At 27.8% G+C, this 288,358-nt stretch overlaps 7 protein-coding genes across 11 annotated transcripts; 3 read left to right on the forward strand and 4 right to left on the reverse strand.

The window, feature by feature from the left end:
- The first annotated feature begins 34,907 nt into the window (after window positions 1–34,907).
- Window positions 34,908–68,675, forward strand: LOC129968979 (putative uncharacterized protein DDB_G0282133). Its single transcript, XM_056083364.1, has 10 exons — window positions 34,908–35,042; window positions 38,246–38,377; window positions 39,631–39,678; window positions 40,553–40,652; window positions 46,245–46,395; window positions 52,407–52,491; window positions 53,589–53,853; window positions 56,286–59,997; window positions 63,542–63,655; window positions 68,537–68,675. The coding sequence occupies exons 2-10, from the start codon at window positions 38,256–38,258 to the stop codon at window positions 68,599–68,601; spliced, it is 4,662 nt and encodes a 1,553-aa protein (XP_055939339.1). The 5' UTR covers window positions 34,908–35,042; window positions 38,246–38,255; the 3' UTR covers window positions 68,602–68,675.
- A 6,341-nt stretch (window positions 68,676–75,016) lies between these two features.
- LOC129968660 (protein phosphatase 1B-like) lies at window positions 75,017–93,188 on the reverse strand. Its single transcript, XM_056082776.1, has 6 exons — window positions 92,832–93,188; window positions 88,002–88,136; window positions 86,476–86,691; window positions 85,121–85,341; window positions 80,641–80,836; window positions 75,017–78,722 (listed from the first exon to the last, which is right to left on the reverse strand). The coding sequence occupies exons 1-6, from the start codon at window positions 93,160–93,162 to the stop codon at window positions 77,809–77,811; spliced, it is 2,013 nt and encodes a 670-aa protein (XP_055938751.1). The 5' UTR covers window positions 93,163–93,188; the 3' UTR covers window positions 75,017–77,808.
- Window positions 93,189–102,813: 9,625 nt separating this feature from the next.
- Window positions 102,814–108,962, reverse strand: LOC129969268 (GTP-binding nuclear protein Ran). The gene is made up of 7 exons (XM_056083748.1): window positions 108,826–108,962; window positions 107,902–107,940; window positions 107,269–107,353; window positions 105,867–105,992; window positions 104,794–104,981; window positions 104,267–104,437; window positions 102,814–103,385 (listed from the first exon to the last, which is right to left on the reverse strand). The coding sequence occupies exons 2-7, from the start codon at window positions 107,935–107,937 to the stop codon at window positions 103,338–103,340; spliced, it is 654 nt and encodes a 217-aa protein (XP_055939723.1). The 5' UTR covers window positions 107,938–107,940; window positions 108,826–108,962; the 3' UTR covers window positions 102,814–103,337.
- Window positions 108,963–123,082: 14,120 nt separating this feature from the next.
- LOC129968962 (spectrin beta chain-like) lies at window positions 123,083–170,015 on the reverse strand. Of its 4 annotated transcripts, XM_056083338.1 has the most exons (50): window positions 169,724–170,014; window positions 166,462–166,605; window positions 164,915–165,066; window positions 160,242–160,415; window positions 159,572–159,744; window positions 159,032–159,147; window positions 158,599–158,711; window positions 157,647–157,834; window positions 157,385–157,567; window positions 156,123–156,380; window positions 155,672–155,810; window positions 155,012–155,168; window positions 153,380–153,624; window positions 148,974–149,174; window positions 147,980–148,096; window positions 147,814–147,891; window positions 147,565–147,729; window positions 146,941–147,143; window positions 146,012–146,108; window positions 145,689–145,817; window positions 145,045–145,095; window positions 144,541–144,606; window positions 144,179–144,454; window positions 143,192–143,359; window positions 142,840–143,012; window positions 142,219–142,309; window positions 141,056–141,202; window positions 140,702–140,974; window positions 140,461–140,591; window positions 140,157–140,343; window positions 139,629–139,829; window positions 139,326–139,534; window positions 138,023–138,227; window positions 137,162–137,425; window positions 136,543–136,653; window positions 136,206–136,450; window positions 135,978–136,116; window positions 134,792–134,876; window positions 134,603–134,694; window positions 134,376–134,480; window positions 134,151–134,269; window positions 133,183–133,253; window positions 132,050–132,115; window positions 130,603–130,656; window positions 130,324–130,437; window positions 128,575–128,680; window positions 127,778–127,853; window positions 127,592–127,695; window positions 126,244–126,286; window positions 123,083–124,183 (listed from the first exon to the last, which is right to left on the reverse strand). In XM_056083338.1, the coding sequence occupies exons 2-50, from the start codon at window positions 166,589–166,591 to the stop codon at window positions 124,037–124,039; spliced, it is 7,137 nt and encodes a 2,378-aa protein (XP_055939313.1). In that variant the 5' UTR covers window positions 166,592–166,605; window positions 169,724–170,014; the 3' UTR covers window positions 123,083–124,036. The 4 variants fall into 4 exon arrangements, with proteins under 4 accessions (XP_055939313.1, XP_055939314.1, XP_055939315.1 ...); XM_056083339.1 differs by lacking the exon at window positions 132,050–132,115 and having other exon boundaries at window positions 169,724–170,015; XM_056083340.1 differs by lacking the exon at window positions 130,324–130,437.
- A 17,427-nt stretch (window positions 170,016–187,442) lies between these two features.
- Window positions 187,443–188,901, reverse strand: LOC129968708 (protein lin-7 homolog C). Its single transcript, XM_056082881.1, has one exon. It carries the CDS (start codon window positions 188,765–188,767, stop codon window positions 188,174–188,176), a length of 594 nt encoding a protein of 197 aa, XP_055938856.1. The 5' UTR covers window positions 188,768–188,901; the 3' UTR covers window positions 187,443–188,173.
- Window positions 188,902–189,008: 107 nt separating this feature from the next.
- LOC129968707 (ubiquitin carboxyl-terminal hydrolase 5-like) lies at window positions 189,009–213,397 on the forward strand. Of its 2 annotated transcripts, XM_056082879.1 has the most exons (21): window positions 189,009–189,257; window positions 193,105–193,230; window positions 194,133–194,207; window positions 195,359–195,404; window positions 195,836–195,954; window positions 196,040–196,146; window positions 196,457–196,692; window positions 196,827–196,921; window positions 197,753–197,946; window positions 199,735–199,806; window positions 201,276–201,357; window positions 201,990–202,112; window positions 203,281–203,434; window positions 206,737–206,794; window positions 207,490–207,612; window positions 207,988–208,076; window positions 208,811–208,915; window positions 209,129–209,272; window positions 210,268–210,401; window positions 210,983–211,094; window positions 212,321–213,397. In XM_056082879.1, exons 1-21 carry the CDS (start codon window positions 189,156–189,158, stop codon window positions 212,500–212,502), a joined length of 2,478 nt encoding a protein of 825 aa, XP_055938854.1. In that variant the 5' UTR covers window positions 189,009–189,155; the 3' UTR covers window positions 212,503–213,397. The 2 variants fall into 2 exon arrangements, with proteins under 2 accessions (XP_055938854.1, XP_055938855.1); XM_056082880.1 differs by lacking the exon at window positions 194,133–194,207.
- Window positions 213,398–218,597: 5,200 nt separating this feature from the next.
- LOC129968946 (nucleoporin NUP42-like) lies at window positions 218,598–234,135 on the forward strand. Its single transcript, XM_056083311.1, has 6 exons — window positions 218,598–219,045; window positions 222,790–222,997; window positions 224,650–224,818; window positions 227,027–227,113; window positions 228,137–228,185; window positions 233,684–234,135. The coding sequence occupies exons 1-6, from the start codon at window positions 218,715–218,717 to the stop codon at window positions 234,004–234,006; spliced, it is 1,167 nt and encodes a 388-aa protein (XP_055939286.1). The 5' UTR covers window positions 218,598–218,714; the 3' UTR covers window positions 234,007–234,135.
- Window positions 234,136–288,358: the final 54,223 nt, after the last annotated feature.

Raw genomic sequence — 288,358 nt, forward strand, 5'->3', positions numbered from 1 at the left:
AAAAAGTTAAGAAGTTTTCTTTAATATGATAAAATTAATATATTGGCATACTATTTATAAATAGTAGCATATAAAAAAATAACTTTTTATATTAAAGTTATTTTTGCGCATGATTGAATGCAATCATGCAATTATAATGCAAATATGCAAATCATAATGCATAATCATATGCAAATCATAATGCGCATGATTGAAAATCGCAAATTGTTCAATAAGCTTATCTTCAAATTTATAATTACAAAACTGAAACATAATTACTTCTTCAATAATAATTAATCACCAAAAAATGATTTCTTGAAATTTTAATTCAATTCAAAAATTAACGAAGATTTCAACATTTCCTCTTTACCTTAAGAGCCTATCATTGCATAAAAACAATTTAACCGCATTTTTTTAAATCCCTTTCTATTAATTTTAATAAACCTTTAAGAACATTTAAATATATCTCATAACAACATTTTTCACTGTTTTAGTTACTGTCTTTATGAACATGATGACGATATTAAATGCATCTTTGTATGAATATTTTATAGCTGTAATATAATTAAGAATGCATTTTTAAAATAGGAAAATGCGAGTGAAACCTGAAAATATTATCTTGGCTGCGATTTTCCAGATGAGAGATTTTCGAATCTCGTTTTATTTTTTCCATGATAATTACCATTAAATTGATAGAAATTCATTTACTTCAAAACACCTGATCGATAGAATTTCTTTCATCTCAAGAGGTAGATGAAGTTCTTCATTCATCTCAAAAAATACTGATTGAAGAACTTCATCTACCTCAAAATGATTGCAGTTTAATTCACCTTAAAAAACTAATTGAAGAATTTCATTCACCTAAAAATATGTAAGATTATCTTCAATTTTTCCACAGAATCTCCATGTTAAACTTCTGCCAGTCTCTAATCTAAAAGAAAATATATGAACTCATCCAAAGCAAAAGTGTAAAATAGTTAAAAATAAGATTAATCTTCAAACATATCAGACAAATTAATTGAGAAAAAATTAGAAGGAAGATTTATAACAGTATGGGCAGAAAAGCCTTTCGATTAACCGACACAGAATGTCTGTGATTATTTAAATCCTGCTTTACGGCTAAGAAGAAAACTAATTAAATCCTTCACACTTCTATATACAAGGTTTTATTTTCTTAAAACAGAAAATTCTGATTTGTATATGATAAAATATCCAGAATTTCTATTATATATGATACGATAAATGTAATCAATATGGTGAATATATATAATTGCTGGTTATTATATATGTTACGGCCAAAGCCCGAAGTACGGCCAGTTCGCGAAATGGCCAAGAGGTTTGGCCAAAGTCCGAAATACTTGCAATTAATATTGCATTTTCTACTTTGGCTGGCCATTTGGCGAAGTGGCCGGGAATCCTTGGCCAAAGCCCGATGTGATAATCTATACTTATAAATATAGCTCAATGTGTGTGTGTGTTGGCGCTCTACAGTCCAAACCGTTTGACATACAGTAATCAAATTTGTCATATATATACCTTGGAGGTCGGAAATATACACCGTGTAGTGATTTTTTAAAATTTTTAATTAGAATTTTAATTAAAAATTAAGCGTAATTTCGGCGTTTTGTCGCTATAACCAGAAAATAATACAGCACAAAATCGATTTTTGCATCAAATTAAAGCTCAAAAAATTATCTTTTTAATGATACCAATATTTTAATTTATAAATTATGCTTAGATTTTTAACAAATTTTTAAAGAAATATTTTAACCATATTTTTCAATAATATATTTCGCTCAAAATAAAAATAAAATTTAATCTCCATGAGCACGTCAAATTAAAAAAAAACTTTTATCAACGTGTTGCCATCATATTGATAGAAGTTTAAATTTAAAAAATAAATCAACTATTATCGCAAATTTAATAAATAAAATTGTAATTTTCGGCAGGTGTCTGTATAAAATGAAAAAAAAAATGGAATAAGATATTTTCTGAAAAGTAAAAGGAGGAAAAGTTTTCTATGAGCTTTGATAATCCGATCGTTCCAAGCCACTTCGCGAATTGCCCGGCCAAAGCCCGAAATCAAGAAAAGATCAGACATTGGCCGGAAAGTTTACAACAACGTTGGCCAATTCGCAAACTGGCCGATTGCGGGCTTTGGCCGTAACATATACAACCACCATTAAGTTAGGTAAATGTGATAAATTCTTGAATATTTATCAAATTAACTGCCGAATTTACATAATTCCCAACTCGTAATGGCTAATGTAATAAATATCTTGATCGATTGAGCTAGTAGCTTTTGACCTCACTGATTGTGCTATCTAATCATTTTTAGTAATTACTAGATAGAAGGATAGTTTCTGGTTGGACATTATAACACAAGTTCTACGAATAACAGTATCTTATTACAAAAAAAAATTAAATAAGCGGCTTTTCTTAAGTCACATGGATATAACTTGAATGAAATTTGAGTAAGGGACTGACATATCTCGTCAATTGGAGACTTAAATAGAAAAAAAAATTGCTTTATTATTAGGACTCGTGCAAAATGTTGCAAAATGGAACTTGAACTCTGAAGAGAAAAACAAAAGAATATTTTCAGATAACATTTATTGCTGCTACTTCAAATTATTAAACAATTAATGTATACTTATTTAGATATATTAGATTGCTATGACATTTTACTTTCTCATAAACGCAATATAGAGAAAATGTAGCAATCGTTGCAAAAATTCGAACTCTAGATTTTGATGAATCTCCATATTTCAAACCACCCTGAGTTCGAAAAACACGTTATATTAAATGTACCTCTGTCTGTCTGTGATAAAAAGAACTCTCAAATGCTTTGAGCTAGTCGGTTGAAATTTGTTATATGGCCTTTGCACCCAATGTGCAGATATTTATTAAACTTTGAGTGAAATCTGTTTTGAGGAAGTTCGTCTATTCGAATATAATTTAACGAGATAACTACAAAACGAAGAGAGCTAGATAGATAAGATTTAACATCTATAGTGTACACACCTATTAAAAGTTTGAGCCAAATCCAACATGGGATTGATCGTGCTTCGGTCTGTACTTTCAGAAACATATAAACGAGATAATTCAAAAACATAATGACATAAATATTTCGAATTTTGTATTGGATTTTCTGACTAGAAATGCAATTTTGTGCCAAATTTTTGTTTGAATGGGTTGATAAAAATGCTTCTAAAACAGAAATTCGATTTTCAAATGTTATTAACGACATACCAGAAATAAATCGCCTAATAACTCGCCAATGAAGACACGACAGATTTAATAAAAATACTAAATTCACTCTAAAGTTAATATTTCGTAACTATCGTACACCAATGCCATGCAAGGCGTTCTCTGACATGACAAGTTTATCAGAAAGTGTATGAGAAAATTTGGGGTAGACTACTCCCTCTGGTGACATTGGCATGTATTAAACTAGCATTGTCGCTTGTAAACTCATCATTGATATGAAGAAGCGTTTTCTAACACATTCTCGGAGTGATATTACTAAATATGAAACTTGACTAGATCACTAGAAATGAGCACTAACGGACTTTCATTATATTCACCATTGGGTATTATATAAACTCGCCGGTTAATTTGATAAATATTCAAAAAATTCAATGCACTTACCAAATTTGGTGATGATTATATATAATATTTAGCAATTATACATAATCATCAGATTAATTACATTTACCATAACATTATCGTGTGTGTGTGTGTGTGTGTGTGTGTGTGTGTGTGTGTGTGTGTGTGTGTGTGTGTGTGTGTGTGTGTGTGTGTGTGTGTGTGTGTGTGTGTGTTCATAATAATTTTATCATCTGTCTATATACAGAACATATTCTATGTCATAATATCCCAAAATTTATTCACCAATTCTTTTTCACAGCTTTCCTAGCCGCAACATTCCCGGATGACTGGCAAGCTCCTTTCTGCACGTACTATCAGCTCCAGTGGTTCGGGATGGCCCTCGCATTCTGCATCAGTCCCTACCTCTGTACGGAAATCAAGATTCTGGGATTGGCCATTTTCCTGGCAGTCTCCATCATTCCGTACACGATCGTGGAGTTCGGACTTCACCATCGAAGCCAAATGCAGAATCGGACGGACATGCTTTGAATTTTATACCTCCGAAAGATGATGAGAAGAATTTTTTGTGTATTTTATCTATAATGATCTCAATAACAGTGTTATATTTGTCGATATATGTGATATTACATTTGTTTTAACCCTACGATGCAAAACGTGGCCAAAGGATTCATTTTCATATGTAAAACTTCGTATTACCTGAGACATTTTAATTCTGAAATGCCTTGCGCATCTTACAAAAATAAAAAGAATTGGAAGTCATCACATTCTGTAGAACAGAATGCATTGAGTTATCAAATGGCATGCCCAGTTAGGTTTTTCGTATGACTTTGGTGTCAAATTAATTAAATAATAAACGTCTAATTATTTTATTATATACAATTATTATATACAAATTATTACACAATTATATTATATTATATACTAATTATTTAATTATTATTATATACTAATTATTATATACAAAACGGTTTTTGAAAGTGAATTCATGCTTATACATTTTCCTTAGACATTTTAATTAAGTAATGATGCATGAAAGTTTACAAGCAAATAATTTTATCGGGACTCGTCACCCCTAAACTTTCTCGCATGCGCTTCTATAAATGTTTTATTCCCCACCAATAAAACTGCATATTTTGAATAAGCCCGCGAATGCCTTGCAGGAATTGGGCAAATAACACTTACGAAATGTTAATCTTTGGCATGAATCGTTTATTTCCAATGAATTTCTCGCGAGACTATGTATTTTCAATGCGTTTTAGCTGGTCGATTGGCATCAAAATTTGGCGCAATAATTGTAGTCTTAAGATAATATACCGATTTTTATTGATTTAAGTCATTGAGTGTATGAATTATTACGTTTATATGCTTACAAATATACAGACCAACAGATGGCAAGTGTTTAAAAGATTTGGTTGAAATTGTAACAAAGAGCTATATTAAAATATAGATTCTAATTAAATTTCGAACCAAATAAATTATTTTTAATTATTAAGATTCAGGATTGTTAAGATTTATAATGAAAATATACTGAATCTGTGAACCAAATTTTATTTAATAGCTCTTTTTGTAGTTATCGAATTGACTTTACTCGAATAGCCAGACAGACAGACTTCCTGTAAATGAATTTTATTCAAAATTTGATAGAAATCTACAAATAGATAGTAATTCCATATGCCAAATTTCATCCATCTAGTTGAAAGCATTTTTCAGTTATCGTTTTTACATACAGGCAGGAAGATATACTTAATTTCAGATATTATGGGTTTTTCAGAATGTGCATTTCAGGGAGATCAGAAATGTAAAGATTTATCACTTTCAAATGATCGATTTTTGTTTTAAAATTACAAAAAAAAAAATCCATACTTCGTGTACGAGAAAGTAAAAATATGTAAATACGACTATAAGAGCATGTATAAAGAATAAAAATTTATGCATTGTAGGATTTAAAAAACATTTATGAAAACTTGGTGTATAATACGTTGGAAATGTCTGTTTAGATAGAGTCATTTTGAATTTTAACAGTGTTTCTTGAAGATGCTGCATTTTAATTTGTTCCTCATTGTTAAGATTATATCCAACTCATCGTCGTAATGTTTTTAAACTTTACTAGATGAAATTAAAATGTGCGATATATCTGTTATAATTGTATATTTATTAATCAAAAGAATGATGATACCTTTGTGTGATATATCCGTCGTTATGTCTTTATTAATTAAAACATAACTGATATATATATATATATATATTTAGAAGGATTTTGGTATCAAATTGAAAAATGTAAAAAGGAAAATGTTTGGCAACTCATGAATTAATCTAGAAGTGATAAAATGTGTAATAAATACAACTATTCTTTCTAGTTTCCTCAAGAAAAAGAATCTTTGTCTTGAAATGTAAAATTTACTTCTATTAACATTAAACATTTATTTTTTGCATATTATTTGAAATTCAGAAACAATGTACTGCATTTACAAGAAAGTATAATAAATGCGGTCAACTCATTTTTAATATTAATTTAGTTTAATTGGATTACCATATTATATTGAAACTACGAGATGTAGGTATATTTTAAAATGAAAATCGTGATTTAGAATAGTGGTCAGATGATGAAGAAAGAATCTGAGCCTACATTCTCTCTCCAAATTTCCATCACTCCTTACCCCCCCCCCCCTAAACTTGTGCCAATAAGTACGACGGTTAAAGATGTTAGATCATGACATGTTTTAGTTTTTATGTATGATGAATCGTTATTGCAATTGATTGTCAAAGAAAAAGCGCAAACATGAAACCATTGCGACGCCAGCATTTAATGGAACCCTGCATTTAAAAAAAAAGCATATATCTAAATAAAATCAGCAATAAAAGTTTGGAATCTACTGATAAATCAAATTCATTTAACAATTCTTAAAGAAAGAAAGTATTCCGCAAATTAAAATGCTACCCAGGTTTCTGCCACAAATATTTAAATGACATTTATAATATCGATTTGAAATTTTGCAATAAATTTCAAATATCCCTGAAAATTATATTTAAAGTTGAAATCACACAGAGTGCTTGTAAACTGTTTTGACAAATTAAAATGAATGATAAGTAAGGTCACTATTAAAACTAAGGTCGCATTTCATTTCCAGTATCAGAAAAGATTAATTTTGCAACAGATCCAACAAGCACAAATTGTCTCTTCTGACGTCATTTCTTTCGTACAGAAGAAATAGCACATCTACAATATACTACTATTAAGCATTAACTTTACTATAAATTTGTTTGAATTTAGCTCAAAAGAAGCGGTAATAGCTAGTTGGCGTATCAAGATTCTGTAAAAAATCAATATTAAAGCAAATGTTTTCTTCAGAAAATCCAAAATGCTTCAAATTAATTTTTTTAATAACATCGCTGTGGCAAATCAGAAACACATAAATAAACACGTACGTTTAAGAAAATGAGAACAGAGACGTATATTGAACTACGAATGATTTCCTTCCCGATTTATGATGGCTAAAGTTAATGTTTGTCACAAAATGGTGAGGTTTCTGTACATGAGCAAGTATTTATGCCTTTCACGTGCAAAAGGTTCAATCACAGCAGGCGTCAATCTTTGTCGGATAGAATATATAAGGCGACTGCTTCAAATCTACAATTCCCTATTATGTTAGTCAATTAAAAGAAAGTATTTTACCCAAAATGATATTTTTAATGCAATACTGAGAGTTATCCCCACATAAATTTTTAGCTGAGAATTATCCTCATAAAACCTTTTAGTTCAGAATTATCCCTACATTAACTTTTAGTTGAAAAATATCATCACATTACTTTTTAGTTTAGAATTATCCCCACATAACCTTTTAGCTGATAATTATCTGCACATCAATTTTTAGTTGAGAATTACCCCAATGTCACTTTTTAGCTGAGAATTATCTCCACATAATATTTTAGCTGAGTCACACGTCATTATTTAGCAGAGAATTATCACCACATCAATTTTTAGTTGAGTCACACATCATTATTTAGCAGAGAATTATCACCACATCAATTTTTAGTTGAGTCACACATCATTATTTAGCAGAGAATTATCACCACATCAATTTTTAGTTGAGAATTAAGCATAACTGTAAATAATTAACAATTGGAAAACCTAACAAAGAAGTCTCGTTTTCTTGTTAATCATCAATAAAATTTATAACATTTTAAAATAACCAATATCAATAATTTTCCCTTTTTTGATTTCGTTGGTCAATATCTGTTTTGAAAGGCAGAAAATGTAGCTTTGTAAAACTTTTCCAAAAATTCCTTTTCTGATTTACTTGGTTATCTAGACACACTGCGCAGTATTTTATAGAAAAATTAATAAATAAAGCGTAAACAATTCTTTCAGAATAATAAGGATAAGCAAGTCATCACTTTTAGTAGTTCTTCAATAACATGGGATCCAAAACGCAACTTGAAGGAACGCTCGAGCAGCCAGGAAACAGTTTCCGCTCTACTTCATCCAACAATTTCTCTGTTTTCAAACTTTTGGAATTACTATCAATCTTTTGGTAATAGGAATTGAAACTTTTACGATTCTTTACTTGGCAGAAGAGCTGAGCGATAATGGAATTGCACTTAAAATGGATGGTTCGTGGTTGATTCCTTTTATTGTTGTTATTGCTGTCAAATTTTTCATATGAAATATCCCTCATTTATTGATGTTCTTTCTTTTACTTGATTCAAAAAATGTGTTGTTTTTTTATGTAAAATTTATTTTCGTGTTCGAGTTTTGTCAAAATTTGATGGTTTTATGTGCTATCAATTATGTAATGTTGTACTGTTTGATTAGAATAAACTATTACAATATTCGTATTTTCTCTAAATCTATTTATGAATTACAACTTTCTTCTTGTAAAATTCCAATTATTAAAAATACAAATTATTTATTAAAAATTCAATTATTAAAAAAAGTTCATCAATGACATCATTTAACTGATAATATTGCACTGTACATATGGCGATCTACATTTCCTTTCAAAACTCTGCAAATGTCGTTACATTTTCATTAAAAAAAAGTATAAATTGTACACCTTTAAAGCCAAAGAAATAATTTCAACAATTATCTACAAAAAGAAAATAATATGTAATATGTTTATTTTTTTAAAAAAACTAACGAGAATTTTAAAATAAACAAAAAGTTAAAACATAGAAATTTGTTTGTCTTATAAAGGATGTAAAACTAGAAATAGTTTTAAACAGCAAAAGGTTGAATAAATTCAAACATTCTACAAAAGAAACTGTTTTTTATATCAAATAAAATTTCCATATATCGAGCAAAAATGTTCAAATAAAAGAAATTAGGAAAAAGTTAAAAACACTTACGAGTGAATCATGAGCTATTCTTAGTTTCATTTTTATAATTTCAATCCCTTTTTTAACTTAGAACGAGATTTTTACTTTAAATTTCGTTTAATATTAAGTTTTTTTATAGTGAAAATCAAATTTAAAATGAAATTTTTAAGTGTAAAAATATACGCTTCTATATAAATGAATGGCGTAGAAAGCTTATTGTAAGAAAAAAAAACCTAATATCAAATGATTTTGAAAAAACTATTATTGACACCTTTTTTTAAATACTTTTTGTTTAATTCTTTTAACACCTTTGAATTCAAAAAATTGACTATGCATATTGTTTATCATTTAAAAAAAAGTAAGAAAATTTTTGCATTATTCTTTCCAATATATTGAAATTTTTATATATTGAATTTCCTTACTTGCAGCTATAAACGCTGGTAAAGCTCCATTTTTTTTATTATTTGTGTGTGTGTGTGTGTGTGTGTGTGTGTGTGTGTGTGTGTGTGTGTGTGTGTGTGTGTGTGTGTGTGTGTGTGTGTGTGTGTGTGTGTGTGTGTGTGTGTGTGTGTGTGTGTGTGTGTGTGTGTGTGCAAAATACGTTTTGGTTTTCGTAAATGGATTTCTTAAAGTGGCAATACTATACTCTTAACAACAAAACGGTTAATAACAGCTGAAGTATAAATTACAAGAAAGCAATTTTACAATGAGAGAGAAAAACAATAACTTGATTACTTTTCTTTACAGAAAACCTGCCATCTTGCAGTCAACAAACCTTTTGCAATGGACAGAACATGAAGATGAATACAAAATGCGCAGTGGTGATTATCTCCTATATCTCTGGTCTTACTTTTGCGTAATTATATGTAAAAAAAGGCCAGAAATGGTTTCTGTTGGCATTTTTTTATCGTTAATAGTTGCCTTTGGCGACCAGTTGGTTCGTAGGGGATATTGGTTACATTTAATTTCAGTTAAATCGTTTAGTTATAACTTCATGTACATGTCATGCCAAATTGTCAGACATAAAAATCGAATTATTTTAATTATCTTACATATGGTTTGTTCATTGTATACATGACTCTTTCAAATGGAGAATAGTTTAATGATATCATAGAACTAATAAAAACGTAGATCTCCAGGGGATCACGATAATTTCTATCTTGCGTAGTATTGTAACTTAATTTTTTATCTGTTTTATAATCTAAATAAATATATTAAATAGAATTACTCTTCTTCGGCTTTTAACAATTGAAGAAAATCAAACGATTAAATATTTGATGGAACAATGAAGCCAGACAAACATTTTTTTAAAAAAATTACCAAAATTTGTTTAAAAAATTGCACTATCGCTAAATTGTTATCATTTAGAAGTCTTTTTTAAATTTTTAAAGAGAGTAAACTTTCTCTTTGTTAATAATATTGTTGAAAAATGCAAAAATCCACCTTAATTTTTAATTAAAATTCTAAATTAAAAAAATTTTAAAAAAATTGCTTTAAAGTACACATTCTCACTCCCCAAGTCTTATTTGTGCCGAATTTGGTAGCTATCAGTGAAATGGTCTAGTCAATACATAAACAAACACACATTCATCGTTATTATTTGTAGAGATATGCCGTATTTATAATGTATTCGTATGATCCTGTAAAGTAATTATATTACTGACTTGAATAAGCAACCAACTGAAGTGCAATTAAAATATTAAAGACTAGTTCTGATCTAGATTGATTTTCGCTTCAAATGCTCAAAAGTTGTACAGTTTTTTAAAAATTATTCAAAGTCTGGTAAAATAGAGCTTAAAAAAGCAATCAAAAAGAAAAATACTATTAAAAAATTATCATACTATTAAATAAGCATTATATATATTATGAAACAAATGGCTTATTTTTATGTATTAATGGAATTAATCTGACAACCTTTATTCGCTATGAATTTTCTATTTGTCAAATTTTATGAACTAAACTCTGATATTACTTCATTTTGAGGAAAAAGCTATTTCTTTCAATATGAGGGAAGTATAATCAATTAAATAAAATAAATTACTTTTCACAATTGCAATTATTAAGTTATTTCCAGAAATGCATTTTTTGTTTGTTTGTTCCTGCTTTGTTTTTGTGTTCACTTGTTTTTTTGTTTTCCTCAAGTCTATATTTTTTGGGACCAAATGTAGATCCCCATTCCATTATCTGTAGTTTATCGAAAAGTTCTTTTTTAATGTTTTATTTATGATGAATTTTCTTTTCTATTCTTGGCTTCGTGATGCCTGAAAACGATTTCTTTTCTTTTAGCGAATGAAATTGTGGGAAATTCATTTTAAGGAAACATTTGGACTCTCGCATCCGTCCTAAAAAGTTACGCCTAAATAAAAAAAAATACATAGAACATTGTGAAAGAGGGAAAAAAAAGAATATGGCCTTCTATCCAGAAATGCTTTGAAGGTATAGAGAGCCTTTCCCATGGACTGTTACACACTTGAACAAATAATTAAAAAAACAGCTGTATTCTGGAATAGAGGGAACAGAACATGTCAGTTTTAAGTTCTCAATCTTTTAATGTTGAGAAATATCAAAAATTGAGTTTTAAAAAATACATGGTATGAATATTGTACAAATGATTTTAATATGAGTTGTCCACTTTATTAATACAAATTGTTCCTATTTTTGCAATAAATAAAAATTTTGTGCAATTTCCTAAAAACATGTTCCTTGGATTTTTCGATTAGTTAAGATGTAACACAAAAGATGAGATATTAATAATAATTACATAACAGAATATGATCTCTATTATAAACATTTATAATTATAGCAGATTTCATAAAATATTATGAAAAATCTATCGGTAAAGTTATTAAGCTGTTATAATTGCATTATAAGTAGCTGTTATGTAAGTTAGATTTCTCGCGAAAAACAATGGTTATTTGGGAAAGGTTTGCCATAGAGAAACCGCAATCCCAAAATAGCAATATGTTTTTCTCTATTTCATAACTGCCTGCAAGAATCATAATTAATCTTGTGACCTGTTTAAGTATCGTTATCATGGATGAAATGTTGGAAACAAACTAACAATTTTTTATTTATTTACTTGAGGAAATATTACTAGCTGTTGGTCACAATAAAACATTTAATATTTAATCATTGATTGATTAAAAAATATTAATTTTTTTGTAATAAGCAATTTTTATTTCTGTAAGTAATAAGTCATGCTTTATTATTATAATTATAAAGAAATTTAAGAGATATTTATAGATTACTTTACAGAACCTTTTAATTAATTCCAAACAAAAAAATATTTGCATGAATGAATTATTATAATTAAAACTTCGTAATTAAAATTTTCTATGAACTGTATATGTAGGAGGAAATTGTTAATTAAAGAACAGTGGAAGCAGGAATTTTTCTATAAATATCCAAACACACAGAAGAGTTATCAAATTAAACTGAAACTTTATTTTTTGTACTTTTAAAATCTTTTATTACAAGGCAACTTTCCTCATGTGTTTTAATACGCCTGCATGCTTTTCAATTTATTGTGAAACATTGTAAAAAAAGAAAAATGGAATGCAACAAGACTGTAGTTAAACTACGTAAAAAAAACTTAATAAAAAAATTTAAACAGACTTTAATTAATATTCTAAAAGTGGAAATATTTTATTTAAATTATTTTCAACTCCTTAGTAATATTTTTCTATTATTCGCTACTGTAAATATTATGCTGATTGCCAGATGGCGTTATTCGCATAGAGCAAACATTTAACTAATTCAATAAATAAACTTAGGATTAAGTTCTGAAAATATTAAAACAAAGTATTGTCATCGAGAACTCGTAATCACACGAAACTTCAAAATTTACACATAAGGAGATGAATGAAAAATCGTTCATAAATTACATTTTTATAACATGAAACAAATTGAGTTAAATAAAACAATATAAAAATGGAACATCGGATTTTATACACACAATGTAAGAAATTATATTTTATCTTTTATCATAGATCAATTGTTCCTATGTTAATATGATATTCAGACAAAAGTAGATAGCAAAAACAAAAAGATGTTCATAAAATAAAATGACGCATTTCTTCATTAACTAAATCAGGTACTATTTTGAAATTTATGCTTCAGAAAAAGTGTAAAAATGTTCTGTAAAAAAATGTTTTTGAAGCTGAGGAAAAAGTATTATTGCTGTTTTACTATATAGCAGAGTAGCAAGGAGTAAAAATATTAACTCAATATTCATAAAATTATTTTCTTCATATCAAAAAACCGAAAAACAGATTGATTGACAACCTACGACTTTCTCGTATACGTCTTTAGTATAACCCCTTTTGTGTTGGTTTCAGATTTAGTGAGGAAAATCGAATACACTTTCTGAATGTCCTCACGCTGACCAATTCGTTATGATTAATGTTTCAATTTTTTTTAATCTAATTAATTTGTAAAATGACTTTTTGAAAGTAATTAGCAATAACCCAAGAAGTAACTATAATAAATATGATATCTTGAAGAAATTTTTAATGATTTTTTATCACATTTACCCATGATATATTATTCAATTTAAGGATGTAGCAGTTGCATTACTCTTATCTTCTCTTTTGGATAATAGATGGCGATGCCTGATTAAGTGCTCATTCCATATTCCATTGCGATTGTAAATTATGAAATATGATATGCTGTTCTGTTAATGTGCGAGCGGGAATGTCTTCGTGTTTTGTGTGAAATGTGATCATTAAAGAAATGATTCCGCAAACATACGTCCCGTTGCTTCCACTGCACGGATCATAATGATCTTCATTCCACCACAAGGATAATATGCCAATCTGTGAATATTATCATATTAATATTCATAGAACACAGGTATAACTAGCATTTAGAAACAAACGTTTTCATATCTTCCCCAATAATTTAAGTAATTACAATTCCTGTTAATTCAGAACTCTAAAAATTTTCGCTTTTCATCTGTTTTATAAATTTTTTGTCCAGGAAAAAAAAGGCGCACAATTTTTCAGCACGATTCGAAATGTTAACATCTTTAATAAACAGGCAATAGAATATGATTCAAATCATTTTCAAATCAAAGATTTGAGCTTAATATATGTTTCGGAATTGCACTGAACAGAATAGGTTTCATTTATTCTCTTTAAAATGAATGAATACAATTATAACATTACATGAATGCATATGCATAAGATTTATACATTGATGCATATGGGGCCAATAGTGACTTAAGGCAGCTTTGTGATGTTTAATTAACAAAATTAAACTGTTTCTTTTTGATAAGAAAAGACAATGAACAGAATTTAATTATTATCAGCAACATACAACATCGTCTAAAATCACTTTTTTTCAACTCTCAACTTAACCTCCTAGCATATTCATTAAGAATCTTTTCTTAACAAATTTTCTAAATTAGTCTGAGTCCAGCACGCCATTATTAAAGAGTCACATGATTCTTAAGTGTTCTTTTCTTCTTTAATTAATGCTATTTTAATTTGCTTTATTACAAAATTCTGTGTATTCTTTGAGCTGAAAGATATTAACATATTTTGCCTAAAGCATCGTCTGAATTGATTACTTTCCAGCTCGTTTTCAACATTGCTTAAAGAAGAGCAACGCTCCAATTATTTTTCATTCCCATCATTTCAGTACAGTTGAATCGTTAATGATTTCAGAAGATTAAATTAATATTCTTCGGGCAGATTATTTTGAAATACATGAAATAAAAACGTCGAATAAATAGTGAAATATGATTGGGAACGGAAATTTTATTTTTCATATTCATTAATTATTTTGTTGGTTCTTCAAAGGAAAAATCAGTAATGATGTTAAAAATATACTTTTAGCTGTCTTTTAACTTTAATTACTTTCAGATTCTTACTCTCGGTTTTCTATTTTAAAATTTTCTCACATACATAAAACTGTATGTATTTGAGTTTATAAAATAATCAAGCTTCAACTTAAGATACCTTTGCCAAGTTTAAAAAGCCAAATTAAAAGTTAACTCTATAGTCGGTATGTTACCTTTGTTATTGTTAATTAATTATTTTATAAGCTTTTCTAAAGTCAATTTAATATCCCGATTTGGTAATAAAGCAGTGTTACTAGACTAAAAATATACGCATAAATATGTTTATTTTTATAACTTTTAATTATATTGATGTAGTTCAAATTTTTAAGGATGAGATTTTATAACTAATTTGTCATTCACTTTTTTACATATTGTTTTTTCAAATGTAAGTCCGCATGTGTATTTTTGATGACAATACAGTGTTTCAATATATTCATAAATTATTTATCGGTTATTTGATTAATTTAATTAAATTCTAAATAAGGAAAAAAAATAGAGGAAAAACATTTATTTGTGGAAGATTTAATCACAAGATAAAAAGTATAAAATAATGAATAAAAGAAAATCTGAACTTTTAATCTGAAACACAGCAAAGTGATAACATTTTATGTGTGATTATTCAAGTCTAGTTTCAATCAAGTCTGGTCACAACCTGGTTGGTTGGTTGGTTAAGTTTTATGGCACAAAAGCCAAGTCTGGCCATGCTGCGCCACGCAAATGGTAAAAATTAAATTCAATGATATTATAAAGCTATTTAAAATTAGATAAAAATATTATTATAAAATTAAACCATATATATTAAAACGACATTTTAAAAATTTAAAGTACAATTGTATTAATATCCAACTAATGATTTTTTAAAACTGTAAATGAAAGTTAAATAAAATTCAACAAACCAATGTTTTGTAAAAATTTAAAAATATTAGGGTGAGGTCGGCCACCCACTAGCTCACGGATGTCTATGGAAACTGAATTAAAAAACCGTAACCGTTGATTATTAAAAACAGGACAATCAATTAGAATGTGATGTACACTTAAATGTATGGCATGTCGTGCATTTTGGACATGGTTCTCCAAATAAAAGGTGTTTATGGCTGAAGCGTGTATGACCAATGCAGAGTCGAGTTAATTTAACATCGAGCCTACGCATTGGGATAGTAGGCCAGAAACGAATCATTGGCTCGAGCGAATGCAGCTTGTTGGAAGTCTGCTGATCTCAAGATCGTTGCCATAACATGCAGACATGGCGTGCAAAAAATGTCTTTGAATCGCTATGTGGAAGCTCTTGGTGAAGAAAAGAGCTTGCCGTTTTTGCTGCAGCATCAGCCTTCTCATTTCCCGGTATTCCGACATGACTCGGAACCCAGCAAAACAAAATTTTAAAGTCTCTGTTTTCAAGGGTGCGAAGAAAAATCAAGATGTCTAAAGCAACTGGATGTATTCGATAACTAAAATTGGAAAGAGACTCCACAGCACTCATACTGTCGGTATAAATACAGAAATTGCGAGAACAGGAAGTCGAAATCACTTGAAGGACATGTTTTATTGCGACCCATTCGGCAGTCAGAACTGAGAATGACGTAGGTAGAGAATAGTTACTGGTCACAACCTGACTTGATTGCATTAGTCATCATTTTCTGTATGCAGGTAATTTTTTATTCAATATATTCGCAATTTTTTTTTAATTTACTAATATCAAATAAAAACATATTATAGAAATAAAACTGGTATCTCTAAAAAGCTTTCTTCTGTTTGATTTTTAAAAAGTGCGAAATTGGGTTTTGTGCAATAATATGAACTGAAGTTATTGAGGAAAAAAAGTTAAGATTTTCAATTAAGCATCTGATTGAATTTTTTAAAACCTGTTCCTCAGTGAGGGTTGAGTATCATCTCACAACTCAAAGAAGTAACTGCGCGTCAAATTCAGTAACTGTAAACTCAGTGGTCTTCCCTGTAAAGTACATGTACATACATGTCGCGTCAAGCAGTTTATAGATATATGCCAGTCTATAAACTTTATCATGTTAAAATAAATGAAACTGTTTCAGTCCTCCATTTTAACATAATTATCTTAATAATGATGGCATCTCAAACCATTTATTCCTGTTAACAAATAAAACAGAAATGAAAGGGACTTTTGGCAGCTCAAAAAAGCTCAAACCTAATGCACAACAAGTTGCACATGGTAAAAAAGGCAGCAGTAAAACGAAACAAGAACGCTCTTATCCAAATTAGATTAGTGTCTGGCATTCTTTTTGTAGTATTATCGATCTTCCTTCCTCTTTTTTTTCCTAGGATAATTATATTATGCTCAATATTTATTCTCATGAAAGAAAAATCTTTGCTGCTTTCTTTTTCTTTCAGTGCTACAAGTTTGTAGATGTTTCAGTTCTTTTTCATCTTAAATTAAATATAGAATAAATATTTAATTTTTCCTAAGTAAAAAGTACTTAAATAGAAACATTTTTGAAAGGCAAAAAAAAATTATTGTAATTTTCGAACACAATAAGATTCTTCGAATTTTCTCTGGGATGCATTTTTTCAATAAAATATATATGTTTGTGTTAAAGTTTAAAAGTAAAACATTTTTCTAGTAAAAGGAAAAAATTTGTATATTTTTTTCCCAATACAAACACTTTTTTAAAAAGCAAAATTTTCTTGCGGAATTCTATCTCATAATTTTTGCAAGAAATTTGATACTTTTTTTTCAGGTTTGGGAATATTATATCATCTTCTTAGAACAGACAAAAAAAAAATTTGAATGTTAACTTTTCTAATGGTAAACAATCGCGAGAAAGAAGTTTTGAGTAAATGTTACTTATGTAAACTAACAATATATATATATATATATATATATATATTAGTGCATTTTAGAGCGCGTAAAACAAAAAATAATCTCTAAAAAGTCTAATTAATTTAAAATGATCAAATAAGTCCCCTTTTTTTCGGATCTTATAACATGGCAATAGACAAAAAAAATATATAATGATTGAAAGAACAAACAATAAACCTCTGACTAAGTGATGTTTGCACGCTTCACATCTTTGTTACAGAGGGTCAAAACAATGATATTTCGCTGAATAAACAGTTTTCAATAACTTTCAGTGTAATATTTTCTGTGGCAAAGAAAAAAGAAAATGTTTGAATAACGTATTATTTTATTGGAAATTTTTTATTGGGGGAATTTTATCCATATTTTTATAACATAGCTTATAAATATGCACTAATTTATCCTAATTTTCCCGAATTGCTTTCATACGCTTAGCTGTATTTAATTTGGACTGAAGAAGATTTAATAAGAATTAGAAGGCAATATGATTTGAATATAAATGAATACATGAATAATTTTATTTAAATAATCTGTATAGAATTAATAAGTTAACTATTTAATGTGTGTGTGTGTATGTGTACAGGGTGATCAACAAACAACAGGAGGCGTTGGAGCGATGTAACGTATGAAGTACTGGACTTAAGTAAGTTAGTGTACGGTTTTGATTTGTCAAGGAAAAAAAATTAGTACCAAAAAAACGCCTATAGGGAAAATTATGGAGCTGCGATCGAATACTTCATAATGTAATTTACATATACGGGTACTTTGTGGCACGATATCGAGGATAAAAGGAAGGGTTGTGAGAGTTTATGTCATTCTGCCAGAATTCGCCCGCAGATGGCGTTGTCACTACGTGAACATGCCTTGTTAGTCGAGCTGCTTTATCAGCGGGATGAAAATGCCAATGCTGCTCTTCCTGAATACCGGCTGTTAAAACAGTTCCGTAGAGGACTGATGACCATAACTAACTTACGAAGAATGGTTGAAAGATGTGAAACAGCGTGAATTCTTGGTGTGCAAGCAGGCCGAGGACGACTTCTGGTTGTGGAGCTACTTGAAAGACGTTGTATATCAAGGATATGTTCCTCACATTCCTATTTTAAAAGATCAAATAACGTGACATGTCAGACGAATAAATGCCGATATGCTGCGAGATACCGTCGAAAACCTCATGTACCGCATGCAATTACTGAAACATCAGGCTGGTGGTCACCTTGAGTCAAATTTGTAAGTTGCTGTAATAAACGTTTTTCATTGGTATTTGGTATTCTTTTTTCACACATTATGCGCTTGCAACGCCAGGATTTCCCTTATCAGCGTTTTTTGATACTTTTTTTGACAAATTGAAACCGTAAACTTTAATGTGTATAGTGGCCAAATTTTGTTCTATTTCGTCCAGTACAAAACACGTTACATGGCTCCGAACACCTCCTGTTATTTCTTGCTCACCCTGTATATACATTATTACAAACCTGGAATGTCGCTTCTCAGCACGAATAGTTTCATCATAAGAAAGACGGTTTTACTGTGAGCCCTGTCGTGTGCTGATCGGGTGCCGCGTCAATGATCTCAGAGCTTGGCGACCATTTTGACTTTGGCGACAAAATAGATATTACTAGAAACTTCGAGAATTTTAGCAATAGAGCCAATAGAAATCGAGATAGACCTGATTGATTCAGAACCTTATCGGCGACCCTCGGGAAACTATAAAAGGCCGGAAGTCTCAAGCCGGAATAAATCGTAGTCAGTCATCACCAGAGTCGTAGACAAATATTGAGTCGTCGAGAGGATAAGGAAGCAACGGTGGAATAGTCAGGCGAAGTGCCAGAGTTTTTGTGGAGCCCAAGCTATTGCTGAACTGAGCTGTGTGCTGAGTTCTGGTGTTTATTGCGGAAGCAGCATCGAGTCCTGTGAGGAGTAGCCAGTCGTGTAATGTGTCGGCAGCTGGATACAGATAAAGCGGAGGAGACAGTGGAGAATTGCAGCCGTTTGGAGAGGCCGTAGAGTGAAGCTACGAAGATTCCCTCTCCTGATGAAATCTGTCTGGCCGCTTTGTATGCTGTGGCTGTTATTACTACCGTTTACTGTAAACTACTGTTTGTCGTAGTGTGCTGCTGTGTGCTCAATGTCTTCGTCTCGGCTGTATATATTTGTCGTCTGCGTAATCGTGACCTTTGTTACCAATAAACATCATTGTTTTTTTATAAAGGATGATTTGCATTGCATCGACCATCAAATCATCAAAAAGAACCCCCTCGGAAGAGTAAATCCGTAACAATATATATATATATATATATATATATATATACATGCTCATGTATATATTTATGTGCATATAATTTCGCAAATTAATATGTGAACTTGGCGAAGGAGCATTGAGGAGATTGAAAATTTGTTCATAAATAAAGATCATGAATAAAATAAAGATTGTTTCCTATGCTTCGTCTGAAGATCAAACCTTAAGAGCTAAAGATATGCTCTTAAAAGTGTTTCATAAAAGCTTTTTTTTTATTTAGTACTTTGTCTTACATGAAACCTTTGGAGTTAACAATCGAAAGTATCCCAAATTATTTCATGATTTCTATTTTTTTAACCTATTAATTAAAAAAATTAAGTGAGCCTCAGAACTTTCGAAGTTTTTTGAACTGCACTTCAATTAGTTACGACTCCTTTTCTCGTCATTCATATTCTAGTTGCAACAACATTATTTCTTAGTGAAATTTTCTATTCGAGCGAAAATTGCGTGTGCATATCCATTAGTCCTGCTTTTGACAAATATTGCATCTTCAGAAAATCGATTGATGTCGCTATTTCATTAAAAAGGAACGTGTCAGCCGATACTAATTTAATTCCAAAACTAAACAGGCGGTATTACTCATGAATATTGGATGGTTTTGAATCTTGCTTCAAAGGATGATAACCCAAGATGAGAAAATAACTAACTGTTGATTTTGAGTTGCTTTAATTTTATTTATGCAGTTTTGTCAAAGTTTTCTTAATTGTCTGATTTCATTGAGGTTTCTCAACACAAAAAAGAGTACTCAGAGCTAATATAGATATTCTTTATAAAACAAATGGAAATTAAGCTTTTTTTAGTTGCTCCTCAACAGGCTTAAAATGGAACATTTCCATCATATTTCAAATAGTCGAATCATAAAAATAATTTAAATAATTTAATAAAAAATTTGCAGTCACATGATAAACATAATTGCTCTTGCCATCTAACGTTTAACTATAAGCTGTGTCATACTGTACTCATGCGCAGATTTCTGTATTGCGCATTGTACAGCTTGTAAGACGCTGATTTCTTCGTCTTTCAAGCTATACAATGAATTACAAACTTTGCAGTTGTAATTTAATGCTTATTACATAAACCTAAATTAACTTCATTAAGAGTGGAATCAATTCACATTGCATGAAAACCACATGTGTGAAAGTAATATTATGTCATTTAATATTGTTACGAATATGTAATGTTGCTTCCAGCACGAATAGTTCCATCGTAAGAAAGAACGTTTTACGATCAGCTCTATTGGATGCCGATCGGATGGTGGATCAATAACTCCCGTGCTTGGTGGCAAATTTGGCGACTTGGCGATGAATTTGATGACAAAATAGATAATACTAGAATCTTTAAGAATTTTGGCGATAGAGCCAATAGAAGCTGAGATATGTTTAATTGTTCCAGAACCTTATCGGCCTTCCTCCGGGAACTATAAAAGGCCGATAGTCCAAGCCGAACACAGTCGTATATAGAGTCACCGAGAAGTTTAGAGTCACATAGCGAGTCAACGGTAGAAATAGTTGGATCAGTCTAGCGAAGCGCAAGCGTGGAGTGGAGCTCAAGTGATTGCTGAATCGAGCTGTGAGTCGAATCTTGGATGTGATTGTGATTTGTCATGTTTTTTGGCGCAATAGCCACACCTGGCCATGCTGCGCCAATCCAATGGTAAAATATAAAAGTAAGGAAAAACGTAAGTTCAAAGAGTAAATTTAGTTAAAAATCAAACCTGATAGACCGGAAAACAATCTTATAAAAAAGACTGATTCAGGATGTTACAATTCTGGGTTTAAACAGAAAGCAAAAAGGCAATTAAGAAAAGAATCAGTGTTTGGGTACTATTGATCAGTGAATAAACAGAAATTGTACATACTAAATACAAGTATAAAATCTAATAGCCTTTAAAAATTAAAAAACATTTGGGTGGTGTTTATCACCCACCAGGTCCTTCAGGTTCAATGAAGTTGAATGAAAAAAGTGAATACGTTGGAAGTTAAAATCAGTACATTCAATTAAAATATGTTAATAGTAAAATCCACACGACATGTGGGGCACGTTGGTACATCTTCACCAAACAGAAGGTGTCTGTGCGTGAAGCGAGTATGTCCTATACGCAAGCGAGTCATTTTGACGTCAACCTCACGTATAGGGAGAACAGACCACAATCCAATAATTGGTTTGATGGAAGGCAATTTATTTTCTGTTCGCAGATCCCACGTCAATCGCCAAGAAGAAAAAATGTATTTAGCCAAGGACTTCGTGAGTCGAATCTTGGAGTTTATTATAGAAGCAGCATCGAGTCGTGTGAGGAGTAGCGCGTCGTGTAGTTGAGTCATACTGTAATTGGCAATTGAATACAGGTAAAGTGAGGAGACAATAGAGAATTGTAGGAGTTTGGAGAGACCGTAGAGAATAGTTACGCAGATTTTTTCCTCCTGCTGAATTCTATCTGGTCGCTTTGTGTGCTGTGATTGTTGTTAGCTACCGTGATTGTTGTTAGCTACCAGCCCACAAGTATTAGTTAATACAGCAATAACCGTAACAATATTATAATGTCCGTTGTCTCACTTTTTTTTTTTCTGCAAGATGTACTATAGATTACAAAATTAAATTGTCGGTGCATGTGACGATTTCAGCTTGAGGAAGAAAGACTCCAATATGCATCCTTTAAGAGGAAAAATAGATATGAACATAGTCGTCCTTCTTAAAAAAAGTCTGCAATTAGATATTAGACGACATACTTATTTATATACGAATGTGGTATTATTTAAATTGATTCAAAAAAGAAAAATCTCGCAAATATTATTCTTTTTGCGGGAACAAATTCGGAAGTATTACTATTATGTTGCCACAAAGAAATGGTTAAAAATCCCAAATTAAATCATTTTTGTTTACATTACTGCAAAATATAAAAATTGTTAATTGAAGAATTGCCGCCAAAACATAATTGATGAAAAAGTAACTCGCTTTACTATGAAACACTTAAAATAGATTTATTGTTGATTTTCTCTCAAATAAAAAAGGAAATCTTGAAAATCCCATAAAGAATACCTTACAGCCTACTTCTCATTTCAATCTTTTAAAATAAAATATTTTAAAATAGTTCAATTAGTCCTCTATACAATCTATCACGTAAGGAAGGTATTATCGCACACGACCAATAAAGTTGGCAATTTTTTTTTGAAATTCCACACTTAGGAATGCTGCACATCATCTAGGTTCCTCAAAAGAACAAATACGGGAATTCACAACTATTTATCAAGATGTTTCCACATATATGTACACAGTTTATCCTACAAAGAGTTCTGACAGAAAGGCGATACACTGCATACATTACTTTTCCAATTCACTCCAAATAAATTGAAGATGTCTGTCATTTTATAAACTGAATCTTGACCCTTTTGTAAAGAAAACACGAGATCCTTTTATTAAGAGTGGTTTTTGTGGTAAAATTGGTAACAAACTCGATGATAAGAAAGTGAGTGTGATTTACGGAACTAAGTCAACTTTGTCAGGTCTGTGCGGGTTGAGGTTCGAACTCGCAACGTTAGGGTTCATAGCCGAGTAACAAAGCCACTAGACAAAAGTGTACACTCTTCTCCGGAAGTTGTTATCTGGCTTATGATATTACCACCACAGGTCTTTTGTATATAGTTTGGCATGACATATTTATCCCAAAGGTAGCTGTGAACCATGAAAAAAATTCCGAACAATAAAATTTATATTATTTTTGTTAACAGCGCCAAATACTAACTCCAAGATATCTCGCCACTTTATTCATGCTTAAAGTTTAATTATTGCTTTACTACACCAATTAGACTCTGGGCCTGTTTTTTTCGAAAAAACACCTTATGCAAAATTCTGACTTTTATTTATTTCTCTTTCTCTGTATTCAATAGAAAAATTAATTGTAATCAGTTCACAGCTACATTTCAAATTAAAAATGTTCACTTTCAAAATGCAATTTCCAAATAATCTCAATGCCATGTCAATATCCACATCACTTGTTAAGTCCAGAAGTTAAGAACCTTGAGTTCTAGAACTCCGAGATACATCCCTCAAACCGGCAAATCAAATATCAAATACTGGTATGTCTGACAGTTGCAAATTTTTGACGCCATTGTCGTGGTTCCTGAGCATGCTATCAATCCCACAGGATTGCATGATACCACTCTGTATAATTTTATGAACCGCTGTTATTTGGACGTGTGACAGCCTAGCAAAATCTCGTTACTCCAGGATGAGTTATGTAAGTGCCTCGGGAAACTTACTCTAAAACCTGTTTATAATCCATTTACAATGATGACCATTGAACTACAACCGAACCTATCAACCATCTACTTTATAGAAATGCCTATTGGCTCCATATGCAAAATTTTACAAGTTTCTGTTTTGCTGTTTTGAAGATATCATGCTCAGGCTTCTGAATTGCAGAAAACAATCAGTATTGCTGATACTTTAATATGCAACTGAGTGTTAAATATCGCGGTCATTAACATTTGTCCATTAATAATCTCTGATAAACAATGCAAAGAATGATAAAGTAGTCCATTTTTTCTTTAACGACAAGGAAGAGGTTGAACGTCAGTCAAGTAATGTCGGTAATTTTAAAATAACTGAAAGAGGCCTGACTTAATGCAGCGTTCATTGAAAGTAGTCTTAGATTACATTGAACAATATGAGGGAACCTCAAGTATAATCTTGAAACTCTTAATCACAAAGCCCAATACAACAGCTTAAAATCATTATCCTAAACTTCAAAAGCAATTCCTAACTCCTTGTCTTTATAAACTGTTTTAAAATCGAATTTTTAATTAGATAAATCAAGATGTTTAAATACCATTAATTATTTACATATACCAGCATTGCTTGGAGTAAAAGTATTTTTAAATATAAATGACACAAAGAAAAATAATTCTTGATGCACCGTCTTTTGTTGATTAACATTCGCTCTCTCCAGTAACATCTGACCATTCAGCCAGCTAAATTTCTTTTTGTTTCCATTTTTCAATTCCTACTATTAGTTCACACTCTTCCTATATCTAATATATAAAAATCTCATGTCACGGTGTTTGTGTTCGTACTCCTCCGAAACGGTTCGACCGATTTTTATGAAATTTTTTAAGTGTATTTGATAGGTATGAGAATAGGTCGTAAAGTATATATCATAACGATAGGTAATTAGAGTGTTCCTATCCCGTCATTCCACGTTCAACGTACTCGGATGAAATCAACGCTTGCTTGAAATCATCGCCACTGTGGTGTAAAATTGAAAAAATCCAACTAAAAATAATCATGCGCGTCCAAATGCTACAAGATTCATCTGCTGACATATTCTCGGACCAATCGTTAGATATCGGAGATCGAAAATTTTCCGGATGCATAAAATTGCCCACTAATTTTTGCACTATCGTTGATTCGCAAAATGCTCTCATTGACCTCATATTTCCCGATGCACGCACACAATACATAAATCATGCGTGGCTTACAGAAAGAGCCATTTTGGTAGCAAAAAATGTGGACGTCGACGATTTAAACTTCAAGATACAGCAGTCGTTGTCAGGCGACTTGGTAACATACAAATCAATCGGTACAGTTTACAGTTACAGATCGATCGATACAGTTACAGATGCTAACAAAGCTGTAAATTATCCAACAGAGTTTTTGAACTCACTGGATTTGCCAGGCATGTCACCACACCTTCTGCGACTGAAAGTTAGATCTCCGGTTATTTTACTTCGGTATTTGAACCCACCACGGCTGTGCAATGGCACGCGATTGATCATTAAAAAATTGATGAAAAACGTTATTGAAGCCACCATTTTGAATGGCAAATTCCGAGCCGAAAATGTTTTGCTGCCACGAATTCCAATGATTCTCACAGACGTGCCAATTGAATTTAAACGCATTCAATTTCCTATTAGATTGGCATTCGCAATGACAATCAGTAAATCACAAGGCCAAACGATGTCTGATTGCGGCTTAGATTTGGGCACACCATGTTTTTCACACGCACAATTATTATACGTGGCATGTTCTCGCATGGGCAAACCATCTAGCTTATTTCTGTTGGCTAAAGACGGACTGACAAAAAATATCTAAGACGGACTGACTAAAGAGGGACTGACAAAAAATATCTAAGACGGACTGACTAAAGAGGGACTGACAAATAATAAAATACTTTTTATTCATCCACTCAAGTTCAAATACATTTTTTTTAAATTTGTAGTGGATGCACTTGATTTTAATACAGTTTTTTTAAATACTTATTCATTAATTAAATTTAATTAATTTTTAATATTTTAAATAGAGTTTTAGCAGTTTGTAATGAAAATTGAGATCAACAGGTAGTAGATCAGTCGATTTCAAAGGATTTCAGTATTTTTCACGTGAAGGTGAAGAATGCGAGTTCAATTCTTGCGAAAATCAATAATTTTTTATACTTAATAATTTTTTGATAATAATTTAATAAAAAGTAACTAACATAAAATTTTTCTTTGTTGACCTAAGTAAGAATTGAATTTTTAAAAAAAAATTTATATTACTTTTTTAATCATTTGATACAAGATTACCAAAACTTAGGTTCCATTTTTTGTCTCTCCTTCACGGCATCAGCAGAAGTTCTTTCATATCTGTAGGAATCATAAATGCCATTCTCTTCTTTTAAGTACTTATGTGCCTGACCGGGAAAATAATACACAGTGTTTCTTCTCTTGCTTCTAAGAGCATTTCCTTTTGATAGGAATGGGAATATATAACATTATATAGTCTTGCATAAATATAAGGATTACTAAACATTTGTGAAAATAAAAAAATAACTACATATAGAGAGTAGTTGAACTAAATTCAGCTGATTGCTGTGTCAGCATATTAAAGGTGTACACGTGACGACACAAAAACAGATGTAGAAATACTACCTTTCGATTAATGTCCAAAAAATGTTATATTTTTTATATTTTTAACAAAAACAAACACAAATGGGTGAGAGATTTGATGAAACAATAAAAATAAATTAAATTTTATCATAAGATAGAACGCATTTCGACAAATTATGTTGTTTTAACCTGGAGTATTTGAAACGATAGTTATTTGCTATTTAACTTGTATATAAATCATTTCGATGCTCTAATTATAATACAAATTGTGAGAAAAACTGAGCAAAAGCGAAGAAATGTGGCTCACTCTTTGATGTCCAATCAAACATCTTAAAAAATAACTAATTTTGAAAATTGAAAATAGTACAGATGAAATTGAAATAGAACCTGGAATGGCATGTGCGGAATTTCATATATTTACTGTACTAGTGGTGGACAAACAACAAATACAAGTATTTATTAATATTTCTTCTCTTATTACATCATAAAAAGTATGGTTTAATACTGAGTATTCCAAATGAAAAAGGATTCCTCAATTTCTTTTATTATCGACTTTTTCATTGCTAGAATCTTCATTCGACATTAACTAAGGTTGTATTTTGAAAGCAATGCAAAAAAAAAAGTTATGGTCTTTTTTATGGAGAATTTTAATTAAAAAAAATTAGCATGTAAGAAAATGACTACAGTACGGAAAATATTCCCAAAGTATTATCTCCAGAAGAAAATTACGAATTCCCCTTTGTGAATGTAATGAGTATAACACATCGCGTTAATAGACTGAATAATTTAACTAACACGCAATTGAGTAAAGCCTTTCACTTTATTAATGAATAGATAGATAATCATGACATTTCACGTCCGCCCATTTTCGTCCAATGCCCTTGGTAATAATCTAAATAATTAATACGTTTTCCGCTCCGTCTCGATTATTCCTTTTTGAATAAATAATACAACAGTTTTATTCGAAACGTTCGGTTTTCAAATTTAGTGCTCAGTTTTAAATAGCGTATGTAATTGCCGTTCATCAGAAGAAGAAAAAATATTTTAGCAAAATTGCTACTGCGGACTTTCTAAATTAAAAGAATATTGACATGCTTAAGAGAATGAGATAAAATAAAAATATCACTTGATTAATTGCTAGACGCAAGAACGGAGGGATTAGAAATGGTTTATTAAAAGTTTTATTTATTTTTCTATACACTGCTTCGAAGCCTTTTAAGTACTTTTCATTCTTGGATTCTGAAATGCACTGCACTTTTACGCTTCCGTCAGGATGCGTTTATTTCATCAAAGTGGGGGTGAGAGGAAAGACGAAAGGGGATGTTTACATTAAACAATAAGGTGAACTTTGTTTCTACTTGGAATGAGGAGGCGTGGACAATGCGGATAATTCGTAATAATGTCTGGAAAGGATATTAATTCACAATAAAAAACACTTTAGAGGAATTTTTATTCATTGTGAGGGGTCTAAACATTAAATTATGATTAATAAATGGAACATTTCTATTTTTAAAATTTGGTAATTCACTTATTTACAAAATAATAATAATAATTTAGGTTAAAATTCTTTTTAATTTGTTATTGGATTTTTTGATAACATTTTGAGATTAACAACGGTAGATAATCTCAGTCACATTTAATTATATTATATAAAATAATTTTCGTGCCAGCTCTGAAAATTTTTTGCCACTTGAACTAGTCATATAAGCAAGCAATACGTCATTTTGTTACGATAAAATGGTTCGATCAGAAATGACGTGACATTCACGTGCACGGGGAAAAAATAAAACGAAAAAGTATCTAATAAGATGGAAATCAAGGTCAAAGAATGAAGAACTCTAGAAAAGCGCTCACCCTTCCTAAAAATGGTAATCTCGAGATCCTGAAACGAAAAGTAATAATAAATATTTTCCAGGATTTTCGTCAAAATTTTTTTTTCTATTTTTTTTTTAAATATTTTTCTATTTTTAAAAATAATTTTTCTAGTTATCTCAGTTTTCTTTTAAATTTGTAATCATATGTAGCCAGTTTTTTAACTATCATTGCAATGATGATTTTTTTATAGAAATAATTACGAATCAGTGCTTAATAATAATTGAAAAGTTAATACACATTTTACGGTATACACTTGAAAGCATCTATTCTAATACGAGCATATATGAAGTTCACAAAAACTTTATATTTCACTCTTTATACTTCGAACGAGGATAAAAATTGATATCTGGTAAATTGAAAATATTAACAAATTTTATATGAATTAAGGGAATTTTTCTAGTAATAAACATGGAAGCTTCTTAAAAATAATATCTTTTTATGGAATCCAAATTAAAGACATATGCCCTATACATAGTAAAAGGAAATGTTACCATTTCTAAGCATTAAAATTAGTTACTTGTGTATTAAGAAATTTTCTCTTAATGTAAATATTTTATATTTTAAATCGTGTTATTTTCCATTAAGATATTGCATTTCCGCAAAGAAGCATTTGTTTCGAAAGGCCAATTTTTTATATGCAGGATTATTTAGAGGAAGCCGATTGATTCAAAATGCATCTTTTCTCTCCTGTTGTTACATGATGGCGTCATTTCCAATATGTGCTGTTCCTTGACATATAAAGAACAAATTTTTGAAATAACTAGAATGACAATTGGTTCCTTTTTGTAGGATCTGATAATTTCCATGTTAATCATAATTTGTGCCGCATTATGATATATCTTTACTATATCGCATATTCTTATCTAATGATTAAAAAAAACTGAAATATTTTATTCAATGAATAAGATAATTTGATGGAGTTTTATTTGTTTATTCACCAGATTTTTATAGAATCTGACTGGAAAATTACAAGAATAATGATCAAATCTGTGATACTTTCTGAAGTCTGAATTTGCTTTAAAGATGAACGCATTTTTGTAATTTCTATTACTTTATGTTTGCTCAATTCTTATGTTATTACATATGGTATCGCGGTGGAGGAATCAGATAAAAAGAACTAGAAATTTTGGTTCTCTCATACGTTGTCCATTTTTATAGACGTGTCCATAACAGTCTTAAGTTTAACAACTGGGTTCTGTGTAGAAAATGTTTCTTCTTGAAGGGTAGATTTTATATTGTCTATTAACTTTTTTTCCTTTATATAAGCTTGTAGTTTTAGAAAAAAATCATTTCTAGGCATTAATTAGATTTTAATTTGGCTCTGAATCTATATTAGACTTGATAACATTTATTTCTTTAAATTATTTCTGAGCCAATCTTTAAAATGTTCATTGGCAAATTTATCACTTATGAAAAACTTTCCACTTATTCCCTATTATCTACTGTGAACTGAATGAAAATAAAACATTATCAAGATTTTTAACAATTACATATAACTTGTCTTCCAAAAAATTCAAATCTGAAGAAAAGAGAAAAAAATATCTCAACTGCCTCTTTCAAATATTAAGAAAGTAAACATCCTTCCTTCATACACACACGCGTAAAAAAAATGGTAGCAGCTTCTTTAGCATAAGGATTAATTTGTAATAAACAATATGCAGCATTTCAAAAGCATCTTCAAGCCAAAAAAGGATTTTTAAAAAGGTTTTATCTTTTATTAACAAATTGAATCTGGTCAGCAAATATTTCCAACGATCCTATTATGAAACCGTAATATAAGTCATCGTTTTTCAAAGGATGGTATAAATAAAACTTCGTTAGATTTAATGGCATTTTTTCAGAATTTAATTTTTGCCTTTCTTTCTTTACACCATACGGACAATGTATCGATGTAGGAAATAAAAAAACGGTTGATTCGAGACAATATTCCACCTAATACTGTCTTATAAATGAGATAATCATACATTAAATTTAGCATCAATGACTATGAGCTTTTTCTTAGATATGAGTATGATAGGTTTATGATAAGAAAAAAGAATCAATATTTATTGCTTTACCCAATATTTAAAATAAATTATTTTTTAAATTCGGTTAAAAAATAATTTTTGTCTTAATTTTCAAAATAATCAACATTTTTTTTTTTTTCTTTTGCAATTTGTATTTGGAACTTAAACATAGATTTTTATTTTGTATTCTGAATCTGAAAGACATATTTTTCTTTTTTCTTCAATAAAAGGATTTTCTTCTGACTAGGTGCAGTTCGTAAGCATTCATTTAAAATTAATTTATTTCACATTAATGTTTTCTTTGATGCACCATTTATGCATAAAGTTTTATTTTATTAGAATTGAAATATAACATATTTTGATATATGATAGAAGTAAAATAAAAATTGAGATTCAATTGATTATTATATGACACGCCGTTACCGAAGATTTACTTCTCCCCTGGAAGCAGGATGGGAAGATTAATCAATAAAATTTCTAGAAAAAATAAGTCCTAAACCATAAATTTCATTTTCAAACCAATATTCTATGATTCTAGATTAGGTTTCAACAGATTACTCGGGACTTCTGATTATTTCAACTGCAAAAAACAAATTCATTCTTTTAAATTTTAAACAATCTTATGACAATTCCGCGTTCCATGCTAGAAGGATCGGAAATTTAAAAGAGGTTCCAGCAAAGCTTCGCAGGATCTGGTATTGCTTTCAGCATTAATCTCCTTCAACATCCTATCTCAATTCGAGTGTCAAACATTCTCCTGTCGTTGTTTCTTGGTAAAAATAGGGAATCGATTACGAGTTCAAGTTATATATTTTTCCTCATCTGCATACTATACAAAATCATGAATACATTCACCAATACTCAATAACACCACAAAACTTTAAAATATTTTAATAATATGAAATTACTTTATTAGCACAAAATTCTCAACTACATTTTCAATATCTTCATGTTATTGGCCGGCATTCAGAATATCAAGCAACATCTTGAAGTATCTAAAGTATATATATATATATATATATATATATAATGATATTTTTTAATTTAATTTAAATCTTAATTAATTTCCTAATTTTTATCTTAATTTAGCCCATGTCAACTGCATTCTAAAATGATGTCCTATTTCTTCCACTTCCTACTTTTTTATTTAATTACTTCTCACACGCACTTAGAAAAAATTGCTGATTCAGTCATTCTCAAGTCAGAAACAAAGGGATAAAAGTACTTAAAACTTGCACATTTCTTAAAAATATCTAATATTACCTTACCTAATCCGACACTTGACAAAGAAATCCTTATCAAAATATCATATTAAAATCACTAAAGGGAAAAATTTTATTACTTTTCTCTTATCTCACGATGTGCAAAGACGTCAGTTTGATCATTGCTTCGCTCTTGTACAAATCATTACTCTCATGGTGAAATAAATCGAAGTTAAAATGTTCAAAAGTTTCTTATTTTTGGCCACGCATCAGCTAAAATATGCTTATATACATAACAAATTTTTACCCAAATGTTTTGGATGAATCATTATGCAATGATTTTGAAAAGTGAAATTTGGAAAAAAAAATGATTTTGCTACTAAAATAGAAGTTATGAATCAAATTTCTGCTTTAATCGGTTGACTAGAAGTCACATTAGGTTTCCTTCACTACCTTATTAGCAAAAGATATTTAACGATATTCCCACAATGTTATTCAATGCTCTGAATGTCGGCCAATGTCAGGAAAATATCATAACAAAGTTCCTCTGCAATTTTTACTAATCAGGAATATGACAAAGCGCAGAACACTCATTTTAAAAACTCGGAAATAAAAATCTGAACTTTCGTTTCTCGGCCTTTTCCAATATCCTTAATTTTGTATGCGACACGGAGGTATAATATCTTTATTGGGGAAGTATGAGAAAATATTTCAGGGAGTGTACTTCCGCATTTTCTCGAAGCCCAATATTATATAAAATTCTGTAAACCTGTAAAAATAAATGTTACAAATTGTACATTCAACAACTTTCAGCAATATTGTGAAAACTGTATTATTTATTCTATATTTAACGTTGTTGATCATTATATGACAATAATATTGTAAATTCTGTATCTAACAATACTACAAAAATACAGCTTTGTGTTGTTAATTTTTTATGTTCTTTATTGTAGTGATCGGACAACCTAAATATAAATGTAGTTATTCTGCATCTGATTTCATCATTGTCCTGGTTTTTAAAAGCATTCAATTTTTAACAAGATGTCCTCGGTGATTGTTTATTTTTTTTATAGAAAAAAATTAATTAACTTCAATTTTAAAGTCTAACAAGATATAATTATAAAAAAGATGCTTTTGAAAGATGCTCCATCACAGCTTTTTTTCTATATGTGGATAGGGATGACGAATATTTTCAGAATGGTTATTACGTAACCAATATCAAAAAGTCACAAATACAAGTGATCAATACTTTTCAAAGAGGGGTGTGATTCAAATCCTTCATACGATCTTACTGGTGATATTTCGATTACAAGTTTTGGATCACGATAGAAACTAACAATCGATACGATATCACTGAAATTTGCCGGAGCGGTGACGATACGATCTATCCAATGGAAGCTCTCGAAAGAAATCTGTGATTGGATTGAAAAGTGAACGGACCGGTTATTGGAATTATCGTATCGTATCATTGAATTGCATATCACTGAAATTTATCGGAGCGGTGATTTCACCGGAAAGTGCGAGGCTTCACTGGAAAGTGCGAAGTCACCGCTCCACTTTACGGGAGTGACCGATATTCGTATTTGATGATGCACTATTCCATACAGATCATTTTTAATTGCTCGTGACATGATTGACTTTGATTACATGTACTCTGTTTACTGCTGGCGCCATCTATTGGTAGAATATAGGACTAAATTAAACATTTTAAAGAAATGACATATAATTTTAACTCATCTTTTCCAGAAAATGGTCCACTCTAATAAATATATTAAATAAATAGTTTTGAGAAAAAAAATTAAATTTAAGAAGTAAGCTGAAACAGATAAATTAATTCTATCACACGTTAATTAAATTAGTAAATTAAGTATTAATTACAATTAATAAATTTTATATTTAACATTAAGTAATAATTTTTAATTAATAATATGATTGAAATAACAGATATTTGGAACGCATATTTAAAAATAACAATAGCAATATTATTTGTTATTCAAAAAATCGTTGATTAGGCATCTCTATATGTGGAACATGTTTAATACACCAAAATTATTCTGTAAGTATCAAATAAGTTGCAAAGTAACCATAGATGAACAACTTGGAGTTTACAGACATCTCTATTTTACCTTTTCCTTAAAATTGGAATTTTAATGCTCAAAACTAAATCAAATCCCAAAGACGATAAATGGTTCCAGAAAAAATTTAATTTTCTTAATATCCCATAATTTTAAAAGTAATTACTTTGAGCTTTATTTCTACAATTTACTACAATTGTAGACTGAAGTTGAAACTGAATGTTTTTATTGGCCTCTCTGATTACGAATTCCCTCTTTCACTTCACACTACATTCTTAACATTAAATCATAAATAATAATTATTATTCATTTAAAAGGACCATATAAAATTAGAGATAGAGATGTAGCGATAAGAGATGCGCGAGGATAGAAGATGTTCTTATCATAATTAGAGAGGGGGGGGCTTCTAAGCTCTTATCATAATTTAACATTGTTGTGCAAGATGTACATAGTCAATCCAAGACATCAAATTAATCAATCAAAATGTCCTGAATACGAATTTTAATGCATTTAAAATATGCTAACAAGAGAAATAGTTGATAAAGAAACAAATATTGATTTAAAATTCTGCGCGAAAATTAAATATTTCATTTTTTTTTCTACACACTTAATTTAAATTTAGCTTTATAATATTAGGAGCACATGCTGGAAAGTACGTTATTCAATTCCTTGCTGTATATTTAAGCATTATAAAATATTCAATATTATTGTTATTTTCAAATTATTGCTTGGATTGTTAAAATTGCCATGATTGATTGTTTTAGTCTTGTTAAGTTGCAAAAATCTTTAATTCTAAAACAGTACTATTCATAACCCCTTTATATATTCGGGAGGGGGAATCATTATTTTGTAATAAGGAATGTTAAAAAAAAACGCTAAGATGAATTAATTATTTCTCAATAAAATCATCAGCGTAATGTGACAGTAATATATTTACTGCAGTGCTGACAAACCCACATGATCAATGCTGTCAATTTTAACTGTAACTATTTGTTCATAAGAAAGTGTTTCAAATGTAAACAAAGAAATCAACGTGGGTTTTAAATTTAGTAATCGGTAGAAAAATTTTGTGATAATATAAAGCTTATATATACTTAAGCTTATATATATTCGGTACTTCTTTTTTTTAAACTAGTAAAAGCCATTTAAGTAGGTCTTTTGAACAAATACTATTACCTTTTTTTTTTACATATCTCTGTGTATATTGTTTTTTATAGCCTTGATAAGATGAAAACAACCATTTTTAAGAAAATAAACATATATTAATTTACACTTGTTTTTACGGTAATAATCACTGAAAAACTTTGAGGATTCGAAAATTCTCCTTTCTGTGAAAATCTAATGAAAATAAGTTTTTCAATAGATTTATAATTTTTTTTATAATAAAGTATAAGTTTAAAAAATATGAAATTATTATATAATTTAACTTTTTATACGTCTTACATTTGCCATTGCATTGAAAATAATCATATTTTTTCAAATTATTTGAGAAGTGTGTAGAACAGTTCATTTTCATGATTTTTTGTTGAGCAGCAGAAAAAGTTCAGTAAGATTGCTTAAAAACATCTAAACGACGAAAGATGTAAAAGCAATTTAAGTGACCTAAGAGCTAGAAGCTCATCTGTGCAAAAAGGAGTATACTGCATCAACATCTGTGTACTTTATTTTTTAAAAAAAAAGTAAGGTTGTATGTAACCAGTAATATGATATTTAGAATTTTAAAAATACCTCCTTGTTACTCGTATCAATCAACTGACGGACAAAAAGCATTCATTTGTCAGTATGCATGAAAACTGATAAATTTAGAATTATTGAAATTGTTGATTGAATGTGCTCTGAAATACAATGCATGTTGAGCTGAATGTGTTTGAAATCATAAATTATTTAACTTCAAACAACTATTTTGAGTATATATTTAAATGAAAATGAAAAAATTATGAGAAGTCTGAAAGTGAATTAAATGCAACAAGTTTAGCATTAAGTAATATAAGTTTTTTAATATATAAATCTCTATTTGGTTAGAAAGTATAGCAATTAGAGGGTCAGTCAGGTGTTTGAAAAACAAGAATTTGAAATAAAATTCAAATTTAATTCATTGTTTTGAATCATGCACTCCAAAATCATTTTTTTTTCTATTCTTTTCTTTTAAAATATATGTCTATGTAAAATATATTTTGATCAACCCTGATAAGATTGTCTTTTACATTCCATGCAATGTATATTAGTGGTATTTTTTTCCATTAGCTCAACAGGAGTTCTCTATCAATGTGTCACTTATACATTAATATTCAATGTTCATTTAAACTGAAATAGCTGTTTTAGTTATTTTTTTAAATTCTTTTAGATGTCTGATTTCATCACTTAACAGTTTTGCCCAAAACCTCTCAGCCAACTGATTATTCTACTCTATTCTATTGACTTGTCTGTGTTTTACACTTCTTTTTTTTCTATGTTTCTAAAAGAAAGCTGTGATGGTCAAATAATGATAGAACACAAAACATATATAAGGTTTATTGCTTCTCTTTTATATGGTAAAAAGAACAAATTTAATTTTCATTGCTTCAATATATTTCATTCTGCAAGTACTATTTTTAGATTAATATATTAAATGAGAAATTTCCAAATTTCTCTAAATTATTCTGTCAGTGATGAAAATTTGTTACTGATTTTCTGTAGTGATAATGAAATAAAAAAAAAAATTGTGAATGGTCTAACTTTTATTCGCAACTTTTGTGAACTTGATATATTAATAGCCTTCCTTCTCTTCAACTGTATTTTCTTTGATGATAACTCCTCAAAATTATAGTTTTTGAAATTAATAAATATGTAAATTTAATTATTGGAAACAATCTGCAAAAAAGGCAGAACGAAAAAAAAATTGGGAACCAAATATTGAATGATGAAATTCAGTTTTTATCACTTTGAATATTTTACAAAAAATTGTGAAAAGCCTGATTTTGAGCATTATTGGATGGAGTACAATAATATCATGATATAAGATAATACTATATTATAATACATGAAATATGATAATGTCATGTCTATAGAAAGTCTCAGCATCTGACTAATTACCCTGTCAGAAAGAAAATAAATGTTTTTTTCCTCCTTTTAGATATATTATTTATATGTGGAGGAAAAACCAGTATTTAAATATTAGACCAGATAATTGATCACCTGATCAGAATACAAAAGAAAGTAAATATTAAAAAAGGAGAACCAGGAATTTTGCCCAGCTCTTTACAATTGACAGAAAAACTTTTTTAAATGATTGCTTATTGACTGGAGAATGAGACTAACAAAGCAATGTTTTATGTGTTACTTAAAAACAAAGATTTTGAAAATAGATGATCGATATATATTTGCTTTGATTTCAGTGTTGATCTGTGCTTGACTTCCTATTATAAGATTTACCATATAAATGCAGAATTTTAAAAGAACATTAAATGTAAATGAATAAAAATATTTTTTTTTCTTGCATCCATTTCCATAAAATGTGTTTTCCAATTTGATATTTTTTCTGGAAGAAAGTCAACTGTATATAAAAATGTCATTTCTTTCACAATCAATAAAAATTATCATAAGTTCATAAATGCAGTATTTATAACTGCTAAATTGAGTTTATACAGTTGATTTAAATACCTATATATATATTTGTCAAAAACATGCTTATTATTATTATTTACATAATATGAGAGGGGGGGAGGAAACCGTTAAGAGTGCGATAAAATACTTTTTTTTTTTAAAAAGAAAAAGGGCTTTCTTTATTTTTATTTTATTGCTCAATATTTTATGTTATTTTTTCCTTTTATTTTGATTTAGATTGTGGTCAAGAATGTTGAAAGCTTAATTAAAACTGCATTACAATTATTGTTTGAAAAGGTATCATTCTACATTTTGGTGAACATCATCATTGACAGACAAACTGAAATTAACCTCGTATAATCTCCTTCACAGAACTTATTGCTGGTCTTATCATTGATCTTACTTCTCCCAAAAAAATTGCACATACACAGGCATGAATACATTTCCACATTTTCAAGGGTTCATTATTTTGTTTAATGGATGCATTTTGAATATTATTTCTTGTTACCAAGATTTTATTTTGTACATTGCTATCTTTATCTTTGTCAGTGTTCAAGGTTGCTTGGCTTAAGGTGACAATTGCATAAATGCAAATATATGAACAAAAGTCTTTATTGGCTCATAGATTACAGAAGGGCTGTTGAATGCACTACATAACCTACATTTTTGTTATCTTTATTAATATATTAAGAATTATCTTTATGTAATAAAAACTACATATCAAATTCTGTTTTTTTTTTTTTTTTTTTTTTTTTTTTTCTTTTTTGTAGTAATATAAAGATGAAAGCAATCAGCAAAGAAATGAGAAAAAGGCAGAAACATTTTCCTTGGTTGAAAACTTTTATAAAAGAATTTTTAAAAACATATCCTAATTGTAAGAAAACATTGCAGTATCTTGTAGAGTAAGTATAATTAAAATGCGGCATTTTGAATTTTTATGTATAATTAATATATTTTAGCACAAATAAAATTGGGAAATTATAAAATTCATTAGTTTTGAAATTTTAATAATCATTAATAATATATTCTTTAAAATTTTATTTTAGTGATTTATCCATTAATGATTTTATAATTAATTTAAGAAGGGACGCAAAAATAAACATGAAATTAAATAATAACATCCATTAATTTTTTTTTTTTTTTTTTTTTTTTTTTGATATTTGGATTATATAGTTCACTGCTATTGATTAATTGAGATTTTAATTTTTGCTATAGAACAAGAAAAATTTTTGAAAAGGTCTAAGTGAGGATATAAATCAATATTACACTTTTTATAATTTATTTTCAATTGCAAAATTCAAAACTTTGAAGAGTTTGTCTCTACAACTTTTTTTTTCAACACATACTTGCTATTTTTAATTCATTTTTGTTATAAAAACAAACATATATATTAAATATTCTAATGAAATACTCTTCAGTATTCACTACAAATACATACATTTGAATTATGTCAAAAGAGCAACAATTAAATGAGGAAAAAATTAATATTTCTGCAAAAATATTTTTTTAATATAAATAATAATTATTTTCTTCATATTCAAAAATCTTATTGTTAGTCACAGTAAGTATAAAATTTAATATTAGGAAGTATCATTATGTTTGAATGAAAATATTTTTGTCTCTAAGGAGGAAAAAGTTATTTAATACAATTTTAAATGGGAAAATAATTTTGATAAGTTTTATTGCATGTTTCAGAAAGACAAAGTCTAATTTAGCAAAACAAATGAATATGACATTTATGAGAATCTTGATTTAAAAAATATATATATAAGTTTTTGACTCTTAATTTCCTGACAAAATCTTTGGGTATTCTTATGTAGTATAAGATTAATACTTATAGTGTACTTCTCATAATGAACATTTCTTGTAGTACTACTATGATGATAAGTAATATTGAAATTTTGCATTTTAAACTGTACAATCTGAAATTGTGTTAAAAATTATTTTATGAATGTTTTCTGGCATTTCCAATAATGTACAGTTACTAAAGGAATATTTTAATAATCATCCATTTTCAGATTTATCTTGTTCTTGACTATTACTACTGTTAAAATTATTTTCATCATCTCTTAAAATAAGAAAAAATTGTGAAATGCTTTTCTTTAGCTATTTACACTTGAAATCAGTGATTCTTATATGATTTTAATTTTTCCAGAAATATTGAGCAAGAAATAAAAGAATTACGAACAGGTCTTAAGCAGAAGTATGTATTGTTATTACTACTTGCTTAAAATTCATTTTCATTATTTTGTGTGTTCTTAAATTAGTTATTGTTAAATTGAATTTTTAGAGATAAATTCATACTAGTTATCTGAAATTTCCTAAATTTAAGTTAGCAGGGCTCCATTATTAATAAATTTTGTCCATTGTCAATAAATAACATCTTTGAAAATGAAGAAAAATTTATACTTGCATTTGAACACCTATCATTGTTGAACTTCGTAACATTCTGTCTTATAGGAATCTATTTTTAAATTCATTACGTTTGTATATCTCTATCAAGTAAAATTTATAATTATACAATGAATTTTACTTATTCAACTAATTTCTAGTGATGCTTCAATGTTAATGTTAAAATTATAAGTATAGGAAATGTTGATTATTCAGTATAACAGTTGCCTAAATTAATTCTATATAGCAAGCATTGCAGAAATAAAATAAATCAGCAAACATGCAGGGTTATTTTTAATTATCGTTATTTATTTATTTATTTGGCTGGAGTTTGCTATTTTTAATGCTACATTTTTCATGTTTTTATATTTTTTAACAGAAACTATGTAATTCTTGATACATGAATGTACAAAATGTAGGGCAAATAATTAAATTACATATTATATTATTTAATGTGATTGTTTAATTTAACATCTCATTCAGAAATATAGAATATATTTCTGTATGCTTCAAATTAGATTATTTTTCTTTAAATTCATTAGAAAGATCTGTTATTATTATAACATTTATGCATTTAAATTTATAATTTTTGTTTGTTTAATTTCTAACAATTTATAACTATCTCTAAATTTCAATTCTTTTTACATTCTTTGACAATAATTTTTGTTACTGCTTACTTTTTCTAGAACTGAAGCACTTTTTGAAACAGTTAATGATATGTATCTTCACTTTTGGTGGAAAATCCACTGGAGAAAGAGTAGTCAATGGAAAAATTACTGGTGTCAGGTATGATAAAGTTTCTTATTTCTTTAAGCAGTAGGAAGATAACTGGATGATTATTACCATAATGTTATTATCATGATTATTATAACTGAAGGATTATAATGTTATGATATTATACTATATTAATGAACATTAAGATTCGTCTTTTGAATATATAAAATCAATATTTTTGTATGTGTCTTATCATTGGATGGTTTTATTCAGTTGAAGCTTGTTTCCTAACAGTTTTCCTGGTAGCAATAAAGAAGGCAGTGCATTCATTTTTCACTTATCTGAAAAATAGTTCCTTTCAGGGGTTTCACACAATTAGTTGTTATACTGCCTAATTAAATCCAGTATTTAAAATTACAGCTATCCAGTTTCATGGTGCTCTTTCTCTAGCCCCAACAAATGTTCAAACCAGTCTTACATCATTCATCTATGGTAAGGTTGCTGGTTTTCAATTCTATATACTTTATAAGTACAGCAGCCTTTTGAACATCCAATTTGGAGCTATCCAGTCTCATTAAAAAATAATAATTTTCTTTATTGAAAGTAGAAATGTAGCACCTTTTTTTCCCCTTGAGCAGAGAGTGCCCCCTTGTGGCTTTTTACAGAAGACAAGCAGTTGAACGGCAGACTTGCATCCTAAGGTTGACTTTTTCCCTTTGCGCAACCCTTGCGCTAACGCCGAATGCTTTCGACTGAAAACCGTGGAATCCCTCCACCATACTGTTTTCTTTAAACTAATTTTCTATGTGTGTCTGTAATAAGTGTTTGTAAATTTTGTAGTGTAGCTGTGTTTGTGGAATGCAAGCAAGTGTCTGCTACTGTCCTCCTAAAAGCAGTAATGGCTTATTAGCTTAAAAATTAACAATGCTACAAAAAAATTATTATATATTAAGATATTACAATTTTTTTTATTTATAAATAGTCCAATTTTTTTTTATTTTAAAATCAATTCAAAATTTACTCCATTTCAAACATATTAAATAATCAATACACAGGGTGGGTGTTTTTTAAACTGATGTACTGAGAGATCTCTGTAGTTAGAACTATCAGCCATAAAGCCACTAAATTTTGTACAGGGACTATTAACGACATGGGAAAAAGGAATCCAGGGGGGGGGGTCAATTCAAAAAGTTGCCTATAGGGGGAATGTGGCTCTTTTGATCTAAATTCTAACTGCATGGTAAAATTTGAAAACGCTACAATAAACAGATAAATAAATAACAAAGAATTAATTTTTCCACAAATGTGCTTTATTCGAAAAAATAACTTCTGTAAATGGTTACAAATTTTTTTTAAAAAAAAGAATAGATTCTATTTGACTTCCTTTTTATTTTTTTGTTTTTATTCAGTAAAATCGCTTTCCCGGGGAAGACATTGGCTATTTTCAATATGACCTCTATTTTCTTGGGCTAAGCATTGCATTCTGTACACCGTACTCTCTACAGCTAAATGCTACATTTCAGGAGCCATGTTCATAACAGTCCATGTTATGTTTTCCTTTAAAATTGATAAGTTTGAGATTCCACCAAGATAAACCTTCGATTTTAAATAACCCCACAGAAAAAAAGGGGTTAGATCCGAAGAAGCGTGGTGGCCATGCAACATGTAAACAGCGACTAATAACTCTTTCTTCTGTAAAGTGATGGTGCAACAGTTGCTGTACGGATGTACCAATATGCTCAATCCTGCATAAAAACAATTTTATCTTAGCATTGTCTTAACTTGAAGTTGTGGGATAACAAAACTACTCAGCATATCATCGTATCTTTGAGTGTTTACGGAACAGGTCTGCAGTCCTGCTTGGGTAATTATCTCAAAAAAGTATGGTCTGATGATAAAATCTGCTGTAAAACCATACCAAACAGTTACTTTTTGAGAATGCAGTGGGATTTCTTGAAATGCATGGGGTTGTTCAGATGCCCAAATTCTAGAATTCTGAGTGTTAACAGTCCCATTCAAATAAAAATGGGCCTTATCACTCCAGAGAATTGTCCAAGGCCACGCCTCGTCGACCTCCATCCTGGCAAGAAATGTCAAAGCAAAGGTTAATCAAAAATCATAATCTGTAGGTTTTAATTCATGCAAAAGGCTAATTTTATATAGATAAAATTGAAGAATTTTCCTAAAACTTTCCATGCTATTAAAGTACTAACATCCAGTCGTCGGGCAACTCCACGTGTGCTGCTATTACCAGCAGTGCTTGTCTGATTTCTTTCAACGATTGTAGTCACAACATCGTGATCGTATCCTCTGATATCGGTTTCCATTCTCTACCAAGCCGAGTTGCGAGAGAACCTGTTTTTTCAAATTTTTTAATCATTGCTTTCACAGCATTAATTGATAGAGGTCACTTACATAAATTGTTTCGACTTCTAAATTCGCAAAGAGAGCCGCTGCATTGGATTGATTTGTGGATGATTGCATTCCCTAGGACCGAACCCGTTAGGGTCCGTAGCCACTTAACATAACCACTAGACAAAAGTGATCATCCTAGTCTGGAGGCTGTTAATTGGCTAATGAAGCTATAACCACAGATTAAGATAAAAGAGCTTCACAAGATGAGATGCATTTTGCAAATCAACTGATACTTGAAATGATTTTCAGTGCCTCGCTTTTTTTTTATAACTCAAAATACTGGCGCTGTTGTTGACTATATAATCGGGATTTTACATTTTGTAATTTTTCTCTGTGTTTTAGGCAAAATTTTAGCTGTCTTAAAGCGTAAAGCGCCGCATTTTCCCTATCGGCAATTTTGTTACTTTTTTTTTTTTTCGCAGATTCCTTTTTCCCATGTCGTCAATAGCCCCATACAAAATTTGGTGGCTTTGCGGCTGATAGTTCAAGCTACAGAGGTCTCTGAATACCATTAGTTTAAAAAAAAAGCACCCTGTATGTTATAAATCCGTGATAGTTTTAGCAATAAAAATTGAATGTGAATTTTGAATCATCATTCAGCAAATAAAAGTATCAGAACTTCCCTCGCCGCATACGCTTTCATCTTTCCTAAATCAGTTCAAAAATATTCGTCCAAAATTGAATGTCACATAAACTGTGAAATTTCAGATGGTTTTTTTTATGGAATAATTAATAATAATTAATCTGACATAAAAATTTTCTTCTGAATAACATTTTAGGAAATTGTCCAAATATGTTATTTTCAAAGAGTAATCTAACAAAAAAAATAAATGTTCAATAAACCAGGTGTATGATTTTTTATGTGTGTGACAACAAGAAATGAAATTAAAACTCCTATATTGTTCAGGGATGGCGAACCAGTGGCATGCGTACCATCAATGGCATGCAACACAATGTTTTGGGCACACCGTCAATCAAAATGATTTGCATTTTATTTCAAATAGCAAAGTTCACTATGAAATATTAGAACAAACGTGAGTGACCGGTCGCTTTGCACATATTCCTATTCCTTACCATTGTGTACTGAGTAGTTTAACATATCTTGATAATGTAATGGTTTTAGTCGCAAAAATAGTTAATAGTCAAAAAACTCATATCGTCGCAGGCTTTAAATAAGCGAAAGTTTCATGTTTTCTTGTATGAAGTCAATTTGGTGTATAATGGTATATAATAATGTCCACTGGTTGAGCCATGGGAATGTGCTTCAAAGATTTGTTGACTGTGTGAAAGAAATCAGACTGTTTCTATAAAATACCCACAGTTGTTGGATATGTGGCTTTTAAAATTGATGTTTTTTACAGATATATGCCAACATTTCAATGAATTGAACATAAAGTTTCAAGACACATAAAAAAACAATTATCGTCATGATGGATCTTATTCACGCTTGTGACGCTAAACTGCATGTTTTCAGAAACGATATTGTTACAAGAAACTACAAGTACTTCCCAAACTTGAAAAAAATATCAAAGATTTAGATGTACATGAGAAATCAGATGAAGAAAAAGTTATTGAAGAATTTACTTCCGTAATTGATGCTTTAATTAAGGAATTTTCAGCAAGATTTTTACGCTTCAAAAAATTATTGGAGACACTCAAGTTTATTATGTACACTGATGTGACATCATTTCATAAACTGAACTTATCCCAATTCGATTCGTTGGAAATTGAAGAATTTGAAATGTAACTGATTGATTTCTAGTCTAGTTCAATATGAATTCAAAAATTTATCGAAACAAGGAAAAAGTTGGAATGCAAGATTAACAAGCAATATAAATAAAAATGCTAATAACAAAATTTTGGAAGCATGGAATTCGATTCCAGACACATTTAACTGTTTGAAGATGCTGGATCATGTTATTTTAACCATATTTTCATCTACCTGTGCCTGCGAGTCACTATTTTCAGAAATGAATAACATTAAAGTCTTGCTTAGAAACCATTTGGCAGATGACTCCCAATTCAGCATGCATTCTGCTAAAAGTAACATCTTACAATCCTAATGTAAGTTATTTATCATCTAATTTGCGACAACAGAAGTCGCACTAATGTTACTTTAGTTTGAATTACACTTATAACTAAAAACTTTACTACTATATAGTGCAAAATGTATTTATTTATTTATTTTTTTGTAGTAAATAAGGAGTTTAGATTTGTTAGTATTTAGATTTATTATACTCTGAATAATGGCAAGTCAAAATTATTTGATGGCACGTCTGTACCTCATTAAACATTTCTTTAGAAAAAATAGCATGTTGAACCATAAAGGTTCACCACCACTGATATAGTTAATGAAATAAAGAAATGAGAGAATGAAGTCAAACTTTGGGAATTAAAAGAAAATGGGATCAGTTGGCGACATTCCAAGTGTAATTTGACCTTTCTGCAGCTATAGTGCTTCTGAATTCAAATTGTCTTTGGTATTCAGATAAATTATGGATTAGTTGGTGATTTGGTGCCTTCATGTGCCCTAAACCTGAATTTCTTATTTGTTAATTTATTTCCTATCTAATTTTTATGTTTTAGCTCTTTTTTTCCCCCATTTTTGTTGATCATGAAACTATCAAGATAAAAAAAAATTAAGCAAAGAGTATCAAACTCCCATATTGGGATAGTAAACAAATGAAAATGTACTATAAAAAATAATTTCAAAGAGTGTTGGCAATCTGCTGCTCTAATGGATAAGTCGTCATTGCCTATTTTATATATACTACTGAATACTAATTTGGGTTTGCAAATGCCAAATTAATTTTTCCACCATCATTTATGTATTAATGCCAACCAATTTGAAATAACTTTGCCTCTGCTCTTGATTATTATAAGGTGTCCTTTATTTTATTATTATTTATTTAATTATTTAAAATTACAAAATGGAGGATAAGTAAAGAAAGATCATAGTAACTTTGGATACTCATGAACTTGATGATATAATGTGAACCAAACTTTCATTAACTCTTATGCATTCCTAAAAATTTAGTAACTTGTTAAGCTTTGTAACAATACTTTTCTACTTTATGCCTTTGTGTATACTTATTTATTGTTTACTTTCATTTGTTATTTTTTTATATACTATTCTTTAATTTTAATAATATTATTCACTTTTGCTTATCTATTTATTATTTATACTATTTGTTAATGTTGTTGCTATATGTTTGCATTACAGGATTATTGTTAAATGCTTTGTTGCAGGGCACTACACATTCTAACCATGATAGTGAAATGCTGAAATGTTTTGGAAATCTGCTTAAATCTCTTATTTATTTGGGAATCATTTTAAGTCAAAGGGCTTCAAATTCTGTGTGGATTAATCGAGTTTTACAGGCCATTAACATTCTTCCAGGTAATTTTTTTCTTTTTTTCTGAACTATTATTTCATCACATATACTTTTTACATTTTTTGATAAAAGGGGTGTATTTTCTCAGTTGTCAGGAAATATTTACAACAGTCCTGTTTTGTTTCATTATTTGCCTTTTTTAATTGATGTTTAAAATTCATAATTTAATGTATATTCATTGATAAGTACATTTTTGTAAAATGTTCCTATATATTTATATGTAGCATGATTTTGGCAGATGTGTAGTAAAAAAAAATGATACTTTTGAAATAAACTTCAGTTTATTTCACCAAAGGAGGGCATAATTTGTACATGGGAGAAGCATGGTTACATCACAGCATAAGAAAAAAAGCAAGAAAAATTTTTCCTTCATATTTTTACTAAGAGATTCTCATAGGAATTTCTTTGGCATGTGTCCATTTAGGAAGTGGAATCATGGGGGATTATTATTTATCCTTCCACTCGAAATATGAGAGTAGTTCAGAATCAGCAATTTTTAAAGGTGTGATAGAAATAACTAAATAAAAAAATGTGGGAAATAAAAGAAAATTTTAGATCAAAATATCAAGGTTTAGTTTAAGATTAGATAAAAATTAATTAGGATTTAAACTTGATTCTGAGATATCATTACAAATCTAATACAGCGATATCTGTTAATTTAATTTAAATTCTAATTAATTTCCTTCTGTCTTCTGTGTACAAATCATTACTCCCATGACAATTGAAATTCATTCAAAAAGTCTTCAACCTTAGATTTGCCAAAATTATGCTACACACATGCATGCACATATAATATTATATCATATGCCATCTTTCACTTCTGAAAAGAAGTGCAAATGATGATGCAAGTTCTTTGGAGTAAAATAAGTTTACATTAAGAAATAACAAATTTAAATATAAGAAGATGTATGCTTATATAACACAAAACTCAAGTGCTGTAGAGCATGAAATATATAACAGATTATACAAGATTAATTTTGTCCATCAATTTTGATAACTGTATTTTATTGCAAAAAAATAATAAAAGCACAATTAAATAATATGGAATAATAAGCTATTGTTTTAAACTATGCTTGCATTATGTCACTGATAAAGCATTCTAATTGGTTAACTACTCTTCAAAATGGCAAAATTGTCAACATGGTTACAAAAACTGAAAAAATTGTTCCAATTACTGGAGTTTAGAGTTTTGCCCAAGCCCTAAATGTCAATAAATGTATTTTTCTGTTCTCTTGAAATAGAGATGTAAGGGTAGGCATTCATTGATGATGTATCTAGGAATTATGTGCATTATTAGGAATTATATGAAATAAAAGTTTTCAAAATTAGCCAAATGATTGTGGCTAAGAAATTATATCGAGGGTTTTCCTTCATAGAGAATGTGCAATGGAGTATTTTCCCCCAATTTATCTCAAAAAAGGGGAGCACAGTGAAGGATAGGTGACCACTGATGATATATCCATGAATCATGAGCATTCAAATAAAACAATATTTAACCTCTAGCTTACGGCTGGTACAACAGTTGTACCAGATTTTTTTTACCTTTCCTTACGGCTCGGTACAACAGTTGTACCAGTAACGAGTTTGAATTTCCTTCCCCCACTTGAACTTTCCAGCTGAACCCTAATTGCTTCGTAAAATCACTTCCCTTTTGTATCGCACCCCTTAGGGTCAGTAGATTTCGTCCAGCAGTTGTCATAATTTGTTGGCGCTAATGAGTCTTGTGAACCCTGCTTTGGCGGCATTTTTTTAAAGTAACATTCCTAAGAGGTATAGAATGAGTTTGCATAATTTCATTTGTGGGAAATACTTGTTGAAAACTTTCGTCTATCCCTGTTTCTTAATTTTTTTAACTTTATATATTCCTTAATATTTTAACTTAATATAATTTTGTAACTTTATAATAATATATGGTTATAGTTGGGCCCATCTATTTGTCTAAATATTTGAACCAAGAATTTACTTGAAAGAATTCACTAATCATTTGAACAAAAAGAATTTCTGACGGAATAGTATTATGAAGGTAATCGGCACCCTAGACAAATTGTTACTTCGCTCCCATATTCGTCACAAATGATGCAGAAAAACTAAATGGAACCTCAGTTTTTTTTTCACTCTGTCATTATATTTTACATTGAAAAGTGACAAAATACTTTATTTTGTCTTCAGGCTTACCCCTCCCCCTTTTACTGGAGGCATTGGGCATATATACTTCCCAGTCACTAATGTATTAGTCTAACACAGTATTAAAACGACGAACCGTTTTTTCCAGCTTTAAATTTTAATACTTGAACTGGATATATTTCTGCTAAAAATACATTTTGGTTTTGATTTTTAAGTAAGCTGTCGGTTTACCATTAATTTTCATAATTTATGAAATCGATTGATTTAATAATTTATAATTAATCATTCATTAAAAGTTATAATTCTACTTTTAAAATATTGAAGGAGGTTGTTAAAATCTATCAAAAATAATGATTAGTATTTCTGTATCAGAAGAGAAATATTAAAATCTTTATACCTTCATTCAATCCACTGAGGCACTTAATTTATTTCAGAAATATTTGTATTGAAATAAAATAAAGTAGCTGCATAAAAAAGTCAGGAATTCTAGATTTAATTTTAAGCATTTCTGAAAAATAATCTAAATCAGCTGCTAGTAAAACTTGTATTTAATAATAAATGCTGATCATTTAGAATGCCAGATATATTGTTTTAAGGTGTGTTTTTTTTTAAAGTTTTTTGTTAACTACTTTTCAATGTAATATTATCTCAATGTAATCTTATGTATCGAATTCTAAGTAAACCATATCTAATCTTACTTTTTAAAAATTGTCTTAAATCTGGTGATTACCTATGTATTAGTAAATTTTTCTGCAGAATAATAATTTTTCGTTATAATTCAGTATAATTCAGGTATTTATTATAACGAAATATTTTTACCTGAATTTCGTTATACCTGAATTATAACGAAATATTATTTCGTTATAATTCAGGTATTTATTGACTTCAAAATTGAGCATAGTTTTCAAAAATACTACACTGCAATGAGTAATTGAAATTCTCAATAAAAAAAAATCACTATAAATTGTAAGAATTGACAATAGAATAGGAAAACGTTACTAGTAATTATATTAAAAACCGTTCAAACTATGTTAGGAAAAAAAATTATATTCAATTTCTATGGGAGCAATATAATGTTATAAAATCATTTAAAGATGTTTTTAATTTGCAAAACAGCAGATAATTGTTATCTGTGTGATGTACGAAGAGATGTTAATACTTTTAAAAAGAAGATATAAATAATTAGAATCTTTAATATATTATATATAAATTGTTACATTTTATTAAAATTGATGAGTTAAAATTATAAATATAAAATAAAATTCACAATGATGTGTTCAAACTATGTCAGCTGAATTCACAGCTTCAGTAATGCTTGAGAATTTGATTTAATTTTAAATATAATTGAAAATTTTTTAAATTATTGTTTAATGTACTAAACTATTCAGCAGATATCATATTTGCAATTTATTTATTATTGCAATTTCTCCTACGGAATTGCTGGAATAATTTTCAGGGGGAAAAAATAAAATAAAACTGAGATTAAAAGCCTTCTCTAGGGTTCGGACGAGTCGAAACCACAAAAAAAGCAACCTGCTTACTACGGAGGGGACATGACCCATTAACTCTATGGGTGGTTGAAATCGGAGGTTATTTTCAACAAACGCCTTTAAAAGAAGGGGAAAGCATCTTCTAGTTTCTCTCACTGAATGCCCGCATTCAAAGTAACTTTTTCGAGTTTGGGTTGCCAAAGCTTAAAGGTTAAATATATGACCTATAGATATGCCATATCAAGGGTTGATCAACCTCTTCCACCCTTCAATTTCCAAAGAAATAATAATAATAATATATTTCAGCATACATCATCTATGGAGGAAAACCTGTGACAAAATTCCCCAGCTACTATCATGTCAACTATTTCAAAAATATTGCTTCATTCAAATGCTCATGATTTCTGAATATATCATCATTGGTCATATATTTTCACATGAAACAAAGTTTTGCAAAATCAGACCAATGTTTGTGACTGGTTTATTTTAGTTATATTATTGTCTCCTTAGAAAGCAACATGAAGGGTACTTTGAGATGGATTTTGCACCACGATTACCAGTATCACTTGACCTGGCAACCCCTATCTAAACTTCTGCACCATAACAGCAAGGGGACATTTGACTCATAACATCAAATTTATTACATACCAAACTTGTATTTTCAGTAGATTTTTAATGGAATCATGTTTTGAACCTGTAGCCATCTGGCCTCAAGGTTGAAACTTTGTCACTAGACCACCACAGCCTTGGTTGGAATTAGTGCATTGATTTTCTTTATTAAATGTATATAGATCATAACCATTTCTATTTTGTATTTTTTATTTATTAATATATTTTTAAGATTTAAAAAATGAAATAGTTTAAATAATTATAGTCATAATTCTACAGGCTATTTAATTAATAAGATATAACATGAAAATTTAGTTATTTATTAATAATAAAATAAGCCATTTTATGGCCCACTTATGCTATCTTTAACTTTTAAAAATTCAGTTATATGCAGCTTACTTTGTGATTACATTCAATGGCAGCTTATGTATTATAATCATGATATATTGTAAATTATTTCCTATATTTTAACTGAACCAAACTTCATAAATTAATAGTCGTGACCAGGAATGGAGGATAACATTTTGGCCACATTCAAAAATAAATCTTTTGTGCAAAAAAAAAAAAAAAAATGAGGAGTAAAGTTTACTGACTTTACTTTACATTATATTTATATTATTTATATATTATCAATCATTTCTTCCAGACTACCAATTATGGTTTAAGATTTGAGAAGGGAAAGGAAAAGAGTGGGTCATGACCTTAAACAGAATACTGCAGATATAGCAATTTTTAAGCACCATCTTTCAGATTTTTTTTTTCACACTGGTTAGAAAAGTTTGGTGAACAAAATTACTTAATTTTAAATGGTTTAATTTAGATACAATTTTATTAAAAAAATATTTTTTTTATTCATTATTATTTTATGCTTTATTTTGTTTTTGTTAGAATTCAATGCTCATTTTCTCCCATTGCATCTTATAAAGATAAGAACTGCTTAGTAGATAATACTGTCCCCCATATCATTTGTTTACCTAAATGGAATATGCATTTTGTCCATCATAGTAAAAAAGAGGTAGAATTTTTCTAGATTGAATTCCTCTAGAATTTTTCCCTCCCCCAAGTGTATCTTAAGAATGATTTATATTGGTTTCATTGGATTGAAAATATTTTTTTAAAAAATGCATGAATGGCTGGTTATGGGTTTAAATATAGTATGTAAAATTAAATCAATTAGTGATGAATTTTTTACACACAAAAGTTGATGATGCTCCAATTCTGCAATGCCAATGTACAAGTTGTATCTCATTATAATGCAGCAAAATTCCATAACAAATAAAAACATACAAATACCATTTACAAAGTTTTAATAAGCCGTTTCCACTTGGTTCTGATTTGAAAGAAATAACTCGAATTTTAAAATCCAATTTCCAAATATAGTGCATAAAAAAATATTATTTTCTGTGTATTGTTTGTTGACATTGATCAAAGATTAAAAAGTAAAACTTCAGTAATGATTACTAAATGTTGATTAGTTTTTGTTGTTGTTGTTATTGTATTCTTATTATTTACTCTTCATATTTGTACTGTATGTTGTACATTAAATTGAAAATAGATTAATTTCTATAAAAATAATAGCGTTAATTCTCAAATCTGAACACTTCCTTATGAAATGTTTGAAAATGTTGACTGCAGTTGATAATATTTATAGAATATACTAAACTTGAAATTGTGAATAGTTTTTAATTTGTCTAAATAATATAAATCGAAATTACTAATGCTTTGAGACTTTTTTTTTTTTTTTTTTTTTTTTTTTTGCTGAACTATTCATCTAAACTCTTGTTTTCTTTCAGTTAATGATGAAATTGTATATGATGCTCTCCTTCAATTGCATTACTTAAAAAAGAAATATCGAAACTCATATACGGAAATTCTGAGGTAATTATTCAAATATTTACTTAATTCTAGTTTTGCTTTTTTTAAATGTAGTTGGGTAATAATATTTTCATTTACAGTGTTTCTTTTGTTTAAACTAAATTATGAGGACTGAAAATGGATGATTTCTACTTCAAATAAATCATTTGTTTTATATGTTAGGGGGAAATTATTTTCTAAATAAATGTAAAATTTCTGTATTTTTATACTTGAAATTTCTGTTCTGTTTTTACATTTTCTTTACTACCTAAATAAAATTTGTATTCTTTCCTGGTTTTGATGCTTTGTCGTACTTTTTTTTTTTTTTTTTTTTTTTGTCAACTACCTTGTTGCCTTAATAAAGGCTTTGTTGTAGTATTTTTTTAATTTCTTTACATTTTAATATCTTTTATGTTAATATTGCTAATTCTGCATATATATTGTGATTATATTATAAGACAATTATTGTAAAAAAAATTTAACAAATTTTATGTTTTGTCAGTTAATTTCATCATTATATTTATTATGGTAGCATAAGAATATTTAGTACAGCTGTTTATGTTAAGGAAACACATAAGTTATGAAATTTATTATAATAAAGGTAAATATGAAACTTATTTTAATAAATGTAGATGTTGCTTGGTTTTAATTCAGTTTCTTTTGTTCTTGTATAAAAATGTGTAAAATTTTAAATTGATTTTGTTTAACTATGAAAACATTTTTCATATTTTAAAATTTATTATCTGTTATTAGTTCATTTAAATAACTACTACTTAATTTGTTGAAATGGTTAATTGATCACATGCTTTAGCTTATTTCATTGGTTATTTCATGAAATATTTAAAATGTTATCAAATAACTAAATTATACACTTAAAACAGTATTATATACATGTGCAAAAGAAAAAGCTTTAGCACTTACTTCAGTTACAAATTTCCCCGTTTTATTGAACAGAACTTATGAAAATTTTATTGGTAAAAAATTAATCTAATGAGTCAGTAAAATAATTATTTGAAATTTAATTAATCTGAAAAATATTTTTACAACAGATATCATTATTTTTTTTAATAATTATTTTCTAAAAATTGTATCTATAGTAAATTTTTTAAATTTATTTTTAGGCATATATTGTGTTCACAAATCATACTGAATTTTTCTGAACCTGCAATTTATATTAAAAGTCTGTTGCTGTTTAGAAGACTTAAAAATTCTTTGGATGACGAAGTTGCAAAAGCTTCCCTCATATCTACTGCTTCTAAAATCAAACCTCCATCAAATTTAGTGCCTTGGTTGGCATCATTGGAGATCTATGTAGATGCCAATAAAAATATTGTGGATCAACTTTTCAAAAAAAATTCAAAACAAGTTTTCCAGAAACTGTACCATGTAAGTTTTATATTTGTATATTAAAGAAAGAAAACAAATTTTATACCATCTTTAATTTAAAATTCTTATATAATTATTTGAAAAAAAAATTTTAACTTTATGAAGATTTGAAAATAGCAAATTTCTCATTAAATAATATATATGTTAAATATGTTTTTATAATGTTAAGAATTAAAACCTTATACTTAATTTTGCTTAGCTGAAATTTTATAGAGGCATAAATAATAATAAGTACTAAATAAAGTTAACTACTATAAATAAGTTTTATCTAAAAGTAGAAATATAAATCTACTCCTGTATTACTGATATTGGTTACCTTTACCAGTATTTTGTTTTAAATTAAATTGTATATAAAATTAATAGTTGAACAAAATACTTAATGAATAGGAAAAAAGATAAAACCTGTTTCCTGGTGCTTTGAATTTTATAATTATTGTTTACAATAAAACTCCAATTATCCAAGTTAATTAGAAACTAGGAACATTTCAGGTAATAATGAAAGAAAAGATTCTTTTTAAGAGAAAATATGATGGTATCTTATAATATGTTGAAAACTACAAACAAAATATTGACATACCATTTCTTTATATAAGATTGTCTACTGATGTCCATAACACTGTTTTGGCTTTGTGTGTGTGTGTGTTTGTGAGTGTGTGCGTGCGTTGAAATAATAATTTTTATTATGTAAACTTGAATTTCATCCTGAACAGACCCTGGAGGCTTTTATGAATGTGCACATAGTTAATGCTGAATTATCTCTTTCTTTTCTTCTATTCAGCTGGAGAAGGGGATATTGTGTCCCTCAATTTCATATTTAGCAATGTATATTTTTTTCTATTTGTAGAATGCCATTTGTTCCAATCAAATTTAATTATTATTAGTCTTAATTTGAGTGTTCAAGAGCATTATGGAATTGCAATCTTGACATCATTTTTATGCTGGATTGTGACAGATTTATAAGCTGAGATCTGCTTTCATACATTCCTCACGTCACTTATAAGTTATTGCTAATATTTTTTTAGCATTATTTATATTTTGTATTTGGCATTACATTTCCTCAGAAAGGTAGAATTATCAAAATCAAATGTTATCATTCTTGAGATTTCTTTTATGTGCTAACTCTACTTTATTTTTAATATCTGAAACACATTTTAAATAAATTTATTCATTTCATTGTTCATTTATCATATTTATTTTACTTTTTGGTATTTATATTTGACAGAATTCATTATTTTATGAAGCATTTGTAGTTTGTTAAAAACTTATTTTAGTAATTAGCTTTATTTAAATGTTTAAGAACATTAAGGATAAAGAAAAGCTTATTTCAAATGAAATAAAACTTACAATGTTAGTATTACATTTACATCTAAAGTGTACTTTGCATATAATGTGTACTATTAATAATATGTTGTTGTTGTTTTTTTAATTTCTTAATCACTTTGCCCTATATGTGTGAGATTTCTGCTTCAAATTTCATTAGTTAATCTGTGACAATTAAATTTGAGATACTGTTGTGCCTGTTCCTGTATTAGAGAATGTGTACACAGATGGTTGCACTTAATAAACACATTTTCTAATGATGAAATATCATTCCATGAATATATCAGTCTCAGTCTGCTGCTTTTACTTGATTTTTCTTAGAAATTTGATTGAAAATTCCTTTTATTTTTTTCTCTCCTCCACCCCATCCAAAAATATTTAGAATAGCTGCAAATAAATTTTTCATATATATATATATGTGTGTGTAATGATATTTTAAGCTCTAATTTCAATCCTAATTCATTTCCTAAGTTTTATCTTAATTTCCATGCATATTAATTTCATTCTAAAGTATTCTTTTATTTCCTGATCCCATTTCACTTTCTCTATTTAATTAATTCAACATGAGTTCTAAAATTGCTGAATTGGCTAAAAGCCGATGAGTTCCCACACTCCGAGTAAAGAGATAAAAAATTCCTGACCTAAACAAATTCCTCTAAAAGATCCCTATGATTCCCTTGCCTGTGTCGATGCGTGTAGAGGAATCCCTATCAAAATTTCATTGTATATAAACATTATGAAAAATATTTTACCTTCTTCTGCTTTTGTGCCACACTGTGAGCAGACATGTTTTGTCCGTGCTGCTTGTACCTCCCAGGATGGAAATAAAATGATGTTAAAAATTCAAAGTGCCTTTCTGTCTTTGAAACTGCCCTCTTCTTCAATTATTATGTTTACATTTAAGAGTCAACAAGGATAGTTTTCTATGCCAGAATTTTCAAATGAATTAAAAGAATTAAAATTAAATCTGCGGGAGAGACAAGCAAAATGAAAGACGCAACAATATATATATATATATATATATATATCTTAATTGTAAATAAAAACTTTTAAGTTCAAAAGTTATATTTTCTTTTGATTTTGTTAAAAAGGATTTTATTTTTTTTTTTCAGGTTCTTATTGATTCTGGAAATGATGTGAATTCTGTTTCACTAAATAATGTCGAGAATTTAAAATCTAAGAAAAAATGTCAAAATGAAGAATTCGGTAGGGAAAAGGAAGAAAAAAGCCTACTCAGGATGGTTGTAGATTCTCCTGATTCCCTAAATAAAAATGTAAATTCCAATATTCAACCTTTTGAGAACATGAATATGAATGAAAAAGATAAGCAATTCAAAAGAATCTTACTTCTCCCTGATTTGTGTGAGAAAATTAGGAATTCAAAGAAAAAGAAGAAATGTAATGCAACAAATGACAATAAAAAAATAAATGTAGTGGACACTGAGAGTAATACAAAATCACAGACAGTAATCGCAGAGAGTAATACAAAATCACAGCAACCTGACAGTAATCAAAATGATAATCTGGTCAAAAAAACTTTAGATTCACAAAACATTTCTACAAAGAATAAAAAATCCAAGAAAAAGAAGAAATCAAAAGTAAAAAATGATGCTGTAGATACTAACAAAGCCAAAAAAAATACAGGTGTAAAATCTAAGGATACATCCAAGAACTCAAAATCTAGCAACAAAAGTAAAAAATCACAGAAAAAAAAGAAATGTAAAAAAAGAAATAATAGTGGCAGTGTAATCCCTGACAACAAAAAGAATCACTCATGCAATATGGAAACTCATTCAAATGAAATTAATTCTTCTTGTATTGATGATTCTGTTTCAGTTAAACTTTCTTCTTCTGGGACTGAAAATCAGATTTCTGAAACGAATAAAGTGAAATATACTGTTTGCAGAGAAAATTCTGAAGATAAAATATCAAATAAAATTGAGCTTAGTTGTAAATTGCCAAATTTGCTAATGAATTATGAAATTTGTACTTCTGCTGAAGAAAATGAAATGAAAAGGAGAGAAGCTTCTTCTTGTCCTCAGGAAGAAACTGGTGAGGATGTTTTGGTTCCTGATACTTGCCAAAATGATGTTAACTCTATTGTACCTTTCAATTTAGATTCATGGATACCCAGCAAAGATGATACTTCTCGAGATACTTCTATTTCTAATGATGGGTCTCTAGTTTCTGATAAATATTTATATGCTTCCATAACTGAAGGCAAGGTGCATCAAAATAATCAGTCTGATTATTCAAATTCACCTATTAATGATTCTTCGCTTGAATACATAAATGACAGTGAAGTATCCCGAGATACATTTGTTTCTAATGATGGGTCACAAATTTCGGATAAATATCCTTATGTTTCCTTAATTGATATCAGAAAAAATAAAAAATTAAGTTTGTGTCTAAAATCTGATGATTCAAATTCAAGTTCTGATTATTCTGTTACGGGAAATATAAATGATAGTGAAATATCTCAAGATACTTGTATTTCTAATGATGGATCACAAATTTCAAATAAAATTCCATATGTTTCTCTGATTGATATCAGGAAGACAAAAAATTTAAGTTCATATCAGAAATCTGACTGTTCAAATTCAAGTTTTGATAATAGTTTTATTGAAAGTATTAATAGCAATGAAATGTCTGAAGATATTTTTATTTCTAAAGAAGAATCGCAAATTTCAAATAAAGATCCAAAAGACATCGAGGAAGTTGATGTGATAACTCATCACCATATTGATTCAGATTATGACCATGATCTGGAAAGTGTAAAAAATGGTGTTTTCAATGAAAATTCCAATAATACTTTATATAATGATTTATGTATAACTGAAAATAAGAAGGATGAATCACAGAATATTCAAATTGGAAGTCATCATGAAGCAAATGGGAACAAAGATTCTGAATTACCTTCTGATGAAACTATTATACAAACTAAAGAATTTCGAAAAAGTCAGTTACCGCTTAATAAACATTCAAAAGCAAGAACTCCATCTGTGCAGCAAGACATGATTAATATAAATCTTAATACAAAGCAAAATTCACCGACAAAAAGAAAGAGAAAAGAAACTAGTTGTAATGTCAAAAAACAACAGAAGAAAAAATATAGCTCTGATGGCAACAAAAATCTTGTTTCCTCAAAAGAAGTAGATTGCCATCAGGATTTAGAAACATCTACAAAAGATGTGAGTGGTGATACATATTTGAATGATTTGTCAACTTTACTTGTTAATCATGATGTCATAGAAACTCAAGAAAATGATGCAATTTCTCCTTCAACAGACATTGATTTACATCATTCTGATAAGCAAGATTTGTCTCAATTCAAGAAGCATAATACATCTCATGAAAAGTCCAATATTTTACCTAATAAATTGAATGAAAAAATGCCATCACACACTTCCCTTGCAAATGTTGAAGAACATCCTTGTATTACTTTATCAAATGAAAATCATCAAAATGATGTTCCCGCTTGTTCTATTGAAACTGTTATTAATGAATTTCTTGAATCTGAATTATCTAAAGTGCATACTGATAACTTGAACTCTGTTAGTTTAACTAATCATGTAACTGGAAAAGCACTTGCAGAAAATGTACACAGTGCTTTTCAAACACAGTCTGATTGTTTTAGTTATAAAAGTAATGGAAATACCCCAAAAAATGATAATGAAAGAAATATGCTTTCTGTTTCATCTTCATTAACTACAGGAAACAGGTCTATAGAAAATGAAGTTGCACAGTCTTTATTAAGTCTCAGTGTAAATGAAAATTCTGAAAGAATTGCTCTTTCTACAAATCCAGGCCATAGAAATAAGAACTCAAATGTAATCAATTCTAATTTAAATTCTGGTAATTCTAGCTTTGTTGTAGACTGTAATATTATTAATGATTTTGATTCTAGAAATTCTTCACGGGCAGGTAGCTCAGTTAGTGGCGATGCAACTACAATTAAAGTTGTATTAAATCTCATCAATGCTAAGCAAGAAAACTGTTCAAATTTAAATTGTCAGAATCCTAACTCTTCTGGAAATGGTTTTTTCCCAGCATGCAATTCTTCTCAAAGTCTGCCTTCTTCAATAGCATCTGTTCAGGTGATGAATAATTCAAGCTCTTCTGTTCCCATATGTACAAACAATGATTACTTTACTGAACCGCCTTTTTTCTTAAGGAGAACTACAAATGAATTGGACACTCCTCCTGATAGTGAAAGCCACTTGAGTATGCAACGGTTACCTAGAGCTAAAAATATGGTTCCTTCATGCTCTGAGGACAAAACAAATTTTATACTTTCTAAGTCAAAAGGTAGATCTTTCACACCTAAAAATTTATCCAGAAAAAGACAATATAATGAATTTCCACATTCTTCAGAAAGTGCAAATGAATGGCAAGTAAATCAGTGCGACTTAAATAGCTCATTTTCTAACATCCCAACTGTACAGACAGAATACTGTGAAAATGTCCTGAGCTCATGGAATGGACATCAAAAAGGAAATATTTATTCTGCAAAAGGTAATCAGAATAAAGAACTTATTTCAAGATTTGGGGATCATTCAGCACCCATTGGTGGAAACAATGTGCTTCAAACTCACAGCCAGGCATCCCTTTATCGAAATTCCCGCCCAAGCATTTATTCCGATGAAAGTGAAGATGAATTGTCTGTTGGTACAATGAGTCTACTATCAGGTGAAGAGACTGATCATTCTCTCCTTAAAGCTGTTGATGCTATTTCACCGAAAACACCTTTACGTAAGAAGAATAAAAATAAAACAAAGAAATTATTTAGAGAAGAAAAATGGGCATTGGATACATTGAATGCTGGTAAGATTATTTAACAATCATTTGTTTCAAAAAGCATTGTTGTAAAATTACTGCGTATAAACATATTAATTTCAGATAATTCTTAAAGATGTAATATTTAGATGTTTTTATTGTTGTGTCTTTAATCATTATTGGCTGATATAAATGATTTAAAATGGATAATGCAATATTACCATACTATTTATTGAATTAACTATACAATATCCACCAATCAATATTTATTGGTTTAAAAGTAAAAAATAAATTTTGTTATGTCATGTGACACTTACTTCACTGTTACTAAAATAACTCTGAAAGAACATTAATATTTAACAGTCAGTTGACATGCAACATTCCTGAAGGTCATTTGCTTTGATGTTATAGCATTAACAGTACAATTAACTGCCTAAGTCAGTATATTGTAATTTTTGATATGTGGTTAAATCTAAAGGACTTTAATATGCAAATAAATGTGTGTTACACTTCCAATTAATCTTAGGAAAGATATCAGCTCATTTGATGGATCAATCTGTATTCCATTAATTTTATAAATTTGAAAAATATTTCCTTTTAAAAGTTGCACAATCTTGAAAAGAAGAAGATACAGAAAGAAAGTTAATGGAAGGAGATAGTTATGTGATATACTTTTACATTTAGTCAAATGATTCTGATTATAATCCTTATTTATTTGTAACTGATTGATGCTTCATCCATTTAATAACTGACAGCAGTATCTATAAAAATGTTTTTTTTTTTTAATATATTGTATGTTATATAGCTGAAAAATGAAGGACACCATAATATCAAGGTGGTATATAATTCTTCTTCTGTTATTAAAATAATGTCTATTTATTAGCAGGGTAATAGTCTCTCTTATTTATTATTATATTCTTATAAGAAAATTCAGGAATATAAATAATTTTTACTTTCTTCTTACATTTTACCAATGACTCTTTAAGTGTTTTATCAAAAGAATATTTCAATTCCCTCAACAATACACTAGAAAGAACTTGACTCTGGTGGACTTTGCAATTCTTTTAGAGTAATAAAAATTATTGATTCATTTTTCATACATAATCAGTAGACTGTAAATTTAAAATGCTAGCCAACTGCTGTTATCTTAACACCATTGCATTCCCTGGGGTCGATACCCCATTGGTTGAACTACATATCTAATGGATGTATACCATTCTAATGAATGTGTTGTACCCACTCTAATGGATTTGTCACTGCAGACCAAAAGACATATTGTCACCTCTGAAACATATACTTTTTCAAAAAAAAAAAATATATATATATATATAAAGACAAATTGTTTTCAATTATGATAAAAACACAGAGCAAAGCATGCAGCATAACTTAAAATTGATAGTAAAATTATTTTTTAAAAAAAAAGATCTATACCTAACTCCAAACTGTTAAACTTAATATATTTTTTACATTTTAATGCAATTAAAAACAAATGGTTTCTTGTGAACCTATACTAAGTTCACAAGAATCTTTATTTTTCATTTTATTTTATCACATTTTTTTTAATTAGTTTGATTAGTAATTTATTCTCAGTCAGCACAAAATGGTGAAATAATTAAGATGATTTTGATTAAATGTTCTTAATTAATTTGAACTTAAAGAAATTATTTTCATCATTTTATAAAGTTATTGATATAGTTAGCAATATGCTTAAAACAATACTAAAGTTAGTGACAGAATTTAACTGTATTACTAAGTTTAGTGCATTTCTTAGGCTTTCTTTTTTGTTCGAATTGCAAATACTTCTGAAATTTCCTTTGTTAATTCTACCCCATTCATATCAACAGAATCGTAATCAGTTAAATTATATTCCAAATTCTTAGTGTTTTTGTAAAATTTCTTTAAAATATATATATTGTATTATGGTTAAAAATAATTACTGTGGTGATTAAATTTTTCAAATTTAGCAGTAGCATTGAAATTGGCAAATTAACATTTAATGATTCACAAATTGTAAAATTTTTTTAAAAAAAAATCTGTCTTATATATGGATTTTCGATCAATTCATCTTATGCTGCATATGAGAAGTTACCTTCCTCCCTCCCTCCTCTTCTTATGCTGTGCAACATTATTGTTGATTCAAAATTAGCCTCAACGCCAGTTTAAATAGCAAGTTCATTTATTTCATTAATAGTGTCATTCACTTGCATCCATTTTCTTTTTGGATTAATACAGATTAGCATTTTATGACAAAATTTGAACACAAATTGTTTAATGCAATTTAATAAATCCTTGGCCTTGTCTTTTATTAATTTATCAATTTCTTCTTGCTTTTCATAAATGCTTAGTAAGGCATCATATACATCTCTCATTTGGAATCTTAAAAACCTCTATGTCTTTAGTCTCTCATCTAGTGCCACTAGTCTCATCTATTGGTTTCAAAGCCAATCCTTGAACATTTTTTTAAAATATTGCTCATCAAAAAATAGATGCCAAGAGTTTATATATATTGTACACTTGTTATAATTGTTGTTAATATTTGTTATATATATTATATTATGTTGAAGAAAGTAGGGCTTCCATGAACACTTTTTCCATATCATTTGCAAATAAATTGATACAATGGCTACAACAAGGAAAATAAAAATGCTTGAAAATCAGATTGCTTAGTTCTACAGTGTATTCTTCCTTTATTGTCCTTTATATTAGATCCTTTGTAAGGTTCCTCTAAAATCCTGCAAATATATAAAGAGGTCATTAAATTTTCCCATTATAATTTCAGTCACCTTTCCTTTGGATCTTTTAACTGATACATTAATTTGGTCTGATTAGGCCAAAAATACTCTATTGATTGACTAATTGAGTATTTAACACATCAATGTTTTTTCCTCATCTGCCGCAAAAAGGCTGTTCTTGAAATCTGATGCTCCGGTCATGATACAGGTTATACATATGTAGAATGAGTGCATCTGTTGTTACAAAAAGACAAATGTACTTCATCATTATACTTTTCGATATTCTGTTGCTTAAAATTTCATGTCTAAAACCACTTTAAATAATTTTTTATGACTATTCCACTTTTTATTGATATTTTTAGTAGATTTTATACTTCACCAACTCTATTTTGTTTTGCTTCATTTTCACTGCCATATGCTCAGTTATGGCAGTGAACTACTACTCAGTTGTGACTTACTACTTCTGTCTTAATATCTTTAATTTCTTTATTGGATGATAAAACTATTTTATTTACAAGTTGAAACTTATTCCACACAAAAGTTTCCAAACCCAATAAAGCATTCTTTCTGTATGCGTGTTTCCATGTGAGAATTAATAAGTGTGAATTGATGAAAAATATGTGCTCTTGATTGAAATTGAAAAATGATAATTAATCGGATAAGAATCAAGCTGCTTTTAATAGAAAAAAATTAGACAAAATTCTATAATAAGCACTAGTAACAGTTTATTAAATGTCATTTAATCTTATCCATTTTTAATTTACTGTGGTTAATTTTTGATCAACTAAGGTGTTACAATGTTGTTGTTTTTATTTAATTTAATATCATTTAGTTTTTTTCTTTACTTATTTATTTCTTAGAATCTTCAGTAGATGAAAAATCAATGATCTTGAAAGAACCAACACCTCAGAAGAAAAAAAGACAGAAAAAGATAGTCAGAAATGCAAAAAAGCCAAAGGCTACTATGAATCATGGTGAGTTAAAAAATGAATCAAATTTTTCTTTTCTGTCCCCCACCCCCTCTTTTTTTTTTTTTTTTTTTTCAAAAAAAATTAGCATATGTTATTCAGTCCTACAAAATTAAAATTCTGTGTTTTTTTTAATATTGCACTGAGTAATTAAAAATTTAAAAGAAACAAATTAATGAATTTGATGTAATTGGTAAAATTAATGAATCTGATCATGTAAATAAAAAAAAAAAATAGGTAAAGAAAAAACCTTTATGGATATAAAAACTGAATAATCAAACTGAAATAATCAAATAACAAACAAACAAAAACTGAACAATGAAAATGAGTATGGAATATATGTTTAATAAAAAAAAAAAAAAAAAAAAAAAAAAAAACCATCAGTATTTTTTTCACAGGGTGCGTAGCTTCATAAAAAGTGCTTAAATTTGAAAACCATTTTTAAGCACCTTAAAAAGTACTTAATTTTCTAGTGAAAACGAAGAAAGCTTTTCGTTTTGTTTTGTTTCCTCACAATATAAAGTATGATAATTCGAATTCATGGTAGTAAAGGCTTGATTACCGGATGTATCAATAAAGGAAACCAACAAAGGGGAAGAATTTGAAGAAATATCCCAGGGGTTCCAGCACATATTAAGATAACGCTTAATAACGTTTTTTTTTTTTTTTTTTTTTTTTTTTTTTTTTTTTTTTTTTAACAATGTGCAATGTTATGTATTAAAGTACTGGAATAGTTATATGGAAGGGGCAATACGAAATGCGTACTATGTCATACTTATTGCAAATCGAAAAACATTTCAATTTTTAGCGTTTTAGATGTTGAAGAATTAATTTAAGTTATACCTGGTAAGTATATATTTAAACTTTTATGTGTTGTTAAAGAATATGCGATATGGTCCGATCACCGGAAAATATGAAAAGAGCAGGATGAATTTGAGGCGCCAAAACGATATATCGAACATTGAAAAAGCTGCTTTCATATATGCAACATATTCAATCATTGTCATTAATATGTCGTTTTGAAGCAATTGCGTGAATGAGCTACTACAGGTATTCAGCTGTATTATATTGAATTGTAATTAAGTGCGGTATGAAATTACGTTAATCTGTCGCGTAAAATCCAGTATGATGAAATTTTAACTTGAAAACTTAAATTTTCAATGATGTTAATATTTTCCACGGTATTTTTTGTATGTCCCCATTCATTTAAACATTTTTATTTGCTGGGATAATCTTCCAAATTTGTTTTGGTTAAGAAAAAAAAATCCCTGGCTGATCTGTTACTTAAATATTTTTTAAAGAAATTTTTTAAAAAAAAATTGTTTTTTTTTTAGGGATTTAGATTTTATCATTTTATAATGATTTTTTTTTTCTTTATATATAAAGTTTTGTCCTGAGCAACGCCCAGCATAGAGCCATTGAAGTTAGGAGTATGAAATTTGGAAAATTATTTTTTGGGTATTAGAGGCACACTAAGAACGGATTTCTCAAACTTTTAATTTGAAGTTAATTAAAAAATAAAATTTTAATGTGTTTTCATCATAACATCAAAAGCATATTATCGCATAAAAATTATTTTAACACCGTTTTAAAGTTTAAAAATAATATTAAATAAATAAAGGTTAAAAATAAATAATGAAAAATTAAAAGTTTGTTTGGTTGAACGTAATTTAAAAAAAAAATAATATTTTCTGAGAAATTAGTTCTGTACATAGTTTATAACAAATTTTTTTATTATAATGAAATTCAAAATGCTATTGTTTCTTCAAATCGTTATATTATTCCGCAGCTGTTAAAATTGTAGTAAAAGGGTGGGATGCTTTCTTTGCTTTTATTTGAACTTAAAAAATTTAAAAGCATGTTCATTGATAAAATTCTTCATTTGTTAAATTTTGAAGCAATGCGATATATTGTCTCGCGTTGGTTTCAAGAAAGACTTTTATAAAAAAAAGGCTTCAATTGGTATTTTTACTTTCTCTATACAAAATTTAGAGAAAATATTGCAATCGACAAAAAAATTCGAACTCGAGATTTTAACGAACCTCCACGTTTTATACCTCTTTGAATTCGAAAACACATTTTCGGAAAATGTCTGTCTGTTACAAAGATAACACAGAAACACTTTGAGCTAGATAGATGAAATTTGGTATGCGGTCTTCACATCAAACTTGTAGATTTGATCAAATATTCAGCAACATCCATTCAGAGGAAATCTGTTTGCCTGTCCGGCTTTTCGAATATAAATTAGCATGGTAATTACAAAACGAAGACAGCTAGATTTGGTACAAGGTTTTAATATCTATAGTATAAACATCTGCCAAAATTTGAGCCAAATCCAGAAGGGGTTCACCGCATGTTGGTCTCCAGAAATATATAAACGTGATAACTCCAAAATGTAGTGGCTTAAATATATCAAATTTCATTTAATCAAATTAATTAATCAAATGATTTTGTGACTACATGTGTACTTTTGAGTCAAATTTTTTTTTTATTCAATTGGGAAGAATGCGTCTAAAATCCAAATTCGCTTTATCGGATACTTTCAACCGCCTGCCAGAGATTAATCCTAAAATACTTGCCAACGATCACACGACAGATAGAATTAGTAAAATTATTTAATTCACGCATAGTGTTAATATTTCATAATTATTGTACACCAATGTCACACAGGGCATTTCCTGTCAATATGCGAGAAAGTTTTGGAAAGACTCTCTGGCTGATTTATTTACGTTTTGCTTCTAACTACAGAGCTGTTTTTACTTCATTAATTTGTTTCCGTTATTGAGGAAAACTAGAATTTGCTAAAGCATTTTCATTTCTTCGTAAAATATATATAACATTTCTTCTGTAATTTTTTTTAGTACGAATTTTTTCTTATAGGTTAAAAAGCAGATTTTCATTAAATTATAGAAACCTTAAGCGTTCAGACTTTTACTATACTTTAGAAATAAGAGGTGATGAGGCAGTTTCTTTGTCGTCTGATCATGTGTGAACGCTGCTAGAATTTTCTATTAAAAATGATTTTAAAAACTTATTTAGAAAATGGCATTGTTCTATCATCAATTTCATAGCAGTTTTGCCAGTTGTATGATGATAATCATAGGAATGCTTTAGTTCTTAGCTTTAAAAGATTGCAAATAAAATTACTTAATAGAATGAGTAATCTCTTTCCATCCCAGCCTTGTTGGATCTTAATTGTTGTTGCTTATATAAAAATCAAAAACAAAATTTGTGGCCATGCTGAACCTTCTACAACACTATCGCCATTTTCAGAAATGTTGTATCTATCTGATATTTCATTCTAATTTTAAGAAATGTTATAAAAGCTGGCAGAATTTTATTGTTAATCTTATAAAAATTGACTTAATTTTTTTGGTATTAATTTTTTTTTTTTTTTTTTTCCAATTTCATTATCATTTCTATGCTTTTGTCAAATCCAAAAAGACATAATTTTACAATAGAAGATTTTTGCAAATACAGAATTAAATATTAAAATTTAAAAAATAACTATTTAAAATTAATTTTTAAGAATTTTTTTCAATAAAAACTATACATTATTATAAAACAGAAAAAAATACTATGCTTAGAAAATACATAGTTTACGTGTGCATACTTTACAAAATAATTAATTTTGGGGGCTAAGGTGCTGAAATGTACTTAATTTTTGCAGCAGCTTCTCACTATGCACCCTGTCCTGCAAATCTTCTAAATAACTGCAGTTTTGATTTATTATGATACTTTATGAATCTGCTTAATGTCTGACAAAACAGCTTGAAGCCGTATAAAGCATCATTTAAAATTAGGATGCTATCTTCCTCCGAACGGCTACCATACGATCTAAACTTCACTCCCAGACAATCACTGCTATATAACTATCATATAAGCATATATATTCAATATAGACAAAAAGTCAATTATGGACAATGAATTTCCAGTTTACATATTTTTATGCATTTTCATGTTTATATAACATCCATAATAGCTGTTATTAGAAAAAGAATTTGTTTAGATTTATTATAAAATGTTACATCGATTAACATAATTAAGAACCTAAGTTGTACAGATTTGAAAGCAAAATATGGTGAATTTGTGATGTCTTAATTTTACAAATATTTGCTAGACAGATATAAAAAAACGAAAAAAAAAATTGGTGTATAAAATTACTTCCCTGTTTTGAAATACTAATTGGTTTGAACTGTTATTTTGATTTATGAAAGAAAATAAGTCTCCTGTTAAATCTAGAATTACTGACATTTGAAAATAAGTTTTGAAATTAAGCACTATGGATAAAATATCCTTTGACATGATAACAGAGCATAAATGCCAAATATTAAGAAGTATAACACTAACTTTACCATTGCTCTAGTGCTTTATATATTGTGTATTTGCAAAATGAATAAAAATTATAAAGGGTAATTGCAGTTCTCATAAACTTCTAACTTGTTTATTTGGCCTGTTTTGGCATTTGAGTTTGATACTCTAGTTCTACAATTTTATCTTGTTCACTCAAGTTATACTGCTTTTGTCATTTCTGGATCAAATAGAAAATAAATTCTTTTTCTTATTTTGAAATTGATTCGTTGTGTACTATTTAAAAAAATGTAAAACACAAAAAAGAGCTTTCAACTTGAAATCTTGCATTTTTTTAAAAATTATTATTCTATAATCAAATTTGTTTTGTAAATAAAGATATCTTTAAAGTAACGAGCATGTGAAATAAAGTTAATCTAATCATTTTTATATAACTGTTTTTAATCTGAAAATTGACCAAATCATTTACAAATTTATTTCTTGAATGCCATTTTTTTTACTGTGAAATATTTATTTTCATCATTTGTTCAAATATCAATATTTTTTTTCTTATAATTGCACATTTTTTTATTTCAGATTATAATTTGAGATCAAGAAAATTATTAATTCCACCTACAAAATTAAAGTCTTATATTACTTAATCAAAGCATGATACTCATTGTATACTATTGTTATATAAAAAGAATTGTTATGTACTTTTTTTCAATTTCCTTTAATAAAATACTATTTTACTAAAAAAAATATTCTTTATGCCATGAAACTATTTTTTTTCTACATTGATATTTATATTTAACAAAAAAATATATAAAAATGATATAAGGAAATTTATTGATGTGATACTATAATTGTGTATTTCATTGCATGAAATTATTTTTGGTATCATGGGAACTATTATTAAAATATTCTAAATATAAAGATTAATGTTCACCTTTTCTCTTTGCATAGCATTGAAATATTTCAGGTTTTTGATGAGATTGTATTTCTCAAAATTGTAAACACAACTTTTCACTTGTTTTTAATGTTAAGAAGAGTGATGCTGAACTTATACCAAAATATCAGTAAACAACCATAAATAAAAAAAACTTAACAGTTTTTTTTTTTTTTTTTTTTATATATATATATATTTGAATTAATCCTGAATTGAAAAATTTATCGTAAAGGATTACAAGAGAGAGTTTCAGGAAAAATGGAGTATTGAATCTAAATAATATAAATATAAAAATTATTCATAATTCTTTATCATGATACTGCTGTTTTGCAAGAATTCTTGATGCTGTGGTGCTCACTGATTAATAATCTGATATACATGCAAGCATGTATTTTCAAGTAATTTCACTAGCAAAGCAAAACATAAAATTAAAAAATAATGAAGATTAATTTGTTTCTTTATACCATCTGGTTGAATTATTTACCTTTTCAGTTAACTGGGGAGGTGTTCCCATTTAACTTGGTTTTTGAAGAAATAAGCAATTTGAGAAGTGTCATAATTATATTTTTCCTAATGACTGAAATTTCAATAGCAATGGCTTTTTGTCTTATCTTTCAGATTTGTGTACAAATTATTATACCAACATAGAGATGAAATGACATAAAAAGAAAAGAATAGTATATAAATTCACAAAATTATGGTAATTTTTCCAGCTATTTAATATACAGGGTGCTCATAAATCCTAACTTTGCTATTAAAAGAAAGCAAAAATAACAGTTGGAAATAAAAATAGTTTGTAGATACGTCAACGTTAGTTGGTAGCAACTGAAAAAACACTTTCCATTTAATGTCTCCTCGCCCCCCAAAAATTGATTATCACCATGCACATATATCTACAGCCTATCACAGCTTCACACCAGACATGCAGAAAAAAGTGTGAGATGAATTAACATACCACTTTAAAAATGTTCATATTTCTATAGGAGCTCACATTAACTATTTTTTACTGTGTTGAATTTAAACTTTCAAGTGTTATTTTTGATGAACAAGATACTTGTACTTTGTTTTGTTTTCTTTTAATAACTCTTGGAAATTGGAGATCCATTTATGAAAATCTTGTATTATCCCTAAAATATTTAAATCATATATTTGCTCTGAAATAAAATTTGAGGAAGATTACAAATTGGCATTTTCACAAAATCAAAAATATAGGATTTTAGATATATAAAATCTAGATACATCTGGGCCACAATTTCTCTTGTATTTAATTTCTATAAGATAAATTATTTTAAAAGATTATAAGAAATGCAACATTTGTACGTTTTAACATGAAAAACACATCGATATATAATTGTAATTAGAAAAATATCAACTAATTTGATTCAATATTTATTTTTTATCTACTTTATAAATGAGTTTCTTTATGAAGTTGACTGCAAATATTAAGAATTTCTCTATTAATTAAAAGTTTTAAAATAAGCTTAATTTCAGAATCTCATAGTCAATTACAAAATGTTCTTCAATGAAGTTATTGCAAATCTGGAAAATTTTACTTGAAAAAAAAATAGGCTAAAGCATTTTGTTTACTTTAAAATTAGCTTAAGACTTTCCAGTAATAATAAATACATTTATGAATTATTGTTTATTAATTTTTCAAATATTTTTATTGAATTTTTGTTATAAAATTCTTAAAATTCACAATGAAATCTAAAAGCTTTCTTAATGTTTTCTGATGAAATACCTAGGTTCTTATAGTAAATCATTTCATCAGTAGGAATATATATGGAACCATTAATTGTCACAACTAGTGGCCTATATCAATCAGTTTTAAGGAACTTGGAAGAGACAGCTTGCTTTAAATATTTTTATAACTCTTTATTCCATTATTGATTTTTTTAAATGTTATAAGTGAAACAAATGCTTAATGATATTATTATTAATCTGTAAAAACCATATTAAACATGAAATGGAAAAATTTTACGTTTCAGAACTTATTCAAAAATTTCAATTTTGTTAGAATTTCTTAAAGCACAATTTAAATTAAAAACAAATTCATTTAAAAAATACTCTTATAACAATACCGAGATATGTATTGAATCCATTAATAACATGAAATAAAAATGCAATTCTGGCATTTAATTTAATATAAATATTGCATTTCATTCAGTTTTTTTAAAATGCATTTGTAAGTATTAAAAAAAGACTTGTTTTTAATAACTTAATTTCCTACAGTATTGCAACTTCACTAATTTGCTACATTTTTACTTTTTAAAGTGGCTAAACTTTTGTGACTGACTATGTATACGATTGATAAAAAATATCCATAGAATAACTTAACAAGAATATCATAGACTTGTAATATAAATAATTAAAAAATTATTATATATTAAACATCTATTATTTGTTCAGTATTGTATTTTACATACTCTGTGCATTTCATAGTAAATTCCAATGTAAAACACATTGTTAATAACTGATAAAACAAGGATAAGAATATTAAAATCAGTAATACAGAAATGAATTTGATTCTTGAAATTAAAATTATGACTACTTTATATGAATAAAAAATGAAAATAGTTCCTAAAACTAGTTATAAGAAAGTGTATATTTCAAATAAAGTTTAATCCATTGGTGAATCATCCAATGATAAATTATGAAAAGGTATTGGAACAATAAAAATTAATTTATTTCTGCAGTTAGTATAAAAAAAAAAAAGTGGTGATCCAGTAGAATTATCAAAACTAAGGATTATGTTTGCTACTTAATGTTTTACTACTTAAAGATATGAACAGATATTTCCTGATATCATAATTCTCTGTTGTTGAAAATTAAGTAAAATAAATATTCATTTTATTTCTTTATTTAGAAAACAGCTTTCTATTTTGCAGTACCAAAAATGATTCTAAATATTTAATCTATGTCTCTTCTTATCAAACTTCTGTTGTCAAATATAAACAGAAATATAATGATTAAGCATCAGTTTAGATTTCTGATATTTGCACAAATGGAGCTAGTTACATTTAAGAAGTGGCCACACACTTATTGACTCATAAGGACAATTTATTTGAGCAATACATCACAGTGCTGGAAATATCCACATATTTAAACTTTCTTTTGACATTTACTTTCACAATTTTAAATACATCTACATAGACAACTTTGTTTCAAAACAAGTTCATAATTACAGCATATCAGATATGGAAATTTCTAGACTGTTTGCTATGAATTTTTTTCACAATGATTGCCATTTGGTATGCATTATATATAACTTTTTTTTATATATATAATCACTTCTGCATAAACAAACAAATGAAAACTAAAAATATATGCTTGACTTTTTTATTCTATGCTATGCATTTGAGTGACATAAGTTGAATTTAACAGAGGATAAAGTTTCCCTCTATAAATTACTGTTTACATTTCTAAGAAACATAACTAGGAGACATGATTTGATGAATTTAGGATCACTAGAAACATTTCTTTTTATATACATAATCTATTAAATTATAATTTTTTTAATGGAAATTGCTTCTGATTGTAGAATCATAGATACTACTTATGTAGAATATTTTTTCTTAAAGCAGAGAATATAATAGGCAGGAAATAACTATATTTACACTATAGAAATTGTTCAGTAACTTTTTACAATCAGCCTCATTGTCTTTATTCCGTCATAAAAAAGGTGAAATGTGAATATATAGATTAGTTTTGTGAATTAATTTATTCATCAAGAGCATCACATATTTCTTAAATCACAAAATAAGATTAATGATATTTTTAGTTTTACTAAGTCAAAATGAAAATAGAAAATGGAAGATTTTATTGTTATAGCATTTTTGTTACCTGTTTTTTACTTTCACTGAGCGAATAAAAGTTAAACAAACCATCTTCACCCCACCCCTGCCATTCAGGGAAATATGCTTCAAAATGATAAACTGCACTTTTTAGCATGTAATTGAAAATTTGTAATCTTAAGATTATTTTATCAATGTTGTTTTTAGGGAAAATGTACAATTGTGCTTTTAGATGTACAATTAATAAACACTGAAGTTGAGTTGGACTTAGAATACAAAATTGTCATTAACATTCAATTGTGATCAACACAATAATGATCTTGAATGCTTCACAGCTTTCAGGATTAGCCTGTGTACATTAAGTACAGCCATATTGGTTGAATATTAAATAACAAATGAAATCATTATCAAAATTAAATTCTCTTTGTTACATGTTTTACAGTAACACAAAATGTAAATATTTTTCTGCTCAAAAACTAAAATATAAACTTCTGCTGCATTACAAAATTCACTTGACTATGAAAATTATAATTCTACATAAAAATTAACATGACTATTAAAATAAAAATGCTAATTACTGCCACTAAGTAATAATGGAATCGATGTTATGTAATCAAAATTTCCATCTTGTTTAAAAACAATATTAATTTTAAATTATGAATCAAACAAATTTATCAATACAAAAAAAAAAATACCACAAAATACAGATTTTTGCTCCATAAAGATTTTCCATTTTGACAGAAATACTCATAATCATTGATAACGACTTTTATTGTTTAGAATGGAAAATAACTTGAGTGATAGCGTTTTTTATGAACATAAAGGAGGTTATTAAAAATTCTTAGAAATACTGACATTAGAATATTTGAGGTAGATAATGGTAGTATAGAACTTCTTTCTCTAATCTGTAAAGATTGCAAACAAAATACTAACATTCTACCATTTTATGTTATTTCTTATATAAACCAGAAGAATGATATTTTAAACAGGGGAAAAGTAACAATACTATAAGTTCTCAAACACTTTAAAAATATTTCAAAGAAAATAGTTGGCACCAAATTAAATCCTCATTTCAAAACATTGCCTTTTTTTGCTTATATATTCCTTTAAATAAAAAGATTAAAAATTAAAGATTGAAATTCTACTTTGTTTTGCACTATGTGCATTAAGCATTATTGTCTAAATTAATTTAAGCTTTCAGTCAACAAGATACTTTTAGTGAAACCTAACCTAGAGGATGTGGGATTTATGATTCATGATTAATTAAAACTATCATATGTATTAACATAAAAAAAACAAGATACTTTTAGTGAAACCTAACCTAGAGGATGTGGGATTTATGATTCATGATTAATTAAAACTATCATATGTATTAACATAAAAAAAATAAATGCTTTGTTTCTAATTCTCTGTTGTTGTTTGAGTATAGTAACATAAAGGCTTTTCATCAATACCATCATTTGGCAAATTCAAAAATCATGAAAATATTAATGATATATTTATATAAAATTTAGAGCGCAAAAAAAATTATAGCTGTGTTTATAAAAGTAAAGTAGGGAAAAAAATCAATTTCAAAATTTGTTAAATCTAGTAAAATGAAATACAGCAGAACCTTGAAATTTTGATTTACAATAAATTAGTAATAAATAACCACCCTGTTTCATAACAATTAGGACAAAAAGCACACAATGTTAGAATCTATACTGAGCATATTAATTCAATATTAAATTGATTCAATGTTAGTGGTCTCTATACTCCTTATACAAACCAAATCATTTATTAACATTATGAATTTTAGTCCTCTCTAACTTTAGAGCTCATCATAAACTTTGCAAAAACTGGAAAATTAAAATTCAATCTAATTTTTCAAAATGGAATAAAAAAATTACATTTTGATTCAAGATAGAATTATATTAATATCCATGAAACAGCAAATTAAAGTCTGATAATCAATTATTATTATGAAAACATTTAAACTATTCAAATTACAATGAATTATAAAATGCAATCAAGTTATTAAAAAGAAAATAAAAAATTTAAGGGTTTACAATGTTCTGAATGCATGTAATTATGGACAGACAGAACACACGCACAATTCTAATCACAATTAGAAAAAATATTGATCAGAATCCAGGTTAGATTTTAGAATGAAATAAAAACTCATAAATACAAGAATTTCTAGAACAAATTTGCTATCAACTTACTAATATTATCTCACACGATTAAAATTTAATATATCTTCTTTTAGATATTTCAAGATTGTAACCATCTTTAACCTTTAGATTATGAGAGGAAATAAGATTATTTAGAATATTTTGATATACAAAAAAAAAAAAAAAAAAAAAGCAAGGCTCTGTTCAAAAATTTGAAAGACAAGAAAAGAGCTTTAGTTATTACATATGATATGTTTGTTTTTTAAATCTTCTTTTATTAGCAATCAGATATGATTAATAGTTAAATTCAGGAATAAATGAACAGGATTAAAGTATCCTGCAAATTAGTTTCATGTCGAGAAATCTATATCTCCTTTTTGAAAAGAAAAGTATAAAAATACATCTTCCTAAAAAAAGGAGGGTGGATTAATAGCTGGTTCTGCTATATTTAATAAAAAGCATTTGTTAAAAATAGCCTTTTTTTTTTTCTTTAAGTATTGAAATGAATTACAAATATTTAATTTTATAAGCCTACAAATGAGATATATCCAATGCAAGAATTTAATTTTTCCCTAGCAAAAAGAAACAAAACTTTTATATCAATAATTTCAAGCAAATACACTCATCTAGTGCAATTTTTAACACAGACAAGTATGTTTTGTTTATTCATAAGCTCTTCATTTATAAGAAAAATCTTCAAATAAATATATGCTATGGATGGATTTATTATGTCAATGCTTTATCAGCCATCAATAAATTAAAGGGAGGAAAAATGTCTCTCCATAATTAATTTTGAGAATGAAATGTCAGCTGCCAAAAAATTAAAGAGAAAAAAAATAATATAGTGCTTGTAAAATCATACATGCTTTATAAAAGAACTGTAAGCTTTGAAATACATGATATAAAACTATTCAAAAATTAATTTTAAAAAAAGGAGTAGATTCTAAATCCTTCAATGTAAAAAGTAAAAACAAATTATACTTTAAAGAATACATATTTACCTATAAAATAAACTAGATTAATTATTATTAAACAAGACTTCTTAAACTATCAGTCCCAATCTATAGAAGGATCATATTGATGGTGGAAGTGGGGATTACAAAAACATTTGGCAGAATTATTTTTTCAATGTAAGCAATAAGGAATAATTTAAATATTTTCTTGGTTTAAAATATTTCATTGAAATATTATAAAAATTTATTGTTTTTTAATCATAAACTAAAAATTTAATATTCTATTCTTTTTCATCTTTCTGTAAATTTGATTTTCTTTTCTGTCATTGATGAAGATCACAAAATATGTTTGTAGGGAAAATAAACTTGATGGAAGGAAAAGCTTTAGAAGCCCTGATTTACATAAATTAAATACATCTTTTCTATTCATGGAAAAATCAAATATCTTTAGAGAATAAAATGAATGCAAGTTAGATTTCACTATAGGAATCTCATTGTGCATCTCTTTTTTTACCCCCGCCCCCTTTTTTTCACCTTGCTTAAAGCAAAATTAAAAATGCATACAATTTTATACTTATGATAATAGAAAATAGCTGCAAAGCAGAAGTAATAAAATAAGATGACAGGAACATAAATAAATTAATGCTACAATACCAAAAATTCTTATAGGCATACCTAATCATTTATTCCAATTTTTAATATAGCAATAAATAATCAAATTTTATTCAGTGATAATTTAAATAAATACATTGTTTATTTGTTTGTTTTTTCATATATTTTTAAAATCATGCAGTCATATAAAGATAAATATTTTTGCTTTTAAAATCTATATTAAACTTTTTACATTTCATACATATATATACAATAGGCTGGATAAAAAGAACAAGCCTCTTACAATACTGCTAATTCTACCTAAAAACTTTCATTTTCTTTTCAGATAATTCAGTCATTACATAAATAAATTTCAAAATAAGGTGATATTCCTATAAAAACACAGTTTAATACTGACTGTGAGCACTATTTAATAAATTCACCAAAAATTTTAAAAATATTTTTAGTTCTATATGTTGGGCAACCATGTTTAAATAACTAGATAAAAATTTTCACATGTTACAAAACATATAAATCTATTTATATGAGGTCAATATAGTCTATAGGAATTGCATTACATTAGAATCCTTACCATCCGACATGCAAGAGAAGAAATAAAAGTACAATTAACAATCAATACTTTTCAGTTTTTCAGCATTATATACATTATATATATACATATCAACATTCATATAAATATTAATAAAAAGTAACACCAAATTTCATATTTTGTAAATAAAAACTAATATAACTAGGGTATGCAAAAAGTATTTTGCTTACAGCTTCGTAAAAAATAAATTATGCAATTGAAACCGGGATATGGATTTTCTGATTACCAAATAACCAGATTCATATATATTTATTAATATGTAACTTGTACGTATCTTTTTTGAAAATGCATTGATTATAAATTATTCTTATAACAGCAAATCATCATATAAACAATATCAATTAAATAACTACATTAATAGTAATAAATAAATTTATAATGCTGTCACATATAGATTAAATAAATGCCAATCAACAACATAATAATTAAAATAAATATTTCATTAAAATTCAAATAATATAAATATACCAACACTAATTTGAAATACCAATTGCTATTTCCAACTATATATTTAAAAACAATTTCCATCAAATCATGCAATAGCAATTTGAGGTTAACATTCGTTTAAGATTTGGATGGGAAAGCATCAAAATAATCAACAAAGGCTTCATTCAAGTTGCCGGATTGTAAAGTTTCTATTGTAGTCCTTGCATCATCACTTCTTAGCAAATGAAAATGAGAAGACTCCTACTAGATTACAGTTAAATATAGCAATTACATTTCAAAAAGTTATTCCTGATCTTAAATAGAACACATTCACATGATTATGATAATAGTAGTAGAATATGTTGCTAGATATAGATGGGAATCCTGTACCCTTCACACTTTCAATTTTCGAATGCCACTTTGAGCTCTAGTGTTATGAGCAAAACCCTTTCGAGGAGTATTTGTCCGACAAGAGGAAAAATTTCTCTGGTGCACGCGAGGCCTTTTAACAGCAGGGAATGAAGAATTTCTACGCGTTATAGTACTTTTTCGAAAATTTTTCACTGTGGAAGGAACTGTCTTCCTTTTAGGAGAAATTTCACTCTGTTTTGAGCTGTCAGAGTTCTCAAAACATTCTGTAGTTCTTTCATTCAATTTAAAAATATTGTCCACTTCACATAAATGAACCCTACCATTTTCTTTGCTAATTGGGTAATTAGCACTCTTCGGAAGTGAGGTATCATCTTTCTCTGGTTTTGAAACACATGAATCGGTTTTAACTGGTGAAACATTAGGAACAAGTTTCTCTTGTCCACTTTCATTCAGCATAGGAGTCTCACTTGCACCCTCAATTAATATAGGTTTCTCTGTTGTTGCAATTGGCTTATTTATTGACTCTTCCCTATTTTCATTTTCACTTTCTTTAGCAGTCATTGTACTACTACTCCCTCCCCAGTTAGGTGGGTCATGGATTTTCTTCTTTGACCTCATCAGTGAAATAGGAACAGTTGGGGAACTTACATTTTCAGGAGATTTTATAATTTCATCCCTAAGAACTGGCTTGACTGGTGATGACTGTTTGACTACTCGTTGTGGAGACAAAATGACTGGTTTAGGAAGATTTTTTGGAACAGATTCTTCATGATCAGAAGACAATTTTCTTTCTTTATTGACCATTTCAACGGCAGAATCAGATGAACGCTTACGCTCTCTGTTTAACTGAGATTCATTGCCTTCAATAGGTTTTCTTTTTTCTTTAATAATAGGAGTAGTAGGTGTATCTAAATTTGAATTTTTTGCTTCAACACCTATAAAAAGAAATGCGTAAATATTAATTTTAAACAAAATAAATAATTTGTGCATATATTTACTTATTTTTACTTCATATAAAATGATTAAAATGCATTAAATAAAAAAATATGTATTTTCAATATGCATATAAAAATATGCTTTTTTTAAAAGATTCTTTTTTTTTAAGGGATTAAAGAAAAGAATTAGAAATTAGCTAAAACAATTCTTCAATGTTATACAGAAAAAAACTTTGCTATATAAATAATAAAAACAATATAAATAGATCATATTTTTAATGAACAAAAAAAAAAGATAAATGAACTTTCTGACTGAATTAATGAAATAAAAGAGAAATTTCTCCATACAATATAATAATTAAAAATGTACAACTAAATGCAAGTGTAATCTGATATTATTTGCATCTATAAACATAATTTTTTTTAAAGTGCAGAAAATTAAAATTATATCACAAGAGAAATCGCTTTCCTAGATGCTAATGGATAGTATACATTAATCAGAATACAATCTTAACATTTAGGGTCATATAGCTAGTGACAAGTTCCAAGGCTTTGGAACTGGAGGAATCCATACTTGAAACTCTATTTTAATAAACACCCATCATGTACATAAGCCTGTTAAATATAATACCATGGCTTAAACATCTTCCTGATGGTGCTGTCAGTAAATCAAAAAAGGGGACCCCCACCCCACCTCACCTCATCATATCACATCAAATCTATACAGAGTTCAGAATTATGAAACAAGCAAACAGTAAAACAATCATTCCCCCTCCTAATCTTAATACCTAGACCATATAAGAACAATTCTAATAAAATCAAAGAAGTTTAATCATCTTCTAAAAAATCCACAATAAGTTTGATTTTATTTTATAATGTAATAGCTATATTTGGCTATGCTACATAAATATGTTATTTATGAAAGACAATCATAATGATTACTAATTGAATAAGAATATGAATGATATTAAAAAGCTAATTTCAAAATCGGATAAGAAATTTAGGAAAGATAAAATAAGATGTTTATATACATTAATTTCTAAATTTGGAACTTTTAATACAAAACTCATTGCTAAAATTCTAAACAATGTATATTTTTTTGAAGTGGATAATTTTTTTATATTACATTTTAATTTTAGTATCACATAAATAAGAATCAAAAATATATTGAATTGAAAATGAATGCATCTTAAATGGAATATTTAAGATTAATAATTAAATAAAATATTTAAAAAGCAGATTTTTTTTTGCTTTGATTTGATATATTATCTCAGAGTTTTAATGAGAAAACTAATTTTTTTGTTAATTCTAAATTTTTATTAGAGTAGAAATAAAACTAGGAGAATGAAGCAATCATTTTACTTTCCACCCAAAATTATAATCAATATTAATAATAAAAATATAGAGACAATATAAAATAGAATATAATAAAAATATATGTAGTTAGTATGATTGGAGAATCAGGAACTAATTTTAAAAAGATATAAATATATATATATTAAGGCTCACATGAAATATTAAAAAATGAATGCCACTTTAATATTCATTTAAATTTTTGTGCAAAATTATACAACCAAAATAATATACTATACAAAAAGATAGATGTACCATAACTTCGAAATCTTTGTCCTATAGCAATAAAATACATACTATCTTCCTTTAAAATTGGATGAAATTAATATTAATTATTGAGATTTATTAGCAAAGATTGAAAAAAAAATTCCAAATGTTCTTTCCAAGAAGAATTATTATTTCCAAATCTCAACTTAGTTTTACAATCAAATCATCCAACGATCAAAAATTATTCTTCCATATGATGAGAGCAATTGTATCATTACACAAATAGATTTTGTGACAATTGATGCTTTTTTAAGGAAATGAAAACAAATATCCTCATAGAATAAAATTAAAACTCTACCTTCTTCAGGCTGATCATCTCTTGGTCTCAATCTTTTCATCACTCTTTGACGAAGAAGGACTTCACTTTTAGGTGGCCCAGGAGGATCTAACATAACAGTAACGACACTGGTATTATCTGCCCTCATTCCTAATTCAAGCCAATGTTTTAATGCAGCATCTACTAACAGCTTGGAAGGATTATTGGGTTGCTTGCCCTGAAAATACAGATATTTTAATATTCTTCATATTTTCTAATACTTACAGGATAGACAGAATTGAGATCTATGCAAATCTTAATGCAATAGTTGTATTTCATTGAAACATGGTATATATACATACCACACATATTTTAAGACTGATGAAGATAGGAAATCTATAATTTAGACACAAAAATTCAACAGAGATTTTATATTAATTAGTACCTGTTTGGAGAAAAATGTCAATATTTACTGGTTAAAATGTTTTTAATAAATAGCCTTTAAAAGATTATGAAATGAACATATGTCAAAGAATGGTTTAAAAATAATGATTGTTAAAATTTAAAAAAAAACTTAAGTTTGTGTGTATGCTACCTGGAAGAAATAAGCCTTTTAAATTAGACTCAAGGAAACTGCTGTTGCTATGGTTCAAAGAGATTCTACTTTTTAAACATTTGTACTTAAGTGGAATGTGCTTACATAAATAAGTGTGTACATGGAAAGGAGTATGCTTTGTCTATAGTATGAAACATTTTCTTCTCATTTTAACTTTTTCAACACGAAAAATCAACAAATGTCCACTCAACAAAGCTATGGACTCTGCATGGATAACACAGCAAAATTCCTCTCCTAATGTTAAGTGTGATTGATTGAATACCCATGGGATGTGCTGGATTTGGGTGACAGGGAGTTTTCTAAGAATGCTCAAAGAATGTTCCAGCATGCATTTGCTTAATAACTATCCATTAAATGGAAATCTCATTTATATAATAACCCACTTAAGAACATGAGCTGTCATTGCAGTTTTTGAAGGAATTAAAAGATTTTTCTTATCTTTGAAAAAGAATCTTGGGTGTTCCAGTATTCTGAAGTATCTAAATTAAAATCATTTTAGAAATGAGAAATTAAATGGGAAGAATCCAATGATGCAAAGTTGTAACCATTAGATCCTCATTAATAAATTTGTAGTGTTTGTATGTCTTCAGTAGCAATTTGCTGTTAACACTACATGGCCCTGAAAAATTTTACACTCAGAAGCAGAGTATTTTACCCTAAAAGGAGCAGTGAATACTCGGAAATGGCCCTTAAGGATTTTAAAAAACTCGATGCTGTACTTGAATGACCAATTTTGTTTACATAACTAAACAGTATTAATTTATTGCTCCCATCATTCTTAGCTTTCTCCATAAGAATTGAGTAGACTACTCTTTAAGACCCGAAACTGCCCCACCATCTTTAATAATAAATACTAACTTATTCAATAAAAATCTAAAAACAATAATGTTCCTATCTAAAAACAATAATGTTTAGAGTATTATTTTCATGCAAAATGTTGCAACACCCCATACACGCTAATAAGTAAAGATAATGTTTTTGTGCAGTCTTTTCAAGATATTTGTGGGGATTTACTGATAATTGCACTACCAGAAGAAGCTGCAGATTCTGCATAACACACTATAAAACATATCTATTGAGGAACTGCAAGCAAGCATAGCACATCATACAACTGTAATTCCTCAATGATTTCTTCACATGCAGCAATTGAATGTGCTACAGTGTGCTTTGAACAAGTGATTGACATAAAAGAAATATATATATGAATAATATAAAAATATATATTTATTTTTTTTAATCTGCATTTTTACCTATGATCAAATGTAACTTTCCTTTATTTATTTATTTATTCTTTTTAATTGCAGATTCTTTTTCCCAATACCCTTTAAATAGTTTTTAATGCTTGAATGTAATAACCAGAATGGTACATAAATGTAAGACTACTTATTACTAACAAACCTATATGTTAATTAGTCTGTTAACAGTTAATTAAGATTAAATATTAAATCTAATCAACTTCAAACTGAAAACATTAATTGAATTAATACTAATATTTTAATAAATATTTATATCCTCTGATTTGTTAATAAATTGGTCTAGTTTTTTTGTTTTTTTTTGGGCCAAAGAATACGACACAGTCAAACAGATCTAATACTTTGGCCAAAGAATACAACACAGTCAAACAGATCTAATACAAACAAATTGGTATTCCTATATTATATATATATAATTTTTAAATTCTAATACAAATAATATGAAACTTAGTAGAACAATTATAACCACTGAAAAGCATCAAATGTACTGATATGATGAAATATATTAGTTCTATTTTTATTTATTCCTCTCTAGTTTACTATTTAAAATTAATCTATGATTAGAATGCTGCCAATAAAGTTCATGAAAGATACACACATATATTTAAATAAAATCAAAATAAATTCACAAAACATATGAAACAAATTATGCAATTTTACAAACAAACTGTTCCATTAATCATTTTAATATATAACACAATACATAAATTTCTTTGTAATATTAATTTTTAAAATATACACAATAACTTCATAAACTGTGAGGTCATTAAAGCTAAATTCCTGCGTGAAAAAAGTATGAAAATATGCTTTATTTCCATTTCACCTAAATGAACTTTTTATATTTCTTACTTCTGCTGCATAATTTTGTGATAACACTTATACCACATAAAAAACATAATTTAGCTTCAATATATTGATTTTACAAAATTTAACATTAAAGAAAATACGGAAAAAATTATAAGGACATGTTGTAAAATACTTAAAAAATGTTTCAATAATCAAGAAAACTACCTTTTTTTTCAATCATTTGAATAAGCCGAGAGGTCATAGATCCTGAAAGATCTTTTAAAATGTCCACAGATATTTTTTCCCAAGCGTCTTTGATAGCGACGACAAGATCTTGTGTACATTGATACCGTGTGCTGTTTTTATAAACTTCTCGGGCTAGAAGTCCCCATAAGTTTTCGATTGGATTAAGATCAGGACTTCTCGCCGACCAATCAAGTAAATTTACAGAATTAGCTTCTAACCAGAGTTTTGCACTCGTAGAACCGTGTATCGAAGCATTATCCTGCTGAAAAATATAGTCCCCTGAAGTAATTAGTGGCGCTTCAAGTAACAAACTTTCTCCTAACATATCAACATACCTGTCCGAATTCATTTTACGGTTGACAAATACAATTGGAATGGTTCCATTTGCCGCAAAAGCACCCCATACCATAACTGAGCCACCACCATATTGACGCCTGGAAAACACTTCCTTGGTCTTTCGCAGATCATACCAAAAATAACGAAAACCATCAGTCCATCAAGATTGGACTTTTTTTCGTCCAAAAAAATTACATCAGCCCACTTTTGACCAAGAGAAATGTATTTTTTGGCAAAGTAAACTCTTCTTTTCTTATGATGATTTGTAAGAGGGGGGCGTGACACTAATTTCCCATAAGAAACTTGAGGATGTTTACTCAAAACATTTTGAACTTGCTGAGCATGGTAATCTCAAATTTTGTCTAACTTTATTTGCAGTTTCTCTTTTCTTGCAAGCTCTCCTTACAATCATTCTTTTTTGTCGACGAGTGAGAATTTCTGGTCCCTCAGTTTGCTTTTTCATACCATACATCCCAGGATTTTTTAGAAAATTACAAACCATCGTTTTAGAACTCTTGATTCTTTTTGAAATTTCCCATCCACTTAATCCACATTCTCGAAAAGCAACAATTTTTCATTTTTCAAAGTCAGAAAGTCGAGTTCCTTTGGGCATCGTTTAAAAATTCACACTGAAAGTCGCCAAGTGGGAAATTCTTTTCACAAATGAATCTTTTAACTCAGAATTGTCATTTTATGCTTTCAAATATGCAAATTTTTAAATAATTACTGGAGAAAAAGCAATGTCCTTATACTTTTTTCCGTTTTCATTTAGGTTTAAAAATCAACATTTAAATTTTAGCAGATTTAAAATTGAAAATTTTAATTACTTTACGCATAAAATATTTTAGTTTTACTTCTATTTTTGCTGCAAAAATTTGCATACGATTTTGTAAACAAGGCTTCTAGATTTGGCGATTTTTTGCGTGTCCTTATAATTTTTGGGGGCACTGTTTATTAAGAAAAATCATTCAATTCAGCTACATCACACAAAATATTTTATAAAAAAATTCTACGAAAATTACATTAAACCACATTTTTTTCTGTAATTACTGATTATCATATTATTTTCTCTCATATATGTATACTTCAGGATTATTAATCCTGGTAATCTTTTGTCAATGCATAGAGTAAAAGAATTATTTTGCGAGAGAAAAAAATATGTGCACTTCAATGTAATATTTATGCAATGAAAACAATACAGTATTTTTAATAATTTAAAATTTTGATATAATTCATTGGTAACGCAGAAAAACAGGAGATAATTTTTTAAAAATATATTACTTACTGTTCCATTGGCTTTACCGCCTTCAAGAATTAGTTTTTCATTTTCTTCTTCAGCAGCCTGCACAATTTTTACAGCACACTGAGTTGATAGCATATTCCATAAACCATCAGAAGCAAATATAACACATCGATGCATGTTAGGATTAATACTAATCACTTTCACATCAGGTTCTGGACTAACAATAAATTCATCTTTCACATAATTATAGCTCCACAAATCACCTGTTAATAACAAAGCATGCCATTAACTATTTTATAAAGTTATGTGCATAAATATAATTGAACTATTGTCATTGTAAACCAAAGTTTATTATCAAGATTATTCTACTAGATATGGCTATTAAAAGCAGAGAAGTGCATAAATATATAAACTTTATAATTTTTTTGTTGCACCCTTTTTTTTTATTATTATTATTCAAACAAAACAAAATATAATTCTTTGGGTTATTTACCACATTTTCCCAATTTCAATACATACTTCTATAAATTTATAAACTAGCTATTGGCTAAAGTAGACATCCTGTATAATTTCTTACATCAGAAAAAATATTTTTAAGTCAAAACTGTTACTTTAATGTTTAAATGACAGATATTTACAGTACTCCAATTTTTTAATCAAGAAAATGATAATATATAGGCAATTACAACAACAAAATTTTTATTTACTATCTTAAGCTGAAGCACACACTTATCAATATGAAACAAAAAGCTTTAAATCACTTTTTTAAAAATAATAATAATAATTTTTTCTAAAAAAAAAAAAAAAAAAAAAAAACATTTTAAAGATTTTTTTCGATTTAAACATCATATGGGATTTATTAAACAGGATATAAATGGAGATCCAGGATGAATATCATGTTCATAGATGAATATCTATTTCAATTTTAAAGGCACTAATGAAATTTTTAGTAATGATCACTATATTTGTCTTCTAACAAAATTATAATTGTTCCTAGTGATTTGATAAATAGAAATCTTTTTAAATACTAATGGCTATTTTCTTAGTCCTAAAAATTAGGAAATAAATGTAAATATTCAACCCTAATTATAGATAGATAAAATAAATAATTTAATAATAAATTTTCATCAAATTTTAAAGATAAGTTTTAAGACAGAACAATTAAGTTTGGCACCCATAGTTTAAAAATAAGTGGAATAAGGCATGAAAACATCAAAATCAAATAAATATCATATATTTTGCCTCATATATTAAACTGAATATATTTTGCCAAATCTATATTCCAACATTTTCTTTTCCTCCAAAAAAGAACCTGCCTTCATTCCAAATGCTCCCTTTTTCTATAACTATAATCAAAAATTAATCTTCAAAACAGAGAGAGAATAATTAAAACTCACCTAATGATCTTGCTACAGCCAAAAAAGGAATTTGATCAAATGGGGTACTTCTACGAATGGGGCCTTTATGACCAGGCCGAGGACGATTCCATACAACTCTTTCCACTCCAGCTTTATTCATCACAAGTCCACCAACACTATTAATTCGTTTCTTTTCCTCAGGTGTCTCGGGTTTATGGTCTTTAGTAAGAGCAAATGCACGCCATTCACTTGATCCTAAATATTACATAATATTAAATAAAAAGTAGGAAACTGTATGCACAATACAAACTGATTACAAAGAATATATATATAATCAAAACTACAAACAAAATATAAAACTTAAAAAATATAGAACAGCTTTTGGTCAGTATTAATTATATAAATACATTATATAGCTCTATATAAGTAAAATACAGGCTTGTGAATATGAAACATGTAAATAGTGAACTCAAAAGAAAAAAGTGATAGAAATGCCACTATACTGAGGAAATAATATTGTTGTTTGCATCAATATATGACATTTTCATAAATAATTTCTTCTTCAAAAGAAACCAAAGAATGTTTTAAAAATTTTCACATCATTAGAAAAATGTGCTGTATTCAATAACATAACATTTAAAATTTGCTTAAGTCTAAAAAAAAAAGATTAATTTTTAGAACTAAAATAATTTTATATTTTGACAACAAATATAATTAAGAAATCAAAAGTATAAATATCTGAAGGGGGAAAGAGAGCAATATATGTTTATTTATAAATAAATATAGTTAAAGAAAAAATATAACAAATTTCACAATAATGTACAAAGCAAATTTCATAATATAATACTTAATTCCTTGCTTAATTATTCCAAGTTAACTCAATTTTTCAAATCTTGCCAAAAATCATTATATTGAATAAACTCAAAGTAAAACATTTTTTTTTATTTATTTATTTATTTTGTATAAAGTTGCAATTGCTTTTTGGCTATAATAGAGCCCTTCATGATATTTTGTTATGAGAGTTTTAAAAAGTTATGGCAAGCATCCTTCGATTCAGTATCCTGGTATCTATCCAACCACATATGAGGCGATTTTTATCTGTGTCAAGCCTGTTTAGATTAGTACTATCTTAGTGCCTTTTTTTTTTTTTTTTTAAATCTAAACTAGTCTTTTTTTTTTTTTTTTTTTGAAAGATTTCAATTTTTTCTTCTAATTTCTAATTTTTTTTTATCTCTTTCTAATTTTCTGCCACTAAAAATTTTATATCATATTTCATTCTTTTTAGTCATTTATGTTCACATTTATGCAGAAAAATAGCCAGTTTAAAATTCTTAAAATTCAAAATTATTATGAAAATACTTTTTGTGTTTATTTTTAACAAAAACACTAATATGTTAATTAAGAATAATTATTTATTATATATTTTTGCACCATAAAAATATTAAAAAATACAAAAATTTATAATCTTTTTTTTTTTTTTTTTTTTTGCACTAATCAAAAGAACATGGTAAAAAAAATTAGTATTAAAGAGCTAGTTAAAAGAGTTAAATATATAATATCCTTACCAGGTATCTGAAATCCCAAAACAATTTTTGAATCGCCAACATGACCAATATATAATTTCCGTCTACGAATAAATGCTATGCTAGAAGTTGTACCTGATGTACTAGGTAATCCACTCACAGTTTTGGGCCATTTACCTAAAAAAAAAAAACAATTTTCAAAATTTTGTAAAATGATTCATTACATAAATAATTTCATCTAAATTATATGCATTTTAATGATACAATTTCAAAAATATGAGGTAATCACTTTTAAATAATTATAATAAATCGTATATATTATTGTATTATTCTGTATATATTAAATCAAATTGCCGGTGTCCTGGCATAGGGGTAGCGCATCTTCCCCATGATCTAGGAGTCCCGCGTTCGAGTCACAGTTCGGCATGGTTCTTCCTCTTCTGTGTTCTATCTGTGAGGTGTGTGAATGTGCCGCCCTGCAAAAAGGGGCTGTGCAAACAAATGTGATGCATGAAGTAGTTAAGTCATTCTCTTGGCCCTAGTTGGTGCTACTGAAAAAACAAGAGACCCTCACTCAGCTTAAATTGATGACACATAACTGTCACCAGGCTAGTAAAGTGTCATAAGTCACAACAGCAACAATGAAATCAATTTTGTTTTAAATAGCTCATAAATATTGAATTAATAATATAGATATTTTTATTAATATCAAAGAAACTTCTCTTTAATTTACTTTTTCAAGAATTATCATGTTTCATATTTATTTCATTTCATAGAGAGTTGTTCAAATACAGTTGTAGTACAATTGTTCAAAATTTTTAAAAAATTACTAGAAAATTACCTTTCTTAGTTTTAGCTAGCAGTGACAGTTAACTAAATATTTTAATCTAAGTTTTCATTGGTGCAAAGGCTACACATTTAAAAATCTTTTTTTCATGCAAGCATAATGCAATTAGATTGCAATGCTCATCAGGAGAACTCTTTCCATCAAATTTCTTTATTTACAACTGTTACTATAGTGACTAGTTATCGTAGGAATTCGAGTGGGCAAAAGTTCTTTCAAGTTTTGTATATTAGCATACTTAGCACCGAACTAACTATATACAGTATTAATATATTTAATTTTTGAAAATTATTTCAAAAATTAATTCATTAAACTCAAAATTATTTAAATACTTGAAAAACTTAGGTATTCCTCCATATGTATACAAACAACAATACAAATCAAATGGAGAAAATTATTTGTACTTTCTGAACAACAACTGCACAAGAAAGAAAAAAAAAACTATTAAAAAATTCTTAAGTAGAATCATTTCATACAAAAAAAAATTAATAATTTTCATTAGTCATATAAGTAATTAAAACAAAACATCAGGTAATTTTATCTATTATAGTTTAACAAAAAAAAAAGCATTGGCCTAATTGTAATTATTTCATAATTTTTATAAAAGCTTATATTCTAATATAAAGTAAAATGTTCATTATTAAATAAGCATGAAACCTTTTCAAAATTTATTTATTTTCTCTGAAGTATATACTTTTCCAAATAAAGTTAACAATCATACTATCAATTCTTAGATTTTTTTATATCTAAATTTGATTTGTAAATTAATTTCTATATATATACAAGCTTTCTAAAACATAATTAACTTTGCACAGTTTATATATAAAAATATTCATATTTCTAAAATAATTCAAATGTACATTCCGACTCATGCCAGTGGTCCCGAAAGTAAAGAAAAACTCAAATAGCCTTTATAAAAATAATTTGAATATTACATAATTCTACCAAAACAAAAAACCCACAAAAATTTATTCCATATATTATTCTAAGTTACCATATAATCATTTTCTCAGATTTGAAAAAGAAAGTCAATTATTTCTAAGAAAACATTTTCTCACAAGCAGTCATTTTAAACAGCACTGTAAAAAATAAGCTTTTCCTTTTAATGAATTCGGACAGTCATTAGTAATGTAGCAGTAAAAGATGTATGTTCTCTTGAATTCATTTGACCATTTTGGAATTGAAAATCCTTTACTACCAATGTCACCCATTTTCACTTTACAAAATATATATATGCAAAGTGTCTTAGCTCTAGAGTAAATAATCTAGACTGTAGAGCACCAACATAATATACATTCATTTTTATTATAAACAAAGATACAAGAAAGTAAAAATGTTATATTCAAACTGCTTTCCTGATATGTCAATAAAATCTTAATTTTGATACTCGCATCATAAACAGTCAGATGAGCATTAGAAGTTGTTATTAAAAATTGAGAAACAAGAAGAAAAAAATTTCTTAGCTGATATGTAAGCCAGGTACAAAGAGTGAATACCTTACAGTGTCAGAAATGTGTTACGAACCCACACTCTCTTTCAAGAACCAGAACTTCAGACTGATGCATGTAAGGGGGTTTACTCTCAGCAGCAAGCCCACATATAATGAACCATCATGTAAACAATTCACTCTTTGCAAATGGCCTGCATATCATGTTACAAATTGCTACGAGAAAACTCCAAGAAATAACCTTTCACAATCTTCAATATACATCACTTGAAAAAAATTCCAAATAAGAAATTTTGAGAATCACACCAATTAGCAAGTTAATGCACATTTTTCAGAAAACATGTGTTTATCTTAAAAGTTTAAAATAAGTAATGTAATAGTAAAAAAGATCTTGCTTAGCTTTATTCCCTGTATTTTAATGGAATTATTCTTAAATTCATATTATACTTAAACAGTTACAGATAAGATATATTTATTACAATCATTACAAAATAATGCTTGATCAAGCAATTTTCAATTAGTAAAATATAAGAAATAGCATAATAAGAAAAGGCACTCAGGACCTAGATATCACTATCAGGAGATGTATAATTGAAAAATCCATTAATTGCATTCAGTAGAAAAGTATTTTCTTTTAAGATTTTATTCCTCAAACTTATAAAATGAACATGACTCCCATTAAGTAAAGAAAAATACAGTATGTTGCCCAATCTAGGAGCGAATTCAAACTAAGTTTCCTAAAACCAAACAACAAGAGATCTATTGACCAAAATTCGATCTATGTAAAACTAAGGTCTGTTTCAAAAACACTGGGTAGATAGGGAGATTTCAACACTTTCAAGTCCTTTTAGAAAAAGGATGTTAATATACTGACTAATTTCTTATTATACACATGAAGAGATAACATGTTATAGAATCCAAATTCATAACATTTGGATTTTCACTTCCTCTGAAATTTGTGACTAATTGGTAGAAGGTATTGTTTCTATTTTTAAAGAATACAGAACTAAATACTTTTATTTTTTTAGTAAAATGTATAGGATGTCAGTTCCAGGTAAAATATCTAGAAAGTCAGGTTAAAAGTTAACACAAAAAATTTCTAAGGATAAAAAATTCACGCATAACATTTTTTTTGTTAGGAATTGTACAAATGGAACTATTATTTGTAAAAATGGGATTTTGTGAAATGAATCAAGTATGATGCATTCACTTTAAATATTTTAAATATGAGCATTAAACATATATTGGTTTTAAAATACATACAAATATTTTCGCATAAATAATTAGCTTCTAAATTTTGTGGTACTGCAACTTCTCTTTTTTTTTTTTTTTTTTTTGTCTTATAAGCAATACATATATTAAGTAGAATCAACAATGGAAAAAAGTTATGTGATTACAAATTTGATGAAGCAATAAAAATGGTTTAAATTTCAGAACAACAAAATAACCTATTGTTAAAATTTTAGCAAAAAAAAAAAAAAAAAATACCTTTAAAAATTGTAATTTTTAAAAAAATTAATGACAATTATATCGGTAATGAAAAAATAATTTCTTTAAATCTTGAAAAAGTGTAAATTTTATTTTTGTACAATCATATTTTTGGAAATTTCACGGAAAAACACCAAAATTCAGTTTAATTTTTAATATATATATTTTTTTAAATATCCTCTGATCCGCACATTTTTTTAAATTTGCTTAATTTTAGTATAAATGCAAAAATCAACTTAACAATTTAATTAATTTCTTAATAAATTATTCAGTTTTATGAGTAACTCAGATATGCATTATATTATTAGCTAATAATTGCTAATTATTGCAATTTAAATTTAATTTATGCTTGATCAAAATAATAGATTTTTTTTTATTAATTCTTGCATTTCTTTTTTCAATATTTAAATTTTTTTTAAAAAAAGTTGAGATACACTTTTTAATGGAGCAACTTTTAACATACGTATAAAATTAAATAAATGTATAAATATAAATAAAAAATACGAATTAAAATTAATTGCTAAACATTTTTTCTAATAAATCAAGAGTTAATGAAAGTTTAAAAAAAAAAAAACTTTTCATTTAGAATTTAAAATGCCTAAAAATATAATAAATGTAAGCTTTTTTGATTAAATATGTCTCATACGTATAATCAAGTAACCAAATCCACAAATAATGTAAAAGGAAATTTTTAAGTATAAGAAATACTTTTCCGTAATTACAGAAAAGGCGCAGGGCCTTCCTCTATCTCGCACATAAATCTTTAGAGGATTTACCAGTTCCCTAATAAAGGGTAAACAGTCTGGCATTGACAGACAGTGACGTAATGTCTGAATGCTACTGCGCATGATAACAACAGCTGAAAACAAACATGGCGATCATATGTATTGAATTGAAGATATGATATAAACAATTAAAAATGATCACAATGAAATTATTCATCATGAATTTCAATATCTTTATATCACTGAAAGAAAATACAACAATCAAAGCAATCACTTTACAAAAAAGGCACTATTTTAGGCAGCAACTAACGAAAATCGTGCAGTGATTTTCACAATTTGGAAAAACAAACACGAAACTAAACACTCACCAACTTCTCTCCACATAGCATGATGCGTAGCTAGAAAACCATATCTGATTGCTTTGAGCACTTGATTGTCATCATCACTCCAAAAAGACTTTTGACAAACAATATTATTCATTAAATGTTCCTTAGCAAATAGGGCGGCCTCTCTACCGCCGTGACCATCAAAAATACCAAAATAAGCATACTCTAAATCTTTCTGATCTTCACTTTGCTGATATGCAACAACAAAAGCATCTTCCATATACTTTCGCCCACCTTGATTACAATGACCAGTAACACGCAAATTAAGACCAATACTAGGTGTCATCGCAGACACGAAAATATTACTGGACATACACTACTTGATTTCAAGCGTCACACAGCTAGCTGGAGACGTCAGCACCTGACATTCAAATGTGATTGGCTAGAACTAACGTGACGTCAGAGAATCGCAGATATTGCGGGAAACGGGTTTGAAAATTTCAGGAAACAGAATTAAAAGGAAAACCGAAATTCACTGGAAAAATCGAGTAAAAGAATAATCTAAAATGTGACCCATTTCGTTCTTTTATAATATTTACCTTACTAAAATGATTATTTTAATTCGAAAATACAAATTTTAATATTGTTAATTAGGTTTTTTTTTAGGTATCAGAGAATCGCACATATTCATTATGAAATCAGAAATTATTATTTAAAGTATTGTCATATTTTCTTTTAAAAATGAAATATGAATGAGTAATCTAAACATCAAATAAAACGTATTAAGCTTTTTAGTTAAATTATTTAAAATACAATAAGAGAAAAGAAAATGTACATTAGACTTAGCAAGCAGTTTCGATTTCAATTTGTAAATGCAGAGCTTTAGATAATCCGGTTCAATACATCAACAAAAAATTTGTTGACTAATTTCTTTTATCAGTGTCTCGCTGCATTTGCACTCTGAAGGTTAATTGATAATCTAGAATCACTCGTTAGAATTTCTACAAATCATGCAGGTAAAAGCATGATTATTTGTAGTCTTTTGAATTTATCGAAAATGCCGAGGACAAATAAACAATTTTTTTTGAATAAAAAAGTTTTAATTGCGTATTTATAAAAGTAAAAAGGCATGGATAAGGTAAAAAAAAAAGCAGGCAATAGATGATTAAGATAACTAGAATTTTAATAATAAGGACAGATAGATTATGTAAAGTAGTATTTATTAAGAAGTTCAGCTCGACATGAAATATCTGCCCTCATACATCTAGTTTTCAATAGCTCTTTTAATCTTAGCTTTCAATAGCTTTTTAACAATTCCGAGATAGGAAGGTAATCTGAAATCTCGAAAGGAGAAAACTAAGATGGATTATGTTCAAAAGTAATTGCTTTTAAGAATATGACGAAAAAAAATATTTTTCCGAAACTATTTACTGTTTTTCGTGTTTGATTTAATTTGTAAACATTAGTAATTTAAGAAAAGGATAAAAAAAAGTTTTTAATAAAACATTGATTGTTTAACGTAGCAAGCCTATTAATAAAGAGGTAATACGGATAAATGCTATGGGTAACTTGTGTAAAAAAGCCATGCACTTAAAAATAAATTCAAATATTTTTTTTAAAAAAATCATTTTAATTTTTCATTAAAATAAATTTTTATAAATATTCCAACACCATTTCGAATTAATTATCTTCTAATTTATTTATTAATCTCCTATCTAATTTTCTTAATTTCTCTTTACGTTGTTTTGTAATTCTAAAAAGATATCCAGCTTTATCATTTGTAAAAATTTCCGAATTTATATTTAAATATCAATAAGACAGTATTAAAAAGGTTTATATACATATTTTTACTAATTTGTATAAGATTATTTTTAAATTAAAATTTTTAAGTTTCCACATGCGAGATACTAAAACCAACTCTCTTGAAAGTCACATGAAGTCAAAAATTTTCTTTTTATTTCAATATGATAAAGTTTCTTATTTAAAACTGTTTAGATGGATAAAAATTAAAATCAATAAAAAAAAAATCAAATTTTGGAAGCTGAGAAAGAAAAAGGTGAACCTCAAAACTTACATTTCCTAGGGCCCCTAGAGGTCTTAATTTGGCTTTGCACCGTAACTCTTAATAGTTTGCTTAAACAGAACAATTAGAACACGTTTCACTTATTGAAAGATGGAGGAGAAGATATGTATATTTTATTTAACAATGCAGTAAACTTCAAAGATTAGTGGAATTAGTAAGTGTAATAGTCGCAGATAAATTGCAAACTTGAACTAGCCGAACAAGCAATTAATGCACAAATTTCGAATTAAAATAGAGCGGGTCAAAATAACCAGAGGAGAAAAAAAGGAAAGAAAATCTGATGCAAAAAGCAAAGATTAACAAAGAATTATAGATAAGCAAAGAATTATAGATATGAAGAGAATAGTTTGATCAGACCGTCTGGGATTTTCATGCGTTATTTTATAAATGAGCCCTCGACCCAAATGCAATCGAATGTTTTAGCATTGCCCCAGAAAATTGCAACAGTATCTTGGTGTTTGCTAAAGCCATGTCTGATGCACTCGGTCATTCTGAGAAGCTGCCCAACAGTAGAGGCTTTTCCGAAATCCAAATTGGTAAAAGAAGATTTCATCATTTACGCGGTTGCTCAGTTTATTTAGGATAATTTGTTCGGTAATTTTACTGAGATTTAGGAAGAGACTACTTGGTCGGAAACTATCTAGCAGTATCGGGTTCTTAAGCTTGCGGATTAAGACAACAATTACTGTTTTCCATGTATTTAGAAAATGTTTGAATTGTAATATTGCATTAACGATTTCAGTGAGCCGAAAGATTGGCTTAAGTGGGTGATGAGATTTTTGTTGATGCCGTCAAATCCAGGACGTTTTCTATTTTTTTAGTGATTTTATACTTGTTATGACTCGGAACACCACTTCCGTTTTGAAATAAGTTTATTTTTGCACAACACAAGACAGACGGTTTCATGAGGCTATTTACATAACGATGATAGAAACTTGGCAGAGTATTTACAGATGAAGTAGACTTAACCCTTAACTGTGGACGTGCGGTCTGTGAGACCGCTAGCGATGGATTTTTGGTCACCCCTATTCTATTTTTATCTCATTTAAATGGATTTACCCTGTAGTTTCCTGTTCTGTGACCTTCAATACACGTGCACTTTTTCAACCGATTTCAGCGGATGCCTTTTAAAATAATTCAGTTATTTCTTTAAGCGCGGTCTCTAAGACCGCACCTCCCTGTTAGTGTTCCAGTGATAAACAAAGCTTAGCAGATGGCGCTAAAACTTGGGCCCCGAAATATCATCCAGTTTACTGATCCTATTATGAAGCAGTGTTCCAGACACTTTTAAATGAAGCAGAAAGTGATTTTAGTGATAAGGATAATAGCACAGAAGAGTTTTTTGATGAAAGTTTGCATTCAACTGATTCTGATATGTATGTTCAAACATAATTTTTCTAGTGATAATGTATTTTGAAAAATTTATAAAATATATTAATATACCAAGAGATATATATACAGAATTTACAGGTTGATTTTTATACTAGTTCTTAACCTGTATATTTAAAATGCCCTAGAAAACCGTGCTATGAAAGTCATACAAGCCCATCAAAAAGGGCCAATTTTACCCATTGTCAATTTATATATTTTTCATATAATAGTTGAATTTTACATTATATTGTCTTCTATATACCTTCATATACTGTAAAAATAAATATGATTTAAAAAGTAAAATGTTTTTTCAAGAATATTATTTATTGTAACATATAATTTGAGAAGAAAACGTATCTTCCAACGCATTTACTTTTTTCAATGATAATATATTTTGAAAAATTTCTAAAACATATCTATATATCAAGAAAAATATCTGCAAAATATATTGGCAATTTTTCATACTAATACATTCATCAGAAAATTTAATTTGAGTATAAATGAAATGCGGTCTCGTAGACCGCACCTTCCCAGTTAAGTCCTAAAATTTCACCTCCCCAGTTAAGGGTTAATTTGATCAAATGATCCGTACATCAAAGAGATGAAATAACGTAACGTATAAAATTCTATCCTTAAAGCAAAGCGAGTTCGCATATTGTACAGACTAACTATATGGCAAAGGATACCGACGTGCTCTGATTGGTTTAAGCCTTGGCATCTTTTTGGCAATGTTTTGCACACATAATTATGTAGTTATCTCTTATTTGGCTAAAACCTTGAAAAACTGTGCCAAACTGTTTCCCATCTTTGTTGATATTCTTGAATCCATTCCTAAAATATGTGTTAAAGAAATGCAAGAAATATGTATTCAAAAAAAATGTATAAACTGTTTATATATTAATAAATCTGAATATTAAGTTAATAACAAATATCAAGATTAATAATTAGATTGTTAATAACTATATGAATCTAAATCTCTTAACAAATATTGACCATTGGCAGATAGACATCTGATGGTAATAATTTGAATACGAAATTAATAAATAAATATCTCCTTGTGTTATTTTATTTTGCATGAATATTCAATAATTATAATGATTTCTATTCCGTTTAATGTCAACTAAATATCTTAATAAATATACTATATTTGCATATAAATATTTTATGGTAATGATTTTAACGTGAAAATTTAATAAAAAAATTGGCCGATCATTTCCCGTTAAAATAAAAGCTTAATTTTCAAGTCTTATTTTAATAATACTTCACAGAAGAATTGCTACCTGTGCTAATCTTTATTTACAAGATCTGAAATACGAAAAATAGCTCTATTCTCATCAATCTCAATTATTTTATAATTGTATTTCTCTAGAAGATTTAATTTCTCCATTTTGAAAAATGGCAGGCAAAAAAGTACGTAGAAAACAAAACAATGCAACAGGGTTACAGCAGCTACAGCATGTGCGAAAGAAATCGACCAATCAGAGCACGTCGGTATCCTTTGCCATACAGTTAGTCTGTACAATATGCGAACTCGCTTTGCTTTAAGGATAGAATTTTGTACGTTACGTTATTTCATCTCTTTGATGTACGGATCATTTGATCAATTTAACCCTTAACTGGGGAGGTGAAATTTTAGGACTTAACTGGGGAGGTGCGGTCTACGAGACCACATTTCATTTACACTCAAATTAAATTTTCTAATGAATGTATTAGTATGAAAAATTGCCAATATATTTTGCAGATATTTTTCTTGATATATAGATCAAGTCTGTACAATTTGCGAACTCGCTAAAGCAAATGCAGCATATTCTACTTAAATCAAAACCGGGTTGCCAATTCCAAGCTGGAATAAGATGCAACATAAACTCTAAAATGAAAATAAACAGGAAATATAAAACTTATTAGGAATGGCAACAATTCTTGATATTACTTCGGGTGTGAGGCACGGTGGAATTTCATGTTTTATTTTTGTTCGAAATCTTTCCAGTCTTTGTTGGTTGTTCAATCTTCCATTCAATTCAGTTGGAATTTTTGTTTCTCCAGGTCGCCGGCAATAGCGTCCCCTTTCACATCAGAATAGGCAGTAGTATTATTATTGATGATGGAAAGCCTGTTACAATTCCGTTGGTTGATTTTTTTTTAATTAATCGATAAATCTATAGTTGGACGGCGACGTGGAAATTACCATTCACTCCAATGACAGTCGTGTCTCCACAGTTTCTGCCAGTGCGTTTATTTTTTAATTTAATGTGTAAATTCTAATTTACTTCAGTGCACTACTGCAGTTACGGCGGCGACGATAAGTTTTCCGTAGCGGAAAATTCCGCTGTTTATGTAACTAGTCTAACTCTAGCATCAAATATTTGATCCCAATAAATTAGTTCTAGACTGTAAAGAAGGGTCATATTTTACATCTAGTTTAAAATAACTTCGAATATTAATAACACAAAATTCATGCTTTCGTTTTCGCAACACGTGGAACAATCGCAGGAAAACCCGGCAATATAAGCCTCCCAACTTTTTCTCTCATGAACGTCATGGGTATTTTAGTTTTGAAGTTCCGCACATAAGCGTTTTGTACTTAATAATACATTTAAAAAAACTAAGAAGAATTTCGAGGCACGTTCTTTCGACCGAATGAAATCAAAATTTGACACACAACTTCAATTTTAGTAACATGATCATTCATTTAATTAAATCCTTGCGTTTTTTATTTATCTAGTTTATATGCATGTAAGTGTATTGAGAGATGGTCAAATCTTCAATACTTTGTTTTGAAACTGCAGAAAGGGTAAACTTTTAATTTTGTTTTGAAACTTAGGTATTGAAAACTTTTAATTTTGAACATGATCTAATGAAAGAGCTGACCAACCTCTTAAAGTCCATACTTCATTCAAGGGCTTGGGATTTACAGATGTATTAGCCTCATGCACACGCAAGCAAGGAATGAAAATTCAAACCCAACATCTGATCATGAAAACAAATCTACAGATCAGTTCATGCACTTTACAACCATTCTGACATCTTCATTAACATGAAGCTGCCTGGCTTTCTGTGTCTTCACTCTATTTCAACTTTCTGTTTAACCTATTTAATTTTTAAAACTTTCAACAATTTCACCTATTTAAAGTGAAATGAAGATTTCCCATCAACATTAATGAATGGAATGGCAAAATAGCAAATTTTATAAAATTTCTAAGTATATGGGATACAATGTTTTTTTCTTCTTCTTTTAAGCATCTAATTATTCTTAGTGTTAAGATTGCTTTTGGGAAGATATGAAATCACTTTTTCAATTATTTTCATATAATGCTATTTTTTTAAAAACAAATACTACTGTATTATATGGCTTGATTAATAAATACAATCCAATAGAACTATTCAATAGAAATCATTATGAATGCTTAAATTTTGAATTCAATTAATAATTATGAAACAAATCTAAAATTTCCCTAATTCATTTCAATATATCCTGAGATAGCTTTAAAAATTACATAAATATCTTTTTACCTGTAGGTTTTTTGCTTGTGAATTATTCACACAAGATTAAAAACACTTGATTTCTACAAATCTAAATGCAATTTGAACATTTTATTAAACATATAACCACATTTACAAAAAAAAAAAAAAAAAAAAGCACAATATTAAAAAAAAAAAAGTTTTTTTTTTTTTTCCTTTTGTTATTTGCATTGAGAGATGGATTGCTTACCATGGCAAAATTAATAGAGTAAAAAATTTTGCATTTAAGGAATCTACCATTTATTTAAAAGTATTGATATTCTCTTAGATCAGTGTTAAATACATTATTACCTAGAAGTATAATTTGACTAAAATTAATAATAAGCTAGAAATAAATATATAGCATCAAACTGATAAATTTTTGAAACAAGGATTAAACACCATAATGGTCTTCTTTATTTAATCTTGCAGAAAACATGTATTAAAATAGTGTTTAAAATTTTATGCTAGCAATCAGCTTCCAAAAAGATAATTCCAACTTAACAAATTACACTTGCATAGATTAGATTATATATTTGTCCAAAATTGTAGAAGTAATTTTAGCTTTTTATTAGAAATTAAACTTCTTCAAAAGAAATTATATTTTTAAATGCATGTATTAAGAAAAGATACGCTTAGTTCATTTAACTTAGGCACATGGGTTTATAAAGCAGTTCACATAACAATTTATGCACCCATTCATTTCAAGGAATCGGTTGCTATTACAAATAAACATTTGAAATTCGGAAGACTGAAAATTTTACTTCTGCATTAAAAAAATCTAAAAATTAGTTTATAACTCTATATGGATGGTATTCTATCAAGCAGAAAATTATTTTTAAGCTTTGAATACTGAATAAATATATCTTTTTAGACATGTTGATTCAATAGTAATCTGAAAAATATTTTCATCACAGGCTTTAAAAGAGTGCATAAATACTTATGAATTAACTGCCTTAAAAAGAAAGAAAGAAAAAAAAAAAAAAAATCCAGTTTGGTTGCTTGAGAATCAGACGGGTCGTGAAAAAAGTGCAAAAAAGTCAACTTTTCAGAATTGTTTTTATGAAATACTACAAACTGTTGGTTTTTTTTTGTTTGTTTTTGAAGATCAGAAAAATAAGATGAAGTTGCTGCAACATTCCAAACAAAAACTTATAACATTAGTATAAATTTGAATGAGCAGAAATAATATATTAAATAAATACTTTATTTTCAGGAAATATAATTTCAATGCCAGCAACGATTTCTACGAAAAAAAATTCAGGGCAACTAAGCAAATTTTGCATTGATCTGAGTATGTAATACTCGTTCCATTCAAATAACTAAATACAAGTTTTCCCACATTTCTCAAAAATTTTTGAAAGTCATATGGCATTTGAAAAGCAACTAAAAATTTATGAACTAAAAAAAAAAATCTTTCAAATTGAAAGAATTTTACATTTTATACATATACATCATGGATCTAAAATCTTTCAATAGAGAGAATTTTAGAACCATGATTAAAAAAAAATATTTGTAATGTAATAGACCAAAGATTTGAAAAGAAAGAAATCTTTAAAAGAAAGCAAATTTGTAATACCAACATTAAAAAAAAAGCTATATAGATATAAAACTAAAACTGGCAAGATATATGAGAAATGAATACAAAGGATATTCAAATGCAAATTACCACCAAAGGAATACAAAAATCTCAAAATCAGTTTTTAATTGAAAAAATTTAATTTGTTCATATCTTTAATACATTATAAAAATGAAATTGGCTATTCTAGAAAAAATAATGTAAATGAATAATGAGTAATAATAATTATCTATATATCACCACAATGTTAATATTTTGATATAATTATACTCATTACCCATTTATTTTAATGCTTCATATAAATTTTTTTAAATAATTATTTGCCATAGATACAATATATATTATATGCTAATTATAAAAGCAGCAAAAACTTATCTAAAAATATAAGTCAACTGAAACAAAAATGTCTACTTTGTACCCAATTCAAAAACCTTCAAGCTAAAATGGTTGCCAGTTTCAGAAATTTTGTATTTAACAACAATAAGCGTAAAGTTTGATTAAGTATTGAATATAAATAAATAGTTAATGATGATAAATAATGAAAATATTTGATTTTCTCGCATATTAAAGAACATTGATGAGGCAAACAATGTAAATAAAAGAATAAAGATAGCGATAAAATCCTATCATTTTCTAAGTCAAATATTTTTTTCTTCAAAATATTAATTTCAAATAGAATTTTATTATAATGCATTTTTGTTTCTGAATTTGAAAGGAAGGAAAATAAATATACGTACTATGTATTTTATCTAACAATCATTTATATTTTGCAAAATATATTTATAATATATCTTGATCCAAGAGGTATAGTGGAAATTTTTTTAAGTGGCATGATAATTTATCTCAATACATATACAATAAAAGGAAATCAAAAGAAATATAGTAGTTATTTTAAAACTGTATGCATTCCTAAATTCTTTAATTATCAATTAATCCTTTATTTCAATTCTTATCAAATAATTGTTTCATGTAATAACAAGTGTAGACAGTAGCAATGTGTGATAAATTAATAATTACACATGATACCCAATTGAGATTATAAAATAAGAAATTTTATGTAATAATAGCTGTAGTTCAATAACAATATGGGATAAATTAATTACATACAGTAATTAAGATTGTAAAGTACTTTTTTTTGCACCATTCTTATAAGTAGATTTTACTCTTCTAATATAAATTTTTTGCTCATGTCTGTTAAAAATTATTCAAATTAATTTAACATTTAATTCTCTAATGTAAAAAAAATTAGCCTTATTAATTATGAAATTAAACACAACTTTTCAATTTATTGTAGATTGTTATTTCAAGAAATATAAAATTAAATCATAGAACTATCCATCATTGCACAAAATACCTACATGCAAAATGGAATAACTAATTTTGCTTGATAACATACACATATAATTTTTTGATCATCAAAATCTTATTTCAAAAATGAATTATTCAACTAAAAAATACTTGTGTACGTCAAATTAGAAAATAAATTTTACAAATAGTTTAAGACTTATTTATTCAGATAAGCTTTGAATAGATACATTGGAAATAGAATTACAGCTGCATTGCTACAGCCAGATCAACTTCATTAACACACTTGTTCACACATACATGACTGAATATTCAATTGCTACAGATGAGTACATGAAAAAAATATTTAATTTTTGCCACATCATTTAATGCATTCTTTAACACTTTAAATCATTTTTTCATTACATTTAATGTCTAAAAACATACACAAGTGTTCAGGCATTCATACAAAATGTATGCAAGGGCACCCCACAATATTAAAATAATTACCAGGCACCTAAAATGCGGCCACTTGCCATGCATTCAACCTTTGCCATGAGACAAGGCATTTTTTTTTTTTTTCTTTTCAGAAATGGATAAAAACAACTAACATGCTGTACAAAATTAATCTCCTAAAGGAGCTAACAAATGTTTTTTCTTCTTTTCTTTTTCATTTTGGAAAGTGCAGATATAATGAGAAAGTTATTTAAATACAAAACAGAAGCAGCTGCATTTACAAATCATCATCATCTTCATCTGGGAGAGAGGTATTTTGAGCCTCCTGAGAAAAAAGAAAAAAAATCAATACATCAGTTATTGGATACAAAAATAAATTCTAATTTATGAAACGAGATAAGTTGTCGCAATTTATGAAGCAAGTATCAAGTAATAACATAGATAAAACTAAGAAGTAACACTGTTGATACAAAATTCAAAGCATCTCTCATTCCAATCTGCGTATTAAATACTAAAGGTAAAAAGATACTATTTCTGTTTAGAAAGTTCCCAATCATTGTCAACATTCATCATTAACATTTGGTGAGTTATCTGTAAGAGCTATGAGGCTTTTGTCTTAGAATCACACAAAGAGAAAAGTACAAAATGATTATTTTGTAGAAAATCACATCCGGTATAAAAAACTTAGAAATAATTTTGTTAAAAAAAAAAAATCCTACCAACCAATCGCAATTGAAATGCTTTAAAATTGAAGCATTCAACTTTCAACTAATGCAAATATAATTTATTGCACAATACTATCAAGCAAAATATATATACACACCATTATATTATAAACTCTTCAATGTGAAAATATTAGATTTATTAAACTATATATATACAATAACATCATATTCACTTGATTAGCCTTTGATCAAAGAACATTGATTTCACAGAATTCCAATTAGCTCTGATGACTAAACAAGCATGTAACAAAAATTTTCCACTAATAAAATTACAACATCTAACAGTTTTTAAAACACCCTTTAGCATTAAAATGAGAAAAAATAAAATATTTGTCTTTAAAAATTTTGCTAGTAAACTTATTTACCCTTTTGATTTTGAAACACATTACAGTAGTTGCATGTTATCTAATATAGAATATGGACAGAAATTTCTATGTTTAAAACATTTGCTTTATTTTTAATTGTCATATAATTTACTTACTTTCATATCATTTTCTAGCTTAGCTTGCCATTCAGGATCCATCTGAACTTCAGGAGGTGCTAGAGCTGGCATAGCAACAAATTCTAAGTTAGGATCTCCAATCAACTTTCTTGCCAGCCACAAGAAGGGTTTTTCAAAATTGTAGTTGCTTTTTGCACTAATATCATAATACTGCAAAAAAAGCAATTCAAATTTATATATAAATTAAAATTAAGCATCTGTAATTTCAATTTAGTTACATTTAAAGATACTAATAAAATGTAAGTAATAAAATGTCATAGAGAAAGACCTTAACAAAAGAAAAAAAAATTGACTACCATTCTAGCATCTATAATGAAATACATAATTTATCATCACAGCACAAGTTCCTGCATTTAAGCATACTTGAGTGTATTTTATGAGCCTAGTACTAATCAAAAACAACATTTCATACAAACATTTATACTTATTAATTTAATGACAAAGAATCCTAAAACTTTATAAAATTTTATGACATAAATAATCTAATAACAATTTCCGCTACTAACCTGCAAATTCTTTTTCCTGTGGAACACAATGGATTTGGCTTTTACTTTCCTGTCTTTCACATCTACTTTGTTTCCACAAAGAACAATTGGAATATTTTCACACACTCTGACTAAATCTCTATGCCAGTTAGGGACATTTTTGTATGTGACTCGAGAAGTAACATCAAACATTATAATGGCACATTGACCTTAAAAAAAAAAAAGCTTAACTTTATTACATTATAATTTGACCAAATTTGTAAAGTAATCAGATTAAAAATTGTTTACAAACATCAAATCAGCTTATTTAATTTAATGTTTTACTTAAATAAATCAATATTTTACTTAAATAGATATAATAATATGCAAAAAATAGTGATAGTGATCCAGCTGCCTCTTAATAACTAAGGCTTTTTCTTGCATTTTATACTTAATTTTGTTCATGGTATCTTCTAAACATGACATACTAAAAAATAACAATTCATATTTGCATATAACTACAAATAATAACAAGCATAACTAAGGGTGAAACACAGAAAAGAATTTGGAAAGTAAGATGCATGAAACTTATAACCATGCAATAATGTTTTATTACATAATAATACATAAATAACTACTTCTTGATTTTAATATGATCTAATAAGATGATTCTAATGCCCTCTCCCATCCCCTTAAGAGTGAAAATTGGCAATTTAACAGTATCTAACAAATATTTCATTTAAAATAAAAATGATAAGCAGAAACTTTCAAACTTTTTCAATATTATATATATATATATATATATATATATATATATATATATATATATATATATATAAAGGATGTTTTTGTCATTTTACATAAAAATACTTCACAAGAAATTTCCCAAAATTTGTTAAATTAATTTTCATGTAAAAGTTTTTGTTGATTTCTCCAAGTAGCAATAATTTAAGAACCTTTAACAGATTTTGACATATTAGTTGATTAGAAATCAATTACTACATCCTTTTATCTATTTATTTTTATCACAAGGGAAAAACAATATCAAAATATTTAGAATAAGGATTTCAACACAACATGCCATTATAATAATAAAAAATACAAGAATAATTTACCTTGAATATAATAACCATCTCTCAATCCACCAAATTTTTCTTGTCCAGCAGTATCCCACACATTAAATCGAATGGCTCCCCGATTTGTATGGAAAACCAAAGGATGAACTTCAACACCAAGGGTAGCTAAATTTTAGAAAGAAATTTAAATAGAAATTTATCTATTTTCACATTTTTTACACAGATAGTTATTAAAATTTCAAACTTAATAATTATACTCCATTTCAACAAAATTAATCCTTTAGTACCTCTTTTTAAGCATCTTAAACCAAGCTCGCAATTGTTTAATAAAACTTCATGAATTATTTTCATCAATTGGCAATTCAACCAGAAATATATAATTTAATAATGTACTTTAAGGAAGGGAAAATTAAAATGCAAACAATAAATATGTGCAGGTAATTTAGAAATAAACTAAATGGCTTTCTTCCAATGCAAAGAAAAAGGAGCTACCATTGCAAAATTTTACATAAACAGTTGAAACCATTTGCATTTATCTTAAAAGCTATTTTAAATTTTTCTTATATCTGTAACTTAACATAAATTTATTTCTATATGAAATTAACAATCATGTAAATTATTTTCACTTCATTACTAATACCAGCCTTTGTTGAAAATGGAACTTAGTGGCTTCTTATTGCATTAACTAAAGCCTCAAATGTTAAACTGTTCAACTCTTTTATAAAAAAGACCATCCCATGCATAAACCATAAGTAAATTTTCTCAGAAAATTAAATACTTGAAAAAAGAAAGAAGGTCTTTACTGAGGCTTAAAATGTAATATAAAGGACATATAAACGTGAATCACAGTCAACTCATATTTCTTGAATTAAAAATTCTAAAAGTAAAAGTTCATTTTTTTAATAATCTCAAAACAATAAAAATAAAATAATTAAAACATTTGTTACCAAATGGATCAGCTAAAAATTATTAAAAAGAAGGAAAAATTTTTTTTTGCTCTGCTCACATATAATTAAGAATTTGAAATATAGACTGTTTTTTATCAAAGGAAGAAAAGAAAAGGTATTGCAACATAAGATAACAAAGTTTTATAACATGTAATGGAAGGTATAAAATGCAACTCTCAAGACAGATGAATTGAAACCAGTTTTGATTACAGGAAAATTAAAAAAGAACCAGATTATCTAAACTAAATTTTTGAAATCACAAATTGCAACTCCTTATATAATCTGATTGTTATTTTTAATCTTCTAAAGCTTTCAAAAATGAAAGAAAAAAATTAACAATCTTTTTTTACATTTGAGCCACATAACCAGGATTACCATACAAAAATTAAGAAATATTTCACTAAATATTTAAAATCTGTTTCTAAAAAAACTAATGTCTTAATAAAAAAAAAATAATTTTAAAAAAATCAATAAAATTATAAAGTTCTTCATACCAACATATTTTTTTTCAAATTCTCCAGTAAGATGGCGCTTTACAAAAGTGGTCTTCCCAGTACCACCATCACCAACAAGAACACACTAATGAAAAATAAATAATAAGAAAATCAGAAATATTATACACAAAAGCATATACAAATAAAATTCATTCACCTTTTTAAAAGTAAATTACTCATTCAAAAATAATAATTATGATTACAATAGCATGAATATGGGATTTTTTTTTTCTAACAAAAAAAAAGAGAAAACGGGGAAACTCAATAGTGGCTTGCAAATATAATCACTTTACTACAGTATTTAATAGCATTCAATTGAAAATAAGCTTCCAAATATTCAGTTTTTCAAAGTGAATTATTAATTTGTTTTTAATAAAAATATTAAACTTATTTGTAATTCTCATGAAGTAATTTTTTCCAATAAGATAATTTCTTTAAAAACTAAATATTCAAATATTAAAAAAATTATATTTTACCATATATTATTTTAAAGAATACATTCGATTAAAAAGATTGCCAAAAAAATTGAGTCAGTTACTATACACTGAAAAGAATAAACAAGATTTGGACAGTAAAAAAAATAAAAATATTTTAACAGAACAGTCTAGCACAACAGAAAGAAGCGTTACATACTTTGAATGTAGGGACTCCATCTCCTTGGTCCTGCATTGTCTGAAAAGATTTACAAGATGAATTTAACTGAATGAAATCAGATACAGTTACAATAACTAATGTAAGTTTTCTGCAGATCCATCCAGAAAGAAAGCAGTAATAATTTTCATAGGAAAAATTCATTTTAAGAAAATTTTGCAATAATATTTAACACAATCAACAGAAAATTCAGCTATAAACACAAATGCATGCAAAATAGTTAATGTACATAACAGATCCTAATCATTTCTTCAACCAACTAAATTTCAAAACAGGATGTTTCATAAGTAATTAACACACAATAAAACACACACTGAAATCAATAAGTATATATATTTTTAAACATTTATTTTCGTGTAATTATCACTTGTAAAATGTATAGCAAGATGACATAACAATGACCACACCTGCATCTGAGCTAAGCTTCAAAATTTCAACCTAAATACATATATTTCTCTAGAGTATAATCAAATTTTGTTAGAATTTTATAATCATCCAGTAAAAACGAAATCAGAATAATGTAAATCAAAACATCATAATTTTCATACTTAGACTTTGCTTCATCATAAATAACAGTAAAAAACGGATGCAATACAAAAATCAAAGTTCATCATGTGAGACAATGGTTTTGTGTTGCGGTAATAATTGGCAAATGATATATTCTACAATTGAAGGGGAAAAAATTAGTGCTGAATTGCCTATTTATACTGGTAAATAAAGTGACAAAATAAAGTTCAATTATCTGCAAAGTTAACTTGATACAATAATGATGATTCAAACTTTCAACTGCATACCGCATTACTTCCATGTACCTAACTGCTAAATGACAGGCTCTTATACAATGAAATCATCGTTTACATAATTACTTATCAAGAGTAATAAAAATAACGCTTTTTTCACACTTACCTTTAAATTATCTTTAAATATGTGCGGCAATGGCACTTAGAATTTTGAAATTTTCGTTGCAGATGAATCACAGATAGTTCACCCGCACAAACACGCGATTAGAAGCAAGAGAAAGGCGGGAACGGAAATTCTATTTTGATATTGAATGGCAACATATCCGTTAATAATAAAAAAAAGACGATGAATAAATATTCAGAATTAATTGATAATTTAATAAATTTTAAAGGAGCAAATTAAAAAAAAATATCAGTTCTCTTTTTCTTTTAAATATTTTAACAGTCGAACTATTTTTCATATGCCATGAAACAGCAATCGCCTAAATGGCTTGGTAGGAATAAAGTCACTTAATAATGCTCTACCTCGAAAGATGATTAATAAATGATTTCAATCCAAATAATCTGGTCTTCGGCGCGAGCTTGATACATTTTCATTTTAATCCGTGCCAGCATCAAGCTCTGTTTCTCAAATTAAATGAACTCAATAGCAGTAAAATATCAGTTCAGAAGTCAAGGATGAGAGGATTGTTTTCGTTTGGTGACTTCGGTGATTGAAAATCTTTCATTCCAAAATCCTTCAATTTTCCTCCGCACTTTTTGCTAATCCTATTCAATATCATTTGCGTACACTCATTCGGAAACCAAGTTTCATTAGTCTATATATATTCGTTTCTAAATTATGAACAAATAAAATTTTGATTTACTGAAGTTGAAATTAAATTTTAAACTTTTTTTCATATCTTAAAAACTGCTGTCGGCTAAAAATCTCTTTTGTAAGGAAAATATAAGGTATTCTACACATTTTGTACACATATTTATTCTTAACAAATAATTTTTAATAGGAGACAAAAAAAAAAAATCTAAAATTAAGAGTTTTAAATTTTTAGATGGCAACACACTTAAACTTTGTACGAATCAAAGGCAATTTTAAAAAGGTAGGCAAAATTTCAGTTCATTTTTACGAATAATGTTTCAGTTGCATTAAATTTATTGTACTTAATCTACAAGGATGTATTTAGGGGCGCATTCATAAATTTTAAATGAATATTACCGATCATACATTTCTTAAAGAAATATCCTTTTCCAAGTTGTTTATAATATAAGCATATATTTAAAAAAATCGTCTAGAAAAATATGAAATCAATATAAAACGTACTGAAATGGTCTTCCTCGCATACTCTCTAATTAAGATGTTATCCCAGATAATACTTTGCATGGCATTGGCGTACGATAGTTATGACATATTAATCTTTGACATGAATTTAGCATTATTACTGAATCTATTGCGTTATTCTTGATGAGTTTTTTTAGATTAATTCATGATAAACGGTTAATAGTACTCGAAAAAAGAATTTGTGTTTTAGACTTATTTTTCCCAATCGAATGAAAAAACTACGCATAATATTACGCTTATAGTCACAAAATCCCATACCAAATTTGATATATTTAAATCATTGCGTTTTTGAGTTGTCACATTTATAAGTTTCTGAAAGAACAGACCGACAGACATTCAACCTCTTGTCGGATTTCGTTCAACAGTTAATATGTATCTACAGTGGCTCCCAAAAGTGTTCGTACACTAAAGAAATTTGCAGAAATTGTGTTCTATACTTCTTAATAAAGCATTTTATTAGTTGTTTTTTTTTAATTAGCATCTTTAAATAGTTCTTAATAAAAGTGAACAAATATTTTTATAAAAAATCAAGTAGTATTGTTCTAAAAAATAAATAAATAAAAAATGTCACAAAATTAGAACTCAAAAGTCTTCGTACATCCAAACATTATTTATTTAAATTCATCATAAAAATATCTTTTGCGGCTTATTCTTCTTCTAATTGAAAAATACACTAAAATCATTTGATTTCAGTATTTAATATCACAATTATTTATTCTATTTACTTTATTTTTAGATATGACGCGCATTCGTAAAGAAACGAGTTTAGACGTATGAAAATTAATTATATTTCATTTTAAAGCTGGAAAATCAATTATAGGTATTGCAGCTATAACTAATCTACCTCATGCAACGGTGCAAAGTATAATAAAACGTTACAGAGAGGGAAAAAGGATTGCAAACAGGCCTCGTAATGGTCGCCCTCAAATTCTGTCAGCTAGAAGTCAAAGAAATATTGTGAGTACATTTCTAAAAAATCCACGTCTGAGTGCAATAAAGTTTACTTCACAATATAATGAATCAAATGGAACTTCTATTTCCTGTGAAACTATTCGTAGAATTCTTCGGAATGCTGGTATACATGGCCGCTCTGCACGAAGAAAATTCTTTGTAAGTCAGAAGAACAGAATTACTAGGCTTAAATTTGCCAAATCTATGATAAACCAGCCAGAGAGCTATTGGAATCGTGTCTTATTTGCAGATGAAAGTAAGTTTAACATCTTTGGGTCGGATGGGAGAATCATTGTATGGAGAGAGAGAGAAACAAACAAAAAAAAAAAAAAAAAAAAAAAACGAAGAATTTAATTTCATGAATTTAGTTGGAACAGTAAAACATGGCGGTGGAGGTGTCATGGTTTGGGGGTGTATGTCAGCGGCTGGAGTAGGCAATTTAGTATTCATTGATGGTATAATGGATCATAGAGTTTATATAAATATGCTCAATAATAATTTAAAAGTGTCAGCACAAAAATTGGGCATTTTAAACAACTTTGTGTATTACCAAGACAACGATCCTAAGCACACGGCCATGAATGTTCTTCTTTTTTGCCTCTATCATTGCCCTCAAACCCTTAAAACACCAGCTCAATCACCGGATTTAAACCCTATAGAACATATTTGGAAAGAATTAGAGGTGCGAATAAGAAATCACGACATTAAATCGAAAATTCATCTGAAAGCAGTAATGATCGAAGAATGGAACAAGATCGGTGCAGACGTAACCAACCGTTTAGTTAAATCTATGCCCAAACGTTTAAAAGCTGTTATAAAGAATAAAGGATATCCTACTAAATACTAAACATTTTTAAAAATTTAGAAAATTTCATATTTAGTGAGGTTTTTTTAAAGTGTATGATCACTTTTGTGTCCTATTTTTGTGCAATTTTATTTATTGTCATTTAAAAAAATAATTTGCATCGTAATTAAAATTTATTCTTCACTGCTTTATTAAGAACTGTAAAAATATGCTATGAAAAAATTTTCATGTAAAAATAAGAATATATAATGGTAAATAATGAGGTTTTTAATTGATTCTTGTTGGTGTACGAACACTTTTGGGAGCCTCTGTATATTATAAATGTTAAATCTGTTACCATATTTTATCCATCTAGCTCTTTTCGTTTTGCAGTTATTGTATTAATGTATATTCGAACAGCTGGACTTCCTCTAAGCAGAATTTGCTCAAAATTTGATAGAAATCTGTGAATTTGATGTAAAGACCGTTTTCCGAATTTCATCCGTTTCACTCAAAGTTTTTTTTTTTTTTTTTTTGAGTTATCTTTGTCATAGACAGACAGATTGTCATTTTTCAGAAATGTCTTTTTTGAATTCAGGTTGGTCTGAAATTTAGAGATTCGTTAAAATCCCGAGTTCGAATTTTTGGACGATTACAATATTTCTCCGTTGCCATATTTTATCCATTTTATTAGTAGTCACTACTTTTAAACTTGGAGGATAGTTATGGCAAGCTAAAATTATTTTTCAGCTCATGTAATATCACTTAAAGAATATAAGAAATACTTTAAGGTGGGAATTTTATTTCCTAATAAATGCTGTGTAGTATGTAACTATTTAATTTTAGAAACACATTGACGGTATTATTTCTCTTTATAAATAATGCACAATTAATTTCATATTTTGTAACAAGAAAAGTACTATTTGTTTTGTTGGAATTTATTGATGTTTATCTACATCTGAATACTTTTAGAAATGTCACAAAATTTACAGAATCAGTCTGTCATAATTGCAAATTTTATAATATTATATGTTATCATAAATAGAATGAAAAAATTCAAGCATTAGCAGATAACACATTTAGTATTAATTTTTTTGGATTCAAAATATTAATTGGATTTAAATATTAATATTATAATATTTGGGATTCAAGCATTCATTCCTTAACATGTGGAAACGAAAAATTAAAAGTAATTTTAATGATTCACGAAATGCTAATTACTATTCTAGTTTACTATTTTTGTCATTAGAAAATTATACTCAGTTTTACTTAATATTTAAATGAAGGGCAGAAGGAAATAAAATAAAATTTTAAAACAATAAATTTAACTCTATTTAAATGTAGAAATAAAGAATCTTCATAGAAAATAAAATCTTTAAGAATACTTAATGATGAACAAAAACGTTTTATTACAAAATAATTCATAAAATTTCGAATGAAATTCATTTTTAAGCTATTATTTTTATTAGATTTGGTAAATGTAGTTCATAAGCGCCTTTCAAAATATTTGCAATAAAAAATTTAAATATTTTCTAAATAAAATATAATAAGAATGGTTTTCAAAGAATATCTCTTGATAAGCAAAAGTATTTTATAATTAATTAATACAGAATATTTCAAATAAAATTAATCTTATTACTCTTTTAACGCTTCAGTATTTGAAGAATGGAGAAGAAGTAAACGACTTGCGGTTATTTCCTATTTGACCTCAGTTATATGAAAAATCGGGAATTATCAAATAATTTTATTTACGAATTAAAGTACTGTTTATTTACGAATTAAAGTAAAATTTTAAGAACGAATGGTAAATTAAGTCTGAACCTATTCTCAAACTTTTAAGTATAATTATGCTATTTTTGGTTTAAAAATGGATTTATTATTACAATTTGTAACTCTTTCTATTTATTTTATTACCCCATTTACAAAATTTGGTTGATAAATATTATATTTTTGAGCCAATCTCATTAAATAAACTTTATTGTGTTTTATCTAAAATGCTGTAATATAATTTTTAGATCATTAAGTTAGTTACTTCTTAGAGACATTTAATTATTCTCATAATTACATATTATATATATATATATATATACAACTCATTCCTACAATCACAGCAAAATTTCTCTGAGAGGCCATTGCTCCGTTCAGAGAAAATTTGGCCACTGGGGGCGGCCGTTTTGAAGGGTTTCCCTTACAATTGCAAAATAATTGCTATGATACATAATATAAAAAGTGGGATACATTTAAGATGGAGTTTGACACTTATCTAAAGAGAATATTTAATGTTTTTTTCTACTTTTTATTGAAAAAAAAAACGATATTATTTGAGTCTGTTTAAGTTTTTATGCTTCTTAGAAACAAAAATTATTTGAGTCTGTTTTAAGTTTTTATGCTTCTTAGAAACAAAAATTTTTTCCAAGTTCATCTTTCAGTTTAAAAAGCAAATCTCTAACCGATTCGTTTGCCATTAGATCGAAACGTCATCTATTTTCCTATCTATTGCTCGAGTTGAAAGTTTAGCTATTTTACACACAAAAGATACTATTTAGTTAATTTAAATCAATCTTAAATTAATTTTAGATTTGATTAAAGGCATGTAAAAATTTTTACCTTCGATAAATTTGACAACCAGAAGGTTCTCCTAATCAGAATTTGCATCAAAGCACTTCACTGCTACTCCATATTGGGAGGATTCGGGATTGTACTCTTCCAGCAAGTTACGAGAGTTCTGCTAATTGATCTTCTGCCATCGATTCATCAAATAAATCTAATTGTCTCTCTAATCCCACTGAGAACCAAAAAAAAAAAAAAAAAACAGTTATCGCTTCTTGATTTATTTTTTCAGGAGGTTTTAATCCAGTCAAGAACATCTCCGCCTGGAATTTTCTTGAAAGTTCACTAGTGTTTTCGCATTCATCCATACGTGCAATGGCATGTCGCAGAGCGCAATGTCTGTATTATATCTAAAAACATTTTATAACACCATGATCCAATAGCTGAAGTTTTGATGTTGTATTTCGCATTATTCAACACAGAAAGAACTTTTCTGGTTTGATTCCTCATTTTTTTTTTGTCCAAGTTTAACAGCCATTCTTCAAAAATGGATGATGTCATCTATGATTTTTTGTTAGCGTGCCACAACACACCAAAACGGTTGAAATCTTTCCTTTAAAACATCTGGGTAATTGACATCTTTAAATGAATAGGGGTTTCTCTTTCTCTGAGCTGTACTCACACAAAAACTAATGGTAAGTGACTGTTTCGGAATTTTTCCACCTCTGGCTTCTTCGGATTTTTGAATCAGACTGTTATTGAGCAAAATGTAAAAAGAAAGAGTGTCGTTTCGTCCGTGTTGAATATGCCCTTGTCATCATATTTAGCCAAAAGCAATGGAAGGCGTTTCTGACAATCTTCACATGAATTGATGTCGACATCGGTCGCTTCGCCACACAGAGTTCGATGAGTGATGTTATTCCGTGTACGAAATCTTCCAGCCACCCATTGCTGGCAGAGAAATTTTCAATTTCCAGAGCATCCGAAGTTCTTTTACTTCGTGTTGAATCATAGGTCTACTTACAGGAACTTCGCATGAACAGTTTTAAACTATTCCAAAACGACCTCGATTTATGGCGGCATTCTTTTCGTATCTCATCCGTTTGACACCAAGAACTTTGAAGACTTCGTATTCTTTCAAAATCTAATCCTTTTCTTTAATGATTTTCCTTATTCTCGTTCTTCCGCAGTTAAATAACTCGGATAACTTTCTAGTCGATTTGCCAATTGGAATATTTATATGCCCTCGAGGTCGGAAATGTGCACCCAGGAGCAATTTTTTGAATTTTTAATTAACATTTTAATTAAAACTTAAATGATTTTTTTTTCTTTTCCCCTTGATAATTCTGAAAATATTATCGCACAAAAAATTTACACCGTTTCAAAATTAAAAAATTGTCTTTTTAATTATACCTTTTAATGATCATGCGAAATTTTCTAGAATTTTGGCAATTATTTAAAAATACCATTTGCCTAACTTCCAGCAATAGATTACAATGTCGCCCTAAATTCAAATCATTTTCCTTGTTTCATTCGATATTTTTTTGCCATTGTTAAAAGCTAAAATCAGAAGGATTTTGTTTGTTTATGCGTCTTATCTGTGCATTTACGAGACGGCTGGGAAAAAAAATTGGAGATACAATACAATGAGATTTAGATGACAGAAGAATTGGATATTTTCATTTTTAATAGCGCCATGATGTCATGGTGTGGACAGAAATGTTCATATGCACATTGAGGGGAGCATAGGTAAAACAAAATAACTCTGCGTTGATGTTTTCTTCGATTTCAGTTCCATGTTTATTACACACATATCTCTATCCGTCTCCCCACGATTTTTCCTGTATATGTATATTGCAATCAAAACGCATTTGTTTATAAATTGCTGATAAAACATGGAGAAAAACTGATTTACATTTATCAGTGAATGAAACCCTAGGTGAAAATTATTATCAACTGTATGGTTACCATAATAATTGTTCAAGGAATATTCCCAATTGTATTATTTTCATTTACTGAGGAAATAAACATTAATTTAATAAAAATTTCAAGACAGAAGCCAAACGAGCACTGAGTTAAGAAAATTGATTAGTGAGCATGGTGAAGATTGAAAGTCTATGCGAGAAATATCAGAGAGTGTTGACAAGAATCATTTAATGGTTCACGGCATTATAAAATGCTTCAAAGCAACTAATCAGGTGGCAAATAAGCCTAATATAGCCCACAATAAGATTTTCACGGAAGTAGATGAGCGATAGTAGTAATATAGAGTAGATATTTAATAAGAAAAGTGAATCAAATTCGTTCTTTCGTGCCCCAAAATTAACTATTATTGCTGAAAAGAAAATAGGAAAAAGAGTCTGCCCATTAACAATAAGATATGTGCCCCATAAGGCAGATCTCAATGGAAGAACAGCTAGACAAAAGCCTTTTATAATTAAACGAGATTAGACCGTAAAACTTAAATTCCCAAAAAAGCATGAAAGCAATGATTTTTCTTATTCGAAAAACGTCTTATTTATTGATGAGAGTAAATTCGATATTTTTGGTTCCGATTGCAAACTTTACGTCTAGAAAAATTCGAACGAGGAGTTGCGCACAAAAACTTTGAACGCAATTGTGAAGCATGGTGGCAGATTAGTAATGGTTTGGGGCTCGTTTTCAGGTGCTGCCTCAGAAACTTTGCATTTTATTTTTGGCAGAATGAATTAGAATGTACATCTCGACGTTTTAAAGAAAAATTTGCCACAATGTGTGCGAAAACTTTCTCTTGGTAACAAATGGCGATTTTATCAGGATAAATGATCCGAAACATAAACCTTATCGAGTGCATTCCTGGTTCCTATATGTCATGACACTCCACCTGAAAGCCCCGATATAAATCCCATCGAAAATTTATGGGTACATCTTTAGAAAAAAATTCGAGAACACACAATTTCCAGTACAGATGAACTGAAAAGAATATTGCTGCAAGAAAGGGAAAATATTGAATCTAATTTTGAAAAAATGGTGCAATCTATGCCTAAATGTATTAAAATGGTTATAAAAAAAACAAGGGTTTACATACAAATTACTAATTTATTTGAAATTATATATAGTTTTTAAAAGCTTCTTATCCTTCCGAGTTTGGTGGTTCACTACTTTTTGATTTGTTTTTTGTCAAATTTTCTGAATTAGTTTATAATTTTTATATTTGCAATAAATATACTATTAAAAATTCATTTAACTAAGTTTCTTATCATTTTTAGTTTAAAACTTTTGACTGTATTAGTATCTTTTCATTAATGTTCGAACTTTGTTCGGTGCGATTGTATTACGAAATAAAAGTGGAAGTGAAAATTCTACTTCGGATTGGCAGATGCACTTGATTGAATGTTTTGGTAGACGAATTTGAATAACACCATAAGATTTAAAAGCAATTTTTTGAGTCTTAAGCTTTTACCAAAATCAACTGTTTCGACCTCTTCGGAAAATGCGTATCTAAATTCTGTCGAAAATAATTTAGCGATCACGAGTATACTCATCAAACACAGAGTATGTGTAATATGAAATTATGTTGCAATAAACTTACTTATCTTTATTTTAATAATCACATTTATTTATTTACTTAAATTAACATACATTTTTTTACATATGAATGAAAAGAAGCATAAAAAATTAATTTATTATTTTAATTTGCTTTTAGAGATACAAAAAGATCCTCATCCCGGTTTTTATTACCAGGCGCGCCACTTACTGAATAGTTTAAAACAATTTATGGTTGCCTAATTGCTTCTGGGGTGACTTATACAACACAACAATGCGTTTAAGAAAAAAAATTCATATTATATGTGGGTTTTCTCTGATAATAATTATTAACAATCTTTTATTTGTTCCTTTGATTCCGACGTGGCCTTAAAATATTTTAAACATCTTGAAATTTACGAATATGTTTGAGTTTTTACTAAAATTGAAATTCAAACTTCAAATTGTCTCTTCTTATTACTCCTGACGAATAAACTCATCATAACACAAAATGTTGTACTTTTTCCATGACGAGTATACTCGTCAAAAACAGCTAACTGGTTAAGACAGTTCTTTTAAGAAATGAACATCTATCTCAGAGGCAAGTCATAGTGATTATCCATTTGGCGACAGTTAATCCAAATTTTTGCTTTCGATTAAACTTTTTGCTTGAACCTTATTTCTTGATTTCTTTCATATATTTTTTCCTCTGACTGAAAGGAGTTTTTGGCTGAAACGGCGGACGATCTCGGGAACATTTTCCAGAAAATGGAAGACGATGGAAGAAGGCAACCACTGATGACAAATCTAAGAGTCATGAACTTCTTAAATAAAAATTTATGTCAATCTTATGATTGAAGAACCTGTTGAGGTTTTCATTAATTCTGTTAATAAAGATCCCAAAATATCAAAGTTCGGAAATAATTCGGGTAAACTGTATTTTACCTCATTGATAGACTACAACTAGAGGAGCAGTTTTACAGAAGTCTTTGAAGTTTCCCTTCCTAACTCCCTTCAAAGGTTAAAAATGCCACTACTGACAGAATAGCCATTATCTCTGTTTGAATAATGGGATAAATTTATTTTTTTTTCTCGTTTCGTTTGTTATTAAATGGTGTAAATACTAGAATGTAAGAATAGTTTTCTTCGTAATTTAAACCATTTTTTTTAATATAATTTAGAATATTCGAAGAAAAAAATAGGCTTTTTGCGCTCACATAATTTTTTTTCTCTTTTTCTTATATGCCTAGCAATATGAAAACAATTTCTATAAAAATTAGTTTACTCTTCCTTTAAAGCGTTAATATATCTTTTTATTACTTTCTCGTATACGTAGTATAGAGAAAATATAGTTATCATTAAACAAACAAAAAAAAAACAAAAAAAAATAATCGAACTTAAGATTTTGCCGAAATTTTACGTTTTAGACCTCAATGAGTTCGAAAAACACACATTTGGAAAATGATCGAAATGTGACAAAGATAATAAAACAAAAATGCTTTCATCTAGACGGATGAAATTTAGTATGCAGTTCTTACATTAAATTCGTAGATTTCTATCAAATTTTGAGCAAACAGTGGAAGTCTGTCTGTCCGGCTGTTCGAATATAGGGTAACACGATAATACAAAACGAAAAGAGCTTGATGGATAAAATTCGGTTCAGATATTTAACATCTATAGTGTAGATATCTATAACATTTTATGCCAGCCCCAACAAGAGGTTTACCATCTGTCGGTCTGTACTTTCATACACATGTAAACGCGACAGCTCAAAAATATAATGACTTTAAATATATCAAATATGGTATGGGATTTTGTGACTGCAAATGTAGTTTTGGGTCAAATTTTAATTTCAATCGGTTGGGAAAGACACAAATTCGAGCTTTGGATACTATTAACCGCCTGCCAGGGAGTAATCACCAAAAAAACTTGCCAAGGTTGACACGATCGATTCATTAAAAATGATAAATTCACAACAAAGGTTAATATTTCATAACTATCGTACGCGAATGCCATGCAAGGCGTTCTCTGGGATAACACTTTTATTACAAAATATACGAGAAAGTTTTTGGGAGACCTTTCACGCTGTTTTAATAAAGTGTGTTGCTAACAGCGGGGAGGTTCGGGGGTAGATAGCAAGAAACTTCAGGTGCGATGCACTTCCTCTTATAGCGTACATATGTAATATGGGAAACACTCAGCTCTCTCAATTATATAATCAGTGATATATCGAGTTTCAACAAAATCAACTTTAGGAAATGAATTTATCAAAAATTTAAATTTATGTTCAATACTTTCACACCTTTAATAGAATATTATTTTGAAAGTTCATATCAAATATAATGTCCAATTTTTTCCATGCTCTTTTGAACTTATCCTGCTATAGAATGCAATTAATCACTGGCATGTATAAATAGCTGATGTTAATTCGTTTTACAACCTGCACCCCTAATTTATTGCAGGAAGGTTATCTGACTAGATTTTAACTACAGTTTTCACTTATCCATTTATGCATAGTTAAAAAGTTAAAGTTGCAGACTGTTAAAAAACAAACCTATTAAGGTTATTGGTAGTTGAGAGTGTCAGAAATGTCAATAAAAAATGCTGAAAAGCTTACTTCCTTGTTTCATCGCGGAAATTCCTTCAATCAACGTACAAGAAGTAAATGGAGCAGCATTTCAGTTACAGTTTTTACTTGTCCATCTATACAGAGTTAGGAAGAAAATTTGAAGAAAGGGTAAAATGGAAAGCAGATCCAATGGTGATTCGCCAGACTTAGATATGAGTAATACTGCAAAAAATATTTCTCAATATGATACAACTGCAATATGATTTAATAAAAAAGAGCTTTGCCTCCAATTAACCAAAATTTTTGGTTGCAACTATATGAACTATATTTTAGAAAATGCCTATTTCACCCATGAGTGATTTCTAACAAAAGAAAAGGAATATGCATTAAACAAAAACGTTTCCATTCAGGCAAGCTGAAAGTGAAATCAAAAAATGGCAAATTAGAAAAAGTGAAGAAAAACAAGTCTTGGGTGGGAATGAGTACCAGCAGACCAACAACAACAACAACAACAACAAAAAAAAAAACCAGTGCTGTGAACATTTCATCTCATCGTTGCAAAGTTCATAGACAAATAATGTTCTATTTTGCTTTCTGAGAATCGATTTCACAACAAAAGAATTTTAATACATAGCTACTCGATTTAAAATCCGTTTTGATGTCCCTCCTACTTGCAAATTGTGCTGCAGAATCAAAGGGCAAGGTACCATCGAGCAGGTCATATAATTCATGCCTAATACATACTACTTATCATAAAGGCACAAACAAAAAATTACTGCTGTTGATATAAGTAAAAGGATTTTGTACAAGTCAATCCATTTTTAAATTATATTCCATTTCATGCTAAATAGACAAATCTAAAAAAGAATAAACACTAAAGTTGAATAGGTGTAAAATAATACTTCTATTAATTTAAAGAAACTTTTATTTTGGAAAGAAAAATTTTAATTAATTTTTAAAAATTTTATTTAATTGGAACATATAGACATAACACAGAAAAAAAATTTTTTTGATTGATTTTGACCAACTATAAAAAACTACTAGTTACTAATGTATCTGACAGATAAAGCAAATAATGATATTCACCGTAACAAAGTAACTGTGCGTAAAACAAATTTTCCGATTTTAAGTTGACTTATGCTGAAGTCCATATTTTATAAATTTTAAGTAATTTACAAAAAAAAAAATCATCATTTATTGGAATATTAAATATCATTTAAATCAATAGTATCTGTTTTAAAAGACTTAATTTGAGGAATCCAACAAATTGTTACACTTACTTTAATTGGTAAATGAAATGTAATTTGAAATACTCTCCCAACATATATGTGTGGTATTGTAAATAGTTCAATCTCTTTTACAGATAAGTATATGCAAAATAGTCCCAATAATAAAATTTGTAACAAAAGCATTCAGTAAATATATTGTTTCGGATCCATCAGTAAAAAGAGTTTTAAAGAAACAAAATTCGTTTACAATTAAAGAATCTATATAATGTGTTAACCATTATCAATTTACACAAATTGATTTTATTAAAAAAAAAGGATGCTTTAATATTGAATTTTTAACTGCCAAAAGCTTAATTCAGAATCAATGATGAACCAAATTATTACAGTACAATTAAAGAAACCAATTTTACTTCCTTTCATTAAATTGATTAAAAAAAAATGACAAGATTAAAAAAAATAAAATTTATCCCCTAAAAACTGAATGTATAATGCTTCGTCAGTAATAAAATTTTGAAAGAGATTTTCAAAATATGCTGAAGAAATGCCTCAGAATAGCTGTAATGTTGAATTCCAGTTTCCTTTTTAAATCATTTAGAAGAAATTAAAAGTATGTTTAATGCATTGGATAATTTTAATGAAATGCAAATTCAATATCTGCACTATAAATATCATTCCACAAACATTTTTTAAAGATGTCTTTTTAATGAATAAAACCCATTTCCCACATACTAAAAATATATCTTCTTTTCTATTTTGTGTTGCTATTTTTTGAAGTCTTCCACATTCTAAACAGTTTATTACCCAAAGTAGATATAATGAATTCACGATAATAAATACTCATCATGCGCAATCTCGTATGGAAAACCTTTATCCATTTTTTTAGTACTGTTTTTCCAGTTTTTGGTTAAAAAAAAAATGATTAATATTCAACCTTTTGCATTTGGAAAAGTAATTCTTTGAAAAATAAATAAAACGTTAAAATGATGCACTGTCTTGAATGGTGAGCATGAGGCACCATCCGAGTGCATAGGGTTAATAAATATTATGCAGTGCAGCATAAAAAGAAGAAAACATAAAATGCTCTTCAGTACAAACTGTACCCAATGAAAAAGACTTCTCATCAAAAGAAAAATCCTCCTTCCCTTCCCTTAAAACATAATAAAGAGTGACAAGGAAGAAGAAAAGACAAAGGATGAACTTTTAAATTTTTAGATTCTGGATTAAAAACTTTTAACTGAGTCAATAGTTTCTAAGCATGGCTCTGATACTTACTAGTTATCTAATCATGCATTCATGTAAATGAGCTTATGAAATTCTTTAGATGTGTATTAATCACCTTTCAGAATAAAAAAATATATGAATGGAGTTATAAAAATTATTAATTACAAATACAGAATTATTAGACTGTGAAACTCGTTTCATTCACAGTATTTCAGTTGCTTAAAATTCTTAATTTTGTATTTATTGAGAGTATCAGTTTTATCAAAATAAAAATAAGGATTCACATAATTTAACTTTTTATTTTCTTAAAGTATGTGTACAATAAAACACTGTAAGCTGCCAAAAGCATTTAAAGTACATCTATTTTTACATTTTTTTTTTTTATTTTTAAAATAAAAATATATAAAGCTTAGCATATTTCAAGTAAGACATGATCAAAATATAAACACTATAGCAATAAAAAATGAACAATAAAACGACCATAAAAAGACCAGTGCTAACCATGACAAGGAACATAAGCAACAACAACTGATAAAATTAAGGTAATTTCAATTAAGATTTCAGAAAAATTGAACAATTCTTTTTTTTAAAAAATGGATTCTTTTTGAAGATAAAGATGAGATAAAATGGTAATATCAAAGAAACGATAATGGGACAAATACACCGAGTTTGAATCAATTTAACTAGAAATAACAATGAAATGAATAAACTACAAAATCACTAACTATTCATAAATTTAACTTAACTGCTTCATTGTCATTTTACATGGATTGTTTTAAGTGTAAACTATTCAAAGCAAAAAATTTTATAATTTATCTTTGCTTCACTTTTATTTACATCAGGGCAAATCCTTGCAAAACCGACGACTTCATGTGCAGACAACTAAACTCTGATGATAATGGTTCAACAGTAAACACGGAGTGAACAGAGTAAATGCAATAAAGCAAGATCAGAATAAAAGTTGAGAAATATTACTTTAGAACACTATTATTGTATACAAAGTAGTCAAAAGATTGTTTTGCTTAGAGCAGAAACATTCATTGTCTACAACCAGCTTCTTCCCAAGCTACGCTTATACAGTCCAGAAAAAGGAATGATTGAAGATGAGGAAGTTGTCTGCATTGAAGCAGTTCTAAGGAAGAAGTCAGAAGGAATGTTGTTTAGGGGTGGCTTCTGACATGCATAGTCCAACGAGTTTTAAGCAAATTTTCATCTTGGTGTGTGAACTGGATTTTATTTTTTCTTGAGGGTGAAAAAGCCTCGTTTTTTGTGTTCGTCTTTCTTGTCACCAGCAGGCAGTGTCTGTGAACGTGATGGACCAGCGGATCCTTCGCTTCCAATGGCTGCTTGAAGTTTCTGTAGCCACAAATTCATCTCGTCCTGTATTGATCAAAAGTTTAATTAATAACAAAATTTTTTAAAATGAAATTCTATTGTAAACACAAAAAATGTCAAAAAATAAAAGGTAATCATAAATAGTTTGGGTCGTTGCCTACTTCAGAGAAAAAAAATTATTAAAATTTTTTTTCCCCAATGATCAATTATTACAATAAGATATAAATTTTCTATATATATTTTTTCCAAAAGCAATCTTACTTATTTTTTTAAAGAATTATCTTTAAACTTGTTTAATATGAGCTTTAAAAAAAAAATGGAAAAGTAGCACCAATCAACAAACTAGAAAATATCTAACTCTAATCAGTTTGGGCTTCAAATATATTTCTGTGTTTCAAAATGTAATGAAGAGGGGTTTTTTTCTGCAAAATGAAATTTTCTTTCTTACTCCCTTTCCTTTCTTTCCCCATGCTAAAAATTTATATTAAAAATAGTTAAAAAATCTGTTAAAGTTTCCAATAGATAATTTTAAAATTAAAGTAATGCAGTATGAACAAATATTATATTAAAAATGAAAATGTAATTTATAATAATTTATATCAACATCAATTTTATTTAGATCAATCAAAGCTTTTAAAAGAAAAGCTTCGTTCTCGTATTATAATTTACTAGCAGTACCTGCACAACATTGCCTGTGGCATAACATCCTAGAGGAAAAATTTGCTTTAAACTTAAGTCTAGCCTCCACCCAATATGATATGAGCATGTCACACAATGTCAAATGAACATATAAAATTATTATCAAAATAACCACATAAGAAATCATCAAAGAAACCACATAAGAAATCATCAAAAATAACCACAAAATTTTTTTTTATAGCACATATTCAGAAATATTTAGACTGTTATAAAGGTAAAAGTATGATAAGTTCATATACAAAACAATTCACTATAAATATACAAAGCTGTTTCAAAATTTAAAACTAAACAAAAAAGTCTTTGTATCCACTGTTCCACACTTATTTATCAACTATGTATAATCTGATACAAAAATAAAATTCAGCTTGCTTCATAATATTTCTTTGTAAACTATATTGGCTGGGCGATCACTTCATTCCTCATGAGATTCATTCCATCTTTGTAATTCAATTGCAGTGTGATTTAAAGAGAACAATTACTTCGTTTAGTCTTTCCTTTCCTAAGACATTCTTTCTGATATTTGCAAAACGAACATTTCTTTCCTCCATATTTTTATAGTCGCGCAACAAACAAACCGTTTTGGCATTTAATGTGTCCCAGCTGAGGTTTGATTTTCTTTTTTTGGGTATAATGAGTTATGAAACATTTTTCAAAATCAAACGTAAAGAAAAACAAAAAATGTATCGCACATGTATACCACAGCTCTTGTTATTTGCGCATGTTCAGTTTGAGGTTTTCGCATATGTGTAGATAAGTACAAAGCACAATACTGATGTTTTACGCATGCAGGAATTGTAGTGGGAAATTAATTCAAATCGCAATTATAAAACTCCTTTTTATTTTTTATTTTGATATATTAAACCTTCCCCAATAAATACCCTATAAAATGTTATAAATATCTCCAATATCAATTAAGTATTTCTCGAGATTTTCTTTTTCATATATACAGACCTTTTCAGGAGACTTCATTTTAAACTATATATAGATTTGGATAGACTGCAAAATACTAAAATTGATAATAATGCAACCGCTAAAAGATATTAAATCCATCTCAGCAATCAAAAGATCTATACATATTACATTCATTTGGTGAAGTACTAAAATATAAATCAATAAAGCATTCATCTAAATAGAAAGTTACTTAAATTATAAACTATGAAGTTTTCTTCAAAGGTTTGCATTAAAAAAATATTAAAAACAAAAACAGATTCAGAAGTAAATTAATTAAAAAACTTTTTTGATACTTTGGAAGACGTAGTAGAGGTTAAGAACAAATAAAAGTAGGAAATAATAATGGAAATCATCATAAAGGAATTCTTGAAATTACAGAAGAAAAACCAGTAACAAAATAAATATATAAAAATGTAGGTTCAATAGTTCAATATATGAAAATTTTTAATACTTACATCATCTTTAGCTTGGAAGAGATATTCTGCACCATTAGACAATCTAAAATAATAAAAATATTTTTTTAGATATAAATAAACATAGAATTTTTGTAATTATTTTTTAAAAACAGAAACTAATTTTTGTATTTAGCAGAAATTTCCAAAGCACTGAGTTATAAAAAGTTGCCAAAATATTCTCCATTGATTAAGCTTTCTAGAAAAACCTGCTTAAAAAACTTGTTGGTCTCTAAATTATTCTTTCATTTTAAATATAAATTATATATCTTAACACTGTAAAATATATTAAATTGTAGGGGGAAAAAAACACATTTATAATGACAGATTTTGTTTTGTTAATGAAATATGATTTATTATTTTGCAACTTTAAAATTTCTTAAATTTATTTCAATTCCAAGTGGATATTTATTATTTTGTGTGTTTCACGCTACAATACACAGCTAAAAATTTTTAACATTTGCTTTATTTGAAGCCAACATTCAAAAAATTCTTCTCCATTACTGTAGAAGTACTTGATTGAATTGGTCAGTTCATCACTTGAGCCATCAATTTTTACTTTTTTTTTAATGACGTCATTTATATTTGACATTCAGCCATTTTTAAGAACATACTCCTTCTCTGAACGAATTATAAAAGATTTAAATAATTCAATAATTTACATTTTATTCTACAATGATTTCCAAATTCATTTATATCCTATATATTTCAATGAAATAAGGAAATTAAATGTTGTACAGACTAATCACATATCTTTGAATGGTTATTAATTATAATGGATAAATAAGGTTTGGATTCAAGTTGGTTACTTCCTTTTGCAAATTTCTCTAATCACACTACAGATGATTTCAGTCCTTGGCGAGTATTGATTATTGTTTTGTGCATAGACTGGATTGTAATAAAGAAGGATAAAAATAGATAACCTCACAGGAATTAAATATAGATCATTTTGTGACTTGAAAGTAGAAAGTACAACTTTAAAGGATATTTGAGATTTTATCTGGCTTCTAATCTAAAAGTTAATAGACTTATGACTATTATCCATTAATCAAAGATCTCGATACTTACATATAAAAACAAAAAACTTTAATTACCCCAACCCCTACTTTTATGCAATCAGATATCTTCTGTTTAGGAAATGTCTCAAGTCCCATTAAAAGCGAACAGAAATGTATAGAGAAAACTTAAGTGTTTTCTTATGATGAAATTAATATATAGAATTTAATTATTCATTGACAGCAGAAAATTGAAAATAATTTCATGTATTAGATATGATTAGGATGAAAAAAATATCAAATTAAAAAGAAAACATGGTATATCAATACATATACAAGAGAATGTAATATCTTACTTGAGGCGGAAAACATGCTTCCTTTTTGTGTAATCTGATGGAACTTGTGCTGTGGCTCCTCTTAGATCTATTGGTACTTCATTGCGATAATAATTTTCAGGCTCCTGGAGCATTAAAAAAAATTAATTAAAATAGATAATTATTTAAAAATTAATGAAAAATTGAATACAGAAATTAAAAACATACCTGTTTGTAATGCCTTTGGTCCTTGTAAGCAAATAACTTGCTTCCTTGTAGAACAATATAAATTTTGTCCCAAGATCTGATGGAAGAAAACATGCATATTCATTGAATATTTCAAATAATTATTGCAATAAAATTAGCAAATTAACCAATTATTATTTTAACGTTACAAAACATTTAAGCCTCAATTTAAAATGTTTATCAGCAATATTCCTCCATAGTTTTTCATGTTGGTTTATTTTTTCTATCTCGTAAAAATAGCATTAATAGTAAAAAAAAAAAATACTAAAGTATAAATATATAAAAATAAAAAATATCAAGATTTCTAAAATGTTTAAGCAGTCAGATACACAGTGATAAAATGTAAACTCTGAGAACGTTATAAAATTTGGGGGGGGAGGGGAGACTCAAAATGAGCACAAAAAAGTCTTTTAGAAGCAAAATTCTTACATAATTACTTTGAAAGAAATAATTTCAATTAACTAACAATATAATTTTTGAAGAGACCAAAATGGAAAAATATGATTTAATATTTTCTTTTATGATTGCTTTGTCCATTTTTAAGCATTTCTGGATCAAACAGCTTTTTATTTGCTGGATTATTACATTAGTTATCAATATGAAAAGAATATATCACATACACACATAAAAAAAATTTTCTGAGAACTATAACTAAACACCAACAATCAAAATTTTTTAATTTTTAATATTTCACAACAGTGTCAAATAAATTACTGATCAAAACATTATACACTCTGTGCTTTATGCATCAGAGAATTATCCACCTTATATTAACTTACCGACTACTAGCTCTTTTGGTAGTGGACTCCCATTCTTGCTTTCGTCCTAACAAGCCTTCACATTGAACCTCCTCATCAGAAGAGGTAGCTGTTGGACTGCCTTTTTCTATGAATAGAAGTAAATACTTTTAACTATTTGCACAAAACTGCAATGTCTTAAAAAAAAAGTTTCACAGTGCAGCAAAAATACCCCTGATAAAAGCACCCAAGAGATTTCTATACAAAAAAAACTGGAAACACTTGAGGAATTGAAAAATATATGCGCTGCTGAACTTTCAGATCTCAACTACATAGGACACGGCTGATATAAGAGAAGATATTTTTGATTTCTTACAGGATATGAAATCCTTGGACAGAAAGCAACTGAAATATTTACAGAACTCTATTAATTAGTTCAACTGAAAACATGATAAAATATTTATCACAAATCGAATGGAGACATACAAGGCAAAAATTTTAACAAGGTTTCATAATGAATCACTTTTGTTAATAAGAATGTTATGCAATGTTTGTTTTATATAATAATTAAAAAAAAAATTGCAAGTTTATCAAATGTTTATAGTTTTCTATTAAAATGCAAACATAAAAAAAAATATCAAAACACCCAGATTTTTTTTAACTGATTTCACCCACTCTTCTGACTATTTTAATTTAAATAAAATAGAAATCTGGAAGCAAAATTTTCATTAAAATACAATTAAAAAATTGCACTTGCTAAAAAAAAAATATGTTGTGCAAATTAGGATGAATATTGATAAGAAAATTAAAATATAGTGAAAAAAAAAAACACTATGAAGTATAAAGATTTATCCAAGAAGACAACCACAAATTGGTTTTCAGAACTTCTTAATTTGAAATTAAGTAAAAGAAACTTGAAGAATGTAGCAATTTATACTGAAAGTGATTCTTGTAAATGATTGATCCATTATAATATATTCATAGAATTTTTTTTTCATGTTCACACATAATCATGTTTCTTAAATTACATAAGAGTCCACCATCAATATAATAAATACTATAAGGAAAACAAAATCAATGCCACATTATATTATATTTGAAATAATTTGAGATTAAAATACTAAAACTATTATGACATTCTAATATTTAAAAGAATGTTTTCCAGCCATTACTCTTCAGTCATCATATATAGTGCTACGTGGCAAATTATTGTATTTTATGCAATCATCATTGCAAAATGCATTTTTGAATGTCTTTGAATATAGAACACCGATACTAACATATTTTTAAATAAACTGCAGACCTGCCAACACCAACAGTATGCACATACTGGGAAATATTAAAAATATGATATAATAAAAAATAAGAGACAATTGCATAGTATTTCTCATTATATGTTTTGCTTTTTTTTTAACATATTTAAAACAAAACTTTTTCCTTTTTTGAAATATAAACAAACTCTAAATTTTTTTATATTTGGCAGTAAAGGCAGAGCTATTCATAGTTGGCAGATCTGGGCTTTGTAACATTGCAAATGATTTACTAATCAATAAATAGGTAAATTCAGCAATTTGAAATAGATTCAACAAAGTAAAATCTTTCATTGTCAGAAAAGCTTTCTTTCATTGTCAGAAAAGCTTTCAAACAGGAAAAAACTGCTAGTTAAGAAATCCATAAAATAAGCAAGTTTTGTTCCAGTTAGCAAAGCCAACACCAGAAATCAATGTCCTTGAAAAAATAACTTCATCCCAAAGCCACCACCTATTATCACCAGCACAAAAAGAAATTTACCAAAAGATTCATCTTCGTCGTCATCATCGATAGCTGGTGACTTCTTTTTCCGCCAGCTACTAAATGGTGATTTTGATCGCGACCTTTTTTTCTTGTCCTTTTCAGGAGAAGGAGCTTACATAGAGCAAGTAAAAAAAATTAAAACTACATCCAAAAAATCCACTTAACAAAAATTTTGTTCATTAAAACTTTTTGAATTGCCAAATTAATATTTTCTTTAGTGTTGTAAATGAATTAAAATTTTTAGTTTAAATAAAATATGATTGCGCATCAACTTACTGCTTGGTGCTGACTGGGATTCTTGAGGGAGTCCACTGCGAGCTGAAGTTGTAGCTAAAAGTTCATTTAAAAGAGTTAATACAAAAGATATGCAGATTTTTTTTTAACGATAAACATTTATATTAATTGTGAATATACAGCCAGTTTTTACCCACTCCCTTGTAAATAATTACGTATATATTTTATACATATAAAAAAGAAGAGTGAATTTGAGCTGTTTCTAAATTTTCTCCAAATACATATAAATGTTAAAACTGCATATGTTGCTGCTGTTTGACAAATATGTGATGTATTTGAATATTATTCAGCTTTTACAATTACAAGCAACAAAAAATATTTAAAAGGAAAGCTTTTTGCAGTAATGGCAGATATTTTTGAAATATTTTATTCAATTGTAATTCCTTTTATTTCAGGCATTTTCTAAGAAACTAAAGCATCTTATTGTCCATGCACATAGCAGATTCAACTATCAAGATTATTTAGTTTTATATATTTAGTTTTAAGACCAATAAAAAGAATTTTATATTAAAATATTTACTTTTAAAGCTTTTTCTCCCAATTTCCTTGCATTAATATTTAACATTTAGTTAAATTTGTAATTTTTAAAATGTCAACTAAGAATAAAAAGCAATAAAACTTTCAGACTGTACAAAGAAATATTAAATGTTTCTTAAAGTTAAATTCTTATTTAAATTAGGAAGAAATTAAGTTTCTACACCAAAATTTAAGATAGTCAACTTTGAAATCGCAAAATACCAACTGAAGATCTGAAATTTTTTGAAATTAGTAACTAGAAATTTACAAAACTCCCCCCCCCCTCTCTTTTTTTTTAATATCTATTCTATTCCAGAAAAATCTCTTGCTCTCTATAAATTCTAACAAAAAGACATTTGAAAATGCTTTACATGTATTTTTTAATTTATTACATTCCAATAACAAATTTATTTATTAAACATTTACTTATCTTGATAAAGTAAAACAAAGTTATTTTCGTGAAATTGGCAATAATATTAGATAGCGTACCATAGATATACCACCAAACTAGGAACATATACATTTTTAAAATTTATGTAATAGAAAATTTCATTTTGAAGTAATTTGCAAGCAAAGACCTTGAAAAGAGTACTTTACTAAAAGTTCCCTATTAACGATAGTTTCACAACCAATTATAAAAAGGTTAATTGAAGGTTCTAATTTCTTAGTATAAAATAATGAAATTAGTTAAAGAATATGGTTATTCAATGAATAAAATTTGCTCAATATAATCTTTAAATATTTTAGCTACACAAATATTTTTATTCAAAATAGGTACAAGAATTTCCATCCCCATTTACCAGGTTGATGCATTAGTTGGAATAAAACACCACACAGAAAAGTCAATTACTAATGCTAATTTATCTTTTCTACAGCTACAGACATCACATTCTTGCGATAAAAGCAAAAATACCTGTCTTTTTAGTCTGTGCTGTAGGAGGAACTTCCTTTGTAGCACTAGGCGACACTCTTTTCCGTTCTAAGTGTAAAATAAAGATCAAAACATGCAAGACATGCATTTTAAAAAGAAAAGAAAACTGAAAAGACATGCAACATGCATAAAGAAATATTTTTAGCAAAAATGTACAGAATTTCAAACAGCACATCAAAAGAATTAGAAAATCAATGAGAAGGGGGGAAAAAAAATGTTAAGGAAGGAAATTTAGATAAGAATTTAAAGAGTATTACTTTTACCCTTTATGATATAAATTAAAAGTGAAAGTGTTTCTGTTCTTTATTATTTTAAAATATTTAATGAATCATACAATAAATGAATTTTAGAAACAACATGGTTTATCCTGTATGCTTTCACACTTTTATTAAAATATTAATATTGTGCAGTAAAATTTATTAAATCGGAAATCAAATTTCATTCTCCTGGTAATTTAAATAATGAATTTCTACTAAAGAATTTTCAGTCATTCATATTCCTTGAATGAACACATTTGACATCCAACAATGAAATTAATTTAGCTTAAAACTTCTATGGCAACAGCATTTGAAAATTGGAATTTGATAAAAAGTACTTTTTTAAATACTACAAAAGCTATTGTCTATCCCAAGTAATCTTTCATTTTCTATATCTCAGATAAATGCTTCTAATTCTTTGGTAAAAATTGCATATAAAATCAATTCTTTTATTAAAACTTATGCAATTTTGTATTTCACTACTTGTAAATAATTTTTCCCACTGGTGATAAATTAAAAAAATATATTTAATCTGAAATTTTTTAATGATATAATGATTTATTAAATTAATAGTGGCGGTGAAAAATCAGGCATACACTGCAAAGATGTAGTTAAAAAAAATGTAACAAATAAAGCAAAACAATTTTCCATTAAAAGCTACGTTTCCTTAGCTGCTTTCAAAACTGCATATCAACAGATTAAAAAAAAAAAAAAAAAAAACATTGAAGCATATAAATGGCAAAAGATTTGTGCATCTAACTCAATAGCTTTGTCAACTAAGCACATAATAATAATAAAAATAATTAACAGCAGCAAAGAGCAACTTCATAACTAATTTTGCATATTTATAACATTTACCTTCTTGTGCTACTTCTGTTTCACCACTAACAGATACAGCTTCTTTTTCTGGAGACTTTTCACCATCAACTCTGTCAAGAAATTAACCATAAAAAATTTTTATAAAAAAAATACAGAAGCAGATGTTATCCAGTACAATCTAAAACAATTGATTATTATCACTATCTATTTTTACAATTATTATCATTAATAGCTTTTATTAAATATAAGAAATATTAATAAAAACAAAAACAACAACAAAAAAAAACCCTCCAAAGATAACATGCATTCATAAGGAATTTAAATCTTCCAAACTTTAAATAAAATATATCGTAGAATAAATCCATAAACAGATCTTACTTTATTCATAATTTTTAAATAAAGAAGGAATAATTTCTCTCAATTAATGAACAGATAGTTACAAAATATACTGTCCTTTACTCATTTATTGATAACTTATTATATTTTAAATCCATCAAAAACTTTGAATTAAAGATGTAACTTAAAGAAAAGTATTGATTTTTTTTTTCTTCTTCAATTTCAAGATTTGGATATTGTTAATTTGAATGATCTAATTTTTTGAATACAAATATCAATACGACAAAAATTCGAAATTCCAATTATGAAAGAAATTTACAAAAAAAAAAAAAAAAAAAACTTATTTTCTCATGATTTTTACATATAACTTTTACTAATTCTGCTATGTTTATATAACATTTTTCTCAGGAATTCAAATAAGTTTTATCTATGTAATCATTATTTTGCAAAGGAAACTAACACTGGTATGAATTCTTACTTTATAATTTTCGGTTCCTCTACATTTATTTACTTACAATTCATTACAAAACATATTTATCTTTTTAAATTTTCAAGAACTGGAAAGATATTCCAGATAAAGTAAGTGTATCAAACTCAAATTCTACATTAGGCCAAATAAAGAAAAGTTTTTGCCCCCCCTCCCCAAATTAACATAATGCCTATAAACATACCTGTCTACTGGAGGAGCTTCTTGTGGAGGAGGTTCTAAAGCTGCTAGGCGAGCAAGTTCCTCCTGCCTCTTTCTCTCGGCTTCTTCCTCTTCTTTCCTTCTGAATTCTTTTAATTCAAACTAAATTTCACACAGACAAACAAACCAAAAAATTAGGTCTTCAGAAACAAATTTTTTTTAAAAGGTCACAGTTCCACGAAATTATGTTATTAAACAAGATATTTACCGTTGTCATTCGTTCAAGAGCTGCAAATCTTTCTTCTTGGGCTGCTGCAGACTTTTCAAAGGCTTCGTGCTTTTTAATTAGCTGCTCAACGTCATCAATGCTATGCTATAAAAGAGAATAATGAAAAAAATTATTTAAGTGCTGCTTTTACATTCAGAATGAAGGAGTTATTAAAAAAATTCTTAAATAATATATGTGTCTAAATTATATATGCGAGTGATACTTACTCCAAGTTCTTGGCTTAACAAATAAGGCTCTTGGGCTACAAGCCATGCTTCAGCAACAGCAGCATCTCTAGCAAACTGATATACTTCCAGAACTAAAAGGGGAAAATTAAATAACAGAATTAAATAATACTCAGCCATTAAGTTACACTTTTTGTTAAAGAGTAACACAAAATAACTAAGAAAACATACTGAGCTGCAAATGTTCCCATCTTTCTTCCCACCTATTCATCATAGAAGTTCTTTGATTGGTTAGTGACAAAAGTCTTTCTTTAATCTATAAAACAATTTTATTTTAATACATATTTCTTTTAAAATACTAAAAATAAATTTATTATTAAATCTATGGGGAAAATAAAAGAAATTATAAACTGCAACAGATACAGCTTCTTTTTCTGGAGAAAAAGGAAAATTAAAAATACTTAGAATACATAGAATTAAAAATACTTAGACATTCAAAATATAAAGTAAAAATAGCAAAACCAATAAAAAAATGTATTTCCCTTAAGTTTTTTAAAAAAATGCCATGCTGCTAAATGATTTGATTACATTTTCTTTATTAATATATCAATTTTCTCACATAAAAAAACAAGACAAATATTTCAAAATGAATATAAATAAAAATATTTATATAAGCCAGTGACACAGTTTAAGTATTTTTAAATGCTCCCCTCCTTATTGCGCGTCTTTCCCAAAAGAAAATGACTTAAGACTCCATATCTAACAATTCTAGTTGGTGTTTTTGCTCATTTAAAAAGACGTTTATGACTTTAATAAGATACAGTCTATTATAGAGTAAGCTTTAGAACTTTGCACAGACTGATAACTCTAGTAAAAATGAGTATATATTGCAGAATTTAGAACAAATAACATTAAAAAATCAATTTCTTATTAATATCTTAATGCACCACAATGCAAATGAAATATAAAATATGCATAACAGATTTTTGTATTTTTAAAAACATTTGATGATATAATACAGCACATAGGGTTAGATGAAAATTTATATCACTTTAAGTCGATTTATGACCATATTATGCACATAACTTGATTATTCTTGCCGATAGTGTTCAAGACTAGCATTAAAATACATTAATTACATCTGCAGATAATTTTCAACATAAACATAGTCTTTTATATCAAAAAAATCTTAATACATTAGAATGTGTAAAACAATTTGGCAGAAAAGTTTTCCTCTCTCTTATCCTTCAAAAGTCATTTAAAATTTTTAAAAATGAATTAAAATAATTTTGCCACCAAATAAGATATCTGATATCAAAAATTAAACATTAAGCATTACAAATATTCTTCAGTGAATGTCCTTCAATCTCCAACAATAACTTTTAACTATTGAAATAATGATTAACGAAAAACTTACTTCATTTGAAGCATAATGATTTCTGGCAAGAAGCTCTTTTCCAAGGTTCACACATGCATTCATGTTATCTTCCCTGGCATCTATTTCAGCTTTCAAACTTTGGTGATTATTCATCAACAGTTCAACACCAGACACATCTCTGCAAATTGGACAGAGAATTCATTCAAAAATCTCAAATATATTTTATAGCTAGTAAATTTTATATATTAGTTAGGCATAATAGTTTACCTTGGTTTTTCAGATGTGTTCATTTGTCGAACAATATCTTCCATCCACAACATCAAGTCTCTAACCATATTCAGGAACCTGAATAAATCACTGGTATCAACCAGTTTTACTCGCCTTCCTTCAACCATGCCCATCAATTTCTGCCAAGCTCCGACAACCTCAGCTTCTTGATTAGTAATTTCTTTTGCTTTGTCACCAGCATAGGCACTCTGTAGACTTGCAGATTCTTCTTGAATTTGTTGAACCTTAAAGTGAGAAATAATATTTATTACTCAGTCAATGTAAAGCAGAGTACATTGAAAAAATATTTAATAATTTGCTGAAAAGATATACTCACAGCTGTTCCTAATGTCTGTAAATCATTTTCAAAGTTTGCATGTTTCCTCTGTAGGCTAGAAACACTGACACCATCCTTACCCAGTTCGTCTGACATAGAATTTTGTTTTTCCTGCAAAAATTGCATTTTTCTTTTAAATTTTATATATTTCAATAATTTATATTTTAAATAACTTCTAGAAAATATAAAAATATATATAGTTACTTAAAACTTCAAGCATAAAATAGGCATATTAAGAAATCATTACTATTTGGTATTTCAATCTAAATCTAATTCATGTAAGACATGAAACAACCATGATTAAAGTTTCCAAAAATCTTTCAAGTAATATTTTCTTACAGAAAAAAAGAAAATTTCAAAAATTGTTAATGATATTTATACACACAAGTTTACAAAAAGCGTAAACTTTTAAAAAGAATTATAAGAGTTAATAAAAATTTACATTACAATAAACTTTCTTATAAATGAAATGCAACTATTTACCTTGAACGTGGTATTAGATAAATGTAATTGAAAACAATTATATCTTATATGTAAAAATAATCATTCTTAGTATCTTCTTGAATCTATATTATATTTTTCATTTTAGTGCAAAATTTTAATTATCTGCTTCACTTACTAGTATTCTTCCTAAAAGATCTTTACAGTCATGGAAGAATCTATGCAATTTCCATGAAGCAGCTAACATCTGTGTTCTAGTATCAATCAATTCCAACAAATCTGCCCAAGCTTCATTTAGAGTGTCCTTCCATTCGGCTATAACAGCACTGTCAGAATGTCCACTGGCAATCAACTGGTCAGCTGCTTCATTTACTTCAGCTACTCTTTCTGTTCCAATAACTTCAGTATCACGAGCAAATTCTTTGAAGCGTTCTTGTAGCATCTTAAACATAAAATAAATTCAACTCAATAAAATTGCACTGAATACTTTATCTAGTCAAATGGATTTACAATTAACTAACATTAAAATCTATTAGAGTGAAGTTTAAATTTGCAATTAAAATTAATGCAATTTTGGAACCAGAGACTAAAAATAGAATAAATTTTATGAAATTTATAGTTAAATAATTGTTATATAATAAAGAAATTTTTTAAATGAGAGTAAAATACACACATAAGACTTGATATTTTCATGATAATTTTGCTAATATATTTATTGAATCCATACAAGGTATTTGAGATTTTAAAATAAAAAAAAAAATCACTTCTAGCATTAAAAACTGAAAATGTTTCTTCAGCTTTAATTTTCTTTTTTCAATATTTAAACACAGCAAATGGTTTGAAAAAAAAAAAAGAAAAAAGAAAAAGAAAAGAAAAAGAAGAAGAACATTTCAAACATTCTTCAGTTTTTAGAAAAATTGGAAAGTCAGCATTCTACATTTAATTTTAAAAATTTATAAGAATTCATTTCCTTATATTCTTTTAAAATTTAAGAAAATCTAAGCATCAATAAAAGCATTATCCTAAGCAAATTACTAACCACAACATGATCATAATCTTGCCCAAGTTCATGAGAACCAGCAACCATTTCTCGGTCAGCAATCCATTGCATGATGTCATCCACTTCTCTATTGAGTGAAAATAATTTCAATCCTTCATCAAGTTTAGCCCTACGTTCCAGTGCTAAGTCTTTCAATCCAGCATACAATTTATCAACTTGCGACTGCCTTACAATGATTTGATCACTAAAAAAAGATAAGAAAAGACATTTTTTAAGTATTCTTCAAACAATGCTGCATTTAATAACTTACTAATAGAACATTTAAAAATAAAATTAATATTTAGTTTTCTGGGATTTTCTTTTCAGCAGTGTATACAAAATCATTTCCAGAAATTAATGAAACAAAAATGCAGCTTTTCATATGATTTAAACAAGAGCTCACATGCTCAAAAATTTCAGAATATGTTATTTAATGTGACAAGAAATTCATCAAGTCTACAACAAACTTTTGGTAAACATAACATGAAACTTGCATTTCTTTGAGAAATGATATTTATGTAATTAACGTTTTGAGATTTGAGAATCCATTAATATTAGTAAAGCAAAATTTCCATAATCTGAAATATAATTTTGTATTACAATAAACATGTTCCATTTTTGAACATAATTCAACATTACTTCTGACAATTTTAATGTTATTTTCTCTTTTTAGACACTATTATATACATATAAAATTTGTAAGTAAAGAAAAAGAAAATACAAAATAAATTCTTTTGAAATTTAGATATCTTTAATTATAATAAAGACCAATGAAAGAAGCAGACATGTATGCTCAGTATTTTCAGCATTCATTAAATGCAATTTTATATGCAGAAAAAATAAAGAATTCACAGCTCTATGACATAATTTCATTTTGAATGGCTACATTCCGACTAACTTAATATGATAGTACAGTTAACATATTTTAAAGCTAATTAAGAGCTTATTTTGTGTGATGCAATAAACTAACTTTTTGATAAAGAAATCTACAGTGCTGATAAAAATATAGAATTAAAAATAAATTCTTTTCATGTCCTCATATTGAGATTGTTTTCTTCAGCATAAGTGCTATATCATTATAGCAGGGCCTTTCGACCTTACTACAGCAATATAGGGCTATTTCAAGGGTTATTATTCATGTTATTATACTGCTACTTGTTCAGAATAAGAAAATTCAGTATATTTTCTGATGTATATTGTCAATGCATCATATGCATTGATAATGTGCATCTGCATCTTGATCATATTATCAATGTTTTTTAAAAGAATAAAATAAAATTCAAATTGAATATCAAAAATATACCTTTCTGGATGACCTTCGGATGCCAACTGCTTAGCAGTCTCTCCCAATTGCCTGACAGTCTCAGCATAATCTTCAACTGCATTTTCAAGGCTCTCATGTTTCTTCTTGAGATTCTGAGTGCTGATTTCATCTTTGCCTCTGTCTTCAACCATCATGTACAATTCTTGCTCACTCATCCAGGCTTCAGCTTCACTGGCATCAAAATAATACTAAAAGAGAGAAGAGGAGCCAAATAACATTAAACATCACAAAATGTTTTATTATCAATATAAAACATTATTAAACAAATATACACTATATTACCTGTTGTGCCTTCTCCGATTCCAATAATTTATCCTCTCGAGCATCAAGAGCTTTCTTCAAATCTTGCCATTGTTGTAACAGATCATCAATTAATCGTTGGAATTCACCTGAATCTTCATGACCTTCACTTATAAGTTTCTGGCCATTTTCACAGATGTGCATAATTCTAGGCTCATGGTTTTCTATTTCAGTTCTCAGAGACTAAAATAAAATTCTCTTTTCAAAAACTATACTTATTTATAATATGAATATTTCAATCAAAAATAACTTGACAAAATGAAATCAATGCATGCAGAATTAAAAAAAAAAAATGTTGAAGAATAAAATTTGAATGAAAGTTAATTTAGATACTGCTTATCATATTCATATATAAATAAATATTTCATTTCACATAGGAAATGAACACATAATTGTTCACTTTGGACCCATATAAAAATTACATGCAAGCATAGTTTTGGATGAATGCATATACAAAAGTATAACTGTTTATGCAGAACAATGAAAAAATATTTTGAATTTCAATATTACCTGATTTTTCTTCTTCAACATCTGTACACTGAAGAGACTATTTCCATAATCAGTTGACTGTGTGAGTGGCAACTTTTCAGAGATCCATAATTTTTCATCTTCAACATCTCTCCTGAACTGGTAAGCCTCTTTTTTCTTCAAAAGCAAAGCCTTCCTCTCCAACAATGGTTGTTGTAATCTCTCGAATCTAAATAAATTATTGAGGTAATTTAGCAAACAAAAACATCCAAGCTAACACACAAAAGTATTAATATATCTGACAATATTAAAATAATTGAAAACAAAATTCCAAATTTTCTCATACCTTTCTTCTACGTATGATTTCTTAACAACAATTTCTTCTTCCTTCTCAGGATCCATTTTCCTCAAGTAATCAGCCTGGCTCTTAAGTTCAGTAACTTGCTGTGCTTTCACAGCCATTTGTGTTTCAATCATCTGTAAATAAATATAACCGAGATTGTAAAACATATTAAACATTTTACAAGCTGTTAATAGAAGTTATAACGTATTCGTTAGGTTAGGAATAAATAAACAGTTTGGAATACCTGTTGTTTCTGGAGTATGAGATTCACACCAGTCAAGCTGACCACATCTTGACTAGGTTCTGCAGACAATACTTGCGTTTCTAATTCGCTTATCCAGCCATCAATATCATCACATGTTTGTTCATACAATACTTGTCTGTTAGCATCAAAGAGTTTCTCACCCTTCTGGGTGGTTGTGTTTTCTAAGTCTTCAAACTGTTGGGCAATTTCATTCAAACGCGGTTCAATTAGGGGAGCTAATTCAGGTTTCTCAGCCATCAAATCTCTGCCAGCCTGCAAGAATATTCATTAGAATTTGATAGAATTTCCAAGATCAAAAGATATGCATGAATTTCTATGAAACAACAAACAAACCTGTTCAACTTGGTACAGTCTATTCTTATTAGACTTCACTTCGGCAGCAAAGGCTTGATGGCGCATCCATTTACTGTGAATTGTTTTAGCACTGCGATATGTCTCATCCTGGGCAATTATGGATTTTTCTTGAATCCATTCATTTAACTGAAACAAGTATATTAATAATTATATAGTAACTAAATGGAATATCATATGAACTTTCCAAAAGAAGCAATGTTATATTAATACATTACATCATCTGCCTTAACTGATATACAGAAACTTAAATTCTAGTTTATTAAATGCAAGGTAATTGAAGAGTTGACAATCCACTGGATGAATCTCCATATCCAGTACATAAAAATATAAAAATGATAAAAACTTTAAATCTTGTTGCAGACATATGCAAATTATAGACTTTTTACTTAAACACACATACAGACTCATTGTTTCAAATTTGATGCAATGGACAAATGCTTATTTAATAATTTTATTTTGAACATTTATTTCCAATTTCTGAGAGAGAATGATATGTTCACATAAGTATTTCAGATCAAGCTATGTTTTAATGTTTTGGCCATTGGTGCATCTATTTACATAAAATCATTCACACAAAAAAATAATAATAAATAAATACAAATAATAATACCTTAGTGCTTGCATACTTTATACAAGACTTTAACAAATCTGTTACTGGTTTTACAGTAAACTTTATTTATAACAAACATAATGTTCAGTCCTGAACTATCAGGACTGAAAGTCCCTGATAATTTATCTCCCAATTTAACGTTTTATCTATATCCTGCAGAGTAAACTTGTCTCCTACCTATTTTACATGGCTCCTTGTTAATACAAAATTAAAATTAGATTCATATTCAAAATGTCATCAAATTAATAAATAAAACTTTAATTTAGCATAACTATTTTTTTCCTAGCTAAGCTGAAGATATGCATTTATAATCTACAAACAGAAAATTCTATACAATGGAGCAAGAAATGTAAAATCCTAAGAAAATTATGCAAAATATGAAGGGAAAAAAAGAAAAGTCTTCCTCCTATTCCATTCTCCCTAACTAATCTTTACTTATAGCGGAATCCATTTTCAAATCAACTAAATTCTAATTATCAAGACAATAGTTTTTATTTATCTGTAGAAATTTTGATAAATTATAATCGCATACCTCTTCACAATCTTGTAAGAAGTGATGTAACATTAGCTGATCTTTCAATTTTTCCATCAGTTCAGCAGCACGAGCATGGTTGGCATTTCGTCTAAAATGAAAATAAATACAATAAGATAAGAGAAAACATTAAATAAGAAATAATCTCAATTATAGCTGATAAACTGTTTCTCTATATGCTATACCGGTATAAAACGACTTTTTTTTTTACTTAACAATATTCTCTTAAATATTTAGTAGCTGAGAAATATAAGATTATAAAAACTAAACATCAAACCTCTGTAAACATAGTATACAATTTTTAAGCTAAAATATAGATAACTTTAAACTGCCCTTTGTAATTATTTGATTTCTACAATTAAAATTTAATTTCTTTTGAATAATATGCATCAATATGGGGAAATGTTCACTAATTTATTTTTCTTGTTTAAATGCAAACTTTTCAACAATCCATAATGTATAACAAATCTGATCTAAAATTTAAACCTAAATCACAATTACATAAATACATATATCTCATTTCTTTGCAACATGCAGCTAAAAACTTAAATGTAGAATTTAAAAATCATAATGCATTAATTTAAATCACTATAAATTTTTAAATGAAGTTATAGTTATTACCTTTCTGTAATGTTTTCAGCCTTCTTGTGAACTTTATCAGCATCAAAATTGCCTTCATCACATAACCGTTGCGCAAATAATACAACAGCATTGATCTTTTCATCATTAGCTTCCATTGTTGCCAAATAAGTTTCATGCCGCTTAATTAAGTCTTCTGCTTGCTCTAGGTTTGTCTACAATAAAAAAAAGTACTTAGAAAGAAATATAACAATCTATTATCTAACCTGGATACAATTCTAATTTTGATAAATTTCTTTAATCCTTGTTCTCAGAAATTCAGATCATAGTAATACTAGTAATGAATAAAAGAAAGAATAATACTAGTAATGAATAAAAGAAAGAACAAACTCACCGGTGTTTCATCCTTGGATAAGTAGTGTTCTTGCTGATTTAATATAACTTCTGCTTGTTTGGCATCACGCATAAACATCTGCAAGTTCAAACTTTGAGATAACAACTGTTGCCTGTTCTCCCACATTTGGTGTAATTCAGTCCATCCATCTTGCAATGATTTTAGACGCTGAAAAAAATGCGAAATAGATTCAAATTTAACAACTCCACAACATCCAATATAAAATTTTATGTTTCTAATAAAAGCTAAATTAAGTAAAGAAAAAAAACCCCGTCAGGGTTTAATTTACAAAAATTGATAACAAAAAATAGCCATATTTAAATTATAAACAAAAATTAAAATTAAAAATATAACCCCACAGCAAGAAATTTATATATTATATACACAATTTTTAATACATGCTTAATTAACAATAATTGTAATACAATTAATAATTACAGTGAATGACTATTTGATTTGCATAAATAAAATGCCCTTTTTATGAATGCAACAAAATACTCCCTTTAGACTAGCTACATTATGATCAAATAAATAAGGAAATAATATGAAAATCACAGAAGACAACTTTACTAGCCCTTTGTTTATTTCTCCAAGAACCCAAATTTATTATAAAAACTGCAAAAACACCGTTATTTGTTTCAAGTCTTATATAGTTTGTTATTCAATGCTTTTACGATGTAATTAAAATTCAAATCGCTCAACTGAAATCTCATGCTGAAAAATGCCAGAAAATAGTTTTAAATATAAATAGTTACATAATGTTACTTATATTTATTATATGAAGTTAGTTATTAAACTTAACTGCATATAAAGCTGCTACAACTACATATAAAACAAATTATTTTCAGTTCAAGAGCTAAATTCAACTCAATTCAGATGTAATCACAGATATCTTATCACCAACCCGAAAAAGCTATGAAGTGCCTCTATTTTCTTGTTTATATAATTTATAGAAAGAAAAAAAAAAAATTCACACTAAGAACTTACTTCTCGCAAGAACATATACTGAGCATCAGTTTGATCCTGAGTAACCTTTTCACCATACTCCATCATGCTATTATAATCTTCAGTATAGTTATCAATTTCATCTCTGATTTGTTGATGCTGGCTGAGAAGCTTTTCAGCTTCTGAAAGACTAGATGGAATATCTTCAGATGCAACATCAGTCTGTGTTTTGGTGAGCCAAGCTTGGAAGTGATCCAAATCTCTAAGGAAGCGATGCAAGTCACCAGCTTCTTCAAGTTTAGCATCTCGGTCTTTGAGCTGTTAAATTACACAAATGGCATTTTTCAAATTGAAATTTTAAAGAAATTCATCAATAAGAATCTTTTTAAAAAATTTAAACTTACCAATTGTGTTAATTGCTCCCAGACTGTTTTAATCTGAGTTACTCTTTCTCTAATAGCTTCTGCTTCCTGTAAAACAAATACATTGGCAATTTAACAAAGAATATTTTAATTTTAAAATGATTTTTACATTCAAATCACCTGATATACTTATAATGGAATTAAATGTACTTCCATTCTCAAAAGAATATCTAAGTTCTTTAAACAAATCATAACTAAAAATTCAAATAAGTAAAGTCTAAATAGAGACAATATGTCCAGCTGACGATAGTGAGGAAATAAATAGTAATTTTTACAAGCCTACTTTAAATTAAATTAAATTTAAATTTTGAAACATTTAAATATATATTTCAATGTTTAGAAAATATGATTGAAAGTCCATAATTTAAAAACTTATTTTAAAGATAAAAGTTTGAGAACACAAATTTTCACACATCCAAAAAAGAAAAAGTCTGGAATATTTTTCAGCTAATGCTTCCATTAGGTACCATTATATATTAAAATTACCTCAGGATGATCCCCTTGTATTTTATCTGCCTCTTGTTCCAATGAATCCAACTAAAAGAAATAAAACAAATTTGTTATAGCAAGGTAAATATTTATTTAATTGAATAAAAATACATTTTTAAAACAACCACATTGTAAATTAAAATGTCTCTGAATTGCACTAAATTCTACTTTTGTCCTAAGGAAAAAATGAAAACTACAAATTAAGTGCTATTATAATTTTAGAGTACAACATGATTTTCAAATTACAGCAGTATATTCAAATTAAGATTTGATTTTGAAAAGAATAATGTAATGCAGTTAAATAATATTTGAAACAAACCTGGTATAATGTATTCTAAAAAATCAAGATCAAAACAAATCATTAAAAATATTTCTGTATTCAAATTCAGTCATAAATAAATTATTTTGAAAGTAAAAGAACTATAATTTAATTAATTTTTTAACAAAGCATTCAATCATCTACACTAGCATTTAATAGAACTTAAAAATAAATATTTTATAATTTCTTCTGGATCATGGATACATTCACTTACAGATTAATTCAATTCCATAGTGCATTTGAATCATTTTAATGTCTCCAACATTGAATATTTTTATAATAAAGATTGAATATTTTATAGAAAGAAGATTTTTGCATTCACCTTTGCTTGAATTGCAGCCAAATCTCGTTCCATGCCACTAAGTCTCCTCTGCAATGTCATGATGCCAGTAAGATCATTACCAAGTTCTTCAGTTGCTTGCAGCAATTTAGTCTTTTCTTCAATCCAAGTCTATTATAAAAGGAAAAGGATTTTCAGAAAAGGATGGGGAGGGTTTGAAATTAATAAACGATCTACAACAATATAATGAAATTTTAAACTGACTCATAAATTATATGCAGAATTTAATTTTATTTTTTTACTCAGGAGCCTTGACAAGATTATATGTAATACTACAAAATATAAATCATAAAAAGTATTCTTACAATAGTTTCTTTGCATTCAATATGGAAAGTCTGAACACCATGGGCTGAATTGATTTCTTCTTTCTTTTGTTCAGCAACTTCTTGTAGAGCTGACCACCTATAAAAAAAATCAGTAAATAAGAAAATATAAATGAAACATTTTTAGAAATATTCATTCCGATTACAAGCAATTTTAATAGTAGAAAAATAATTCATTCTCAGAAATTTGTCAGTAATACTTTAGAAGACTTCATAAAGCATTTATGTTACAGATATACAAACAAGATGTCCAAACATTACACTTTTGTATAACTACTTCATAAATAATTAACAGTTTCATAAATTAACTTAAAGAAATGACGGAATACTAAAAATTTAATTAAATTACTGAAAATTTGCTTTATTAATCTAAAATGTACACATTGTTTTGGAAGATCCTGTATATTCTGAAAAAAGTTTATTTATAAGCACAGTAACAACTTGCTTTTTTTTTTTATATAGGTTATTTTGCCATCGGATTAGACAAGATTACTGAAGTGATACATGAATTATATTATGACTATGAAATTTTAAAGGGATGTCCCTTAAAGGTAAAGTAGATACATAAAATTTGTTGCTATATTTGTGTGTATTAATTGGAAGTTTCAACTGATAATCTATTAACCTTATATTTATGATGTTATTTTAATCCCCTAACATAGTATTTATTTTTAATCATATAAAAACATCAGAGATCAGGAAGACAAATTTAAAATTATGAATGCCACAAAATTTAATATTTCAAATAAGTATGGAGATCAAAGTGGTGCCATTGCACTTTAATAAATGCTTATAAAATTATTTATAAATAAGCATAAATTATATATTAAAGAAAATATGAACATGAATGTGTTACTTTAGCATAAAAGAGATGCTAAGCCTATATTAAAAATACTTTAAATAAACCTGACCTTTGATTGAGTTGATTCTGCCTGGCCATGATTTCTTCTGAATTTGGGTGTTCTACATTTAACAACTGACGAGCTAATTGATTTACTACAGCCATTCTGGTAGCATTGGTATTCATTTCTTGCTCAAAGCCTTCAAATCTATGCCGCATTACTTCAATATCCTCCATGTCTCGACTCATAGCCATACTATCTATCATTTTCTCCTATTAACAAGATAAGAAATATTGAGCTTATCTTTTTTCACTTCTGAATAATATTTAAAAAATGTCAGTTATAAGCATAATAAGAATAAAATGAAAAATCAATAAAATAAAATTATTAACTGCATTTCAGGATTAATTTTAACAAAATTTATAAACCGTAAGTTAATTAAATGATTGAGTAACTCTGTATCAGAATTTCAAATCATTAACAAAAAATTTACACAAGTAATTATGAATAAAATATCATTCAATGTAAATTATAGAATAGCAATAATACCAGTTATGGAAAGCAAAACAAGTTTTGTTAAGTTGGAATTCCAATATTCATTGTATATATGAAATTTTCCCTTTACATTTATTTATAATATTTCTACTAAAGGGACAAGATTTTTAGATATTAATCTCTAAAATGTATCTATACCTTCTCTACAATCCATTGTTCAACACCATCTGCTTCATTAAACAATTTGTACAGAGAGAGTGCATCTAACAGACGCTGCTTTCTCAGTTTAGCAAGTTCTACCAAATCTTTGTAGCGGCGATCAATACTGGCCAAACGCTCCAGAACTTCTGGTGCTTCACGATCCTACAATTGAATTAATTCAATTATATTAAAAAGATTAATTAATTATTAATAATAATATATGATTAATTTAATAAAAATTATTACCTTTTCTCCAAGGGCAGATGCTTGAGCATGAAGTGCATCAATTGTGTTAGCATAATTTTTAAGTTCATCAGTAACATCCTAGAAAAAAAAAAGTTGATTTTTCAATACATTATATATTAGTGGATCAAAACACATAAAAATCTCATATCACAAACACACAAATTACCTTATGTTTCTTCAGTAGAGATTGCACATTGGCTTCATCTCGTCCCACATCCTCACTCGATACCAAACGCAATGTATCAAGCATCCAAGTATCAACATCATCTGCATCGGCAAAGAACTGTAAAGGAGATCATATTAAATAAATTTTAAAATAAAAAAGACTAAGTTAAATTATTACTACTAAATTATTTTGAAATCCATATATAATAATAATCTACTGAAAGTCAGAAATAATGGGTGAAAAAAATTGGCAAATTTAGTGTCATGTGGAGAGCTGATTTTAAACTTTTGATAAAATAAAGTTGACTCTTAATACAAATATTTCACTAAGCTTCTTTTTGATTATATGTACTAATCTTTTTTCCATGCTAACTTTATCTTATTCATTTTAGAAAAAAAAAAAAAAAAAAAAAGAAACTACAAACTGAAACACACTTGCAAAAAACAACTAGTATTCTAATAAACAATATTACAACATTAAAAATAATGATTATGATACTAACAGGCAACTAATATTATTTCTATAATATAATGAATTTTATTGGAAGGATTCATAACAGAAGTTCAAATGTCAATGGCATCAAAATGGGTGCAAATTTTCGCCAATCATTTAAAGACTAAATGAAAATGATGCAGAAAAAATTGGAGAATATATAGATTTAGATTGCAGAATAAATTGTTCATTTACAATTTAATTTAAAAAAAAAAGATTAAAATTTAAAATTATATATTTTTTATAAATATGGAATCTATATTTACTACCCTTTTAATTGATGATTACATTTGATCCAATTACCCAATTACTATGTTTTAAATATTAAAATCTTTTTTATGCATTTTTGCATAGCCAATAGTAAAAAGTTGATTAAAAGTGTTTTGTTTTGTTTTTCTTTTTTTTGTTCCCCTATTTTAGAAGATGAAAATAAAAAGGCAAAATTTCCAACAGCAATATATATCTTTAAAGACATTTTTTTTTAAAATAATAAAGCACTTACTTGATGATAGTCAACAGCATCATATAATCTCTGTTTACGTGTGGCCAGTAATTCTTTCAGATGATCCCACATACCGTTCACTTCTCCAATTCTATCTCTTATTCTGTCAGATCCAAAATGGTTAGCTGCTATAAGGTCTTCTCCAACTTGAATAACATCATGCAACTGTTGCTCATGAGAAGATATTTCATCTTCCATTGCCTAAATTGAAATTTTTTTAAACTTAGTTCTCTATTTGAAGATTAATAATCAATTAATATATGGGTCATTCTCACGAAAACAGTCATTTTCATGTCCCCACTATAATTTATCATTTTTTATTTTATTTATACAAATTTTGGGGAGATAGAATATCTTAAAGAATGCAGTTTAACATGAAAACAAAATTAAAATTTTAAATTTTTATTTTTTATATAATTTATATAACTTAAATGTACCAAAATATCATTCCCTCACTTGTCCCCACTACTGATCAAAAATAAACAAAAAATGTTTCTAGATAAACAAGAAAGAAGTTCATGGAGTTGCATATTTTATTTCAGGATAATGAAATGTAGAATGGAGAAAATCCATTTTAAATTTAATTTCAGCAATAAATATTGACACAGCACTATTTTAAAGTTTGTCTCCAGTGTGTTGCATCATTCCCTCACAACAGTACATTTATTTATCACAGTCATCATGGAGTAAAAAATTTGAGAAAAAGTTTAGTGATTTATTATTGACAACACCCAGCAACATTGCAGCATGTTTTCATCTTCAACTTACTGAAGCTTTGGCTCTGGAATCCACTCGAATACATCAAAACAGGTAATTTTTTTTACATATATCATTCCCTCATGTCTTTTTATAAAATAAAATAAAACAAAATAATATCTAAATTGAGGATAATTATAATTTACTTTCTTGTTTGAATGCATTTGTAAATGATGGAACTCAGACAGTAGTTAAGCCTAACTACCATTAACAAATTTTAATAAATTTGTCATTCCCTCACTATCATTCCCTCACCAAAGTATAAAGTGAGGGAATGATGCTAATGTGAGGGAATGATTCTTAAGTATTAAATATTCAAAAAATGAGTTTCTTCTTTAATTTTAAATACATTTTTGTGTTTTTGTTCTTAATTTTTATATTTTGTTCTTTTTTCCATTTAATATAAATAGTCTGTTTTTGGTCTATTTTTAAGATTGATTCTGAATTTGGTAATGAAATACAATTATATGTAAAATCTAATACTACTCAATGAAATTAAGTGTAATAAAATATAACTTAAACTGATTTTTGAATTAAATATGGTTAATTTCTATGAATGTTATAAGAAGTTATATCCTGTTTAGAGAAGCCATAAACAATATTATTTTTTAAGCAGTGCTAATTAATAAAACTTGTATATTATTTTGTGAATTTAAATATTAAAATTTAATTTGTTTATGAATTTTTTATGGTATAAAATTAATCAAGAGATAAAAAGCAGTTTTCACCAAAGTAAAAATCTAATTAGTAAATTTAGAATGTATGCTTTAAAAACATTATATAATATTATTTTTTTATCGTCCAGATATTTTTGTTATGGGGAAGACTAAAGAAGAAGCTCGTTTAAAGAAAAAAGAATATGATCGGAAAAGAAGGGAACGACTCAAGATGAATCCAGAGTCATGTTTAATATTAAAGGAGAAAGAGCGAATCAAATACTTAAGAAAAAAGGAAAAGGGGCAAGTGAAAACTGTCTCTGAAATGACCAACCGTAATTTAAGGATAAAGAGGAAGCAGTGGAAGAATAACTCTAGGAACTACAGATTGAAGAAACAAGCTGCAACAGAATCAATTGAAAATGATGCTAATGAGCCACCATCAACTGAGAATGTTCCAGGACAGTCAAGTAAACAAAATGTGTCTTTGTCTGAAGTTCAGAATTCAAGGAAAGAAATTGGTAAGAAAATACGTTCCAAAAATAGAGCAAAAATGCAAAAAAAGATAAAGGATCTTGAACATGAGATCTCTGTCCAAAAAACTCGAGCTGAACGCTACAAGAAGAGATTTTATAGAATTAAAAACCAAAACCAAAACAGAATGTCACCAAGAAGTCAAATAAATAAATTTTTAGGCAAAGAAATAGTATCACCCTCAGTTCGCAAAAGGTTGGTATTTGGAGAAGCACTGCGTTTACAAGTAGGTAGTAATTTCAAAACCTTAGGAAAGACACACAGGGAAAAGCAGATGTTTCATAGACTGTTGCATGGAAAAATTCTAAAGAAGTATAGAGCATTGTGTTATGCAAAACGGTTTATGAAGTATCAGAAAATTAAAGAGTCAAGCGAATAAAATATGAAAAAATTCAAATTAATTTCTGAAACTGTATCAAAAGATGTGGCAGCTTTCTTTGAATCTGATGATGTATCTAGAATGTGTGCTGGCAAAAAAGAATGTATTACAAAAGAAAAGATAAAGAAACAAAAGAGAGTGCTTACTGATACATTAAAAAACCTTTATAGAAAATTTTTAAATGAAAATCCAAATTACCGAATGAGTTATTCCACATTTTGTAGAATGCGTCCATTTTGGGTTAAGCAACCGAAAATTCAAGATAGAGATACATGTAAATGTATAATACATGCAAATATGGAGATGATCATCTCAAAGCTGTATGAGGTTAATGTATCTGATTACAAGTCACCTGCATGTTTAATAAAAGCACTAACTTGTGATTCCAAGAGCGAAGATTGTTTGTCAAGGAAATGCCAGGACTGTAAGAACAAATTACCTGTGTATAATGTGCATGATGAGAAAGAAACACTGAAGTACAAAAAATGGATCTTTGAAAAAAATACATATATTGTTAAAAATCAAACAAAAATTTCTAATAAACCAGTGAAGGTAGAAGTTGAAGCTACTACATCTGATTTAATTAAAGAATTAGAAGGCAGCTTACCAAAATATCTGACTCACATTTCAAACATATCACATCAGTATCAAGCAATGAAAAATTTGAAAAACAATTTATCAACAGACTCGATATTAGTACACATCGATTTTAGCGAAAATTATGTGTGCAAATATAACCAAGAAGTTCAGTCAGTTCATTTTGGAAGTGGTCGGCAACAAGTTACAATTCATACAGGTGTTTACTACAACAAAGAAAATGATGATGTAATTTCATACCCCTTTGCTACAATAAGTCCTTCACTCAGACATGATTCAGCATCAATATGGGCACATCTCAAACCAATTTTTGAGTGGATTCTTCAAAAATTTACAAAGAAACCTAAATATGTTCATATGTTGAGTGATGGGCCATCAAGTCAGTATAGAAACAAAAAAATGTTCTATTTGATATCTAACCATGTGCAGCAACTTGTTCCTGGTGTTGAGAATTTCACTTGGAACAACAGTAAAACAGGACATGGAAAAGGCGCTCCTGACGGAATTGGAGCTGTTCTAAAAAGAACAGCAGATCGAATAGTTGCAGAGGGAAAAGATGTGCATAATTATAACACATTCATATCTGTTTTGAGAGAGAGTTGTAAAGGAGTAACTTTATTTGAAGTTACAAATGATGATGTTAATAAAAGTGATGAACTAATATCCGAAGATATTAAAACATTCTTTGGAACAATGAAAGTACACCAAGTAGCTTACAGTTCAAAAAGTAATATGTTGAATTTCCGTTCTCTCTCGTGTTTTACATGCGATGCATCAATTTTGTGCAAACACTATAATTTGGGAACAGCATTTGAGTACAATAGTAAAAGTACAGTTTCATCAGTAGATGACTGCAATAAAGGGAAAAATTCTGAGGTGTTAAATATAGGAGATTGGGTGTTGGTAGAATACGCAAAGAATCTGTACCCTGGAGAATTAAAAGCAATGTGTTTAAAATATGTCACAGTTGATGTAATGGTTCCAGCAAGGGGAGGAAAATACAAATGGCCTTTCCCAAAAGATATACATAATTATCCACGTACAGATATCAAAAGAAAAATTTCTCAACCCATTCCATATGACAATCGTGCCAGCCAATTTTACTTTCCAAACTTATAAATGATTTCTTTTAGTGTATTACTTATATTTACTTGTATTACTTAAATATATTATGACTTTCTTAATTTAATGTATTTGTAATTGTTAAAATAAAAGTGTAAAGTGTTATATTTTAGTGGAACATCATTCCCTCACCATATGTGTCATTCCCTTACTTTTTATATTTTTAAATTAATTAATTTATCTAAATATTGTAATTTTTTTGCAGGATCAATATTTTTATTATAAAGCTTTTACATACATATATTTATATAAAAAGTTTCAAAACTTTTCATCAACTTAATTTTTTTTTAATTTTCTGCTCTCATAATGACTGTTTTCATGAGAATGACCCATATTTTAATAAAAAATGCTAAGTAACAAACCTTATTTTTACAAATGAGCAAATGTACAGTAGTCAAGTCATGACCAATATCATCCGAAGATAAGATCTGTTCTTTCTCTTTGATGTAGGTTTCTTCTTCTGTCATATCCCAATAGAATTGCCATAATTTTCTAGATTCATCTAGTTTGTTTCTTCTTTCAAGGGCAAGATGCACCAATTCAGAATATGCAGCTTCTAATTGGTTTATTCTGTCTGTTACTATATTTGGATCACAAGGACGATAACCTACCAATGCAATATAAATATTATTTAAAATAAAAATTGTTTCAAAAATGAAATGCGAAAATTTCATTTTAGTTACTTCATAATGGTGTTACAGGATAAAAGAATAAACCATAAATCATTTGTAGACATAAAAATCTGGGTTTTTTTTTTAAACAATATTTATGAATAAAAATTTACTACAATCTAACATTTGTTGAAATATTTTGAAAAGAATTTTTTTGAAATCATTTTGAAAAGAATATATATATTTATATTCACTGATACAGTTACAATGGATTATATAAAAATAATTCAAAAATAAAAATAGATTATTCTAAAAACATTAAGATTTAAATGTTCATACTATCAATCACTCTAATAAAATTACAAACTATGTAATAATTTTAAAAATTTCATATTCCAGCTACAACATTTCACCTAATATTAAATAAAAAATACTCTCATTACTGATAAATAAAGAAAACCAAGTAGGAGTGGTATTCCCAGATTTTCTTGCATATTCTCTAATAAAGATGTTATCTTCCTCACTCCACATAAAATTTCAGAAGGCCACAAATGTTTTATATCGCACTGGTCAACAATAATTATAGAATATTGATCTATGGCATTAATTTTTACAGAATCTATCATGAGATCCTTGACAATTAATCCTTGCAATGCAGTTAGTAGTACCCAAAAACCAAATTTGAGTTGTAAACTTTTTTTTTAAAATCCATCTGAAATTAAAATTTGGCATAGAATTACAACTGCAGTTGCGAAATCACCTATCAAATTTGATATGTTTACATCATTATCCTGTTTACATGCTTGTAAAAATACAGAAAGATAGAAAGTCAGCTCCCTGATGGAATGAGATCCAAAATTGATAAGTATCTACACTCTAGATTTAAATCTGAGAACTAAATTTTATCCATCTAGTTCTCTTTGTTGAGTAGTTATGTTAGCTTATATTCAGTGGGACAGACTTCTGAATGGAATTCGACAAAAATCTACAAATTTATTTTGAAATTTGAAAAAAGTCTACAAATGTATGTCTAAAGTCCATATACCAAATTTCACCTGCCTAGCTCAAAGCATTTTTTAGTTATCTTTGTTGCAAACAAATGGTCGAATTTGGGATAATATTAGACATGGAGATTCATTAAAATTTCAAGGTTAAATTTCTTGACGATTACAGTATTTTCGAAATACTTTCATATATGAGAAAGTGAAAAAAAAAAAAAAAAAAAAAATCAGCATATTGATTAAAATATAAATTTCTTTAAAATGAATTATTATTATTTTTTTTTTTTTGATGCTCTTAACAACAGCAAAAAAGAAAACTGATTGGCTTGTATTTAAAATAATAAATCTTCTTTCTAATAAATAAAAACTTTGTTCCTCTTACCATGTTCTTCTTCATCAATGAATTTTTGAGAATGCTGTACAACAGCTTTAACTCTTTCGCCTAAGACATTGATGTCAGCTTCAACCAGACTATGTTTCTGAAGCAAGTCTTCAACTCCCATAAGATGTTTTCCATAATCTTCAGATAGTAATCTAGCCTGCAAGGGAAAGAATTGGATATTTTATTCATTATAATGTATTTTTTCTCATTATTTGGGAAATCGACATATTTAGCTCTTAATGAACAATAACATTTTTAGTTTTGATGCTTTCTACAAAATTTAAGATAAAAAAAAGTATAATTTATTCCAAAATATTTTAAGTCAAAGCACAGAAATTTTGAAATAACTGTCACCCATAAGTTAATTACCTGAAATGTTTAAATTGAACATGTTATTCCATTCTCTAAAAGTGCTTTTAAAGAATCGAATATCAAAATTCATCTTAAGTAAAGAAAGAAGATTACACCAATGAGATAATCTTGTTTTTAGTTTTTAAAAGGAGCTAAGCAAATAATGTAAAAAGTAAAGCAACTAATAAGATAATTTAGATAGAAATATTTTTTCAAATAGTATAAGCTGAAATCAGAAAATGACTAATCAAAGATATCATATAGAAGGTTTTATTTTAAATTTTTTTAATAAAAAAGAATAAAACAAACTTTGATTTCTTCCATAGAATCTAAAATGAATATCATTTCTTGGAATGTCTGCTGCAAAGCCATAGACTTCTCAAGACGACTTCGTCGAGCTCTGAGAAGTTCCAGAAGATAATTCCACAACCGTAGAACATTGTCTTTCCTGCAATTTAAAATTCAGTAATTTATTAGCCTTTACTGTCAATAAAATTTAATAGCTTATAAATAATAAGTTTGCCCGGTTTTTAAATAGACTAATATTCGAATATTATCTGAATTTCATAAAAATACAATAAAAATTAAATTGACTATTTTCTTCAAGAAAATTCAGATATCATACGGAAAAAAAAAATTGGAAAAAAAATAATAATAACAGTACTATTATTAGAAAAATTTAAGAACAAAAAATGTTTTAATTAATTCAGTTTCAAAAAGGATATATTAGTAAAAATCTACTCTTTTGAATCCAGTTTACCTGGCATTGATTCTGTCAATATCATGATAGTTTTCTGTCTCAAGTTCTTGTGCAACAGCAACAACTGCTTGAACTCTTTCCTCATAAGCATAAATATCTGTCTCTATTGCTTCATGTTTCTTAGCAGCAGCCTCTACTGATGCTAAATCAAAACCAAAGTTATCCTGAGATACCAGCCTCTGGTTTTCACTGAGCCATGTTTCTCTCATTCCAGCTTTACGATCAAACCTTGCAGCCAATTGTTCTAATTTTTCTTGCCTATAATTAAAAAAAAAAAAAAATTGATAAGATTTTTTTTAACAAATATATGTAAACAAAATTATTTACATAGATTTCAAACATTAAATTTTGGACAATTTTATACTTACATTTGGGTTAAAACATTCAGCTTTACTAAACATACTGCTTAAAATGATAATTATTATTTGCAATGATGAATAGAAAATCCTACCAATTAGCAATGCAATGCACCAAGTATTCTAGCAATACATCTGATACACAATTTAAAATATATTGATCAAAATAAATTCCCCAAAAAGAAAGCATCACTTACAAATTTCAAAGTTGCATCTAATGATTTTAAATTTATTTACATGTGGTAACAATTGAAAACAGAAAATTTATTAATGGGCAGGGCAGCAAGAAGATTGTAATCATTAATACATTAAATAGACGAAGATTTATTGTTAAATTCAAATGTGTAGTTTTATTACATAATTCAAAAACAAACCTCTGTAATAACTTTCAAAGATGCAATTCTTTAGACAAATATGTGTTTGTTTGTTTATTCCCATGAATAACTTTTCTTCTATGAGATAGAGCCTTTAAAGTTAGGCAGGGTGAAAAAAACCAATAAGATTATATTTTTTTGAAAAGTACAACTGGAAGGGTGAAATCTAACAACATAAAAATTTACTTTATAATTTTATTTAAAGATGTTAGAATAGCTGGATAGATTTTAATCGACTTTGCTTTCATTAGAGATATTACAGTTTTCAGTTCAATATCAGAGAACTGGCACAGTAACAACTGCAAACATAACAAAAAGTAATATTTGATATCACATTTAAGAAATTTAATTTAATCAATTACATATCAAAGTTTTCATTTAAAAAATTCTTTTACAAATATTTCAGCGTATTCATTAACAAATATGAATTAAGATTAAATAACTTAAACATAAATAAAAAAAAATCATTAATGCAATGGAGTAATGCCAGTAAAACAGTACTTCAGTAGGTATAATACGAAAAATATTATACCTTATTAATTCTTCACGTAAAGCCAATTCCCTTTCATGCTCAGCTTTTTCCAGACGCTCCCAAGCTCTATTGATGTCACCAATTTTCTGTCCTTCTTTTGGAAAGTAGGGATTTTGGTTGTTAGCTCTCATTTTACTTTGTATTGTGAAAAGCAGAACTTCAAGATTGCCTTTCTCTTGGAACCTGAAACAAATATGTTTTTTTCAGAATTTTCTCATCAATTTACATCTAAAAATTAAAAAACATAAAGCAAAATAATTACTTGGGTGGTTTTTCAGTAGTTCTATAATTGTTGAATGCTGTGAGCTGTTGTTGTACACCTGATAATGAATTGGCAAACTTTCGATCGGATAATGCTAGTATAGTTTGTTCAATCCATTGAAGAAGATCTGTAGTCAAGGTTTCATATTCATCAATTAGTTGGTCATTTTCCATTGCTAATCCAACAACCTAAAGATATTTTCAGTTTGTCAAAATATTTTTTCAATTCAACAAGTACAAAATATTTAAGGTGAAATTTTTTTAAAATAAATTACTAATGATCAGAAATTATTTAATAAAAATAATAGAACAAAATAAAGTGAAAGCTTATATATTATAGTGTTTAAATTTGTAACTCAATACAATTTTTTATGATAATAATCTATTGCTAAGTTTCAGAGAAATTCATTCTCAGATTTAACAGATTCCTATAATAAGTTGTTCATAAGTATATCATTTTGAAATATTTAATATAATAATAATAACAACTGACTATTCTATACATTTAAAACAGATGCTGCATAATGAAATGGCAAAAAAAAAAAAAAAAAAAGTTAATTTTTTTTCATTACGTAAAGTATAAACTTTGCTAGTTAATCAGAAAAAATATAAATTATGATTACAGAAAGAATGAATTTTTGAACTGCTTACATTATGGTTAAAATAATTTTAAAGTTTTATCTAACAAACAAAAAAAAAATCATTGCAAAATAAGCATTCTCTACAAACTAATTAGAAAAAGATTTAAAACTATAACTTGTTTTTCATTTTAAACTAAATATTTGGAATAACAATTCTAGCATTAAGTAGGATTTATCAACTTAATAACTATTAAGAATGAAATAATCACAGTAAAATTTACTGTTTTAAATATGATACACCTTATCTTAATTGTGTCATAAATAAATTTTTAATTTCAATAAAAAATAATAAAATTTTAAAATATTACTAACTTTTCCAATCCTCCTTCCTTGGACAGTTTCAGCCTTCATTTTAGAGAAGTAATGATAATATGTGACAACATATGTAATGATAGATTTCTCATCAGGATTTTCAACATAAACATCTACGACAGAGAAAGCGGGGATACGAGATTAAAAATCAGGTGAGAACAATAAACTAGTATTATACAGCAGAAAATTGTTATTCATTAAAAAAAGATCAAATATGTTATAAATTTATTGAACCATAATGTTTTAAAATTTACAATAACAAGAACAAAAAAAAAAAAAAAAAAAAGAGTTCTGGCTATTGCGTACAAAGAAAGCCATAAAATTTTGAAGTTTTGTATATGCCAATATGAAAAATTTAAACAATGAAAGATTGAACATTTACTAAAAATTATCATTAATCTTATTGAAGATCACAACTGCAACAAATACAAACCTTCAGCATCTAGTAGTCTTGTTACACCAAGATGTTCTTCAGCAGTAGAAAAGGCATTATTCAAATTATAGATGGCATTTGATTTAGAAAGCTTATCGTATTGAATTAAATCAGGTCTGTAAAGAGAAACATTCTTTTCAGTTACCAAATTGAACTAAGAATGAAAAATATTTTTGTATAAAATAGTCTAATAAGCCTAAAATGAATTTTGAAAGTAAAGAAATTTTTAACACTATGCTGTCCACATGTCTAATCAGGATTCTTCTATTTTTCACCATAGGACTGGTTCAGGTAATTTTAGTTATCATTAAATGGGATAATTTTCGTGGGGCACCAATGTGGTGTTGCTGGACAGCATGATGTTAATAAAGATAATTCCGATCTATTAATATTAGATTAAACATTCAGAGTTGATACTTTCTAACATTATATATATATACTGAAAATTGAAAATAATTAAAAGAAAGGATACAAAAATTATAATTAAAAAAAAAGTCATATACTGACTCTTGTAAATATTTCAAATTTTCACAAACTTACCTGTGCTTATGAATAATTGCATTAAAGGCCAAACCATCTCTCCAACTAGTAGTGAAATTCCTGATATTAACATTGGGATAGCCAGCAGTTTTCATTTGGCACCACAATAATAATGCATCTTTAGCAGATTTAGTTTCTTGATTATCAACTTCCTCAATTGTGATGTCTTGAATCTAAAAAGAAATTAAAAGAAAAATATCATTTGAAGTTTTCTAAAAATATAAAAATGCTTAACTTATAAAAAATTTTTGGGAATAAATTTGCTAAAAGTTTATTTTTTTCCTTTAAAACTTATAAAACAGGAGTTCAAAGTGTGTCAGATGCATTAAATTCTGTTTAATTCAATTAAAATGGTTAAATATTAGTGTTACATAAATATTACGATTCAGCCTTGGTAATATTTAATTATTTCATCAAAAATTTTAAACAAAGAATTCTGTAGAATTTCAAACATCTATATTTAACTGTACATTAGAATGTATTAGATGCTATGTGTATAGAATATATTAGATACAATGGATTATAAATTTCCATTCTGGCACTGAAAGTATCTAATTAGTTTAATAACAACAATTTGGATAAGTTTTAGTGTCAATCTACACTTTTACTTAGCATAATTTAATGGTAAATCCTAAAAAATATATTAGGATCAAATAAAAATGATTTTTACCTGAAACCTTAGAATGATGGTCCATATAAGACCTAAAGTGAGTCGAGGATTTCCATCTACAATATCATGGGATCCTAAATTTTCCAAATGTACCCGCTGATCTTTAAGGAACTGCAGAGCTTTATCTACATTTTCAAGGCAGTGAATTCTCATTTTTCCTTTAGTAGGTTTTGGCTACAAGAAAAACATAATTACTCACCCTAATTTTCAATATTATGATACCAGCAGTTTTAAAACAACTACTTAATAACTGGAAAAAAGGCAAAGACTTCATGAAAATAACATAATGAACATCTTATAAATTAAAATAAGATTTCAGTTAATATTCAGATTAATATGATTCATATTGATTTTGTTTACAAACACTCAAAAAATTCATTAATAATTCACACATATATTAGACCAATTTCCAAGTTAGCTAACTAAGATTAATTGTCCTTGAGTGCTCATAACTTCATTATAATCTTTGACTGCCAAAAGCACATTGCACATATATACTCCTTTTCTAATCATTAATGTATATGAAAAGTATATATTTACATTTTCTTATTTAAAAATCTTTACTAGTTATAACGACGAATATGTATGGCGATGATACTATCTACCAAATTTGGTACATATTTAACTGGAAGAATGAGAATATGTACCTTGAAACTTTTCTTTAAAAAATAAATAAAAATAAAAAATTCAGCTGAATTTTTTTCATTTTTTTATGGTAACTTCCAAAGACACTATGCATAAATATGAATTGTGTGTTATTTTAAAGATATATAAATAAAAAATTGCTATCTTAACATTAGCAATTACATAATCATGCAAATATATAAATTTTGGGAAATTTTTAAAACTATTTTTTGACTAATTTCCAATTACAGATTTTATTATTTCATCAAATATTTCATTGCATGATTTTATTCCACTGCTGAAAGCAAAAGGAGAATTCTATTTAATATATGAGCAGGTTAATACGACAAATAAAAAAAATAAAGAAAACACCACAAATTTTTTTAAAAAATGAACCACACATTTATATTTTCAATAGCACTATGATGTCACAAGGCAGTTCCTCATCAGAAAAAAAAAAATGTTTAGATAATAAAATACCCACAAAAAATATATCCAGAAAGACTCATTTTTTTAGCACAGAATAGTGAAGATTGGAATATTTTTAAATAAAGAAATTTTACCAAACAAAGGATATATTCTATAAAAAGTAAATGTTAATTAAAAAAATGTTAAAACAATTCATATAGAAAAAAAGCAACAAAGCTTTGTATTTTGGAGTAGTTAATCATTTAATAGCAAAGTATCAATCTTACAGATTACTCTCCTCCCCCCACATAAAATAGAGCTATTTATTATTTTGATTGATAATTTTGTTTCTAATACCATTTATTTTATGAAAATGTGTAGATGAAATGAACTTCGCATAAAATCTTCAGTTTAATCATTTGCAAGATTCATAATTATTTTAACATATTTTCAGCATTTCAATTTATTACAAAATCAACACATCTTTAAGCAAATAACTTACTATGTAGAAAATATTTATATAAGTAATTTCAAACTCTTAATTAAATGATATCCTAAATTTTATATTGAAATATCAAACCTTTATCATTTTTGACAAATGGGAAAAGTTTTATTTTGATTTTTAAAAAAATTGAAAGAAAAAGAAGCTATTAATGAATAAACTATTTGATTACAGTATATTCAAACTTGGGTGTCATTTTACATTTGAACATAAGAAATGGATAACATTAATTTCTATTTTAGTCATTTTACATAACAAATGATAAACAAGTTTCCATTTTATTATGACTGCACTGTTATTACTATGAACATTCAATATTAGAGTATATGACTCATAGTTTGTCACAGATATACAAATTCATCCAAAAATATTGTTAATCATACACTTGTCTGCTCTGTATATACATAAGCAGATTTAGAACAGAGAAGTATTAACACAATCAAAGCCATTGTCTTGCCAATCTATTTGTGAATTTTACTTCTATGGTGAAGTATTTAACAATGCAGTGTTACAAAATTGTAATGATTGCTAAATTATAAGGTATAACTTTTTATTCCCTCTCCTCTTTCTTTCATTCCAATTTGGATTCATGAACCTAATTACATAGATAAAGGATTTTTCTCCGAGCACAAATCAGTCAAATAATATTTCATTTCTGTTCTGTATAAGTTCAGTCATTATATATTTATGTTTATATATATTTATGTCTATATATATGTTATATATATAATTTAATATAGGGGATAAAGTAATCACTCCACATCATGCTAACAGAGTTCTGCTATTCCAAAATCTATAGTAAAAAAAAATTCAATTAAAATATATCATAAAACACAATATTTAACCCATGCTAATATCCTGTTAGTTCATTTCTATCACACTATTGCATTGGACATTCATATGGAGCAGAGGAAAGGAAAAAGGAGATTTTCAGCATATTCAAGTAAAGTGTTCACTTAGGAAATCGACGTAATTGTGAATGATCAGTTTAAATAGATGGAAAAAAATTTGGGAAACTTGGAGTGCTAACATTCGACAGTCATGAAATAGAGAGGCCATGAATGAGAAGTTCAAGATTGAGCTATTGAAATTCTAAGCTCAAAAAAAATTGGTTGAAATTCTAAGCATCCAAAACAGTTGTAGTCCACCTTCAGAATAATAAATTACAAAATGAGGACTTTTTCAATTCGGAATATAATAAATCAATCTAAAAAACTTCATTTTCATAAATCATTTCATACTTATTTAATAACCAACATTCCAAAAATTCCAACAACTTTTACAGAGTTTAGCAATGGAAGGAGAATATTAGGACTTGCAATGTCATAATATAAAATTTTATTAGGTATTTGACTTAGCAGTTTATAGAATATATAGGTAAATGTTAGATATCATTAAATAAAGACACAGTTTAATCTTAAAATATGTGCAGAATAATTTCTAAAAGTTTTAAACAAGATAATCAAATACAAAATGAAGTAAATTCTGAATGTCCTTTAAATTGATATATGGCATGACTATTTGAATAAAAGCCTGACAATGACAATTCTTTTCATTTTTTTCAAGCAAATGTTAAATCTACTAATAATTCTCTCATTTCACAACAAAAACAGCTAGATTCATTAAAATTAGGTATGCACGTTTTTAAAATTAAAAATATTTATTATTATTATTTGCTAAAATACAGTAACTAAGATTGTCATAACATGACAATCAATTGCTAACACTTCCACACAAAAATGAAAACTGCATATCCATGCTATTTAAAATATATATATTTCCTCAATTCAAGAGAAACAAATTCTTTTTGTCCTATATTTATTCCATTTTATGAACAATGATAAATAAACACACCTTAAACCATTACTAGAATGATGCATTCTCAAAACACAAGGCAATTCAGAAAGATTTTGAATCAGTAAAAAGACTTAATGGGTTTTTTAATAGGATTAAGGAGGTTCTTAAATTGATTTTTCAAATTCTTGGAGATCCAAAGAAATGATAGTAAAACAATTCAGGATATTTAAACTAGTTTTGTAAAAGATAGAGAAAAAGTTTATAAATGCAATCACTTGTTTAAATATATTTTTTAATATATCATTTTAAAACAGAAAATTGAACAAACTTTTCAAAATATATAATCTTTATTCTCAACTTTAATAATAATTTAAGAAAAATAGATTTTTAGAATCTTACAAAATATTTTAAATAATTTAGGAAGTTCTACTTTGAAAATTATTTTCTTGTAATTAAGACTGAATGGATGACTAACTAGTACAATCACAAGTATATATTTAAAAAACTTTCACATAAAATAAACTAAATATGAAATAATCAAAAATAATCGATATTAATATATAAATTTCTCCCACCCTTTAAATACATATAAATTTTTTTATAACAAAATTTAGTTATATACAACAATATAATAAAAAATCCCCCTCTTTAAAAATAATTTTGTTCTGCAAGTAAAAAGATTAAAAATTAAAATAAGATTAAGGTTAAGCAATTAAATGCATATTATAATTAACTGAAACCTTCACCCTTCTTTAGTTAAAATATGCTATTAGACAGCCATTATAGTGTTTGTATATTGAAATAATATTACAACATTGTAATTATTTCTTTTCAAACTATTCTGATAAGAGGTTTATTCTTGGTGAGAGGAGGAAGGGAAGATAATTATTAAGGTAATTTGTTAATTTCTCACAGCATACAAAGAACTAATGTTAAAGTATAATGCAACTAAAATCATAATTTTTCTTCAATCTAAAATTTTAGCATAGTAGTGTAATTACACATATACTGTACACTCTTCATGCAAAATTACTTACTCAGTGCTAATTTTCAGAAATTTTGCCCCCTATAGAAATATACAAAAACTTATGTAATTGAATTTTAAGAAGAATTAAAAAGCAAAAGATAAAATTTTAAAAAATGTTATTTACACTTGAATTAAAGTTCTACAACAATCTAAATTTGAATATGACTTTTTAAACAAAAAAATTGTAACACAAATTATATTGACCAACATCTTTAATTTAAAATATAAAGTATTAAAAATTAAGTAATAAAGCATTAATTTAAAAGAAAAATATTCAATATCCTTAATTTTTCTACACTTTGAAAATTTACTTACCAGTCTTTCTCCCGATAAGATTTCTAACAGTTTAATCAACATTTTGCCATCTCTAAGATCTGTGTATAAATCTGTGATTCTACAGTTGGCACGAACAAGATGAGAATTTACCCATTTACAAAATGTTTTCTTCTGTACTGCTTCTCTTTCATCTAATAAAAATAAAGGTATAATGAGTTTCCATCACCAAAACATTTAAAAATAAAATATGTCAAAGAAAAATTTGACTTCATAGTTAAAAAAAGTAAAGCAGTTCTGTGCAACAGGGTACAAATAAAAAATTTTAAAAAAAGGATAAACTGAAAAAAAAAATTATTTTCATTTCTTTGGACTGCATATGTGCAAGGATGCATGAATTTGTAGCTCTTGCACATATAAATTTAGACAATTAGCCTCATTTTTAAACAACTTTTCATTTCTAGATAAATTTAAGTGGTTAGTTTTATTTAAATAAATTACTTAGATTTCTGATTTTTTTTTAAAAAAAATCAAAACTTCCTGAGAAAACTTGTTGTAAAGAAGTTCATGTACTATTTTTCAGTAAAGCACTTTCCATATAACATTTTCCTGCTTAGTTTCTCAGTTATTAGAATCTGTAAGTGGTTATAATTTCATTCAAATTCGGCAATTTTAATAGTAAAGCTGCTGAAAGAGCATTTTTATAATTACTATATAAGATAAAACATCCTATTTTCCTATTTTGTATAGGAAAAAACCTCATACAGGTGCAGTTTTGTTTTTATATCATTTATATTTAAACTTTTCTAAAAAAAAAACATTTTTTAGAAAATATCTAGCAAAACAAAGCTATATATATGTTTTCTCATTCCATACAAATGTACGAAAATGCTAGTCTCATTATTCTACACCATTCCAGAAAAATGGATCCCCCCCCCCATTGAGAAAAAAACTCAATTCATCACGTACATGTATGTACTTGTATTGCTTTCATTTCCGATACATTTTGTTTACAAATAATTTCATTATATTAAAGAGAATTTTTTTTTTTTATAAAAATTCAAATTTACCTATTAAGCGACAAAAAAAAATTACGTCTTCTGATATTATCAAACTAGGTAGCTGATAATATAACAAAAGAAATTTTTAAACTTCCATTTTAAATACAAGTGTTCCAGTCATTTCACTTACAGTTTAAAGAATATAATAGGTATAAGAAAAGGAAGAGAAAAAATAAAATTAAGACAAATTCTCACTTTTGTACTAAGCAGCCTGAACGATGTTAAAACAATATCTTTAAAAAAAAATCACTTAAATTTTCATGCAATTCAATGGTCCTGTTTATAATTTTCAATTCTAAAGCAGTTAGATTCATATTTCACATAAACATGTGGATAATATATATCTTAAGTTATAAAGATTCACAATTAGGTGTTAAATGTATGGCACATTCTTATAATGTTGTTTCATATCATTAAGCATAATTATCCACAAGGAACTCATTTTCACCACATTTCATCATTTTTCAAGAAAAATTTTTTAAATCCATCAATGAGCAAATAGATTTACGTTAATTTTTCAGAACTGACCTGCCAGAGCTTTTATCCTAGATCTTTCAAACAACCTGGAAGAGCTGTTTCCTCCATCATAGTCATAATCATCAAGCTCCTGCTGATTTACAGGATCCCACCGAACGGCAACAGATATATCTGTCGTCATTGTGACAGCTCAACCTATTAAAGAACATAAACACATAATGTTTAAACATATTTAAAACTCTCCAAACAATAATACATAAAAAAAGTTACAGTCACAAAACAAAATGTATGTAATAAGAAACTTTTTAATTATATACTATAAGAAGCTAAATTTTTTTTTAAATTTAAACTTTGTTAATTTCCAAAAAAAAAAAAAAAATCAAACTGCCAATTTAAATATGTGAATTATTAATTTTCTATTTAAATACAAGTGTATAATATAACAAGTTATATTAACCTACAAAACATAAATTTTTAGATTTTAATTGCAAAGTTTTACAAATGATTATTTTCTAGGGGGAAAAAAAATACTATTAAGTATGCTGAAGATTTAAATACTTAAAATGAAAGTGATACCAAATAAAACTTTTCAAATGAAACAATTTTATTATAATTAATGATCTCTTTTATAATAAAAGAATACATACAGGAGATCATAAAATAGGTTAGACAATTTTATAGGACAAAATAATTAAAAAAATAAATAAATAAAAATATTAATTTATAAGAAGCAAGAGAATATAATAAGAAGAAGACCCATTACTTAATTCGACCACTTGTCTAATTTTATCTCTGAGTCATGACAGTATGTCTTTTTACATCCGGACAGCTTATCATACTGATTAGAACAATGAAATAAGAAAAGGGGCTGTATACAAAATGCATTTGAATAAGGAAATAATTGAAGTTTTTAATCTTTTTTCCCCCCAATTTTACTACAGGGAAGGAGAGGATTTTTCTCTTTTCAGAAATAGAATTCTAGAAATTTTTAATCAGGGTTTTTATATAAAAATAATCCTAGCTAATCATAATTTACAAATTGCAAAAAAGCATAAAACAATTAAAACAAATGCAAGAAAGGGGAAGAGGACCTTGAAAACTATCTAATAAAAATAGCAAACAATTACATTGCATATAAAATTCTGAATATATTTTATAATGATTTAGAAGAAAATTATGAAAGTTAAACTTTATTAAAAAATAATTTTTATTAAAAATTAATTAAGAAGGTTTTAAAATTTCAAATATTAAAGTTACCAATTTTTACAAATTTTTAATCACTACAAAAATATATAATTAGAAAATTGATGAAAGAATTTCCTTTTTCTAAAGGGATCTAACATTTTCATTATCTGTAAAATAATATTACAATTATCATAATTTGATGATATAAAATGATGATAAAAACTCCATTTAAATGTCTTTGCTAATCAATAAAAAGTTTTGTTAATTGAATACTTAGCACTAAAACTTGTTATTTTTCAAGTAAAATAACATTTCAATCCCTACAATTTTCTAGATATAAAATCAATCATAAATAAGCTCACAAGATTGCCAATATCTGTGCAATATTTTCTATAATTTCTTCAGTTTTCCACAAATTCTTATTCAGATAATTATGTCACAAATTTAATATTAATACATTAGCTATTTATTTAATATGGTAATCAGGATTTAGCATTTTTTTAAAATTAATTTCAAATATAAGTCCATTAAATAAAAATTGAATACGAGAATAAATTTTCACTTAATATTTCTCAGAATCAGAATATACACCCTTTGAAAATTAAAGTAATACATGGTAAACGATACAATAAGCATGCAAAAATAGATACAATTAATATCAATATTTCAAAGACTGTTTTCTAGAATTTTCAAAAGAAAACACTCTATATATCCAAATTAGAAAATATTTCTTTTACATTAGTGCAGAAGTAAAAATAATATAATGATGAATCAATTATAATTTATCCTGAAAATATATATAAATAATTGCTTGAACTATGTCTATTTTAGATTTAAAGATGTACAGACTTGTAGATGCTATAATATTCTAAAAACAAAAATTATAATATTTAGATTCTGAAAAACTAATTCGATACAATTTCATCAAAAAATTTAAATTGTGCAACACAAAGAATTGGATAGATTTTTCTTTTCTATTATCCAAATGATAAATAATTTCCCAAATTCTAATACAAATATACATTCAAGAAATAATTGTATATTTATTTATTATTCTCATAATCTACTTTACTTATAATTTTATTTTATTTGGGCAAAGGAACAACTTCTTTATATCTAAAATTCTTTCAATTCTACAATGGATATTTAAAAATAAATATAAGTAAGTGTGCAAACATGATTATGACTCATGCAAAATAGTGTAATTTCAACTAAATCATTACCAATTTTAGTGGAAGAAATTTACATTTAGTATGGATAAAATCTTTCAGAACTGAAATAAATGACCTGCTTATTTGTAAGCACTGCCTAAACTTTAATTCACTCAAATAATTTTTAAAAATATGTGATACTCAATAATCATATATGTGTAAAAATTAAGAACTAAGCGAAAATTCCATAATTCAAGACTGACTATCAAGTAAATAGTTAAGTTAAGTGGCAATGTGGCATCTTTATAAAAAAAAAAATAAACTTTGAAACTAGGTGATAATCGGAACAGGTTGAGTTAGTTTGATGACAAATGAGTAATTATTAAAGTAGGTTAGCGTGCTTTAGATTAAAAAATGTAAAACAGTATAATTATTTTATAAAACGAAAACAAAACTTGTAGAAGTCTCGCAAGTTTCCTTCGTTTAATTGTTAAGTATTTCCTCAATGTGATCGCAGTGACTGTACCTCTTCATTCCGTTAGCACAAATATATTTTGATAATAGGAAATCTAAAACATAATATTAACATGTAATATCGAATTGATAACACAGTAATACAAAAATAGTAAGCACTATCACTACTTAATAATTACTCTAATTTATGTCACCGGATAGCAGGTCACAACAAATGAAACCGAACATTAAACATTCATTAAAACAGCTATATTTAAATATATAACATGCATTAAAATTATACAAAAATAGTGAAAGCTGTATCCAGTTATTTTATACATTTGCACGGATGGATGGGTAAGTTTAAAACCCGGTGTTGACCCCACCCATTATTTACTATTTGAAGTTTCGAGACGGTATTTTACATTTAAGCCTAACTTTTAGATGAATAAGCGTTATAAATTTCTTATGTCAGACAGGATCATTAATGTTTTATTGTTTGAAATAAATCAAAATTATCTTACCTTCAACCTCACAGGAATTGTTACTATCAACAGCCACAGGTCAACAGTGAAAACAACACTAGCATCAAATCACGGGCGACTGCGGTGCGACCGTACCGCTGTTGCGGAAGGATATTTAAGCCCCACCCTAAGGAAGGAAATAATACCTCTTGAAATCTTCACAGAAATGATCATGTAGAATGAAATAAAGAGTAATAGGCGCAGAACTGTCGCTTCCTGAAGCTTCAAATGTATGCGGAAGATATCTAACTCTAGTACCGGAATTGTATATCCAAATAATTAGGATAACTGACGTCACTATTCAATATAGCATCCGACCTATAGCCTTCTTCTCTGCTCAAGGCGGATGACGTAGTATGTATAGATGTGTTATATGGAGTAAAACGAAAAATAAAAAAAAACAAATAATAAAATTGATAAATTATTAAGTAGATAAATTTTAAAATATTAAACAAATAACGATTACTTTCTAAACTAAGAATCTGATAATACAGCAGTCAGCAGAATTACAAAAATAATATTTCGTCATATTAAAGTAAGCAGACTCGTGAGTTTTAGTTTTGATTTATATAAGAATATAGGTTCCTTCTTTCTTCTTTTTTGAGAAAAGGTTAAAATCATGAATCTTCTACTTCACATTTCATTTATCTAAAGCTCGTCATTTAAGATATAATTATCAAACATAGAATAATTTGAAACAAAAAAAAATGAATAGCACGATAAATTAAGGCACTTTGAAATGGGGATGAGGTTGAGGTCAAGTTCCGTTAGTTTATGCTCTGTTCGACAGAGGTCTTCTAGAAATAAGAGATCAAATTTGTCTTCTAGAAATTAACTCCGTGATAATTTGGATTTCTAATCTGAAATATATCATTTAAAAATCAATTAAAAATTAATATAATATATGGTAAAACTTCTGGGATACATGGTTAAAGGACTGCTTCAAAACGTCGCTGAAACTAGAAAAATGACGGTCAAATTTGGACAATGCAGTTGTCAAATGTGAATAATACAGTTGTAGTACAGTTCTGTTTAATATAACTCTTATTCAAAACAATCTTTTTTTTTTTTTTCTTTTTTTTTTGAAAAGGTTTGTTTCTCACTTTTTTATATTACTACTTTTACAACATCACTTAATTATATAAAAAAATTAATTTTAAAATTTCAAATTTTAACAATAATATTGGTTACAAATAAACATTCATAACAATAATTTTAATTGTACTAATTTATTTAATATAAGTGAATTACAGTATTTGACTGACATTGCAAGATTGTTTCCCACTTTTTTTATATTACTACTTTTACAATGTCAGAAAATAATTTAAGTTTTAAAATTCCAAATTTTAACAATACCATTGATTACAAACAAACATTAATAATAACAGTTTTATCTGTACAAGATTTAATACAAGAGAATTACAGCATTTGTATTGCAATTAACATTCTTGAATGAGCTTTTTTAGATATTTCTTCTTTCTTAATTTTTTACTTTCTCATATATAAAAAGAAACATTGGCAGATTTTAGGCATTTTGCAGTATTAGACAGAATACATTATTATGGTGTCTCTTTTTGACTAATTTTATTTTAAATTTTTAAGATGTTCAACATGTTTATTACTTATTTTAGATTAATATCTACGTTCGTACCTAATATTGTTTAACCGTGAGAATAGGAAACAAGAATATGACTGATTACACTCGGGAAAGTACTAATACTTCTTTTATAAGTTTTATAATTAATAAATTGTGCACTTTTGAAAATTCATCTGGCAATTAAATTAATAACAATTTCTTAAGTCGAGTTGGTTCTGGTTTCCAGTCCAGTCAGTCAAGCTGCCACTGATGATAAGCATATATTATCTTCGAAATATTCGACTTTGATAAATGATTCAACATTAATATATGATTCGATTAATATAAGATTCGATGTTTCACGAATCTTCACTTTTTAAGCCCCTTATGCTTGAGAAAACACATTTTTGGAGTATGTCTGTTTGTAAATTCGATAATTTAACAATAACGATTCGATAATTTGCTTTGAAGTAGATAGATAAAATTTGCTCTGTGATCTTTACACCAAATTTTTAGATTTCTATCAGATTTTGAAACAATTATTTTTAGCAAAATTATTTTAGACCAACTCCCTCTGAAGTTCATTCACAAGGAATGTGCCTATCTGATGACAAGTAAATAAAATCTAAAGAGCTAAACGGATAAGATTTTATACAAAGTTTTGGCATTTAAAATATAGTTATGTATCAAATTTTGTACTAAATCCGTGTCATAGGTTGACTATCTTTCTATTTGAAATTTACATACATATATTTTTTATTTAAACTTGATGCTCAACAAGTTTCGTATGTAATTTTTAATTGTTTTTTATTTCCATGTCAAAATTTGATTTAATTAAAAAACTATCCCCCCCCCCCGCTGTATTGAAGAACAAGAAGTGGAAGTTGTCTCCTCGAATTTTTCTCGTATGCTCCCTCATAAAGCTATATTCTCCTACACTCCTCTTTCCACCTAAGATTTGCGGATGTTGAATAAGCTCGAAAACATAACAAGTTTTCAATTTTCACTGTCCCGTGCATGAATGCTTTGTGCTTCATAATATAGCTCAGAATTTGTATTTTTATACCCACTTTTTTCTCCGCTCCCTGAATCCACATTTCTAGGCAAGAAATGTGATTTTAAATATATGCCAAATGAATTAATGAAGAATTAATATAAATGTAGTTCAGTTCAATTATTCGATAAATCACAAAATACTTTTATTGAATGTGCATTGTATTTTTATCCAGCATTTAACGTATTTTAAGCACTTATAAAAACTTTCGTGGCCTCGATTTTTCATCTGGGATCACAACTTATATTTAATGGATTTGCAATCTTACTAACTACCTTTAAATGAGAACAAAATATACATACATGAACAAAAGAAACATGAAACCTTCTGATCCAAAGGCAATAGGAGGTGAAATAATTTGAAACTTAAAAAAAAGGTTCATCATATAAATTCGTTAAACTTCCAACCACGAAAGACCTTTTTCAATATTTTCAGTATAAAACACAGTCTGTTTTTAATCATTTTGTATATTCAATGCTAATAAAAAGATCCTTCTAATTTTAGAACGAAACGAACTGTTATTTGTATAGAACGCTGATGGTATCACTCATAAAATTGAATCGAATAATGTTTAAGATGTGACTCTGAAAAGCTATAGGTAAGAAAGTTAAAACTGTTTCTAGATCAGATGGATGAACCCAACAAGTGTTAAGAAATAGTTCAGCATGAATATAAGAGACAGAATAAAACGATATAATTTAAAATTTACAAAAAATTTTTACAAATAAGAGACAAACTTAGCAAACGATAGTTGTGCTTTCAATGGGCAGTTATTTACTTTCAAAATAACAAAGTGAAAAGAGGTTACAAAAATCTATAAACGATTTAGTCTATAAACAATAGGCAAGCTTAGCAAACGATAGCAGTGTTCTTAATGGGCAGTTATTTACTATGAAAATAACGAAGTCAAAAGAAGTTACAAAAATCTATAAACGATTAATTTACAAATAAGAGGCTAGCTTAGCAAACGATAGCTATGCTCTTAACGGGCAGTTATTTACTTTAAAAATAATAAAGTGAAATAAGGTTACAAAAAATCTATAAATATTTGATTTTATAGACTGAAAAGACAATATACACTCTCTTTCGCCTAAGGCAATCCATATTTCCTTTATTCGTCGAATATAAATTTTAAATTTCACATTCAACAATAATATTCGGCAATAAATCAAATTTTCAAATTTTTTCTAAAATTTGAAATGATAACTATTAAAGTTGAAGATTATAAATGACATATCCCATATTACAAATTATTAATGCAATCTATAATAAAAAGATTTGATTGTGCGAAGAGCATAAATTATCTTAATACGCACATCGGTATTGTGAGAAAATTCGAATGCGCAACTAAAAATTCTTTTGTTATTCCAACTTTTTTTTTCACTATCTAATTAATGTGATACTAAATCTTTCTAGACTGATTAATTTTTTTTATACAGAAAACATATCAGTTAGTTTAATTTCACGAATTTCAATAATCATTATGTATTATCATATTTTCGTATTTGAAAAAATGCACGTTTGCAAAACATTGTTTGATTTCATTCTATGAAATTGTTTTAAGTAACAAAATTGATATGCAATCATTTTCAGATATCTGAAAAGAATTTTCGAAAAATTCTGTTTGTTTTATCTTATATCAGGAGTATAAGCATACTAATCATGATTTATTATACACGTGCTGATAAAAATATTGAAACCGAATCTTTTTATTAATTTCGAATCATTATATCGACAAGGAACTCAGATAGTAAGAATAAATAAAAACTGTAGAAATAATGCCGCTATATTCAAGAAGATATTAGGGTTCTGCACGAATCGGATCGAACCAGATTAAAAACTTAGTTCTTAAATGTTCTTCTTTATTATTATTATTATCTAATTAGATGATGATGTTCTATTGATTGAATAGAGAATTCGATGTGTTTTTGAATTATAATTTTTATATAGAATTCTAGATTCAATGAACGATGAATATATAGTATGCGTATTGGCACTCTATAGGCTAGACTGTTTTATCTGTAGTTACGAAATTTGGCATATATATATATATCTTGGAAGTTGAGAATGTGCACCTCGAAACAATTTCTTATGAAGTTTTAATAAGAATTTAAAGATTACATGAATTTTAGCATTTTTCCATAAAAAGTTTCGAAAATGTTACAGCACAAAAATAAATGCCACATTATTTCAAAATTTAAAAAATTATCTTTTTAATGACACCAATTTAATAATTTTTTTCTGTTCTTTAATGTATACAAATGTCATTTAATAAGAATCTTTTGTCAATTTTTAGAAATTAATATTAAAATTATTCGAATGATTTAAAAAAAATATTTTAAGCATTTTGAAGATTGATTAAATTTGACTGTCCTGAATCGAAAATATGAGTGGGTTGTGTATAAACTTAAACAAATTTGTGATTAGGTAATTATCCTTTTTTAAATAATTATTTTTGGGCCACTTATATCATATGCAGATTTTTTTTTTTTAAATGTGAGAAAAGAATTCATTCAATTTTTAAAAAAATCCGTTTATTTTTATAAAATTTCGAAAGTCTCGTTCATACGGTATGAAATGTTTGAATAATGAATGCATCGTAACTTGGCAGAGATATTGAGGGATTTTTTGTAGAGATTTTTGTAATTAAAAATATTAATGATAATAAAGTTGCGTCATTGAAGGTAATTTTTCTTCGGTTTTCATGTTTTGAAATCATTTTTGAATTTTATAACATAATTTTAGTACTGTAATTTATGTTTTCAAACACAAACTTTTCTACCGTTACCTTTTAACGGAAATTACCGTTCCCTTAAATAAAATTTACGGAAAAAAACCCCTTTTTGGAAAGAACCCTTTTCTATCGGAAAACCTCTCTCAAACATGTTTAAGAAACAGCATGAATTTTACATTATATGAATAGTTTTCCATGTTGTTAAGTATAATTCTTACTTTTAAACCAGCGGGAATGGTTTCCCCAAACTTTCTCGCATACACTCTAATGATCTTGTCATGCCAGAGAAAGTCTTGCATGGCATTATCGTACATAAATTATGAAATAATAATATTTAACTTTACTGAATCTATTGCGTCACTCTTGGCGCGTTTTTTGGCGATTCATCCCTGATATGCGTTTTTCACAATCGATTGAAACAATAATTTGACACAAAACTACACTTGTAGTCACAAAATTGCATACCAAATTTGATTTATTTATGTTTTTAAGTCATCGCGTTCACATATTTCTGAAAATACAGACGGTCAATCTCTTGTTGGATTTGATTCAAAATTTGACAGGTGTCCACAATATAGATGTTAAATCACTGTGCCTAATCTTATCTCTCTAGCTCTCTTCGTTTTGTAGTTATCATGTTAACTTATATCCGAACAGCCTGAGAGACGGACTTTCACTGAACAGATTTACTCAAAATTTGATAGAAATAAAGATCGTATACCAAATTTCAACCGTCTATCTCAAAACGGTGTCTTTGACACAGACAGACAGACGGACATTTTCCATAAATGTGTTTTTCGAACTCAGGGAGGTCTGAAATGGGGAGATTCGTCAAAATCTGCAGTTCGAATTTTTTGACGATTGCGATACTTTCTCTACACTACATATGCGAAAAAATAAAAAAACTCAGAGTCGATTTAGATTGAGGACTTAAAATATACAAACTTACAATTAAAAAAAATTGTATTTAGAAATTTACTCCCATAAATAATTTGTAATTGGAAAATTTCGTATTAATACTTTAATTTTTATAGAGAAATAGTAATTTTATTTATTTATTTCACCAAAAATAGCATCAATAATTATAATTGATATTTTGTAAATAATTCAAATTTGATTTTGAAAAAATTCTTCAAAGTTTAATTGATTGATTTTTACTTCGTTTCATTCCGATAACGTCAATTTAATTAACGTATGTTCTACTTTTAATGTATATATCGTTCAATAATCGAGTTTAATAATAATAATTTTCTTCATTTGTTTAGGCTATTGCATTGTTTTATTACAAAATTTAAATAACATGAAAATTTGCTTCCAGTATTCGAGCGGTGCATTTAATTTGAGATTAAGTTGCTAATTCTTCATTTTCTATAATTCCACGTCATTCGGTAGTACAATTCTTACTCCTCGACCTAATACAAATAATCAATTATTTCAAATAATTATTTATTCTATTTAAATTAAATGTAGATTACTTGAAATAAATAAGAAATTATTTACTGTGTGTTATTTTGAAGCAAAATTAGAGAAATTTTGTTCCTCTTCATGTCAAAGAATTTCTTCCGCCGCCTCTGGTCGCACATCCATCAGTATTAATAATTAGATCGACTTAAAAATGATAATATTTAAAATCTTTCTTTCAAATTTAACAATTCATTATATTTAACTATACGTATTTTTTTTTTTTGTATGAATTACGGGTGAATTTGGTTGTTTTATTTATCCGAGTATATAAAAAATTAAATAAAAAAGCATTATTTTAACATAAATAAATTACTGTCGGAATCGTTGCCCAAAATATGAAATATTACTTTGATTGCAACGCAAAGTTGCAATAAACCCTGCAATTATTTTTAAATGTTTCATTTTCCTTTTTCTTTTAAATCAAATTTGTGTACTTTTCCATCCTGGCAGGTTGTCGTTTATTTTTTCACTCATCGAAATGATAATGAAGCTATAAAAAATAAAGTAGAAAATAAATGTACAAGCAAGAAAAATGCACCTCTGGACTCTCGGCGAGCAGCCCGTGAAATCATCCACGAATGAATGATTTATCTGAAGATCACAATAATCTTTTCTCTTTCCGAATTTAGAGGCATTATTACTGCAGCCCGTTTAAACTCGACTTGGATTGTGGCCAAACGATTCCTTTTAACTCCCACTGCCATCACAAATTTGGTTTCGTTTGTCTCAATCTTTTAAATATTTATTTATTTATTTAATAGAATTTAATTATTTTAATAATTATTTATTTAAAAAGAAGACAATAATAATGAAAAATTTTATTATTATTGCCTTCTTTTGCTGTCATTGGATATTTATGATTTTTTTCTCGCGATTCTTATTGCCCCAACATAAACACATCTTATTCGCTGAATATTAATTTTCATTTGTTTAAAGTAATTTTTCGAAAAAAAAAAAAAAAAAAATTCTCGCGTAGACAGTTTTATAAAATATTTTTGAAATGAAATTGTTTTGGAAGAAAGGATCAATTATTATTAATTTTAGATGGAAAAAATGACGATTGTCACAAGTCATCTATTGCACATGATATTTGATATTCGTTTTTGGAGCCACTTTTATTGGATTGACTGGGTGAAGATGTGTGTTTGGGGGGAGGGGGGGAGGAACTCTGTTACTTTGTTCTGATGAATAATCTCAGCATTCACATATTGTCTATTGATGGTAGTACTTAGGTTATTAAATATTAAGAAATTTAGGTTATTTAAGTATAAAGTAGTTTTTTAATATGTAATGCAAGATAATTTTGAAGATGCATGGCCAAAAAGAAGACAAATTTTAGAATTCAATTACTTTTCCATAGGATGCCATGACACACAAAGTGATAAAGGCAGAACACGTCTGTTCGCACCAGAGTCAAAGTGTGAGACGTATTTCCCTTAGTGTTTTTACTAAATGTTTCTCATAAGTATTTCTTTGACAAGTATCGATTTATACCGTTCGGCAGGGATTTTTTTTATCCCTTCATTCAGAGCGTCAGAATTCAGAGTCAGCAATTTTTTTAGAGCGCGTGTTAGAAATAATTAATAAAAAAGTGTGATTTGGATTTTAAAAAATATGAGAAAACTTTAGAATAAAATAACAGAACTAATTTAAAATAAAAAAATAATTTGGATTTAAATTAAATTAACAGATTTCATTACATATATAATTGCAGTCTTCAGGTAAATAATTTTTACAGCACTGATAGTATCTGCATTGACCAGCCATCACTATTTAAAAAGTGATTGCAAATAGAGAAAGTTTGAAGTTTTGTCTCAATGGCCTATTAATAAAGTCTAGGTTATGGGATCCAATGATTGCGGGCCCAAGACTCGCTCTCATTAATCATCCCTTATGAGGGTCTGCTGCTCAATAAATTTGTCTGTGAGATTGAAACTCCCTAATACGGATGTGTAGAAGCTTGAAAGGTAGGAAATGGGCTCAGGTACAGTAGACTCCCGATTATCCGCTGTGCGGATTATCCGCGCCTGCCAAACAAAGTTTTTTTTTTTTTTTTGACTGATTTTTCAAAAAGGTGCAGTTTTACAGTTATGCTTTTGTAATTACATAATACATTACAGTATTAAAACAGTACATATGTATTAATTTTTCTGTGTATCCTTGACGCCTCTCGTAAATACAAAGCACTTTTCTGTTTTCATTAACAAAATGCATTTTAGGTTAGTTTTGTGTGATATACTAAAATATAAAGCGTTAGTTAAACATTTCCTGCTGTTTATTTTACGTTTTATTGTACATAAAACGATTTTTCAAAGTTGGAATGACTGTTTTCTTTTTTGCTATACCCGTTTTTAGCTTTTTTCGGATTATCCGCGATTTTTGTTATCCGCGGCGGCCGCGCCACCCAATTCCGCGGATAATCGGGAGTGTACTGTATTGTCATTTTCTCCTGAGCACGCCTCAAAAATATGAGATTCGTTCCAAAATAGCTTCGAAACTATACTACAATTTAAAAGAAATAAATTTAATATTGAAAAGTTTATTAAATAAACCAACTGGATTTCGATGAGCTTCTTTTAAAATTTATCATTAATTAATTCTTATGTTGCATATTTTATAAGTTTTATTTAATTTGTTTCATGTTTGAGAATCGATTTTTTTTTTTTACTCGTAACTGAAGTGTTTGTATACTTGTGTATTCTCTATGACAATGAATTAAATTAGTATTTTCAAAACGTAATTATCAGTTAATCGTTTATTTAATTAAATTTGGTTTCCACACAAGTGAAACCACTTAAAAAATTCGAAAAAGAAAATTGGTTTCATGATTCCATAATAATTATACTAATGAATTATTGATTAGAAATTAAAAAGTAGAAAATAATAAATGTTAAAAAAAAACCTACTTTATAGCACACTAATAAAAGTGTTCGTCAAAAGATCGTTCAATTTATTTCCAGTAAATAGATAATTCACTAAAAAATGCTTTACGGAAGGCGAAAGCTCGTGAGAAGCAGAAGAATGAAATGAAGAAACTTCGTTTCGCAAGATTACTTTAGTGACTGCGTTTAGATAGATAAGAGGCTGCATTACACTTATCAATTTTTCTCTCAGACGTTATTTCAAGATGTCAAATTATCAGCAGATCTACTTGAAATGATATCAGAGAAAAAAAATAAAAAAATAAAAAAAATGACAGCTACAGATAAGAGAAAAAAAAAATCTAATTGAATATTCTCTTTACGTTTTAATCGAACGAAGAAAGTCGAAATGAGAAAAAGTTTTTTGTTAATGTAGTGGTTTTCAAAATGTGCACCATGGCGTTCGAGAGTCCTGACTTCACAGGGCGCCTCGAGATATTAAATATTTTCTCTGAGAATAAAAAACTAAGAGAATTTTAATTCCATTCGCTGCTTCTTATTTATACGAGGTAAGGTTTCGGCAATTGCTATCATAATATTAATTTTTCGCGCGAATGTGGGAAAAGAATGAGGTAACCAACTTAATTGTTACAAATTGAGAAGATTTGGAATAATTCCATTGGCTATTATATTAATTAAAATCTGTTTATTAAAATTTTTATATGATATAAATGCCCTTTGTTTATTTTTACCTCACCTTTGTTTATTTTTACAAAATTTAGCTATTTTACAAAAAAAAAAAAAAAAAAAAAAAAATGCGGATTGGGAGGAGGTGAAGAATCGAGAATCACAGGGTTAATATGTAGAAGAGAATACTTCAAAAGTTGCTATACAAAACGCATTAATTTATTCTAAAAATAGAGAAGGAATAACCATTTTTAAGATTATAAATGTTGATATCCACAATCAAGGAATTTTATTTATTTACCTTTTCGTATACGAAGTATAGGGTAAATATCGTAATCGTCAAAAGAAGTGCGAACTCTATATTTCTGTCGAATCTACACATTTTAGAACCTCATGCATTGGAAAAATACATTTATTAAAAATGTCTGTCTGTCTGTGACAAAAATAACTCAAAAATGGTTTGATCTAATTGGATGAAATTTGGTATATGGTCTTTGCACCAAAATTGTAGATTTCTATCAAATTTTGAGCAAAATTTGTTCATATGAAACCTGTCTGTCAAAATATAACTACAAAACAAAAAGAGCTAGATGAATAAAATTTGGTTCACAAATTTAATAACTATACTGTCGACATTTATCAAATTTTAAGCCAAATCCAAAAAAGGGTTAAATGTCTGTCGGTATGTGTACTTCAGAAGCACGTAAACTCTATAACTCAAAAACGCAATGATTTTAATACATCAAATCTGGTATACAATTCTGTTATTACAATTGTAATTCTGTGCCAAATTTTGGGTTCAATCCGTAGGGAAAAACGTATTTAAAGCACAAATTTGATTTCCCGATATTATTAATCGTTTGCCAGGGATTTAACCGCCACAAAACTTGCAAAGGATCACCCAATAGATTCAGTTAAAATGCTAAAATCACACCAAAGGTTTATATTTCGTAACTTTTGTACGCCACTGTCATCTAAGGTGTTTTCTGCCTTATCGAAGACCATAACTTTCTGCAGGATAGGGGGGAGGGGGTAACAACTTTATTAGAGTGTATGCGAGGAAGTTTTGTGCCGACTACTCCCACTGGTTAAATAAATGTTGCAAGACTTGTACAATTATAAACCCGCAAAGATTCTTAACGAAATTTTTTTAATTAAAAAGGGAAATTCGTGCATATTTTTGACAATGAAAAAAAAAAAAAAAAAGATGCAGTATAAAGTTACAGATTATTAAATTTTCAATTGTTTAAATTTCGCATGCACTTACTGCAAGCGCATTTCCTGCATATATGGATGCATATATTTTATTGTCATTCATTCATACATGTATCAAGAAAAATTAAACGACTAAAAAGGAATTGGAGAACATTCTTTAAAAACGCATTTGATTTTTAAAAAAGTAATAAGAAACAATACTTCAAAATTAATGTTAATTTTCATCAATTAAACATCAGCATTCATTCAGGCAAAGATGATTAAAATTTCTTTTCTTTTAAATATTATCTAAGCATTAAATGACTTCGAAAAAAATCTATATATCTCCATCTATGGAATTTTTAATCTTTTTAAAAATTTCTCCAGCAGTTCCTATAATTTTAGCTATAATTTGGGTCGAAAGAAATTGTTTTTCTACTAAGGCTCTGAATCATGTTAAATGTATTTCAGACAGTAGTAGATGACTTCAACCATTGTTAGAAGGGGGGAGGGGTACTTGTAAAAATCTTTTCTCTGTATTTACAACATTTTAAATAAACATAGGGACTTTTATTTACAGTAGAATATATAAAGAAAATATAACAGAGATAAGGAACCCTGAAATTTTTTTAAAAAAATCTCGGAATCCTTTTTTGCCTGCAGGGATGGTATGCAGATTTCTCAATGTTTTTTTTTTTTTTTTTTTTTTTTTTTTGTTGTTGTCTCTAAATATACATATAAGCAAAATCGGATTAAGTTCTTAGGGAATGCAGGTTAGAGGGATATTCTTTCCTTTACAAAAACAAGACGTTTTTTTAAAAAAATTCGTTTAATATGATACTTACGAAGTTTTTAAGTAATCAATATTACGACAGATGAAAATAACAAAATATTTCATTGATGTATATTTTCAAGAATGATGATTTCAGTATCTCACAAAAAAAAAAAAAATTATTAGTAATTTTGAAGAAAATAGCAAATTGCTCATTTTCAACACATTTTAAATGTTTAGATACAAACTTTACCAAAGACTGTTGACTTGTAAGTCAAGTATCAAGAGCAAAAGAAATGGAACAAAACAATATGCAAGCGAATTTGAAAGCTTGAAAAATAAATAAATAAATAAGAATAAGAATGTGAAATTGAAATAATATTTGATTTTAATTTCAAAATGCTGACGTATATGTCTGCTAATAAAATGACAGCCCAAAGTCTGATATTCTGAAACTACCGCTAGAAAATTCGTAATCCCAACGTAACCAATGCAGTTGCTTAATTTAAGAATTTGGCAGTAAGTTCCAGTAAAAAAGTAGGAATAGATCAGACTTACAACGAATAAGCATTAATTATTGACATGAAAGAAGAAATTTAACCTAACACATTTAATTTTAATGAACAGTGTCAGATCAAGATGATTATTTATTTTTAAAAGAATTTCAGCCCTGTCAATGTTAATTTAGAACTAAATTCACAAAACCTATTAAACATTTTGCCCCATAATTCAAGAAATTTTATAATATATTAAATATACGATGCAAATGCTGAGTCATTTGAAAATGAAAAGTCATTTCAAATATAAATTTTCTTTGACAGAAAGCATCAGTTTTGAAAAAGAAAAGAAACATTAATACATAAGTTAGCATCAGAATATTTACGTGCTTAGCTGGTCGTTCCTGAGAAGACCAGAACCAAAAATCATCAAACAATTAATTAAATGTGATTAAGCAGATATTTATCCCGTGATAATTAATTAATTTATTAATTCCTTAAAAATTTTCTAACACTCAATTATATGTAATGAAGTCAAATTTCATTTTTAAAATTATGCCTGCTACGTAGTTCAAAATGAATTGCGAAAAAGCAAAATACGATAATTTCAACGAATTAAGGAGTTAAAAACAATAAACAGTCATAGGTCTTATACATGAGATGAAAACACAGAATATGGGGGAGGGGGGGATTCTTTTCTGAAAGTAGCACACACATACTTTATCAGACATTATGAAGAACAGCCAAATTTTTTAGTAGACATTTTTTTTAACTGACAGAAGACGAAAAGAATTGTTACTTTCGCAGCCAAAATTTTGCGGGCAATCAACGATAGACGGCCGCCTGTGACCTTCTTCACCCACGCTAGTAAAGGCCTTGAATTAATATAATAGAACAAATATAGTCAGAAGACAAGAAATATACGAGTACCACAGACGTAATAACGATAACAAATGGTCGCGCCTAGTGAGTCAGTATCTCTAAAACGGTGATGAACGATGGTTCAACATAATAATAAGACAACTAGGATGCTGTGCAGTTTTTAAGTTGGCCATATTTTATAAGAACTTTTCTTTAATATGGTTCATATTTTATAAGAATCTTACCTTCAAAATAAATAAATCTATATTAATATATTAATTTTTTTAAAAATTGCTACACGGTTTTTATTTACAAAAATTCAATCTCAATAGAGAGATAGATTTAAAAGGAAAACGGAAAGTAAATTAATTCTAAAAAAAATATTTCACTGAAACCTAGAAACAAATAATTACATTTTTTAAAATATCAAATTAATATAAAATAAAAATAATGCAATAAAATAAAATCTATTCATTACAGAAAAATTGTTTTCAAATGAACTTCCTATAAGTTTTGATAAATTCAAAATATCGCAAGAAGAAAGTTAATTCTTCATTTGTCATTTTTATTAAGGATAGAAATTTCCGTGTTAGCTTTCTTTATTATGTTTTTTCAGTAATTTCCTTTAAGTTCCCATTCCTTCTACTTTGAGCAAATTGACAGAATCAAGAAACTATAACTGATTTTTTTTTCCAGATCGATGCAAGACAGCAAAAAATTATATCTGGCCCATTTTGAGCTTATTTTATTTGACGATTTTGAGTTTATTTGATTTGATAAATATTAAGGTTTCTTTAACGATTTTATTTAGCCTAAGATACACCCAACAAATAGCTTATGACATTTATGCATGTTGATTGGTAAAGGACTAAATTCACAGGAACTATTAGAATTTTATACCACGAAGTTTTTACATTAAATTGATATATTTAATTTTTAAAATTCAAGTTTTTTTTTTTTTTTTTTTTTTTTGTAAGAGTTTTTGAATCCATAGGGTGCTGCAAGCTTCTCAGACTTTTAACATGCGAATAAATTGAGTTAAAAAGCATTTTTTTTTTTGTATTTTTAATAAATGAAGTTTGTTTTATTAATGCTGTAGATAATAATGATTTATCATCGCTTGATTTAAATTGTAGAGAAATGCTAGATATGGATTTCTAGTAACCACGCTATATAGAAATATAGTAAGAAGCTTTAACAATTAATCATGTTATACTTTATATATAATTAGGTATTGTTATGGCCTTCTATTATTATGACAGTATCTGAGTTCATAATATTATGGGTAAATATTATTCAATGTGTCAGTAATTTCTACAATATATTAAAAGAAGTCCGAAGATGCTGTATATGAATTTCAAATTTTTCAGTTAAATTTTGATTTAAAAAGTATTTGTTTTAGAAACTTCTGGATCTAAATTATATATGTATACAGGGTGATTGGTAAAGTCTGTTAAATTACAAACGGCGTCTCGTTCAGCAAGGGAAGTAACGTGCACCTATACTAAAGTTGCTGTGCTGAATTTATTAAAACAAGTAACAACGCCCTTAGCGACAAAATAAGAAACTTACAAAAATAACTAAAAAAAGAAAAAAAAAAAAAAGATCGGCCAAAAAAGTTAATTTGAAAAATATACACTATACACATACTCCATAAGCACACACACAGGAAAAGTTTCATGGAGTTATCTGCAAAATTAGCGATGATATCTGCGATCAAAATTACGAACTTTCCGCTAAAACTGAAAAATGTATTCTCCTTTCCACGAGTGCGTTTTTCCGACTTTTTTCCTTTTTACTATTTTTGTTTACTTCATTACAACATTTTCACTTCGACAATGCTTCACTCGGAAAAATGCATGATAATACGATTAATATACATATATAGTTCAATTTTGGGACGAACCTTTTTTCCCAAGACAGGGAATGTTCATTTTGTTAATCGAAAATACCTCCTCTAGTTTTACAGATATCTCCATGAAACTTTTTCCTGCGTTTTTATTATGGCACAGCGCACATTTTTCTAATTGGACATTTCGACTGATTTATTATATATATTTTTTATTTCTCCGCTAGAAGCGCTGTAACCTGTTTCAATAAATTCAGTACAATCACTTTACTGTAAGTACATATTACTTTCCTGACAATACGAGACACCATCATAAATTTAAAGGGCTTAAAATGACTTGACTGATATGCATCCTGGATTATATATACAAATGAAATGATTCATTTTAGCTTAGTATGAAATGATACTTTAAATGTATTTCAATCCTATTGTTGTGAAATATAATTTACATGTTTGATTCTTTTTTTTAAAATGTTTTTCTGAGTGACATATAGAAAAACCTCTTTTATAAACAATGGGGATTCTGATGATTGTTGGCATAATTTTATGCCAAATAAGGCCATTACAATTGGATACAAATTAAAAATTTGTACCTTTCTTTTTTCATAATAATTATCTTTGTATTAAAATGTGTTGTTCAATTATTCATGATGAATGTATGGGTAAGCATAATGAGGTTTTTTTTTTAAAAAAAAAAAAAAGAACAAAACAATGGAACAATTCTTGATGAGCTGCTTCATTTTTGTCAAAATAATGAATAAATGCCCAAGAATGTGAAATGAGAATATTAACTAATATATACATATACATGGTTTTTTTTACTGTGATTAAGGTTATAGCTTTCAAATGACAATATAATTCTTTCCAATTTGATATGAAATATTTTTGCATACTATAGATAATTTCAAATCCTCGCATATAGTTTGCAAGTAATTATTTTTTTTAAATATAATAATAACACAATCTTCTCAAATGCAAGGCATTAAAATTTGTTATGATAATTCAATTATTATTCTGAATACTATTTATTCTAAGTTTGATTCAAATTATACACATTTATGATTTATCTTATAAATTTGTTGAAAATTCCCTTTATTTTTATGCTATTTTAATAGAAATTTTTTTTTTTTTAAATATGCAGTTTGCACATAAAGAGACTGATCGGATCATATTATTAATTTTCTGGTTGTTACATAAAAATTTACTTAAATTTTTAATTTTTTTTTCCATTCACAAGTTAAAATTCTATGCTGCATTAACAAGGTAAAAAATATTTATTGTTTTTAAGATAAATTTTATGTTTCATAAAATATTTAAATAATGACACATGCACATGAATTACATCAGAAATTAAGTCTTTTCTATATGCAACATATTTTTACATGCAAGAACATTATAACTTAAATTACATTTTAATTTTGTGTCATGTACAATACAAGATAACTTTTAAAAAATTTATTTACTTACTTTTAATTCTTACAATTTTGTATTCTATTACAGAAATATAAAAAAAACTAATATAACAATGAATCTTGTATATACAAGAAATAATTCATGGATAATATTATCAAGTTATTATCAAATATTTTTAATTTATTTAAATATATGAATATTGTATGATGTATAATACAACAAGCACAGATACAATAACCCACACCAATATATAATTAGAAACAAAATGATTGAAAAGCAAACATATGTTTCAATCACTAATCAACATATAAATAAAAATACCAAGAAAAATATCACACAATTTTGATAATTAATGTTTTATAGAGAGCAAAAATATGAAAAATAAAAATTTCTTAAGCTGTGGATCAAGATTTCAAATTGGTTTGCATAGGAATGTATTGAAGTCCTTAAAATTTCCAAATCTTTCTTCTCTCAGATCTTGCATGTATACAAACTTAATCTTTAAATTGCTCAATAAAATTTGCTAAATAACTTAAAGATTTGCTTTAGAAATTATTAACTTCACTTTCAATAACACTTTTGAGCTAATAAAATTATTTTCAGATCAACATAGGAATACAAAAATATTTTTTTATCTTAGAAATGGAGACAAAGAAAAAAGTTCAAAAAGTGTTACTTGAAATAGGTAAAGATTTGAATTACTTAAAAAATTATGAGCAAAAAAATTCTTTCTGCAGATAAATAATATTTTTTCAAAGAAAATCTCCTAGAGAAGCAGTTGAATAGCTACATCAAATAAATATCTAAATCTTCAAAAAAACACAACATAAAGCCTAAAATATAAATTTTTAAGATATAGCTAATTTAATTCATGAAAGTTGCTGCCAGAATGGTAACATTTATTAAATACTTATATAATTTCATACAGTCAATATAATATATTACAAGACATTAACAAATCGGTAAATGAAACACATTTTTCTATTAATAACTTTTCTTTTCAAATTCTGGAATAAATTCTGATTACATAAAAGATAAAGGTTCTAAACTTTGAAGAAATTCATTAAAATTGTAAAAATTATATTAACAGTTAAATAGTTAAAATGGAATTAATTATTTAAACTTTTAAAAACCCAATCTTTATAATTTACAGCTAAATTTTTTTAATAAATGGAATATTTGCAATTGAATAACAATGACAAAATTTAAAAGATATTTGGTAAGAATCAATTAAAGACTACAATTTCTCGGAATTTCAGTTAAAATATAAAGCAGTTAAATTAGCTTACTTCTTATATACATTTAAAATAGTAAATACATTTAAATAAAAGTACATATTTTTGCATTATGAAATATGAAAAGAAAAAAAAATGCTCTGTAACACAGATATGGTTTATCTAAATTTGAATTAACAGTTAGACTATCCACCTTCCCTCTGTATTATGATCTACGAGATAAAATAAAAGAACACCAATGTTTTAAATAAACTCAATGATTTTGGCGTCTACGCAGGGCTCTCTGTTTATCAAATCTAAGTTCCATTTCTTCTAATACTTTAGGTGTGTAGCGTACAACTAATTTCACAGTCCCCTGTGCTGCTTTTAATAATTCTACAGCCTTTTCATGATTTTCACCTTCCACACTTACTCCATTGACAGACAATAATTGATCTCCTCTCTTCAATCCACCATGGCGATCAGCAACACCTCCAGGAATGATTCTCGAGATATATATAGGTGAATTTTGTTCACGTCCTCCCATCACGTTAAAACCAAGACCTTCGTCTGTTTTTGGAAGTTCAACAACTCTTGGATGGGCGTGGCCTTCACTGGCTGCAAATGCAGCAACTGTAGCTTTAGCTGTTGCACTAGCTCTAATATCAGGGCTACCAGATATATCAACTGTTTCATAAACATGTTCATACACTTCTCTGACAGCAGTACAAAAATCACTCTGGAGAACTTTTTGCAGAGCAGCTAACTTTTGATTAGGCAACTCACCACTTTTTTGTAACTTTTCCAAGAGTTCTATGGCACGTTTAACATCCCTTTCGAGAGTTAATGGATCAGCGACAGATGCCATTAGAATTCTGTTGAAGAATTTACTTGAAATTGATCAATTCAATTCGCAAATTCAAGCAAAACAAATAGACTGATTTGTTTACTTCTCGATGAAATCGTAGTCAGAAAAAACAATCCAACGCGGTTGCAGTTAAGTGATGAACTAACACATGGTACAGTTATAAAAAGAAATTCGATTCAAAGAGCAGAAGCAAAACTATTCAAACCGAAAAACAAAAGCATTCTCTCAACTTTCGTAATCATCCACACCACACGCATTACTGTTGCTGCAAAACGATTTTGATCATATAACTTAAAAGAAATAAGAGTAGTTAGTAAATATTTATGAGAAAGAAGTGATAAATACTTTTACTACAGTTCTGCATACCGGTTGAAATTTGTCATTTGTCATGGCTACTTCGTTATTGCTGCCTTTTATTCAAAAAGTTAGAATTCCAACTTCTGGAGATAAAGTCTACAAAGATGAATGCGTTTTGTGCTTTGATACACCGGTAAGAGAATCTTTAAGATTTGTTTAATTGTAGTTTATGGAATGATAGCATTCAAATTAATTTTGTGAAACAGTTGGTGTCGGTGAATTTGTGTCCCTTTTTGTTCATTCATTTTGTTTAATAAAATATGCAATCGAAAGGCAATTTCTTTTTGTATTTTTTTGCAATAATTTGTTCCAATTTTTTGTGATAATTCCTTTTAAATGCCACGAATATTGGGCAATGCTAATATGCCCTAAATTTCTTATTTCTTAACAGGACCCAGAAGAGCTTTGCAATTTTATTTTATGGCATTTCAGAAGTTCAGGTTATGATGCTTACATTATTAATATTGTCACCCGAATATTTAGCAGCGAATCGATATAATGATAACATATTTTGCTGCTATTGAAGCAGGCATGTTTTTTATTGCTTTGTTTAATATTTGTTTGCATTTATTGATTTATGTGAAAAATTAAATAGAGGCCAGCTATTTAAGTGATAAAAGATACAAATCTAAATGAAGAAAAAATGCAATTCATCATATATCTTACTTTCATTTGTAAGATTAGTTAATTATAAAATGTGTGGAGCAATAAGTTTAGATGGAATACAAGAAACAAAGTAATTGTTAAGTTTATTTTCTTGCTGTGATGTTATTTTTTTCTTCATATGCTTCAAAAGTAATAATTACATGTATATATTTAGATTTGCCAATGTTCTTTACTATGCACTGTTAGCATTTCAATTTTAACTTTGATTCTGTTTTATAGAACTATAAAGCTTCCTTTTTTGTAACATTTTTGATATTCAAAGTTATATGATCCTTAGCAATAAGAGTTAAGCTACTCTTGTTGTGAAAGAACATATTTTTATATCTAAGTAAGTTATATTCTTTTTTTAGAACAATTTAAATAAAATGATCAAAATGTTGAAGATGTGACTTTTTAAAAAATAGGTGACAAATATCTTTTACCACCTATAGTAATTTTTTTAATCTCCCATTTTGTGGCAATGGTAATTTGTCAAATCTCATCATTTAAACCAGAAGTAGTTGAGGATGTTTTTCTGAGTTGGCACCCTACAGCCTATATTTATTTCAAATATAGGCAAAAGAAAAGCTACTGGTTGAATATTGTAGTTGAGTTCATATGGTTGCAAGTTTCATTCTTTGAATATCTTATAGAATATGTAAAAGCTTTACCAAAACTTACCTTCCTGATTTATGATGTACGCATTAGCTATATAATGTACTGTAATTGCAAAAGAAAATGATATAATTATTTTTTACCTACTTGTTTGTACAAGTCATCCTTTATGATCTTTAGACGTAAGTATGCTTGCATCATTGAAGAAAGCATGGCAATTTATTTTGCATTTAATCTCTAACAACTATCATTTTGACATAATTAAAGAATGCCTCAAAAATGTTTTCTCTTAATTAATTCATTAACTTTTCTCTAATTAACTCCTAATTTCTTTCTAATTGCTGTGAAAGTTTTCCAAAGTTTTGGGTTATACTGTGCTTACAAAATTGATAGAAAAATATATTGCACTTTTTACATCTTCAAAAGAAGTAATGGAAATTCCCTCAACCTCAAAAGAATCTGAGGGATTAACTATGGTTTCAAAGACAACCAATGTTTTTTTTTAACCAAAAGTATTAAAATTAGCTATTCTTTCAAATTCTACAGCCCAATCTCACATTTTGCAAATTAAAAACTGTCTTGAAGAATTCAAAAACTAAAAGAAATATATATAAGCTGCAAGAAATGAGGTACTGACATCAAGATAATTGCTGCATATCTTTTTCAATATAGTTGCTGCAAAAGAATGGAAAGTACATGAAATGAAATCTGATAATTGTAGCAAAGAAATCTATGCTATAATTCGGAAAATTGTTGTAGGAAGAATTTAGAAGTGAAGCATCATAATTCTTTCGAATAAGATATCTGTTAGTTGTTAAATATATGTGAAGTGCTACGGTAATAAGTATATATAAAGATTTTGTGTGGTCAAATTTTGTCAGCAAAAAAACAGTCTATTTAGAGTTAAATTTCCACTTAGTTAGAAATATACTTTTCTTCTGTAAAATGATAAAATAGATGAAGTTCAAGTTAAACAGATAATTCAAATACTATTTGATATTAGAGAACATTACATATTAAATATTTTAATAATAAAATTCTATTTGATTGAGAATTTTTGTAGTAAAAGTATATTAATTTCTGTAATGAGAATTCTTTTAATAAAAAAATTCTTTCAATGAAAAGTATTTTTTGTAGGTGAATTCTTTTAATTATCCATTAAAAGTTGCATACTATATATACATATAAGTGTTAATTAAGTTTGTGTTTTAAAATGTACTTTTTCTTTTGTTTTTAATAGTGGAGTATCATGTTTAAATTTAACATATACTATATTCTTTAGTTTTAATTGGTGAAATATTTTTTAAAGTCAGCTCATTTAATTTCATAGCAAAAATGTTTAATTTCAGTCCAAATAGGATTGGCTTTTCTTTGTGATTTTTTTCTCTTCATAAATGCTTTACATTATAAACAATCTCATTTCCATTAGGATATATCTATGAATGCATTTGTTTTTTAAAGCCCATGACACTTCTCTCATTATTTTAAATGAATAATTTTGCATTTTTTAAAACTTAAATCTAATAAATTTGAATTTTTTTTTGTTTATTTATGAGAAAAATTGTAACTTTTTTAATTTGAATTTCTTCTAATAAAAATGAATGTGTATATATGTTGGCACTCTACCAGTTTATTTTACCAACCGTTTAACTTATGGCTACCAAATTCGGCACATCTGTATCTTGGGAGTTGGGGCAGGAATGTGCACCTTAGAGCTATTTTTTTTGAGATTTTAATTGAAATGTTAGTTAAAAATTAAGTAATTTTTGGCTTTTTTGTGAGATGACTTCCCAAAATATTACAGTATAAAAATAAATTCTACACCATTTGAAAATTAAAATTTTTTTTTGTTGATGATATTAGTTTGTCATGTGAATTTTTTTTGAATTTTGGAAAATTTTTAAAAATATATTTTTTACCTAATTTCTTACCGTAGATTACATTATTGATCTGAAATTCAAATCGTTTTCATTGTTTTATCCAACATTTAATTGCATTATGCTTTTCCACTGTTGAAAGTTAAAAAATTAGGATTCTGTTTAATATTTGTGTAGTTTGTAAAACAATGAAAAAAATGAAGTGTCAACACTGCAAAATTTGTAATATAGATGAACTGGACATTTATATTTTTAATAGCAGTATGATGTTATGGGACTGGTCACTATTAGAAAGGTTCATGTATACAATAAAAAGAAGTTCAAGTTACTTTTATTTTCATATTTGTTTTAATATATGATAATTGGGCAGAATCATTGGTTTAAAGTTATATGTAAAAGATTTAAATAATGTTAAACAATATCATTGGTGAGCTAGCTGGTCCCAAAAGTAGTTAAGTAGTTAGCAATAAAGTTTTATTATAAACTATATATTTTAGAGTATTTTATAAAATATTTGAATGAAATTTTTTTCATGTCTGATTTATCTGTATTAATGTTGAAATGTTGTATTAATTGTAATTAATTCCTGATTTATCTGTATTAATATAGAAATGTTGTATGTTTTATCAAATTCAATCTTTATTTTTGTCAAAAATTTGTCTTTTTAAATCTTGTTCCTACTTCTTGTTTGCCTGAAAAATTTCAGAAATCTTTATTTACTCAATATAGAGAATCCACAAAAAATGCTGGAAAAATCATAAAAATTAATTAGTGAAATTTTTATTAAATAATTTCATTTCTCTTGCATGGATCGTTTTTAATTACTATTTTCCTTTATTATAGGAATCTGACGATGGCTTGTATGTATGTATGAGTACATTTTTGGGATTTTGTCATAAACATGTTGAAAGTTACTTTTTTAAGACTTCCAATTCACTCTTTCTTCATCTTAAAAGATACAAGAGAGAGGTAGGTTTTTATGGAATTTTAATTGAAATGTTTTAGAATTTATAAAAGTCCCTGAATTTACTTTTTTATTCTTTCATTTTGTATCTATCTTGTTATTTGTCTTTCTTGGTACTGTTTCCTTTACCCATGTGCTTTTCATTTCAGTGCTGCGTCTCAAATTTTAAAATTTATTATTTTTATTTAAAGTAATTATTCTAAAATTTATGAATTTTTTTATCTTTGTAATTTAGTAGTGAAAGTATTAAATGATAAAAACTCTTACTTTCATATCTGAAATAACATTTCATATTCCAATTAAGAATTTTGTTAGTTCAAAATTTTTGGTCCTAATGTAAATTTTTAAATGATTGTTAAAAGTAGAAAAGTTTATGTTATAGTTCGAAATTGATTATATTATCATTTTCTGAAAAATTAATTTTAGTTTGTGATTATTGCTTACTGTTTGAATCTGCAAAGTGTTTTTGTTACATTGGTTATTCTATAATCTTCAAATGTTATGCATGAGGAATATTATTATTATACTGAAACCTTTCCCATTTCCCCAATTAAAAAGTATTTTTATATGTGCTATTAAATTATTTTCAAGTATATATACACATCTAAATTGTAATTATCTAAATATTGACATTACACAGTCAGTGATCTTGCATAAAAATTGTAAAATAGCAATAGTAACAAAAAAATAAAATAGAAAGATATTTGTGGATTCAAAAAATTGTAATCTTTAATTTTTCTTGTATATATAATAATTGCTGTCATAAAGGTTTTGACAAAAAAACACCGTAGTACGGTTATATTATGTGAAAATATATTGTGTAGAAAATACAAACTATAAACATTGTCTAGTTCATGTAACTTAAATTTGCACAGAATAGTCGATACCCCTTTTTTTTATCTGTTAGGCTAAACGTAAACAACTTTTCTGGAAGCCTTTGGTGCCAATGAAACTTCGCGAGATTTGCTACCGTGCACTTCAGGTATATAAAAGTATCCTCAATTCAAAGCAAAAGCTTATTAATTGGAGTATATACATGTTATATAACTAATGCAAATAATAATTCATTCTTAAATTAAAAGAAGAAACTAAGTTCCTGTTAGATCAAAAATTTAATAATATATTTGAATTGTGAAGGGGGGGGCAGCCTTTAGTTGTGAAATCCTGTAAGTGTCAGTTAATGACTTTCTGCTCTGAAATGAGGATGTGTATTCTTATTATAAATATTGCAGATTTTATAGGTAAAATAAAGAAATGCTTAAAGCAGTACTATATATGTTTATTTTTTTTTCTCCATTACAGTATGATATTTATTATTTGATCCTTTTAAATTATTACTAAGCTTATTTTTTAATCACTTTACAATAATTTTCTAATTGATATGAATGCCAAGTATAGAAGTATGTAAATTAGTTTAATAATTATATTTGTATAATATTTTACTACCTTAATTTATTTTTTATATGTTTCTTTGTTGTATTAAATTCATTTTTAAAAATATGGCAATTAAATATATATTTAATCAGTAAAATATAAATTTAGATTTCATTGAAGTTGTGTTTACCATTTTCATAATTAATGGTAAAATATTTAAAACAGTTTTTAATAACTTTGTTTCGATATTAATTTATTCTAGGAAAATTTTTTTCCATTTTTATGAATACATTATTTTTTTTATCTGATATCAGACAGCCTGATCTACCCTTTTGATATATAAAAAGTTTTCAGTGCCATTTTTAATGCTACTGACTCAAAAGATTTCCTTAATTTTAATTTAGTTGTATGAAATATTTTTTTTTTTTTTTTTTTTTTTAGCTGTTGCTGTATAAAATTAGTTAAATTAGGCTTAAAAGTTTTTATACGTTATGCCTATGTTTTAATGTTCTTTTCAGTTTGTATTGTTCCATTATGTCTGTCTTTTTTTTCAAATTTTAAATTAATAACTAAGTTATTAGTAGCTTCTTTTTCTTCTACATCTAATGACTAAGTTTAATTAATTGTTCTATATTTTATATATTTCATAAATGTTTAAATTAAAGAATTTATATATAAATTAAAAAATGATTCTTAAAAAAACATAGTAAATATGACAAGTGAAATTGTAAATAATTAATAATTTTATGTTTTCTTAAGGTTCAAGAAGATGCGCCTGCAAGCACTCCAACTAAATTAGCCATTGGTAAATATTTTATTAAAAAATTTTTTGTGCAATTTTTATTTTTCCATGTTATATAATTTATATATTATTATTTATATGTGTTGACTTAACTTGAATCATAAATTTACCTGTTCAGCAACTTTGTACCATTAAAATTTATTATACTTTTCTGGAATAATATAATTTTGATATCACTATATTTTCTTGTTTTATTGCATCATTTATATATTTCTGAAATCATTTTTTAACATATTTAAGATACTGCATACCACCATACTGTATACTTCCTTCAAATTGGTTACTAAATAATTGGAGGAAATAAATAGATCAGTTCTACAAATAAATTATATATTATGTAAAATGCACTTTATTAGAATATTTATTATTTCATCATGGATTTTTTATGCAATCATAATGATATAAATTTTTATATATTGATAATTATATTCTAGGTTTAGAAGGTGGCTTTAATGTAGATGGGAAAAAATATGAATATGTGGATCATAACAATCTAATTCTTCTGCCAGAATTCCATATTATTTCTTTACCTTGTCCTGATTTACCTGAATCTGTAAGTATAAAATCTAAATTAATATTTTTCTGGAAATTTGGTAATTTTCAATTATTATATCTTTATTTCCTTTTTTCAATATTAGGTCCAGCTTAGTATTAGTTCTCTTCTTGAAATTGATGCTGCCATTATTCAAGAAGAAGCTGCAGCATTGGCTGGAACTTGGGACGGGATGCAGCGAAAAGTTACCAAGTAAATTTGTTGAATTAATAATAAACATTTTCTTAGCCTGTCCCTGTCTTGCCCTATCTTTATGTATAAAATTCATTTTAATGCATTATTAAATAGGTAATTTTATTCTTCTAAAATATTTTGAATTATAGAACTTTATTCAGTAACTTTTCATTGTATGTATTAAAAAAGTAACCGCTATTACATTTTCACTATCCATTGTAGGATGAATTATGGATGATTTTATTTTTTCTTTTCTTTTCTTTTTTTCTTTTTTTTTTTTTTTTTTTGTAATTTCTAGTTTATCTGTAAATTCCATCTTTTCTATTAGGCATGCCAATACCTTAGTTCAACTTGATAATGGTGTAAAAATTCCACCAAGAGACTGGCAGTGTCAAGTTTGTGGTTTAAAAGAAAATCTTTGGCTGAACTTGACAGATGGCGCGATTCATTGTGGTAGGAAGTATTTCAATGGTCAGGGAGGTAACAATCATGCTGTTGAACACTATGAAAAGACTAAATATCCACTGGTTGTGAAACTGGGTACTATAACTTCTGATGCCTCTGGTGAGTATACTTAATTATTAATTAGACCAATATGTCTTAATTTAAAAATTATTATTATTTTTTTTTTTTTTGTTATATGATGATTTAAGATTTTTGCTTGTTCTTTAATTGTATTTATCTTATTTTTGTGTTAGATGTTTATTCTTATGATGAGGATGATATGGTGGAAGATCCTAATCTTCCTCAACATTTGGCTCATTTTGGAATCAATATTAAAGATTTGCAAAAGGTATATGCATATTGCTATTTTTCAAGATTTATTAATCAAGAAATTGAATGATGCAAGTCTTATAACATAATGTTTATTGTATAAATCCTGTTTTTGTTCATGTGTTCAATTTACCTTTTTTTTCAATGTGCATTCCATTTCATTATACATCAGTATACAAACATGCAAAGCAAATTGTAAATTGGATATTTTTATACCATTATAAAATTTTTTGAATAAAATAATTAAAAGTATGTAAATTGAGAACTTTTGTACAGTATTTTAAAAAGAGTTTCTATTATATTGAAGCAAAAGCCAACAAGTTCCTTTTGGTGAATTTTTTTTTTCCCCTGAACATTGTTACACACACACACACACTCACAAATGATTTTAAGTGTATTGTGTACATTAAAGGATGAAAATAAAAAAAAAGCACCAATGAGACATTAAAATTTTAATTTAATAAAGCATTGAGTTAGATATGTGTATTTTTACCATTTTTACATAAAAAGAAATGCCCATCATAAAAAGAGTGTGAAAAGATTTCTATTTTTTTATTTAAAGATTCTAATTTGGCCGAATCTTATATTCATGTAAATTATTCTATATTCATGTAAATTATTCTTAATGTATATTTGGAGTAAAAATTATATTGCTTTTTTTATTATTAGTATTATCTCTGAAATAATTTCATTGTTTAAGTTTAATGTGTTTTTTATATAAATATTTTCTGCAATTAAAATTTTCAATTCTGAATTTTCTGTAATTTTTTGATAAATTTTATTTTCTTCAAAATCATATAATATTCTGACATCAGTTTAGTTTTTTGATAATGGATATTTTATTTTACAGACTGATAAATCTATGATTGAATTAGAAATTGATTTGAATCAACGTATTGGAGAATGGGCTATAATACAAGAATCTGGTACAAAATTAATTCCCTTGTATGGTCCAGGTTATACAGGCTTAGAAAATTTGGGAAATTCTTGCTATCTCAATTCTGTAGTGCAAGTTCTTTTCAACATACCAGATTTTATAAATTGGTGAGCAGCTTCTTTAATCTGTAGTTTTATTCACTTGATTTTTAAAATTATTCTCAGTATATCTTTATTCTAAGTTATTTATCATTGAAGCAAATTTAGTATAAATCTTTAGAACTTTACTTATATATTATATTGTATTTTATGATAAGATCTTAATATTTTATTCAATAATAGTGTTGTTTTCTTATTTGTATAAATTAAAAAGATTTTGAATTTATGTTTCATAAAGCAATATTTTTTTTTATATAACACTAGTTGCAAACCTCATATACTTTTACCTCACATAAATTTTAATAATTTTTTAATGAATTTCTTAATTTTTTCCTTAAGACTTTAGATCTTTATTCATTTATTTTTCTTGCAGCAATTTTATTGATTTTGTATAGTTTCCAATTTATATCTATGCTATTCTGTTTATAATAAACAAAAATAACATTCCAAGCACTTATTTTTTCACTTCCAAATATTACTTTTGTCTTATTACAATACTGATTTCATTCAAGTAATCGATGTGTTATAGCTAATAGCCATGAGAAAGCATTAAAACTGAAATCCAGTATATCCACCAGTAATGAAAATTATTGCAGTATAAAGATATATTGTTCATATTCTTGATAAGCTTTTAGAATTTTTGGTCTGTTTATGATCAATAAACTATGATATATATTGTCAAATTCTCTAGTATCAGATATACACTATCTTATACTGTTTAATCTAATGTAGTATTAGACCATATAACATAAAGTAATACAGTTTAGGCTACTATATTGTGCAGTTAGGATTGCAAAGGATTACTGCTATAAAATTCCTCTGTAGTAGCAAGTTCTCTGTAAGTGTATAAAATATTTTTTTTTTTCAATCGAAGAGTTGTTTTCATATTTAGATCTACACAAGCCGAATTTTTCAAATAGAAACACTGATTTTGAATACAAATCCAAATTTTCACATTAAAGTAGCTTGAATTCATAACGTTTTCTAATTTTGAGTAAATAGCTTTCAATGAATTATTGAAATTTTGAATTCCTGATGCAATATTGTTCAGTATATTTCATTATGTTTCAAATCTTTAATAATAATATTTTATTTTAGAAGATTTGATAAACAAGTAATGGTTATAAATTTTTCAAAAGTGAAAGTTTATTTTATTTTTATTAATTTTGAATTTTGAATTTTTTTTTAATAGAAACACAAACAAACAAACAAACAAAACATTTGGCACTAATCAAACAGGACTTAAAGCATCACTGTTTCACCTTTTATCCATTTCTCTGAAGTGTTTTAGTGTTAAACAATTTTTTTTTTTATGATACATTTTAACTTTATTAAAGGACTTGCTATCTAGAAAATACATTGTTTAACTAAAAAACTTTGTTATTAATACTTTTCTTAAGAGAAAGGCATTGAATATGAGAATTTGTAAAGATTGTTAAACATTTTTTTTTCTTTTGCTTTTTCTGGCAAACAAGTCAAGTGAAATAAACTGCAACTATTATATATACTTAGAGTTTAGGAGTAAGCATCTTTAACTAAATTTTTTTGTGATTTTTTACTTGCAATTTTCAAATTTATATTATGGTATTTATGTTTTGGTTTCGAAATAATGTCTTGTTTAATGTTTCGAAATAATGTTTTGTTTTATTGTTTGATATAGCTCTTTATAAATATTATAGTCGTTTGTGGGGAAGTATTACAGTTTATTTTATATTATAAATAATTAATAAGTTATTATATTTTTTCCATTTTTAAATATCAGCTTTTTTTAATTCTACTAAATATTTAATTTTGTAGTTATTTTAAAAGATGTGGAGACATATTTGGTGAATTTATAAATGAAGCACCAAGAAATTTCAATGTTCAAATGTGAGTATATGTCATGCTTTTTTTAATTTACTAAATATATATATATATATTTCTGAGATTTGTTAATCCAAATTTATTTCGTAGTTGTTAAATATGTGAATTAGTTTTTTATTTCCTTTTTTCCCCCTTTTAATTTTATATGAAATTATGGTTTCCTTAATCATGCTTGCTTTTATGGCACAGATTTTATGTTTAGTCTAGTCATATTTATTTCTGATGGAGTTTGTTAGTTTGAAGTTTTGTTCTATGTAACCTAAGTTTTTACTAAATAATTTCTATTTTACATCACATGTTATTTAAATTACCTGTATTAGAAATGTTTTTCTAAGTGTTTGGATTCTCCTTGACCCAGTCATCTTTATCACTTAGAAGTAATTTATATACTATGACTTGTTGATTCTGATTTATTTTATTTCATTTTTTTTTAACAATTTTATGGAATATTTTATGTTTAAAAAATGATTAGATATAAAACTTTTTTTGAGCCTTAAAGTTTTAAATGAGCAGTTAAAATAAGTCATGCACATTTATGTTTAAAAATATTTTAAATTTGATAAATTCAGTATTTTTTAATGACATGTCGCATAAAATTGTCAGTTGATAAAATAAGTTATAAATAAAGTATCTGTACGATTATTCTGGTTGTAACTGATAATCTTTCTTTTATTTTAACATACTGTAAATAAAAATATATCAGAATCTGACAGATTGATTAATTTGAAATTGTGGAAGAGAGAAAGTTTCCCTTTTTTCAATTTTTTTTTTTATATTTAATGTTTGAGAAGATAAAGTTTGAAATTATCTTTTACCATTATTAAATTGGTGAAGCTGTATTAAGACTTTGTGATTCTAATTTATTAGTCTAATAAATGAATATTTGAAAATAATTATTGTTTGAGAATTTGAGATCTCACTCTTATCTATATGTAATGTATCATAAATGTAAAAAATGTCTAAAATTCTTTAGAATTAGTTTTATGAATTTCTTTTATTTATACCTATATACATTTTCTTTGAATTTCATGTAATTAAGATGGAGAGCGATGACAAAAATACAGCATTGATTTATTAGTGGTCTATTTATATTAAATATACAAAAATATTAATTTTTATTTTTTGATGCCGCTAATTGTACATCTATCCCCCCCCTCCTTATATCAAGCAAATACCGGACTTGATGCCGCCAAAAATCTATATTAGATATTGCTAACTTTATGTATATTAAAATCTATATTAGAATAAATGAGTTCGAAAATTGAATACTCAAAGCATTATAGCTAAATAAGTTTTTGTTTTCTTTAGTATTAATCCTGTGTATTTCTGGTTTGATGAAATGCCATAAATAAGAATGCCATATTTTTTAATTTGGACTTCTCTATCATATTTTTTAATTTGAACTTGCAATTGAATTTAAAAGGATTCTTCTATGATTCTCATTTAATATTTATCATATATCTTACTTATTATAGGGCAAAACTTGGTTATGGTTTGTGGAGTGGAGAATATTCCAAGCAACCTGAAAATGTGAAAGATTCTCAAGAAGCTGTTTTGGTATGCAAATTTGAAATGTTGCAAAATATGTGTGTGTGTTTGTTTTAATATTTCTTAATACAATTTAAATCTTTATTGATTTCCTAATTTTTATCTTGGTTCTTATTACTTTTTTCCAAAATATTCTCTTATTTTCTGATCTGAATCTTTTAATTTAATTATTTCTAAAACACACTCTAAAAAATTGCTGACAATTTTCTCACACTAAGAGCAAAAGGATAAAAATCCCTAAATCCTATGGCATACCTAGAAAAAGAACCTTTAAAGATACCTAAGAATCCCTTTCCTAAGTTTACATTGTCAAACAAATCTCTGTCAGAATCTCATAGTAAATTTGCTGGGGTGAAAATTTTCTGTCACTTTATTCTTGTGTTTTGGTGCAAACAAGTGTATTCCGCCTTTTTTCCTCTTACACAAATTATGACTCAGATGGTAAAACAAATTGAAATTCATTCCTTCTTTTTTTTTTTTTTTTTTTTTTCTTTCTTTGCCACACATCTACAAAATTTTGTCTACATACATAAATAGTTAATTTGACTCTTTATTTAAACTTTTGTCATTATAATTTATTTTGTCTGAAAGTTTGATTTTTTTGGAGAAGAAAAATTTGACATCAGTTTTGCATATTTTAGGAATTGCCAGGAATTAAACCTCGTATGTTTAAAAATCTCATTGGCCAGGGACATCCAGAGTTTTCAACTAAAAGGCAGCAAGATGCTCAAGAATTCTTCCTGCACTTGATAAGTGTTTTAGAGGTAATTATATTTTCCTTACATCTTATTAAAATTATTTTTCTCTTCCTAATTAGACGAGATGACAATTTTATCATATATTTGTGGATTTAGTTATGAATAAGAGTGTCTAAAATTGTGCAAAATTATAAGACGAAAGAAGAGTACACTTACGAATGAAATTGGTAAAGAAAGAGAGTGTGAGAGTGATGACAATATTGTAGTCAGAATATCATTCTACATTACTAAATTAGTTCATTTCATATTAATTTAGCAAAATATAACAATTTAAATAAATTATAAAAAATTATGAACTCTTCAAAATGTAATGTACTCTGCTTAAAATTCTTATTAATGGAATTAATTGCTAAAAAATTAATGATTTTTATTTTTAATGTAATTGCAATTATTTGAGCTTTGCTAATGCTATAAAATCTTTCATAATTGGTATTAGCAGAACTTTGACTATTTTAGTTTTAAAATCTTGAGTAGATACTGATTTTTCAAATTCTTTGATATTCATTGAAATACTAGCATGAAAAGCAGTTGTTGGTCATGCTTTGTGAGAGTAATTTACTGCACTACTAAATAAATGTGTTTAAAAAACCGAAATTTAAAATGTAAATTTTAAATTTTTTTTTATCAAGATTTATTTATTATCTGTTGCTTTAAAATATTGAATAAAAATATGTAATATTCAGATGGGATAAAAATTTATACTTTTGTATAACAAAAAAATATGGATTTTAATGTCGTGAATAAACCTGCCTTAATTTTCAATATCCATTTTATTTACACTGGAATTTCCTTGAATTGTATCCTGGCAAAAGATCAGTTTTTTTTTTAAATTGTAGATTTGACTGGAAATTAAAACTTTTTTATATTAAATGCTTTGCTACACCATTTTGTGGGAAAACTTTACCTTATGTTTATTCTTTTTTTAAATAATAAACCTAAGTTAATATAATTTTTCATAGTTGTGATGAAATATTGAAAGCCATACTGATTTATGTAATCACATTTGCTTTTAGAAATATCAGTCTACATTTTTTCAATACTTAAATATACTGTGAAAATAAAATTTTTACTTTTTTAAATCAGTAGAATTTTATTTTGTTATAATATTTTACCTATAAGTTTTTTTGAAAATAATGTCTAATATATATTTTTTATTTCTTCTGTGAATGTTTAGCGAAATTCTCGTGGCAGAGAAAATCCAGCTGATGCCTTGAAATTTGAAGTTGAAGAACGTTTACAGTGTTCTGCTTCAAAGAAAGTCAAATATACTACAAAAACTGATTATCTTTTGTCACTTCCAATACCTCTAGATGCTGCTATTAATAAAGGTTATATGCATTTTCCTTTAAAATATTCTTAAGTGCACACTTTCATTCATGAGTGTACAGTTTGATTTTAGCCAAGATATTTTCATTTTTGGTTTTCACAATTTAGGTTTTCAAATCACATTTTAAAATTATTTTATAGGCATTAATTTCCAAATTTCACAATTGTATATATAAATAACATATATACCATTTTTCCTTTCTGAGGTGCCTCATTGACATTGGAGGATATTTCCAAGTTAAATTTTTTTTTCTCCTAAAGTTTGGGGGAGAGAAAAATTAAACTACATTGTTCTTCCTTTACAACATTGAAAGCATTTAGTCTCTCTCTCTCTCTCTTTTTCTTCTTTTTTTTAAATTTTTCATGATTATATGAATGTGTGTACATATTTTTTACGATATGAATCACTTGAAAGGAGGGAAAATTAATTCTGAATGTTAAATTAAGCTTGCTCATCTAAAGACGATAGTTAAGTAATAAATTACAAGTATTAAAATACTGAAAATACTACCATTAGTAATTTAATGTATGAGAAATTTGCTTTAAAAAAATTCTAAAAATTCTCTGTAATCCCTGTGCTTTTTTAAATTTTAATGGAGAGCATGGGACAAATTGCAATTTTTCATTCAAATTGCCTTTAAAAGACTATCTGAAAATTGTCTACAAAAGTTTCCATTTCCTTTTAAATGCATTCATAATATATTTAATAGAAACGTAATTGTAGTGTGCAATTTTTAAATTTTAATTAGAAACATTAATGAATTTGCAATAAAAATTCATAATTATTTCTTCAATATTCCAGTTAATGTTTATTCCTAGTGATTGAAAGGGTGCAAAGAATGTTTCTTTTGTATTTTGTTGCATTGTGAGATTTAGTTTTCAGATATTAATTTTATTCTGAGCTTAAATTGAGGGCATTCATCTTTTAAATTGATTGAGCTATATTTGTTTCTAGTTTCTCTGTTTTTTACCCCCTTGTTGTGACACTTTTCTTCAATATTTAATGAAGATCTATTAATTATTTTACAATATTTATCATATGTCATAGGAGATTGAAGAGAGGGAGAAATGCATATTTCTTGATGAAAACTTCAGCAGTAATAACTGTCTTAAGACGTAAAGTGCAAATTTAATAATAAAGTACTAATTAAGATCTCAGATAATTAAAAAATCATGAATTTATCTTTAGATAATGATACAACTTACAATGTTTTCATTAACTATCATTTAAAGAAAGGCCAAAATTCATTGTTCCAAAATTTTGCATTTATAGAATGAAGAAAAGTATAACATCAAAAAATGAAGGTATCACAAAAACAAAGTAAAATATTGAAAGTGAATTGAGGTAAAGAAGAAAAAGGCAAAGTGCCAAATGCAAAAAGCAAATATGAAAGGGCAGTGAAATTGCCATTTCATATGAGTGATAAAATTTCTTCATTTTAAAGTAGATCAGTTTCAAACTATAATACAAAAGGTGGAATATTACTCTTAAAAGTGAATTATCATTTCACCTGAGAATGTAATCAGTGTTAATTGCACAAGAGAAAAGTAATTTTTTTTCTGCAACAGAATTGGTCAATAAGGCATAAGATGTTGTTCCAACCTGAAACACTAATTGACCTCAGTGAATGAGAATTGGAAGGCTGAAGAAATTAAAAAGGAAAGTGTACATTGCTGAAAGACAAAAATAGCAATACATAGGATATGCTTTTGTGTGTGTGTGTGTGTGTGTTTGGTGGCTCAAAAGTGTTAGGTAGAAGTTCACAGTGTATGAAATTACAAAATTTGTCATTGGTACTTCCTTGGGAATATTTTAAAACTATTGGAGATATATGGTGATCATAAAAGTTAAAATTACATTGGAAAGAAAAATATTTAGAATGTAAAATTATATGAAAGGGAAAAAGGATGGGGGGGGGGTTCAAGAAAGACTAGTAAAAAAAAATCATATAGGAAAAAAGATGTATTATTATTTGGAACTAATAAAAGCTAGCTAAAAGTGCATTTTCAGAGTTTATATATATAATTTTTGTTGATTTGGATAATGCAGTTGTGCTAATATCATTCTACTTAGCAATATTCTGCTTGCATCTTAAAATCATTAATTAAAGACCCATAGATTGCAATTGTTATTATCAATAATATGTATTTAAATGCTTGATTTGACTATTAGAAATTTACTGTTTCATATTATATCAGTTTAACATATTGATTTGTATGACTCATCTTTGGTTCACATCTATTATTTAAAATATACCAAACCATCTATTTAATTATAAATTACCGGTCTCCACTATAGTTTAGAGATAGCAAAGAAATGGAAATCTAATAAGATAGATGGTACAAATAAAGGCATGAATGATAGTGATAGGTAATAGGATAAATTTTCTAGGAGATATTGAACATTTAAATAATATGTCCTTTAATATTAAATTCTGATTCATTTCTTTTTATTATGAATGTCAATATTTAAATTGTTTTGATAGATTATAGTTTTGATTCTTTCTATTTCATCCATGCAAATAGTTTTGATAAAAGAATTGAAACTTTTAAGATCAAACATTATGAAATTATCAATATATTTTAATGTAAAATTAAGATTTAAAATTTTTTTTTAAAGGAATAATGATTTAAATCCCATCAAAAAAGTGGGAAAAAAAAGTTCACTAGTATTATATATGCACCTTTGTTCATTTAGCTGCATATTAAAAATAATTATTTTCTAATCACCGAACTTTGGCCTCATTTAAACTTCTAAGTTACATGGGCTGTTATTTTCTTACGCTGAGGCTACTTACACTGAATTCAAAATATGATCTCAACTAATTTCTCTTCTGAAGTTCCTTTTGTATATATTTGGAATGTTTTCATGTGATCTCTTTTTCTTGTTTTGTGACTGATGATTCAGATTGTGTCTTTGTTATGGGTTGAACAAAGAAATTTTGATAATGACTTAAAAAAGAATTTTTTTTCTGTTGTCGTATAAGAATAAAATATATCATTAAAGAACTCGTTGCTTATTTTTTTACCCATAAAATAATGTTATATGTTCATTGACAAACTAGTTTTTTTTAAAATTTCACTACTTTTTCCTTGTTATTTTTATTTCATCTATATTTCAGATAATTACAGCTAAAATTTTAATGCTTTTAATTTCAGAGAAATGTATATTCGAAACAAATTTTTTGTCATTGTTGTTTTTGTTTATATTTTGTATTTATTCTACTACTTTTTATTTGATTTAGAATAACATTTATTGTATATATTTATTAATATTTTCCTCTTAAATTTTTTTTTTTTTTAGTGGAACTTGATGCATTTGAAATAAAAAAGGCTGAAGTACTAGCTAGAGGTGATCGATTGTAAGTTAAAAGAAAATCTTTATATTCTAAGCATGTAATTTTTCTGTTTTAAGATTGCATTTCTGGAAGTGTGTTTATATGTACTAGTACAGAACGGTTACAAAGGAATATTAATCTTTGAAAAAGCTATATTTTAAACTGCTATCTTTATTGTTCGTTCCTTTTAAAAATAATACTATAAAATTATAAATACTTTGAATATTCATTCTGACTACCATAAGAACCACCGATGATATTGATTGTATTTGCACTTATTTCACTCTCTTTGCAATGTATCCAGCATTATAGTTTAGAAGTTGGAGTAATTTAACTCTGCTAAGCAATAGTTCTGGAAAAAATATTCAATATTTTATGTACCCCCATAGATAAAGTTTCTAGAAGTTAGCATCTGAATTTTTAGTGGCAGCTAGTGATGAATAGCCTGATTGCAATGACCTCTGCAGTTTATTTATCAATATAGTAATTTCTCATTTATGCGACTCTAAACAGATATCTAAGGACATGTCTAACAAAATAATAATTATCTTCAAAAGTATCTTCAAAGTTTTTCTCGCATTGACTGTGTAATAGCTATTGTCTAGTTTTTAAAATAGTCTTTCAAAATTTGGATATTCTTTTGTAAACATGAGTTTTTTATAGTGTTTCAATTTTTTAAAATAAATTTTTATTGTATTTTATTTATTGCTTTTTTTAAGGAAACCAGATGAAATTGTTAGACCTAGAATACCTCTTCAAGCTTGTATAGATTCTTTTTCATCTATGGAACTAGTTGATGACTTTTACAGTACAGCAATAAATGCTAAATCAACTGCTAACAAGTAAGTCATCTATATATTCCCTCCTTCCTAAATAATTTTTTGTTTTTTTCTTACATTCACATCTTACTAGTGCTTAAGAGAAAATCTGATTATATATTTATTGCTAAAAGAAAAAGATTGCTTTTTATTTGAAGTAAAACTTGGTCAAATATGAAAGGGAAGTTGACTGATAATATTGCATCTAAATACCATGCCACTTAATTTCTTAAATAGATTCACCATTTCATAATTAATTTTATTATAAAAAAAAAAGGTATTCCTGAGTCTTACTTATAAAGTAGCTTTTATTATTTTTTATTGAAGTGCTGTAATATATATTTGATTATTTAATCAAGTTTCTTGTATTTTATAACAATGAATTAATAATTGTTGCAGAACTACTAGGTTACACACCTTTCCTGATTACTTAGTATTGCACCTGAAGAAGTTTACAATTGGTGATGACTGGGTTCCAAAAAAGTTAGGTAAGATATCATGCATTAAATATAAGTTGTTTTTTTTACCAGTTTCCATTTATTGAAACTTACCCAGCTCAAGAATTACCATAGCAGTTTGTTTCATGATATTTGAGCAATTTGAGTTTGTTTAAAATGCTTAGTAACTTTTCTCAATTCTTGAGCATAAGCTAATTCAATTTAAAGTCAATGATTTTTTTAGATTTTAATAATCTATTTGGAATCCTCTTGCTTGATTTTTTTTAAATGATCATATTATTATAAATAGCAAATTTTTACTAAAATAATATTTCATTAAAGAAAGTAAATTTTTTTCTTTTATCAATCAGGTTTTTAAAAGTCACCACTTTATTTTTCTTAATGTGCACTATTAACTACCAGAATTTTAGTGTTATGAAATTAGAGTCACAAATCTCTTATTATTCTGTAACACTCTCAGTTATCAAATGATTTGTGTAATTAATGGGAAAATTGTATTTTATATCAATATTCTCTTGTCATATTTCTATAACTATGATAAATATTTTCATGTATTTTGTTTTTTAAAAAAAATTATATTTGAAGCTAATAACAATGAAAATGAAGAAAACAATATGCACATTCTTTTCTTATTAATTTAATTTTCAAATTGTTGTAAAAGATATATGGATTAGTGAAGTCAAATTTAAAATAATTTTTTTATTCGATTCCATTTACTTTATTTTTCTTTAGAAGGTTTTAATATTTTTGTGTTCATGTGTTAGATGTTTCTCTTGATGTACCTGATGAATTAGATTTATCTTCACTTCGAGGAAAGGGTATGCAACCAGGAGAAGAAGAACTTCCTGAATCAGTATCTACTGAAAAGGGTAAATGTATATGTTGATCTTTGCTTCTTGCCTATAAATATTTATCTGAGCTGTTTTTAATCTTTATTTTATTAGAAGCTTCTCTGCTAGTATTAATAATTTTTATAATTTAATGATTTTATGATATTGTTAGAAAAGCAATACTTATGTTTTATTTCATGTTTATTTGTCACTGCAATTCCTATAATTAAATATTTTTGGAAAACTTTTCAGAATTTGAATATAATGAAGCATTGTTATATCAGTTGTGTGATATGGGATTTCCTGTTGATGCAGGCAAGAAAGCTTTATATTTTACTCAAAATGAAGGTATAGATGCTGCCATGAACTGGGTTATGGAGCATATGAATGATCCAGGTAATATTTAATTATTTGATAGCTACTTTAAGCAACTATCTGGTTTGCACGCTTAGTGGTCGTTAAATTTTCAATGAAATACCTTAACAGCCTCTTTAACAAAATATTTTTAAGCTTCAGTTTTTTTATATATAAACATACTATTTTAGGAGCTTTATACCTTTTGATTCATTTTGTTATACATTTTCCTTATTTTTTATGTTCTTAAAATTTTAAAAAAGAAGTAAAATAAATGGATACATTGTTATTTCTAAATAATATAGCATAATTTCTAACTTGAAACTGCAAAATTTTACATTTTTCTTAATGATAGTAGCTTTTCAAATCTTTTACAGATTCTCTTCAGAATTAAGTAAATAAAATGCTTTCCTTATTTTTATTTTTTTTATTTTTTTTGTAATAAGGAAAGAAGTTTAATTTCACTATATTGCAATTTCATTATTTTTTACATTATTATAAACAGTAATTTAGTTTGAAAAATAAAAATGAAAAAATATCCTCAACTTTAATTGTGACTTTATCAATGACTTTGGTCTTTTAGATTTCTTATGTTTTTGTATTATCATTTTTGATATGTTTAATATTTTTTCAGAATTTTTATGTATTTTTGTTAGAAAATATACTTAAAATATTTTTTAAATATTGATTAAATATAGAAAAAAAAATGAGCAGAAAAATTTATATAAATGAAAAGATAATTTTTTTTTGTACTGCAATGGAATGTTATTGGAAGTTATGATGGAAAAACTTCAAATTTCATTCCATTTTTAATTTAAAAAACAACACTGATGCTCACTCTCCAATGTATATATGTGCCAAGTTTGGTAGCTCTAGATCAAATGATCTAACCTGTAGAAAGCAAAAACAGGTTAGACAACATACATTCATCTTTCTCTATAAGTAAATGTTTTTCGTTTAATTTGTATTATCTTGATAAAATTAAATTTAACTTTGGTATTTGGTTTTTAAAATCCTTGGTTTTTTTTTATATATAGATTTCAGAGATCCTTTTCATCTTCCTGGTGCTATGAAAGGGAAAACTAGCTTTACTCCTAATCCAGAAGCTGTTTCTACTATAGTTTCTATGGGTTTCACGCCTTCACAGGCTGCTAAAGCATTAGAAGCAACTGTAAGTATTTTATAAACCAATATATACTGAAGAAATCTTTTTTATTTTAATATTGCAAATAGATTGTGACTGCGAAAAATAAACTGCTTCTAATTAAAAAGAGTGAAAATTTTTAAATAATTATTTTGACTATTGAGGAGGACTTTTGAAATGTTCAAATATTGTCATATCAAATATGTTTAAATGTTAAGATTCAGATAACTTGTATATACCTGTCATCATTTCTAAAATTCAGTAGAAATTCTTTGATATTAATTGAAAATTTGTCTTGATATGGGATATTTTTTATTATGGCGAGTTTATTATTCCATTGTGATTTCTTAAAATATATGTGATTTCTGAAATAATTATGTGATATAAAATATATGTGATTTCTTGGCTTTTTTATAATTGAAACATATCGAAGATGCTTATGAAAAATTTAATGCAGGCTGAAAGAAATTTTATCTGCGATGTTGTGAAATTGCTCGATTCTATTTCATTTTGGGAATGGTTTATACATTTCAAATTATATAAAATACTATTTATTATTTTTTAAAAAATGTTTATAGTACATGTATATTACTTTTTCTTTTTTCTAGGAAAATAATTTGGAAAGAGCTGTAGACTGGATTTTCAGTCATGCAGAAGAAATGGAGGTAGATTCACCTTCTGCACCAGAAGTAAAAGCTCAATTTCGTGATGGAATTGAAAGTAATAAAGAATTTTTTTTTAAATTCTTATTTATGTTGCTAAGGCTTCCTTTTCTGTATATCATTAAGGTTATTTCTTAAGATTAATTTATTGAAAATAGTGTACTAAAAAAAAAAAAAAAATGTGGAAGATGGAATATCTGTTCAATAGAAATATTTTATAATTGTATTTCATGGTGTTTAAAATTATTGATGCAAATTTTAAGATATAATCGAGCACATCTGAAGAATCTTAAATGATCATACAATACATAATCATAGTAGAATTGTTTTGTTTTGATGTTGTTACATTATATATGGATGAAAGAAAGAATAAGCATTTTTTAAGCATTTTTGGAAGCAGATCTCGAAAGTGGACTGCAAACATTGATGCATTCTTTTGTTTTCATGAGCTTTTGATCAATATAAATTGGGAATAAAATCCACTATTTTAGATATGGTTGCTATTGTTGCAAAAAATCTGAATCCAAAAAAACTCATCAAAATTAACCGGATTGTTATCATATATGAGCCTCTTCATATAATACCATAGATGGATGGAAAAGTTTTGACTGTGATAAAGTGGTTGTCCACATCTGTCGCTTAATGTGACTGCCTCAGTCAAGAAGTGCTTTGTAACATTTCAAAATGTGTTGGACGATTTGTGCATATTGCCGCATTGAAAAGAGTCTGTTGACTCTCCATGGCCGAATGGTCATGGTGCTGATCTCATGGTCAAGTTATTGTAGGTTCAAATCCCACTGGAGACAAAGCGATTCATAGTTTGTGTAAATATTTAATTTCTTGATTTTGTTTCCCTTTATTTCATGTTCCAGAAGATTCTGGACATATCTTTAGTTTACCAGACAAATGTTCTGGACTTTTCTTACTATCTCCAGAAAAGTATTCTGGAACTTTCCCTGCTAGTATAAAAGCAGAAGATTTGTCAGTCACTATGTTCTGAGTTCAGAGTTGAGTTAATAAATTAGTTTAGCTCTATTTCTTGTGTGTGTCATTGAGTTCCTAAATAGACTACCTACGTGACAATATTGTTCTGTCAAAGTTTGTGCCAGAATTTTTGACAATTTATGTAATATGGAAAATAACATTGTAATTAATATAATATAATATAACCTAATAACATGAATGACCTCTCTTCATTATTATTTTGCAATCCTTAATAATTTGAGTACATTTTAAAATATTCATATCTTAATTTCCTTTTTTCTTTTTTTTTTTTTCTTCTAGAGTATAAGTTGGTGGCCTTCATAAGTCATATGGGAACTTCTACTGTCGCTGGCCATTATGTGTGTCACATTTTAAAAGATGGTCGTTGGGTTATTTTCAATGATAACAAAGTTGCCTTGTCTGAGAATCCTCCTAAAGACTTAGCATATATATACATCTATCAACGAATATCTTCATCATAAAACTATTTATTCACATTATAAACTGAATGGTTAACCAAATACTGTATGTTAAATACATTAACTTGTATTAAACTTTAAGTTTTTTTCTTCTTTTTTACATTTTTTAATTTTGTATCACCTTCTGTTTTTATTACACATGATTTTTTTTATTAAGTAATGACACTAGCTACCAAAGATAAAAATTTATTAAATAGCTTCAGTTAAAAATTTTAAACAAAGATCGAAAGTAATATATATTTGAGGAATTTAACAGTGCTATGTTTCTTCATTTGGAAACATATTTATGAAATTATCTAATGCACACAATTAATGGAAGAAAATTTCAATTCGTAAGCATTTTTTTTTTTTTTTTTTTTTTTACATGTAAAATAATGTGTTCATGAGATTATGGAGATATTTAGAAATTTATTGTGAGAACACATTTTTGTTTATTAAAATCTTATTGTAGTTCCTTTGAAGATAATTAGCAATCAAATTTTACTAAAATATAATAGAATACTTTTATCTTTTCTGCTACACTAAAAATATAAAACTGTATTTACCTATGCAGATTGTAATTAAGCTATTCTCTGTTTTGCTTGAAAGAGATAGAAAATCAAAACTTTGGGTGTGGTACTGTACTTCTGAGTTTTGATATGTGTAATTTTTTAACTTCTTTCAAGTTTTTCATTTATTTTGGAAACCATAGATTTTTGTACTTAAAGCATATAATTGTAAGTAAAATTTATTTTGGATTACAATGAAACTTATGTTAGAAAGAATAGATGGATTTCATCTTATGAATAAAGCAATATGATCGCCGAAACTTTGTGCCTGAATTTATGTAAGTTTGTTACTGATAAAATATGTTTGTTTGACTTAAACTAAACTAAATAAAAAGAGTGATTTTTTTGGATGTTACAGTGTTGACTTATTTTGTAGAATAGTTTTATTCTGAGTTATATACATTAGATGTGTTTAAGCTCTTCAAATAATGAAATTAGTATTTGAATACTAATAAATAGGATTTTTTTGGCTTGTTTTTTTTTTTTTTACATTTTGCATTGTTAATTGAAAAACGATTTTACTGTTTTATAAAATTTCTGAGTCAACATATTTTAAATTTTTTGAGATTCATTTTCTTTTAATTGTTTTAAATTACTGTAAGCTATTTTATGTTGAAGAATTCACTTGATGTTCCTGTTTAAAATGTTCACTGCTATGGATATGCATTGCTTTGAGACTGTTATGGAAATGTTAGCATGTCAGATTTGCTATAAATGCAGTTATTGAAACAAAGTTGTTTGGAGGGAAAATTGATTGGAATTCTCTGCACCATATACAATAAAGTAACATATTATTATATGTTGAAATTTTATACTTAAAAATTAACTGTCACAATAGTTCTCCATATTGATAAAAATTGTAAATAGTAGATAGTTTATCTTAAAAAATACGCTTTGTAAAAATACAAAAATTACAGGAGTAGTGATGCTGTAGAATTAAACTGCATGAGCAGGCATATGAACCAAAAATTATATATATATATAAAAAAAATGATATTTCACCCAATGGTAGAGCAAATTATTTTAGGAAATGGAAGATTTCCTAAAATACTTCTATGTATTCAGAAAGATGCAAGGCAGCAGATATATATGTTGAGAAATAGGCTCAATTCAGCACTACATGGCAAAATATATAAAAGCTGAATAGTTAACAAGCATAACAACCAGTCACAATAACCCTTGTTTATATGGCTTAGTTCTATAATAATAATTAAAAAAAAGGAGCAGGCATATATATTTATATCTGTGTTGGCATTAATTATCTAAAGCAAGAGGGTGAAAACCAAAATAATTTTAATGGTGAATACTGAACTTAAGTTAATCTTTCAATTTGAGATGTGTAAGTGATATAAAATAAGCAGTATCAGTTCAATTTTTGTTTTGTCATTAAAAAATTACATGTGTGTGTGTTAAATAACTCTGAAGTAAATTTTAAAGGTTATCATCTCTATGTAACAAATTACTCTCATAATTTTCCAAAGATTTTATTTGTTTTACTAAAATGAAGCAAACCTTTGAGTAATTTTTTTTTTATTTTTTTAACTATGAAAAAAAAAATTTAATGCTAATTTTGTATTTCATCCCTTTATATTTTCTTATAAAATTTAAATTGAGTTGAACAATTCAGATAAGAAATTTATTTCAGGGCTTTGAAATTGATTGGAATTCAATTAAATATTTCCTCCATTAAAAAAGGGGGAATGTAAAATGAATTTATCATGAGTATCACTGCTTTTAAATTGATTCTTGTTTTAAGCCTGTAAGAAAATGATAAATGTCCTTGCTATAGTGAAAGTGTAGGACATAACACACAAAGAAGAATTACATCTTTGTACAACACAAAGATGAATTACATGAAAATGACTGGACTTTGTGTAACTGTGATATACCCTGGAAAATGAGGCGACTTTTATTGTTGTTAATGGTAGGATATTTTGCATAAAGAAAAGAATTCAAATCCCTGTTGAATCAACAAAAATTATCTTAAAATCTGCAAATGTTTTTATTGCGTCAATAAAAAGAATTAGTAAATTTTGGAATAATTTTTATGCTGCATTAAAAGTATGCCTACAATATGAAAAGAAAGAAAAAAAAATGAACTATAAGTTAATTTTTCATTTAGAATTTTATGAATTAAAAATACCTGATTCATATGATGTTTCATGAATGTGTCTTCAGTTAATTGGAAAACATCACATTGCATAGATTAAATTTCAAAGAAAATCTTCCTGTGCAAATATATAGAGGTAAATTGATAAAAGATTATTGAAAACAGGACAATATATCTTTTATTAGTTAGTGGTGTTATGAGAGTAACATACACCCATAGCAATATTTTTTTGCCCGCTGGTGTTAACTGAGGTTAAATATAAATGGTGCTTTTGGCCTTTCGTTATTTTTCAACCTTTTGAGACAGTTTCATTTTAAAAGATATAAGCACATTATTGTATTATTCTAAATCTGCTTGTGGTATCAACATTATCCTTGACCCCCTTTCCTTATCCCATTGGATTTAGATCAATAAATCATGTTATAAAGCACTTGTACTGGTTTTTTTCATACATATACTCAAGTTGAAGGCCATAAAATGAGGATACAAGTGTAGAAATTAAGAAAAAATATTAACATTTAATATTTTCTTAAGAAATTTACGATTAAAGCGAAAGATTAAAGTTATTATTAGAAAATTTATAACTGTGGTTTAATAATTTTACATTTAGATTTTCACATTCTATCTTGGCTATTAGTAGAAATATGATATGTGAAGCACATCATTATCTATGTTTTCTAAGAATTTTGATAGAATCCAGTGCAAATGATAAAAACTTTATAAAAAATTGAATTTTCTGTTTTATCAAGACCAAAGCTCAAAATTTGAACCCGAGGTGGAGCTATCGCTGCTATACGTGGGAATCTTTTGATAGTATACACCAATTTGCTTAATGAACGCAATTTGTAAAATCAAACTATAGTTCTACATTATCAAAAAAAAAACAAAAAAAAAAAACGAAAATTAAGATGCAAATAAAACAGCGAAACTTTGAATAACAGGTACAGTCACAGAAATGTTTAACACTTACATATGTGAAAAAACTGGTAATTAGTTGCTATTTCTGAGAATTCTACGAGTCTTTTATAGAGTGGAATCTTCTAACTGTTCATGTTTCAAAACCATATCAATCCAGTAATATTGGTTTTAAATAAAAATATGTTTTAATCTTTATTTCAGAAAAAAACGCCATATGGCGTTATTTTGCTATTAGGAATCATTTAATTGATATCAGAAGGAAAAAAGTATTCGATATTTCACAGTATTCTCATACATAATCCTGAATATGATGCAAGAGAATGAAAGCTGCTTGACTTTATAGAACCTAGTTGAATTTCTTACTTTATCTATTGCTTATAGGTTCGCTTGTACCTTGCCATATATTATTAAATTCAGTTGTCAATATGCCTAAGTATGCACTCTGCTCCATAAAATTTAGCGAATAAAGGATCAAGCTTATACTTTAATCCACCTTAAAAATACCATTCTAAGAGTAACTTAATTAAATAAGGAATTCCAGGTATTAAACATTATGGACATATAACTGTTAGCACAAATGGTCTAATAGCATTGTTACACTATTTTCCGGCATTAGTTTCCACGATGTTTACATATAATGCCCAGCCGAATAATCCTAAATATGATTCAATAGAATTATGTTTGTTGCTTATTTTTATAGGATACATTTTGTATGCTTAAAATTTCGATATCTATTTCTTGTATCTTCAACTGGTTCCAGGTTTTTATGTTTTCTCTGTAAAGTTTTGTATTTCATAACAAATGTTAAATTTTTTTCACTTTGGTCATTCACTGTGGTAGAGGGAAAGGGGGCAAGAGGTTTCGAAGCAAAAACACACTACTAATCTAAAATATTGTAGTTTGATAATATTTGAGATTGGCTTCACTTTTCTTATCTCAGTCTGGTCTGCTTACACCCAGAAGCAGATTCCCGACTAGGCAGATTAGAAGGTGCCTTGGACCTCTAGGCTGAGAAGGGCTGCAAGTATTGCGATTAAAATACTTTATTTTTCTTGTAAAAAAATAAAAATGCAAAATGAATGATAAAATATTAACATTTTATCAAGTACAATAATCAATCAAGTACGGTCCTATTCACGTTCGTTTGGTTATTAGAACATTCATAAAAGCGGATATTTGCTCTATAATATTGTTTACAAACTACAAATGTGGATGCTAGGCATTCTGGAGTCATGATAGATAAATAAAAACAAATATTTATTCAAAGACTGGATAAAATAAATTTAAAAAAAACGTTGGTATAAAATAAATAATTAATAAGTTAAAAATGCCTTAAAATGTAAAACTAAATTAACAGTCTTATTAAAAGAGGGGCCTCATAATGTGCACTGTCTAGGGCCACAATCGCAATATACTTAAATCTGTCATTGCTTGTACCCATAGCATGCCTGTGCACCGAATGTTATGTCATGAATTTTTCTCAAAGAATGCCTATGCATTATCTATCTACCTGTTTATGCATCTGTGTGATAGTAATTTTTAATCGTACTAGTAGCTTTCCTATGTTTTTTTCAATGATTCATTTCATATAACACATCACAACTAAAAACATTATGTTTAATAAAAAATAACATCTTTAAATAAAATAGTACAGGATTCTTTCTGAAAATGAAAAATACACATAAAATCTTGATATTTTTCATTTACATTCTGCAATTTATTGGAAAGTTGCAAAGGTACTGAAGTTTAGTGAAAATCATTGCTGACAGGAGTATTGAAAATAACAGGCGCCTCAATCTCAGGAGACACCCGAGCACAAGTAGAATGTGATTGGTTAGTTCGATCACATGATTTCAAACTATACGTCATGTAAAATCTTCTATTGGCTATTTATCTTTTCTTTTGGCAATTAGATGCGTATTTTGGCGAAATTAATTTGGAAATAGATATCAGTACCGTAATATTTTGTTTTGTAATTCAGTTGATTAAAATTTTACACTCACATCTGTCTTATAATAAAGATGATATATAAGAAATCAGGGTCTGCTAAATGTTTCTAAGTGTGCTTTCATTTCTATATTTGAAAAGAAAATATTATGAACTGTATATAGGTTTATAAATGTTGTCTTTCAATAGAAATGAAATGCACAGATTTACAAAACTCTCACTGGATCCATTTTAACATATGTGTTCGGAACTTAAGGCAATAACTTCACAGGCAGAAGCTCTTATTTCTATATTTGAAAAGAAAATATCATGAATTGTTTTTTTATAAAATGCGTTTAAAATAACTGTGTTTATTTATAAATTTCAGCGCCGCATAACGCACATTTGATTTCTATGCTTATTCCTTATCCTTGCAATACGGAACAATGCTTACCGCTTCGCAGATAAAAATAGGTTACTGTAAAATTGGCGGAAAACGAATTTGGCGGTTTTCAAGTCATGTGATCGAACTAACCAATCACATTCTACTTGTGCTCGGGTGTCTCCTGAGATTGAGGCGCCTGTTTGAAAATATTTTTTCTTTTTTGGCAAAGTTTTGTTATTTCGTTTTGGCAATACCTATAATATTATTATTTACATTTTTTGAATGTTCCTCGTGTGTGGAAGCGAGAAATGCAGAATACTTTTCAAACATGACTATTTGTAGATATTACTTACAGGGTTATTGCCGTTTTGGAGAGAGATGTCGATATGAGCATGCAGACCCAGAGTCATCTTATCAAGAAGAAACACCTAGAAGGAGTAGTTACAATGAATATAGTAATCGAGGTTCATATAATGATGGATATAATAGAAGGAATTACAATGCTTATGAAAATAGACCCTCTTATAACTATGACAGAAGAAATGATTATACTCCACGTGACAATCGATATCAATCAAATTATAACCAAAATTTTCCGTCTGAAAGAAGATATCAGTCAGAAAGATACGGACCCGGCGCTTATGAAAGTGATTCATATGGTTAGTATTCTGTGTATTTGTTTGACTTTTACGGCAATTACCTTTTTTGCAAGGAACATATTATATTTGGAAAATTAAGTGGATCCTTTTTTGAAAGTGAAGGTTATAAAAACTACATTTTTTTTTCTAATGTGATATGTATACCTTTTCTCGTCATATTGTTATTTCAATAGTGCCAAGTTCTAAAATTGTGCGTTTTGAAATTTTATTATTTAAATGTAAGCAATATTTATACCTTTGATTTATATAAGTTATTAGATCCTAATATTAACACACTAAATTCTTATTAATTTCATTTTTGAATAAATCTTGTTTATGAAATATTTTTTTCTTTCTTTTTAAATATGATGTCTTAAAACTTCACCAAAGAAGTTTATATTAGAGCTTAAAAGATATACTTATTTTTTCCGAAGAATTTTGCTTAATTTTTCCTAATTATAAGTATTTTTAATAAAATATTTTACACATTTTTATATAAGATGCACTGCATCTTATCTTAGTTGTTATAATTGGCTGCCTTTGACAACCTGTTGGTTCATCAAGGATAGTGATTGTTATGATTTCATCGAATCTCTTACACTTTATTTGATACTTATGTTCCATTAGCAAAGAATTTATCATTTTGGAATTGAAATATAAGTTTAAGTTGTATATTTAGTTGCCTTGTATCTTTTGGCTTTATGTGCATGAACTCTCTTATTTGAATTAAGTCAAGCGTACATTATCAAGTATCTAGTTTCACATTATTTATGCATTATTATAAATAATTTTTTTTATTCCTTATGTATTGTTGGTTTCAACATTAAATTGGCGAAGTATAATAAATTTGTATTATGTGAGCATATTCAAATACTAGTTGAATTGAAGTATGTTGATTAAAATTTAAAAAATAATAAGTACAATCATTCAATATACCCAAGTTATTTTCTAGTATGCATAATAGAAGTACTTAATGTGCCATGTTTATTAATTTCACTGCAAATCGAATGATGTAGAATAAGAAGGACAATGACATTGCCAAAGACATAATGGCATTATCTTCTAAGCAAGATTTCATTTTTAATTCTTTCCTTTTAATAATGAAAGAAGAACTTGCTATTAAATTTTTAATTATTGCTATATTAAATATTTGTTGACAACAGTTTGAATTTCATTACAATAATGAAAAATATTAATGCAAATTTTATAGAAAATATTTGAAAATAATTATTAAACTTAAAAAAATTATTAAACTTTAAATAAAATTGATATCATTCAAAAGGTAATATTTTGTATTCTAAAGTAGTGCAAAAATCATTTTTATTAAAAAAAATAGCAAATTATCAGGGGGAAAGTTATCAAAATCTTTCTTTATTTGTATTGTATAAAATTCTAATTAAAATTTGAATGTCCATTTAAAAAAAAATTATTATTATTAAAGATTTATTTTTACTAACAATAGAGCAGAATATTTGTCTCGATGGAATTCTGTCATTTGATTCAGCAGCATATTATTGGATTAATTGATGTTTTATCTAATTAAAGTTAAAATTTTAGATTAATGGGAAGTAAATTTGGTAGGTACATTGCACATAGCTGCGTACGGTTCTAATAATCTACAAATTACATATGTCAAAATTTGAAGCTTAAATATTCTTTGCTGAAGTAACTGTTGAGACTAAATTACATATAAAAGATTAAATTAACATTTTTCATAATTATTTATCTAAAAGTGGTTTGTAGTTCAAAATGAGAAAAGATATCCTAACTCCTGAATTGTACCAGATATTTATATACACTTTGTGAATTGTAGGCATTAACTGTCCTATGTATGTATACCTCTTTGTAAATACTTTCTTCTGTAATTTATTGCTAACTGTATAAATACATCCTTTATTTTGGTAAGTAATCAATTGACCCTAAACAAGGGTTTGCATTGGATAACTTTGTCTGCTTTAGAAATGGGAGATAAGAATGTTACTGTAAGGCTGATAGTAAGAATCTATATTTTTAAGAATGATACTGGAGAGGGATCACATAAGATAAATTTAAAAAAAAAAAAATCCTTAGTTATTTAAAGTTCTTTTAAGAAGTTGTAGATTTAATTAGATTATTGAGTGTAAAGATTTTGTCAGCTGTTTTGGTAAAAATGTGAATTAAACGGAAAATATTACTCATAAATTAGTTTATCTTAAATCCAAATGAAACAAGACTGAAATATCATTGTCTGGAAAGTATCATTTTAAAATAATAATTCTGAATGTATTAGGTTTGGAATTGTTTAAAACTTTGTTGTTTTATATTTTAATTTAAATTGTATTTTATAATTTAAATTTAAAATTTTAAAGATGTTACTATTTATATTATTGATTTTTTTTAGTTTATTTCTATATATCTTAAAGGAGTGTATTTCAAAATAGTTTTTAAAGCTGTGTATTAAAAATATGGGCTGAAATTAAAAAAAAAAAATTATTATTTAGTTATTTCATTCAATTTATTTGTAGCTAAATAAACATACTATTATGAAATTTATTTATGTCATTTAATTTGAATAGGAAATGATCAGAACTTCGTAATATTTATATTTGCTTTTCATGAATTGCAATGGACAGATAAAGATATTAAGGTGTAAGAAGTTTTTTAGAATTACAACTTGACGTGATTTAAGTTTCACTTCATGCATATAACAAAATAATGTGATTGAACATATTTTATAAGTGAAGACATACTTGAACATAAAGCAGATAATTTTTACTACAATCTACTACCGTGTTGGCGATCTACCACCTTTTTGCATTTATATTATATTTTTCTTAATATTGCATAAAAGCTCTAAATATCTTATTACTTTGTTTTGTATTTATAAGAAACATGTGTACTAGTGATATAAAAATTCTCAATGATACAGAAATATAAGTCCTAGGTGCTTATGAAGATTGCAGGTACTATTAAGAATTATAAGAACATTTATTTCAAAATTTGTTATGCCCATGGACCATTGATCTTATTTTGCAGAATAAAATCATTTTTTTTCACTATTTATTTTTTTAAAGAATTAAATGAAGGGAATGAAGAAAAGCCACTTTATTTGAAATTTTATTTTTAGGAAGAAATTAACTAAACAATTTGTTCCAAACAATTTTCTTCCAGAAATTGCATATATTTGAAAGACTTGACTTGTTAACTTTTACTCACCTGAAGTACCATAACACTATTGGCTGTTTAAATATCTTTTTTTGTTTTGTTGGAGATTTTTTTTTTTTTTTTTTTTTTTTTTGCTATTGTCTTGTAAGCCATTGTCCAAAATAAGTTAACTTGTGATTTTTGTATTTTTTCAAATCATACATCAACCCTTCCAAAGGCAGTTGCTACATTTTAAAACTACACTTTTAAGAGCTTAAGAATCTTCAGGCATTAACCTTCAAATCCAGGGATTAATTTTTTTGATTTATTTATGAAAAGTGTGCTTTATTATCTGATATAGACAAGAGTTCTTATACATTTGTACACTCATTAAAATCATTTTTGAAATGAAAGATAAATTAGTCTCATCTGCTTTCTTCCTTGAAAGGGTTAATGATGTTGATTAAAATGATACTTCTTATGACCGATGTGTCTCTTTTGATATACTATGTTAAAAGACTAAAATGTCAGAAATAATGAGTAAATAGTATTTGTAAATTAATATTATTATGTCTAATAATTCTGAAGGTTATTTTGTTTAAATAAAAATATATTAATACAGTTTAATTTTTTATTTTCTAGGTCAAACCAACAGATTTGTCCAGAATAAACATTCATGGGTATCTGATGATTATAGAAGACAAAGGACTCAACAAAGAAATACAGAAGAATTTTTTAATACCAGCACTCCAAAGAGTAATGTAAATTTCAGCTTCAGAGATCCAGAATTACAAAGAACTGATCATCCTGTTGATTTACGTATGAATGACCAAAATTTGGTCTATGCTGAGTAAGAACTGATTTATTGGAATTTTTTCTGCTTTTTGAGCTGAGAATATTTACGAAGTATTTAAAGAAATATAAATAATGGATGTATAAAGTTGTGTCAAATTATTTATTTAAATTATAGTATTTTTAATTTTTTACATTTTTAATAGAAAATGCACTAATTACATCAACTAGGTATTCAAAATGATTCCCTTGCTAAAAGTTGCTTTTTTTGAGTAAAAATTGAGAAAATTAGAATAGCTGAAATATCAAAAAAACAAAACAAAAAAAAACAGTTGAAAACATTTAAAAAGAATTTGGTAGAAACAATAGAAATATTTATGTGATTATTTGCATCTATCTTCTTTAATGAAGGGACTATATGCACCTTCTTCTATTTCCATTTATCTTTTTTCGTTGTTCTGCATATTATTTCTAAAAAGAATGCATTGTGAATATATTTTTTTAAAAACTTTTGACTTGAATGAATTTGACTTTAGTTTCTTTAGCAAAATTATATTTATAATTGATATTGTGTTTTGTACGAGATGTTTGAGATAAGAAAATACAAATTAACTGTGATATATACAGAAAGTCGATAACTAAGTGACCTTACTTTAAATTTGTCTATAGATGATACTATTGTTCAGAAAGTTATAAAATTTTACTTAGGACATAATGGAAGAAATTTGTTTGAGTGGGGGAAAAATTCTTTGTTCCAGAGGCCCATTTTTTTTTAAATACAAATTTTATTACTATAAAACCTATTCAGCATGACAACCATTACTTTCAGCTATCATCTCGAATCGTAAGACAGCATGTTCTACAGTTACTGGTATTCTTGGAAATGCAACAAACAAGTTGTGAAATGCTCTCAGATGAAATTCTTGGATTATCATGATATATTGGATTATCACCAGATATTTCAAAAGCCCTCAAAGCCAAAAGTCATGGATGGAATAATTAAAAAAAAAAAAAAAAAAAAAAAAAAAATGGAATTTGCTTAAAAATTTTCATTAAACTGTTCTACATTTAGAACTTCTTTTGAGCTATTACTTAATTAATGCTGATTTTTCTTATTCATTCATTAGAATTTAGGCAAATATTTCTAATGGAAATGGGATTCACATAAGTTTTTTTCTCCATTATATGACAATGAAAAATATAAAAAAGATTAACTTTACATTTGGCTAGCTGAAATGTGAATAATTCATACTTATTAAATTATAGGAAACTTTTTCTTTCTGCTTTTCTTAATATTCAATAACTTTGGGGAGGGGGCACTGTATAAATTTTAAATATGTATAGAGCTACTAAACCATTAAGAGTCTCACTCTTCCGAAGTGCTACTTTACTGGATCTCTAGCAGCAATTTTGCTTTGTTGTGTTTTATTATAAACATGTTTCATGGTTAGCTTTATTACTAAGGCAGAAGACAAGTTTGGCAATCTGGCAAGTAATTGGAAGAGATATAAATCTTAATGTTGTAAGGAGTTTTATTTTTTCCATCAAGATTCCTTAATTTAGGGAGTTTGGATTGCTTAACTATTATTTTTAATTTTCTTGCTTATTGAAAAAAATATAGGTAAATTCATTTTGAAAGTAAAATATGTATGGTTATTCTGCATATTTTTAATTTTTCTTGAAAAATAAATGAATAATGTATATTTATAGATTGATCAAAGAGGATATAAAAGCATGGGAACTGGGTGCTCAGTGGCCATTTACCTGCTATTCTCCTATGCAAGAAAAATCTAGTTTCCCAGGATTTACTGATATATCCCCTGAGGAATTAAGATATGAAGCATATAAAGCTAGAGAAAATAATACTTATGATTCATATGTAAGTATCAATTTGGTTTGTTTTGGGTTGGAAATTTATTTAAAGTTTTTGAATTAACATCTTTTGGATTTGCAGACTTTTAATCACTATGGTATATTTTTCAGTTGAGTTAGTTTATTGTTTGTTACATTTAAAGACATTGCATTTTGTATGCTATAGTATTTGCTAAATGATAGTTCATAGTGTCAAAAGTAGCATTATTATTATTATTTCTTATTCTACTTTGTTATACTTTGTAAGAATAGAAAGGAAGGATTCTTTTTGTATAGTTGCAGTTTGTATCTTGCGTGAAAAAATTTCTAGTAATCTGAAAAAACAAAATTTAAGTTTTAATAGTTTTTTTTTGTCATATCTAATAGAGTTGTTTCTGTCATATCTACACATATGCATTTAAGATTGAGCAGTATAAATAACATTAACCCAAAATTACTGTGAGATGAATTGTAATAATAATGCATGTGTGTTTGTGTATAAAGAGAGAGAGACTGAAAGTGATTGATGTTATAACTTGCTGTTAATAATTAGTATTGTTAAAGTAAAGAAAGTTATGTAAAGATCACTTATAAAATGAAAGATAAAGTTTGAATGTAATGAGATGAAGTTTGTATCTTTTGTTTTGTTCTAATTGATTTTGCTCTTGAATATCACTGTCCACCATGTTCTATAGTCATCTTTAATGTTTTATTTGCTATTTCTTTTTCTGGCATTTTAAACTTCATGTCCTCCTTTCTCTTTGCCATCATTAATATGTGCTTCTCCTCCTCCCATCAATAGTAACAGATCAATATCTTTTTCATCTGTTTTTGCATACTATTTATTGATTACATTCTGTGTATGTGCAAAATCTTCTGAAAGTGTGTAGGGATTATGCAGTTAGCTTAACAATGCAGAAAAGTATACAACTGTTGTAAATATATAATATATGTCAGAGCCTGCAAGTTTATGAGTATGATTGACTTAAAAACTGTGACTCATAAAATATTGATTGAGCAGTGTGATGCAGAAGTTCCAAAATCAACAGAAACAATCAAACTTTATGTTTTTATAATAAACATGATATTATCTATACAACTTTATAAATAATAATAGACAATAATATTACATATTTGAATTTTAGAATGTGTAATCTTAAAAATTTTACTTTGTAATTTTTATCCTTTTTTGCATAGAAATGTACATGCTCCAAAATGTCATATGATAGGTGTAAGAAAGGCTCATTATAACCAATAGCAAAAGGGGAATATGATGAAATGAAGCACAAATTACTAACATAATAAATTTAATTCCTTTTAAATGCACAATGTTGATGTCACACCTTTGATATGTTAAAAAGCTATACATACTGGAACTAAGAGTGAGAGTTGTTTTATTACATTGCCTTAGTGTCCATTGAAATTATGAGTGTGTGTGTGTGTGGGGGGGGGTGGAGGGAGGTCGTCCATAGTAACAAGCAAGATGGAAACATGTTTTTTCATAGTTTTTGACTCATAAAAGAGCAGATAATATAAAATTTCAGAACATATAACTGAACTGAATCTGAGAAAACTAATTGCTTATTGAAATACTGCTGCACTTGCATTATTAAATCTTAAATCACTTGAATTTGTATTTCTGTCTTTCAGTAGTTTAAAATTTGACAAACAAAAATTCCAGTTGTATTTCAACTGTGTATTTTATTAATATACTGTGTAAAAATGTGAAATCATGCATTGTGTTAAGGTATATGGGCTGTTTTTTAAAACTGTTCAATTATGGACATTTCTTTGAACTTGCATATTTGTAAATTGCAGTGAATGTAGTTCCTTTCATCCCTAGAAATTTCTGTTCCTCTTTTCTATCAAATGAAATTAATATTTTCCCTCTACTTTATAAATTATCTTATGTGATGTGATTTGCTATATGTCTGAACCTTATTCTTTAAATTTCTGTAACTAGATATCATAATCAAGCCTTGTTAAAAATATACCAATTTATTAAGAATTCTACCCTTAAAAGAACTTGCCTTTAATAAATAAACATTTTCAATTGATTCATTTGTAAAATATAATGCTTGATTATACATGTTTGGGTATATATTTATTATTTTTATAGTATATTGTAATTTTTTAGGGCTTTTTACCTTTTCATTCTGCACCAATCAGGCATTGATGTAAAATCATTAGCTTTTAGAAACTCATGAAATCTATTTTGGGTCTTATTTTATTTCAGGTGGAATCTGTAGAAAAAGCACTGCAAAATATTAATACTAGAAGAAATCAATTGAAAAATCCATCAGTGGAATTGATGTCTGTTATTGTAAGTTCTTATAAAATTAATTTTTTCAAAATTTTCATGTTAATTTATTAATTAATTAGTAGTAGTAATTTTGCTTTTGCAAATAAATAACTTAATATTAAATATGTTAGATTTAAAATATTTAAGATATATAATTTTTCAAATGGTTTTATTGTAATATCATGCATTTGCAATTTTAAAAAAAAAGAAATTATTATTTAGGAAATTAATTTATTTTACAAAAATAAAGATACATTACATTATTAATGTATTATAAATTCAAATATTCAGATCATTGATTGGCTATGCATTATCAATATTTAGGTACATATCTTCAAAGTTTGTTTTTGGTCCTTTTTTTTATATTTGGCTGAGTTGTTTGAAAAAAAAAAAGTGCTGCTCAAATGAACGTTATTAGTATGGTTTATTTTATATTTATTTCAGATTTACTTTAAAAAAAAAGATTTTCTTTTCCCTCAAGAAATTTTATTATTATATGATAAAGTTTGTATTTTGTTTTGCAATCACATCCAGTTTTACCTATGCATATGTATTACATTGAAGTTATAGGTGAGTTTTTCTGTGCAAAATATAAATTATCCATACTAGTGTTTATATTATATTTTGTTTGAATTAAATTTATTAATAAATTACTTTTGATAAATCTCTAGAAAAGTCCAATTTTTAGTCCAATTGTCCACACACACACACGCACACACACTATGAAACCATATGACTAAATACTATGAAGTTTTTTCCTGTTCCTTTTTTGGTTTTAGTTTGAATAGGAAATAATTTTTAGTTGCGATTTCAAAACTGTCTTGTTTTGTTTTCATTTTAGTTTCGTTTTCAAACTATTTCTTACTTTAGATTGGTTATATATATATATAATAGACAATTTTTTTTTTTTTTAACTTTGTATTATTCAATTTCATACAGAACCAACAAAATATGGAAAATTCTGTTTCATTGAATGTGGTTGAAATGTAATTTGTATATTTAAACTGCTTCATTCAGTAATTTGTTAAAACTATGGTTTTATAGGAAAAATATCGCTCAGGACAAGATGTTAGTGCTGAAAATGAAGTTGATGGTAAGTTTCTTAATATATTAGATATAATATTATAGAAATATTAAATCCTGTAAATCTATTGGAAGACTCAAGTAAAATGTACAACCTTAGGAAAAAAAAAATTAGATATATTGCTTTCAATATCTTTTCTGAAGTTGACTTTATTCTACACATAAATATTTTTTTGGGGCTGGTGGGTGGGACTGTAGATAAATATTTTTACTAATTACATCTTTTCCCGTTTTTAGGAAAAAAATTATTTCTGTTTATTTAAAAAAAAATATTTTAATTGGATTTATACAACGACAGAAATGTTTTAAAGAAAATTAAAACTGACTTATTACATATAAAAAAATCTATTGATTGGCCAATTATTTATATTTTATAATTATGGTTTGCTCTTATATGTCTCTGTAATAGACATATATAAATAACCTTTTTGATAAAAAAAAAAAATAAAAAAGGAAAGTAATTTCCTTGTCATTGTACCAGCTAATGAAGTTGTCATGATTCATGGATTTGTTTTAGTATATTATCAGTGAAGTAGCATATGTATGGGCCTTATATGATTTGCACATAGCCATTTTTCTTTCTTTGAATTATATTTTTATGGCCATAAAAATATGAAAAAAATGCAGATGTCTTGTTTTCATAGGACATTGATTTCTGTTTTTAATCCCATTAGTACGCAATGGGTCAATTTGGATTAAATGCAATTTTGATATTTTGACACACAGCATAATAAAATTATATTTTAAGATAAATTTTCTGTCATCAAAAAATTGTCATTTCTATTGGCTCTCATTATATTAAATATATCAACAAAATGACCAATTTAATAAACAAATTTTTTTTAAACATTTGTTTATTAGTACTATAATATTCAGAAAATAAAACTAAAAGTAAAGGATTTTTCATTTTGATTATTTTTACTGCTTAGTCTTAAATTTTTTTTAATAATTATTATAGAATCTTGAAATCAATCATTTTCTTAAATATATTACTAGCCAGTGCTTTATGCATGGAATCACAGTTTAATTAAATTAATCTGCATTTAAGGGTACTGAAATATGTCTAGTTCTTGTAATTTGATAGTGGTTAAAATGATGAGGCCCTCACTAAAAAAGCCCTAATGTTGCTCAAGACAGGACAATGATCTGTATAAAGTAAACTGTCTGAAACTGAAGAGTATAAAATAATATTATATTTTATATGAAATGGAGAATGAAGAATATCAATTACGTCTACTTGGCGGAACTATTGAAACGAATTGACCCTATTTTCCTATTACAAAATAACATCAGTTGTTTGGGATATTTTTCAATCACTAGAAGAGAAATTTCATAAGTATTTAACATCCTTGATTTCAAGGCAAACTTAATAAGGTTTCCTCTCCTAGATATGTGAACTTTATGATTTCAAATAAAAAAATATGGTGATGAAACATTATAAGTGAAAAGAAATTGTGATACCATTTTCACAAGCTTTCAATTCTTTCTCGCAGTAAATATTTCTTTTCTTTTGGATATCATTTGGTATTCTCTTTCTAGGTATGGAACCATTATGGCAGGTTGGTTATACTTATTGCTGGTATACTGTCAGAATGTTTACCCAGTAGGGCTATACTATATCGGATTTAGTTGAGTTAGACTTCTGCAACAACAAACAAGTAACATGAAGTTTAATTTGGGATGGATCTTGTAATTTTCAACTGTACTCAGATAATGAGGATGGTGTCTGATCCGACAATTTCCTCTCCAAACTTCCATGCTGCACTAGCAGCAGGACATGTAACAATGGATTACATATACACTAGGTCTGCTTATGACAATTTTTCGTGGAACTGGGTTTCGAACTTGAAATTTTCCTATCTAAAAACGAACTTTATGTCCTCCATTGTAGATTGATATATATTAGAAAACCATTTCATTGGCAACTCATTGTGGCAGTGCTGTTCATTCATAATGTACTGCATCAAATATTTCTTGGTATCTCATTGTGACAATGAAATTCATCAGAATGTACTTTGTCAAATGTTTATTGACATCCCTTTATAGCAGTGTTCTTCATTTAGACTTACTGCATCGAATGTTTCATTGGCATCCCATGATGGCAGTGCTGTTCATCAGACTTACTTTGTGAAACGTTATATTAGCATTCCATTGTGGCACTGCTTGAATCAGACTTACTGCGTCAAATGCGTCGTGCATCAAAATCTATTTAGGAATTGTACTTTAAATTACCAAATACAGTACACTTCCGAGTATCCGGTCTAATGTGGTGGAAGGATAAGTCAGGTAACAAAAATGCTGGATAGGCCAAAGTTCTATGAACTCATTTCTTTGACTACCACCAGAAGGCAAAGTTTATATTAAAACTCTTAAGTGTTCATGCCATAAAAATAAAGCTCCCTCTACTTCTTTATGCTTACCTTTCAGCAGTGGATTTTCTTAATTTTATTCTACTTCCACTAGCTTTTGCAACACGCCACTTTTCAATTTCTGCTCGTGTTTTTTTCAGCGCCCCCCCCCCCTGTATATAGTAATGACGAAATTATATTTTTTGCTGTTAGTATAGCGCGTAATTTCTCTTTTGTAGTCACTACAAATTTTTTCGTTTATCATCCATTTTGAAATCTTCACTGTGGTACAACTTAAAAAAAAAACTAAGCATACCCCAAGAACAAGTTACAAAAGTTGTATGTACTGTACAGTTATAATAGGAACAGCAGCAACATTTGAGGAGACAATGAGCAACGAGCAGAACGCTGCTCTTTTCCGTCACAACTTGTATTTTGCACACGGCACGTAGGAGGATCGTAGCAGACGCATACCTGCCTCCAATGCCTGGGCATCTACCACTAAAGGTCCTCAGACCCATCAATACATCCCTACAGACTCCACCAGGAGGAAATCATACCATCCATTTATTATCCAATTCCTCTCTGGCGATGGAAGATTTCCATCTTACTTTCGAAAATTTGGCATCACTGACAATCTATACTGTGTCACCGCAGACCATTATGTATTTGATTGCATCCTTACGCAGTCCTTCCAACTTAACTTTAAACATTATCCATCAAAAGATCAATTCATACTTGATCCAATTAATATTCACATTATCCATCAGATAATCTCATGGGTAAATTACTTTATTCCGCGGCTTTAATTAGCCGCCGCTGTTTGCTCTGCCAAATGGGTGGGTTGGGCGTTTCCCTTGGTCAAGACCCATGTGGGTAGCTGTTAGTAGATAATTTTCGGGTTCCACCATTTCACCAACGATGTGCTTCGTGCACGGTATTGGGATGGAAACACCGTACCTTAATGCCTCCAATGGCTTGCTAAAGTTGCCAATGCTGTGCCTTGCCTTCCTCATTTAATTAAGATAATAGAAAACTATGTTGGATAGTATAGAAGCCGGTTAGTCGCTAACTGGATAATTAGCTACGAATCTAAAATATTTCATCCTTTGAGGACAGAAGACTTGCGTTGAGGGAATTAGTGACTCGCGGATTCCTGAATTATTTGGCAGACTTAACTTTCTTAAACTAATAATTTATGATCGACACATGCCATAGCGTGCAAGCACTTCACCCATATTATTTTGCCCACCCATTTAGCGATCTGTGCGCTACATTTCAGCTTCACTCTAACCTTCTCGGTGAAAGCCTTGTTAGAATGCACCGCCCCCTTCGGTGCCATTTTATAGTTGTACCTTCCCATTTCCTGCCACGTTCACTAAACACCCATTTAAAATAGCGCAGTGGAAATGAAGCTATAATTAATGTGATTAAACAGTTATTATTAATAACAACTGTAAAAGTGATTACTCATTTTATCATATTGACCAGTTATTATTAATAATAACCGTGATTAGTACTAATAATAACCATTTAATCCCATTGACCATGATGGGAATTAAAACTAGTTTGGATATTCATCCTTCTTACAACACCACATAATGATAATTCTGACCTTTTTCCGAATTGACATTTGATTTTGGAGTGGAATGGTCGAATTTTTGTAGCATGAAGTGATTATAAATGATCTGTTTTAAAAAAAAAGTTTTCTGTACATAAGATCGCACTAAAAATAAACAGTCTAGTTGAAGCTGAGATTGTGTATATAAAACTGAAATCTGCTGTCGCAAATTTCAAGTTATCATGTGGGAACGTTATTTTTTTGAAGTCACGTGGTATCAATTCGGCAGGAAAACATCATGTTCTCACATGACATATTTTGCTATCAAAAACATTTAGAAAAGCGATGGTTTTTGACCATCTCAAAATCAATCGAATTCTAAATTTTTCCCCCCCAGGAAATAAATTTTTTTCATGAAAAATCATTTTAAACTGGTTTTAAACAATCATCACGTGACTATCAGATGACATATGCTTCGATATGTAGAAAACGATGGTTTTTTCCCCATCACAAAATCGTCAAAACTCCAGAACGTTATCTCGTCAGATTTATTTTTATTTATTCATTTTGCGAAAATCCGATTTAAATTGGTTTGGAATGATCACGTGACTATTATATTGTGCAATCTTCAACTTTTAGAAAAATGTTTTTATTTATTTATTTATCTCAAAATCATTCGAGCTCCAAAATTTATATAACATTGCATTTACCTCTCCTCGCTGTTTCGCGTTCACTCCCATTTTCTTCTCTATGCTTCCCCTAACGATAACTTCTTACGACCTTTCCCTTTATTGGCTAGACAGGAGAAACTGGTACATGGAAGGCATTCGCTCGAAGTTGTAACTTTTTGTTGGTGATAAGTTACGAAATGTGACAATCTTCTTTATCATTTTCTAATAGCCTTAAAAACAAAATATTGTTACAAAAATTTTTCTACAACAAAATACCGTCGATCAATCATAATAACGTAACGCATTTAATCGCTATAGTTCAGCAGCTTGCTTGCTGTCTAATCCTCCAGTTTCTTTACTTGTCGGCGACTCCAACTCCTCTCACACACAACTTCTGACGACCCACACAACTTCGCTGCAGCTTCAGAGTGCCCGTCTTTTATAGTTCCGGGAGGCGGGGCTAGAATCTTCAGACCAATCAGGGCGTATCTGTGTGTATTTCGGTTCCTACTGGATGGATCGTGAAACTTCTCGAAATTTCCAGTATGATCCATTTAGTCGCCAAACTCGCCAAATTCGTCGCCAAGTCGCCAAATGGCTGCCAAGCTCTCGGGTCATTGACGCACAGGACAGATTTTACAAAGGTTTTAACGGTTTTTCCCAGGATGACACTAGTCGTGCCTGGTAGCAAAATTACAGATTTGTAACAATATTGATGCATCAAAAGCGATAAATCGTCAATTTTTTGCCTGTGCATTTTGAGGCTTCAAAAGCCTTAAACCAAACTATCATGTTTTCACATGATAATAAACTCGGAATAAGAAACAATAAATTGATGGTTTTATTTTATAAATTTGTTAATTTTACTTATTGTATCTTGTTGTGTTAATATGCATTGTGGCTTGAGATTATAATGTTTTTATTTTAGGTATCTTCTCGTTTACAAAATCAAGTCAATCTCCTTTTGAAGATATGCTTGCCGATGAGTCATCATTACAGCAGAATACTGCAGCATCTTTCAGCTTCAAACTTCCCTCCCAAAGTGAAAGTGGTATGAAAATTAGTTCATCAAACTTCAGTTTCAAATTACCTTCAGAAACAGGATCTAAACCGCCTTCTCAAGCTGTGGACTCCGGTATTTACACTCCTTTGGAGAAACTCACAAGTGCAGACAAAGAGCAATTTTCTGCTTCTACATTTACTCTTGGAAAAATACCAACTGTGCCTCCGCCACAAGAGATGTGCTTTTGATTTCATTTCTTTATAGCTGTTCGAACAAAAGTTTGTGATGATATTTATTTTGTATTTTTGTAAATTAGGAAATGTATGGAAAGTTAAATTTATGTTTGACAGGTAAATAAAGTTTATTTAGGATAATTATTATTGCTTATTTATTTTTTAAGAAGGTGTATCGAATGAAAAGTGGGACAAATAAAAGGATATAATGGGGTTGTGTGTGAAAATATCTAGAATTTCCATATCACATATTGGGGGGTTGGGAAGGTTTTGATAACCCCTAAGGTGAATTTAAATATACTAAAACAAATAATTATTTACACAGTTACATTTAGAGAGGGGGGGGGAGCATCATGCACGAGTTTGAAAAATACAAAAATGAATGAAAAAAAAAAACCATTTTTATTAAACAAAACATTAAAAAATTAGACTCTTTTATTTTAAATACTTTTTTTAGTCGTTTTTAAATTAATATGAAAATCAAAAATACTAGTATCCCCTCCCAAACACTGGTCTGATTTCGCTAATTTTATTCTCATATGGAAATTCATGACTAATAAATGTCATTAGTCATCTACCATCCTCCGTTTTCGAAAGAAATTTCAATAACTGTGCATTCTTTATAGAGAAAAGTCGTACATACTGAAAATCGTACGTACTGAACCACCGTACCGATTTCGAAAATTTTTATTTCACATGAAAGGTCATGATCTTTAGATGTATCGCCAATGTCATTCGATTCCTACCTTCTTACTTTTTCGGGAAAAGTTTCAAAAACATTATTTCACTGTGCATTCTGTATTGCAAAAAAGGAGTTCCCTATCTATAATCAGTGTAGTATTTCGACAATTTTTATTTTATATACAGGCTTGTGATCCCTAAATACGTCGTCAATGGTATCCTAAAGTTTTGAGGGAAATCGTAAAATAAAACCTTGGCAGAGCCCCCAGTTTTAGCATTTGAACTGATTTCGCCGCTTTACAGGCCTAATTGCAGCTATTGCTGACTAATTAGAATTCTTTATGCTTATTATGAAAGTTTAATTTAAAATGATACTTCCTTTTACTGTAGTTCCTTAAAGTTGATTGGCACGACTTGATTAATTCTATCAATATGGATGATGTAAAGCTGGTTGCTGAAGTTGATTATTATTATTATAGAATTATATATTATTATAGAACTTAACTAAATTTTCTTTCTTTCTAAACGTGATCATTAGTATGAGGATCAGATTTTAAGTAATTAATCGATTAACTGATAATTAAACTTTACTTTTACGTCTTTAATGTTTACCCATCAGTTGCAATACATTTTTCTCTGCCAACTCAAATTTACTGTGTTCACAAGGTTTTGAAATTCTGAAGTTACGTTTTTGGAATTTTAATCTTTTGTTATTTACATCTTACCCGGCAGTTCGAGACGGGGGGGGGGGTATCGAAATAAATGCTAAGCTAACCAAAAGCGCTTCGACTAACCATAGCGTCATCTGTTGAGGAATTGAAAATGATATCAATAATCTTTATGAACTTAGAAGACAAATTAAGAACGTGTAAAACATCCATTAGATGGTTAGAGAAACCGAATAAGTTTGAAAGTGTTTCAATATAAGTTATTTAAGGAAAATTAATTATTTATTATAAGAAAGGTATATTTACCCATATGCAGTGGAAAAGTCGGTGGCATATAGATCGTAGGAAAAAAAAGATAAATATTTAATACAAGCAAGTCAGCTTTTGGTTCATATGTGGCCTGTACTGTATGCTTTTGTAATACTTTCGTATTTTTTGCGCTGCCGTACTGTTCATCGGATTGCTATAAAACTTTGCAAGTTTATTGCTTGCACTTGCGCAAAGATTATAGGCATAGTACAATCATTAGCATTTATTTTGAACGCAATAAAATTTACAAACAAATCGTTTCATATGTTTCTGTGATTCAAAATTATTTGAAAACTAGCCGCCTTTGGCGACCAGCCGGTTCTCCAATCTTAATGCTCGTTAAAATTTTAATAATTAGCTATTTTATGTTATTCCTACTTTAATAGCTTCTTCATTAAAATATTTTAAAACTTCAAATTTCAATTCACGCAGAATATTATAAAGGCCTTCAGTCATAACGTAATCTGTATCTCTCCAATTTTCTGTTAGCTCCCGTAGAATTTATGCTTTAAATTAAAGTGGAAATGATTAATCTGCAATTAATATAATAATATTTTTTACTGAAACAAAGCTTTTTTTTGTAATATGATTACTGAAAACAAAGTCACTGAGTATTTAAACCTTATGGGCACTAAAGAATATCTTCCATAATTTATGTAATATCTCAAGAATTTGTCAACAAAATTTTTTCATATTCATCTTGAGCAGGTATATTAATTAACAATTTTTAATTTTAAATGCATCAAACACTAAGAAAATAAACAGAATCGTTTAAAATAATCGGTCGGAAACAGGTTAAAAAAATTACTTAAAAAACGATGAACTTAAACTAACATAAATACAATTTAATTACAAAAGCATACAACTAACCTAAAAATAATTTAAATCGAGTCCGCTTCCGTTGAAATATAAACAATCAGAATACAATGAGCATGCGTGAATTTTTAACGCCAGTTACGGTAACGCAAATGCGTGAATTTTTCTACGCCAGTTGGGATAACGCTATGTAGATTAGAAATTTTTAATTTCCTTTAATCTGTTTTATTTTAATTCAAAAGTACTTCAGAATGAATCTGAAAGATCGATTCATTAACAATGTTTAATTTTAAATGCATAAAACATTAAGAAAATAAACAGAATCGTTTGAAATAATCGGCCGAAAAATGTTAGCCCGAGCCTCATTGCTGTTGGAAACAAACAAACAAACAAAAACTGAAGCCTTATTCATTTGGCGGTGTGGAAAATGAAAGGATTTTTTTGGCGGGAAAGTTAGTTTTCAATTAATAATTAAAATTTCAAAAAAAGGGACCCCAGGTGCACATTCCCGACCTCCAAGGTATACACGTACCAAATTTGGTAGCTGTAGGTCAAATGGACTTTTCTGTAGAGCGCCAACACACACATTGAGCTTTATATATAAGTATAGATTGACAAAAGGTAAACGGCACATGTCATTCGGAATTGAACTTGAATATAAACAGTGAGGATATAGCGACAAAGGCAATTAATTCCACTCATTTGAAATTAATTGCACGTATATTAGACAAAATAAAATTATCATCGATGCCAATTAATGCAATTGAAATGAAATCGAAAATATTTATTGCAAGCGCTATAAATATTTTCTGGCTTTTTCCCCTTTTCTTTAATGAATAGTCATCTACACAAGATATTGTCATTCAGCGTGCATAATATTTTGACTGCGGCGAACCGCAGATATTATTCAGAGTTTATCTCACACATACAAAATAGAATTATTATTAACGATGCCGATTAAAATAAGAGATGTAGTGGAAATTTTCCAGTGCAAACAGTAATTTTTCTGTTTATTCAATGAATCGAAAAAAGATTTTTCAGTTATACAAGTATATATCGAGTTGATTGCTTCGTCAGAAAACATGTTTCCCAAACCTTCGTCGCTTAGTAAATCTACAAGCGCAGCACGTAGAAATAAGTAAATTCAAGCTTCTTAAATAAATGAGGAACAACAAGCGAGCAATGAAGCAAGCAGATCGTTTACGAATTGCAAATTAACGTGCTTCCGAATTTCAAGATCAACATACGGCAAGAATCGAGGCAACTATTCTTAACGGAAAGGCAAATGGAGAAGATATGCTCATTCCACGCATTCCTATTATTCCCTCCGACATGCCTTTTGATTCCAAACGACTTCAGTTCCCCATTGGACTTGCATTCACGATGACCATCAACAAGGCGCAAGGTCAGTCACTTCAAGTGTGGGGATTGAACCAGGAAAATCCATGTTTTTCACATGATCAGTTCTATGCTTGATGCTTACGAGTCGGACAGACAAGAAATTTGTTTGTTTTTGCTGAAGACGGAAAAATAAAAAAAATATTGTCTACCCTAAAGCACTGGAATAATGAAGTAAAAAAAAAAAAAAAAAAAAAAAATAGAATAAATATTATTTATATTTCATCTTTATATGTCATTTAATTTCAGAGTATGTATTCATTGTTGACAAGAAAATAAATATCATTCTTTCTACTATTCCTAATTAAACAAGATAGCTATTTTAAATTTCAAAAAATATGTCCAAAATTATTTCTTCTGCTGTAGCAACGCACCGGGTACCAGCTAGAAGTATATAAATTCGATTTGAATAAAAATTCCGTATTAGAAATGTGATTTAGGAAAATCCGTTCCTTGTTATTTTTTTTAGCTGCAATTCATTTTATGAGATCAGACCCGTTATTGTAACTCTTAAAATATGCATTTACAAATAATCTAAATGAAACGTTTTGCGAGAAGCTATCTACTTTGTATGATGCCATACCACCCAATCAAAAAGTCAACCATTATCCTCTTTCCTTCGATTCTCTCTCTCAAAAATAGCCGTCTTGCTTATTCCTCCTCGTCAGATGGCGCAGTAGTCATAAAGGTTTCAAAGACTTAAAATTTTGGGAACTGAGCTTTCTTTATGCCTCACGATTTCTTCTCATAAATATCAAGTCCATATTTAAATAGTAGCAATTGAATGTAATAGGTCCAACGCAATTCTGATTTGACAGCAAAAATCAATAAAGATAAGAGATGCGAAGTTTATAAATGTTAGTCGTTAAATGTAAAATACGAAAAGTCGCAAAAGAAATTGCTTCAATTTTTTGTAATTTTTTTCATTAAAACAATAATTTATTTTTATGGAAGAAAACAATTCTTGTAGCTGAAGCATTTCAAACATGAGTTTGAAAAGGCTCGGGTATGTAAGCGAGTTTCCGTTTCCTTTGGGAAACAATAATGGGACTTAGTTAAGTTGTCACACTGCCACTGACGGGACGTACCTCCGGTTTAAAGGATTGGTACATATTGATAAAGATATATGATTGATGCATATTCTATAATTGAATATTAGTGGCTGTGTTCCATTTCTCGGTGAACCAGTCATTCAGTAATACGAGTGCTTATGCAAGGCGGTAGATATCTTCCACAGTTATGGACGAAAACACGTTTTCAAAACGATATTCAAAACTGCAGATGGATTAGCATTATGAGTCTTTGAATAAATCTCTCGAATTGATATTTTGGATGCATTTGTTCGTGTGGCGTGGTTTTGATATATTTAACAATGTAATAGTATTTCGTGCTCCTCTCTTTTAATCTATACTTTCATTTTACAACGGATCTGAAACCAAGCACAAGATTATGTTTTACAAATAGATTCTAAGTCGGAACCAAATATCCTTCCATTGGTGTGGAAGAGAATTTTGGCGAGAGGCGTGCCGTCTCATGTGTCGTTCTCGTCATCAGAACATGATTCAAAATTGCGATCTCTGTTCTAAAATAGCCTTTATTCTGTTTCAAATGGGACTTAACGGGGCGTAACTATTACTAAACTAAAATTAGTTGATCAATTAATTAATTTTATATTTACTTATATGCGTACAGATATATTTCCCTCTGAGGATTATCGCCTAAAATTATATTTAAAAAATTACATTTTTGATGTTGAGGCTTTCTTTTTTGAAGAGCGTTGTCCTGTATCCGGTTGGAAAACCTGTTCCGTCGCTGCAGAACGCTATCTTAGGCTTTTGCGAAACCACGTTACGCTTTGCAGGCATAACGTGGGTGAAGGTGGCATCCTGCATGAAGATGAAGGGGCATCACCTTCATGCAGGATGGTGCCCCGCCCCACGTTCCTAGTTCCGTTAAGACGTTCCTCCTAGACACATTCACTGAGGACAGAGTGATAAGCAGAGGATGTAAGAATGAGTGGCCCTCACGATCGCCAGATCTTTCTCAGCAGACTTTTGGTTGTGGGGATACCTGAAGTCTCGTGTCTACCGGGGCTCATCTGCCCGGGTGGAACTGAAAGATGCCATTCAATTGGCCGTTCGTGGCATCGATGCCGGCATGTTACACTCAGCTCTAATAGGCGTAGTTACGCGCCTCACTTGCTTAAGACCTTGTGGTGGAGGTCATGTTGAGCATCTTTTGCGTTAGAATAATATGTACTATAATGTTACTATGCTCTTTTTTCCTGATTTGCATAAACTGTCTCGGTATGACCGTGTGGGCGCCATCTATTGGTCATTTTTAAATACATTTTTTTTAAAAATGGAAATAACGAAATCCAAAGGCTCTCTACACATATTCTAGCAAACCGCAATTTTTTTCGAGCATTACTTTTTTTATTATGATTTTTTGAAGTTTGCATGAATTTATGCCGCACCCGGTATTTAACATTGTAATAGTATTTTGTGCTCCTCTCTTTTAATCTATACTTTCATTTTACAATGGATCTGAAACCAAACACTAGATTACGTTTTACAAATAGACTCTAAGTCGGAACCAAATATCCTTTCTCTGCTGTGGAAGAGAAGTTTGGCGAGAGGCATGCCGCATCATGTATTGTTCTCGTCATCAGACCATGATTCAAAATTGCGACGTCTGTTCTAAAATAGCCTTCATACTGTTTCAAAATGGGACTTAACGGGACGTAACTATTACTAAACTAAAATTGGTTGATCAGTTAATTAATTTTCGTATTTACTTATATGCGTACATATATTTACATATATTATTTATATGCGTACATATATTACTTATATGCGTAGATATATTTACATATATTATTTATATGCGTACATATATTACTTATATGCGTAGATATATTTCCCGCTGATGATTTTCATCTAAAATTATATTTAAAAAATTACATTTTTGGTGTTGAGGCCATATACAAACAGCTCCTTAGCCTTTTTAGTTCTTTCTGTTTTTAAGGTATCCTTTTTACAGATAGAACAACCCACAAAGATGCATAGTTTTTTTTTTTTTTTTTTTTTTTGAAAGGGGTGATTCATAGTAACTTTTGATGGAGCCTTCCGATGATCATAATACTTTCCCTTTGTATGCTTAGTGGATAAAAATAAACAAAAAAATTTAACATTCTGAACAAACTCTGACTGGTAATTAAAGTACTGTTGCAAAAGACCCATGCTATGTCATTGATCTAGCTCTGAAATAAACTATTTTTATTGTATAATTGTTGTAAGATAACTGTTTGTAATTTTTAAAAAAAAATGTCATGCCACGCGTAAAAATTTTAATAAATTCTGGTATTATGTTTTTATGAATGACTGTGCTCATAAATAATTAAAAAAAAAGAAAAAGAAAAGACTTTATCAAGAAACTGAAAAGAGTGACAAAGGTTTACAAGAAACTTACAGAACTCCATAATTTATACGTTCTTCAATTATTCTTTTGGAACCTCATGTATAAAAGATACTGAATAAACATTGCCTGACAAGGTGGAAAGTATAATTTCTCGCGTTTTGTAAGAAAGAGATAAGTGGAGTAAGATATTTATGCAGCCCTTCCTATAAACCTTGAACTCCAACGTTCGCGATGCATCATCGTCCGTCGGCGTGCCTTGTCTCATAAAGTACAACCAAACTCTAGAAAAGCCAATAGGTTTAGAAAATAACTTTTTTTGACCAAATCACTGAGAATTTTTTTCTTTTTACTTTCTTGTATCGGGAAAATAGAGTAATCGTATATATAGTATATAGAATATAGAATATATATGGTATAGAGAAAATAGAGTATTCGTAAAAAAATTGGAATGCTAGATTTTGACGAATCTTCACATGTTAGTCCTCTTTAAGTTAGAAAAGCCCTCTTTTGGAAAATGTAGATCTGTCTGTTTATGACAAGGATAACTCAATAACGCTTTGAACTCGACGGATGAAATCTGGCATATGCTATTTACACCAAATTTGTAGATTTCTGTCAAATTTTGTGCAAGATCCGCTCACCTATAGTTTGTCTATTCGGCTGTTCGAATATAAATAACACGATAACTACAAAACGAAGAGAGCTAGGTAGATAAAATTCTATACACAGAATTAACATCTGTAGTGTAGACATCTGTCAAATTTTGTGCCAAATCCAACATGAGATTAACCGTCTGTTGGTTTATACTTTTAGAAACATGTAATGAAATAACTCAAAGATGCAACGACTGAAATATATCAAATTTAGAAGGTGATGTTGTGACTATAAGTGTAGTTTTGTATCAAATTTTTGTTTCAGTCAGTTGGGAAAAATATGTTTTTGGGAAAATACACACAAATTTGATTTTCGGATACTGTTAACTGCATGCCAAGGATTCATCGCCAAATAACTCGCCAAGGATGCCATGACAGATTTAGTAAAAAGGCTAAATTCATGTAAAAGGTTAATAATTTGTAACTATTATACTCCAATGCTTTGTAAGGCATTCTCTGGGATAACACCTTTATTAAAGCGTATGCGAGAAAAGTTTTGAGGGAACCACACCCGCTGGTTCTGAATAATTTTTAAAAAAATATCTATTATGCTTTTTCAAAAATTCTCTATTTATATGAACTCACTCTTCCTTGTCTTATCACTGACTCTCCGACCCATCCGAAGGCACACTTATAAAAAATACTGAATGACTGGACCGCCGCAACAGCAACACTGGCTGGAACGGTGGTTGAGTCCTAAGGACCATCACCGGCCACGGTACAACCCTTTCCAAAGGAAAAACGTCCCGTCATCAATGGGAGGAGCCAGATGTCCCACCTTTTTGTTTACACTCCATGGTGGCGAGATCCAACCACCATATCGGAAGCATCTCATCCTCATTTCAAGATGCTCCCCCGGCGTTTTTTAAACTTTGATAAAAATTTTCATTACATTATGCTAACTTTTTTCGATTTTTTTAAAGCTACTCATATTCAGTTACATTTAATTTTAAATCTTTCTTCAGCAATTTAATTCTAGTTCAAATATTAATCCTTAAATCAACCTTTGAAATTTTTACATTAGTTTTTGTATTTTTTTAAAATTTAATCAATATTATTTAAGTCAGCTTTCATTATTTAACAAGTCTAAATTATATTAATATTTTTTAGAATTTATAATAAGTTTAGTTAATTTTGCTTAACATTTAACAGATTTCATATTATTTTTTCTAATTAGTACTCAATAAGTTGGATAGTATCATTAGATATATGTCTAAAAATAGAGCATACAGTCTTATATAGGTTTGGGAAAATAATGAAACAAAAGCGATTCAAATCTCTATGACTGAATCATGGTTGTAAATATTTCAGGCCTGATTCGTGTATTTTGCCTTCATATAGCTTTTTATTACATTCGTGCTCTCCGTAACGCTTTTTACATCACTGCGTTTACAAAAATAGTCCCAGCCTTTTATTAACATAATAACCAGCGTGCGTATTATGTTAATAAAAGGGGAAATGAAAATTTTGTTTTGGAGTTAGCACTTAAAGAAAAAAAAATTAAACCTGTAATATAGTAGCTAAAAGCACGCACTTGAAAAAAATTGATGGAAAAATAAAATTGATTTGAGTTTGGATGAAAAATAAAAATATTTGTTATACATTGTTTTTAAGATAAATTTTCGAAAAAAAATATAATAATTAAAAGAAATTGCACGGAAATTGAATTTATATTTTTGGAAATGTGCAAAACAATGGACTAATTCTTATTTTTTCGCATTTCATTTTTTAAAATCAAATTAATTATCATTTTTGTCTTAATAACTCACTGAATATAATATTTATTTATACAACAATAATTATAAAAGTAATTTTGCTACGAAAATGATTTCCTTTTGTTGAATAACTTGCCGCCTTTGGCGGACCAGCCGATTCACCAATTTTAATGCGCATTAAAGTTTTCAATTAAATATTTTATGTAATTGTCTCATAATAGCTTCTTCATCAAAATATTTTTAAGATTCAAATTTTGATAGTCATATAATTCACTCATGCTATTATAAAGATATTAAGCCATAATGTACTATGTATTTTCTGACAGCTGCCGTAAAATTTCAACTTTAAATTAAAACAGAAATGATTACACTGCATTTAACATAAAAAAAAACATTTTTTAAAAAATATGAATATTACAAACAGAGTCGTAACACATTTAAGTCTTGTGTGCACTACAAAATAATTTTCATAATGTATGTAATATCTCAAGAACTGTTAACAAAAATTCACAGATTCATCATAAAATTCAGTTTTTAGTTTTACTTTCAAAAGGATTTAAACGGCGTGAATAATAAACACTTTTATTTTTGTTTTATTTTTATTTTGCTTCTGTCTTTTCATATGCTTCAAAAACATATGAAGTCTAAATTTTATATAGTCCTTTGATCCTAAGGAACCATATTCTGCGAAATATTCTTTTAAATAAATAAATATCTTCTGCGTTTCATATCTGACCGATTTATGAAGTTTTGAATGTTTCAAATCAACGTTTTCATAATCTTAGGTCAATCAGTCTTGAGAAACCCCGGGCACTGATTGGTTATCCTTTTTGAGACGGTCGATAAAGTGGGAACAACAAATGTCTATAGGACATTGCCGTCGTTGACGAAATTCATGCTTTTCGTTTTTTCGAGATATTGTGATTCTTTTCCTTTCTCTGTTTTAAATTGACCTTAAACATTTCTTTTTTCTTGTAGGAGACATATCGTTTTATATATAATATATAAATTATTTATTTTCTTTAAAATTAGTACCAAATTTACGAAATAGTTAAAGCTTTTCGGTTCAGTTATTTGTACGTTAAGGATTCGATGATCTGAATTGAAAAACCTTTTTGATATTAAAGTTCAGTTCTCAAATTATTTAATGGTATGTTGCCAAAGCCTTAAAAAAATTGTTTTTTTTTTAAAGCAAGCGAAAAAGGAATATTTTTTTTAAAAAAATTGGGTAAAACATGAAAAAAAAAAAATAGGAATAAATGTACAAATTTAATATTGAATGAGATGAAAGAAATTCATGTTCATGACTAATTTCTTATTAGTTTTGACTGAGAGATCAGAGCTGATAACCTGTCTATAGTAAACTATGTATGTCTTAAATTAAACTAAATTAATAATAAAGCTATTTTAAACATCACAGAAAAATTTTTCCCGCTTTAATTTCTTTTTAAAAAAATATCACATTTCAGATTTATTCCATTTCATATAGAAACGTGCTGAAAATTAAATTTTTCTAGGTTTAATTTGCAGTAAGAGTTAGCTTATTTTTTTAATTTGAGCTTTTGCCAATGTGATGGCAAATATGATTAAATTATTAAAATAGAAAATTAATTTGTTTGTTAAAACATTGGTATCATTTAAAACATTATTTTTTGAACTTTAACTTGATTTAAAAATCAATTTTGTGCTGTATTATTTTTAGAAGTTATAGCGTAGAAACGCTGAAATTTCGTTTAGTTTTTAATTAATTAAAATTCTACTTAAAAATTCAAAAAAAAATCGCTCCCAGGTGCACATTCCTAGACTATAAAATATAATACAAATTTGGTAGCTGTAGGTCGAACGGTCTGGCCTGTAGAGCGCCAAAGCACACACACACATTTACACATTGAGCTTTATTATAAGTGTAGATATGCTATTTTGGTAATAATAATAAATATAAATATTTATGTATGCGAATTGCAGATATGAATTTCATAAATTCATCTATTGATTTCAAAGTATTTTAATTATCAATAAAGATTAATTAAAGTAATCGATTAGATAATTAAAATAAAATAATAAAGCAATTTAAAACAAAGTGATTTTTAATAAAAATAATTATTACGAATCAAAATTATTTAAAAGGCTTTATCTGAGAAATTTAAGTGTTCATATGTTTGATTTTTCTAGAGGGTCATCAAGAATTTCATCACCAGGAGCCCCAACATGCTTACTCTGCCTCTTTCTGTCGGTCTGTACTTTCGTACTCATCTAATCGCAATAGTTCCTAAACGCAATGACTTATGTCAAAGAAATTCGGTATGCTTTAGAATATTGTCAAATTTTGGTGTCAATCGGCGGCCAAAAAATGCCAAAAATACATATTTTCGCGATAGATTCTCGCCAGAGATTTATATTTCGTAACTATCGTTCACCAATGCCATCAAGCTTTTATTGAAGAATTTGCGAGAAAGTTTCGAGGCATGCTCTCCAGACGATTAGCTTTCAACATTCAGAGAAAATTAGCGAAAAATGGCTTGCTTTTATTTGTAAAGAGAAAATTTTCAGTTAGTACAGATTCCTGCAACTGCGCATGAGTAATAACAAGGTGTATTCGCGCGTTCTACACTTAGTGAAAGAAATGACGAATTATCGGAAATGCATTTCCTTCTTCCCTTTCACAGAAGATTTTAATCATTTTTCAGATGCAGATAGTTTTTTTTTTGTGTAAACCTGAAATTTGAATATAATTAAAAAATGAAGGAAAATTGTTAGTATATAAGAATTAATTAAAATATATTTGTACAATTAAAATTTTTGTAAACATATATAAAAATAACATTCCTCCCTATGTATTTATTTAAAATTTATAATTTCATGTTCAATTATTTAATCTTTAAAACGAAAACAAGGAATGTAAGAAAAATAATAGAAAACATCTGTTTTGAAATTTTATCTTAAATTGAAATTAATTAAAAACTGATAATTTCTTTATTAAAACTTACTTACACTAAATAAAAAAATCCAAGTATTATTTTTTATTGATTTATAATGAACTTTTTCAAAGTTAATTAAAAAGTAAAACTTTATGTTGTATCGAAAATTATCACCATAAACATCTATTATGTGATTAGAAACCGCGACAGCATTGGTTGGAACATAGATAGAGTTTTAAGGGTCATCATTGGCCATGGTACAACCCCTCCGGTAGGATATATGTCTCATCATCGGATGGGGTTAGCTGAGCTCTTACCATTTCTGTATACACCTTGGCAGCGAGAATTAACCTCTATTCTGATAGCTTCTCATTCCCATGTCTGAGGTGCTTCTTGGGGGATAATATAAGTGTTCGACACCCCTCACTATAATGCAAGAATTGTTATTTGTCGTGTACTTCTTATTTTAAACAGTGTATTAGAATAATGTTGAATTTGAGATTTTTATTTAAATTTATTGATAAATTTAAAATTATTTATTAAAATTTTTTGTTAAATAATGAAGTGGACATTTTTTTCTCGCAAAATTACTACACTGCGATTTAGTTTCCAACATTCGCATTACTGAAATAAATATAACATTGTATTGTACTCATTTCAGAACAATATTTAAAGAATATTGCAATATAGAAGCAATAAATAAACCACGTGCTTCATTTGTATTACTACCGAAAGGTGGCTTCAAAATGTTTGATATATATAAAAAGAATATGTCGGATTCTTCTATGCAGAGCCGGCCTTCTCTATGAAGAGGCCCGGATGCAAAAAACCATTTGGGGGACTAAATTTTTTTCAAAGTAAAAGAAAAAAAAATATGAACAAATATTATTATTGCATGTTTATTTAATGTGTGATTTTGTTTTCGCTGCTAATTACTTCAGGAAAATGACAAATTTTTGCAATTTTATTTCGATGATTAGTATAACGAGCGCATTTAAGCGTTATGTACACGTACTTGACCGAAAGCAATTCTTTATTAATTTTAATTTATCGAAAGAGCGCTTAGCATTTATCATCGTAATTGGCAATATAACAAAAAGTTTTAACGCAGTTAATACATTTATAATTATTAATTAATATATATTGCAATATGTGTTCAGCGTTATTTACATCCCTTTCATTCAAAATCAAATCCTGTCGCAAAACAATTATTTGGATTACATTTTCATCTCCATCGTTATTATAAATGTTGCCAAGTTTTTGGTGTATTTTTCTAATTCATGTTTTTCTAAAGTTTTTATATCAGTGATGAATTTGAAATACTTTTAAATTTATCTTCTATCTGTAGAATAATAATATCAGTTACAGAGTTAAAAAATAGCATTTAAATTCCTCAGCCGGGTTTGCTATAGTTTCATCTTTTACTGTTTCGAAATATAATTTCTCTCTCTCTCTCTCTTTTTTTCGAATTAGTTTTTCTTGGAAAATGTTCTGAAAGATTCAAATTACATGCTATCGAGTTTGCTTTATCTAAAAATAAGTTAAATTTTATTCCTAAATTTTGGATTTCAGTTTTAATTTTATTGATCAAATTAAAAGGCCAGTCGAGAACAATTGTTTTCATTTGAAATAGTTTATCGATAGTGTTAATTTCTGACAGTATTGTCATTATGGTTGTATACTGTTAAACATAAAATGTCATTTCTTCTGTTTAATCCAATAAACTTTTAGCTTCAGATATCGCTATTATTTGCATCAATAAATTCTTCTAGGGTACAAGTTTGTTTAAACTGTATGTACACTGATTTAGCCGTATCTATTTTGTCTTCCCAACGAGTGTCACATGATAATTTAAGAATAATGTTTAAACGCTTTTGTAGAATTTCTCAACCTTTTTGTAGATACAGAAAATAAACGATATAAACTTTGAAATATCCAAACAAAATTACAATACATTCTGCTGGAAGCGGTGACACAATAAATTAAAAGAGTGTCATAGACAAGACATATAAATTGCATGAGGGTTTAGAGCCTCATTCTAGAGTCTTGGCAGTCACAGGGATATTTCCTTTGCATGAGCATGATTAGATCTAACAAAATTAAACATTTTATAGTATGAATTATCAAGGTAATATATGCACTTTAATCTAGTAGATGAGGTAAATGACGGTATTTTATGTTTATAATATGTTACACACTTGCACTAAACTGTAATATATCTGTAAAATTCATATATTAACAAACCCATCGATTGTTCCAGTTAAATTTCTTCCTCTATTCTTTTCATCCCGCTGTTACTGTTCAGAACATTATTTTGGTTCTTGATCATGTAGAGGCCCCCCTCAATCGCGGTCCCCGATGCATTGCATCCGCCGCATCCCCCAGATGACCCGCCCTACCTATGTTAGCTAATGAGATCATATTATTTTCTGAAATAAATGAACACAATTTTTATGGAAATCACACATGAAAGATCAAATTTTACAAGAAAAGACTTGCCATTTCGGCAATCATTTATTTTTCGTCAGCATTTTATAACTCTATACTTCTTGATTTATTTGAAGTTCAAAATAGCTTTCTTTCATTGAATGAATCGAAAAAGGCGTCTTCTTTTTAAAAAGTATTTTGAAACTCTGAATGGAAACTTTTCAATATTTAGCAAATAATACTTTTCTAGTATTTATTATTTGCTAAATCTTGAAAATCAAAACTTCTTTTAGAGATTAACTATATTGTTTGTCATTTCTTGCTAATAAGACGAAATTCTTGCGCGGGAAAAAAATATTTTGGGTCCTTGCAGTCAATTGGCTAAAATGAAACAAGAAATCCTTTACAAATACCTTTACAATAATCCTTTACAAATGTATGCATTTACAATGTAATTATTACATTAAGGAACAATAAAGGAAAAAAAAACTATACCATGTTACATAGCTGTTAATTATTAAGCTTCGAGTGCATTATGTTTGCTTATATATGGACCGTATTCAATATATATTTCTTTATATTGTCACATTGAAATAATAATCAAATTATCATGCAATTGTCTTGCAACCCTATCGTTATTGCATATCCAGTTGAAAATTTGAAGCCATATGCTATGTGAATGCACATGCTTTCGCAGTGGTGGAAAATAATTGGCTAAATACAAAATTCTGTTACACCATTGTATATCATGTGACCAACCGAAATACTGATGCCAAAAAAATATGCATGCATATATTCTTAACACTTTCATCACGGCAATGACGCGCCTTTGTCCCACCCTCTGCTCTAAGAGTCTGCTCCGCTTTCTCTTATATATAATAATTATATATAACTTGCTGCAATCTATACTTATAATAAAGCTCGATTTGTGTGTGCGTGTGTGTGTGCGTTGGCGCTCTAAAGGCCAGACCATTTGATCAACAGCTACCAAATTTGGTAAATGTATACCTTGGAGGTCGGGAATGTGCACTTGGGATCCCTTTTTTTGAATTTTTAATTAGAATTTTAATTATTAATTAAAAAATAACTTTCCCGCCAAATTTTTTTTTCATTTTCTTTACCGCCAAATGAGTAAGGCTCCCTTTTTTTCATACGCTAATGAGGCTAGGCTTAACATTTTTCGACCGATTATTTCAAACGATTCTGTTTATTTTCTTAATGTTTGATGCATTTACTATTAAACATTGTTCATTAATCGATCTGCTCATGATGAACCTGAGAAAAATTTGTTGACAAATTCTTGAGATATTACATAAATTAAGAAAGATATTCTTTAGTTCCCATAAGGTTTAAATGCTCAGTGATTCTGTTTTCAGCAATCATATTATAAAAAAATGCTTTGTTTCAATAAAAAATATTATTTTATTAATTGCATATTAATCATTTCCATTTTAATTTAAAGCATAAATTCTACGGGAGTTAACAGAAAATTAGAGAGATACACATTACGTTATGACTGAATACCTTTATAATATTATGAATGAATTATATGACTATCAAAATTTGAATTTTAAAATATTTTAATGAAGAAGCTATTTAAGTAAAGATTACATAAAATGTCTAATTATTAAAATTTTAACGAGCATTAAGATTGGCGAACCAGCTGGTCACCAAAGGCGGCTAGTAATACATAAAAACCTTGAGTAGAGGATGAGCTATCTCATCCCTAGCGCATAGCGAATATTCCTGGGAGACTGGAAGACGAGTTATCTCGTCTCTCGCGATGAAAGTGTTAAACAAGGAGAAAAATCGCCAAATACGAAGTCTGCCTCGCCATCGATTTCACATGGAAAATCTGCTATATGACGCCAAAGAATGTGCTTGCACATGTTTTTACACATGGAGAAAAATCACCAAATACGAAGTCTTGTAAACATGGATCATGAAGATAATATTTCGTAGGTAAAGAATTTCAAGAAACATTTCACAAAGTCAGTGATTAAAAGTGTTGTGACAAAGCCTGACGACAGCTATGCAAACACCTTCAATAGCTCTCAATCTTTTACTTAGAAGAAATTTCAATTTTTCTGAAGTCTTTATGGTTTCTAAGAATTTAAGACTGAATTCATGTATAAAGCTTAAAGGGTAATTGAAAGAAGGAGGTATATAAATTGTTTATATCAGCATTTTTCAAAATATTATTCCTAAAATTCCTAATTAAAGATTAGTTTAACAGAACATGAAAAAAGCTACAAAATACTAATTATATTAAATCATACATTCTACATTATTAAATTGTACATTCTATATATTCTATTATACATTCTATATTATTAAATTTTAATAAAATTGATGATTACACTTCATTTCCCAGGTTTTGAGCATTATTTGTGATATTTGAAAATTTAATTCAGCGTCTGGATACCTTTTACTGTTGCGTATGGCACTTGTCATAGGCAAGCCAGCTGACGAAGTCAGCGAAAGCAGAGTTTTAGCGTCTCTTGTCTCAGTAGCGCTATCTAGGGCCAAGAGTACGTTTTAGCTACTCATGCATCACAGCCCTTTTCATGGGGCGGACTTCATTCATTCATTTCATTCACAGATATAGACCAGAATCAGAGAACAATCACCTCTGATCCAGTACCTCCAGTGGTATTGTCTCGACTTGGAGAACTATGTGGCTACGAAAAATTTATACCATGTACACGGTGTTACATGTGCTACAGTTTATACCATGCACATGGATTACATAGTTACACCAGTCACACGGATGGTCTTCGGCTGGCAGGGTTCAAATTCGCAACCGAGCGGATGCGAATCCAACGCCCGACCAATCAGGCTATCCTGGCCTCGTGCTGTTTATAGTAAGACACAGAAGTTAAAGATTCGGTAGGACTTAAAATTAATGTACAGTTGTTTGTCAAACATGACAAAATCGTGCCAACTTATTGAAAAGTCAACAGTCAATCAATTAAGAATGGGTTGACGGGGTGTCTAGCCTTGACTGATAATTGTTAAAAAATATATTTTATATATAATAGTTTAAATATAATTTTATAGTTTGCACTTATAATAGTTTTTAAAAAAGCACTTATAATAGTTTGCACTTATAATAGTTTTTAAAAAAGCACTTATAATAGTTTTTTTTCTCCATATTTTACTACGTTTTAGATCTCCCAAAATCCGAGAAATATTTTTCTAAAAAATTATGCCTATGAGTGAACAAAATTATTCAAAAGCGTTTTCAGCTAGATGGATGAAATGTTGTATATGGTCTCTACTTCATATTTTTAAATTTCTATCAAATTTTGAACGAAATGCATTCAGAGGAAATCTGTCAATTCGGTGGTCCGAGTATAATTTAACACGATTACAACAAAACGAAGAAAGCTAAATGAGTAATATTTGATGCACAGATTTAACATCTAAAGTAAAGATGTGTTTTAAATTTGGTGCTAATCCGCTAAAGGGTTGGCCGTCTGTCGGTCTGCACGTTCATAAGCGTCTAAACGTGGTAACAGCCACTTAGATAAATTAAAGCCGATAATTGATCTTATTATCAAAATAGTTTGGTGTGGTTTAGTCAACCAAACAGTTTCCAACCAAATAGTTTCATTCGGTTGACAAGTGGGCGTAAAAATGCATACTTGTTTTTCTCCATTATACAACGAGGCACTAAACGCTCATATACGAGACTTTAAATATTTGCAGCTTTTTGTGCATTAGTTTCGCGTGTATTTTATTTTTCAGTATATTTTTGTGCGTTTCTTCTTTTTACTTCACTTCTCTTTTATCTTCCATTTCTTTTCTTAACTAATTATTATACTTCTAATATGAGATGGTAATTTGCCTGAAGAACAGCATAGAGTAGAAAATTATTTCTTAACTTATTAAGTGAAAAGGAAATATTGTTCGCAAATTTTACTCAATACATTTTTTACAAATTTTATTTAATTTCTATCTCGATCGATAGTATTCGTTTTAAATTCTTAATGAAATATCTAGTTAGTATTTGACAAAAAAATATATATAAATTAAAACCCACATAATTTAATTAAATATAAACTCCCCTCTTTGCCCCTCCTCTAGTATTCTATGCTTTATTATTAGATTTATTCCATTGTTAACTTATTAATAATCATTGGTTATATTTCAGTTGTTACTGGATGTAGAAGGTTTCAACAATTATTCTTATTATTGTTGTTAGCAGAAATATTACTGTTTAATGTTAAACAAACTCACAAAATACAAACAATATAATAGATGAAACAATGAACCCACCTTATGCTACTCTGTTAAGAATCATTTCTCTTTTTGCAACTGATCGTTGTGTGACTTTTTTTTTTGCTGAGCTATGCTTAGTGCGTTTTTTGAACATTTCAATGAGGCTACGGCCATCATTGGATGGATCGCCTTTTGGACGATCTGGGAACTGTTGAAATATTACATGTTCCCTCACTTACCCTCAATCGGAGATCTGTTTTTCGATCCCGATTTGGATCAAGATGTTTATACACCATCTGATCCACCTGCGACTAGAGTGGAATCCGTTCCAGTGGTTCGCTCATACATGGTATTTAGGATTTGCCAGGCTTTAGAACTTCCTGCGAAACTGGCTCCATCTGCTACCCAGAAGTCAGATATCACTGTTGTAGAATCCTATATGGTCTACAAGCTGTGTTCTGCTCTGGGTTTGCCTGCACGGATGGCTCCTATCGGAGTGCCAGTAGTAGAATCTTTTGAGATCTACCAGTTCTGCTTAGCCTTGGATATTCCAGTGAGATACCGGTCGCAGAAAGACTCAGTTTAACATCAAAACTGTCGTCGGCTGCCCGATGCATTTTTCAGAACAGAACTGTCTTCGGATGCAGCGATGGAGGGTGGGTGGGCGGGGAACGAAAGTAGCCCACCTCCACGTGGTGTTCCCTGGGCAACGGTGCAGTTATTTTGAATTGCATCGGCTAAGAGGCTACTTAAGAGTGAAAACAAATAAATAATGAGCTTATTATTTAGTTTGACAAAACTACACACCTAATTTTTGATTTTGCGATTTAATGCCACAAAATTTCATTACAAGCATCAAATTCAGAACATGCAGAACGTGTATTTACGGTAGCAACAACTGCAATGTTTTTTAGATATACGTAAAAATTATATATTTTTTTATCACAAAAAAAATAAATAAATTAAAATATGTATTTGACAAAGAATTGCTGTAGAACTCACACATATAGATAATCAGTGGCGTTGGCAATCATAAATCTGATGGAGAAATATTATAATGACTTGAATTTGAAAAATTATAGTGACAAAAAATTACAAATTCATAACATAATTCGTCGCCATATATTTATAGCCGTTATGAAAAAATAGATTAAAGGCTTTATGATTAATATATTGCCACGATCTTTCTTGAAGGATATGGAACTGAATGAACAGTAGTACAATCTGAAGGATTTGGGTCGGGAATTATCTGTTGTCTGGTCTACAATCAGAGTTAAGCAACCAGTACTTGATGGTTTTTCAACTAGTAGAACATCTATGAGAATTAGCCTTTTTTCTTGCCTGTTGGCAGCTTTGAGTTGGCTTTTTTTTATGGCAGAAAAGCCATCTTTGCCTAAGCTGTGTCCCATTCATGAAATTGAAATATTTTTATCAATTTATAATAAATTCAAAACATGGAATCTCTACAAAATCCAAATGTTTAAAAGCTTAAAAATATGAGTAATGAAAAAGCGTAACAATGATGTAAGAAATGGTACTGTACTAAAAAGCGCGGCTAATGTTTATAAATGATTAGAATAACCAATATTTTTTACAAAACTAAAAAGGTTAACATGTGAAGTTTTGAAAAGCAACTCTCCCAAATAATTGTCAGATTTCTGAAAATATGTAAGACGCTGTAAAGAAAACCGCGGACATTCTACAAGAATGTGTAAAAGAGACACAGGACTGTCACAAATTGAGCAAAATGGTGTTGGGTCTTCCATCAACAAATGTCGGTGGCGGAATCGAGTGTGCCCAATCCTAAACCTAGTTAAAATTGTGTTCAGTTTTCTGCTGTATAAAATGGACCAGAGATTTATTGTAGGCTTAATTTTATGAAACTTATTACGAATCTGTGTGTCCCATTCAGTGTGCCATTTGGAATGCAAAATGTATCATAGTATATATTTCTTATAATCAGAAGGAGGAATCTGTGTTGTCAAGAAAGTAGTAACCAATTTAGCTGACATATCAGCCTTTTCATTTCTCGGAATTCCCACATGTACGAGGACCCAACATAAAATAATTTGAAAGCCCTTCTAGATAATTTTGTCATACAAGTTTAGAATGTTGAAAAAAAAAATGGCTGTAAGCTTGGAAAGATGATAGGGATTCCAGAATGCTGAGTGAATCATTGAGTATTTTATAGCTATCTGCAGAACAACCTCAAAAAAAACGATAAAACTTTTAAAATAGCAGTTACTTCTTCTGTAAAAAAATGGAATAAAATAAATGAATTCTATCAACTATTGTAGAATTTGAAATAATACAAGCAAAAGAAGTGTGATCGAAACCTCTTGAGCCATCTGTAAAAATAAGTATAAATTGGCGACATTTTTGACGATGGTCAGCAAAGATTTGAGGATAAATGATATCTGCAGTATTTTGTTTATCAAAATGTTGAAAGAAATTCAAGTATTGGCTAATATTAGATTTCCAGGGCGGTAAGAGAAATGGTTGTTCAGAAATTATTTGTTCCTTCTCTAGATGCAGTTCTGAAACAGAGCCGGCCTTCTCTACGAAGGGTCCCAGGTGCAAAAAACCATTTGGGGCCCTAAATGTTTTGTAAAAAAAAAAAGAAAACTACAAATACGAACACATATTCCTATTGCATGTTTATTTAATTCGTAATTTTGGTTTTGCTATTATTTCCGGAAAATTACAATTCTTTGCAATTTCTGTTTCGATGTTTAATGTGGCAAGTGTATTTAAACGTCATGCACACATGCTTGATTGAAGAAAATTCTTTATTAATTTTAATTTGTTGAAGAAGCGCTCAGCATTTATTATAGTAACTGATAATGTAAAAAAAAAGTTTTAACATAGTTAAATACATTTAGGAATAAATCATTATAATTATTAATTAGTCTATATAGCAATACGTGTTAAGTGTTATTTAAATATCTTTCATTCAAAATCAAATTCCGTAGCAAAACAATTATTTGAATAAGGTTTTCTTCTACATTGTTATTATAAAACGTTACAAAATTTTTGGGACATTTTTCTAATTTATGTTTTTCTAGAGTGTTTATATAAGTGATTAACTTAAATACTTTAAAATCTATCTTCTATCTGTACAATAACAGTATCATTTTCAGAGTTAAAAAAATAACACCTTAATTCCTCAACCAAGTTTTCTATAATTTCATTTTCTGCTGTTTCGAAATATAATGTTTCACTTTCTCAAATTCGTTTTTCAGAAAAATATCTTGTAAGATTCAAATTACATACTATCGTTTTTGCTTCGTCTAAAAATGAGTTAAATTTTGTTCTTAAATCTTGGATTTTAGTTTTAATTTTATTGGCTAAATCATGCCCAGTCAAGAACAATTGTCTTTACTTGAAATAGATAGTGCTATTTTGGAAAATATTGCAAATCATACCATTAAACATAAAATATATATGTCATTTCTTGATTTGAATCCATTAGACTTTTAGCTTCGGATACCGCTGTATTATTGTTATTTGTATCAATAAATTCATTACAAGTTTGTTCAAACTGCATATACACTGATTTTAACCGAATCTATTTTGACTTTCCAATGAGTGTTACATAGTTTAAGAGTAATATTTAAATCCTTTGTGGAATTTCCCATCTTTTTGTAGAAGCAGAAAATAAACAATATAAACGTTGCAATATCCAAAAAATTACAATATTTACTGCTGGAAGCGGCATCACAAATTAATAAATTAAAAGAGTGTCATAGGCAAGGCACATAAATTACATGAGGGTTTAGAACAATTATTCTATTCTTTTTCATGTTGCTACCGTTTTCGTATGGCAGTCCACTACAATCGATAATATCTAAACAAAGCTCATTTAATCTTTCTTATAGAGTTTTCGCTAGTCCTTCTCCAGTCACATCAGTAACTTTAATAAACCCCATAAATGTCTCATTTATACTTAATCTTTTCTCTTCAAAATTTACATACCTAATAAAACCGGAAGTTTGTTTTTTAAGGTAAAAATCGACTATAGAATTCATCTGGATACTGTAATATGTGGCTACTTTTGTATAGTCTTTAATTTTGTTAAGATCTTCATTTCCTAATGTAGGAATAATTTGTTCTTGTAATGTATGCGCTAAATCATGCACAATTCTATTTTTGGAATTTTTTGTTATTTTTGTATATGATCCATAAGCACAGAGTTGTATTTACTTAATAATTCGAATAAAAAATTTTCATTATTAGACGTTGTATTATTTCATGGTTACCTCGAAGAGGAAGATCATTACATGCTAAAAATAGAATCACTTCTACAATTCTTTGAGATTATAATTTAAGTCGTTCCGTTTAATTATTTATATTAACTTGATTTGTTTTATCAGTAATCGAGCGTAAATTTAGTCGTTTCAGTAATTATTTCCAAGCAATAAATGAATTAAGTGACAAACAAAACGTTCATGATTTTGAATTACAATTGATAGCTATCTCCAGTTATTATAGACACATATAAATCGTGGAACCTATAAATAGAGGAATTTCATTGCCTCTGGAAAATAATGTACAGCAAAAACAAAATACCGAGTCTTGCGTTTCTGAATAAATCAACCAGCTACGAAGCTGCATTTCACCATTTGGCATTTTTTTAAAGTAGCAGGTAGTTGAAAATAATCTATCTTCAGCATTCTTAGCAAAAGCCCCTTTGTATCGCACAGATCTGTTTTTAACAGAAAACATTTTAAACTCAACAGTTATATTACTTGATCATAAACCTGAATCATTTATATGCACTTGATCACATTTGTTAATGTCATTTTCGTCGTTTTTTTCTGATTCACTCATATTTGGATAAACATATGATTCTTCAAAGGTTTTCGCAGTTTCTACTCTTTCATTGCAAGATTGTGTAGTTTGTGAGGAACATTCTTCGCCAGTTGAAGCTTGAATTCTAACTTCTGAAGTCGAATCAATATCATTGCCGTAATTACTTTGTAGATAAAAAAAGAGACATACTCATAAATTTTTGAAATCAAGTCTTTCTTCTTCTTCTTTTTTTTTTTTGAAGTCAAGTCTCAACACCTAGAGGGATACTTCCTTGGCATGGACATGATTATATCTAACTATATTAAGTATTTTATAGTATGAATTATCAAATTTATAAATGCAATTTAATCTAGTAGGTGAGGTAAATGACCGTACTTTATATTTATATGTTCACACTTGCACTAAGCTTTAATATATCTGAAAATTTCGTATATTTCAAAACCCATCTATTGTGCCAGCTAAATTTATTCCTCCCTTCTTCCCATCCCGCTATTACCGTTCAGAACATTATTTTAGTTCTTGATCATGTTGGGAGCCCTTCAATCGCAGGGCCTCGATGCACACACCAGATGACCGGCCCTGCTTCTATGGATCTTTCACCCACTTTGGTTTGAATCTTTTAGAAGTTGAAATATTTTACGTTTACTAATCTACTGTTTTGATTATATATAAAATAAATCACAGTACAGCTATATTTCTATATATGATTTTCTTTTCTACGTTATCCTGAAAAATGGCTTCATATTTTGTTTATGAAGTTAATGTTTTATGAATAATTACAATATTTAAAACGTTAAATACTATAATACTTAACGCTTTATGGAATGAACATTTTACTATATTATTATATCGTACTCTACAATTTAGTCTTTTCTACAAGCTTTTATTTAACTTCATTAGTTTCATTTTTTAGAGAATGAAAATATGTAATATATTTTGCACCCACTTTCTGATGTGCTTCATTTCTGTAATTCTGTGCCGTTTTGCTTTCCCAAGGACAATACACTATTTTAAGAGTTTTGTTATGAATTAATAGCTTAATTTGATTTAGTTTTATTCTAACGCCGTCTGGCGCTAAATTTGAGAAAAAAAAATATGAATAAAGTTTTGTAATAATTATAGAAATGAGTTAGGAAATATATCAGAGATTTTGAAGTAGAAAATTAAAAAATAAAATTAATTTTTAGAAAGCATATTTTTTTTTATCTTAAAAAAAAGCAGTAAAGGATATTCTTTTAAAATAAAAAAAATCTGGATGCGTCAAAGCAAGAATTGTCAAAACCTCTTATACTGAAAAATATTTAATAAGGAAATTGAGACAAACTAGATATCAAAAGAAAGAAAATTTTTAATTTATTAAAAGTTAAAATATTATGAGAATGCCATTAAAATTTCAATTTGCTGCGAGTATTTAAATCCATGCTTCGTGCTTTTATAATTTTTGCCCTGATTACTAGATTTTGGTAAAAAAATGTACTATTCGTTGCATTTGTGTAGACTAATGCAAGTATGCGTTCTACAACTTTTTAAATTTAATTATAAAAGAATTCATTTTTTTATTTTGTTTGTCAGTAATCATAAACTATACAGATAGGGATAATTGTTTTGCCATGCTTAAAAATGAAATAAATAGCCTTTTTTAATAAGCATAATATGTTTCATTTGCAGTCGTCTTCGGCAGTATCAAAAAACATCTCGTTACTCAAAATGTCGTATGTCATATGCATAAATATTCCTATTATCCATCTTCCAGAAAAAAAAAAGTTTTGGTCATTAGCTACAAGATTGGTTTTTTGGAACATTTTTATCTACAGCTATAAATGGATCTAGAGATTTCATTTTCCTAACGTTAACAGGGAATGCGATTTGAATTGAACCTTCTTTTCAATGATCTAAACATAAACCTCCACTGCGCTGTTATGTATTATTGAAACAACGAAAACAAACAAATTCGGCATGCGAATTAATCGATTGAAAAAAAAAATAAACAAGGAAAAACTGACAGGAAAATGCAGAATAAATTTTTAACCAAAGCCTAATATGTTTGCATTATTGTATTTGTAAAGAGGTATCGTGAATGTAATATAATATTGTTCAATAAGTATCGACAAATGATTGTTTTAACTTTCAAAATGTGTAAAAATTATTTCAGAGAATTCACAGAAATGTCAACGAATTAATTATTCAAATATTATAAGCATGCTTTCTAAATGGGTATCAATTATTTTAGGGAATTCGCTGAAGTTTCAACAAATTGATTATTCAAATAATTTCAAACATGCTATCTAAATGTATATCAATTATTTTAGGGAATCCGTAGAAATGTAAACATTGATTGCTCAAATAATTGCAAGCCTGCTTTCTAGATGTACATTAATTATTGCAGAACATTCGCAGAAGTTTCAACAAATCGATTGTTCAACAATTGATTATGCAAGCATGCTATCTGTTTGGAAATTCTGTAATTATCATACTGTGTACGTTCTTATAATTTTCTTAGTTTTTTCCCCCTGTTAAATTTGTACTTATAAACGCCTTCACTAAATAGAAAAAGCCTTTTTGAAGACCAACAAATTTTATCTTTTTCAGTAAAAGTTAAAGCATCAAAAGCATTAGTAATTTTAATTAATCCATAAATTTAAATTTTTTTGAAAATCGCAGTTGAGTTTAGATATCATACAAATTATTTATTTACAAATAAAAATCGCAATTCACCACACATTTTTTTAACAATTCAGTTAAATAAGTTATTTATAAGATCCTCTTTATATATCTTGAAACTCTTATTTACTGTATTTTTTTCACTTTTTGTTGTTCTTTGTTACTTTTATTTAATTGTTGAATTTTTCTTCTATTTTCTTACAATATCGCATTCAAGGGTATTTTGTCCTGCTTTGATTTAAATTCAACCATCAGAGCAATAATTGAAATAAATTCAACTAAATTAGAAACTACATTAGGACGCACAGAGCCTTTTATGTATTTTAGTAGTTTTGTGAAAATATGAATGTTTCTTATTTATTTTAAAATTAAAAATTTTATTCAAAAATAAAACAATAAAATTCTCTATAAATTAGCCATAATTATTAGTTAATAATTTCCTTGCAGCCAAATATAAGCATTTAATTTTTATGAAAGATTATAAACAAATAATAAATTCTAAATTCCTATAAAATTAAAAATTATTATTTTACAAGATCTATTACATGAAAAATAACATAACTAACTGATGACTAATTAATATTCCAATGTCTTCTTAAAATTAATTAATTATGACTTAATTAATTAAATAAAGATTTAAGTAATTATAAATAAACACACCGTAAACCAAAATTATGATAATTCCTAAAATTTCTGAAAATTTATTTATATGATAACTGTTCTAAAAACATTTTTAGTTGAGTTATCTGTGGCCTCTTCGTTCATCTACTGAATATTCAGTTCTAAATTTAGAATGCAGGCGAGAAGATCCGCAATTCCGAAGAGCATTGAATCTGTATGAAAAATTATACTACTCCGACGGTCCGAAGGTATACGGAAAAATCTAAATGACAGGACTTCGAAGACAGCATTGACTGAAATTAAGGTTGAGTTCTAAGGGTTACCATGGGCCACAGTACAACCCCTCCCGTAGGAGGCACGTCCCGTCATCTTAATGGGGTAGTCACCCCACACCACTTTTATACCCACAGTACGGCGAGAACCAACCATCATACTGAAAGCTTCTCTTCCCCATGTCTGAGGTACCCCCCCCCTCCCGAAGGGGGATGTTGACAATGTATAAACCTAAACTATATTTTAGACTATATCGATCAAAGTCTAGATTTATTGAGTGTTTGTGTCCTTATAGGTGTGAACACGATAGCTCAAAAGTGTGATGAGCTCGAGAAATGAAATTTGTATGGTCTTGTATTCAAAGTGATAGTTTTGGCTTCATTCGGTTAAGTGAATGAAATCAAAATATATACTCGATTCATTTCTGCATATAACTGAGTTAAACAAAAAATTATAAGTTTACTCCTTACTTATTACTTATTAAGTTATAAGAAGAACACTCCTATTAGTTCCTGACTTCAAATGTACAGACGCCTTACTATTAATATTAAATTATATACAATGTATTTCAAACGTGTTTGTTTATCATGCGTTGAATTTATAATCAAACGTTTTAAACAAGTTTCTAAATTTTTTGAGTTACAAACATTGTTTTCACTTTCAAAAAATGTCACTGCAGTCGTTTATCAATGTTATTAAAGACTGTCTCTATTGGGCAGGTGGTTAGGTTAGACTGAATGGTAAATGAATTGCTGTAACGAGAATTTATAGCTTGCATTGTGAACTTTCACCCGAGAAGTTATTCATTCAGATAAATCCTTTGGAGACTTCAGTTTTTCCGTTCAAAGTGACAGGTTAGAAATTTTATGTTATTATTTTGTAACATTAAACTAATTTTAAATCGATATAGAGTCTTTTAAAATCAAATCGATGATTTGCTTGCATGTTGAGTAACACTTTGTCAGTCTATTCATTGAAACTTCCAGCGAATTTAAGAGTTACTAATGAAAAAAAGGGAGCAAAAAGCAGTCTGGGTAGAGATGATAGTCACGCAGTTTGTGAATTTATGACCTTTGCTATCTTCGCGAAAAGAATATTAAATAGCATTTCGACAGGAAACACTCCTTTAAGTTATACAGTCTGATAACCGCCACAGTAAAACCAGCTCTCGTTTTTTATGAGCGTCTTTTCACATTATATTGTTCTTTATATTCGAATTTAATGTTGAGAACAAACTTTGGGGAAAGAAATAAAATATTTATTTCTATTAGAAGATTCGCTCGACAAGATTGTCTGTTATCCTGTATATATAATATAATATCTTAAGTAACCCTAACGAAAGTTGAAATAGAAAATATCCTGTTTATTGACAGAATGCTTAAGAAATAATAATAATAAAATTATTATTTTCAGTATATTTTGGATGTTAATAAATAATAATATTAGAAGTTGTGTTTCTAGCAGTGGAATCTTCTCTATCCATAATGTTCACGAAACTCAAATAAAAATAATAATTAAAATCAGACTGAAATAAGTAGCGATACATTAATAGAAAGAAAAAAAATACAGTGTTGAATACAAAATAAAGAAAAGAAAATACTAGCAATAACTTTCAGTTTGTCAGAATAAATATATCGTAATAATGGCAGACCTCAACTTATTGACCTTTGCTATTTATTCATGCTTACCATCATTCACAAACCAAAAATAAAAAGTCACTTTGAACATAAAAAAGATAACATCTTTGATTTGCTTATGCCAAAGCAGAAGCTGAGATTTTGCATTCAATAATGACGCAGATAAAAAAGGAAGGGTATATTTTTAAACTCCGCCCAGATAGACGACGGCGGACAATTATATATATACTGATTGATTTTTTTTTATTAAACCAAAGGGATTGTTCTCCCTTCGGCCTTTTCATGTATTTGTACATGGCGTATTTTGAGTTTACTTTCGATGTGAAAGCAGAATAATAAATATTGCAGATTACTTTCTGCTATTCTATTGGACTGAAAATATAATACAGATATATAAATTTGGTTTCAAAACCATGTGCAAAATTTGCCTTACATAACATGCTTCCTTTTTCCGTTCTCGCGTTCACATATCCATGCACAGACATAAAAATGTTCAGTCAACCATATGGTAATATTGATCCAAAATTTAATTCTATAGACTACATTATATCTATGTAACTTTTTGAATTAACGTATTCAAAAGCACGTTAATTAATAGACAAATATATTCCGTCTTACCCACCTTGCTTCTTTTTTGAGTATCGCGTTCATATATCATTACATAGACATACAAACGCGCAGTCAGCCATATGGAAACTTTGACCCAAATTCATTTATTTTATTTGTCTAATTCCATCTAAACTACTCACGTTTTTGAATTAATGTATGCACTAGCACATCAGTCAATAGATAAATATATTTCTCTTTCGCACTTTCTATCCGAAATTCTACAAAAATCTATAATTTTGGTTAAAGATTACATGCCAAATTTCATACTTCTAACTCTTGTGATTTTGAGTTGTGTTCAGAGACAGATAAAGATAATTTTAAATTTTTTTTCCTTACTTAGGTGATCTAAAAGTGAGAAATTTTATATGATAAATAAAAAAGTGATATTTTATTTTAAACTAGCTGGTACCCGGCGCGTTGCTTGCCACAGAAGAAATAATTTTGGAAATATCGTTTAAAATTCGTGTTTAATTGGAAATGATGGAAAGAATGATATTTATTTTCTTGTCTACAATGAATACATTCATTGAAATTGAATGACATATAAAGGAGAAGTATAAATAATATTTATTCTATTTTTTTGACTTTATTATTCAAGTATAATTTAAGGTAGACAATATTTTTTGTTTTCCCGTCTTCAGCAAAAACAAATAAATTTCTTGGCTGTCCGACAAGTAAGCATCCAACTGGCCATGTGAAAAACATGGATTTTCTAAGTTCAAAGCAATAAGTTGGCAAAGTTTTATCGCCATCGAATGAACGGTACGGCAGCGCATAAAATACGAACAAACTAAAATTCATTTTTATATATTAGATTATATAGCTAGTTTTAATCTAAAATTTACTTAAATCTTTGTTAACACTTGGTTTCATGTTTAAATAAAGAGGGGAAAATAGGACTTCTTCCTCTTTTAATCTCTAAGTGCTTAAAACAGGACATAACTAGGTTGGCAGAATATCTATTTTCAGGTTATGGGTTGATGAATTCAATATGCTTCCTCAAATATAAATCCTCCATTTCTATTATTCTGTTTGGTTAGCATTCATACTTCTTAGTGCAGACTTTTGGATAACTTTGACAAAAATCAAATTGCCATAGTTTTTTTTAGATGTAAAACTGAAATTGTTTAACAGGAACATTTTTCAGGTAAAGAATTTTGCGGAGTTAGTAATTTTCTTAGGTTTAAAACGATCGCATGAAATGAAAAACAGACCTATGATATAATGACAACTCGTCATACTGGACAAAATCAGATTTGAATGTCAGAACAACTTAATTTTTGTTTGAAATCTTGTGTAGTCAGTTTACTTTCTTACTGCGTAATTTCATTTTTGATGTGCGTCAACTGAGAAGCCAAATATGTTTTTATGTAAATAGTTTAATGTATGTATAATTGTGTTGTGAATAAAGTTAGTATTTTTCTAAATCGCCTCATCAAGATGGATACGTGAACCATACACAGCACATCACTCTATACATATATGAGTGCGTATTCATGTTTTGGAGAACTCAACAAACGTTAAATACTTGAACAATATTTAAAAAAAAATTAATCTATTAATTAACCAGTGACAGTTAAAGTGACATTCATAGTTACAACAGAGATTATAGGGTGATTGGGAACACGTATCATAATAATAAACGGATTTGAAGAATTTATATTTGAAATGATAAGATACTACTGTTTATTGTTTCAGGATTTATTTTACCGACCATTCCAAATTACGCCAAAGCAGTATTTTCTGCTGCTTTTCAATAAAAATATATTCTATTTCATAGAATATTGCACACAAACTATAATAATTATTTAATACCTTCAATGTAGAGTAGTTTATAATCATTATTTTCTCAGATTTTACCGGAAATGAATCTATAAAAGTAGAAATGCCTAGATATTATGAAAGCATGAGAAGAAAATATCTGGTATTTAAAAGCGCGGTGTAAAGTTGGTAGGGATTAATACTTTAGGTTTGTAGAAGAAAATATAGCTCCTATTTCAAATAAAAATGCTCTGCCTTCTGTTCCATTCGTTATCTCTGACATTTATGCGACCTGCAAAAATCCATTCCAGTGGTAGAATCCGATTATATAACTTTTATCTGACTCTCGAAAATTGGAAACTATCATTAACATCAGAAGAAATCTTAATTTAATCAAATTGGCGCTCTTCAAACCTGTTATATTCTTTTACCACAGTTCAACTCTATCAATCCCTCAAATATATGAATCATGGATAACTGTTCCGATACCTTTAATACAGGCGGGGGCATTAAGTCGATCGCAATCGACTGGCGCACCACCAAGACATTTTAAGGTGACCGCTTTTACTAAGACCTAAGAAGCGCATACTAAAAGAAAGTAATTGTTACATTCACGTATCACCCATTCTTCAATTTTGATATGGAAGAAATAACTGAAAATATAAACTATATACAACGAAGTGTCTCTTCAAAATGACAATTTTAAAAACACGTAGTTGAGAACCTACGAATAACTTTTGGAATTTAATGAACGAAGTAAAGTATCCTAATTTAAAAAAAGTTGCACATCATTTAACATCGGTTTTTGGCTCTACCTTCGAATGTGAATCTGCATTTTCAACGATGAATGTAATTAAGACAACGTGTCGTTCCCGTCACACAAACGACCACTTAGAATCCAGTGCAAGATTAGCAGTTAGTAACTGTATACCGAGCAACTAAAACAATTACAAAGTTACAACTAAAGTAAATACAAGTTAGAAAGTAATGGTGAAAAAAAATTAGGAGAGTATTTTTCCTCTTACTCTAGTGCCTTAAAGAAGAGGCATGTGTTCCAGCTTGTTAAAGCTTCATCTGCCTGTAAGCCTTTCGCAATTTTTCCTTATTTTCAATTACTTTCTTTAATTATACTATAAAATATATGTTTGTGTTGTTCTTTTTTTTATAAAAAATACTTTTACCAAACATATCTTATGATGAAATTTTTTTGTTTAAACTTATATAGAAAGAAAATTATTTTACCAGGCTGAGATATAAGATATTGGAATTTGCTGAAAATTTTTAAGAGTTAGGGGAGAATATTTAAGATACTTAAAAATCGAAATCCCATTTTGTTGTGTATAGGTTCAGCATACGTACTAATGGATTAAATCAAGGGCGTTTTAGCAGTACGGACTTTTATATAAGCATAGAATATGAAAATTTCTTGTGTGTTCTCCATAATATTGTAAAGAAATATAAGATTAATAACTGTTCTTGGCGACAGAAACTATAGTAGAAATATTAGAAATATGATATAAAATATAATATATTATATCCAATTGCTACCTTATAAATTGAGAAATATTTACAATATTTAGCAGTATGTCATTCATAACTTTGAACATCTTAATTGAAAACTGATATTGACAAATTATTTGAGGTAAAATTTTGTAATCAAACTAATTTTTGATTTTTTCTATTTATTATTCTTTAAAAAATGCAATAACATGAAGGATTATTGAAAAATTGAAATTTAGCTATGAATTAGTCGAAAGAACTGTCTTGGAATTAATTTTATAGATATAATGACATTTAACATTAATGATATTAATTTTATAGATATTTTAACATTTAATTTTGAAATTTTTATACTTTTTATTTCAGATTTTGTCCCAATAAACTTAAATTGCCGTGGCCAAAATAATAGGCCGATGTGAGTTACTACTTTATATAGAATTTATTCTGTATTTTTACTGTATTAATCTTTTGATAATATAGTAAAAATACAGATACTAGCATCGAATCATTGTTTTATTAGACTCATAATTAAATTTGAATAATTCAAAGAAGTTAATTTTTTTTTGTACAAAAATAATGTAAGTCACAGAAATTCCAAATGTTTTGTAAATTTTAGCTGATACAAAATTATAAAGCATTCCTCCACCCTCACCCCCCTAAAAAAGAAAGGAAAAAAAGTACAATGAATTTAGTAAAAGCAAATTTTTATGCTACGCACACGTGATTTGCATAAAATACTCTTCGCAAAAAATGCCACATTTCACTGATTATTTTTCAGTCAGAAAAAGTACATGATTTCACAGCTAACGGAGTTTCCTCAGATTATGACTTCGGAAATATATATTTCCCTCAAGAAAGCTTAACGGGTATCTTTTTTTTCCACATATCTGAAATACAAAATGATATATAAAGAATGACTGCTTTTTTACTGAACAAATTTATTGAAATTAAAAATTAAAATAGATTTCAAAATCGAAGGAAAAGGTTAGCAATTATTTTTCAGATAAATCTATTAAAAGAGCGCGATGCTTCTCTGATAAATATGCATAAATTGATTTCATAAATACATAGTTTAATCTGTGAGACGAAGAACAGAACTAGTCTTAAATTCTACGAGATAATCAAACTTGAAGTTCGGGTAGGCACTGTTCTTCCATAATCATTCAAATTTAAAACATATTTGAAGCTAGCGAAGGCATCTTGGAGTAACACTGCTCACACATTCATTGTTTAGTTTTGCATTTAAATAATCTGATCAGAAAAAAAACAAAAAAACAATGGTTATGCTTTATCCGAAACTTTGCAGATAACACATGTATTAGAGAATGTGAAGACCTTAATTAGAGAACCTACGTAAATATTATTAGAGACCATAGACTTTATAGAGACCATACAATTGAAGACGTTTGACAAGGCGGCGAACTTTACAATTTTACAAGTTTTTATTTTTAGAGTTCTGGTTCGTACTATAAGACAAAAAAAAAAAAAAAAAAAAAAAAAAAATGGAAGAAGGAAAGAAAACAATAACAATAAGCCCGTATTTGTGTATCAACCTCTCGCCGTTGAATAGAAAAGTTTCAAAAATGCCGCTTAAAGAGCGATCTTGAGCGATTTTTTTGAAGTAGAAGCGATTATGTGCTATTATGCAATTAATGCACAAATACCAGAAAATCGATAATGTATTTTAAACACATTTTTTTCTATTAATCGAAACCAAAATTTGATACATAACTGCCATAGTAATCATATACCAAATTTAATTTATTTTAATTATTGGAATTTTTAGTTATTCCTTGTACTTTGAGTTATTTCTTCGAGTATCCTTACAGCAGACGATTTCAATGAACTTTCTCCCACCCCCAGTAAAAGACTTTTTAGTGGAGAACTAGGGATGGAGGAATGTGGAGGAATTGACTTAGACGAGAGGAGACCCCTGAAGGTCTACGAAAAAGAAATGTTATCTAGAATGATAGTTTATTTAGAACTTGTTTGCTATATATAACTAAATATAATATAAAATATTATTTTAATCAAGAGAATGTAAATAAACGATGTACATAAATCCCGTTTAGTCATTGACTGGGATAGAGTTGAGTATCGTCATCTCCAAGATATTACAATACGTGCAACACCGGCAGAAGGTCAATAAATTGATAGATTTGGTTTAAAATATGATAAAAATCTACACTGTAGATGATAAAAGTATGAACAAAATTTCACTAATCTAAGCTGTTAAGTTTTCGAATTATCTCATTTACATGGATGCAAAAATATAGATTGACAGACGATTAACTTTTATGGTTCCAAATTTGATATGGGCCTACATTTGAAACGCTATATATATATAAGCGCAAAATTTCATTCATTTAGTTTTATAGTTATCGTATTTACTTGTTCTCAGACAGCTGACTGTTTTTGTTGGAAATTTGATAGAAATCCACAAATTTAGTATAAAGGACCTGTACCAAATTTTATCCACATAGCTCAAAGCATTTGTAAGTTATCGTTCAGAAAAAAAACAGGCATGATTCTAAAAATGTGTTTTTCAGACTCACAGAGATCTAAATTTATTGAAAGGCATCATCAAATCAAAAGTTGTTTATTTAAAAATTAATTTTTTGTTTTGTTTTGATGACTTCTTTTATGGCTAAGTCTGGAAGACAAAATGTATTTCACGCAGCCCTCAACATTGGACGACTTGAGAGCAGCAACTGAAACCGAGGACAATAAAATTGGAACAGATGTTTTGCAGAAAACAATTGCGAACTTCGATTCCAGACTTCGGCGTGTCATTTGTTCGAACGGCCGACATTTCGAAAATCTGTTGTATTGAAAGGTCTCAATAAACATTGATTTTTGCTTGTCTTCTCCCCCCTTCATTTCTTGAAGTTTTCATAATACAAGCTCCACATCTTGATTAGACTATGATGCTATATTCGGGGACACTACACGTTAGGCATCAAAATACTCATTTTGACGTGTTCTGTCCGAATAGACGCTATCTATATAGATGCTCCACACCTTGTGGGAAACTTATAAGCATGTATTTATAAGCAACATTTTATTTTTTATAAAGCAATATCAATTTCGTCAATCAGTATCAATAAATTATCAATTAATAAATTATCATAAATTAGGAGATAATCCTAAAGTTGTTTAATTTTGGATTCTATGCAATTTTGATTCCACTAATGTTTTTTCTTCCTATTCTGTTTTTCTAAGGGGACTTTAGTAAGCAACGTGTGGTTTGATGAAGATGATATGCGCAGCCATTTTTATCATGTGCCTGCGATATAAAGTAAATGAATTCCATTGAGCTGTTAAAATTTTAAGGCAACTTACACATGAATAAATTAAATCTTTCAATTGTCGAATCAACTTTTCAATTAAAATATTATATTAATTTATTTATAAGGTAAAATCAAATTTTATTATCATTCTAAAGTATAAAAATATTGTTTTGTCTTAAAATTGTAAAAATCAAGAAAGTTAAATACACAAGTTTCTGATTTGGAGTTGAATGTTAGTTATTTACAATTTTACTTCTTTGAAATAAAACCAAAACATACCAAACTAAATTATTTGTTTTATTTAATAAAAAAGTTTTTCTTGTTTGAAGAACAAACTGATTTTCGTGAATGGAATGCTTTTGTTCAAAGTATTTGAGAGTTCTTTATTCAAATGAAATGTTTCAACGCCTTTCTTTTCACTACTTTTACGTAACTCCCACGTGTTTTTTACGATCGTGAAAAAGAAATTTCTGTTAAAGCAGGAAAGCAAATAATTTCCCGAACGACATTTGCATATTTAATTCGGGTATTTCCGTAAATATTCTTTTCTACCAGTTTCCAGATCGTGACATACACGCACATGGATGACATTATTCGACTTATTCTTTTAAGAAAGGTGAAAAAAATTGTTCAAAGGGAAGACATTTCTCTTTTATTTTGTAGTGTAAGAGAACAAGGAATGCTAATTTAAATATTTGACAGCGGAAGATTCATTAGTGGGAAGGAAGAAAATAAAAGATTCCAGTGTTATTTGTCCAGTTATTTCCCAATAATAAAAGCGTTATTTGTCGTGGAAATTTCAAATACTTCAGTATATATTTTCATACGTTTTTATCTAACATAACTTGTTTCCATATTTGGGAAGATGGAATTTTATAATTGTTTTTTCATTCTCTTTGTGAAGCGTTATGCCTCTGAAATTTTTCACAGTTGTATGTTTCGGATGATACCTTACTATTTTCAAAAAAATTATTTTAATTAAATTTATAAAGTTAAATTTACAAATTTCATTATTTAATTTTAAATAAAGTTTGATTCTATGTTAGAGGTTTGACGATTCTGGATTCAAATAGAAATCAACTGAAAATAGAAACCAACTCAACATAGAAAAATAAGCCTTATCTTCATAACTTCATCATCAACAATGGAAAAAAAATCCAGGAAAAAATATTTGCAGCAGCAATAGAAAAGATTTGAGTTCCATTTTAACTGTGCAATATATTACTGTAAAATAAAAACTCCTAAATTTAAAAAAATGGATAAAAAGAATTGTATATCAATAATAGTTAATTGTAGTAAATTGTAGGAATTATTGTAAATTATATTTTTTATCATAACATTTTTGGTAGCTATGTTGAAAAAGCCCCAAAATTCATATATATTACTAGCCTTCAAAAATATCCGTTTTAAATTTGGTAAATTTTGGCCTAACAGTCTGTCCTGTATAACGTCTACACTCACACACACACACATTTGCTTTTCCCTATTCTTCAAATGCACATTTTTCTTACGAAGATCTTCCGTTGCAACAAATAGCTTATTAAAGATTTTAATAAGCTATTGTAACTTAACTTTTTAAGATTTAAATAGTTTAATAAATTGTGTAAAAAATGGTTAACAACAGATATTTAGATAATTAAAATAAGATGGATTCATTTGGATTGTTGGATTTTGTTTTTTGAAAGAATTGTAAGCTTCCTTTTGTTACGCATTCCACTACTGCTTTTAGGTCCGCAAAATCCCTGGGTTCGCTTGTAGTGGGTGTACTGTGTAGAAACAATCGGCAAGAATCAGTAGAAAACAACAACGACGTTTATTTAACACTAAGATACTAATACAAATACGGCAAATATGCACAGTCGACACGAACACACAGCCACAGAGAGTAGCCCACAAGTAGTAATTCGACCACAGTACACAAAGCAGCCAGACAGATTTCAGCAGCAGAGGGGATACTTAGAGCTTCGCTCTACGGTTTCCCCAAACTGCTGAAATTCTCCACTGTCACCTCTCTTTAGCTGTATCCAACTGCCCACTCATTACCACACACCATTTGATGCTGCTTCCACATATACAACAGGACTTGTCACACATCTCAGTTCAGCAATAGCTTGGGCTCCACATAGCGCTGGCACTCCGCCGTTGCTTCGCTATCTTCTCGAAGACTCGATATTTGACTACGACTTCAACTGTGATTCATTGCAGTTTGAGACTGTCGTCCTTTTATAGTTACCGGGAGGCGGACCGAGAACCTTCTGGGCCAATCAGGCGTATCTTAGTTCCTATTGGATGGATCTTTAAAATTCTCGAGGTTTCCAGCATTATCTATTTTGTCACCTTAGTCGCCAAATTCGTCACCAAGGCACCAAATGGTAGCTTTGTTACCAAGCTCTTAGATCACTGATGTGGCACCCGATCAGCACTCACAGGGCTGATCGTAAAACGGTCTTTCCAATGACAGGACATGCTTCCTTTACAGGCTTGTAACACTCTCCTCTTTGTGACTCTGATGACACTGTTATTTAATAATGCATGTCAATATAGAGAATCCTCTTCGCTGCTTTAATAATTGAAATATAAAACAAGTCTGATCTAATTTTTTATGTCTGATCATGAATGTTTGTCATGTCATCATTTCATGAATGTTTTTATTCTGCTATCTTCCATTAAATCTTCGAGCGATATAAGAGATGTGGATTTGAATATTTAAAAGTGCATTTAACTTTGAATGCATATTATACATATAAAAATCGTGCGTCTTTTGTATGCTTTTATGTTTAAATAGCATTCTTATTAAAGATTTGAAAGTTTGATGTATCTATTTTTTTTACTTTAAGGATTTAAATTTTTAAAATTTTAACTTAAAATTACCTCAGAATCATTTTTGATTTTCAAAACTTGCTTCAAACCATGTATTATCACGGAAAAAATTTTTTTTAATTTTTTTCTCTCACTTAAATATAAAATTCTAAGAGATCTCTACTTTCTTGGGCCTCTGCGATTTAAATCTACTTTAGACGATGAATATTGTCAAAATTTCTGTTACATATAAAGTCGATTTCATCGCAAGTTAATTTCATATTATATTGAAAATTGACAATATATAGAACAAATGTTTTATTTTAATTTTAAAACAGTAAAAAAATATTTGTCCCTTAAAGTTTTTTAAGTGGATATCGAATGCGTGATTTCAGGTGATAATTTTCAAGCTTACAACCGCAAATCATACCGCTAAGAAATTAATTTTTAGTAAAATCAAGCTGAAATTAGCTTAAAATATGAAAAAAGGTTTAATAATTAAATTACTAATTAATTTAATAATTACAGTGAACTTATTTCAATTTAAATATGCTAATAAGAAATATTTCAACAAAAAATAGTAAAAGTCGTGCAATTTGAAAATCCCGCTCACCAAATGAAATGCTATTTTGCATGATAAATAACCTCTAAAAATTAATACTACTCCACAGAAAAAAATTAAAAATAATTTTAACAGATGCATAATACTTATCAGTATTGTTGTATAAGGCTTCGCATGTATATAATTAATGAAATTCAAACTGAAATTTGAAAAAAAAAAAGTGTTTTGCGAAAAAGGCAAAAAATGTTATCTTTCTATCATAAAAACTCATGTTAGATTCATTGTTAAAAGATAATTTATAAACTTTCGGCTTTACAAAACAATACAAATTATATATTTCTGCAATTAATGAAATACATCCGATTTTATTAGAATAAAATTGTAAAGTCGATTTTATTCAAGGTACAAATATTCTCTTTTCCCTTAAGGAAATATTTTACAATCTCTAAAGGATTTTTTAGAGTAGTTAATTATCAAAAAATTAATTATTAATCTCTCCTCTAACTAAATAAATATCTTTTTTTAATCAATAAATATTTCATATATTTATATATATATTCATCCAAAAGAATCACATCCATATTCAACATTTTTTAAAAATAGTTTATTTCTATTTAATTAAACAGATGATTTGAAAATATATATAGATGTTTAAAAAAGTTTTTTTTTCTTCTCTTGAATATATTAAGAATTCCACTGATTGATTTAATAAATGACTTTCAAAACAAACAACAGTGGAAATACCCATTTCTTTTTTTAGTGAAAATTAATCACCGTAATTAATTATATAGAATAACAGGATCAAATTAAAGATGCTACTGTTTTTCTCACGCTCAAAGTTTTCATAAATATTTATATTTATATCCAAACGATTTAACGAGGCGCATTTTGAAAGATAGCTGATTTACGGCAGTTCATCCCAAAGAATAAAATAAAAAATTCCTACTGTTTTGAAACGAACGTTTTTTTTATTCGATAACCTTGTTTTGTCGACAAGCGATGATGAATAAACTTTCATATTTCGCCATTAACGTTTACTACTTTCTAACACCTGCTAGGACCCTCATAAACCCGTTTTGACCTCAACGTTCTTTATCAGCTTCTGCAGTTTCGATTTTATTTTTTAAAGACGCTCTTCTTTAATTGCCTAATACCTTTGTTGGAATTGCTGTGATAAATAAGTTATTCGTGCTTTTCACATTTAGGCATTGATTTAAATATATTTAGTCAATATAATTACAAGTAGATTATTTAGATGAGAAAATAATTAATGACTTCAGTTATTTAAAGCATTTAAGTAGACTAGGCAATTATGTTTCGCGCTATATTATCGTAAATGAAATTACTTAATTCGGTGAAAGCAAGTGAAATAAGTATCATCGTTTCAGAAATCATCAAGGAGAGGATATCACGACTATCTCTAAAGAAAATGTTATAAAAAGTTGGATGGATTACAAAATATAATAAGACTAACATTGATTTTCTTTTGACTTTTTGATTTATAAAGGGCATTTCGGATGAAAGTCAATTGATAAACTTTAAGATGATTATAAAGTACAAATATATTTCATTCCAGAAAAATTCTGTGCCAACTATAACTTTGATTTGTAATTTATTTGCAATCTAACAACCCAAGATAATATCTGACAAAGAATATCCTAATTTACCAGTTATAACATAAAATACTGTTAAACAACTGAATTAAAAAAGTTATTTGAGATGAAAGACATATAACTAACTTTAAGAAGATTGTAAAGACATATAATTCATGCCAGGAAAATTGTGGACAATGCTGTTATTGATTTTTAGCCAAAACAACCCAAGATAATATTTGAAGTAGCATTGCCTAATTTACTTCTTGCACCATTTAATACTATTCACTAATCGAATTTTAAAAATCATTTCAGATAAAAGAAACATGACTAACTTTAAGAAGATTATAAAGGGCAAATGATTCAAGTCAGAAAAATTAGGGACCAACTATTTCTTTGATTTGTGATTCATTTGCAATCTAGCAACCCAAGATAATATCTGGCAGAGAATATCCTAATTTACCTGCTGTAACATAAAATACTGTTAACCAACTGAATTAAAAAAAATTATTTCAGATGAAAGACATACAACTATAAGAAGATTATAAAGACATATAATTCATGCCAGGAAAATAGTGGACAAACTATAACTTTCATGCTGTTATTGATTTTTAGCCAAGGCAACCCAAGATAATATTTGGCGTAGCATAGCCTAATTTACCTCTTGCACCATTAAATATTATTAATATTGATTTTTAAAAATCATTTCAGATAAAAGCAGCATGTTATAAAGGACAAATGATTAAAGACAGAAAAATTAGGGACCAACTATTTCTTTGATTTGTGATTCATTTGTAATCTAGCAACTCAAGATAATATCTGGTACAACATAACCTAATTTACTTGTTGCGCCAATAGATATATAACAACCGAATTTTAAAAGCCATTTCAGGTGAAAGAGGCATATTGAATTTAAAAGGATTATAAAGGACTTATAATTCATGCCAGAAAAATTATGGGCTATCTATAACTTTATGATCTGATTGATTTGCAACTTATTAGCAGACCAAGATAAATCTAAATAATTTTATATAGTATTTCATATAAGGAGGAATGATTAATTTATAAAAGATTTTAAAGAACAAATAATACTTATAATTCATGTTAGAAAATCTGTGGAGCATCTATAATTTTGATGTTGCGATTCGATAGCAATATAACCAACCAAAATGATATCCGGCCCTGAATACAATTCTTATTAAACCATTATACGCAATTTACTTAAAGAAATCAGTAAATAAATTTTCCTCAAATTATTAATCAGCATTCATAGATTTTAAAGGAATTTTTAATATCACATAATCTTTACTAAGACATATATCACTTTTAGAAATAAATTTGATAATAAATGATTTTAAAAACAATAAGTGTTCCAAATTTTTTTTTTATTATAATTATTTCCTATTTTAAGACTTTAATTTATAATTCATTATTATAAATTAAATTAATTTCTTTAATAAATAATGGAAAGGTAATTTTAAATAATACGTAAAATTATTTCCTCTCCAAATTCATACTGTTCATAATGTTACACGAATGGAATAAACATTTCATTAAATAAATTCAATTAACCGATGCTTAATTTCTGAAAATATAAATATATAGAATTATCATCGATAACATGCGAGTGCATGAAAAATTTAGCTCATTAGGGAAAAAGTTATAAATAGCCACAACATTCACCTTTAATAACGCAAAAATGAATAAAACCATAAAAACAGTAAAAAGTCACAAACAAATAAACACGTGCAAATAAATAAAAGAAATAAACATAATAAACTGCAACAAAACATCAGTAAATGAAACTGTATAAAAAGAGAGAGATTCTTCTTTGTAGAATTTCTCAATACTTTATTCTTCCGTATATTTCTTTATTAAATCCTTATTTTGTATGCACTAACATGCTGCAGGTCGGGCAGTTAGGATTAGTGTCATTTAATTCTTAATGCCATGTTTCATAAATATGTTAGTTTGAGCTCATAAAAGTTGTTTTTTCCCTCTTTTTTTAGATGAAATAACCTTTGAGTAACTTCAAAACTAAGAGCTTATCTAGCTAATGAAATCACTGTTTAGTCTTGACATACTTCGTAATATCTGTTCAAGTTTGATTTTTCATGTTTAGTATAAATATAAGTAATCAATGCAAAGTTAAATTCTGCTGTTGAAACTAACGTGACGCAAAAATGAGTCATATTTGACTGTTCTTTGAATATTATCTTATCCAACAAGAAGCAAGAATACAGAAGTATTAAAATAAGAGAAATTTCACTTGTGCATTTGAATGAGTTTTACTTCAAAATGTTTACTGAAAGTACTTGTTAAAAAATATGAAATGTCATTCAAATGCTTGAAATAATTAAGATACGATGCACATCAAGAAAAAAAAAGCATGTTTAAAAATATTTTTAGATATTTCTTAAAATAATCATTATAATTAATCTGAATAAAATTTAGTTTATAGTATCGTTCAAATCTCATCATCATCCTACAATGCTATGAAAGAAAATAATGCTACATGTATTTATTGAAATGCATCAGATTGTCGATAACAACTCAATATTAAAAAATAATTTTAAGCAAAAATGTTTATATAATCATCAAACGAAAGTATTTGTATTTGGCTTTTTAAAGAGTCAATATTAGAATAAAACTTTATTAAAGTATATTTCAAATTAACGGAAATAATTTGTAAGTAATAACACACACACATTCACACATGCATACGCACGCATACAACACACACACACACACACACACACACACACACACACACACACACACACACACTATGAAAGAAAATAATGCTACATGTATTTATTGAAATGCATCAGATTGTCGATAACAACTCAATATTAAAAAATAATTTTAAGCAAAAATGTTTATATAATCATCAAACGAAAGTATTTGTATTTGGCTTTTTAAAGAGTCAATATTAGAATAAAACTTTATTAAAGTATATTTCAAATTAACGGAAATAATTTGTAAGTAATAACACACACATTCACACATGCATACGCACACACACACACATTTACACACACGCATTTGCGCACACACAAGCACATACACCTATTTCCTATGTTATAATCTGCCTTAGTATTATCACTTCAATTATTCAAATGGTTTTTCTATGGAATGATGATGGAATTCCAATTATTCAATGGTTTATGATGGAATTCTCATTTAATCCTTTTGAAATTCCATGTTTGTCGGCAGATAACATTTTCTATTCAATTTTATAGAATTTTCTGATTTCTTTTATTAATTAATATCAATTGCATCATGGTGTTGAAGTGAATGGTTGTTGATACGACTAAATATATTTGTGCGTCAAATAAATAGCTGTTTAGTTTTTAAATTGTGTTTATACTTGATAAGCAGACGCTTGGTGTAAAGATTAGTTCTTCCTTGATTTTATGTTTGATTTAATTTGGAATAAATAAAAAATAAATATAGAATGTAATATAATCTATCAGCAAAATATCGGCTGATAGCCTCCATGTGTGTAAGGAATTTTGTTCCTCTCTTCAATTTAATCGAATAAAACGTTTTATATACTTACAAAAAATTAATATTTGTTTTCTGAAGGTTAAAATTAATTTAATTCTAATTAAATGGAAATATCTTTTGAAAAGTTAAAATATTTAAACTTTTTGAGCAGGAGTTTCTTTTTTCTGATTGTTTTAACAATATAAATGCATTATTTAATTTGAATCCGAATTAAAATTATTAAGAAATTGAGTAAATCATCTATTTTAATATTTTGAAATCCAAATTTAATTTATGTTAGTTTTATCTTCTTTCCATAGTATTCATACGTTTTTGTTATATGTGTGAACGAATCGAATTTTAAAACACTATATTTAGAAAAAATTCAAGATAAAATTTAAATAGTTTTAACGAACAAACTTGGTGTTTTATTTAAACTTTCCGGCTAAACTATTTGTTTTGAATAAAATTATCATAAAATAACGATACGTTTTTTAAGTCCCCCTATGATTTTGGGAGTCATAGAAAAAAATTTAACCAGATTAAATCATTTTGTTTTAAACATCACAATACAACATTTTTTTAATTCTTCTTAATTTTATTTTTAAAATTTGTTCTTAATCACATCGAAGTGATTATATGCACACAAAGAACATATTTAATGTCATTGTAAAGTGAGGAATAAACGCAGCTTCTAAAGTGATGAAAAGCGTTGTAAAGTAAATTTAAAGGTATTTTGAAAGATGTATTAAAATTAAATAAAAAATTATTAAAAAATATTATGGCATCATTCTAAAGGACATTTTTTTAAAATTTGAAAGTAGAATCAAAATGGGTTCGATAAATGTACAATAATGTGTTTCAGAGACATTGTGGAAAATTCTTAAAATTTAGAAATGTCTTCAAATAAAATTTTAGAAAATCCTTCCTGAGTGAAAACTTACTACCCACGAAGTAACTGCATGCCACATTTGAAATATAGGTCGGCTCTGTAGAGCAATATGAACTGTTTTTTCATTCTGCATTTCGAATTACACAATTTATAGTAAATATTGTAAATATAAAAATGATCATGCTTTTATGCGCTTTAGAAGGAAAAACAAAGCAAAACTCACAACAGTTTTGCACAATTTTTTTTTCTCTTTCTCGAATGTCATTGTTAATTTTTCATAATTTTGAACAATCTTTTTGGAATACTCTCTATAATTGAATTTTATAAAGAAAAATTATGGGAACTCTTCCTTGTTTAATAAATTGAGTCATGACAAATAGGCTATCAAATTTTGATTTTTCTCAACTTTTCAACAAAGTTTTCGTATATATTTATTTCCACCTTTTCTATGCCATAAAAAGTATAATCTTGAATATTTATAATTTAATTGGAAAATAATTTTTACTTATTACAAAATAATTATATTTTAATTGTTAAGATTTTGAAATGAGAGTTCCGCGAATAAATTTGCTCTGCATAATTTATTTTTGAAAATTATTGTTTATGATAAACAAAGCATGAAAAATACATTTAATTATTACTTATAGTCAGCATCATTACTTATTAATAATTAATCACCATTAATTATTTATTTATCATAATTAACCTCTAACCTGATTATTTTCCAAGGATTCCTTACATTCGGGATCCTTGATATCCATAATAATATGTTAAGTTTTTTAATGGCTCTTTCTGGGGATTCTAGTTTTGTGATTGATCACCAGGGATTTTTTAAAAATTATTATATTATTGGAGATTTATTTATAGCAACGCATAAACTATTGGGTTTCAGATAAATACTCGAAGATTTCTGGGAGAAAAGCAATTTTTTTTCCGCTCTCGAAAAAAAATAAATAATAAATCTATCTTATAAATGAAATTAACATACGTACAGTTTTTTTTAATTGTATACCAATTTATAACCTGTGACAGCATGCTGTTTTAGATGCTGATAAGCAATTTTAAAATGTAAGAAGGCTTTCATGGTTAGGGATTTTTCTTCAAATTGAAGCTAATTTTATTTAAGAAATGAATTCAAAAAATAGCGCATAAATTATAAAGCCATAGATTTCTAAATGAAAATATATAACTATAATTTTTTTTTCTTTTTATTCAAAGAAACGTTATAACTTAAAAAAAAAATAACCAGAATTTCGATGAATTTAACAATATTTATTTAAGAATAATCGTAATAATTTAATTTTCAGAGTTATCACTTTTAAAATCTCGGTTTATTGAAAAGAATCAATAAAAATAAGAGCTATTTCATGTCAAACTTATTTTTATTCTAGGCATATTTTTTTTTTCTTGTACGATAGTGAGAATTGAAACTTTGATATGAATTCGATGAACTTAAATTCAAAATGGGATATGAATTTCAATGAAAATGAAAAACTTGGCAAACTTAAAATTTTCTAGTACGGTTTTTGCATTTTATAAAGTTAATATAAAACATAAAAATGAATTTTTGTTTGTTCGTATTTTATGCGCTGCCGTACCGTTCCTCCGATTGCGATAAAACTTTGCCACCTTATTGAGTGCTCTTGCGCGAAGCATAGTACAGTTATTGGCATTTACTTTGAACTCAATGAATCAATCGTGCATATATCAAATAAAATAAAATAATTATATCGGTGCCAAAAAATGTGAGGGAAAGTGCTATTTTTTTCTTTTTGTTAATGAATAGTCATCTACACAAGATATTGTCATCAAAAGAATACAATAATAAAGTCATAAAATTAGTATTAATATTATTTATACTTCTCCTTTACATATCATTCGATTTCAATGAATGTATTCATTGCCGACAAGAAAATAAATATCATTCTTTCTATCATTCCTAATTATACAAGAAAACTACTATTTCAAATTATTTCTTCTTCTATATTTCCAAAGTTAATTCTTCTGCGGCAGCAATGCGCCCGGTACCAGCCTATTATGGAATAATTTTAAGTATTCAGAAATATTGGAAATTTTTTCATCAATCATTGCATCTCTGTTGCATCAAGTTTTATGTTAAAGAACTTAGTTATACATTTTGTGACGGAAATCAACACCCAAATAATTTTCTCATCAAGCCTAGTGAAGCCAATTTATTACACTCAGTTATGTAATCAATTAAAATTTCAAAAATAAGAGAAATAACTGATAAGCTATTTTCACAAATCAAATATTTGCAGTATATAATAAAAACAACAATTTGCAGAATAAATAATAATGAGTTTTATAAATTTTCTTTTTAGTAATTTTGAAAAATCACAAACGGAAAACTATGGATATGAAAAATTTCCAAACAAATTCTTTTGGCTTCTCCACCATCATATAACTCTTTGTTTATCTGTGTGTGTGTCATCATTTATAACATTTAGTTTGTAGATTTATGACTATCAAAACAATTTGATCCCCTAAGAATGATCACACGCTTTTATCTCCATATTTTAATTCTTTATGGACGATTGAGGTTTTATTATCGCAAACCTTTCTTTATCAATTAATCACAAATTCCCCACGAAGGCACCACTCCAAATAACGATCAGAAATCTCTATTTTCGATATTTTTATTTTTTATGACAAAGAATCTATTATATATAATTTTAAATTTTCATTTCTTAGATAGAATACGAGTGGAACCCACAATGCCAACAATAAGATGAACAAAAATTTGTATACCATCCAAAATCCAAAACTGCCCCTTTCTTTATTTGATATGAAATGACCATGAATTTACAAAGTCTACTAAATGCAAAAAAAAAAAAAAAAAAAAAAAAAAAAAAAAATGGTAAACCAAAGGTTAAATCGGTGGTAATGTTATAAATCTTCTTTTTGTAGTTTTGCACATTTCTTCAAGATATAGCATTAAGCTGATCGAACAGATCTTTTAAATGTCAATGTTAATTTTACAAAGCTGTTTGGAGCTGAAACCTTTGACCATTGTTTGAGAAGCTTAACGGCAGATTAAGTGATTTACTACGCTTGTAAAACCCCTACGCCTTCACTTGGCGTCAAGGTCAGGCAGCGTCCATCTCCATCATTGTGCTTTAATCTACCAGCAAAGTTCCGGGAACATTTGACCATGAGTAGGAATTTCTTGACACCTTGCTATTGAGCAGCCATGTTGAGACATTGTTCGAATCCCTTTGAAACATACAGCAGCAACTTGACAAGAGGATAATCAATAACCACTTTTACTTTGTTAAATTCCGTGGCACATAATATAGAAGCTCCACTTTTAAATAGGTTTTCGTCTAGAGAAAATTAATTACATTTTTTTAAAAGATTTAGACGGTTATCCAGTTTGTGTTTTGATTTACGATGATAGATCTACAAATTTTTTCGCTAAGGGAAACGTTCAATCGGAAATATAGAATAGAAACGTCATGACAACCAGATTCGGAGTTGATTTGAAATACAATGATTAAGGAAATAACTGAATAAGTAAGCATGTGAAACAAAGTAACAAATTTTGACAGCAAATAACCGTTGAATCATTAAACATCTTCGTCTCCCTTTCAGATCGCCTTCTTCTTTAACCAATTTAAATTTAAATTAGCTTGGTACTTCCGCAGCATGTTTTTTTGGAAAAGTAATTGCTGTTTGTTTTTCCTTTCTGACATAACGAAGTTTACGAAAAAGAAATTTAAATAAAGCATGGAAAAAAGGAATGGATTAGCGATCAGACTTTTTATTTGTAATTAGTGTTTTTGATATATAAAATAAGTTCGGTGATCATGAAAAAAAAATTCCACTTCCAAATTTTGAATAATTATGATGTTTTCAGCCTCTATGCGCCTGAAAAAACAACATTTGTGCAATAATATTTATTTTTGCGTGCGTAAATACAATAATTCAAAAATTCAAAGCCAAATAGATCAATCACTTCACAATCGAGTATATTATATATTGGTTTATTTAAATTGTATACTTGTTTACTTCACAATCAGTTGTATTATATACTGGCTTACTTACATATATATATTATATACTAATAATTATATATTGGTTTATATACTAATATTATATACTGGTTTATATATTGGTAATTATATATTGGTTTATATTCTTACGCTGGTTAATATACTTATATTATCTACTGGTAATTATTTATGGTTTATAGACTAATATTATATACTGGTTTATATATTGGTAATTATATATTGGTTTATATTCTTACGCTGGTTAATATACTTATATTATCTACTGGTAATTATTTATGGTTTATAGACTAATATTATATACTGGTTTACTTTACACTCGGTTATATTATATGCTGGTTTGTGAGCTTATATTATATATTTGTTAATATACTTATATTATATACTTTTTTGTGTAAATTATATACTGGTTTACTTCACAATCGTACGGAACTTGTTTCTTTAAATAATATTTTAAAAAATGCTTTGACCATACTGTAATTATCCATTAAAATGTTTCAAACGGGGAAAAATACGTTTAAAATATTTAGCGTGCATAGTATTATAAAATTTTCACCTAATAAATCAGAAAAGCATGTTAAAAAATCATATAGTTTTTATATTTTGTAATCACAATCATCGGAAAAATGAATGCTTAACAGCTTAAAATATTTCCAATATATTCCCAAATTTGTGTGCTTTTTCTTCATTGCAATCCTTCACGTAAGATTTCTTTTGTATCTTTACGAATGATGAAACAAATGTATGTCGATGAGTGAGTCTTTTGATAATCTATAGAGAAAACCTTGGATAAAGTGCTATCATTTTGACTCAGATATTTTCTTCGGAGGATGAGGATGTGCATTTTGGTGGGAATTCTTAGAAAATTTTATCCAAAATTCAAATTAATTAAAATCAATCAAAATTTGACATTTTCTTTAATAATTTCAGAAATATTATTACACAAAAATGATTTTCATGCTATCTTAATTATCTTATACAAATTTTTTTCATGATATCAATTGTATTATCGTGAGTTGTTTTCTGAATGTTGACGAGTGCGAATTTTTTAGAGTTATTTTGTTTAATATGAAATTAAACTATTATTATTATAAATATTCAATCGTGCGGTTTTTCGATTGAGAATTTGATGAAGATTCTTTTTCTATATGTTTTTTGGCAGTTTCATAATGAATTTTTAATTTCTTATTTTCTAATATTTTGTGTAATCAGTACGCAAAGTTTTCTAAATATTAACAAAATATCGAGCCCTTTGAAAGATTATGCTGACTATTGTATAAAACTTTTAAAATTAATATGTAAAAGACAACATATTTTATAAATGAAATGCGATGAAACATTTTACTTTTGGAACCTACTTCGTAGTTTGTACAAGGCAAGAAATAGAAATGGAGTTCAAGCACTTCGTAATTCAGCTTGACTTAGAAGATATATGGCGATCACAGTTATATTTTTCATAAGCCTATTAAGCTATACATAACATGAATTTATTATAGAGGTGCATGTATGCATTTAGCAGAAAAAATCTAAAGATACCAAAAAAGTCGGCTAAAACTTAAGTTTTAATGAGGTTATCATGTATATCAATACATTCATAGAGATTTAATTGAAATTAAATTTAAGAATATACCTAAAAAATAACTGATCAACAAAAATGAATTAAAATATTTAGAAAGGCATGAAAGAATTTAAACGAGATAACAAATCTTATTTCAGAATTTTAAATCTTGTTAATTGCCTTTAAATTATTTAATATTGTTTCGAATTCAATTCGTCAATATAAATGTTCTTTTGCTAGGGGTCTCTATTTTTTATGCTGTTTTTATACTAATGTAAAATAAGAAAGTTAATATAAAATATACTACTATTTTAAACTAATATAAGATAAGAATTACTAATATAAAATTCACGAATTTTATAAACTAATTTTTATTTCTTTTCCTTTATCAATTAAAAAACATTCTTCGCTAGTTTGCTGTTTACTTTCTATTGCTAAAGAAGAAATAAAACAATAAAAAACTGAGAAGATTATTTAGTCATGTATTCGTACTTTCATTAAAAAATTTCTTACATAGAATTACACGAGCCACGTATTTCAGGCAAGCTAACGAATAATCAAAGATATGATTTTCTGAAGAATCAATATAATTAAACATTTCTGGTCTTTATTATATTGTTACAAAAATTTAATTAATTATGAATTAAATTTGATTGAAAAACCTTTTCTGAGCTATGTAACACTTAGTGGTTAAAGCTACAATAAAAATTACTTCATTTTATAAAATAAAATAAAGCTTTCTATTTACTTTCTTTATTCCTTCTAAAAACTTTTTAGGAATAAAATTTTTATTTTAACCATCGCCAATATAGTTATCCGAGTAGTTTGATGCATTACTCGTTTTATCTATGTGGTTCTGTAATGCTAACATATTTGCTTTTTCAAAAATATGTACTTAATGACAACATTATAAAGTATTAAGAAATTAAATTGTTGAAAATTGCATCTTGCCTTTTATAAATTATTCATTCATATACAAAATATATTCTATATAAAAACATTGTTTTATGTTAAAAAGCAAAAGTAAGTTTTATGCCGTAAGCCATTCTTAAATGTTATATAAAATGCAAATTTGAATTCGCGTTAAAAATCGCAAGCCATAAAACCGTCTCGTCTGTCAAACCAGCAGCAAAAAGCTGTAAGTCTCTATCCTACAAGGATATAAAATCACATAAACAGAGATTTAAAACATTATACTGTGAGACAAGTAACAGGTTATAAAGCTGCAGGTGTTCCTCATTCAGCCAATAAATATTTTTCAATAAAAGAGTAATCTTTTTTTATTCAAGCGATGGTCTTTATTTTTTAAATGCATAATAAAACTCAAATCGAATGCGAAAATAATAATCAATATGCAAATGGAAAAATAATAATATTGTTCAAGAAAAAAAAAATCTATTTTATTTGCAGTTGCATGAAACAGAAATGTGCGCATAAGAATTTATCGCTGAATCAAGTGAATGATTATAAACCTTTTTTTTTTGAGATTTTCTCCCAAAACCTATTATTTTTTATTTACTATTTATTTTTAATTCCAAATTATATATTTCTTCGTATTGCATTCATATCCGACCTTACACTTTATAATTCTTTTTCGGGATGTGATTTGGAGCTCTGCATCTGTGGTGGTTGGAGTAGATTCTGCGCAATGACAACATTATTTCGAGTTCCATGCAACGGTAGGACCCCGTGTTAAGAATTCAGTTAACGACGTGGTCTTCCTGGGCGGTGGTAACTGCCAATCATGTAATAATCCCAGTTGATGTTAGTATACTTTTTTTTCCCAGAGAAGCGAACTTGACTCCTGCACTAGGGGGAGTATGATCTCGGCTCTCTCTTTCCCGAGAATTTTTATGTGTAGTAGTTAGTTCTCTAGGCCTACTACACTTTGGCATAATGATGTGCCTTTTGTTGTTACCAATAAACCCCATAAAAGATAGCCTGTGTCTTCAAGTCATTTCACCCAGACCACAATCTTCACTATCAAATAAATTATTGAGTAATCAAGAAATGCAATAATTTACAATCCATTATTCATTACAACTCATGGCAAAAACAGTTACAATTCTGGAAAGGAAAAAAAAATATTCAAATATTGGTTCTCTGTTGCTATTTTTCTTTTCTCGAGTTAGTCTCAGTTATTATTTCGAATTACGAGATATACAAAGAGAAAATATATTTTCGAATTCGAAATTTTGATGAATTTCCACAATTCTTGAGTGTTAGAAACATATTTTTAGAATTATGTCTGCCTACCTGTTTGCCGGTGACACGATAATTTTGAAAGCGGATGGAATTTGGCAAGTCGTTTTTGAGCTAAATGATTGAAATTTGATATTTGGACTTTAGACTAAATTTGTAGATTTCAATCAAATTTTGAACGAAATTCTTTCAGAGAATGTCTGTTTGTCTGGCTGTTCGCATATAAGTTAACACGATAACTACACAACAAAGACAGCTAGATGGATAAAATTTAGCACGCAGATTTAACATGCATAGTAATGCTATCTTTCAATGTTTGAGCCAAATCCAAAGAGGGATTAAATGTCTGTCAATATGTACATTCGTATGCATGTAAATGCAATAACTCAAAAACGAAATGACTTAAATGCGTCAAATTTGGTATTAAATTTGGCATCAAATTTGGTAACTTTGTGACTACAATCGTAGTTCATTCAAAATTATTTTTTCAGTCAGTCAGAAAAAAAGACGTCTAAAATACGTATTCAATTTCTGAATATTTGAACATTTACCGTATGCTAGGTTTTGGTTTGGTTATATTAACGTTCCGTTTGAAGCAACACTAGGGCTATTTTGGGACGGATCTCGTAATTTTGAACCCCGGTCAGATGACGAGGACGACACCTGAGCTGGCACCCCCCTCTCCACACCACATCACACCAGCGGGAGAACGTTTGGTCATGGCGTATTTAACGTGCAACAGACCCCCTTACACGACGGTTCTTCGGTGGAATCGGGTCGCGAACCTGAAACCCTCCGGTTCCGAAGCAGAGACCTTACCACCAGGCCACCGCGGCCCGGGACCGTATG

The sequence above is a fragment of the Argiope bruennichi genome, chromosome 5 (assembly GCF_947563725.1).
Source record: "Argiope bruennichi chromosome 5, qqArgBrue1.1, whole genome shotgun sequence".
NCBI classification, from domain to species: Eukaryota; Metazoa; Arthropoda; class Arachnida; order Araneae; family Araneidae; genus Argiope; species Argiope bruennichi.

Coding starts and splice junctions, on each gene's coding strand:
- LOC129968979 (XM_056083364.1), top strand. CDS start 38,256: ATGAAAGCAATCAGCAAAGAAATGAGAAAAAGGCAGAAACATTTTCCT. Junction 52,492..53,588: donor TCATATACGGAAATTCTGAG/GTAATTATTCAA, acceptor ATTTATTTTTAG/GCATATATTGTGTTCACAAA. Junction 59,998..63,541: donor ATTGGATACATTGAATGCTG/GTAAGATTATTT, acceptor TTTATTTCTTAG/AATCTTCAGTAGATGAAAAA.
- LOC129968660 (XM_056082776.1), bottom strand. CDS start 93,162: ATGTCCAGTAATATTTTCGTGTCTGCGATGACACCTAGTATTGGTCTT. Junction 85,342..86,475: donor GGCTGTAGCAAGATCATTAG/GTGAGTTTTAAT, acceptor TGTTATTAACAG/GTGATTTGTGGAGCTATAAT. Junction 80,837..85,120: donor GCGGTAAAGCCAATGGAACA/GTAAGTAATATA, acceptor CTGTATTTTCAG/GGCAAGCAACCCAATAATCC.
- LOC129969268 (XM_056083748.1), bottom strand. CDS start 107,937: ATGCAGGACCAAGGAGATGGAGTCCCTACATTCAAA. Junction 107,354..107,901: donor ATGGAGTCCCTACATTCAAA/GTATGTAACGCT, acceptor ATTTTTCATTAG/TGTGTTCTTGTTGGTGATGG. Junction 104,982..105,866: donor AGATGGTTATTATATTCAAG/GTAAATTATTCT, acceptor TTTTTTTTTAAG/GTCAATGTGCCATTATAATG.
- LOC129968962 (XM_056083338.1), bottom strand. CDS start 166,591: ATGACGACAGATATATCTGTTGCCGTTCGGTGGGATCCTGTAAATCAG. Junction 144,455..144,540: donor GGGAGCAATTAACACAATTG/GTAAGTTTAAAT, acceptor GTAATTTAACAG/CTCAAAGACCGAGATGCTAA. Junction 140,975..141,055: donor GACTGTACCAAGTTGAACAG/GTTTGTTTGTTG, acceptor ATATTCTTGCAG/GCTGGCAGAGATTTGATGGC.
- LOC129968708 (XM_056082881.1), bottom strand. CDS start 188,767: ATGGCATCTGTCGCTGATCCATTAACTCTCGAAAGGGATGTTAAACGT.
- LOC129968707 (XM_056082879.1), top strand. CDS start 189,156: ATGGCTACTTCGTTATTGCTGCCTTTTATTCAAAAAGTTAGAATTCCA. Junction 196,693..196,826: donor TATAACTTCTGATGCCTCTG/GTGAGTATACTT, acceptor TTTTTGTGTTAG/ATGTTTATTCTTATGATGAG. Junction 199,807..201,275: donor AGAAATTTCAATGTTCAAAT/GTGAGTATATGT, acceptor TACTTATTATAG/GGCAAAACTTGGTTATGGTT.
- LOC129968946 (XM_056083311.1), top strand. CDS start 218,715: ATGACTATTTGTAGATATTACTTACAGGGTTATTGCCGTTTTGGAGAG. Junction 222,998..224,649: donor CAAAATTTGGTCTATGCTGA/GTAAGAACTGAT, acceptor GTATATTTATAG/ATTGATCAAAGAGGATATAA. Junction 228,186..233,683: donor TGCTGAAAATGAAGTTGATG/GTAAGTTTCTTA, acceptor TTTTTATTTTAG/GTATCTTCTCGTTTACAAAA.